General features: G+C 41.8%; 5 protein-coding genes, 1 non-coding gene and 1 pseudogene across 14 annotated transcripts in view; 4 read left to right on the top strand and 3 right to left on the bottom strand.

Moving 5' to 3' along the window:
- WIPF3 (WAS/WASL interacting protein family member 3) overlaps positions 1 to 20,978 on the top strand; it is a 112,079-nt gene extending 91,101 nt beyond the window's left edge. For 2 of the 4 annotated variants that reach the window (XM_063609708.1, XM_063609706.1), the window contains exons 8-10: positions 8,226 to 8,302; positions 9,512 to 9,564; positions 18,403 to 20,978. In XM_063609708.1, the coding sequence (XP_063465778.1) occupies positions 8,226 to 8,302; positions 9,512 to 9,564; positions 18,403 to 18,412 (140 nt within the window). In that variant the 3' untranslated portion in view covers positions 18,413 to 20,978. The other 2 variants (XM_055293547.2, XM_055293542.2) reach the window with 2 other exon arrangements.
- On the top strand, positions 16,411 to 16,507 carry LOC129490929 (uncharacterized; annotated as a pseudogene).
- A 3,006-nt stretch (positions 20,979 to 23,984) lies between the features above and the next one.
- On the bottom strand, positions 23,985 to 93,659 carry SCRN1 (secernin 1). Of its 4 annotated transcripts, none has more exons than XM_055293537.1 (8): positions 93,552 to 93,659; positions 72,157 to 72,316; positions 59,313 to 59,494; positions 48,106 to 48,308; positions 44,808 to 45,002; positions 40,706 to 40,871; positions 30,279 to 30,459; positions 23,985 to 27,959 (listed from the first exon to the last, which is right to left on the bottom strand). In XM_055293537.1, exons 1-8 carry the CDS (start codon positions 93,608 to 93,610, stop codon positions 27,801 to 27,803), a joined length of 1,305 nt encoding a protein of 434 aa, XP_055149512.1. In that variant the 5' UTR covers positions 93,611 to 93,659; the 3' UTR covers positions 23,985 to 27,800. The 4 variants fall into 4 exon arrangements, with proteins under 4 accessions (XP_055149512.1, XP_063465783.1, XP_055149513.1 ...); XM_063609713.1 differs by lacking the exon at positions 93,552 to 93,659 and adding an exon at positions 93,022 to 93,289 and having other exon boundaries at positions 23,985 to 27,975; XM_055293538.2 differs by lacking the exon at positions 93,552 to 93,659 and adding an exon at positions 93,022 to 93,282.
- An 18,929-nt stretch (positions 93,660 to 112,588) lies between these two features.
- Positions 112,589 to 130,784, bottom strand: FKBP14 (FKBP prolyl isomerase 14). The gene is made up of 4 exons (XM_055293541.2): positions 129,322 to 130,784; positions 125,699 to 125,850; positions 122,061 to 122,188; positions 112,589 to 118,183 (listed from the first exon to the last, which is right to left on the bottom strand). Exons 1-4 carry the CDS (start codon positions 129,516 to 129,518, stop codon positions 118,025 to 118,027), a joined length of 636 nt encoding a protein of 211 aa, XP_055149516.1. The 5' UTR covers positions 129,519 to 130,784; the 3' UTR covers positions 112,589 to 118,024.
- A 636-nt stretch (positions 130,785 to 131,420) lies between these two features.
- On the top strand, positions 131,421 to 240,242 carry PLEKHA8 (pleckstrin homology domain containing A8). Of its 2 annotated transcripts, none has more exons than XM_055293536.2 (14): positions 131,421 to 131,811; positions 148,024 to 148,140; positions 149,151 to 149,306; positions 150,799 to 150,923; positions 152,190 to 152,348; positions 153,381 to 153,421; positions 155,665 to 155,822; positions 157,659 to 157,815; positions 158,207 to 158,292; positions 163,749 to 163,807; positions 164,763 to 164,893; positions 165,537 to 165,607; positions 177,215 to 177,276; positions 238,872 to 240,242. In XM_055293536.2, exons 1-14 carry the CDS (start codon positions 131,772 to 131,774, stop codon positions 238,896 to 238,898), a joined length of 1,389 nt encoding a protein of 462 aa, XP_055149511.1. In that variant the 5' UTR covers positions 131,421 to 131,771; the 3' UTR covers positions 238,899 to 240,242. The 2 variants fall into 2 exon arrangements, with proteins under 2 accessions (XP_055149511.1, XP_055149510.1); XM_055293535.2 differs by lacking the exon at positions 238,872 to 240,242 and adding an exon at positions 181,735 to 187,763.
- On the bottom strand, positions 220,923 to 221,029 carry LOC129490961 (U6 spliceosomal RNA). The gene has a single exon (XR_008660411.1). It is a non-coding gene; the product is annotated as a U6 spliceosomal RNA (small nuclear RNA).
- A 618-nt stretch (positions 240,243 to 240,860) lies between the features above and the next one.
- On the top strand, positions 240,861 to 269,032 carry MTURN (maturin, neural progenitor differentiation regulator homolog). 2 transcript variants are annotated; one of them, XM_055293533.2, is made up of 3 exons: positions 240,881 to 241,410; positions 252,361 to 252,483; positions 263,714 to 269,032. In XM_055293533.2, the coding sequence occupies exons 1-3, from the start codon at positions 240,889 to 240,891 to the stop codon at positions 263,822 to 263,824; spliced, it is 756 nt and encodes a 251-aa protein (XP_055149508.2). In that variant the 5' UTR covers positions 240,881 to 240,888; the 3' UTR covers positions 263,825 to 269,032. The 2 variants fall into 2 exon arrangements, with proteins under 2 accessions (XP_055149509.1, XP_055149508.2); XM_055293534.2 differs by lacking the exon at positions 252,361 to 252,483 and having other exon boundaries at positions 240,861 to 241,410.
- Positions 269,033 to 288,358: the final 19,326 nt, after the last annotated feature.

Below are 288,358 nucleotides of genomic sequence, written 5' to 3'. Positions count from 1 at the left end.
TGTCCAGAAGAGGCAAATCCACAGAGACAGAAAATAGATTAGTGGTTTCCAGAGAGAAGGGGAAGAAGGGAATGGTGAGTGAGTACTGATGGATGCAAGGCTTTCTTTCGGCAGCCAGGGCAACAAGCAAGACTCTGTCTTTACAAAAAAAATTTTTTTAATTAGCCAGGCATGGTGGTGTGCTTCTATAGTCTCAGCTGCTGGGGAGGCTCATGCAGGAGAATCATTTGAGCTCAGGAGTTTGAGACTGCAGTGAGCTATGATTGTGTCACTGCACTCTAACCTGCACAACAGTGAGATCCTCTCTCTGAAAAAATTTTAGGCTGAGTACGGTGGCTCATGCTTGTAATCCCAGCACTTTAGGAGGCCGAAGCAGGTGGATGGCTTGAGCTCAAGAGCTTGAGACCAGCCTGGGCAACGTGGCGAAACCCCATCACTACAAAAAAATACAAAAATTAGTCGAATGTAGTGGTGCATGCCTGTAGTCCCAGCTACCTGGGAGGCTGAGGTGGGAGGATTGCTTGAGCCTGGGAGGTGGAGGTTGCAGTGAGCCATAATGGTGCCACTGCACTCCAGCCTGGGTGCCAGAGCAAGACTCTGTCCCAAAGAAAAAATTATTTTTAAGTTTTCCTTTTGGGGTGATAGAAACATTGTGAAACTTTATAGAAGTGATGGTTGCACAGCACTGTGAATGTACTAAATGTCACTAATGGTAAATTTTATGTTATGTGTATTTTACAACAATAAAAAGAAAGTGAACAAAAACTGTCAGTAGAAATTTTGGGAAAAATGCAAAGGTCACAAATATTTGTTAACATAATGATGGTAGAAAGAATGACATCATCTTCCTATCAACAGATACTCACTGAGGCCCTTACCCTTTGGAGAGATTTAGATAAATAAGTACTTCACATGTGCTTAAAAAATTCACATTTCAAACATAATTGTGTTTATATCCCAAGTCCTGAACAACTCCCCATTCTCCTCTTCCCCCAGCCCCTGGCAGTACCCTTCTACTCTCTGTCTCTATTAATTTGACTGCTCTAGGTACCTCATGTAAGTGGAATTATATAGCATTAGTCTTTTTAAGCCTGGTTTATTTTACTTAGCTTATGCCCTCAAAATTCATCTATGTTGTCACATATGTCAAAATTTATTTCCTTTTTAAGGCTGAATAGTATTCCATTGTATGGATGTACCACATTTTGTTATCCATTAATCCGTTGATGGACATTTGGGCTGCTTCCGCTTCTTAACTTTTGTGAATGCTCTGAACATGGAAGTACAAATATCTATTCAAGTCCCTGCTTTCAATACCCAAAGTAGAATTGCTGGATCATATGGTAATTCCATTTTTAATTTTTTGAGGAAATGCTATACCGTTTTCATATCTACTGGGCCATTTTACACTTCTACCATCAGTGTGCAAGGGTTTCAGTTTCTCTATATTCTCTCCAATAATTTTTATTTTGTTTTTTTATTTTATTTTATCTTATTTTTATTGTATAGTGGCCATTCTAATAGGTGTGAGGTGGTATCTCTTTGTGATTGAACTCCTATTTTAAAATAGAGTTACTTTACACTTAACAGTAAAACTACCCACCGTTATTTCCATTAGCGATGGAACCTCTCCATTAGGCACTGCAGTAACTTCAACAGTATGGAATAGTTCATGTCATAAAAATTAAAGGATTAGATGTCCCAAGACTGAGAGAATCTGGAGGATAAAGCACACTGCCAGTAGGAGGGTATTTATTTCCATCTTTGCGGAAGGCAGCTGGGGAGTAAGAGCCTCTGCCCTGATGAGCTTTCCTTGGTGAAGCCTGGTTTTTACTGCTGACCATACACCTCTTCAAAAGCTGTCTTCCAGCATTCCACTCTTTTACCACAGCTTCTGTCCTTCCAGGACAATCCTTTATTTCTTTGAACCCATGAAGGTGCTGTAATGTCTGTAAACTATCTCCCTGGACCTACTCTGGTCCCTGAGCCATTTTTCTGCTCTTCTCTTAGCCAACACTGTCTCCACTTCCCCACCCCCTGTTCTCTCTGGAGCCAAGTCCTCCCAGGCTTTCTCCCCTCTGCACCATGGTAAGCGCTCTTACCAAGGCCACCAGTGAAACTCCATGTTGCCAACTACAGTGTCAGAGGCTCTAACCTCAGCTTGTCACTCCCTCTTTCTGAAACACTTCTTCATTTAGATTTTATGACAGCTCTCTCCTTTCTCCTTCCACTGCACACTGACTCCTTCTCAGTTTTTTGTTACACCACACACTTCAGAGTCGTCTACTCCTGCATCCAACTTACCAGTGAACTCGGGTGTCTCCTTGAAATGCATCCAGAATCTGATCTCTCTCACCTCCTCTGCCACTCCCATTCTGCCCTAAGCCACTGTCATTCCTCATCCGAATTGTTCCTGGAACCTGCTAACAGGCTCCACTGCTTCACACTGCAGCCCAAGTGATTTGTCTACAGCCCAAGTCCAGTCGCTCCCCTCTGCTCAGAATCCTCCAGGGAATCCCCATCTCGCCCCAAATCAACTGGGAATTCCTATCATGGTTCATAAGACCTATGTGAACCTCCTCCCTCCCCTTTCACCACTCTCCTCCTACCTCATTGTGGTCTAACAACACCTGCAATTTCCAGAACATTCCAAGCACACATTTGCTCCTGGGCTCTGCATTTGCTGTTCCTTCTGATACCTGGTTCTGAGTGATGATAACCACTTTTAATACATTGGTGTACATATTTCTGGTCTTTTCTCTCTTTATTTGATCAACTGCTTTTCTACCTAAATATACAAACTATTTTTTACAAAATTTAGATTTTATTTTATGTACTTTTTGTATACTTTCTCCAAATATCCACATGCCTGTCTCCCTACTTCCTCTTGATCTTTGATCAAATGGTACTTGTCTTAGCTCAGGCTGCCATAACAAAATACCATAGACTGGGTGGCACAAACAACAGAAATTTATTTTCTCATGGTTCTGGAGGCTGAGAAGTCCAAGATCAAGGTGCTAGTCAATTTAGTTTCTGGGGAGGGCTCTCTTCCTGGCTTGCAGAGGGCCACCTTCTCCCTGTGTACACACTTGGTGCCACACAAGTTTCCTGGTGTCCTATTTTATAAGGGCACTAATCCTATCACGAGTGTCTCATCCTCATGACCTCATTTACACCTAATGACCTGCCAAAAGCCACACTTCCAAATATCATCATACTGGGGCTAGGGCTTCCACATATGAATTTTGGAGAAACATGATTCAATCCATGGCAGTAACTTATCAGAGAGGTCTCCCCTGACTACCCTGTATAAGACAGAAGCTCTTCCTGCCCTATCACTTTGTATTCTCTTTACACTGTTTTTTAATTGTCTTCAAAGCATTCATCACCTTCAGACATTATTTACCTGTTACTTGTCTGCCTCTGCAGTACAGTGTAAGGCCCTGAATGGCAGAGACTGCAGCAGTTTTTATTCACTGGCTTATTTCCAGCTCTCAGAATAAAGTGAGGTACACAGACACTCCTTACGTATTTGTTGAATTAATAAATTTGAATGTTCACTCATATATGCATTGCTGAACCATTTACATAATAAAACAATTTGGAAATAGCACACATCTCCAGTATTGGGGTTAAATAAATGGAGGCAGAGACACACAATGGAATGCTATGTAACCATTACAAAATGGGGCTATCAAATATTTAGTGACATGGGAAAATGTTTACCTTTTTACATAAAAACACCTTGTTACATAAAAACAATACCAAAAAATGTATACAAAAAAGTATATAAAATAAAATCTACGTTTTGTAAAAAATAAATAAATTTGTGTATCTATGTAGAAAAGGAGAAGTTGATCAAATAGAAGAGAGAAGAGACTAGAAATATGTACACCAAAATATTTTATTTATTTATTTATTCATTTATTTAGAGATTAGGTCTCACTCTGTTGCCCTGGCTGGAGTGCAATGGTGCGATCTTGTCTCACTGCAGCCTCCGCATCCCAGGTTCAAGTGATTCTCCTGCCTCAGCCTCTTGAGTAGCTGGGACTACAGGTGTGCGCCACCACGCCCAGCTAATTTTTGTATTTTTAGTAGAGATGCCGTTTTGGCATGTTGGTCAGGCTGGTCTCCAACTTCTGGCCTCAAGTGATCTGCCTACCTCAGCCTCCCAAAGTGCTGGGATTACAGGTGTGAGCCACTGTGCCCAGCCTGTACACGAAAATATTAAAAGTGGTTATTACTCAATGGTGAAAGTTGGGTGATTTTCATTTTCTTTACTAATTAGTTCAAGTTTTTATAATACATGTACATTGCTCTTAACAATCTTGAAATCTAAATTTTAAATTGCAAGTTGTTGGGAGAGAGAATATGATTAGCTCACCTCTGGCCTGAGCACCTGTGGACAGGAAGTGACGTCCGCTGGTATGTAGGGTGACCTCTCTTAGAGACTGAGCGGGCTCAGTTCTCTACGAGGAGTGGAAGTTGAGGAAGGAGTGATGGAGGCTCTCGTACCAACCAGAACGATGACAGCAACAGTGGGGGATGAGAGGAAAGGCCAGATACGCAGTCTCTAAGGTTTAAACCTAGAAGATACTAGAATGATCATTTCCAATCACACTTGTCATTTCCTTCACTTAGAGAAGTGAGAACAAGAAAGGCCCTTTGAGGTCAGCCAGCCCAACTCCTTCCTGTACAGCTAGAGAAGCCAAGCAGAAGTAAAGTGGCCTGCCCTGTTTACAGCTGGTGGCAAAGCTGGGGCTAGAGTCCAGGTTCTCTGCCCCCAGGGTCCAGCGCTCCTTGCACCACGTTGCACTGTCTCACCACGTTGTACTGTCTCTATGATGCCAGGGCAGCCCATAGCTTAGACGGTGTTGGCCCAGAGCTGACAGTTAGATTTGCTTCAAAGCCCCCTCCCAGGCTCACAGGAATTGCAGCCCAGGGCTGGTGATTATTCTGGGAGGGAATTGCAGCCCAGGGCTGGTGGTTATTCTGGGTGGTTATGAATGGGAGGGAAGAGGAGCCATCTGTGGACAGGAGACGGAAGCAGTGTCCACTCAACCTGCTCCTAAGTGCAGTAGGTGCTTGAGATTGAGGAGAGAGGTAAACAATATTTCTCCTGATGAGTTACAGTATCCCAAGTGTGAAAACCCCTGATTTGGTGAATCTGCAAAGCCCTTCTGTGGGAAGGGAGCCCATGTGAAGGAGTACTTCCGCAGAATGGCTCTGCTTTTGAATTCTGAGATTCTGGTGGCATCTTATAAGGGAAAATCCCTTTAAGGGAATATTTGGATTAAAAGCACTCCAACAAACCCTAAGTCCTGGCCACTCAACTTCTAGCAGCAGTGATTTTTTTTTTTTTTTTTTACAAGACAGACTTTGCCTTTCTGTTTTAGGGAGAAACTGATTCCCCTTTAACCTCTTCGATATTGTTTCTTGTCATATTTATGAAAACCAGTGGGAAGAGCCAGGTGCGATGGCTCATGCCTATAATCCCAACACTTTGAGAGGGTGAGGTGGGCGGATCACTTGAGCTCAGGAGTTTGAGACCATCCTGGCCAACACGGCAAAACCCCATGTTTCTATTTTAATGTTTCTATTTTTCTATTTGAAACCCCATTTTTTACTACCAAAAATATAAAAAATTAGCCAGGTCTGGTGGTGTGCACCTGTAGTCCTAGCTACTCAGGAGGCTGAGGTGACAGGATTGCTTGAGCCTGGGAGGCAGAGGTTGCAGTAAGCTGAGATCATGCCACTGCACTCCAGAGCAAGACCCTGTCTCAAAAAAAAAAGAAAAAAAACAAAAAAGAAAAGAAAAGAAAGAAAACCAGTGGGAATTGCTAACCTATGGTGAAGCCTATTTTATTGCCTAGTGGTTCCCAAACAGGGGAAATTTTGCCTCCCAGGAGACATTTGGCAATGTCTGGAGTCATTTTTGGGTTGTTACAAGTGGCCATGAGCAGGGGGCCAGGGTGTGCTACTGGCATCTAGTGCGTAGAGACCGGGGAAGCTCTTAAACATCCTGCAACACACAGGACCGCCCCCACAATAGAGAATTATACAGCCCAAATGTCAATAGAGCCAAGATTGCAGACCCCTGGCCTAGAAGGTCTTTCTGTAGTGGACAGGAATTTCTTAAACCTAAGAACAGTCATTTCCAAGGCTGTCCTCTCACATGCAATTAGACAAGGGGCTGTATATTAGTGTTTTCTTCTTTTTTTTTTTTTTACTTTTTGCTCAATTAATAAACTAGCTAAAAATCTAGCAGTTACTATATATTTTGCTCTAAAATATCTTTATTCCAGAACAAGTCCACTCATTAAAAAGTTTTAATGAAAATTACAGTGCCCATTTGATTAATGTGTTATAAGTTTTAGAGACCCTTCTACATGATAGTCCAACTTAAAAAATTGTACCTTAACTTAAAAGGTTTTTATAGTACTTATATATTATATATGTTGTAGAAAAGTTGAAAAAAATGTTTCTTAAGAGAGTTTTTTGGCCAGGCATGGTGGCTCACACCTATACTCCCAGCACTTTGGGAGGCCAAGGTGGGAGGATCACTTGAGCCCAGGAGTTCGAGATAAGCCTGGCCAACATGGCGAAACCTTGTCTCTACTAAAAATATCAAAAAAATTAGCCAGGAATGGTGGCAAGCACCTGTAGTCCTAGCTACTCAGGAGGCTGAGGAATCAGAATGGCTTGAACCTGGGAGGCGGAGGTTGCAGTGAGTTGAGATAGCACCACTGCACTCCAGCCTGTGGCAAGACTCTGTCTCAAAACAAAAAAAAAAAAAGAGTTGTTTTTTTTTTAACGGTGATTCTACCACTTAGAAGGAAACATTTCAGAATATTATGTATTTCTCAATGAATTTTTAAAATAGTTCAGATCATTCTATTTATACAAATTCATTTCTCCAAAATGAGTCTTTGTAAATATTCAGTTTCTTGTAGGGTACAGTAGCGCATGCCTGCAATCCCAGAACTTTGGGAGGCAAAGGTGGGAGGATCACTCGAGTCCGGGAGTTTGAGACCAGCCTGAGAAACATAGTGAGACCCTGTCTCTACAAAAAATTTTAAAAGTTAGCTGAGTGTGGCGATGCACACCTGTGATCCCAACTACTCAAGAGGCTGAGGTGGAACGATCACTTGAGTCCGGAAGGTTGAGGCTGCAGTGAGTCATGATCATATCACTGCATTCCAGCCTGGGAGACAGAGGGAGACCTTGTCTCAAAAATAAAATGAAAAATAAAATGAAAAATAAAACAATAAAAAAACAGGTGCTTAGTACTCCATCATGTAATACTGAACCCTACATTACCTAAAAACCTATGTTGAACACAGGTCATTAATTGTTCACTATTATAAATAATCTATAATGAACATTCATGCTTTTCATGTTGCTTTTTAAATAGCACAGCAATCTGGATTGTTCTGGAGACTTTGGGATATGATTATTTAATGCCTAGTTCATGACAGAAACAGAATAGTTAGGTGTCCTACCAGTGCAGCAGAGGAAACACCATTTGGAATAACCAATTGAAGGGAGAGTTCTGGAACACCTGGGAATGGGGATTTAAACTTGGGTAGACCAACCAAAACATGTATCTGTATATATACAGATGTATGTATGGAAATACCAAAAAGAAAAAAAAAATCGAAGAGATAAACACCAAGCTTTTAGCCATGGTGACTCTGGGATAGAAAATTGGGATTGGGGGAGGAACAAGAAGAGGAACTTTGAGGTTTTTTTCCATTATCTTCTTTATTCTTTGAATTCTTAACTATAAGAATATATTCGTATGTAACTTGTGTAATACTTAAGCACAATACACTTGACAGAATGATTTGGTTCCTCATGGATGGGAGGCCTGATTTGTCAGCAGTTACTCATCTTTTACTTTTTTAGCCAGCCCTAGTATTGCTGGGCACATTGTGAATAATGGATGAGCATCCCTGGAGATGGCATATTTTGGTAAAGAAGTTCTAACGTGCATTTAGATGATGGGCCTTAATAATTTGTTCTCTTCTCAGTGTATTAGACATGACTCTTCTGCATCCATGGTCTTTGACATAGAAGTTGGGAGTGGTGGAAACAGACAGTCTAGGGCCAGGATCCTGAAGGTTTCATTGCTTTAAGTGCTGGTTTAGAGAAAGTTTCTCTGTGAAACATGCACATCCGGTCCCTGGGCCAATAGACAATGAGATTGTTCTTTTTTCCTTCAGGCCGTACACCTGGTCCCTGGCTCCAAGCGGAGGCAGTCGGGCAGAGCTCTGATGACATCAAAGGCAGAAATTCTCAGGTAACACAAGCTTCATGTCTCTGAATGTAAAACCAGGAATTCTCCTCAGAGGGCACAGAAATGGTAAGGGTATGCTTTCTCCTTAACAGCTTTATATTTTTCCTCACACTCCTTTTCCTCAGGGAAAGCCATTTGGTGGACCTTTTTTCAAGCCAGAATGAAACACTCAACATTTCAAAATCTGAAGTGTGACAAAAGGGGGCTTCCCTGGAATCACCACTACATATAGAAGCAAGTTTAGCAACTCTGACATTCTGCAACAGTCATGCCAATCACTTTCCATTCTTCCTTGGTTATGATGGCCTGTGAGAAAAACTGAGTAACATGTATAAAACATAATTCAGTATTCTCTCTCATCTATAGAATACATGGTTTCTTTTAGCACACTTGGAGATTTTTTTTTCCCCCACCAATGTTATAATTGATTTTGGCCAAATTTAGTCACAATTCAAGTACTAGTACCTACAAGAAATGAACAGAACTAGAAGGGAAGCCAGACAGCTGCTTTTGTGATAAGACAGTCCTTGAAGAAACACCTTTAGTCTCACCCAGGGCATCTTGAACAGAAGTATTTCCTAACCTGGACACAATGTTTCCCTGCACGTGACAGGGTCTCATCTCTAAAAGCCCTTTGTTTCTTTGAAAACATGTATTCAGTCGAACAATAGTCTCCCCATTTCTGAATAGTATGTGACAGACTACAGAGTCGCTTGCAGTTAAACCAGGCAATTCTGCAACTGTGTGGAACATCAAGGAAAGTGACCTGAGAAGTAAGAGGCTAGGTTCCTGGAAGCTAGGATGAGTTCCTCAGAGGAAAAAGTACATCCCCTAGCAGATAAGCATCCCCCTTTTCTAACCACAGCTGATGCAAGAATTGCAGTAATGATTCTTAGATGATCACAGGTTCAAAACTGTGTGTATGATTGTAGTTAAGGAAGAAGTATATATACATAGGAAAAAAGACAGGAAGAGTATACACAATATTGTTAACAGGTAGAGAGAATTCTGAGAAGATGGCAGAGGAGAAAGCACCAGGAATCTGTGGACAACAATTGCATTGGCAGAATCTGTCTGATGTAATTTGTCTGATGTATTTTGGAACTCTGGGATTCATTAAAGGCTTGCAACTTCCAGGGGGAAGCTTGGACAGTAAATTGTGCTCTTAGTACAATAGTAACTACTCATCCTCCACCTCCCACCCCATGGCAGGCAACTGGGCACGTGTTCCTGGAGCAGCTTGCACACAGCTTGCAGGAGCCAAGGTGGGCACAAAAAAAAAAAAAACCCTGTCCTCCAGATACTGGGGAATCTGTTCTCTGATTGCTTATTGCTGCTTCTGATCACAGAGGTACAAATAAAGAGATGGGCAGCCACTGTTGCACCTCCTGTTATTGTAAATTCCTTTTCCTTTGGCTGAAGTGGCCTCCTGGGGATTTCAAGGGCTGGTGGCCATTTTGTTCCTCCTGTCCTTTTTTTTTTTTTTTTCCCCATTTAGGAGCCAAACATTAAAGACGAACATTCAAGGGCTACTACATATATGATGAAAATTAGAAAGTGACCACATATGCCCAGGGAAAGGCACAGGCTCAGAAAAGACCAACAAGACCTTAAGATTACACCTTAGGCTGATTCTTAGCACAGAAACAGCCTACAACAATCAAAAAAATAAAATGAACAAAAACAATAAGAAAAACCAGCAAACCCTGGGGGAGAGAGAGAATTGATATCTAGAGTTACCACATTATTAGATTAAAATGTAGAGTTTTCAGCAACAACAAAAAATCACATCATACAAAGAAACAAGAGAGTATGGCCCATTCAAAGGAAAAAAAAAAAAAAAACAAATCAATAGAGACTGCTCTTAAAAAATACCTGATGGGACATCTACTAGACAAAGACTTTAAAACAACTGTCTTAAAGGTGCTCAAAGAACTGAAGGAAAATGTGGAGAAAGTCAAGAAAATGATGTATGAACAAAATGGAAGTATCAATAAAGAGGAAAAAACAAATTCTGGAGCTGAAAAATATAACAAATGAAATGAAAAATTTACTAGAGGGAACAAAAGGCAGACATGAGCAGGCAGATGAAAGAATCAACAAACTTGAAGATAGGACAACTGAAATTATTGAGTCAGAAGAACAGAAAGAAAAAAAATTAAAAGTGAACAAAGCCTAAGAGACCTGCGGGAGACCATCAGGAAGACTAATGTGCTTATTGTGGGAGTTCTAGAAGGAGAAAGGAAAGAGAAAGGGTAAAAAAGACTCTCTGAAGAAACAATAGCTCAAAACTCCCCAAATTTGATGAAAGGCATGAATATAAACATCCAAGATGCTCAGTAAAGTAAGATGAACTAAAAAACCACACCAAAGAAACACTATAATCAAATTTTCAAAAGGCAAAGAGAAAATCTTGAAAGCAGCAAGAGAGAAGTGACTCATCATATTCAAGCGATCCTCAGTAAGATTATCAGTAAATTTATCATCTGAACTTTGAAGGCCAGAAGGTAGGGAGCCCATATATTCCAAGTGCTAAAAGAAAAAAACTGTCAAGCAGTAATTTTGTATCTGGCAAAACCATTCTTAAAAAGTGAGGGAGAAATTAAGATATTCACAGATAAACAAAAGCTGAGGGAGTTTGTTACCACTAGACCTGCCCTGCAAGAATACCCAAGGGAGTCCTAAAGGGTCAAATGAAAGGACACGAGACAGTAACTTGAAGCTATAGGAAGAAACAATGACCTCACTAAAGGTAACTATATGGCCAATTATAAAAGCTAATATTATTGTAACAACAGTTTGTAATTATACTTTTTGTTTTCTACATGATTTAAAAGACAAAACATTTTTAAATTTTTTAGTTTAAAAGCTAGTGTTACTGTAACTTTTGTTTGTAACTATATACTTAGGGTTATATATAATTTAAGAGACTAGTATATTTAAAAGACATTAATTTGTTTTGGGGCACACAATATATAAAGATGTGATTTGTTCATATCAACAACTAAAAGGAGTGGTGATGGAGCAGTAAAAAAGCAGATATTTTCTATGTTATTGAATCTAAACTACTATAAAATCATAGTGTTATAACTTTAGGATGTTAAGTGTAATTCCTATGGGCTATGGCCTGAATGTTTGTGTCCCTCAAAATTCATATACCAAAACCTAATCCCTAATGTGACAGTATTAAAAGGTTGGGCCTTTGGGGAGGTGATAAATCATGAGGGCAGAGCCCTCACGAATGAGATTAGTTCCCTTATAAAATAGGCTTAAGGGAGCTTGTTCATCCCTTTCACCATGTGAAGATGCAGTTTGAAGGCACCACGTATGAAGCAGACAGCGAGCCCTCACAAGACACCATATCTGCTGGTGCCTTGATCTTGGACTTCCCAGCCTCTACAATTTTAAGAAATAAATTTCCGCTGATTTCATAAATTACTTAGTGAAAGATACTTTGTTATAGCAGCCCGAAAAGACTAAGACACCATGGTAACCACACAGAAAATAGCTATAGAATATATACAAAAGGAAATGAGAAACAAATTTAAACATTTCACTACAAAAAAAGTCAACTAAACAGAAAAGAAAGGGTATGAGGTACAAAAAAGCTATATAGAAAACAAGTAGCAAAATGACAGAGTAAATCCCTCCTTGTCAGTAATTGCTTCAAATGTAAATGGATTAAACTTTCCAATCAAAAGACAGAGATTGGCAGAATGGAGTTTTAAAAATCTGATCCAACAGTACGCTGTTTACAAGAGACTCAGTTTAGCCATAAAGACAAATCGGTTGAAAGTGAAAGGATGGAAAGAGATATTCCTACTGTGAGCAAAAGAGAGCAGGGGTGGCTCTACTAACATCAGGCAAAATAGACATTAAATCAAAGAGTTTACAAGAAACAAAAAGGACATTATATGTTAATACAAGGTTCAATAGAGCAAGAAGACATAACAATTACAGATATTAGTTCACCTAATAACAGACCATAAAAATGCATGAAGCAAAAATGACAGAATTAAAGTGAGAAATAGACCTATAATAATAGCTGAAGAATCAAATATCCTACTCCCAATAATGGATGAAACAACCAGACAGGAGATAAGGAAGGAAATAGAGAACACAAAAAAGCTGTATATAACAGACATATACAGTACACTCTACCCAACAGCAGCAGTATATACATTCTTCCTAAATGCACATGAGACATTTTCCAGGAGAGACCATTTGTTAGGCTGCAAATTAAGTGTCTTAAATGATTTTAAAAGATAGATATCAGGCCAGGCACGGTGGTTCACGCCTGTAATTCCAGCACTTTGAGAGGCCTAGGCAGGTGGATCACCTGAGGTCAGGAGTTCCAGATCAGCCTGGAACATGGTGAAAACCTATCTCTACTAAAATACAAAAAATACCCAGGCATGGTGGTGGGCACCTGTAGTCCCAGCTACTTGGGAGGCTGAGGTGGGAGAATCGCTTCAACCCAGGAGGCAGAGGTTGCAGTGAGCCGAGACCGTGCCATTGCACTCTAGCCTGGGCAATAAGAGTGAAACTCCATCTCAAAAAAAAAAAAAAAAAAAAAGATAGATATCAGACAAAATATCTTTCCTAACACAGTGGAATAAAATTATAAATCTAGAACAGAAGTAAAACTGGAAAATGCACAAATTTGTAGAAATTAAACACTACACTCTTAAACAACCAATGGATCAAAGAATAAATCAGAAAGGAAACTATTAAACACTTGGAGATTAATTAAAATGAACATACAACATACCAAAATTTATGGAACACTGAAAGCAGTGCTAAGAGTGAGATTTATAGCTATAAATTGTTACATTAAAAAACAAGAAAGTTATCAAATCAGCAACCTAATTTTACAATGTAAAGAGCTAGAAAAAGAAGAACTAAACCTAAAGCTAGCAAGAAGGAAGGAAATGAAGAAAATTAGAACAGAGATCAATGAAATAGAGAATAGAAAAACAATACAGAAAATTAACAAAACCAAAAGTTGGTTATTGAAAAGATTAACAAAACTGACAAACCTTTAGTTAGATAGACTAAGGAAAAAATAGAGAAGACTCAAATTGTTAAAATCAGAAATGAAAGTGGATACATTACTACTAATCCAACTGAAATAAAAAGGATTACCTAGATGAAATGGGCACATTTCTAAAAACACAAAACCTACCAAGATGAAATCACAATAAAATAGAAAATCTGGCTGGGCATGGTGGCTCACACATGTAATCACAGTTCTTTGGGAGGTTAAGGTGGGAGAATTGCTTGAGGCCAGGAGTCTGAGCCAGCCTAGGCAACATAGCGAACCCTGTCTCTACAAAAAAATTTTAAAATTAGCTAGACATGGTAGTGCGTGGCTGTAGTCTAGCTACTTGGGAGACTGAGGTGAGAAGATTGCTAGAGTCCAGGAGTTTGAGGCTGCAGTGAGCTATGGATTGCACCACTGCACTACAGCCTGGGTGACAGAGTGAGACCCTGTCTCAAAAAAAAAAGAAAAAGAAGATAGAGAGTAGAAAGATGGTTACAAACTAGTGGAGGAGTGGAGTTGGGGATGTTTAATTGGTATAAAAACTAGTTACAAAGAATAAATAAGACCTACTGTTTGATAGCACAACAGGGTGACTATAGTCAATAATAATTTAACTGTGCAGTTTAACTCAAAGAGTATAATTGGATTGTCTGTAACCCAAAGATAAATGCTTGAGGGGATGGATACCCCATTTTCCTTGATGTGATGATCACTCATTGTATACCTGTATCAAAACATCTCATGTACCCTATAAATATATACACCTACTATATACCCACAAAAAAAAAGAAATAGAAAATCTGAATAGATTTATAACTAGTAAGGACATTTAACCATTAATCAAATATCTCCCAAAAAAGAAGAGCTCTGGACTTCATGGCTTCACTGGTGAATTCTGCCAAACGTTCAAAGAACTAACCCAGTCCCTCTAAAACCTTTCCAAAAAATTGAAAAGGAGGGAACACTTTTTATCTATTCTGAGACTGGCATTATCCTGATACCAAAGCCAGACAAAGACATGACAAGAAAACTATAGACCAATATCCCTTATAAACATTGATGAAGAAATTCTCAACAAAATACTAGCAAATCAAATCCAGTAGTATATTAAAAGGATTATATACCATGACCAAGTAGGATTTATTCCTGCATGGCAAAGATTATTCAATATATAAAAATCAGTTAATGCAATATATTGCATTAATAGGATGAAGGGAAAAAAACACATGATCATCTCAATTGATGCAGAAAACGCATTTGACAAAATTGAACACCTTTTCATGATAAAAAAAAAACATTCTCAATAAACTAGGAATAGAAGGAAACTCCCTTAACATAATAAAAGCCATATATGAAAAATCTACAGTGAACATGCTCAATGGTGAAAGACTTGAAAGCTTTTGCTTTAAGATCAGGAACAAGGCAAGGATGCCTGCTTTCATTGCTTCTATTCAACATAGTACTGGAAGTCTATCCAGAGCAGTTGGGCAAGAAAAAGAAATAAAAGGCATCCAAATTGGAAAGCAAGAAGTAAAATTATCTCTGTTTGCAGATGGTATGTTGTTATATGTAGAAAACCCTAAAGATTCCACCAAAAAAAAGCTGTTAGAAATAATTCAGCAAAGTAGCAGGATACAAAGTCAACACACAAAAATACGGTTGTATTTCTACACACTAACAATGAGCAATCTGTAACGAAAATTACAGAAACAATTCCATTTATGATAGCATAGAGAAGAATGAAATACTTAGCAGTTAACCAAGCAGGTGAAAGACTTGTATAATGAAAACTATAAAACATGGCTGAAATAAATAAGACATAAATAAATGCAAACACATCCCATGTTCATGGGTTAGAAGACAATATTGTTAAGATGTCAATACTACCCAAAGCAATCTGCAGATTCAGTGTAAGCCCTACCAAAATCTCAATGACATTTTCTTCAGAAATAGAAAAACCCAGAATCCTAAAAGAAGAATCCTGAAATTCATATGGAATCTCAAGGAACTCCTTGAGATAGCCACAACAATCTTGAAAAAGAAGAATAAATCTAGGGGACTCACACTTCCTATTTCAAAACTATAATAATCAAAACAGTGTGGTACTGGTATAAAGACAGACGTATAGACCAATGGGATAGAATAAAAAGCAGTAAATAAATAGAATAAAAAGAAATAAACTGTTGCATATATGGTCAAATGATTTTAACAAAGCAAGACCATTCAATAGGGAAATTTCAACAAATGATGCTAGGAACACTGGATATCCCCACGTAGAAGAATGAAGTTGGACCCCTACTAATGCCATATACAAAAATTAACTCAAAATGAATTGAAGACCTAAATGTAGGACCCGAAACTGTAAAACTCTTAGGAGAAAACACAGGGCAAAAGCTTCATGACACTGGATTTGACAATGATTTCTTGGATATGACACTAAAGGCACAGGCAACAGAAGAAAAAATAAGCAAACTGGACTTGGTGAAAATCTTTAAAATTTGCATATCAAAGACAATATAAAAAAGAAAAGGCAACCCACAGAATGGGAGGAGTTATTTTCATATCGTATATCTGATAAGAGATTAATATGCATAATATATAGAGAACTTATAAAACTCAACAAGAAAACAAATAACCTAATTTAAAAATGAGCAATGGACTTGAATAGACATTTCTCCAAAGAAGATAAACAAATGGCCAATGAGCATAGGAAAAGTTGCTGAGCATCACTAATCATTAGAGAACTACAAATCAAAATTACAATGAGATACCACCTCATACACATCAAGATGGCTGCTATCAAAACAAAACAAAATAACAAGTGGTGGCAAAGATGTGGAGAAAATGGAACCCTTATGCACTGTTGGTGAGAATGTGAAATGGTACAGCTGCTGTGGAAAACAGTATGGCAGTTCCTCAAAAAAATAAAAACAATTACCATATGATCTGGCGCTTCCACTTCTGGGTATGTACCCAAAAGAATCTAAAGCAGAGCCTGGAAGAGATATTTGTACACCCATGTTCATAGCAGCATTATTTACAATAGCTAAAATGTAGAAGCAGCTTGATCCTTTTGTAGTTCATGAGTGTGACGATTGGGTATTCATGTGCATGTGTGAACCCTCTGAACCTTGTTACAACCTTGGCACATTACTCGTCTGACCTGAACTTGGAAAAATAAAATAAAATAAATAAAATGTAGAAGCAACTCAAGTATCATAGATAGATGAATGGATAAACAAAATGTGATACACACATGTACAGTGGAATATTATCCAGCTTAAAAAGTAGGAAGTTCTAAAATATGCTTCAATATGGATGAACTTTGAGAACATTATTCTAAGTGAAATAAGCCACTCACAAAAGACAAACACTATATATGCGTCCATTTACCTAAGTACTTACGGTAGTAGAGGCAGCAAGTAGACTGGTGCTTGCCAGAGATTAGAGGGAAAAAGAAAATTGAGAGGTATTGTTTAATGGGTACAGAGTTTCAGTTTTACAAGATGAAAAGAGTTAAACAAAAGTGGGTACTGATGATTGGTTGCAAAACATTATGAATGTATTTAATACCCCTAAACTATACACTTAAAAATGATTACTAGTCAGCTGGGTGTGGTGGCTCATGCCTGTAATCCCAGCACTTTGGGAGGCCAAGGCAGTCGGATCACCTAAGGTTGGGAGTTCGAGACCAGCCTGACCAACATGGAGAAACCCCATCTCTACTAAAAATACAAAATTAGCCAGGCATGGTGGCGCACATCTGTAATCCCAGCTACCCGGGAGGCTGCGGCAGGAGAAGTGCTTGAACTCATGGACGGAGGTTGCGGTGAGCCGAGATCACACCATTGCACTCCAGCCTGGGAAACAAGAGTGAAACTCCGTCTCAAAAAAAAAAAAAAAAAAAAAAAAAAAGTTACTAGTGTAAATTTTATGTTATTTATATTTTACCACAATAAAAATGGAGAAAAAATGTTAATAGGCATTCACTCTAGAAGACTATGGCTGATTTATACTTTCTTCTTTTTGCGTTTATGCAATTTCCAAGTTTTCTACAATGATTATATTATTCCTGTGACCAGGAAAATATAGTAACAATCATAATCATGTTCCTTCATATTCGTGTGGCTCTTTACATTTTTCAGTTAGCTTGCATGTGTCATATCATCTAATCCTTTTAATAACCCTGTGGTGGAAGCTGGAGAGATACCTTTAATGCCATTTTTATAAAAGAGAAAACTGTTCTAGAAATTTGAAGAACTTGCCCATGTCACAATGCCCAGACCTTCTGACCTCTTGTCCAGTGCTTCTTCTGTAATGCCTCACTGCTTTTCCTGGCATGTTAGAATCTCCAGGGACAAGTATCCTGCTCACTACCAACGTGTCAGACACTGTGCAGGATCTGGTCCCCAGCCTCACGGCAGGCATGCACCCAGATCACCTGAGTCTGGTGGTTTTGATCTCCGCCTGCAAGTCCAGTCAGGTGGATTGTAGTCTCCTTTGGGCATTCCACAGTCAAGAAGATCTTTGTGTCTCACTGGATACCATCTTAATTCATTTTCACTGCAGTGAGACACAAAACAATCACCCAGAGAAATCACTGGGTTCTAGACATTGCAAACAATACCCCAGGGACTGCTCTTTTTTATGGATAGAGTGGTCAGTGCATGGGGTGAGAGCCCTGGGCTGGAAGTCTGAATGCCTAAATCTGTTTCTTGCTTTTCCACTGCCTTAACTTGGGATCTCCAGCACGTTTTTTTGATTTCTTTGAGCTTCCTGTCAAGTGAATTGCTGATGATCGGTTCTATAAATGTTTATAAGACAGTATTAGGTCCTCACATACATATCATCAACTTTTTACATATCCCATTTCATCTGGTTTCCACCCACAGCCCCTTGGGTAAAAATCAGCTCTTTGCATAGGCATCTCCCCAAACTTGACAGCCTTGCATGAATGAGAAGCTTCGGGGCCCAGCGTGTTTGGGGGGTGGAAGAGGAGGGCTTTCGTGTGCAAGAGTCTTCTAACTCCACCTGGTAATGTTCTGTTATGTTTCCACAGTTATCTCTAAAGACTCTTCGGTGAGAAGACAGATGAAGCCAAGGTCCTGGGGTTCCAGGTTGCAGAACAACATGTCAGACCCCACCCACCCCATGCTCAAGCTGTAATTCAGTTGGCATACAGGCTTGGAATTGAGAATTTATTTATTGTAAATATGTGGTTTGCACAGGCTTTAAAGCAGTATTTTAATTGACTTTTATTTCAGTAATATTTTTTAAAACACCCCTCATTTTTCCATTTTTTACATTGCATCTTGGCATTTGTCTGTCAGCACAGATAGAGCCCTGTCCCTCCACCTAGTGCCCACTCCATGACTGTGAATATGCTTGCAGGCTGGCCCTTCCTAGATTCTGAACCGTTTGTAGAGAGTCCTTAGTTTGCAGGTAGCCCCAAAGTTATAAATATCCACGACGGCTTCTTCTTGGCATAATTTCATATTCTCATCACACTAACTGCAAAATCAAACCAAATAATGCCTTATCAATGATGCAGCTCAGAGGAAGTAGTGTGTCCCCCACACCCAGACAGTGCCGTGCAGCCTCCAGGGAACGAGATGCCATGTCTCGCTTCCATTTTGCAGTACAGGGATTTTTTTTTTTTGCTGCCTAATGTAAATATATCACAAAGTAAAGGCAAGAGTGGGCTTGGCCCTCCGATGCCAACCACAGGGCCCCTTTTGTAACTGAATAATCCTCCAAGTAGCCAATGCTCCTACTGTTTACAGTGTCCCTAGTGCCCAAGTCTCTGTCACTTTCCTCCTGTTCCCTCCAAGTTCCCAGTCCCATCCCAGTAGCCAGCTTTATCAGATTTTGGTATTTTTTCCCTGCAGATTAAAAACATATACAACTCATCATTATGCTAAACTATCAATTGTATCTCAGAGGTCTCCCCTTCTGCCCTTGCTTCAAGTGTGGACTTCCATGGAAAATATGACATGAAAAAGTGTAGAACGAAACATCGTGTGAAATACCTGCCACAAATACCTGGTGCCTCACCGCCCCCATCTTAGGATCCTTGGAGCCACCTGTCAGGCAAAACCTAGCTCCCTTCTGAGCTAAAGGAGAACCTTGCCTGACAGCCCCACATTCATTCCCTTGTGGTGGGCACCTGTCTGTGGGAAGACGTGTGCAAGCTCAGCCACTCTGAATATGGAAAAGGTCAGGCCGGGCTGGGCCTGTTCTTCACTCCCTCTTCTTGATCCTGCAGGGAGTGGAAGTGTGTTTTTGCTTGCTGCCTGACCCCTGATGTTCCCCATCTTTGGTCGGGGAAGACTGTGACAGAGGAAGGAGAAAAAAATAGAAGGAAACAGACTGATCCCTGGGCTGTGCTCAAAATAGCTGCCCTTTAAAGGAAATCAGGCAGGGAGGGGAGGGAAACCAGCGAAAAAGAAATTTGCTTTGCAACAATCCACGCACACATTCACCCTTGAAGTGTATCGTGTCCAGACCAAGCCATCCAGAAAGGTAGCCGGTCAGGAGGGTGTGGGCAAACATGACTGCATCTGCCTCACTGTTGTCTGGAGTAAAGACCCAGGTGGCGTCCTGCAGCAGTGCTGTGCTTTCTCATTCCAGATGGAAGCAAGTGAGCCAGGGTCAAATTCCCTTCTCTGGGGGAATGAATCAAGCCCAAACTGTAACAGCTAAGTAAGTAGAAAAGAAGTTTTTGCAGGTCATCAGCTCTGGGCATAACTAATTTGTTTTATTGGTTCTGGAAGATTTCCAAAAAGCCAGAATTTATTATTATAACAGTGTCCACTTCACTGCCCTCACAGTTGTGTAAAATAATTATAAAAGTTTTAATGATCCTGATTAAGAAGACCCTAGACAAAGGCAATTCCACCTTCAGAGTAGACTGCCTGCCCTAATGAGGTGTTTAGACATTGGTGTCCCCTATGGCTGGGATGGAAATTAAAATAACACTATTAAGGACAGAGCGGGCCAGGAGCAGTGGCTCATGCATGTAATCCCAGCATGGGAGGCTGAGGTGGGTGGATTACTTGAGGTTAGGAGTTCAAGACCAGCCTGGCCAACATGGTGAAACCCTGTCTACTCAAATACAAAAAACTAGCCAGGCGTGGTGGCTCACAACTGTAATCCCAGCAACGTGGGAGGCTCAGGCACAAGAATTGCTTGAACCCTGGAGGCGGAGGTTGCAGTGAGCTGAGATGGCGCCACTGCACTCCAGACTGGGCAACAGAGCGAGACTCTAACTCAAAACAAAAAAAAAAAAAAAAAAAAAAGGACAGCGGGGAGGAAGGAGCAGAAACCAAAAATGGCAATTAGGGAGAAATCTCAGGAATGTGGCATCCCATCTCCCCTTGAGACCTATCATTGAATTCACAGCCCTTCGAGCTCATGCTGGTGCACTGAGTTCCTTGGGTGCTGTAAAGGTTTAACCCCTTGACTGTAAACTCACACTTAGAGACATCTGAGTCACACAGTCCCCGCCATTGTCACATATTCTCATTGACACTGCAGTCTGTGACTCCTCCAATGTTTCCCATGTATTTTATTTTTATTGATGTCTCCTTCTGCAGATTCATTTCTTTGTACTTAATAAACTTTAGTAAGTGGAAATGCTTCCAGTCGTTTCCTTGTTAAAACCCATCAATGGTCACCAGTATCAATCTAAACCAAACATTTTTAAGGATCAGGAGAAGTTGAAGTTCTAAGAATGACAGAAAAAAAATAGATATTTACATGGATACAGTGCTTGCTGTAACATACTGTGTTGGAAACAGGGCCTTTCTTTCTTGAGCTAAGTAGCCTAATTGGTATTTGGAAAAAACAAGCAAGAAAAAAAAAATTTCTCAGGTGCATTTTTTAAAAAGTAGATAACACTATATTTATTCAGTTTGATTAACACAGAATGGGCAGTGTATTGCTTATAAATTCTGCTAAATTGTGTTGAAATAGAACAACCTTCCCTCTACGTGCACTTAGTCCCCACTCCCAACTCAGCAAACCTCTCAAAAAAGCCTCCTGTAGGAACAGAATCATCTTGAATCCCCCCGTAGTGTTTTAAGGTGAACCTTTGGGAGCAGGGTTCAGGGGAGGTGAGATTTATCTGCTAGGCAAGCTATCTCAGAGCTAGTGCTCAGAAGGCAAACCAGGATCTGAATCTCCGTTTTGCCTCTTACAAGTTGCCTCTTAAAATCTGTGCCTCAGCTTCCTCATTTGTCAAAAGGGGACATAAATATGTACCTGAGTGTGTATTGGTGAAGATTCAGTGATGTAATACCCAAGGGCAAGCCCTCAACCCTTGGATCACAACGGAACCAGTGATGCATACCCTGCACCCCGGGGAGCAGCCAGTTTGCTGATTCCATGCTTGGGCACAAACAGGGCTCTGCTGGCTGCATCCCAGGCACTTCAGTATTTGCTGAGCTGCTCAGACTACACTTTACTAACTCTGCTGCTGGATAACAATGAGAGAGCAGTCATTAAAATTCATACATGTTCCTGAAATAAATCTCATCTAGAAACTAATTTCAAAGCTGGTTACTACACACTTTGCATCAGAATTAGTTAAGGGGCTGTTTTATTGCTCTCTTATTAGTGGAGGTACAGATTAGCTCTTTCATGGCCAAAAGGGCCAGTCTGAATGGGGAAGAAAAAGTAAGGGCTGAAGATAATCTACAAAGTGGATGATGAACTTCAAAGTCACATTGAGTGTGGCAGTGGTGAATAGCTAGAAGTGTAAGCACCTTTTACGGAGTTAAGTGTGGGAGACGTGGTTCCTAGAGAGGGAGCAAGTTAATGGGAAGGGCCGTGGACTCCAGAAGCAAGTTCCAAATTCTCAGACGGTGCCCCGGAAGGCTTCAGCATCCTTCATCCACCCATTCTGTTATGGGTTGAATTTGTCCCCACAAAATCCGTATGTTGAAGTCCTAACCCCCAGTACCTCAGAATGTGACCTTATTTAGAAATAGGCCTATTGCAGATATTGTTAGTTAAGATGAGGTCATACTGGATCAGGGTGGGCCCCTGATGCAATATGACTGGTGTCCTTATAAAATGAAGAAATTGGACACAGACATAGACACAGGGAGAACACCACATGAAGATGAAGGCAGAGATAATCAGGATGCTGCTTCTATGGGCCCCAAAGTGCTGAAGATTGCCAGCAAGCCACCAGAAGGTGGGCAAGAGACATGAAACACATTCTCTCTCACAGCCCTCAGAAGGAACCAACCCTGCAGATGCCTTATTCCTGGGACGTCTGGGCTCCAGAACTGTGAACCAGGAAATTTCTCCTGGTTACGCGGCCCAGTTTATGGTACTTTGTGACGGCAGCCCTGGCAAAAGAATACAGGCTTTGTCACCCAGAGCTTTGCAGGAGGGTACAATGTTTATGAAAAGAGAGCTGGGAATAAAATTTCAGAATTAGCAGCTCCTTATCATGTAAACAGAGCAGTCATCTACTCTGACCTTGAAATAGGTCACTCATTGCAGGTGACTAAGTCCTGTCTTCACGAGCAAGACATTCAATTGCGTTTTACCTGTCACAGTGGAGAGTCATGGAAAGCAAGCTGGCATTTCTGGGTCACAGGAGTGGAGAGAGCTGGCTTTTTCCCTAAGTGGCATCCTCTCCTGTTGTGGCATTGCTGATGCCTTGGAATCAAGATGCCTGGCACAGAGTACCAGCCACTCTGATGATCTAGACTTCCATTCTAGTAACTATGGTAAAATACACATAAAGTCTACCATCCTTACCGTGTTTAGTGTTTAATTCATTCGTGTTGCGTCCCTCTCCATAACTTATCTTGCGAAACTTTCTGAAACTCTATACTCATTAAACAGTAACTCCCAATTTCTCCCCCACCTCCAGCCCCTAGCAACCACCCTTCTAATTTCTGTCTCTATGATTTTGACTGCTCTAGGTACCTCACAGAAATGAAACCATATAATATTTGTGACTGGTTGATTTCACAGAGCATAACATCCTTAAGGTTCATCCATGTTGTAGCATGTCAGAATATGCTTCCACTTTTTAAGGATGAATAATATTCCATTGTATGGATAGAACACATTTTGTTTCTTCATTCTTCCATCTGTGGATACTTAAGTTGCTTCCAGATTTTAGCACTGTGAATAAGCACTACTATGAACATGGGTGTGCAACCTCTTTTCCAGACCCTACTTTCAACTCTTTTGTGTATACCCAGAAGTGGGATTGCCCGATTATAGGGTAGTTCTATTTTTCATTTTTTGAGCAACTCCGTACTGTTTCCCACAATGGATGCACTGTTTTACATTCCCACCGACAGTGCGTAAGGGTTCCAATTTCTCCACATCCTCACCCACATTTGTTGTTTTCTGGTTGTGGTTTTGTTGTTGTTGTTGTTTTTGTTTTCGATAGTAGCTCTCCTGATGGGTGTGAGGTGATACTTCATTGTGGTTTTATATTTAAAGACTGAATTCATCCACAGAACATTACATAATGCAAGAAACTGCTGAACTGACTGTTTTCTAAAGATTCCAGCCAGAAAAATATATCCCTTCTCACACATCTTCTATGTTGCGACTGAGGCCCATGTTTATTCACGAGACACAAATTAGAAGAGGCCACTCCACTGGATGTTAATTTCAGTTTTTTTTTATTGTATGCTTGATGCATTTAGAGACAATTCCAAGGGCAAGCACTGGATAGGGATATTATCTGCTTTGTAGATATTTGTACAAAAGACTGTTAAGACTACATGGCCAGTTCCCACTGCAGGAAACAGAATGATTTTCTTTTTTTTTTTTTATTATTATTCCCTGCCAATAGCATTTTCCATCTAACACATTTAAATTCTCACAACATAATTGCAAACATGTACATATTGGTTCCCACAAGAAATCTGCAGGTGACATTTCGGGATGTTTGGAGTCAATCAGATAAAGCACATTATGACAGAAACCATAAGAGGGGAGCTGGGACCTGGGACTGTGCAGAATGAAAAGCCATGGCTACAGGAAGCATAAGCTTGTGCTGCAACAGCATATGCACATAACCTGCCACTCCTGGCCCTCCATGGAGCGTGCCCAGCAAGGGGACCTCCTCCCTCCCTCCTCCACGTGCTTCCTTCCTAAGGCTGAGAGCTCAACTGAAGACCTTCCCCAATAAACGACAGATGGCTCTTCAGTCAGGAATGCAGTTAGTGGTTTCATGACAGACACACTGGTCCCACCCACCTTCCCTGCTGAACCAGCGAGAGCTGTATAACACCTGTACCAACGTGGGATGACATCAGCTAGGAAGCAAAGTAATTTGCCTGGTTGATGATTATTTTTTATACCTAATGATTCACCCAATAGTAAAGGAACCCCACAGCTAAGATCTAATGGGCAAATACCTGCTCTGTTAGTTTATAAGAAAGACTCGTTCTAATAACACCATGTCTTATGTTATTGAACACTAAGGATTCTCCATAATTTTGATATCTTTATTCTACCTAAAGTTTCAAAGCACCTCCAAGAATGAAGGGGTACTATTTCTGCTTTCCTCATTTACTCCTGCCAGAGCTTCTGTCCTTGAATATGAGGGCTATCTTCACCTATGGTAAATCCCATCTATTAGACAAAACTAGCTAGCTTATGTTTGGTTATGGGGCAAGGGAGTGGGGGAGAGATTTGGCCATGGCTTCTTTCTGCACAAGCATGCTCAGCCCCCACCCCAGTCTGAAAAGACACACAAAGGGTCTCCTAGGAAGCTACTTATACACTGTGACCCTTAAACATAATTTTTGTATTTCATCTTGAATATTCATGTTCCCCATACTGCCTTCAGAAAAGCAATCCCTGGTCCACACATTATTCATGTAATAAGCATTTTTCCAAAGCAAAATCTGTTAGGAACATTTAAAAATGAACATTCCTCACTGTAACAGCCTGCTCAAAACCCAACAACTTATTTCCAGGTGTTAATATAAGTACATAAAGTCACTAAAAGTAAGCGCAGCCACATCAGCAGATTCTCTGCTCTCTTCTTGTCCTTCTCCACCCATCCCAATGCACAACTGTCCACTGCCCTTATAGACCACCTCCAGACCTGATGGGAGCTGCCACACCCCTTTTAACTTCTGCCAGGCTGTGCCATGCCCTCTAGTGGTATGACTAGGACATCACAATTGTGGTGTAGAGTATTAGCCAAGACAGCTGTCAATTAGGGTTGCCTTCTTTAAGATGCTTGACCAAGGTCAATGTCCCCTAACAGAAGTAGCCATTGTGTTTCTCAACTGGTAATGACATAAAGCAGGTAGGGTTATCCATGGCCTTTGTTTGGCCCATAGAAATGAAAGGAGGCTTCTGTGTAATTAATTCTTACTAGACTTCTTTTGATCAAATCCTGAATCACCTTGGTTATCTCAGACATGTCAGGTCTGATGAGACATTTCATAGTAGGCGAAGATGAAATCACGTAGTGAAATTTTAGAGCGGCTTTCTGCATCATCTTGCTTTACATAGCCACTTGGAACGTGGACTTGGGAGGGAAGAGGTACCTACGTCATCCTCGAACCTCACTTCCCCCACCATGTCAAATGCCGCCCCACCTAAAAGGACACTCTAAATTCACCAACAGTGAAAGCCCAGGCCAACCTGCGTGAAGCTCTTAGCAGCTACAGGCCACCATTATTGGTTGCCATTAACTCTGTCAGCTGAAATCGTCTTCCCATCACCCACAATGTGTGGTTACTGATTTTATATACGGATTTTACAAAACTGCTGAGCACAAAGCTCATGGCACTCCTATACTCATGCTCTTGGAGAGTTGGTAGAAAAAAAGAACGTGTTCTGATGAAACCTCTGATCCTCACTGTGCACATCCATGTAACGGGGCTGGGTCCCCTCAAAATCTCATGATACAGCTTCTGGGAAGGAGTTATTAACCCTGTCACTTCCCAGATTGCTGATACAATGTTTCCATTTGCAGATTCCTGCCAAGAATGATGAGGCAGGATTACGCCCAACTGGTGCTCTCCCACTAGCTACTGCATTTACATACACTTCTGTTCATCATCTCTGCCCATTTCAGGAGTGGCTGGGAGTTTGAATAGGTGGCGGTAAGCTCCCCACCACCACCCCATGCCTAGTGCAGCTACCCGTCTGAATGAAGGCAGCTCCTGGGACATGTGAGGTGTGAGGAGTGGGGGGAAGATCCAGGGAAGTCAGCTGCCTTGTATTTGGGTTTGTGGGATGTAATGGGCTTGGCAGGAAGGGTGGGGCCTGAACTGGTATCCTGCAGAGAAATGCTTCTATATCCATCTGTTGCCTCCTTGCCCTCTGTCTTCCCAATGCTAAGTCCATCTGGTCTTCCTTGCATGCTTTTCTATGCTCTGGTGGTAAGTCAAATCCTTTAAGTGAACCCGACATTGGAAACAAATCAGTTTAATTAAAGTCTCTCTGCTGAGATAATGTAGTGACTGCTAGGATTCCAGCTATTTAACTAGAATCTAAATAGTCAAGAGTTCCTCCTTTTCTTTCCCTCGTTGGCTGAGAGATTCACCACTCTGTGGGTGGAACTGTGCCATAGGGCCATTCAATTACTCCTAGACTAGCTGTTGGTAACTAGACTGGGGATCATTTCTACACAAGGAATCCAGTGGTGGCTGTGCTGCTGTGTAGGGAGAGCTGCCTCCTGGGACATCCATGCAGTGATTCAGAGGGCCACCAGTATGGCTATGTCTGAATCTTGGAAGTGAATAGGTTCCAGCTAACAAATTATCAGCTCTCCTGTAAGCGGAAGCAGCTCTGCAGTCCACCACACATAAGCAGAGCGCACGGAAAATGGGAAGAGAGCTTCTTCGGGAGCCCAGGATGTAGGAAGGAGCCAGGACTGGAGAGGGGTCGCTTCCTTCCTTCCCATTGGTTCTGTCCCTCAGAAGACACCTGTAGAGACACTGTGCACTACAGGCATGCACTCACGGGAGGCCAGGGAGGTTCCCCTTGACAACACACACAAAAGCCCTGTGTGTGCACAAATGCCTCTTGTTAACCTGAAAGAAACCGCTACTGAGGGAAAGACTAAGACTTCAAAAGAATTTGCTTTGCCCGCTGTCTCGGCACTGTGGAGCCTGCCTTTCAAGGCTTGATGAACTCCAGGCCTCTTGGAAAAGGCTAATGTGTCCATTGCCACTGAAATACAATAATAGCAGCTTAAAATCCACAATTAGTCACACAACCGAACAACAGGCAACGGGATACATGTTACACCGCACAGGAAGGAGACCTACATTGCAGAAGGGGACGCTGTGAGATTCAAGGCGGAACACAAGGGAACAGTTTGATCTGGCTTCAGAAAAGGAGGCCACATCTTAACTTTCTCATTTTACTCAAACAGGAGAGTGGTTTGTTTTGCTGGTAATTTAGTAAGGTGGGAAGTCTTAAATAAGAAGGGGAAGGGGAATGCTTACTTCACTTAAAGAACTTAATCTCCGTGTCAACACAGTCATAGAAAAGGTCCCCCACTTCCGCAGGGTCCAGGGGCTCGGAGCTGGTCAGGATTTCTTCCATGGCTTCCAGGCCTTGCTTCTCCAGCTCCAGCATGGTGCTCCTCAGCTTGCGACCTTGCTCCTGAGGAAGGACACGACTGCTTTAGGTGTCAGCAAAATAGCAGGGGGCATTGCAGCGGACACTGAAACCCTCTAGGGGGCCAGCTGGCTTCCTGCTCAAGGTCCTGTCCTCCCCACACTCCATTTCTCACATAACTGCCGCAGGGATTGTTCTAGAACGCCAGTGTGGTTATGTCACTGCCCGGCTTAGAACACTTGCACAGCTTCCTGCTGCCTTTAGGACAAAGCCCAGACCCCAGAGTAACACTGAGGGAAGGCCCTTCTGACATCCGAGACCGCTTCCCCTGCATCTCCCTACTCCTCAGCTGGACTGAATTCACTGCAGCCCTCCAGCCTCTGATGCTGTCTCACCCCTGCACAGGTGGCCCTGCCCTCTGGAGGGCCGTCCCCTTCCGCAGCGCTTGGTCGACGTGCACCCATCTGCAGCTTCCTTGCAAAGCCTTTCCACTTCCCCGCACAGTGCCACACCGTTCCCCCTGCCACGGGCGCTGTCTCCCACCTTGTGCTGGCTTGTCTCTGCAGCTGTGGCCCCTTGGATGGGAACCGGGCTCATTTCTGTCCTCCAGTGACTGGGAGGGCACTCTCAAAAAAATGTTCATTGAATTTAAAAAAAAAAAGGATCAATGAATAAACAGGTGCCATGTCTCTCTCCTGTTCACTCTTTTTCTGAGATGGTGAGTTCACTTCTTCCATGGGACTCACTCATTTATGGCAGATGACAGTGAAAGCTTTCATTTGCCCCATGAGTCCCAGAACTGAGAAGCTGCTCTCACCACCCGCCCACCACTGCTTCATGCAGCGTCATGTGACTCCACCTGAGAGTCATTTCCAAATTTGAAAACCCACCAGCCTCAGCAGTCTCATCTCCTTGAACACACAGCCCTTTCTACCACTTCATTCTAATTAGCCAAATATCCACAACACCATACACCGCACAGCGACAGTTTTCATCGACTTGGGGCTTACGGTCATCCACCAAGAACATAAGCACTATCAGGAACTAATGTGAACAGCCTGGAGGAAACACAGTTAAATGCAGTGGCAGCATGCATGCTTGCGATTTTCTGCCAGCCTTTTTAGGCTGGCGGGGAGGAGAGATGTAAAATAACTGTGCGACCTTTACATGTCAAATGGTCACTTCTGTGGAAGAGAAGGGTGAGCTCTCAGAAAAGTGAGACAGCCCTTCTCAGAGATGCTTTCTGAATTCATCTGGATTTATTGTTTGGGTTTCTCTCTTGATATCCTTTTTCTATAGTCCACTATGTCAAATGCAAGAGGCTCACAGAGTCCACAGCACCAATTTATACAAAAGGTCCCCCTTTTGGGCCCTTCAGGCCAATTTGGACCTATTAAAAGTTGTTACATAAATAGTTGGGGAAAACTGATGAGTGTCTAACAAGCACGTTCCTTCTTCCTCTCTTCAGCAAAATATAGGCTTGAATTTTATATAAAGTGCATCGAGGTGGCTGCTGTGGACACACTGGGTGCTGTGGAACGTGCTTTGGGTGGTTTTCTTGTTTGAATTGATGACTTACCACTTTATTAACCAAAGGTGTGGGATTGGGGAGAGCTGCATTTGAAGGATTACGACTTCTTTTTTAAAACTAGGAATATGAGGCCGGGCGCGGTGGCTCATGCTTGTAATCCCAGCCCTTTGGGAGGCAGAAGCAGGCGGATCGCTTGAGGTCAGGAGTTCAAGACCAGCCTGGCCAACATGGTGAAACCCCGTCTCTACTAAAAATAAATTAAAAAAAAAAATACCCTAGGAATACGAGAATATTTTCTAAAACTATGTTTGTACTATGGTAAAACATATGTATTATAACATAAAATTTACCATTTAAAAACTTTAAAACATACAGTTTAGTGCATTAAGCTCATTCACAATGTTGTGCAACCAGCACCACCAGCCATCTCCAGAACTTTTTTGAAACAACATATGATTGTATCTTTAAATAAAATGTTGCCAGCAAATACAACCTTTTACCCCCAAAAGTACATACAGAATTTTACACAGTATATAAGTTATCCCTACTATACTGCATATTCCTACGTAAACAGTAAATATAAGTAAGATATTCAGCCTGCTGAGTTCCAGAATAACATGAGAAGGAGAAGCTTTGTCTTATTTGGTTTCAAGCCTGGGCAGGAAAATGAACCCCAGCCTTCTAGGAAAGGCCCCAGGAACCTGGCCTCAGGGAGGAGCCCGGCCACACTGGATGGGTGGGGGGAGGGTCTAGCTTGTCATCTGCTTCCCTGCCTCCTTCCTCGCTGACCTCACCCGCCCGCCTCTGCCTCTGTGGCCCTCACGCAAGCTCACCTGGTCACTTTCGATGATGGCACGTGCCCACTCGTGGGCTTTGTACAGCTCATGCCGGCGGTCTAGTTTCTCCTGGAACCGAGGCTCCTTTTTGGCAGGGTCGTCATCCCCAAAACAGGGAGACTGTGTTTTGGGGACAAGTTTTACGTCGTCAACAAAGATGAAAGGCTTGAATATGGACCTGGAGAGGAAGGAGAGGCACTTCAGCTAGGCAAAGGTTGGGACCCGGGAACACCCAGAGACTGTCCTTTTATTCAGCAAACATTTCCCAAGCCAACTTATGGTGAGTGGTGGGTGGTGGGTGGTGGGTGGGTGCCAAGAGAGACATAACTGCATGTTTTAGTCACTATTTTAGCAAAACTAGCAGTCATTTACAAGCTGCAAATTCTTCTACTTACAGTAAAGAGACATCAAAACAGACTTCCTTTGTTCTGAACCATTTGAGAGGACTCTTTGAGCAATAAAAAGTGAGGCAAACAAACAGTGTTCTGAGAAAAGGTGCAAGGAGCCATCTAGCTGAGCGAGAGAGGTTTGCTTTTTTTTTTTTTTTTTTTTTTTACCGTGGTCTGAGAAGCAGCCTCCAGGAAAGGAAGGGCCTTCTGGTTTGGGTTTGTTTTTAGTTTTTTCTGAGGTTCTACCTTACTGAAAAATCTATGGAATATCTCTGACGGACCCATGGAGGGGACAGAGTGAGAAAGACGACAGAAGAGGCCTTGGAGGGTGCACACCACACAGAAGTCTGGTTGTGTGAGAGAGCTAGCACAGGGCACAGCAGGTAGCTAATGCCCCCCGGCTCTCTTCAATTCAGTTCTCTTGGTAGGATGGATGTTATATTCAGGAAAATGGCTGTGCACATGCCTGCATGTGTGTGTACTTGTGCATGTCTAGGACACATCACCACACACACACACACACACACACACACACACACACACACACACGAGAGCTATGCATATAAACAGCTATGGCCTGGGATCCCAGGCCAACAGGGTGAGGGGCCATTACAGCCGACTGTAACACCAGGGAGAGAGCCTTATCTTACCCTCCCCACACCCAGAGGAAACACTGCTGGATCAGAAGGCTGCTCCTGGCAGGCATGGGCACCTCTGGGTTCCAAGGATTGCCTGTTTTCAGCTGTACCATGGGGCAGCACCTGCAATAACAGCAGGACAGAAGGAACTTCCCATATGTGTGTGCCCCATATGTATAAGTCAGATTTTTCAGATTTGGACATTTTTTTTCTCCTCTCAACAGGTGTACTGTGGCCCATCCCAGGTACCTCAAGTGGGCTAGAGGTGAGCTAGGATGTGGATTCCCTCAGCCCTGAGGAATGTGGGGCTTGAGGAAGCCAGGGCAGCCTTGCCAGTGTGCCACACAGGTATTAATATTTTCAGGTATGGGCCAGGTATGGTGGCTCACACCTGTAATCCCAGCATTTTGGGAGGTTGGGGCAGGCGGATCACTTGAGGTCAGGGATTCGAGACCAGCCTGGCCAACGTGGTAAAACCCCGTTTCTACTAAAAATAAAAAAAATTAGTCGGATGTGGTGGAGTGTTCCTGTAATCCCAGCTACTCAGGAGGTTTAGGTGGGAGAATCGCTAGAACCCGGGAGGCAGAGGTTGCAGTGAGTCAAGATCATGCCATTGCACTCCGGCCTGGGTGACCGAGTGAGACTTTGTCTCAAAAACAAACAAACAAACAAACAAAAGTTATTTTCAGGTATGCCATAACCTGAAAAGGACTGGGAGCCAATAACCCCTGCTACCCAATTTTGTCCTTGGACTTGCAGCAACAGTATCGGCTGCAGAACCTCAGGCCCCACCCTGTCCTAATGAATCAGAATCTGCAATTTTAACAAGATCCCTGAGGATTCATAACATATCCCAGTCTGAAGAGCACTACTAAAGACACAGCAGTAATGAGAAGTACCCTCTTAGGTTAGCTTCCTGATGTTGCCATGGGACAGGAGTCTCAAGTGAGAAAAGAAAGACACTGATCACAATATGCAAAACTGGGGCCCAGACTAATTTAATTTGAGTATTAAAAGCAGTGAGACCTTCGTACCCTAAGCTGGTGAACTGAGTGACACTAGTTGAGGACTAGTGTCAGGTACTCTGCTGTTCTCTATAGGTGACGCAAATATAATTGGAGACTGGGCCCATCCTCCGATCCACTGGGAAGCACAAGGCGTGCCAGGCTGCGCCCACCTGCTCAAAGTCAAGCCCTGCCAAGAACTTTCCTCCCCAGCCATCATCAAAAGAAGTCCCCACTAAAGACACAGGGGAGGTACCCTTGTACAGAAGGAACACACACTTCTTGAAAATAGATGATTGCTCTACCTACCCTTCTACTGAGTGTTGAACCGATGGCTGTTGAATACGAAAAAGGAATTACTGCAAAACCTAAAACTGTTTAAACCAATTTTGACTATATGAAATTGAATTCTCGGCCGGGCGGGGTGGCTCACGCTTGTAATCCCAGCACTTTGGGAGGCCGAGGCGGGCGGATCACGAGGTCAGGAGACCGAGACCACGGTGAAACCCCGTCTCTACTAAAAAATAAAAAAAATTAGCCGGGCGTGGTGGCGGGCGCCTGTAGTCCCAGCTACTCGGAGGCTGAGGCAGGAGAATGGCGTGAACCCGGGAGGCGGGGCTTGCAGTGAGCCGAGATTGCGCCACTGCACTCCAGCCCGGGCGACAGAGCGAGACTCTGTCTCAAAAAAAAAAAAAAAAAAAAAAAAAAAAAAGAAATTGAATTCTCTAATTGGTGAGTCAGCTGATTCTGCAAAAGGGCTGCAGATGGAGGGCTCACTGAAAGACGGCAATGGAGCAGTGGGGAGGAGGAGGGCCAGGAGAGAGCACGCCTAGCCATCCACAACCAGCTGCCTCCGGGCTACCTCTGGGCTCTGACAGCAGGATTGCCTCGCAACCGGCAGGCATCCTACCCTTCAGGGCCAGACAGCACTCGGGGTTTCCTGGGAAGTCAGCGCATGTCACCTCAGCAGCATCAGCCTCCTTGGCTGGCACAGAGACCCTTCAGTGGTGGACAGGCCCGGGGCTCCCGCCCAGCAGCTCAGAGTCAGCTGGGTTCACATCTTCTCAGCTCCAGGGCTCTGCGCTGGGCAGGACTGGGCAGAGCCAAGACTCCCACCTGGGCTGGCAGGCTTCACGGTAGGACTGGTGCAGGCTCAACACCTGGCAGCCAAGGGAACTGCGACCACCCCCTCCAGCGGAGCCTACTGAGCAGGCCCCATGCAATGCTACTTCATTCGATCCCCATGCTACTCCAAAGCCCACTCCAAACCCAAGTGGGAGCAGTATCTTCATCAGGAAACCTGCCATTTCACTCCTAAAACCTCAGTGCTTCCCTTACTGCGCATCTCAGGACTCTTCTGACACAGGACCCCTTGGGAGAGCCATGCCAAGAAGTGAGGGAAGGGGACAGCCTGGCAGCACCGCTGGGCAGAGCTGCCTCCCACAGAGCAGGGCAGGGAACTGGGCTGGGACTTTGATTGGGGGTGTGAGTTCCCGCTCTGCCTCTGACCCACTGTGAGTCTGTGGTTTTCCCTCTCTGGCTCTCATCTGACTACAGTGATCTCAACAGTCTCTTCTAGCTTCTACAACTCGTTTATTTCTATTTCTGTCATGAAGCTTATAAACTTGTGATGCCAGCTTCAGTAAGCTCATGCTAACCACAGTCAGGGTCTTCTGTATCCAATATAGGATAAATGCATAGTAAAAACTCAGAATGCTCTATGTGATGTAACTTTAAACCCACCCCAAGCTCACTGGAATGGAGAGGTTAATCAATGAGGGTGTCTGGTGGCTTTTCTAAGAGAAGAGATACCCTAAGTTTGTCCCTCTCATCTAACTATTTTAGTTTAAAAAGAATACATAATAAATATGAGGAGGTTCGCAAAATATTCTAAAGCAGCCAAAGCTCTCCAAAGATTTTTTCAAAGTTTAGTATACTCAACTAATAAAAAATATAAAGCCTAAATGTATTGAGGTGGTTAAAAGCTTTTCTGAGATTGAATAAATTATATAACTAATAAATAAGGTTATCTAAAAAATAATAATTACATAAAATATTAACAAAAATTATTGCTGATAATAATTGCAATATTAATATTAGTTTAAACCAGGATGTGGAAATTATCTATAATTCCGGTTTCATCATTTGTGTCTATGTACCCAGAAAAGGGGAATGGGGGTAACTCAGTGGTTCCCAAACGTTTTGATTTCTTGCCAATCTTTACAGAAAATCACATTTAGAATTCCAAATAGATAAGGAGATACGCTGACATTTTCCCACAAGTAAGCCACAGACAGTAGCTTCTTAAATGCTACTTGAATGAATATAAGCCATTAACAGATACACCCAGCTGTCTCCACCACGTACAATTAGCAGATACACCCAACTGTGTCCAGCCCACCTGACCAGGACGAGGCCCACTTCATCACATGCATGGGGTGCCCCCGAGTGTCCCATGGATGGCTTGGATGCGGAACACAGCTGAGAAGGCTCCAGAAGGCTGATTCTACCTCTGTCCTCAGGGCTGACTCTCAGACCGACCTTCAGAAAAGTCACCAAACCCTGGGTTGGGAATTTGCCCCAGTCACTCAGCCTTCTGTGGTGTGGTGTGACAGGAATACAAGATGATGGGCCCAAAAGGACAAAGTGCTTCCCATGTCAAGGCACAGCCCAGTAGCCAGTTCATGAGAAGGTTCAAAGCTGGCTGAGCTACTTTAAAGGGACCTGTGAGGGACAGTTAAACCAATGAGACCATGAGCAACACTAAAGGAAGCCTCCCTCCAGCCTTCAGCTCTCACGAAGACAAATCTAAGGGCTGAAGCACACAGTCCCATGACACGATGCACAGCGTGGGCATCCAAGCTCCGTTGCAGAGATCTGCAGAATTTTAGCCTTGAGTGACAATTTGAGGCACAGCCAAGAAACATACTCCACTGGATACACCATTACCTCATCTGTCTATTTTTCCCTTTAAAGCCTTGTGAGGGACGCAGCATGCCAATGCAAAAAACTATTTTCCAATCATTTGTTTTCTCATTTTGGAAGAACAGCAACATTATCATGAAAATCTCTAACATTTTATAGCGCAGCATAATTCTCAAAGCATCTGCATTCAATTATCATGGTACTCTTATTCATTCATTCATTCATTCATTCAGCAAATATGTGTTGAGCCCTGGCTGAGTACCAGATGCTGTTCTAGGTACTAGGGATATAGCAGTGAACAAAGAAGGTCAAACATTTCTGTCCCATTTTACATATGAGATGACTGAGGCTCACAAAAGCTAAGTGCTTTGTCCAAAATCACATTCCTACTAAGTGGCAGAAGTAAATTCAGATCTAAATGCAAGGTCAGTTTTCCCCACTACCTCTCACTCTTATATTCTTCTGTTATTTTTCCATACACCTTATACTACTGCAGAAAAATAAAATACTTTTTGTGCTTTAGAATTTAGAATTTAATATCAGTGGCTAGCCAACAGTGTTGTCCTCAAACATGGCTCTGCTCTTGCTGAAGATGCAGAAACTCTCCAAGCAACAAACCAGGCTGATCCTGTGACGTGGAGTTCCTGGCAAATCTACTGAGGAGGGTTAGCACAGAAAGAACAATACATAAACCCCTGTTCAGAGGAAGCTGCTCAAATTTGAACCAATCTCAAATAAACCTGCAATACCAAGTTTCTCTCAAAAACGCAGGTGCCCCTCAGAGTGGTTCATCTATGTTTATTCCAGCTTTACTGTGAGCCACTTTAATCATAGAGTCAAAGTCACACCTGGCTCCCATAAACATATACACCTTCTATGTGCCCACAAAAATTAAAACAAACAAAAAAAAACTTTTAAAGGCACACCTGGCTGAGAGCAGAACTAATCCATGAAGGGAGTTTCCATTTTAAAGGGAAAGAAAACCAGTACTTTTGAAGCACTGAACAGCCTTAAGGATGGTGGGCTGGATCCAGCGACTCTGGGAGGGTTTGAAAAGTCAAACGTGTAGGACAGAGAGAGGAGACGGCTGGTGTTGGAAGAATTCAGAATGGAATTGGAGGGGTAGGCACCATGTTGTCTAGGGCCTTCGGCTCTGTCTATCTGTGGAAGCTGTGCCCCACATGGTTCCGAAGGCTGCATGTGTCATGCTGACCAAGGCTCATAATGTTTGCTCCAGTAACAAAAAGCTGTTTCTGACATTTGAATTATCTAGATGGTAATATCTTGGCCAACCCAATTTAACTTCTCAAGATTAGTACACTGGCCCAGCACTTTGGGAGGTGGAGGCAGGCAGATCACCTGAGGTCAGGACTTCGAGACCAGCCTGGCCAACATGGTGAAACCCTGTCTCTACTAAAAATAAAAAATTAGCCGGGTGTGGTGGCACATGCCTGTAGTCCCAGCTACTCAGGAGGCTGAGGCAGGAGAATCGTTTGAACCCAGGAGATGGAGGTTGCAGTGAGCCGAGATCATGCCACTGCACTCCAGCCTGGGTAACAGAGTGAGATTCCATCTCAAAAGAAAAAAAAAAAGATTAGTACACTGAGACAAGAAGAGGAGGAAACAAAAAAACACACACACACAAGTAAGGAGGTGGGGTGGAGTGGAATGTCCCTGGCATCTCTCCAGCACCCTGCCACTAGTTAAAGTAGCTCAGACACCCTATTTTCCTAGAACTTCTAAGTTCTCTCCCCCTTCTGGTTTACCCATCCTGTATCTTGAGTTCTTATTTTATTTTATTTTACTTTATTTTTTGAGACAGAGTCTCACTCTGTCATGCAGGCTGGAGTGCAGTGGCTCAATCTCAGCTCACTGCAACCTTCGCCTCCCAGGTTCAAGTGATTCTCTTGCCTCAGCCTCTAGAGTAGCTTGGATTACAGTCATGCACCACCACGCCTGGCTAATTTTTGTATTTTTTTTAGTAGAGTCAGGGTTTCGCCATGTTGGCCAGGCTGGTCTGGAACTCCTGACCTCAAGCGATCCACCCACCTTGGCCTCCCAAAGTGCTGGGATTACAGGTGTGAGTGGCCGCACCTGGCCTGTATCTTGAGCACTTATTTGTGTATTTTCCTGCATGTGGGGGCCTCTCAGTGGTTTACTGGTCTAACAACTATATCTCTGAAAAAAATAGCTCAGTTTTATGGCATTTGCCGATTTCTGTAGTGTAAATACCCCCACTGTGGCCCATTTCAAGGGGCCAATGACATCACCAAACGTGGAGTTGGGAAGAGAGGCTCTCTTCACAATGAGCTTTCCGTGGCTCCAGCACACTGTAAGACTCTGAATTTTACACTGCCTCACGATGCTAAGGTGCCTCTCTACTCCTCCCCTCTCCAATTCTTCACATCAATGAAGCTTTAACAAGTGCTGGCTTCCTAGGAAATGGTTTCCAAAGATCAGAACCAGTATACTAATCAGTGTCACTCTTTGAATGACTGTGGCACACACTGACTCCGCACCATGTTGATGTGATGGAATTTGCCTTCTCAGTATAATTAAGTGAAGAACTCCTGCATCTCCCTCAAGCATTCAAACTCTGACTTTAGCATCTCCTTCCACCTCTCAACCTTACATAGTACCTAGCACATAGTAGGAGGGAGGGAAGGAGGGAGGGGAAAGGAGGATGTGAGCGCAAGTTATTTCAAGGAAAAGATCTATAATTAATACAGTGAGAAAGGGACAGACAAGTGTCCAGGCAGGCAGAACAGTAAGATCATGTTTTTTGGTTTTAACATTAACTGGGAGGGATAAAGACTAAAGTGCTGTTCTTTTCCAAGTCTGCTACTATGAAACGATTTCTAACATTTTTAGCATTAATAGAAGCCAAAATCTCCCTAATTTTCTTGCCTAAAAACCTAAGAAAAGGTAATTATGTTTCTTGCTGACAAAATACAGTAAGTCGAGCATGCCCAATTACAGAGAAACACTGAAATGTTGAATAGAAAGAGTAACAACCTATGACAGTTCTACAGTCACGGTAGGAAACGCAGCTTTTACTATGGAGGATAATAATGAATGTCTTCCAGAAGGGTCTTAATCTTCTATAATAAAAGGCCTTTTAAATTAATTTAACCATGAATAATTTTCTTTTAAAAGTACTTAAAATTTTTCATTTTAACTATCAGAAGGCTGTTGCCCAGCCATTCTTATAACTGGATTAGGCCGTGTCCTTCAGCCTAGGAAGTGGAGTTCCTTTACAATGGTGTCCTGAGCTCACAAGGCCCTGTCTCCTGAGCACAGTTAGAGCCGGTATCTGAGACATCAGGGACAACGGGAATTGCAACCCACTCTTTGGAAGGCTCCTGTTCCCTAAAAAGCCATGCCCAAATACTTTCGCACAGCATTCCAGACACTTGAAAATAGAACTCCAAATGTCCATATACCCCTGTCACCCAGCAGGGTCCTCACAAGGGGCTACTGAGCCACCAGCATCAGGGGAGCAAGCTAGGTCACAGTCCAGGAGGAGGGAGGCCCAGACACAAGGGGAAGACGGAGCCCCAAATCCGGTGGGACAAAAAGTGGGTAGAAGGTACGGCCATGGAGCCAAGGATTCAGAACTGGGAGAGAAAATCAAGGGAATAGCAACTGGACTCAAACAGGAGGAGCCTCCTGAGAGGCTGCCAGGAACGGCACAGAGCAGTTGAGGCTCACTGATAAAGGCTGGCAGGGGTGCCACAGGAGGGTGGTGGGCTTGTTTCACAGAGGGGTTGGGGGTAGAGGAGCAATGGTCACCTAGTGACCAGCATCATCTATAGGAGGATGCACGGCTCTAGCCCATGGTCATGTGGTTTCATGCCTCTCTGCCTTTGCACATGCCGTCCTCTCCACCCAGACTGTTGTTCCTGCTTTTTACCTAAAGAACCCCTACTCTTCCCACAATGCCCAGTGCTCAAGAGCTCCTTCCTCCGTGAAGTTTTCCCCTTCATCATCTCATTTGTGTCACCACTTTCCTTGTACACACTTCATCCACGGTACACAACAAACACAATATTTGGTACACAGTAGGTGCTTAGTGTTTGTTGAATGAACGAGTGAATGAAAAACTAAGAACAGCTAATACTGAGTTCCACAGTCAGGTCTGGTTAGAAACATCTATAGATATTGGCAGTAGTTTAAAAAATGAGGCCAAAGGGTTACAAGAGGTGCTTCACTTTTCCCCTGAGTCATCTAAGACCCAGCCCTAGCTAGATGCAATCACTGTCTTATATTCCTGAAACAGTAAAAGGAGAATAAATATTTTCAGCTGCAAAAGGAATGAAATTTAATACCAGCAAATACCTTGGAAGCAGATTCAAAGGTTTAACAAGCTGACTTTCAGACACTGATAATGATGTTCAGCCAATGGAACACCCAAAAAAACACCAGAGAACCTACTGGAATGGGCAGCCTTCTAGAGCCTTCTAGGCTGAGGATCAGACTTACCTGACAGATTCCTAGGTCCACCTCAAAGATTCTGATACAATAGGTTTCAGTCAAGGAACCTGTATTTTTTGAAAACTCCTCCAAGTGATTCTAGCAATGAACAGATTTAGAAACCACTGGATGGCTGGTTCTAAGCTACTGATGATATGATTCCTGATATACATGACAGAATGTTCCTGGGGAGAGGGGCTGCTGTCTGCCTGGGAGATCAGAGATCGTCTTCATAAATAATCATTAAATCTACTATGTATTGACTTGGATTATCTCATTTAATCCTCCCAACAAACATGTAAAGGTAGGGGCTGGTATTATCCCCGTTGTACAAACACAGAAACTGAAGCTTAGAAAGGTGAAATAACTTATTCAGCTACTATGTGGCAAAGGTTGGATTCAAAATCCTGGCAGGTCATTCCAGATGCTGTGTTCTTCATCCCTGTGTAATGCTGCCTTTTTGCTGAAGCACATGGGCAGAAAGCAACCCCCTAAAACACAATGTCTTAAAGAAGGGGCCAGTACACTTGAAGTTGCTTCAATCTGTATTGCCTCCGAACTGTTTTATTCTCTGACTCACAGGAACTGGTTGTTTTGATAAATCATGAGCATTCCCACATCTCTCTGTCTCGCTGTGTTTTGTTCATTTCTGTATCCCTCATGTACCACACAATGCTTGGCCCATGATATATACTCAGTAAATATTTGGTATTAGGTTGGTGCAAAATGGTAAGGACCACAATTACTTTTGCACCAACCTAATAAATTTAAAAGAACTACTAGATTCCCTGACTGTCATAAATACTATGTGACTAAAACCAAGGAATTCACTTAATCAAAGCCCTTGGTGCTACACTGCCCACACTGAGGCTGACTGAAAAATGTGACTTTGCTATCCAAGGGGAGGACATGGTCAGGCGCTACTACGCACTTGCTGAATGAGCTTTCAAGGGAAGCACTCATGTTCTGCCTACGTGACCAGGCCTCAGACAAACCTGGAAGGATCAGGGGTCCCAGTGAAGTAGTGAATGCACGGAGAGCTTCTGTTCTGCGGCAGGACAGACACTCCACTGGCTGTGGTGAGGAAAGACTCAGAATCTATGCACACTCCGCTGGCTTTGTCCCGTAAGGTGTTCATCATAGTCTGCACCGTGATGCTTTCTGCAAAAACACAAAAGACAGACAAATGGAAAGAGTAGATATAGGCCGGGTGCGGTGGCTCACGCCTGTAATCTCAGCACTTTGGGAGGCCGAGGCGGGCAGATCACAAGGTCAGGAGATCGAGACCATCCTGGATAACACGGTGAAACCCCGTCTCTACTAAAAATACAAAAAAATAGCCGGGCGTGGTGGCAGGCACCTGTAGTCCCAGCTACTTGGGAGGCTGAGGCAGGAGAACGGGGTGAACCCGGGAGGCGGAATTTGCAGTGAGCCAAGATCACACCACTGCACTCCAGCCTGGGCGACAGAGCGAGACTCCGTCTCAAAAAAAAAAAAAAAAAGAGTAGATATAACACAAAACTGTGGTGGGCCACTAACTAAAATCCATTCACTCCGTTCTCTTTTTAGTAATAAAAACTCTGAAATTATATCTGGGACTGTAACTACCAAACTACAGTCTATTTCCCCACTTCCCTTGTGACTATGTGTGGCCATGTGATAAATGTTGATCAACAGGAGGTAAGCAGAAACAATGTGTGCAATTCCTCATCACACCTATAAACAAGGTATGTTTGCCTTTTGTTTTTATTTTCTCCCTTCCTGCCAACTAGGAGATGCAAACAAGCGGACCACAAATGGAATTCCTGTGTTGAGTCACAGTAACCAGCCCTGGACTGGCCGTATATACCTGAACTATAACATGGGAGATAAATAACCTACTATTTTCTTTAAGCTATGTTAATTTGGGGTGTCTTTGTTACAGCATTTAGCTGTACCTCAATCAGTACAATAACTCAATAGATATCCACAAGAAAGTATGTACAATCTACTACGCACAGCCCACCAAGCTCGCTCCCATAAACTCTTGCTGGTCAGAGTCAATACTCTATTTGGAGAACGTCCTCTCTGTGGTGGGAAATATATGCACAGAGAGGCATTTAGAACATTCAGAGCCATTAGGACTGTTGGCTGTGACCACAGATAAATGGATAAACAAATCTTTGATTACATGAGATCCCATTTCTACATCTTCCCCTGGGTTATAATTTGTTAAAACACTATTTCAGTCTGTGTTCACCATGATGGAATTGAAGCATCACATGGAGAGAAGGTTTGTTGGCACATTCACATCTCTTTATAAATCTCTACTTACATGTCATACCTAGAAATATTAACAACAAATCCTTGTTTGCTTCAACTGTCCAATGTTCAGATTTCCTCATTGTCTTATAAATGAGCCTATTGATTTGAATTGGAAACAATCAGAATTGGAAATGTCTCTGCCTCTTGTTTTTTCCCCTTGCCTCTTTTTTTTTTGAGATGGAGTCTCGCTCTGTCCCCCAGGCTGGCGTGCGTGGCGCAATCTTGGCTCACTGCATCCTCCGCCTCCCAGGTTCAAGTGATTTGCCCACCTCAGCCTCCCTGGTAGCTGGGACTACAGGCATGCACCACCATGCCCGGCTAATTTTTGTATTTTTTTGGTAGAGATGGGGTTTCACCATGTTGGCCAGGCTGCTCTTGAACTCCTTCCTGGCCTCAAGTGATTCACCCTCCACGGGCCTCCCAAAGTGCTGCGATTGTGGGCGTGAGCCACCGCGCCCACTCAGCTTGCATCTTAGTTGTCAGAGTCATCTTTCCTGTAGTTTCGCACAGTGTAAGCTTTGCAGATGGCATCCTCATGGCATTATTTGTTGGGAACAGGCCCCCCGAAATCTGGCCATAAACTGGCCCCCAAACTGGCCATAAACAAAATCTCTGCAGCACTGTGACATGTTCGTGATGGCCATGATGCCCACACTGGAAGGTTGTGGGTTTAACGGAATCAGGGCAAGGAACACCTGGCCCACCCAGGGCGGAAAACCGCTTAAAGGCGTTCTTAAACCACAAACAATAGCATGAGCGATCTGTGTCTTAAGGACATGCTCCTGCTGCAGATAACTAGCCAGACCCATCCCTTTATTTTGGCCCATCCCTTTGTTTCCCGTAAGGAATACTTTTAGTTAATCTATAATCTATAGAAACAATGCTTATCACTGGCTTGCTGTCAATAAATACATGGGTAAATCTCTGTTCAAGGCTCTCAGCTCTGAAGGCTGTGAGACCCCTGATTTCCCACTCCACACCTCTACATTTCTGTGTGTGTGTCTTTAATTCCTCCAGTGCCGCTGGGTTAGGGTCTCCCCAATCGAGCTGGTCTTGGCAATTATTATATTAAATAGTGTATTTGTTCCTCTATCCTCTGTATTTCCTGTAAATTAGTAGCTAGACCTAAAGCCTTTATCAGATTTAGAGTTGATGTTTTGGCAACATTATTTAATATTTTTCATCAAGCTAGTTTTTTTTGAATTAAAAAAATCTTGATTTTTTTAAAGCTCCCGTTTAAAAGTATTTTCTTACCTTCCTACCCAGAATATATTACATAAGTGCTATAGCAAAAGTCCTAAAGTGTTCTAGATTAAGAGTTAGGAAACATTTTCCTTCTTTTTTGTTTTTTTTAAAAAGAGACAGGGTCTCACTCTGTCACCCAGGCTGGAGTGAGGTGGTGCAATCATACCTCACTGCAGCCTTGAACTCCTGGGCTTAAAAAATCTTCCCACCTCAGCCCCTTGAAGAGCTGGAACTATAGGCCCACATCACCACATCTGGCTAATTTTGTTTATTTCTTTGGAGAGATGAGGTCTTGCTAAGTTACCCAGGCTGGTCTTAAACTGAACTCCTAGCCTCAAGTGATCCTCTGCCTCAGTCTCCCCAAAGTACTGTGATTACAAGCATGCACCTTGGCCTGACAGTAAATATTTTAGGTTTATGGGCCATAAACCTAAATTTCTGTTGAAACTTTCCTGTTGCACCTGCTCAACTCTGCCATTATAGTGAGAAAGCAGCTCCAAACAATATATAAATAAATGGGTGTGGCTACAGTCCAATAAAATTTTATTTTCCAAACAGGCAGCTGCCAACAGGTCATAGTTTGCTGACCCCTGTTCTAAATGATCCAAAACTTTGACTTATAAAATACATGCATCACCAACAAATACAGAATGACTATTGTGGGTTTTTTGGAAGGATTTCCACATAGGCACAAAAGTAAGAAGCTATCTAGTTGCCACATATATCTAAATATGGATTCTGATTAAGTTAATAACTAGGGGCTGGGCATGGTGGCTTAGGCCTATAATCCCAGCATTCTGGGAGGCCAAGGCGGGCAAATCCCTTGAGCCCAGGAGTCTCCGACCAGCCTGGGCAACAAAATGAGACCCTGTCTCTACAAAAAAAAAAAAAATTAGCCAGAATTGGTGGCACATGCTTGTAGTCCCAGCTACTCGGATGGCAGCAGGGGTGCAGCTGAGGGAGGATCACTTGAGTTCAGGAGGTGGAGGCTGCAGTGAGCCGAGATTGTGCCAGCACACTTGAGTGTAGGCAACAGAGTAACACCCTGTCTCAATAAACAAATAAATAAATAAAATAAGTAACTAGTTGGCAGACGGAGTGGCAACAATTCAACTCATCAAGTGTCCATGGAACAAAAAACTATACAGGCATCACAAAGGGACCCTAAGATGAGTAAGAGACAACACCTCTGCCCTCAAGTCCCAGCAGGCTAGTGGGGTAGGGGAAGATGAGTCAAATATATAACTACTGATGTATGAGGATGGCTGCAATAAGTATTACAAAAGGCAACACAATGACATCAGCGATTAAAGGAGAATAACATGGGTAGGAGCAGGAAACCTCCAGGGATGAGGAAGCACCATGTAAAAATAAATACAAGTTGTTTCTTGCCTGCACATCAGGGACTTTTAGCACAAGTTGGTCTTTACATACAAGGGCTATTCTGTATTCCTCTTTGTTCACCCTTCTAAGTACAGACAAGTTCTCAGAAACAGCTGCAAGAGAAAGGGTATGAGAAGGAGAATCGTGAGGGAGAGACTAACTCACCTTCTTGTTTTTCTAAGCTGTCTTTGCCAGCACCGCAGTCTAGATGATCCTCAACTGGAGAAAAGACTTCGGAAAAATTGAACTCGCCCTCTCCCGTCCACCAACCTTGGCTCTGAGCATAACTCCTGAGTTCCGGATGCTCTGCATCCATCTTAGTGGTGAGCGAAAGCCGATTGCAAACGCACCTCACTCCCTCTGCAGAGAGTGCAAAGCCCCATTAGTTAAAAATATAAAGACTTAATCAAGAAATGGAAATGTATAGGGAATCCTTTTCCTGAAACACTGACTTTAACTACAGGGAGGAATCCATTTAATTTTTGAAGAGAGAAACAGACAATCATTGAGTCTCTTTCTAGGAGACCTCCTAAAAGGTCTGACCAGTCTTGATGGGGCATTATCACATTTTAAATGAGCAACAGTCACTTAACCCATCTTAAAAGCATAATCAAGGAAATATGTAAGGCTCTTCATTTTGGCTAAATAAGCCCCAAGCATTCATTAGTTACACATAAAAAAAGGGACAGGTGCTTTGAAAGAGGTACTAAGCTAACAAGACTTAGCAATCCATAAGAGAGTCCTCTATAATAGAGATGCTGTTCCTCTACAGCAATGCTCTAACGCATCTATAGAAAGCCCCCTCCCTGGTCTGATTTCTTTTCACCTGGAAAAACACTTTACACCCCCACTCCTTGACCAAATATATATGGTTTTTTTTAAAAAAATACAAATCAAATACTTCATTAAACTTTTTTTTCAGGTCTCAACATTTAGAAAACCATAGTGGCAATGATAGTAAATCACTTTAAAATAATTGAATATATTCATGAATATACATATGTCTGGGTACGTGTGTGTGCACACGTGTGTGTGAGTGTGAGATAAAGTGTGTGCGCACGTGTGTGTATATGTTTGAAAAATCTATGGGAAGTTTTTTCTTATAAAAATAGAAGTGTGACTAAATAAATCTAGAATTAGAAATGCCTGCATGCTGAGTACATTCCACTTTGATGAATGAGGGCTTAGACCGGAAACTCTCCTACCAGCTGGCTGGCTTGCTATGTCTTCTTCGAAGCCTGAGCTGCAAATGCACACAGGACAACTCAGGCTTCCAGCTTCAAGATGCTGTCTAGGGCACAAACACTAGGAAGTTATCAGTGCTAGCTTAAAAGGGCCATTCCTATTTGCTGCTTCCAGGGAGCATGCTGATCTTCCAAATTCTTGGAGAACAAAGCGAGATAAAGAACATAAACTACAAGCTACAGGAAAGCCATCACTGCCTGAAAACCAGTTCCTAGAGGCAGGATCAGTGCTGGACTAAGTTCTTTCAATATGTTTTGCTTCACTGATTTACACTTCTAAATAAGCATTCCTGGCTGGTGGGCATTGGTCCTTTGTCATTTATCTTTTCAGAGAGGACCATAAAAGTACAATTATAAACAATTAAAAAGAAAAACCAGTTTTGGCCTAAACAAGTGATTTTGACATCATTCATACTAAGTTATTAAAAAAAATACTCTTGTAAGGGACTCTACAGATATTAGTTTCCCAGTGGGCAGACTTATAGTAGACATTTGCTTTTAAGAATGTTAGCCTTTGGGAGACGGAGTGCATTAAATCTTACTGCAATCCATCACACCGCTGCTGGGATCAGACAACATGAAATCAATGAGTCCAAGAAATGGCTGAGGTTCTTTTTTATTTAAATATTTAGTTAACTAACGGAAGCATTCATTTTGTGTAATTTTTTACGCTACATTTTGAAGAGACGCTCAGCTTTTGAAATGCAGTCATAGATCAAAAAGTGTTAGGTTCAACTTAAAAGCAATATGACTGCTTTGAAGCATGGATTACTAGCACTCTTGATGGAACCATTCAATAGTAAGACTTCACCTTAGGAGGGCTTTTTATCAAGGAGTTTTAAGTTCCTGCATTGCAGGAGAGTTGGAGACCTGGTGGGCTGCACTGGCTGTCTTAGTTATAGAAATACTGTAAGAGCTGGGCAAGTAGGCATACACACTGGTAGGTGGGTACGTGCTGGGCATATGAGGTGGAGAAACTCTCCGTGATTCTAATGGACGGACACCACTAGCCCATTCTACACCCTTGTGAGATAGAAAGAGGCCACCCCCGCCTCCAGACAGACACAGCCTTCATACAGCTTAGCGAGGAAGCCACAGTCTAGATTTCACTGCCTCATTGGGGCAATTTTGTATAGAGTACAACGTACCCATCATCCAGAGACGCCCTGATCACAGGACTAACTTAGTGCACAGAAAACAGGCTTGATTCTCATCTACTGTGGTAGATCTTCTGCTTCTAACTCGGGTCAAATTTGGTTCAATTCACCCCTAAGATAGGGATGGCACACAAGTTTCATCCCCAGCATCATTTTGGATTACTTGGAAGAGACTCCCTGGTAAATTTAGTTAAGAAAAATACATAGGCCAAGAATAGGTTCAACGAAAGAGAAGTGTCGTGACCTACTCCACCATTAGCACAGGAGGGAAGAATGGCAGTGCACACACCATGTGGTCACCATCCAGTCCCAAGGAGCTGCTCCAGCCAATTCCCTCTTAGGACTACTTAGTCCTCTTGGAAGCCCTTTAAGCCATTCTGGGATCTCATCCTGTCCAGAAATGAGAATGCTGAGGTGGGGATACAAAACTACCACTCCCACCCCTGATACTTCCTTCCCCAGGGCTGTATTAGAAGCAAGATGCTGCAGGGGCCACAGAGCAGCAAATTTATGTGCACTAAATCCTTCTGGGTGGATCATCTAGTCCTCTGCTCTTCTAGAAACACTGTCTCACTGTGAGAGAAATGAACTTCACTCACAAAGAAATCCCAGAGTGGCATATACTGGTCCTCACACAGATCTAAACTCCTATTTTAGAGGAACATGCCAAGCACAAAGATCTACAGGGTTGGGGGTGACAAGGGGCTACTGTCCAGTGAAGGGACTTGGCCTATTACACAAGAAGAGTCACCATTCTCTTGGCCAATTAACAGAGTAACGGTTTAAGTCATGGAATTCCTGGTAGTCAAAAGCAGGTTCTTCCCAGAAAGCAAACAGAAAATACGAAATGTTAGGAGACTGCTTCACTCCAGGTTCAGGAGACTCTAGGTTCTCTTCTTGGAGGTGCCCAGAAATGAGAGGCATGCCAAAGCATGACAGTCCCACACAGAGAGGACCTGCAACGGCATGTCTTTCCTCCAGGTCTGACACTGTACGTGCAGGCCACCCCATCTCTGTGGCCTTCCCTGTCCTCAGAACTCTCCACCATCCACACCCGCTCACCTGTGACTTTCTCAGCAGCCCAGTACTTCCCTATGGTCTCGAGCACCCAGGCTTCATCACGATCCACAATCAGATATGCACTTTGGAAGCTGTGGCAGGAGTTTGCATCTTCATAGTAATTCCCACCTTGTCCATGTTCTTCCAACAAGGAGACAATGACATCTAAGGCTTCTTTAGCTGTTTCCCCTCTTTCTAAACCAAGCCTGCAGGAAGGAAACCAGAACCATACTTCGGTCATTTCATACCACAGGATTGTTACTAGAGTAACCAAAGACTGGGCAAGGCCGAGTTATGAAGCATGCCAACACGTGTAAACATGTTAAGTCTGCAGAACAATAAGCAAATTCATTAACTGCACTGTATCTCAGAATACACTTCTCACATGTTTGCTTAAAAAACCATATGGGGTGGCCAGGTGCAATGGCTCATGCCTGTAATCCTAGCACTTTGGGAGTGGCAGGAGGATTGCTTGAGCTCAGGAGTTCAAGACCAGCCTGGGCAACATAGCGAGATCTCTTCCTCAAAAAAATTTTTTTTTAATTAGCCAGGCATGGCGGACACACTGGTAGTCTTAGCTACTTGGAAGGCTGAGGTGGTATGATCGCTTAAGCCAAGCAGGTCGAGGCTGCACTGAGCCATGATCATGCCACCACACTCCAGTCTGGGCATCAGAGTGAGACCCTGTCTCAAAAAAAAAAAAGAAAGAAAGAAAAAATCACAGGGGTGTTTTCTGTCTTTGGTCATTTCCCTTCAACACAGAAGAGTCAGGGACCCAGTGGCTTCTCCCTCTTGGAAGGCACCTGTGTGTCTTCCCCTCTTCTGACTTTTTCTCCCACAGAGCTGGCCAGCTCAGCTCTAGCCCTTACAAAACCACCTCTCTGTGGCATGTACTCCCTCCTGACTCTAACCTGGGCAAAAGGAAATCAAGGCCAAGTCTGGCCTTGATCTCTATTATTCTACACCAGGTATTTTGCTTACTTATTAGAAGTGTTCAAATGCCAGACATTATCCTGTGTCCAGAGAGGACACTGTCCTCTGTCTCTGTCTCAGAGACCTTAATAGGAATGGGCAGCTGGTTGGGACATAATCAGCCTTTTCTACATATTTCTCCTCCTGCCTATCAGCCTACGTCTATTGGTATGGCTTACAGCTTCAGTCATCAAAAGAATATGTATTCCCTTTGAAGTGAGACATCCATCTCCCCCTAGCCTTTCCAATTAATAAACCCTTTAAAGAGGGCACTGATATGGTTTGGCTGTGTCCCCACCCAAATCTCAAATTATATCTCCCAGAATTCTCACTTGTTGTGGGTGGGACCTAAAAGGAGGTAATTGAATCGGGGGGCCGGTCTTTCCTGTGCTATTCTCGTGATAGTGAATAAGTCTCACAAGATCTGATGGGTTTATCAGGGGCTCCTGCTTTTGCTTCTTCCTCATTTTCTTTTGCACAGTACTGCCCTTTGTGTGACCTTGGGCAGGTTATATATTTTGAACTTCAGTTTTATATCATCTATAAACTGAATGCCCACATCATTTAGTTGCTGTAAGAGTAGGTTTATGAGATAACATCCATGAAAATATGCAGTGCTAGTGCTTGTGACCAGGAAAGTGGTCAGTAAATTTCTGGAGGTAGAACACTGTGGCACAGAAACATACGACTCAGAGATAAATGGACCCAACTTCTAGCTATGGCTCTGCTACTCACTGGCATTAAGATCTTACGTAATGTGACCTTTCCAAACCTTGATTTTTCTCATCTGCAGATTGAAAACAATACTACCTCCCTCTCTGGCTGTTATGAAAGAGGATGGTACATGCCATGTACTCATGAAGTATCCATTTAATTCATCTGTTCATTCAAATTATAATTCAGGTGGCAGGAACACAGGAGTCTTAGAACCTGGGCAATGGCACTACTACAATGGTGGTACAAGCCAGTTCTTGGTGAATTTTCAACTTGAGAAGTAACAACTATTCAAATTTATCTAATTTGATGCTTGCTAAAGGGATATTTCACTGTGCTGCCAGGGAGAAGAAATGCTAATACAACTAATCTATAGGCTGATTATTTTAACAGGCTTATGTTTATAGTCAAATAATTACATGACAATTCATTTGACATTTCTCATTTTAAGCTTATGTAGCAAGACTCGGTTACAAGGCAGTGATTTACAAAGCTGAACCCTAAAACCTTAGGAGAGGGATAAAAGAATAAACCCACTAGAAGATTGAATTCAGCTGACTTTTCCTTTGGTCAATGTCATCTTCTCCAAATAGAAGGAACAGAACCAGGCACTCATCTTATCTTGAGGCTCCGGAACAAACAAAAGTGCTGTGAGTGCCTCTCGGAACCCCAAGTTGTGCACACTCAAAGGCCTCCTTCCTCCCTTCCACAGGTCCCTGGTAGCCCCCTGGTCACAATGCCTCATACAGACATTCCAGGCAGAATCCTGTTCCCAGGGCCTTTGCAGGGCCCCAACTTGCCCGTGCAAACATGTGCTAGGAGCATGTGAATACACAGCCAGCTGTAACAGCCCCGTCTTCGGAGCCTGTGACTTATCTTTTTTGATTTCCAGTGTACTCTTCTGATGTTCTGCCTGTTTGCATTCCACACTGAGGCCCTACACTTGCACTTGCCCTCCCATGCTGACTTTGATGTCCTCTGGCAGAGTTGGCAACAGGACCTCAGCACTATCCACAGACCTAATTCTGATTTCACCCTCCTATCCCTTGTGCCAGGACCGTGGTCAGAGATACCCCTTTGTCCCACCTGATTATTCCCACCTGGTCTTCCTACCATGCCATGAGGAGAGGGCCAACTGCCCCATAGTACAAGGGCCGTGAGTAACACCAGGGTTACACCCTTGCCCAGTGCAACTGAGAAATGCAGATGAATTCCATGTCACTGGATGCAGAAGAGGTGCCGGAGAGACCTGGAGCCGCAAGTCACATGGCATCCAGAGGCCTATGTTAAAGCCATTCCCAACAGTCTCACCTCCTACGTGGGGCAGATTCATGCGATTCCAGAAGAGGGCAGTGCTCTCTGGCCCCATGCCTAATTTCACTTTGGCTGCTACCCCTCTGCCTGGGCAGGACCAGGACAGGGAAGGGGAAGAAACTCAACGGGCCAAGGTTAGAGTCCCACTGTAACATCTATCTTCTGTGCAGTTCGAATTCTTCCAAAGTGTGTGCTCTGTCCAGCTTGTTCTGGGCCTGGGAATTAGATGCTCCTGAATTCAATTCCTAGTTTTATGGGAAAATCTTTCTTTGGGAGCCCATGACCTTCTCACAGGTATGTCAAGCTCACCCTGCCCGTTCCTGAAAAGTTAACACATCTCACTGAGAAAGATGGGTCACACCTATACTTCTCCTGCTTAAAGCCCCTTTGTTTAGAAACTCTGCTTATCTTTTCAACATCTGTGCCTCCATGGATTAGGAGACCCCGGTCCCTTTCTATCTCAAATCAGGTAAAACTAGATTTGCCATGGATATATAATCACTGACTTGGGAAAAGTAATAAAAATAGGCAACACCACCCCCTTAGAAAGGTGGGCCTAGTATTCTTATAGGACTCAGGTGCAAATAATCTTCCCTCCTTCCCACAATCAAGCAGTCTGCCAGGCCCTTCTAGGGTCAAGATCTTTTGGAAATTGGAAATTCCCAGCCTTCAGCCAGAGGGTTAGAAGCAGGAACGTAATGCTATGAAGTGATTGCTTGTCCCCTTGGTTTCCCCAAAAATTCATATGTTAAGCCTCATCCCCAGTGTGATGGTATGGTACACGGGGCCTTTGGGAGGTGATGAGGTCATGAGGGGTGGAGGCACCATGATGGGATTAGTGCCCTTAAAAGGAGAGACACCAGAACGTGTCCTCTTTCTCTGTTCTCTGCCATGTGAGGATACGGGGGAAGATGGCCGTCTGCAAAGCAGCAAGCAGGCTCTCCCCAGACACTGGGTCTGCCGGTGCCTTGATCTCAGATTTCCCAGTCTCTAGGAATGTGAAAAATAAATTTGTGTAGTTTAAACCCCCTAGGCTATGGTATGTTTGTTATAGCAGCCCAAATGGACTAAGACGAGTGATAACACAGGTGATGGATGTGATCTAGGGAAAGAGCGTGTGAAACTTTTTGACTTATCTCCATCTCTCAGTGTCCTGAAATTCCTGTGTCATTGATAGTTGAAGTAAAATGTGCTCCACAACATAGAGGAGTGGCCTCTCTGAGGTTAGCAGGCCCTGGGATCACTGGCTTAGCCACCTTCTAGCTCTGGGGCCTTGGGCAACTCCTTCAACCCTCCTAAGCTCCAGTGTCTTCATCTCTCAAAGGGAGGAGACCTACTTCATTGGGTTACTGTGAGAGTTAAATGAAATAATATGTGCAAAGCATGTCTTACTACAGTGTTCAGGAAATAGTAACTCTGATTACACAGGTTCCTCCCGCCTACAAATGGTGACTGGGCCTCCTTTTAAATCACATGAGTCCTCACATTCACCAACAACCTAAAGACAAACTACAGACCTTTCCAAATTTTCACACTGGCCTTTTGTCAAGGACTTTTGTGATTTTTAACATGCTGAAGGTCTGATGGAATGTGTCCAGAATTATAAGATGTTCTGAAATATTGGAATTGACTAGGTTTTAGTGCCACTGTTAAACACAAATGGGAGTAGCAAAAGTCAGTGTGCAGGAAAAAAAAGAATAAAGTAGTTATGCAAAGGGAAGAAGAGGCAAGAAACACTGAAAGAATGCAGCAATCTGCTGGAGCCAGCTGCTACCAGCTTGGAGAGCAGATGGTTAAATTTTAGGGATTTTGAGCCAGTTCTGAAACTGTTGGTAGCTTGAAACCCCTCACGGTGGGAGTATTTACACCATGGAAACTGAAAAAGGACTCAAACAGCGCTGCCCCTTCCTCCACCAGGCTGGTTATTAAACATTTACCAGCATACTTCTGACAAAGAGGTTCCAAACGCTTCCTAGTTCTCATCCATGAGGCCCAGAGGCATTACCATGTCTGACAGACCTTGGATTATAAGTGGCACCCTAGGCCAGGAGCGATGGCTCACACCTGTAATCCTAGCACTTTGGGAGGCTGAGGCAGGCGGATCACGAGGTCAGGAGATCAAGACCATCCTGGCTAACACGGTGAAACCCTGTCTCTACTAAAAATACAAAAAATTAGCCGGGTGTCGTGCGGGTGCCTGTAGTCCCAGCTACTCGGGAGGCTGAGGCAGTAGAATGGTGTGAACCCGGGAGACGGAGGTTGCAGTGAGCCGAGATGGTGCCACTGCACTCCAGCCTGGGTGACAGAGCAAGACTCTCTCTAAAAAAAGAAAAAAAAGGGCACCCTAATATCCAGAAAATAATTTCCCCTTTCTTTCCTTTGCTCCTTTTTTTTTTTTTTTTTTTTTGAGACAGGGTCTTGTTCTGTGACCCAGGCTGGAGTGCAGTGGCATGATCTCAGCTCACTGCAACCTCCCCACCTGGGTTCAAGCAAACCTCCCACCTCAGCCTCCCAAGTAGCTGGGACCACAGGCGTGGGCCACCATACTGGGTTAATTTTGTATATTTTGTAGATACAGAGTTTTACCATGTTGCCCAGGCTGGTCTTGAACTCCTCGGCTCAAGCAATCTTCCTGCCTTGGCCTCCCAGAGTGCTAAGATTACAGGGCATAAGCCACCACATCAGGCCCATTTTTTCCTTCTTTCAGACAGGGTCTCGATCTGTTACCCAGGCTGGAGTGCAGTAGTGCAATCATGGTTCACTGCAGCCCTGACCTCCTGGACTCAGCAATCTTCCCGCCTCAGTCTCTCAAGTAGTTGGGACTACAAGCATCCAACAGTGCAACCAGCTACATTTTGCATTTGTTTTGTAGAAACAGGCTTTTGCCATGTTGCCCAGGCTGGTCTTGAACTCCTGGGCTCAAGTGATCCTCATGACTCGCCTCCTAAAGTGCTGGTGATAGCAGTGGTGGCCCATCTGGAGGAGCCGCTGTGAAGATGCCGGCTGCAACGGGGAGGCAGGGCCTGGGTTGCATGCTTTATGAGGCTGGTGGGGGCCCCACCCCCTACCAAGTTGGCAGGGTGGGAGCCCCATGCTCCCAGGCACAGCTGCAGCTGCTCTGGACCTGGGCATCCCTGTGCTGTCAGGAGCCCAGGAAGCCCTTGCCCCTACAGGCTTGGAAGTACCTGCTTCCTGTTCCCTGACCTCTTCCTGCTCCCAGCACCTGCTCCAGTACAGAGCAAAGTTGTGGCTGAGCCCAGGTGCTATCACAACCTGGCTGGGTGTGCACATGCTCAGGGTGGTGCTGACACACCAGCCCCCTGCCGCCTTGGGCTTCTCCAGACTTTGGGCACCAATGAGCACAGGACGGAGGCTGGGAGGGCTGAGGGCAGCTCAGTGTGGGCCTGCCAATGCCCCTCAAGATGAAAAACCTGGGCACCATGGATGGCATGTTGATGGCAGGAGGCAGACAGTTTCCTGGGTAGAAAGGAGCAGGTCCCCAGTGAAACCCCACCTTCAAGCCAGGAACGGCCGGAAGCCTGGAGGCTGGTCTGCCAGTTCCGGGTGGAGTACGCAGCCCAGAGTGAGAACTTACGGTGCTTTTTCTGGGCTTGCCCATGACCCAATCAGCAAGCACTTCCTCCCTTCTGAGCCCATAAAAACCCCAGACTCAGCCAGACTCACACAAATGTTAGGACTACCAGCTGCAGGAAGGAGCTACCAAGTTTGGGCCTCCTTGACTAGTTGGGATGACCTGCCTGCAGAAGGGAGCTACCCACTACAGGTCTCCTCTCTGCTGAGAGCTGAATACTCGTCAGGATGTCCTGCCTGCAGAATGGAGCTACCCACTTTGGGTCTCCTGAGAGCTATTCTGTCACTCAATGAAGCTCCTCACCACTTTGCTCACTCTCCAGCTGTCCATGTACCTCATTCTTCCTGAACAAGGGACAAGAGCTTGGGACCTGCCAAATGGTGGGACTGAAAGAGCTATAACACAAACAGTGCTGAAGCACACCCCCATCCCCCACCATTCGCCACACTGCAGGTGATGAGAAGGAGAGAAGAGCTGCAGCCCTTTGGGGAGTCCAGACCTAGGGGCTCCTTGAGCCCAGGCTGTGACACTCTCTTTGGGGCTCTGCAGTTCCTGGCATTTCCAAGCTTCCAGGCACCACCATGTTTCTTGGTGACTGCAGTGGAAGCCATTTGCAGTACGCCTGGTCCAGCTGCATCCTCGCACAGAGCTAGTACCTGTGCCAGCGCCTGTGCCAATGCCTAGAGCTGCCCATCCCGCCACAGCTGGCACACCTGGCTGTGTGCAGTGGCTGGACCCTATGCTTGCTCACACACCCCTTTCCTCTCTGCGCCTGGCTTGCCCTTAGAAGGCATGGGATCCAGGCCAGTAGCGTGAGCTGAGTACAGCGTGCAGGGCCAAGTGGTGGAACAAACCCAGCAGCCCGACCAAAACTCAGGCAAAGGTGCCACCAGCCACAGAGGTTTCCAGCTGGAAAAGCAACACCCTAAGGATCGTGTGACACTGTGATTACAGGCATGAGCCACTGCACCTGGCCAAATTCCCACTTTTATGTTAGCTTCTATTGGCAACTCATTACTTGGAACCAACTTCATGAAACATGCAAAAATGTGTACGTATCTTTATGCCTCTTCCTCAGGAGAAAGGGACTAGTGGTCAGAGAACAGTGAATCAAAAATAACAGATGAAGCTTAGCTTTCAGATAAATGTCACTGAAAACGCATTATAAAAACAATATTGCCTAATGCTTACATTCCCATAAGCCTCTAGGAAACATACACAAATTATACCTTTATCTTAGAATCAGTGCCTATTACACTGCTACTGTCATTCCCTTATGTCTCTTTGAACTGAGGTTGGATTTCACATGCTGCTGGAAAGTACAAAGTACCAGGATAAGTATAGGGGCAACTGCTGTATTCATTGAATAATCAACCACAGTCTAACAGGCCCTTGAAAGAGCATGTGAAATGGATATAGCCTGCTCTCATAGGAGCTGTCCAGGGAGGAACTGGCACTAGGCACAGAGTGCAAGCAAGGCCAGAGAAAGTAGTGGTTCCTCACACAGCAATACCTAGGGAGGCACTGAGCCCCAAATTAAGAGAATGTAACCAACTGATAGAAAGTTTCCTGTGGAGCAGCAGTTCTCACCATAACTGTGCATCAGCACCATCTGGAGAACTTGTTAAAACAGGTTGCTGGCCCCTGGGTGTGAAGTAGGGACCGAGAATTTACATTTCTAGCAAGTTCCCAGGCGATGCTTGTTCACCAGCCATACTTTGAGAACCACCACTCTAGAACTTGCCACTCAAACTGTGGTTTTTCGACCTGTAGTATCAATATCATCTGGAGCTTCTTAAAAATTAATACTGGAATTAAATCATTAAAAAGGAAATCTGGGGCGGGATGTGGTGGTCCACGCCTGTAATCCCAGCACTCTGAGAGGCCGAGGCAGGTGGATCACTTGAGGTCAGAAGTTCGAGACCAGCCTGGTCAACATGGTGAAACCCTGTCCCTACTAAAAATACAAAAATTAGCTGGGTGTGGTGGCATACACCTGTAATCCCATCTACTCAGGAGGCTGGGGCAGGACAATCGCTTGAACCTGGGAGGCAGAGGTTGCAATGAGCCGAGATCATACCACTGCACTCCTGGGAAACAGAGCAAGACTTGTCTAAAAAAAAAGAGAGAGAGAGAGAGAATGCTGGGTAATGAGTATGAGTTACTTTTAGGATTTGGTTGGTATGAAATGACCCTTCAAAATCTGCCTATGCTTGGCTGAACTGATCATAGCTGCTTTAAAGATGAAACCAGACCCTGAACTCAAAAGATCCACTTAAGGTGCAGATACCTGTGACTCCATCCCCACCCTGAAGAACCTACCAGTGCTCTTCACACCCTTTTTATTGCAATAGCTGGACATGGCTAGCCCAAGATGGAGTTAACATTATATGGTGAAGGTTAAACTCTCACCCTGTCATCTACTCCTGACCTTGCTAATTATCACAATGCCAAGTCTGTGACAAACATATCTTCTGTGTCTACCTCCCTCAGCCTTGTAGCTTCAGGTCAAATGAACCTCCCCCTCAAAGCATTCCCAAATATGACCAGTCTGTGATAATCTGTGAACGTCTCGCAGTATTTGCTGAAGGCCACACCCTGGAATTCTGTGCCATTCACGTGGCATCAAATCTCAGATCACTTTGAGTAACCTCTCTCCTACTATCTTCTTATATTATTCTTAAAATTTCCATTGCTCAATTTTCTTCTTCCTGCAACCAGACTAAAATCCCTTCGAAGCTTTGAGCTGCTTCATGTGCCCACAGAGTCTAGCACAAAGTAGATGTTCAGTAAACTCCTGTTGCTTTATTGGTTGATAATCTTCAGGTGCTCTGAAGAAAGACAAAAAATCCTCTTCCACTGTCCCTTAGAAATCAACTGTTAAAATGGTAATTTTGCCTGTTCTGTAAGTCTCATACTGCAAATACAGTAAAAAATACTGGAGAGCTGTCAAAACATAAGCTCAAAAAAAAAAAAACTTCTTGTTATTCTATACATTTCATTTTGCTAATCAAGAGAAAACTAGCTATAAATAACTGGTTTTTAAAAACTGGCTTTTTCTGCCTTTTCCCCAGCTCAGGGAAGCTGCTCCTCCTGAGTTTATAAGAATGAGGAACAGTAAGGAAAGGTAAGGAAGGCAGGAAGTCACTGTGCTACCAAAAGGGTGTCCCTCACAGACCTCTCCATCAGGTGGCAGAGGAGTGAGTTCCCGAGACCACTGTCTAAATGTGCCATTTCCCCTTACAAAACCAAAATCCAAACCCATTCCTTTTTCTAGGATGTTAGCTTTGGGAGTTCTTCAGAAGTCATCCAATCTAGACCTCATATTGAAAAAATGAGGAAACTATGGCCCAGAGAGGTGATGTAACTTGGTACACCCACACTGAAAGCCAAGAACTCCAGCACCCAGCCCAATCTTCTTTCAACTATGTCATGATTTTATTTCATTTCACTATTTCAGGGACAAAAAAAGGCATTTCAGAATGTTGCTTTGTTCCAGCCTACCTTCTACTTTAGTCATTCATTCAAAATTCATCTTATTGATCACTCATAACAGGCCAGGCACACAGTTCCCAGTGCTTATGACACAGCAGTGTACAGACAAAGATCCCTGCCCTATCCAGCTCGCACAGCAGGTTCCTTCTGCTGTATAGTGGCTGCGAGAGGGGAAAAAGGAAGAAAAAACAACTGAGACATAGAGAGGAAAGGAGGGAAGTGATCTCTGTTCTATTTTTCTTTTCTAGTTTATGATTTTTCCTATTTATATACATATATTATATATTTCAAGTACTATAAAATCCACCCATTTAAACTATACAGTCCAGTGGTTTTTAGTATACTCACAAAGTTGTGCAACCATCACCACAATCTAAGGTTTAGAACATTTTCAACACCCGCAAATGAAAGCTCATGTCCATTAGGAATCACTCCCCATTCTCTCACCCACACCCAAACCCCAGGCAACCACTAATCTAACTTCCTGCCTCTATGGATTTGCCTATTCTGTATATTTCATATAAATAGAATCACAATATGTGACCTTTTGTGTCTGGCTTCTCTCTCAGTATAATGTTTTCAAGATCATTATGCTTTAGTATGTATCTGTACTTGATTCTTTTGTTTGTTTGTTTGTTTGTTTTTGATGGAGTCTCGTTGTTGTCACCTCAGCTGGAATGCAATGACATGATCTCGGCTCACTGCAACCTCTGTCTTCCAGGTTCCAGCAATTCTCCTGTCTCAGCCTCCTGAGTAGCTGGGATTATAGGCACCCAGCACCACGTTCGGCTAATTTTTGTATTTTTCATAGAGACGGGGTTTCACCATGTTGGCCAGGCTGGTCTCGAACTCCTGACCTCAGGTGATCCACTTGCCTCGGCCTCCCAAAGTGCTGGGATTACAGGCATGAGCCACCATGCCCAGCCACTTGATTTTTTTTATTGTTAAATAATATTCCATTGTAATCCATTCATTTATCCCATCATCTTAAAGTTTCCATCAAAAGGCACACATCATCTTTGGAAGGATTATGTTAAAAAATGCAAGGTTTAGGGAGAAATAAATCCTGTCTCTATTTCCAACCTTTTCTGGGAAGTTGTTGCAAAGAATCACTGTGCAGTACCTGACCAGATCCATCCCCAGCAAGGCTTCTATCTCGGCAGCTGGCTCTCTGGTGTTGATGGCTTCATTGGCTATGCACACTCCATGTTCATTGGCTCCCATTTCTGCCCCCCAGAGCCAGGCGGGTCTGCTTATCATTATGGCATGGGTCCTCGGAACTTGGTCGATTGAAATGTAAGTGCACTGAAAAACAAACACAGGAAAGAAGGCGCCATCACCTATCAGGTACTACCTCATTTCTGCCTGGGTACTTACACTGAACCATCATATCAGTTACAAACAGAGCCAAAAAATAAAAGGCCTTGGGAATACCCTGATTTTTAAGTCTTCACAATGCAGCTCAAAAGTCTTCATGGTGAGTTTCAGTCTGTGTGGCTCATGCCAATCTATTCCTGGTGCTCACATAATAGGGCAATCATCTCAAACCAAGTATTCAGCCAATCATCATCCTGAACATGGCCTGCCAGCATTCACCAATATTGAACACAGCTATTTACGAGCCCTACCTTCAAAAGAAACTTTACCTAGAAGCCTAAGATAGAAAGCAGATAAAAGGGAAGATCTTTGTCTAAAGAAAGCCGAACCCTGAGTCCCCCTGCAAGGACCCTTTGGGTTTCCTGGAACACAGTTTGATAACCTACATGGTTGCTCTAGTGGTAGAAAACAGAAAAGGATCAAAACATCCGCATTTAACTACTGCATGACACTGTGGGATTTCCCATCTGTCGCATTTGATCCTCACACTAAGACAATGAAGTGGACACAGAAGGAAATGGTCCTGTGGAGGTGCATCTCCAGCTGCTGTCAGAACTGCAGAACACACAACTTAGTGGTGCATCTTACCATTTCCAGGCTGCAGTGGCTTTACCTGGAAAATGAGTGAGCTAATTTGAGTCAAACTATTTCTTCCCAAGTATTTTTAACCTCAGAACACCTTCTTCATACGAACTCTTACACAGAATCATAAGCACGATAAAATCAGTCAAAGTATGTCCAGGCAAAGGGAGGAAGAGGCCCAGGACCAGGATGTGGGTAACCCTCAGAGTCTCGCCCTCCTGTGCTTCCCTTTCCCCTCCCCACATTGTGACCCACGGCAGAGGAACCTGCAACTAGCTTCCCCATGGGGGCCTCCTGACTCTGACATTCTGTGAGCCTATGACACACCCTTTGTGTGGTGGACGCTGTATTGAATTCAAGTCTCTAAGTTACACAGTGCTCTGGAGCTCTCAAGGGAGAATTTTATCAGCTGCTGGAGTCATTTACATTTTAAATGGGGCAGCTGAAAGCAACAGCAGCCTTAGATCTTTCTTTTTTTAACTCAAGACCCAGCTATATCGACTGAATGCAGCCCACAAAGCTATTCTGTATTGATTTCCCATAATCGCTAAACCTCAGGTAAGAGCTGAAACCCGTGTGACACACACACTCATTGGTCAGGTGACTTTGGGTCTGCACAATTCATGTGAGGTGTTGCTCTGCACTAGGATAATGTCATTTTACTGGATAAATATTTGCAAACTGAAAGCTAATTATATCCAGAGGTTTTCAAGAGACTCTTGAATTTTTCATGGCAAACTGACAATAAAATATACTCAAGATTTTTCCCCTATGCAGTTCCCAAAAGTTATTTATTTAAAAAAAAAATGATTCTTGTAGAGCACGAAGCTGGCCAGAGCCAAACTCTGCTCCTCTGTGCTCTTCTGAAATGGAATTGACGTTTACATCTTAACATTGCACTCTATGTCAAAAAGTAGTCGAGGCATTGACCAACACTTTCCAAAACCCCTGTTCGCACTGATTGCCAGTGGCAACTTTTGTCTTGAAAACAATGAGTAAAATAGGAAACGAATCTCAGCTTCTTAAGCACAGATTTATTACACAGGTTTTTAAAAGGGCAGGAAAAAAAGTAAAAATTAGGAAATGGTTTATTTGTCCTCAAATTCATTTTTACACACTCATTTCCATTTTCCCAATTATTTACAGAACACCAACTACACACAAAGCATTTTATGCTAAATGCTGCAAGCAGAAAATCAGTGAGGAGGCCCAGGCCCTGTCCTTTTGGTTGGGGAGGAAGGCAAAGGCGTGCACACAAATTCCTATGAGCCCAGGCCAGCTTCAGTGTCTCCAAGGCCTGCCTGCTGCATTCCTGAAGCATCTTGCCACTGCCTCCTGCTTTGCCCTTCTGATCCACCCAACCAGGCTCTGCTTTTCCTCTTTCCCGTTCCATTCCATTTATCCCCTTCTGAAATACTATAGAACTGACAGACTTATTACATGTACTGTTTACGTACACTATCTCCCCCAGCTAGAGTGTAAGTCCCAAGAGGGAAGGGGGATATCTTTGTTATTTAGTTCACTGACATACCCCAAGTCTGGTATATATCAGTCATCAATAAGCCTTTTGTTGGATGGGTGGCTGAATGGATGGCTGGAGAAATTACGAAGATCTAAGGGAGCACAGAAGATAAAAGTCCAAAGAAATGAGGAAACACATCCGCATGATCCTCTAGAGGCTATATCAAGTGGGAGAAATCTGAGTTGATCTTAAAAAACGGGCCAGCCATCAAGGTACTCCAGACAGAGCTAAGGGCTTAAGAGAGGAAGGGGCATGTCAAGGGTCTCCATGGTCCAGAGAGGTCCCTGCTGTGCCATGTGGGAGAGCTGCCATGATGTCATTAAGGCACATAACTGCAAGGGCTTAATACGGATTGCCTGATTAAAAAAATGTTGACAATTGAATCAAAAAGACCAGATGGTCTTCACAGGAGTTCAAAATATATGCAGCCAGCTTGACGCTTTTCAGGCCAAACTCGGAATGGTGAGGAAGGAAGGGGATCCCCAAGTAGCCAGATGGGCCCAATCAGCCCTCCTAAGCACCAGACCGAAAGCCAGGCAGCCAGATCCCTTCACAGGCCCTGAGCCTGGAACACATGCCCCTTGCTGCATCTTTGTCATGGGCCACAGAGCACAGGCCTCATAAGGGCTCTTCTGCGACAGCCATTCACACCTGCTCCATTATGTTTTAAATCTGGCTAATCACAACCAGGTGGGGTTGGGGAGGGGTTAAACACACTTGTCTCATGCAGATAGACTGGCTACTTAAAATCCCACTTTGGGAGCAGATCTCACAAAATCAGGAACACTTACACAAAATTTAATTAGCTCAACTTGGGAAAGTCAGCCATCTAGAACATGAACTCCACAGCCACTTTTAAATATAAAATCCACCCACCTTTACAACTGCCACATTATTAATGAGCCAGAGAAGTGGGATTTGAGGAAGCAAAAGTGGTTTCTCTAGGTACAAATATCCAAAAAGCACCTGACATCTTCTTTCAGTGTGGCAAAAACAATTTAGTTCCCCAAGTCAAAATTCCTAGCTTAATTTCTATTAGAAAAGAAAAAGAAAAAAGGAAAGTGTTCACCACTTAAAAGATGGATCTTTACAGAGACGGTCCTGGTCTCGGCTTTGGTTATTAAAGTGAACTGTGGAAACAGATGAGCAACTGGTCTTTCTGCCCCACGGCCACTCCCACCCAGCCTTTCATAAAACAAATCTGTCAGCTAGTGTGACTTCTGGGTGCCCAAGTCACATAACAATATAAGAATGCCCAGAGCAGGAGTGTGGGCAAGCATTCTTCTAAATGTCAGCACTGCCCAGTGCTAATCAGGGGGTTTCCCAAGGATCCACCTGTCCTGAGCTTGCCACTCTCTCAGGGACCACCTGCCAGGTTAGGTTGGAGGATAGAAAACATGAGCCTCGAAAAGACCCTAGAGCCAAAGACAAAAACAATTCCGCAGAGCAAGCCCTTCATTATTTTGTGTGATTACGCTGAAAATGAAAAGCAAGATCAGCTTCATGCCGTCACTTCACCCCATCCACATTCCAGCACACACTATTTCTGGATACCACCCAGTGAAAGGGGAAACAGAGACACTCACACAATAGACGTTTCAATTAATGAAACACAACCATTGTGCCTTTCGTACTGTACTCAGATGGTGAACACAACCCTGGCACCACCAGCAAAAACCATTGTGAGATGAGTTGATGAGTCAGCCAAATTTCTTACGGTGGGGGAAGATGGCAAGGAAAATGGGATGCTTTGGAGAGATGTTTTTAGCTTTTAAAAATTTGTAGCTCTAAAGAAGCATTGATAATTATCACTGAGGGTTTTTTATTTATTTTAAATTACATATGTGACTGTGTGTGTGTGTGTGTATTTTTTGTTTGTTTGTTTTAGAGATGGAGTCTATGTTGCCTAGGCTGTCCTCCCAACACCTGGGCTCAAGCGATCCTCCCCTCTTAGCCTCCCAAGTAGCTGGGACTAGAGGTGTGTGCCACCATGCTCTGCGTGTTTGTTTTTATTTTAGTTTTTTACCCCAGCGTCTTGCCTGCTATTTGACTGGTTTTAGGAAATGTATTCTTAAGGTTCATATAAGTTTAAACAAAGACAAAAGAAGGTGCTGAGATCAGAGGGCAACATCCTCAACCACACTTTAGAAGAACTGTTTTTTATTTCACTGAAGCATAAGATCTTTGGGGAGGAACAATGCAAAGGTCTGAGATCAGAAATGCATCTGGGAAAGGGGACATTACGGAAGGAAGCCCTCTGCTAAGCCATGCTCTCTTGGAAGTGAGGGAGACACTTCTGACTCCATACAAGACTGGGGACTCCTGATTCTGGAGCAGACTAGAAGAAAACAAAAAAAGAAAGAAAGAAAGGAAGAAAGAAAGAAAGAAAGAAAAGAAGAAAGAAGGTGGGGAGGGAGGGAGGAGGGAAGGAAGGAAGGAAGGGAGGGAGGGAGGGAGACAGCAAATCTGTCCAGTGGTCATGGAGCTTTGCTCAGCTCTCTCTGATTCCAGAATGACTTACACTTTCCTATTGTAAGAAATAACTTTCAGAATTAAAATTCAGCTCCCCCCACCCCCACAACATACACACACCCCACACATCACAAATATAGCCTCCATCTGGACAATTTTACTAACAATGCTATCAGCCATCATTAACTGGTAATTTTCTATTCTTCTTGTAAATATTTTCAATGATAAAGAAAGGGGAAATGATCTACCAAAAGCCTTCCCCAAATCCTGAAAGTTATATAAACTCATTGACGACAGTAAATCCATACAATTATTCCATGTAGTGGAAAACAGACAAAAATTTAAGCTAATTTGAAAAAAAAACGAGGAAATGATAAAGACTTTAAAAAAGGAAATAATGGAGACAATATTTATTACCAAAGAAAGACTCTTTTAAAAAATATTATGTGTCAAATCTAACTTTGTTATCAAGAATTCTGTCTCCATAAATTCTGGTATAATTAGCCTCTTGGACACCAAGTATAAGTAATGTAAACCTTAGCCAAAATCCACTGTTTTTCTGGAAAAGTAGTCTAATGTTGGATCTATTTTTTCCCTAAATAGAAGGTTCAACCATGTAAGAATGGACCTGTACCATCCATGAGCATGCATGCATACACACACACACATCCACACACACACATCCACACACCATAATCCAGGAAGTTATTCCTCTGCTTCCTCAACACGCCTATCTAGAGGGAGGGCAGGACTTGGGGTAAAGTTGAGATGAGTTCTCTGATACATCCTCAGAGAGGACAGAGGGGCTTTCAAATATGATACCTATTTATCCATCCTACTCTGCAACCAAAAGAGATGTTGTTAAAAGCCCAGAATACACAAGAGAAATACTAAAGAATATAAAATTAGGATGTTCCAATCTGTGAACTGCAGCTGAAAAAAAATATCCAGTGTAGTTTTGGAAACTGAGGAACTCTGTGTTGGAGGATCTTATTTCTTACTCTTCTAGTCTTAAGTACAGTGAACTTGACATATGGAGATGATGGCTGGATGGGACTGACTGACAGGGGGATGGAGAGTGGCTAAGTGGACAAGTTGAAGGGAAAACCGCCTGGATCAGTTGGCAGGTGGGTGAGTGGATGAATGAGGAGTCCACACGACTTTTTGCATGGTTTTTGCATGTGTCCAGAGGTTGCCCTAGAAACCTCATACTTGAGAGTGTTGAGGTCCCAGGAAATCATTTTCTGAGAATATAATCATCTATTACATAATTAGTTTCATATAATTATTAAACACTATAATTATTAAATAATATAATTATTTACATATAATTAGATTATATAATTATGTATATGTAATTAAATTATATAATTATTAAATAATTGTTTATATACAATTATTATATAATAAATTATATAATAGATGGTTACATTCTCAGAAAATGATTTCCTGTGACCTCAACCCTCAAGTATGAGGTTTCTAGGGAAACCTCAGGACACTTGTTTAAAATGTCATGAAATGGGCCGGGCTTGGTGGCTCACGCTTGTAATCCCAACACTTTGGGAGGCCTAGGTGGGTGGATCACTTGAGCTCAGTTTGAGACCAGCCTGGCCAACATGATGAAACTCTGTCTCTACCAAAAATATGAAAATTAGCCGGCTATGGTGGCACATGCCTGTAATCCCAGCTACTTGGGAAGCTGAGGCAGGAGATTTGCTTGAACCCAGGAGGCAGAGGTTGCAGTGAGCTGAGATTGTGCCACTGCACTCCAGCCTGGGTGACAGAGTGAGACTATCTCAAACATAAAATAAAATAAAATAAAATAAAATAAAATAAAATAACATAAAATGTCATGAAATGGCTGAGGAATAGACGGGTTTTTATGAAAAGTTCTTACTCTTCATAATTTAAAAAAGTCTGTATTTTAATAGTTGCTTGTACAAAACTTACATGATAGTAATTGTGGCTCCTAGACCTAAATATGGAAAGAACCCATAATTCTGTACTTGGGACAAGTATAGGAGACGGAGACAGATGTAACTGTAAGGGAACTAAAGGGGTAAGAGTAAGTTTGAAAAGCAGATTCAGTAGTATGTAATGTGCCAAAGATAGTTTTGGAACTGAGACCCGGAGTCATAGCAATTCTCAACATAAGTCAATTCTTTAAAAAAAAAAAAACCCTTCTTCACAATGTTCTCCTTAAAGCTTTACAAAGTGCTTTCATGCATCAGCTCACGTGTGTCTCACTGAAGCCTGTAATGCAGGCAGAGGGGGTACTATGATCTCTATCTGGCAAATAAAGAAACTGAGTTTCAGAGAGGCTCAAAGACCCAAGACACTATAAAGGGAGAGGCAAAACACGAACCTAGGAACCCTCTCTCCTGGGCCAGAACTCATTCTCCTAGTTTCAGGTGGTTGTAAATTTCAATTGACATGCATAGAGGAGTGTCAGGCTAAAGGGAGGAGGGGATATTGGTGTTGAGGCCTGGAAGGATAAACAGGAGTCTACCAAGCAGATGAGAGGAGGGGAGAAGAAGGATCTTCTCAGCAAAGGACAGAAAGAGCAAAAGCACAGAAAAATGCAAGTGTGTTATTTGCTCAAGAAATGGCAAGCAGTTCAGTGTAGCTGGGGCCTAGAATACAAGCTGAGAGGGCACAGCAAAGAATGAAAATAGAAAAGTAAGCAGGAAATCATACAACCCTTATGGAGGTCAATTCCTATAAAAGCTTTACCCTATGACCCAATGATGCTACATTTGGAAGTACATCCAATGGCTGTATCTACACATGCACAAAATGACTTATGTACAAGGTTCTCCACAGCTGCACTTTCTGGACTAGCAAAATACTGGAAAGAGTCGAAGCATCTACCAATAGAGCACTAATTAAATGAACTATGGTACATCTCCACAATGGATTACTATGTATCTGTAAGAAAAAAATAAGGACAATCTCTATAGAAAAATCTTTAGAAAATGTTAATTGAAAATAGGGAAGTGCAGATCTTTTCTGTAAGTTCAAAGTTATATATTAAAAAATCATGTTTAATAGTAGTGTACATAATGTGCCACATTCACACAAAAAAATAGAAAATAAGGCCAGATATTCAGTTTTTTTGGATTTGCATAAAATACTGGAAGGATATGCATGAAATTAATAAAAAGGGTTATACAAGACGGAGGCAAGGGAGGAAGACTTCTTACTGTGAACCTTTTAAATATCATTCAATCTTTGAACCACATAAATATATGATTACCTATTCAAAATGAAAAATTACATTTTAAAATGTCTTTAGCCAAATGAGTTAAAAACTTATGTCTACACAAAAGACTGCACACAAATATTTATAGCAGCTATGTTCATAACTGCCAAACTTTAGAATCAACTGAGATGTCCTTCAGTGGGCGAATGGATAAATAAGCTGGTATATCCAGAAAATGGAATATTGTTCAGTGATAAAAAGAAATGTGTCATCAAGCTTGGAAAGGACAGGAAGAAACCTTAAATGCACATTACTAAGTTTAAAAAAGCCAATCTGAAAAGGCTACACACTGAATGATTCCAACTATGTGACATTTTAGGAAAGGCAAAAGTATGGACACAATAGGATCAGTCATTTCTGGGGGCTAGGGTGGGTGGGTGAATAGGTGGAGCACAGAACCTCTAGGGTAGTAAAAGTATTCTCTATGATACTACAATGGCTTGTCATTATACACATAGGTATACCCACAGGATATCCAACACAAAGTATAAATTATGAACTTTAGTTAATAATACTGTATCAGGCCGGGCTCAGTGGCTCACATCCATAATCCCAGCACTTTGGGAGGCCGAGGCGGGTGGATCACTTGAGGTCAGGAGTTCAACACAGCCTGGCCAACATGGTGAAACCCCGTTTCTACTAAAAATACAAAAATTAACCAGGCATGATGGTGGGCACCTGTAACCCCAGCTACTCGGGAGGCTGAAGCAAGAGCTTTGCTTGAACCCGGGAGCTGGAGGTTGCAGTGAGCTGAGATCGTGCGACTGCACTCTAGCCTGGGCGACAAAGCTAGACTCTGTCTCAAAAAACAAAATGTATATATACTGTGTCAATATTGGCTCATCAGTTGTAGCGAATCTACCACATTGATGCCAGACGTTACTAGCAGGGAAAACTAGAGGGCAGGGTAAGGGGCTGTTTGGGAACTCTCTGTGCCTTCCGTTCATTTTTCTGTAAACATAAAACTGCTCTAAAAATAGTCTATCAATTTAAAATAGAAAAGAATGAAAGAGAATAAAAGAAAGGAAAAGTGAGCAGGGTGCCAGTTGGGAAGAGTTCTGAATGGCATACAAATCAGCTTGGACTCTCATCCTGTAAACAAAACGAAACACTTTTCAGCAAGGGAGTGATAGTGCTATCTACGTTCTGGGAAGAAAATTCTGGTAACCCTGTAGGGAGAAGAACCCAGGAGAAAGAGACCCAGGGACAAATAAGAAGATTGTAGCAGAAGAGAGACGGACTCAGCCTGAACAAGTCAGGGGCAGCGGGGAGGAGATGGACAAACAAGAGAGGGGGCAGCGGGACTCAGTGACAGCTGTCCCTGTGCACTGGGGATGGGGGCAGGGGGAAGTGAGGGTCGACGTTTCCCGTGGGCTTCTAGTATAAACTACGTGGCCGACAATGGTGCTGTTAGAGCAACAGGGATATATGAGCCGGGGGAAATGAATTTGCTTTCTTACCTGTGAGGTTATTTCACCTGCAGAATATGCAAGTGGGCACGCAAAGAGGCAGCTCAAAACACAGGTATGGAACTCAGAAGAGAGGTCAGAGCTGCCTTAGAGGCTAATTATCATACATATCACACTATACTTATGTATGGAAGGGGATAGGATTTAACCTAAATATATCTGAGTAATCATATACCATAGGTTAACTAGCAAAAGGAATCTAGCTTCATCCTTAAAATAATTGTAACCATGAGAGTAAAGTAAGAGTTATGTAGCCTATCCTCCAAAAAAGAAAACAAATTTTTTTGAAATATTTATTTCAGACATGTTTATAAATGGCTTTGTGTGATTTTTGAAGTTAGTATGGCTACTTAACAAATTACCCCAAAATTTAGTGGTGTAAAACAACTTTTTTAATGTTCATGGATTTGAACAGCAAACAGCAGGGATAATGTGTCTCCACTCCAGTGTCTGGGGCCTGGAATCATCTGAGAGACAGAGGAATGAGAGAGAGAGAGAGAAAGAGAGAGAGGAATGAGAGAGAGAGAGAGGAACGAGAGAGAGAGAGAAAGGAACGAGAGAGAGAGAGAGAGGAATGAGAGAGAGAGAGAGAGAGAGACAGAGAGAGAGAGAAAGCTGTATCCTTTTATGGCCCAGCCCTGGAAGTCACATAGCATCACTTCCACCATGCTCCGCTGGTCAGAGCAATCACAAGCCCTCAAAGATTCACAGTGAGAGTGAAGGGTGTAGACTCACCTTTCCCTCTTCGTGGGAGGAGTGCCCTTCACACTGGAAGAAGGGCACACGGGATGGGATTTGGTGCAGCCACCTTTGAGAACTTAAATCTGCCCATGTAAAAATCAAAGATTATTTTAGTTTGTATGTCTTTCGGGAAAAAAAGATAGAAATGTTCAGGGAGGACAGACAGGGAAGGTCAGTAACAACTCAAACCAGCAAACTTTATCCACACAGAGTCCACTCTGTTCCAGGAAAAAAGAGAAACATTTGGACCCAAATAATATGGACATTCACTCATTGATGAATACCCATTTAAAACCTAACATGCTCACCAGGAAACCGAGCACTCTTCTTCACCTGTACGAAAGGAAAGTCCCACTAAAGTTGCAGGGGCTTTTATTAAGTTAGTGGCTCAGTAAGAGAGGAAAGTGGGTCTGGTGAAAGCCCAGTAGGAGACAGTCTGCCACCGGACCATCCACAGACAGCCCATGTGAAGTCCTGCCCACCTGCCTGTTCATTTCAGTGCCTTTGTTAAATTCATGTAAAGTAAGCAGCCCCCCATAGAGTTCTGTTGCTCTTTGGTGCTGATTACTGCTTTTAAAGAACTGAAGCAGAGCCAGTGATTTAAGATTTAGATATGAAAATAAAATACACATTGGATGTAATGGAAGAATTTAAGAAGAAAAAAAGAAAATACAAATTGATGAATGCCTATTTGAAACCAAGCACAATCATCAGAAAAGTCAGTTTATTTTGTGAAGCACAGAGCACCAAAGAATAAAGGTTATGTAGTAAAAAGAGCTTCTTCATTTACTAGCCCTAATTTATTTTCTCCAGATTTTTCATCCTTTAACAAACTACCATCTAAACACATACACCACACAGAAACACACACAGGTAAATACACTTATAAACAAAACATAACCAAGAAGGTTATGCCCTGAATGCAAAGATGGTTCAATTTATCACATAAATAAGTGATTATCTCCATAATTACTGAAAAGACACTTAACAAAATTTAGTATCTATTCCTGAGTTGTTTTTAGAAATACTCAAAATAGAAATTCATGTATACTTTTTTTTTTAAAGAGATGGGGTCTCACCGTGTTGTCCAGGCTGGTCTCAACTTCCTGGGCTCAAGTGATCCTCCCACCTCAGCCTCCAGGGTAGCTGGGACTACGGGCATGTGTCACTGTACCCGGCTGATGTATACTTTTTAACATAAGCCAGGTGCAGTGGCACATAAAACTATATAAATCTCAATCCCAAAACCAGTAGCTTACTTAATAGGGAAGCACTAGAGACAGCCCCACTTAGGTCAGGTGCAGAGCCAAGGACACCCACTATCTCCACTACTACTTAACATAAAACCTGAGATATAAGCCAAAGCAATCAAACAAGAAGAACAACTAAACAATCTATATGTGTGAGTGATGTAACAATATACCTGGAAACCCCAAGAGAAGCAATGATAAAAGCTGACACAACCAATAAAAGAATTTAGTAAAATGGCAGAAAGTATAATTAACATAAAATAGCCATCGTGAAAGTTTGACAACACATTCTGGGAATATGAAGAAACAGGCATTGTCATACAGTGCTGATGGGAATGCAAAATGGTACAATACCTATGGAAGGAAATTTGATAATATTTAATAAAATTACATTTTTATTTACCTTATGACCCAGCAATTTCATTTCTAGGCATCTATCCCAAGGAAATACTGACAAAAATAGTATTTTTAAAAGATTCAAAATAAGAATTAATAGATAATGTTTTATTATGATAAAAATATATAAACTGAGACCAGACACTATGACAGATGCATAAGGCTGTTATCCACTTCAGTGCTGTTTGTAATGGCAATAAACTGAAAACCCAAATGTCCAGCAGCAATATGGGGCTGGTTAACTATGATACATCCATAGAATGAAACACCATGCAGCTCTAAATGAGGAATTATGACCTGCATGTACTGTAGGGAGTGATCTCCAGAATATGTTTTGAGTTGAAAAATACAAAGTAGAGATTCAACCTGAGAAAGCTGATTGAAGAAAATAAAATAATAAAATAAAAATGAAAAAAATGCAAAGTAGCGAAAAATATATATGGCATGCTGCTGTTAATCGAAGAAAGGAGGAAAGGGACCAGGATGAATACGCACGTGTGTGTGATTTGTTACATATATATGTGTAATTTTGCAAATGGAAGGATAAACCAAGATCTTCCAAAACATGATAACCTATAGGGGAAAAGATCATGGAGTAAAGGGGACAAGGATACAAGTTAGACTTCTGTGAATAAATCTTGTTTTTTAGATTTGACTTCAGAACTATATACATATTCTACTTAATTATAAAACAATCGCCATGGCAGTGAGCATAGAGCTCTCCCATGACCTTGTTTTCAAGGCTATGAGCAAACCTGCATGGAAACAGGAATCAGCAGAACTGACATGACAGCTCTGACTTGTGAGCAAGCTTCCAAGCAAGGAGTTAGGGTCGTGCTGGCGGCAAAGCCAGAGAAAAGAGAATGTGACTCGTGAGACTGCAACGCATGGCTTACCTCAACCTTGCTCTCCGGTTCATGATCAGCAGCCGAGAAATACACAACCTCTTGCACTTCATCTCTGGGCCGGGCTGAATTTTTCCCAAATACCACCAGACCATCCTTAGCACGTGGAGGGAAGGCAACAAAACAGTAACTTGGAGGAGCTGCAGCCATCCTGAAAAGAGAATGCCAGCGAGAGTGGAAGCAGGCCTCACATGGAACACTGCAACAGTGAGTTCTTCAAACATATTTCACCAGCTAAAACGGTTTTACTATTGAACTGTGCACAGCTAACTCATTAAGAGATCCCAGCTGGCAAATGAAGGTGGGACGCCTGCAGTGGAATGACAGAGCCACCGAGACCAGATATTGTTTAGTACTCTGTGGGATTAAATGAGCTCAGATTTGCAACAAACCACAGCGGCAGCCAAAAGTGCAGTGACGTGGGAGAAAGGAAAGGAGGTTATTGTTTTAGGCAGAAGACACAGACACACACCACACATACACACACTGCAATCTGTTCACAGTAATAAAATAATAAATAAACATACCTTAATACTAACTACACAAGTGCCTCAGATCCAGAAATGCATAGCCACCACATAACAGATTTGGGGTGTGATGAGGAAATGGGTCTAGAGATCAATTGAAAGACACCCTGCTTTGTTGTTTTTAGTAGTTTTACTCCACCTCGATGACATAATACTCAAACACCTTTTGGTTTTCCGTCCACCTCCCCAGCTGCTCCTGGACTGGCTTGTTCTATCTGGCCAGTGCACATCCTCACTGCTTCATCCTTCTTTCCTCATTTAATGATCTTTTCTATCTGGGAAAATGCATCCATGCTCAGAGCTTCCCTTGTCAGTTACATGCTGATGACTTACACATTTAATTCCAGCTGGGTTCTCACCTTAAGCCTCTGACCCACAGACCCAGCTGCCTGCCTGATATCCGAAGCCGATTTCATCTTCTTCCCTTTTCAAGGTTCTTTATCTTGGTAGCCAAGGTAACCATCCTTGCCATTTGCTTCTCCATTATCTAATATGTCACCAAGTCCTGTACATTCCATCTCCTAAATCTCTATGGAAACCGCCCACTCCTCTCCACCTCCACTGCCACCACCCTGCACCAAGCCACCACCATCTCCAGCCTGGACCACTACAGTAACTTCCTGAGGGGTTGCTCCAAAACCCTTATCACTCCCCACTCCAAAACATTCTCCGCATTGCAGCCAAAGTGATCCTTTTAGAAGAAAGATTTGATCACGTCATTCCTGCTTGAAATACTTCAGCAGTTTCCCAAGGCTCTTGGAATAAAGACCAAAATATGATCAAGTTTGTTCCCCCTTCCCAGCCCCATCTTCTACCACTCACCCCTCCACTCTTACAATGCCAGCACACAGGCCTTTTTCTAGTTCCTCCAGTGCCCGCCAGACCTCTGCACATGCACCACCCTTTGTCCTCACCACTCCCTTCCCTGCTTCCTGTACCAAAACTATCTGCCTGGTTAACTCCTCCTCTTTCATGTACCAGCTCAAATATCACTCTAGTATTCTAATTTGTGTTGCTGTACTATACACTCTCATAGAATCTTGTCCTTTTCCTTCAAAGTAATTATAATCTGAAATACTTGTTTGATTATTTTATTACCAACAATCAATATTTAGTCTCTCCCAGCAAAATCTAAGCAATATGAAAGCAAGGACCTTTCCCTTTTGCACACCAGTGTAACTGCAGCTGTACACTATGTCTTACGCAGAGTAGATTTTAAATAAGTGATAAACAAGGGTTCTTTTCTTGTTTATTAATAGTCCACCATACTGAAGCTGACTCTCTAACATCTCTCTTTTCTCCCGCCATGCCTCTGCACCTGGCTTGAATGCCCTTCCCTTAGTCTTTGTACATTTCCTTCAGGATCTGATTCAAAACCCCTTTCTTAGGCCGGGCGCGGTGGCTCACGCTTGTAATTCCAGCACTTTGGGAGGCCGAGGCGGGTGGATCACGAGGTCAGGAGATCGAGACCACAGTGAAACCCCGTCTCTACTAAAAATACAAAAAAATTAGCCGGGCGTGGTGGCGGGCACCTGTAGTCCCAGCTACTTGGAGAGGCTGAGGCAGGAGAATGGCGTGAACCCGGGAGGGGGAGCTTGCAGTGAGCCGAGATTGTGCCACTGCACTCCAGCCTGGGCGACAGAGCGAGACTCCATCTCAAAAAAAAAAAAAACCCCTTTCTTTAATAAAGACTTCTATAAAGGACTCTCATTTATTCAGCATCCACAAGTACTAATACATCCATTTTGTTATAAAATAATGTATATATGTTGCTTGTATATTTCTTTACCTGTTTCAAAGAAAGCTCCCTGAAGGCAGGACTCATGCCATCCAAACATAGTAGCCCTTTCCCCAATCCCTGGCTTACAGGCACTCACGAAACATTATCTAGTGTACCAACTATTGTATTTGTGTTATCAATTATCCAACTTCCACGTGTTTTATTTTACAAGTCTGAAATATAAGTGAGAAGTAAAGCAATCTTTTCAGAAAAGCACAAGAATGGGATTCAAAACTCAGCTCCACCACCTACTAGCTGTGTGACCTGCTTAAGTCACCTTACCTCTCTGAGCCTAGGTTTCCCTTTTGCAAATGTTTTGCCCCAGCCCACAGGTTTATCGTGAGTATCAAATAAAATGATGCTATTTTGCAAACTGTGGAGGCTGCATAAGTATAGGATACTTTATTTGCTGGCTGGGTGTGGTGGCTTATGCCTGTAATCCCAGCACTTTGGGAGGCCAAGGCAGGCAGATCACTTGAGCCTGGAAGTTTGAGACCAGCCTGGGCAACATGGAGAGGCTCTGTTTCTACAAAAAATATAAAAATTAGCCGGGTCTGGTGATGTGCACCTGTAGTCCCAGCTACTTGGGAGGCTGAGGAGGGAGGATCATTTGAGCCAGGAGAGGTTGAGGCTGCAGTGAGCCTCCCATCACACCACTGCACTCCAGCCTGGGCAAAGAGTGAGACCTTGTCTCAAAAAAAAAAAAAAAAAAACTTTATTTGGGTTTTGACTGTTTAAATAGAGCAATATCTAAAATTTTCTGTTAAGCAAACCAATCAAAATCTACTTGCCTCATTCCTAATTAGAGCAGTTACCAAACTGCAGAGTCATCAATATTCTATGTTTAGAAACCTCTTTGTATGGGACTGTATTGCTATTTCTATATCCAATCTACTTCAGGTTAATTTCTACATGCACACTCAGAGTTCTTCCCTGCATTGTTTATGGCAGGCCCCTCCCCAGAGTACAGAGAAATGGGGGAGCCCCCACAATTCTGAAAATAATTCCCTCCTAGCTCAGTAAAATATCACCCCTTCCCTCTGGGAAAGAAAAGCCAGAAAGATAAAGCGGCTCCAGTTCTCTCTCCCCTTAACCTTTCCCACTTTCACAAAAACAGCTTTATCTTCAGAGTGGAGGAGTAGAGAGAGATAAACAAAGAATGTGCATGCACAAGAAAGAACTATAATAATTATGAAATCAAATGACTTTATAGAGTGCTACTAGAATCTGGGCATTGGGGGAATTGCTGGTGGAGACAAATAAAGTGAAGCAGACCCAGAGGAAGATAAGATGGGGAAAGGATGCCTTTCTCTTGTGTGATGCCTCGAGTATCTCATATGCTCCCTTTCTCCCCATCATTGGGCCATTTCAAAAGAGCTAGTGTGTTGCCTAGGAGCAGAACCTTACTTTATTTATTTGATCCTTAAAAATGGTAGAAATCCACCAGTTTTGCATTTATGAGATTTATCTATAGAATATAAATAAAACCCATGGGGTTTTGGGCAAACACCTATTATTCGGCCAAGGCACTTGCTTAGTCAGCAAATCATCTGGGTCCTATGATCATGATGAGGATATAGGCAACAGAAGCCCAGGGGTATGTGGGCCAAGGGAGGCCGGCTTTTCCGCTAAATTTTGTGAATGACTGGGAATGCCAGCAGGGAGCAGAATTTCAATGTCTGTTTTAAGAATTAAAAAGCTAGATGAACCAGCAAACTGTGCATCAGACCTAGTAGCAAACTAGCCCAGGCTAACTCTCCATTAATTTTTCCTGAATCACCAGTGCACTGACTAGCTTCAGAGATGACTTTTCTGAAAAGAAAATTTTCTGTAGAAAATTCCAAAAGAATCTTCTACAATGATGGAAATGTTGTATCTCCACCATTCAATATGGTGACCGCTAGCTTCAGGCAGCTATTGAAGTGTAGTTAGAATGATGAAGGAGCAGAGTTTTCCATTTTATTCAAAACTTTAATTAATTTTCATTTAAATAGCCACATGTAGCTAGTAGAAACTCCATTGGGTGGGACAGTGATACAGAGTCCCAAAGAAACCCAGAAATGAAGATTTTCATATTAAGGCTTCCAGCGATCTCAGAAGTTCTTATTTGTGAAGTCCTCTTATTCTAAGGACAAAATGTGCTATCATCCATATAAATTGTATTAGCAAAGAGGAGGTGGGACACTTCCGGAAGACTGAAGAAAACAAACATTAGGAAGCAGCTTCGGAACTCACCAGGCTGACTTAGATTACGTAAGTTAAAGGTCATCATAGCTGTAGATGCCAATTACACTTCTGTTGGTGCGAATCTCATATCCTGACTCGGAAAACACCATGAAAGTGGCCCTCATTACTATCTGGGAATCCTTTGTGTACTTGTCTGGCCAATTCCTCTATTTCCTAAATGAATTTTTGACACCTTCACTTTTCTTCAAATCTCTACCCACCTCCTCTAAGCAGAGGTCTCACTTTCTATTCCACAAAAGACAGGTGAATGGAGGGAGAATGTTTCAGAGAGAGGACATGCAGGCCTGAAGGCCCTGCAACTGGAGAAAAGGAACGGAGCCAAGAAATTAAAAAGCTGATGCAACTGAGGACAGAGAAAGTAGGGTAGAGACCTGGAGAGGCGGGTATATGGGCAGGTCCACATTGAGCCTTGAAGGTCACATCAAGTACTTTAGTGTCTATTTCACAATACACAGTAAAGCACTGAAGGCTTTTAAGTCAGGTTTTGGGTTGAAAATTGCATACAGACAATATCAAAGAAGTTGCCTGTGATAGGAAGGAAACCACAAAGCAGACAGAAATGATGAAAACAGAATAAGTAATTTCATTTCTATGTACGTAACCTAAGGAAATGATCAGGAATACGGGCAAGGGGTATGCGTAAGTGTTCACATAGTGGTATTCATACAGGTGAAAAACTGAAACTTACTTGTCCAGCATCAGAGAACTGGCTGAAAATGTCTGCTACATCTATCGGGTAGAATACTATAAACCCATTAAATATATGTTTGTGAAGAGTTTTTAATTGCATGAAGAAATGATTTGAGGGGGCAAGATAAATTCTCTTATTTAAAATATACGTAGAAAAAGACTATGCCCAAATACTTGCCCAGGAATGTACTCAAAATATAACAGTGGGAGCCCAGCAATGAAATATTCTTTGCTTTTTCATCTTTTCCTCTAATTTCCAACTTTCCTATAAGTATTTTTACTGATATAATCCCAGAAATGATTTTTAAAGTAAACCCAGGACAGAATAGCAATTTAGGAATTTTATTTTAAAGAAAACTTTTAGTTCTGCTTCTATATCCTAATACATCTGAAATTTCAAAAGTGGCAAATTCTTATATGAGTCATAGCTAGGATGAATTTTATTTGGCATTGTTCTCTGATACTTTCTTTTACCTTTTTTACACCTGCCCAATTCAGAGTTGCTCAGAGAGCACACAATGTTTCATTACCATGTTTCACACAAATAGTGAGTTGGCCTCCTACAGTTGTCCACGTGGGAAAAGAAAAACTGGCCAATCTGGAAGCCAGAGCTCTCATGAACCTGAGATGAAACCCTTCTGAAAGTGATTCAAAGGAACTCAATTCTCTTCCTATTATTTGTCAAGATATTGGGTAACATACCAGATATTCACACGAAAATGAAAAAAATCTGACAAGTTACGTCATTTATATATTACATAAAACATGCATTTTAAAATATTTGTTTACATGATTCTTTTTTTTTTTTTGAGATGGAGAATGCTCTGTCGCCCAGGCTGGAGTACAGTGGCGCGATCTTGGCTCACTGCAACCTCCACCTCCTGGGTTCGAGCAATTCTCCTACCTCAGCCTCCTGAGTAGCTGGGATTACAGGCGCATACCACAATGCCCAGCTAATTTTTGTATTTTTAGTAGAGACGGGGTTTTACCATGTTGGCCAGGCTGGTTTCAAACTCCTCACATCGTGATCCGTCTGCCTTGCCCTCCTAAAGTGCTGAGATTACAGGCATGAGCCACCGTGCCCAGCCTACATGATTCTTAAAAACTGTTAAATTATTCATGCATGACACAAGAAACTAGCTTTAAGATTTTTCTCCTTTTCCTTTATAACCTCATACAACGTTATGAAATGTATATTCTCCTTCACAAAGAAAAAGAAAAAAAAGAACCTAAAATTCAATTAACTCCCAATCACATACACGAATACAAAAACTTAGAAAATGAGAAAACTTATTTATATTCAGCTTTGAAAAGTAGAATATAAGCATTTGATGATGGGGTTTTCCATCATAACTACATTCTACTTAAACCGGTGTTAAAACCAGTGAACAGAGTTTGTCCAGAAATAAAGCTATAATTGATGGCTTTTTAAAAAACTTGCTTGTTTTGAGGCATAATTCTGAAGCTGCTTTCTGAGCCATGGGGACCCAGAAATGGGGGTGGGGCTTCAGTGTTACACTATAGGCCTGAAACTGGATGTGGGTGTATCCAAAACAGTGTTTTCCTAACTGTATGTTGTGGCCTTTTTGTGGTTTATGAAATCAGTTTAGTGGATAGGAACAAGTTTTTTTAGAGAAGCATTTTTAGAAAGAATGTATGCATCTCACACAGTAAGGGTAAGTACTGATGCAAGAAACTCTAATTTTAAGTTTAGGTCCATACACATGCACGTATAAGCGTCTATAGGTACTATGTTGAGACGTAACATTTCTTACTGTGAGTCTTAAGGAAAAAACTTTAAAGCAACAGGCTAAAAGGGCAGGTCTGCTGAATAAGGCTTCTTTGTGGCAAATACCCATTAGGATTCTTGCCAGGTTAGCAATACACTGACAGTTCTAATTAATGAAACACTGTAATTTAACTCCCATAGATGGGTAGGCTGACAGGCATTTCCTAAGAAGTCCTTGTTAAGAGTATTTTAAAGTGCATTTATCTGTAGTTTGTACTATACATTTATGTTCTCTGTATTTTGCAACTGATTAGTTTAATGTTGCATGCTGTTGGAGGAGAGGAGACATTAAAGACTGGAGTTTAGGATAAGGATGGAAGTTGTAAATGTAAAGGTATCATGTAGCTGGTATCATTTTTGTGGTAGAGAAAAGAAGTTAGATTATTCACATTGGCAAAGTACGAAAAAAATATCTGCTACTTTTTCTCCTAGTCCCCCCTCCAATCAGCTCTCAGTGTGAGCCACCAGTTTTCCTTCAGAACAACGCTGTCCAGGAGAATTTTCTGAGATGATAGAAATAGTCTCTATCTGCACCATCCAATACAGTAGCCACCAGCCAGATGGGCTATCTGGTACTTGAAATGTGGCTAGTGCAACGAAGGAACCAAATTTTTAATTAATTTCAAATTAAACAGCCAATATTAGGCTAAGTGATATAAGCCAGTCACAAAAAAAACTTACGTAAGGCATCTAGAATAGTAAAACTCATAGAAATAGAAAGTAGAATGGTGGTTGCCAAGGGCTGGGCAGAAGGGAATGAGTTGTTTACAATCTGCGTACAGATTTCAGCTTTGCAAGATGAAAAAGCTCTGGAGATCAGTTGTGCAACAATATGGATGTCCTTAACACTTCTGAACTGTACAGTTAAAAATGGTTAAGATGGTAAATTTTATGCTATGTGCGTTTCACCACAATTAGAAGTAAAAATTAGAAAATTAAAGAGCTACACGTGGCCAGATGCTACCATATTAGACCATCCAGCTTTAGCTACTGTGCCATTGGCTATGATAAAGCATCCCTAAGCTTAGTTTCTAACCACCATTGTCATCCTTATCAAACTTCTTTCAGGATTCATGACTTCCTCTTGGGCACAAGATAGTAGTGCTTCCCTGGAGTTTACTGCAAAGGAGCTGCGTGTACCAGCATTCATCCTCTGACTGGTGGCAGGAGGCCCAAATTCAGGCTTGAGGGACTGGAGTACTGTACTCCCGTAACTAGGAGACCGCATACAGAATGTGTAGCTGAGGAGGGAGGAAGCTGTGTGGGAGAAAAGGTCTTTGTCCTCAAGTTCAGTGAGTAGTTATCGAAGGCGTGAATGCTCTGAGCCAGGGCAAGGGTTTTTTTTTGCATGACTGCCAGACTGCCCTGCACCTTTATCTCAATGATGCACACAGTATCCCTCATCAGTTACCTTACCCACTGAAAAGAAAGCCTTGACTGCCTAAGAAAAAGAAAATAACTGTCTATATAAGCTATCGGTTTATTAAGCGTCTTGCAAGTACCGATGACCAACTGCCTTTACTTACGTAAAGAATGAAACCCAAATGTCCAGCTAGACTTCCCTATTCTCCACACTACCAGCTTTATTGAGCAGACTGAATACATTTAAATTCAATGACTGTGAATTACCACCTTCCAGAAAAGCAAAGGAGAAATTATTATACTCTTCATTAATAAATTCATTTTTAAATGATTGCCATTCCTGCTCAACTGAAAACAGGACAAATGATACTCATTTACAAATTGATTTTTTCTGTTGTAAACCTTCTATTGAAATAGTAATAAATGAAGTGTTTGGGAAAGGAATTATCTAATCAAAAATTGGGATGTAAATGCCAGCTGATGAAAGTCATCTATATAAATTAGCTCAGACTCATCAAGCTCTGCCCAAAAGAAAGAAAGATTTTACTAAGTGTTTCATTGAAAGCTCATGAGAGTAGAGCATAAAGCTTTGGGACTCCACAGCCAGTGAATTCCAGCTCCTAATATTCAGTGACTTGAATAGGAACCATGTAATGGAAGAATAACTGTATGGGCTATTAAGTGAGTAAGCAGGCCTTGAAGCCCACCTGGGTTCAAATCTCAGCCCTGTCACTTCTCCAAGCTTTTAAAAAAAAGGGATAATGATAGGTAGTTTGTTCTTCCCGGGGTTGCAGTGAGATTTAAATGAGATAATGCTTGTACCTACTTACAAAGTGCTCAGAATACCATTTGGGACACAGCAAGGACTCAATTATTGTGAGAACAAGAGAAGGATACATGATGAAAGCGGTCCCTTTGTCAAAGTCTATCTGTTCAGACTTCAGAAACTTTCCTTGAAGTGTCCAAATGCTCTTTCACCTTTTGAAGATTTGTTTCATTGTCACTTAATGTCTTTTAAGAGCTGCTTAACAGTCTCTTTCTCCAATTTAAAGGGCAATATCTACTTCTGACAGTTAACTCTATGGTCTTCAGTGCCAGTCTGCAGCTGACATACTTCCCAGCAGCGTGGTGTGGAACAGGGGTGACAGACTGCAGATTTGGTTGGTTTGGCCCAGAGTGCTGCATTAGATTGTGTTTTTAGAAATCTGAATTAGCAGCTAATATTTTAAGATCCAGAGATTTCCTATAGACACTCAGATATTTGGCTTCTGCTAAAAACTCAAAGATCTGGCAACACCAAATCCACATTTCCGCATGATGGCAAGACTGGAGTTGGGTAGTGGCTCCTCTCAACAGGGCCTGTATTTCCTGTTGTCCCCTCCACTCTCTGACAGGGAGGCCAATGAAAGCACCACCTCTCCTCACCTCTGTGTAATTGCACTCACTGATACCACTTGCCTAGCCCTGCAGCCCCATGTGTATAGGTACAAGAGGATGACACACTTTAGAGACACCAGGCCCTAGTAGCCATCCTGACTCCTCTAACTCTGAGCCAGAGTTTCCTCACATAGAAATGGAATTAACCCCCCATACACAACATTGCATGGTGTTGTGAATGTAATGAAAACAATGAAAATATTTTTTTAAAAAAAGAAAAGAAAGAGTTGCATGAAAGTAATCTGTTATCCAATTAATAGCAACTAAAAAGTATGGCCCTGCAATAGGGCAGAGACTCTGGGAGAACTCTATAGCTCAGCCATGGCAAATGAACTAATTTTACCTTTTGGCCACATCTGGTTTTCCCTCATTTGCAGGATACAGGCATAATGAGAAATATGAATTAAGGCAAAATGTCTAATTTATTGTCATGAATTATGTGGCAGATTAGTAACTAGGGAAATATAGAGAACAATAGAATGTTGTGCTTCAAAATCTACATTTATTCATAGGTAACTAATCATTTTACAAAAGTATTCTTCAAGTCACTTCAGAATTTATCTATAATGCAAAACATTTTTATATGATGTTTCCCAATTTTTTAATGTCAAAAATTTTCCACCGGGTGTGGTGGCTCACACCTGTAATCCCAGCACTTTGGGAGGCTGAGGTGGGCGGGTCACAAGGTCAAGGGTTCGAGACCAGCCTGACCAACACAGTGAAACCCTGTCTCTACTAAAAATGCAAAAATTAGCCAGGTGTGGTGGCATGTGCCTGTAATCCCAGCTACTCAGGAGGCTGAGGCAGGAGAATCGCTTGAACCCAGGAGGCAGGGGTTGCAGTGAGCTGAGATCATGCCACTGCACTCCAGCCTGGGTGACAGAGTGGGATTCCATCTCAAAAAAAAAAAAAAAGAAAAAAAATTCACGAACATTTCCACATAACCATCATTGTAATTTGCTGGGGAAAATATGTGATGAATATACGTTATGAATTTAGTAACACCTTTAATGAATCTGTAGGTACGCAATGACAATAGAATCCTTACATAGTTGAAAAATAATAGTGTAGATACATGTCTCATTATGCCGTGCCCATTCAATGCTGGGACACACTTGAATTCAAGGACCACCTACAAGAACTCCACCGTACCCAGTGATTCTCTACCCACTCCTCTATGCATTTAAAATATGATCCCACTTTTTAAAAATGCAATCTTCATGCACATCTATCATGTAAGAACTCTTTTAGAGATTTTGTAAGTGAAGGAAAGAGGAGAGATTAATGGAATGGCATCCATTCGTGGATACATTTTTTTTAAATGCATTAAGGAACAGATAACTTATGTAGGATTCATTTTCACTCAATCTAGCCAAATTAGAAAAATACAGTCAGATCAAGTTCACTGTAAGAAAGATGTTTTCCTATACATGGCATGTTGGAAAACAATTTTCCTTCTTTCACAGAAATATAAAGAAAGGAAGAAAACGATTTACATAAGATTATCCCTACAGGCTAGACCTATGCAGTCAGGATAATATCTCTAAGAGTTTATATTATAGCTTTTTTAAAAAGTCAGATAGACCCAGATTCCAGGTGATGCTCCTTTACTTACTAAGCTCCTTATCTGTAAAATGGGGCCATGTCAACCATGTACAGTTATGAGGATTACATGAGATAATATATGTAGAGTGTCAGGAATAGAGATACATTCAAGAAAGGTTTGTTCCTTTAACTTGATCATAAAGAACAGGGTTCTAGGACTGTTAATGATGATGGACATAAAGGATGAAGGATGTGTTTGAAACAGGCAGGCTGTGGTTAGCTGCCAAAAGCACTCTCTGTGGGAAATAGGGAGGTACTGAGCAAGCCACATCTCGGGTCCTTTCATTTCCTTCTGTTCTTATTTTTGACATTGCTGCCATTGTGTCCACTAATTTGGCAAGGTTGCTTTGAATTATGACCTTCCTATTCCCACCATCTGTCTTCCTCTCCCACCAAAACAGTGCATTGTCTATTCTGATCTTTTCCCATTAATGTGATTTGATATGTACTTTGTTAACTTTGTAAACTGGGATTTGAAAAAAAATTTCCCAGTCATCCTTAAAATGGTCGTTAGCCATTTAACTCTCCATCAGTAAAAAATTAGCCAAACATTCATTTCCTACAGAAGAAATAAGGTAATAAGATGTAAATGTTGCTGGTCCAAAAACAAAGGGTTACTTTATGTCTGGCAAGTGGAATTTAAAACTACTTTGTAAAAGTCCATTAATAATTTCCATTAATTCTAGAGCTACTTGTTGTGTTTTATCATTATCAAATTTAAACCATTTTATTATCAAAAAGGAATATATATACATATATGAATACATGATTATGTATATGTATATACCTATATATGCGTGCATATACATTTATATAAGTATAGGTAGGTAGATAGAAAGATAGGCACATAGATGGATGGATAGATAGATTTTAAAAGACCTAGAAGGATTAATATCTAACTGAGAGTTGAGAGTGAGAATAAAGATGGGGATACGGAGATAGAAACTTTAAATTTTACTTTGTCTAGTTATATAGTTTTAAAATTCTTTACAGCAAGCTCATATTGCTTTATTGGTCTTTTAATTATTTTCTAAAATCTGATCATTTCAGTGCTTAAGAAGAACACTTTAAGACATTTCATTAATTCTTCCAGGTCACTAGGGCACTGCTAAGTGCAATAAAAAAAAATACACTAAAGCTTTACCTTAAGAAAGAGGTGAAAAAGATACTCAGGAAAGCTTTTGATCACTACATAATTTTAGTTAGGATTTTTTTTTTTTTTTTTTTTTTTTGAGACGGAGTCTCGCTCTGTCGCCCAGGCTGGAGTGCAGTGGTGCAATCTCGGCTCACTGCAAGCTCCTCCTCTCGGGTTCACGCCATTCTCCTGCCTCAGCCTCTCCGAGAAGCTGGGACTACAGGCGCCCGCCACCACGCCCGGCTAATTTTTTTGTATTTTTAGTAGAGACGGGGTTTCACCGTGGTCTCGATCTCCCGACCTCGTGATCCGCCCGCCTCGGCCTCCCAAAGTGCTGAGATTACAAGCGTGAGCCACCGCGCCCGGCCAAGTTAGGATTTTTAAGTCAGATGAGTTACTAACATATATTTTGAGCACCTAACCACCTACAAGCACTATGTTCAACTGCAGGGAAAACAGAGCTAAGATATCTCAAGGTTTTTATCATTTGGAAGAGCTGTCTGTGAACACAACCAAGACAGAAAGGTAGTAACCCAACTTAGGATATTGATCAGAAATGTTTATGAGAGCTTTCAAACATGGCTAGCTGACAGGGGAGTAAATTAAGCACTGGGAAATTTAGGTTAAATACATAATCATTAAGAACAGAAGAAGAGATCATGAACCATCTCAAGCTCTTTCTCCCAGCTTCAGGTGAAGTTCAAGTTGGGAGGCCCCAGGCTCCCTACCTACTAGGCTGACTGAGTGAACTGACATTCCACCCAGTTCCCTTCAGCCCCATACAAGATTGGGTGAGGGCCCTGATGACACTGGGAGCTTCTGAGGAAGGGAGGACAGATAGATGTGACTAACACATACATCACTTCTTACCTTCTTGGACATAAAGAACCTCACCTATCACAAAAAAATTCATGAATGAGAGTATGTGGTCTTTGCCATCCCTTCCACCTATGAGAGCCTCATAACCATGCCTAAGCAACGTTGAGAAGAACATTCCATAGAAGGCTCAGATTGCGGGTAGGTATGGGAGTGAGGGTAGAAAGGAGGCAAAGAATGGCGGGAAAGGACACGCCTGTCACTAGTACAGGCTGGGCACAAAGTCTTGGAGGCCTGTGGCTGATATACTCTGATATAAAGCAAGCAATACTCTAGCTCACCCCCAATGACTCTTTTCTACACTTATGGTCTCTTCCATTGGTTTGTTTCCCAAATCAAACTTTTAAAAAATTGACAGTGTTTCTAGTGTTCCTCTGGGTCTGTGATTGGAATTATACTGAATTTACAGATTCATTTGACAGGGGTAGCTAAAATAATCACAATCATAATATCTAAAATTGTATGTTAGAACATTAAGCATTCACTATGTGCTTAATAACATGCTAAGTCATATATATACATATATGTGTGTGTGTAATCACTTAATCCTCACAATAACCCATCACACAGGTATTATCTCCATTTTACAGCTGAGAAAATGAAAGCTACAAATGGTGAAGTGGCCAGGTGCTATAGTCCATGCCTGTAATCGCAGTAGTTTGGGAGGCTGAGGCAGCAGGATCAGTTGGGTCCAGGAGTTCAAGACCATTCTGGGCAACCCAGGGAGACCCTATCTTTACAAAAAAATAAAAATAAATTAGTCAGGTGTAGTGGTGAACATTTGTGGTCCCAGCTACTGGGAAGGCTGAGGTGAGAGGACTGCTTGAGCCTGGGTAGTCGAGGCTCCAGTGACCCATGAATATGCCACTGCACTCCAGCCTGGACAACAGAGTGAGACCCTGACTCAAAAAAAAAAAAAAAAAAAAAAGAATGGTGAAGTGGTGAAGTACTTTGCCCAGGGTTGTATAACTAATAAGTAGTGGAGTGAAAATTCAGACTCCAAAATGCTCTTAAACACCAGGCTGCCCTGAATCTATCTTCCCAATCAAGGGCAAGAAGTGTCTCTTCTTCTTCTTTTTTTTTTGAGACGGAGTCTCGCCCTGTCACCCAGGCTGGAATGCAATGGTGATCTCGGCTCACCACAATCTCCACCTCCCGGGTTCAAGCAATTCTCCTACCTCAGCCTCCCAAGTAGCTGGGATTACAGGCATGCACCACCATGTACAGCTAATTTTTGTATTTTTAGTAGAGACGTGGTTTCACCATGTTGGCCAGGCTGGTCTTGAACTCCTGACCTCGTGATCCGCCCACCTCGGCCTCCCAAAGTGCTGGGATTACAGGTGTGAGCCATCGCACCGGGCCCAAGAAGTGTCTCTTCTTTGGTGTGAGCTTTTTTTTTAAGTTCATCATTAGAGTTCTATAGTTTTCTTTATAGGGATTCTGCCATTTTATGTCAGTTTACTAGAGAGAGATGCACAAACCCTCAATGAAGAAAACTCTTAAGACTTTATGGTGACATGGCAGAAGATTTAAAGAACAGAGAATGTTCCTGTTCTTTGCTAGAAAGATTCAGTGTTATGTAAAAAAGTCAGCCCTCCCTAAATTAATCTGTGGAGTCAATATGACAGCTATCAACATATACATAGGGCTTTTGGAGAAAATCTGACAAAAAATGATCCTGAGGTCCATCGGCAAAGGATATGTGGGATTAGCCAAGTTTCAGAAATGAAAATTAATGAGGAAATACTGGACTTGCATGGAATTAAACTATATTATAAAGTTCCAGTATTAAGATAGTTTGCTACTGATAGAATCAGAAGTAGAAAGTCCTGAAATATAGCCATATAATGTAGGAAATTAGCATATGATGAAGACTGAATTTGAAACTGAGATGAGTAAGTGTTGCCAGAATAACTGACTATAACAGGATGGGGAAAGGAAGAATGAAATCTGTTGAGATCTGCCAGGCACAGTGGCTCATGCCTGTAATCCCAGCACTTTGGGAGTCTGAGGTGGGTGGATCGTTGAGGCCACAAGTTCAAAAGCAGCCTGGCCAGCATGGCATAACCTTATCTCTACTAAAAATACAAAAATCAGTCGGGCGTGGTGGCGCTCACCTGTAATCCAAGCTACTCGGGAGGCTGAGGCACAAGAATCACTTGAACCCAGGTAGAGGTTGCAATGAGCAAAGATTGCACCACTGCACTCCAGCCTGGGCAACAGAGTGAGACTGTCTCCAAAAAAAAAAAAAAAAAAGAAATCTGTTGAGATCCCCAATTCACTCCTAAGCCAAAATAAATTATTATAATTTAGAATTTTAAATTTTTACAATTAAAACCACAAAAATACAAATCATACGGATAAATTTTTAAAATAACATTAGCAAGCAAAAACATAAACTCAATTCACCAAGGAAAATATAGACTTGATTATAAAATAACTTAAAATTTCTTGTGAGGCAAAATTTTTTTAATGAGAAACTAGGAAATACAACTGCATCGTACATGAAAAAGAGATAATTTCCCTTAATATACATAGAGCTCTTACATACCAATAAGAAAAAGATGACCACCCCAAAGGAAAAATACGCAAAATATATAAGCACCAGTTAAAAGAAGAATAAATATAAATAGCCAAAATATGTACTAGAAAATATTTCTCTCACTCACAATTAGAGAATTACAAATTAAAGGGCCAGGTGCGGTGGCTCACACCTGTAATCCCAGCACTTTGGGAAGCCAAGGTCTTGAGGTCAGTAGCTCAAGACCAGCCTGGCCAACATGGTGAAATCCCGCCTCTACTAAAAATACAAAAATTAGCCGGGCGTGGTGGCAGATGCCTGTAATCCCAGCTGCTCGGGAAGTTGAGACAGGAGAATCGCTTGAACCTGAGGTGGAGGTTGCAGTGAGCCGAGATAGCACCACTGTACTCCAGCCTGGGTGACAGAGCTAGACTCGGTCTCAAAAAAAAAAGAATTACAAATTAAAATAAGGAGCCAATTAAATACATAAGGTGAACAAAGATTTAAAAATTTGATAATATCTAGTCTTGACTTGTGTGGGGAAAGCAGCTTTGGGTAATTTGGCCAAATCTAACAGATTAAACATGACTAGTGAAGTTGGTAGACAGCTCTTGTTCATCTCATTTTAAAAGGAAGGAGACTGGGCTGGGCGTGGTGGCTCACACCTGTAATCCCAGCACTTTGGGAGGCTGAGGCAGGCAGATCATGAGGTCAGGAGTTCGAGACGAGCCTGACCAACATGGTGAAACCCCATCTCTACTAAAAAATACAAAAATTAGCCAGGCATGGTGGTGCACACCTGTAATCCCAGCTACTCAGGAGACTGAAGCGGGAGAAATCACTTGAACCTGGGGGGACAGAGGTTGCAGTGAGCTGAGATCACACCACTACACTCCAGCCTGGGCGACAGAGTGAGACTCTGTCTCAAAAAATAAATAAAAATAAATAAAAATAAAATAAAAGGAAGGAGACTGATAAGTGGTGTGCTCAAGGCCAAACTCCTAATTAGAGGTGGGACCAGAGCTAGGTCCCAGGTCCCCTAACTTGCAGCCCAGAGCCCTCTCTCTGTACTGGGATGTATTCATCTCATTTCGATATGGGAACACAGATGTGTCAGAATGAGGAAGTTACTTTCCAATGCACTGTGCAGTTATGTTAGCCATGCCATTTCTCCATCCTAGCTGAAGTCCCACCACCATAGAACCTGACACTCCACTGTCCCCAAGTCCTGGATCACCACGTAGAGTGTGCTTATTCTGCTTCAGTCTCATACTCAGCAGTCCCAGCCCACCACATACTCCTTCTCTCCCTTTACAGTTTCCCTGATCACTCACTTCTTGTAGTCCCTTCTCCATCCATCCTGTCCCCTTTTCAGTTTCTGTTTTAACTTCTCCTTACATACCTAGTTCTACAAACAGCATCATGAGCTCAGCCACCCTCCAGTTCCTGTTAAAAACCACTAGAAATATGATCCAAAGGCCGGGCGCTGTGGCTCATGCCTGTAATCTCAGCACTTTGGGAGGCCGAGGTGGGCAGATCACCTGAGGTTGGGAGTTTGAGACCAGCCCAACCAATATGGTGAAACCCTGTCTCTATTAAAATACAAAAGTTAGCCGAGCCGTGGTGGCGCACGCCTGTAATCCCAGCTACTCAGGAGGCTGAGGCAGGAGAATCGCTTGAACCCTGGAGGCGGAGGTTGCAGTGAGCCGAGATAGTGCCACTGCACTGTAGCCTGGGTGACGGAGGGAGGCCCTGTCTCAAGAAAGAAACAGAGAGAGAGAGGGAGCAAGACAGATGCGAACCATATTTGCAATTTTATATTTTCTAGTAGCCACATTTTTAAAAGTAAAGAGAAACTCATGGAATTATTTTTAGTAATATATTTTGCCCAATATATCCAACATATTACTTCAATATAAAATCAATATAAAATTATTAGAGATATTTTAAATCCTTTCTTCATATTAAATTTTTGAAATTGTGTGTATATTTTACACTCAACATATCTCAATACAAACTAGCTGCATTTCAAGTGCTCAATAGCCACATGAGGCTGGTGGCTACCAGATGAAACAGCACAGATCTAGACTCTCTAATGAAAATGGATTTTTTAAAAAAAATAACTTTTATCTGTATTCTTATTATTCTTCAACAGACACAAATTGCATGCATTTCTGTATTTTTACAACTTGCTATTTTAAATATCTTTGGCATATCTTCACATTCATCCTCTAATGCAAGTTATTTTTCTAAATGGCACATGTCGCATCAGCATCTGTCTTCACTTTGACATATATATTCATATTTAGCTCCTATCTGCTCCACTGCCTCAAGACATTCTCCGTTCCCTGCCTCCTGCCACCTTCTCCCTCTGCACATCACTGGCTGTGAAGGTTCAGATGCCCAGAAGAAACATTTTCCACATCTTCACCGCCTCTTCACAATGCACAATTTCTAGCTCTACTTTAGTAGATCTAAGGTCACTGACTCATGACTCAGAAAAGTCAAATGCAAATCGTAGGAAAAGCCTGTCTTCACTGCTTCAAAGTTATGTTTAAAATAGGCTTGTTATATTTACTTTTACTTAAAATTAGAAACAGTCGAAAAAAATGAAATGCATGGCCCACTTTGGTTCCTTTTCAAAATAAACTGGCCTAATGGTTCTCCACAAACACAAGCAACTCAATTTTTAATCAAAAAATGTACTTCTTGCCTCAAAGACTTTACTAAAATAATGTTTTTGGTTCTTAACTATAGAAACAGTTTCACCACTGGAAAATGTGAACATGAGGTAGATACAGCTTAAGAAGTTAAAAGTCTTGAATTAGGAAATTAAGGTGTTGTCATTGACTTTAAACACCTATAGACTTTGTAATTCATATTAGTTTGGTTTCCCATTGCTCGAAGTGTTTGCCTTCCTAATAATGACAGACTTGCTCTTCTCCCCCAGGCTCTAAAAGGTAGCATGTGGAACCCTGAGGAGTTATGAGACCTGGATTTGGGTCCTCACTGCCAGTTGCCAGCCAGATATATGACCTTGGCGTCCATTCGCCCCGCTGGCCTCAGCCTTCCTGCTGTAAAAAGGGGGTTGACAGCAGGCTCCTTCAGACTGCCTCCACCTCTGCCCCCCGACCTTCGCTCATCCTCCTCTATGCCATTATCCCTGAAGCATTTGCCTCCTCATGTACCTCCTCCTTCCCAAAAGACAAGATGGCTGGCAGCACGTAAGTGAAAAGGGAAAGAAAGGCTGTTTAAAAAAAAAAAAAATTCTAAAATGAGTCACCTTTCAAGAATTTCCCATTTCCTCATGCCTGGGTGCTTGATCGTGTCGCTAAATCAGTTCTTCCAATGAAACTTGCTCTAAGAACCCGGTATTTGTTATGTGCACTGCTCTTGGATGATGTTTACAATGTGCCCCCATCTCTTTTAAGAGCTTGTAGGTATCAAACGACCTCCAGGTTGTGCATCAAAAAGACATCAGCAGCCACAGAGTCAACTTTAGTTGAGCCTGGAGAAAATCAGACCAAAACCGTAGAGTTTTAACTAGGTTTTGTATCATCTTTTCATAAGTTAGGAAAAATAATTACAGCTCTCCAAACTTCCCACTTAACATCTCCCAGGACCCTGCAGCACCCTAAAATCTAGCCGGCTCCAAGAATCACTCCCTACTTCGTACCCGGATGGGCCTTGCCTCACACTAATTCCCTCCCTGAGGCTTAAGTCAGGGGGCAGCTGATGGTTGTGGTCTGTGCTGCTTCCGCCCGGCCTGATTTTTCATGCTGCCATTTTGAATTAGCATAGGTTTCCTCTGCAACTGATGCATCTTCTAACCAGGCTGGGAACACAACACGCGCACACACACACACACGCACGCACGCACCCACCCACCCCACCCGGCTGCCGGACGCAAGCGTAAGTCAAGGCACTTGCAAGCTAGAATCAGACAGAAAATCCAGAAAAGCCACGTTATTTAACAGAACCGTACAAGGTCAGCTTTGAGTCAAGGCAGATAACAGTTTTCTTCGATGTTTTCATGGACATTTTTATTCCCAAATCTGAGTTCTCGTCAATTCTCTAAAGTTCAAGCGCCCCTGCTGCTTTGTAGACCACATTTCTCTCGGCCCTCGCCAATGAGGTCGCCAAATACTCGACGCCTCAAGAGCGAGCCGAGAAGGCGGAGGCCGACCAAGCCGGACAATCCCTATCCCAGGAACACGCGCCGGTTTCTCGGCAGCCCCGCCCGGCGCCCCGCGGAGAACGCCCGGGTGCGGCTCGAGGGAAGTTGTGTCAAGTCCCACGCGCGGCCCGCGGAGAACACAGCGGCGGCCCGCGCGCGTCGGCCTAGCGGGGAGGGCTGCTCCGGGACAAGGTGCGGCGGCCGCGGGCGAGTTGGACGCGCTGGCAGAGCCGGGCCGAAGGCGGCGGGCGTCTCCGGGCAGCCATGTTCGCGGCGCCCGCCCGCGCAGCAGGTACAGCACCTCGGGGAAGGTGCTCGGCTAGCCCCAGACCCCAGGGTGGCGAGGCCAGGGGCGCACAGGCACATCCTAGCGGGCAGCAGGTTGGCTGCCAGGAAAAGGAAACCCAGGAAGAGCAGCGCGGGCAACCCGGCTGCGGTGCGGGAGCCCGGGGCGGGCATCCCTCCACTGCACCCTCGCAGTCCCCGAGCCGAGTTACCCCGGCTTCAGGCCGAGGCCACCTCTCCTCTGACCCCCCCCAGGCTCCCAGCCCGCCCAGGCCAGCACCGGGAATCGGCCTGGGGTAACGCTACCCGCGGGTTCGGAGGGACAGCGGGAGGAGATGAGGCGCAGGAGGTGGCGATGGCGGGTGGGGGTGAAACCGCCGGGAAAGCAGCGCTGCAAACGCCCTGCGCTCCCAGAGCCGGCTCACCTGGGGCGGCTGGCTCCCTCCGCTCTGCGGTGCTGAGGCTGCGGCCGCCGAGGGTGCGGGTGCTGCCGGGGCAGGATTACTGCGGCGACATCGGGGGCTGCAGCTGCAGTGGCGGAGGCTGCCGGCGGGCGCTTCCCCCTACCCAGACTCCCGGCGCTGGGGCCCGCCGCCCCCCGCAGCAGCTGGTCCGACTCACGTGACCGCGGGGCCCACCCTCCGCCTCCCCCACCCCGGCCCCCGGGGCCCTGCCGCACCCCGCGCGTCTGGCTGCAAGGGCCGCGGCGCCGCTCTCCGCCGAGTAGGGAGGGGGCCTGGGAGCTGGAGGAGCTGCCGAGAGGGCGGATCTCGCCGCAGAAAGTGGCCCCCTCTTTGCTAGATTTTTATTTCTTGGTTGTGGCTCTCAAAGGGAGAACCCGGGCTTTAAGGAGCCAGGCCCACAATCCTTTCGGCGCCTTTTCCCGACGGTTGGTTGCTACGTCCGGGCCTTGGCGCCTACGCAAGATTTCCCCGGAGAGAAATGTGCCCTGCACCTTGTTGACTCGCACGTCCAAGTCGAGTCCCTGGTTTTAAAAGTGCCGTCCTGTACCATGTTGGTAAGCCAGACCCTGTCCCAGGTACGTGGACATTGTGGCCTAGAGAGGTTAAGTAACTTGCCCAAGGTCACAGCACGTAGCAAAGCCAAGATTCCATATCTGGGTTAATAAAGTTATGTACAGGGACGTGTGTGTGTGTGTGTGTGTGTGTGTGTGTGTGTTGATGCCAGCGTCAACTCCATCTTTTATAAGTAAATAAGAAAAGACTATCTCAAAAGATATGAAGACGTAGTTCACAGGAAAATAAGTGCAATTCTGGCACATGAAAAGATATTAAGGCTCGCTTAACTGCAAATCAAATATGTGGGGTAGCATCTTCCACCAGCCAGATTAACAAAAATCAAAACATTTTGAGTCTTGCTCTGTCACCCAGTCTGGAATGCAGTGGCAGGATCTCGGCTCACTGCAACCTCCGCCTCCCGCCTCCCGAGTTCAAGCGATTCTCGTGCCTCAGCCTCCCAAGTGGCTGAGACTACAGACCCACGCCACCAGCCTCGCTAATTTTTTTGATTTTTAGTAGAGATGGGGTTTCACCATGTTGCCCAGGCTGGTCTTAAACTCCTGAGCTTAGGCAATCCGTCTGCCTCTACTATCCAGCTTCCTTAAAAAAGGAGAATGATCTTTATGTGCTAATACAAAACTATTTCCAACCTATACTAACTAAAGAAAAATAAAAAGCTAGGTGCAGAACGTTGTGTGTGTTGTGGGAAGAAAACATATATATATATATGTCTGTACTTATTTTTGTAACTGCATAGAATATCTTTGGAAGAGTACGTAAGAACCTGTAATAGATGCCACCAGGGAGCAGAACTGGGAGACTGGATGCAGGGGAGAGAAGGAGACTTTTTTCCATGCCCTTTGAATGTTGAGCCTGTGCTTACAGTCTGACACATGAGTAAACGGATAGTGGAGAAGGGCTGAGGAAGTTGGTGTAGGTACTGCAGAATAGAGCATTGGTTCATAGACTCTTGGAGCACAAAGGTACTTTATTGTTCATTTAGTCTAGCCAAGAAAACTGTAGCCAATGAGTCTAAATAATCAATATTAGAAATTTCTAGCGGGCTTATTCCTGGGTTCCAGCCCAGATCTATGGAATTCAGAGTCTCTGGGGCTGGAGCCAGGGAACCTGCATTTTGTCAAGTTCTTTAGTTGTTTGTCTTGCACGTTAAAGTCTGAAAGTCCGTGGGGTGTGGGGAGGGAGAGCATTAGGAAAAATAGCTGATGCATGCTGGGCTTAATACCTAAGTGATGGGTTGATAGGTGCAGCAAACCACCGTGGCACATGTTTACCTATATAACAAATCTGCACATCCTGCACATATACCCCAAAACTTAAAATAAAAATTAAAAATTTTTTTAAAGTCTGAGAGTCACTGTTTTATTTTTTGTTTTGAGATGAGATCTCGCTCTGTCACCCAGCCTCGAGGGAAGTGGCTCACTGCAGCCTTTACCTCCTAGGCTCAAGTGATCCTCCTACCTCAGCCTCCTGAGTAGATAGGACTACAGGCATGCGTCACCACGCCTAGCTACTTTTTAAAATATTTTTGTTGAAATGGGGTCTCACTCTGTTGCCCAGGCTGGTTTCAAGCTCCTGGACTCAAATGATCCTCCTGCCTCAGCCATCTAAAGTGTTAAGATTACAGATGTGAGCCACTGTGCCCAGCCAGAGTCACTGTTTTAAATGTCTAGTTTAAGACTACACCACTACTAGAAAGGCAAATGCAATCCTGTGCCTTCCTGTAGCCAGTATATGTCATTTGTTGTGTAAAGGATGGCACTTACACCCCACGCAGCTCCCCTGGAGGCAGCCATATGCTCAGTACACAGATAGGGGATACTGCCAACCTGCCTGCCAGGCCTGAAATCTTTGAAGCCTGTTGGTTTGTCCCTACACAGCCACAGGAGCTGTGAGGCCAGGAGCCCAGGAACACATGGAGATTGAAAGACACCTGCTTTCCCCAGCGTCTGCATGGAGAAGCTTATTATATGGCACTATGAACGCTTATTAAACAGCAGCAATGACCGGGTGTGGTGGCTCACGCCTGTAATCCCAGCACTTTGGGAGACCAAGGCGGGCGGATCACAAGGTCAGAAGATCAAGACCATCCTGGCCAACATGGTGAAACCAAAATTAGATGTGTGTGGTGGTGCGTGCCTGTAATCCCAGCTACTCGGGAGGCTGAGGCAGGAGAATAGCTTGAAGCAGGGAGTCGGAGGTTGCAGTGAGCCAAGATTGTGCCATTGCACTCCAGCCTGGGTGAGAGAGTGAGACTCCATCTAAAAAAAAAAAAAAAAACCCAGCAGCAATACATTTATTTTGGCTCTGCTTTGTATCCAAAAGATAGTCCCTACTATTATTTGAGCTGCATAAATAGAGATAAGAGAACAGAACTGTCCAACAAATGTGGAGAACACCAACAAATATCAATAAGGGATTTAATCATTGGCCTCTATCAATTACGTGAGGTTTAACTTTGAGTAAATTATAAGATTTCTGTGAGCTAGCTTGCAAGGAAAAAAAAAGTCTTAAATGACTTGCAACTGTTACACAGTCATTTATATTCCATCTAGTCATATTCAGAGACTTAAGAGCTAAGAAATACAAGTATAGCAGATTTCCTTTTTTCTCTTCTGCCCTGAGAAGGACATGATCTCTACAGAGGTTACTCTCTGCAGCTGAGGCAGAATGAGATTATAGCTAGAGGCTGTCTGCTAAACACGTCTGGAGGGTACACTCAGTGATGACCACAGATACTAATAGTGTTTTCAGTTTGGAACAATTATGAATAAAGCTGCTAATAATATTTATCTACAAGTTTTATGTAAGTGTAGGTTTTCATTTCTCTTTGGTAAACATTAGGTTGGTGCAAAAGTAATTGCAGTTTTTGCCATTACTGTTTTAAAAATGGGCAAAAACCCCAATTACTTTTGCACCAACCAACCTAATACTTAAGAGTGAAGTGGGTGAGTCATATGGCAGGTATATATTTAAATTTATAAAAAGTTGCCAAACTGTATTCCAAAGTAGTTTTTACCACTTTACATTATATCAGAAATATATGAGAGTTCCAGTTGCTCCATATCCTTATCAACACTTGCTATTATCAATCTTCTAAATTTTATCGATTCTCACAAATGTGTACTGAAAACTCCTGGTGGTTTTAATTTATATTGCCTTTTTTTTTTGAGACAGAGTCTCACTCTGTCTCCAGGCTGGAGTGCAGTGGTACGATCTCGGCTCACTGCAACCTCTGCCTCCTGGGTTCAAGCAATTCTCCTGCCTCAGCCTCCTGAGTAGCTGGGACTACAGCTGCACACGACCATGCCTAGCTAATTTTTGTATCTTTAGTAGAGATGGGGTTTCACCATGTTGGCCAGGATGATCTCGATCTCTTGACCTCATGAGCTGCCCGCCTCGGCCTCCCAAAGTGCTGGGATTATAGGCATGAATTACCATGTCCAGCCTATATTTCTTTGCTGATTAATGATGGGGAGCAAATTTTCCTATACTTGTTAGCCATTCATATATGTTCTTTTGGAAAGTGTTTAAGTCTTTTGCCTGTTTAAAAAGTTTTATATTTTTAATTGGTATTATTATTACATTTTAAGAATTCCTTATATCTGGATATAAGTTCTTTATCATATTTATGTATTACAAATATATTTTTTCAGTACATGTCTCACTTTTCATTTTATTAGTGGTGTCTTTTGAAGAGAAGATTTTAATTTTGTTATGCTCAATTTATCAATATTTTTTCTTTTATACTTAATACTTTTTATGTCCTAAGAAATTTTGCCTACTCCAAGGTTGCAAAGATTTTCTTCTATGTTTACATCCAGAGATGTATAGTTTTTTAGCACTTATGTTAAGACCATGGTCCATTTCAAGTAAATTTTTGAATAAGTGGAGGTAAAATTCCGAGTTTATTTATGTGACTGTTCAATTGTTCCAGCACCATTTGTTTTCCCCCAGGATTTACCATGCTATTGACAAAAGTCAATTGACCGTGTAAATGTAGGTATATTTCTCAACTCTCTCTTCCATTCTATTGGTCTATATAATTATTCTTTTTTTTTTTTTTTTTGAGACAGAGTTTCACTCTTGTTGCCCAGGCTGCAGTGCAGTGGCATAATCTTGGCTCACTGAAACCTCTGCCCTCCAGGTTCAAGCGATTCTCCTGCCTCAGCCTCCCAAGTAGCTGGGATTACAGGCATGTGCCACCACACCTAGCTAATTTTGTATTTTTAGTAGAGATGGAGTTTCTCCATGTTGGTCAGGCTGGTCTCAAACTCCTGACCTCAGGCAATCCGCCCACCTCGGCCTCCCAAAGTGCTGGGATTACAGGCATGAGCCACCATGCCCGGCTATGTATTTATTCTTATGCCAATACTACACTCTCTTGATTACTATAGATTTATATCAAGTCTTGAAATCAGGCAGCTTAAGTATTCCAAGTTTGTTCTTTTTCAGAACTGTTTTGGCTATTCTAGGTACTCTGCACTTGGTTATAAATTTTAGAATCAGCTTGCCAATTCCTATACAAAATGCTGACTGGAATCACATTCAATCTATTAGACCAATTTGAGGAGAATTTACATCTTAATAATGTTGAGTCTTCCAATCTATGAACATGGTATATTTCTCCATTTTTTTAGGTTGTCTGTAAGTTTTCTCAGCAAATATTTAGAGTTCAGTATACAGGTCTTGGACATATGTTATTTGTTATTTCATGTTTTTGGGTGTTAATTGTAACTAGTCATTTTAAATTTTATTTTTCAATTGTTCATTGCTAGAATATAAAAATACAATTGGTTTTTGTATATGGACCTTATATCCTATAACTTTACTAAATATGCTTACGAATTCTATTAACTTTTTCATCATTCATTAGAATTTTCTCTGTACTCAATCATGTTGACTAAAAATACATTTTTAGTTATTCCTTTTCAATCTATTTGCCTTTTAATTCTTTTCCATATCTTATTGCATTTGCTAGGACCTACTTAATGCTAAAGAGGAACAGTGAGAACAAACAAGTTCAGTCATTCACCACTAAGTATGATATTATTTGTAGAGTTTTTTATAGATACCATTTATCATGTTGAGGAAGTTTCCTTCTTTTCCTACTTTGCTGAGAGTTTTATTTTTTGTTTGTTTGTTTTTAATGATGAATCAGTGTTGAATTTTGTCAGCTGCTTTTTCTGCATCTATTAAGATGATCAAATGCTTTTTATCCTCTATCCTGTAAATATGGTAAAATACATTAATTGATTTTCAAATGTTTAACTGCATTTGGGGGATAAATCTCAATTTGGTTATGATGCATTATATTTTTTATATATTTCTGGGTTGAATGTGCTAATATTTTGCAAAACATTTTTGTGCCTATTTTTATGAGAGATATTGGCATATAGATTGATATGTAGTATTCTTTTCTGGTTTTGGTATATAGGTGATACTGACTTCATAATATAAGCTGGTAAGTGTGCCCATCTCTTCTATTTTCTGAGTATTTGTAGGACTGGCATTTTTCCTTCCTTAAATATTTGATAGAATTTGCCAATGACTTCATCAACCCGGAATGCAGTTTTGATTGTGAAAATATCTTAAAGTATGAATAAATTTCTTAATTGACATATGGTTATTCAGGTTTTTCATTTGTCCTCAAGTCAATTTTGATAAATTGTGTCTTTCAAGAAAATTGTCCCTTTCATGTAAGTTGGTGAATTTATTGGAAAAAATAATTTATAGTATTTCTTTATTATCCCTTTATTATTCATAGCATCTGTAGCAGTGTCTCCTCCTCTGCATTTCTCTAGGTAATTTGCGTCTTTTTCTTTTTAAGGATTAGTCCAGTAGAGATCTATCGATTCCTTTGATCTTTTTGAAGGAGCAATTTTCAGTTTCATTGATTTTCTCTATTGTTTAAACTTTCTTTTATTTACTTAGTTTAATTTGCTCTTCTTTTTCTAGCTTCTTAGAACTTAGATCATTGATTTTAGATTCTTTGTCTTTTCAAAGTATATGTAGGAATAAACCTTTGCCTTTAAAAATAAACTTTATATAAGTATATAAAGGTATAAATTCCCCTCTAGGCACTGCTTTAGCATCATCCTCCAAATTTGATATGTTATGTATTAGTTTCTTCTGGCTGCTGTAACAAATTACCACTAACTTGGTGGCTTAGCTCAAAACAACACAAACATTTCCTCACAGTTCTGGAGGCCAGATGTCTGAAATCAGTATTACTGGGATGGACTCAAGGTATTGACAGGATCTGGCACCATCCAGAGGCTCTCAGGGAGAATCTGTTCCTTGCTTCTGTCAGCATTTGGTGGCTGCCAGCATTCCTTGTCTTGTAGCCACATCACTGCAATCTTCTAGGCCAGCATCTTCTAATCTCTCTTTCTGTTCTGTCTTCACATAGCTTTCAAAACTCTCTGTGATCAAATCTTCCTGTGCCTCCCTCATAAGGATACATATGATTGCATTTAGGGACCACCTTGCTAATCTCGGATAATCGTCCCATCTCAAGATCCTTAACCTAATCATATCCATAAAGTCCTTTTTATTGCCGTATAAGATAATATCACAAATTTCAGGAATTAGGATGTAGATATCTTCTAGGAAGCCATTTTCATCATACCACATGTTGTATTTTCATTTTCATTAATTTTATTTCACTTCATTTTCATATTTTCTAAGTTCTCATATTTCTTTTCCCCATGGGTATTTTTGTTTTATGGCCTAGCTGTGGACCATCTTGGTGAATTTTCCATGTGTGTGTGAAAAACCTGTGTATTCTGCTGTTGTTGAGGGTACTGTTTTATAAAAATCAATTAGATCAAGTTGGTTGATAGCATTGTTCAAGTCTTCTATTCTGTATAGATTTTTTTTTCCCATATTTGTTCTATCAGTTACTAAGAGAGGATTGCTGTAGCCTTGAACTGTACTTGTGGATCTTTCTGTTTCTTTTAGTTCTGTCAATTTTTGCATCTTGTATTTTGAGGATCTGTTAGGAGGTACATATACATACTTAGGATTGCTATGAATTATTTTAAAATGTCTCTTTTTTCTCTCTGGTAATATTTATTGTCCTGAAGTCTACTTAGTCTAATACTAACAAAGTCACCCTCCTGATTAGTGGTTGCATAGTACATTTTTTCATCGTTTTGCTTTTAAACTGTGTTTGTCTTTATAGTGGGATTTTGTAGATAGAATATAAGTGGATCTTGCTTTTCATTCAATATGACATTTTTTTTTTTGCTTTTTTAATTGAAGTGTTTTAATCAGTGTTTCTCAAATAGGGGCAATTTTGGACCCAGGGGACATTTGGCAATGTCTGGAGACATTTTTGGTTGTCACAATGGCAGAGGTTGAGGAAGTCTCTACTAGCATCTAGTTTATAAAGACCAGGAATGCTGTTGAACATTCTACAGTGGAAAGGATAGCCTCCTACAAGCAGTAATTTTTTGTTTTTGAGACTGGGTCTCACTCTGTTTCTGAGGTGGAGTACAGTGGCACCTTCATGGTTCACTGCAGCCTGGGCCTCCTAGGTTCAAGCGATCCTCCCACCTCACCCTCCCTAGTAGCTGGGACTACAGCCATGTGCCACCATGCCTGGCTAATTTTTCTATTTTTTGTAGAAACAGGGTTTGCCATGTTGTCCAGGCTGGTCTTAAACTCCTGTGCTTAAGCAATCCACCCAGCTCAGCCTTCCAAAGTGCTAGGATTACAGGTGTGAACCACTGTGCACAGCCCCTACCACATTTTCTTGATCCATTTATCTGATGATGGACACTTAAGCTGATTCTACATCTTGGCTATTGTGAATAGTGCTGCAATAAACTTGGGGATGCAGATATCTCTTTGAGACACTGATTTAATCCTTTGGATATACATCCAGTAGTGAGATTCCTGGATCATATGGTGACTCTTTTTTAGTTTTTTTGAGAAACCCCCATACTCTTCTCCATAATGGCTGTACTAATTTACATTCCCATCAACAGTATAGAAGAGTTCCCTTTTCTCTGCATTTCTGCCTGTATTTGTTATTTTTTGTCTTTTTGATATCAGCCATTCTAACTGGGGTGAGATGATACCTCACTGTGATTTTGATTTGCATTTCGCTGAAGATTAGAGATGTTGAGCATATTTTCATATACTTACTGGCCATTCGTATGTCTTCTTTTTAAAAATATCTATTCAGATTATTTGCTCATTTTTAAATTGGATTATTTGTTTTTTTGCTATTGAGATATTTGAATTCCTTGTATATTCTGAATATTAATCCCTTGTCAGATGAATAGTTTGGAAATATTTTCTTCCATTCTATGGGTTGTCTCCTCACTTCACTGATTCACTTCCAGTTTTAAAAGATATTTTTGCGGAGTATGTAATTTTTGGTTGAGAACTTTTTTCTTTCAGCACTTTAAAGGAACCATTCAATTTTCATAAGACATTGCCATAAGGCTTGCATAATTTCTGAAGAAAAGTTTGTGTTTGATTACCTTTCTTCCCTTGCTTATATCTTTTTTCCTATGGCTACTTTTAAGATTTTTCTCTTTATCTCAGGCTTTGAGGAATATGATTATGACATATCTTGGTATGTTCTTTTTTGTGTTTATCCCACTTAGGCTTTATTGAGTTTCTCGGATCTGTAGGTTTATCATTCCCCTTAAATTTTGGGCCATTATTTCTTCAAATATTTTATCCAATGCATCCTTCCTCTCACAAATTCAGGAACTCTGATTACCCATATGTTAGGCCACTTGATATTGTTCCATACATCACTGAGGTTCTGTTCTTCTGCTTTTAGTCTCTGCTGTCTGTGCTTTGTTTTGAATAATTTTGCTTGGTATTTGTTCAAATTTAGTTATCTTTTCTCCTGTAGCGTCTAATCTGCTATCATCTGTGAAATTTTTATAGCAGTAATGTATTTTTCTTTTTCTGAAGCTCAGTTTGGTTCTTTTTTTTTTTTTTTTTTTGAGACGGAATCTTGCTGTGTCACCCAGGCTGAAGTGCAGTGGCGCAATCTCAGCTCACTGCAAGCTCCGCCTCCCGGGTTCACGACATTCTCCTGCCTCAGCCTCCCGAGTAGCTGAGACTACAGGCATCTGCCACCATGCCCAGCTAATTTTTTGTTTTTGTTTTTTTTTTTAGTAGAGACAGGGTTTCACTGTGTTAGCCAGGATGGTCTCGATCTCCTGACCTCGTGATCCACCCACCTCGGCCTCCCAAAATGCTGGGATTACAGGCATGAGCCACCGTGCCCGGCCTCCAGTTTGGTTCTTTTTATATCACCCATTCATTTCATATGTATTTTTCTTTAAATCCCTGATCATATTTATAATATTTTAATAGCTATTTTAAAGACCATGTATGCTAATTTCATAATTTCTGTCAATTTTTAGTCTGTTGTTGATGATTGATTGATTGATCTTCTGTTTCTGTGCCAGTCTTACAATTCAGATGCCAGGCTTTGTGAATTGTATGTTGTTGAGTGATGAACTTAATTTTTGTATTGCTTTAAAGAGTGTTGGTGTTGGGCCTTGTTCCAGTGCTCAACACGATGTGGAAGCTGCCAAAGCTGGGGCTTCCACCCTCTGAAGCCACAGCCCAAGCTGTACATTGGCCCCTTTCAGCCATGGCAGCAATGGCTGGGACACAGGGTACCAAGTCCCTAGGCTACACACAACACGGGGACTCTGGGCCCGGCCCATGAAACCACTTTTTCCCCCTGGGCCTCCTGGCCTGGGATGGGAGGGGCTGCCGTGAAGGTCTCTGGCATGGCCAGGAGACGTTTTCCCCATGGTCTTGGGGATTAACATTAGGCTCCTTGCTACTTATGCAAATTCCTGCAGCAGGCTTGAATTTCTCCTCAGAAAATGGATTTTTCTTTTCTACTGCATTGTCAGGTTGCAAATTTTCTGAACTTTTATGCTGTTTCCCTTTTAAAACAGAATGCTTTTAACAGCACCCAAGTCACATTTTGAATGCTTTGCTGCTTAGAAATTTCTTCTGCCAGATACCCTAAATCATCTCTCGCAAGTTCAAAGTTCCATAGATCTCTAGGGCAGGGGCAAAATGCTGCCAGTCTCTTTGCTAAAACATAACAAGAGTCACCTTTGCTCCAGTTCCCAACAAGTTCCTCATCTCCATCTGAGACCACCTCAGCCTGGACCTTATTGTTCATATCACTATCAGCATTTTGTCAAAGCCATTCAACAAATCTCTAGGAAGTTCCAAATTTTCCCATATTTTCCTGTCTTCTTCTGAGCCCTCCAAACTGTTCCAACCTCTGCTTGTTACCGAGTTCCAAAGTTACTTCCACATTTTCAGGTATCTTTTCAGCAATGCCCCACTCTACAGGTACCAATTTACTTTATTAGTTCGTTTTCATGCTGTTGATAAAGACATGACTGAAACTGGGAAGAAAAAGAGGTTTAATTGGACTTACAGTTCACATGGCTGGGGAGGCCACAGAATCATGGCGGGAGGTGAAAGGCACTTCTTACCTGGTGGCAGCAAGAGAAGAATGAGGAAGAAGCAAAAGCAGAAACCTCCGATAAACCCGTCAGATCTCATGAGGCTTATTCACTATAATGAGAATAGCAAGGGAAAGACCGGCCCCCATGATTCAATTACCTTCTCCTGGGTCCCTCCCACAATAGGTGGGAATTCTGGGAGATACAGTTCAAGTTGAGATTTGAGTGGAGACACAGCGAAACCATATCACTGTCCCTTCTCTTTGCCTCCAAGCAGAAAGCTGGGTGGTTGTCTCATTTGTTTCCTTTCTCTTGAGGATCACAAGAGAAAGGAAACAAATGCTCTGCCTGTCGTCCAATATCTGACAACAATCGTTTTATGCATTTTGCTCAGTTTTCTTGTTGTTCACAATAGAACAGCAAGTCCCATAGCAGTTTTTCCTTCGTAGGCAGATGTAAAAGTCTAGGAGCACAAATCTTATTGCCTCTAAGGAACCAAATGTCCTGGTGTAGACTCAACTAGACCCATTATTTAGGAAATACAAATGCACAGTCTATTTGTAGAACCTCTTCAACATACCAGTAAGAAACATTTATCTGACACATGTACCAAAAATTGCACTCTTGCTACAAGAATAAAAAAGGGGGCTGGGCGCGGTGGCTCACGCCTGTAATCCCAGCATTTTGGGAGGCTAAGGTGGGCGGATCACAAGGTCAGGAGTTCAAGACCAGCCTGGCCAACATGGTGAAACAACATCTCTACTAAAAATACAAAAATTAGCCGGGCATGGTGGCAAGTGCCTGTAATCCCAGCTACTTGAGAGGCTGAGGCAGGAGAATCACTTCAACCCAGGAGGCGGAGGTTGCAGTGAGCCGAGACCACACCACTGTACTCCAGCCTGGCAACAGAGCATGACTCCGTCTCAAAAAAAAAAAAAAGAAAGGAACATCATAGCCTCTCCTCTCAAGATGTCAGAGACAAGCAAGGAAATTAAGTATAGAGGTAATATAATTAGACTTTGAATATATGTTGCTGTCAGGGTAACACAAAGGTTATGCAAAAATAAATACACAGATCTGACATATTAGGAAATGTAAGCAAGTTTAAAAGATGGCCATCTCTCTCAAAACTTCCTTTTACTAAAAATATTTTCTTAAATAGCCATAAATGAGAGTTACCCAAACCTAGACCATTAAAAAAATTATATATGACAATTTTGCCTTGTCTTCCAACCAGTGTTATTGATTGACTGAAGAACACTATGCAGGTTTTGAGGAGCTTAAAGTGCTGTAGGTGTAATTGCGAAATGCCTTTAACACATTGCATATAGAGGTATTTTCCACTTAGTACTTCTTTCAGTGTATAATAATGGGAGGAGGAAAAAAGACCTGTCACTGGGCAAACCTCATGGGAATGGACTACAGACAGTGCTGTGTGAATTAGGCACTTATGTATGGGTAAGAAAGCCTGCATAATTGCTTTATGTGTAATCTTATGAGAACCAAACAAAGAAGCTGACAGAGAAGCCACGGAAAAATGAGAAAGAAAAGCACTAGTCAAGATTAGTCGGCCACCTGCCTTAATCCTGTGACAACTCTGTTTAGGAGGTTAGTTTTCTGAATTTGGTTACCATAGTAATAGACCTTTAGAATGTCCTTACATCAATTTACAGAATTACTATTCATATTAAGCAACACAAATAGATTTTAGGTTGTTAAAATCTATTTTTAAATTATTTTTAGAAATGAAATGATCCATCAAGCCCTTTAGATATATAATTTAGACAACCATAAATTGTATTTTGGCAAAGGGAAGTTGTAAGGTCCTATTCATTATTATTGGGTGATGGGTTTATAAGTTCAATAATTCAAATATGTCATCTTAATGAATGACTCCTAATAAATTTTAAATAAGATAGAGTTCATCAATGTTCTAGACCTAGCTTTAAAACCAAATATGTATGCTTCACACTCATTCCTACACCTCTAGGAGTCATCTGTGGGTGTAGCCAATTATATGGATAATTTAAAAGGGAATTGCTGAGACCTGGTCTAGTGATCATCCAAGAGCTGCCTAGAGGATTCTACGGTCAGACTTGGGAATTTCAACCAAACTCTTCCTTTTTTTTTTTTTTTGTTTTCTAGTTTACATGTGTGGAAAAGGTCCACTTCATTTTATGCAGTTTTTAAATTGGGCTTTTAAATATTCTAGTGACATCTGAAGCTACTTTTTAACAGATGAAGGTTTATCCAGAATTGTAAAAGTTGATTCTCTTATATCTGCAATTGTAAGACCACTGCTCACTTAAGATATTAATAATATAAAACTTTAAACAAAAGTTGCAATTTTCTAATTCTTCAGAGAGCTAAACAAAGTCTGCCTAAATTGCTGTAGATGGGCATTCAGTTAAAGGAAGACTTCGTTCATGCTATGAGTGATTAAAGGATTCCTGGCCAGGTATGGTAGCTCACAACTGTTATCTCAGCACTTTGGAAAGCAAGGTGGGAGGACCTTTTGAGGTCAGGAATTTGAGACCAGCATGGGTAACATAGCGAGACCCACATCTCTACAAAAAATTTTAAAAGTAGCCGGGCATGATGTCGTGTGCCTGCAGATTATTTGAGCCCAGAAGTTGGAGTGGAGCTATAATTGCACTATTGCACTCCAGCCTGGGAGACAGTTTGTTTTATTAGTTTCAAACAAAACAAAAAACCCCAGTGATTCCATGTATGAAATTTCTCTGACTCTAGAGAAAGAATATTTTGTCTGAGGCATCCTTGTATTTTCCATGAACCACAGAAAAACTAGTATTAGTTTATTTCATGTCAGATGAATCGCGTGACTTTCAGAGAATTGGGAATAATCTAGATACATGAAAATATTTTAGTGTTTAAATTCCTGATTATTTTTCACTTCCTTTTCATTGACTTTCTACCCTTAATCATAAACCTAGCCCTGGGTTTTTACTATGCTTATTATATCCCTTGTACCGCTGGTTCTAGATCCTGTAGAGCTGCAATCAGTGTCTTGTTCACCTTTGAATTTCAAAAAGCACCTATCATATTAAAATAAAAATTAAAGGTGGAAATTATCTTACCATCAAATGAATTTATCAGACAATCTATTTAGCTTTACCCTGCATACAAAGAAAGGACTGAGCTTTAAGAAGTGCTAGACAGGCCAGGAGTGGTGGCTCATGCCTGTAATCCCAGCACTTTGGGAGGGCTGAGACGGGCGGATCACAAGGTCAGGAGATCAAGACCATCCTGGCTAATATGGTGAAACCCCGTCTCTACTAAAAATACAAAAAATTAGCCGGCCTGGTGGTGGGTGCCTGTAGTTCCAGCTACTTGGGAGGCTGAGGCAGGAGAATGTCGTGAACCCGGGAGGTGGAGCTTGCAGCAAGCCGAGATCGTGCCACTGCACTCCAGCCTGGGTGACAGAGCGAGACTCTGTCTCAAAAAAAAAAAAAAAAAAGTACTAGACAATGTCCAGACTAGGCAAATCCATAGAGAAAGTAGATTGTTGATTGCTTTGGGCTGGGGGAGTTAGGGAAGGTGAGGAATAACTGCTAATGGCCATGGGCATGTCTTTTTGAGGTGATGAAATGTTCTAACAGTAATTGTGTTGATGGTTGCACAACTATGAATATACCAAAATTTATTGAACTGTAAAAAAAATCATTGTACTACATATTAACTTTATAAAAAATAAAATAACCTCACCCCCTAAAAAAGAAATATTAGATAACCATTGAACACTCACTAGCTGAGGAAAACAGGTAAGAGGTAAAGAGTTAACAGTTTTGAAGATATTACTGCCATAGCAATAAAGCATTAGGGAAAAAATCCAAGGAGCAGAGTTGATTTACTGCACAGTCTTAATGTAAGAATCAATTAACGTTAGTAGGCTGCTTAGTTTTCTTTAAAGTTTATGATACAAAACCGAAAACCTTGACTATTACCATATGTGGCAAGGAAAGTACATGACATTTTGTGAAAGATTATATACCTTATAAAATTTAGCCAAAATAATATAAGGAAAAACTTAAGTGAATATTCTCAAGGAACTATTGATATAAAGACACCAGGAGAGAACAATTATAATCTGGGGAAATTTGACAATTCCAAATGGGAATGTCATTGCAAGACCTTTTTAAAATTTTTCCCTATTTTCCTATAAGTACAATGCTGTCTCTTATTTAAAGGCAAATCACCTTGTATTTGTACTACTATTCCTTTTGGTTAGTCTACCTAAGTGTAATTAAATTTAACTACTAAAGAACCACTTTAAAAATCTGGAATGTCTTAATATATTTTGCAAAAAAAATAGCCATATAACAATTTCAGCAGATATGACCGTAATAGAAGAGAATCACCAATATGTGGTTGAATGTTATAATATCCTAGTCTCTTTAGGAGAGGTAAAAATTAGATTTAGTTATATTAACATAAAAGACATTCTGGCAGAATAAGTCCAACAAATGAACAAGAAAATGCTACATGAAATTGGAACTAAGCCCCAGTGGGTCTCCCTATCCTTATTTCATTCTTTATAATAATGAAAACTGTTTCTCAGTACCTCAATTTACTTTGTGCATGGAATTGTTTTTATTACAATTTTTTACTGGAGAGGAAATTATCTTTGTCCTACTGCAATGTGGAATTTTGAATTAATTAAATAACTTGTAAATTCCCAGAAATCCCCAAGTGGGATATAATTTAACTGTTACTAGAGACCAAGGGGGTCCACTTTACTCTGGATTTTTAGAGTAAAATCTCAGCAAATATCTCATGTCATTTGTTTTTAGATGATCATAAAACAAAATTGATGTTAGTCTAGCTCACAGGCACTTAGACTGGTTTTATAGATTATGGGCTGACTCATACTCACTATGACCATCCATTTTATACCAAAGGCTTCATTGGCATTTCAGGAGTACAGAGGACCGGGAAACAAAGGAATCCACAGTGTGCTACATGTTGCAGATCTCCCAGAGTCTTCCAACTCTTTTTATCCTTTTCCTTAAGTATGTCAAAATGAGCGACTTTATTCCCACACTGAAGAGAGGAAAAGATTATCCTTAGTTTTAAATGGAGAACTGCTAGGAAATTTTACTTAAATTATGAGTGAAACACAGAAACGTGGGCAAAGTACATAATGACAGACACCAAATGCACAAAAAGAAATTTAACTGCATGGGAAAGACAAGTTTTCACAGAGGGGTACCATGTACTAGAGAGAGCATTTCAATTACTATCTTTGGTACAAAATTACACAGTGTATATACACAGTATCTACTATATATATGACATACACACGCCATATGTACATACACACATATATATACATATATATTTAGGATAGTCTTTTTTTTTTTTTTTTATGATAGGGGTCTCTCTCTGTTACCCAGGCTGAAGTGCAATGCTGTGATCATAGCTCACTTCAGCCTCAAACTCCTGGGCTCAAGCAATCTTCTCATCTCAGCCTCCTGAGTAGCTGGGACTACAGACATACACCATGATGCCTGACTAATTTTTTAAATAATTTTTTTGTAAAGATAGGATCTCACTATGTTGCCCAGGCTGGTCTCAAACTCCTGAGCTCAAGTGATCCTCCTGCCTCGGCCTCCGGAAGTGTTGGGATTACAGGCGTGAGCTACCATGGCTGGCTAGAAGAGTCTTTTTTTTTTTTTTCCTGAATCTGCTTGTACATTCTTCTACAGGGGTGTGTTGCAGATAATTCTGAAAAAAATATATATAGAAGAGTAATTTTAGGGAAGTTCAGTGCTCTTTTCCTTTTTCTGGTAAGGAAGACGTTCACAAAAATGTATTTATTGACCATTAACTTTTTGCTGTAAGAATTCAGTCATACAGTCGTACAGGGTACAGAATAATTCTTCGTTGTGTGGCACTAACCCACATACTGCAGGACATCGTTCTCCCTGGCTGCATCCACTCAGTGCCAGGAATAGTCCCCAATTATTATGAAACCACCAATAACCCACTGACCACAGTGAGAACCACTGATTTTTTTCCACTGACCTAGCGAATATCTAGCATCCTTAGATCGGCTCAACGGTTACTTTCCTAAGGAGTCCTTCTATAGAATAGGTCAGATCCTTGCCTCCCGAACCCCTTATTTTTAAAATACTTTGCGCCTTGCTTTGACACTTTGTATTATGTATCCAAACTGAAATTTTCTGCTTTCTGCATTAGAATGTAAGCTCCTTGAGGGTTGAGTCAGTCAGTCTTGTTCACTGTGCTACGCCTGATGCCCAGCCCAGCAGGATGCTTTGTACACTGATATATTGGGTACATTTTGTTGAATAAATTAAGCTCAACTATTTATATTTCAATAGTTGAGTTGTATTGCTTCTTGTTCTTCAAGCTTAATTTGAACTGTCTAATAAAAAGAAGTAATTAAAAAAAAGAATTCAGTCATAAAAAAGGTTCCTTTTTTTTTTGAGACAGAGTCTTGCTCTGTCACCAGGCTGGAATGCAGTGGTGCAATCTCGGCTCACTGCAACCTTCACCTCCTGAATTCAAGCAATTCTCCTGCCTCAGCCTCCCAAGTGGCTGGGACTACAAGCACGCACCACCACACCCAGCTAATTTTTGTATTTTTAGTAGAGACCGGGTTTCACCATGTTGACCAGGATGGTCTTGATCTCTTGACCTCGTGATCCACCCGCCTTGGCCTCCCAAAGTGCTGGGATTACAGGCGTGAGCCACCGCGCCTAGCCCATAAAAAAATTCTAACCCTGGGGAGGATGGTATCTCCACACAACTTATCTTTTGGCCTATATACTCATTTTGAGGCACAATTAGTTGCCCCAATGCACAATGCTTTCTGGAATACATAAAAGAATGTTCACAGAAAATACAAATATAGGAGACTGTATTTACAAGGGCAGGGAACTAGTGAAGTTATCTGTCCCTCAAATTCAGGTTTTTGGACCACCTGCATCAGGGTCACCAGCAAGCATGTTAAAATGCAGATTCAGGCCCAGCGTGATGGCTCACACCTGTAATCCCAGGACTTTGGGAGGCTGAGGTGGGGAGATCACTTGAGGTCAGGAGTTCAAGACCAGTCTGGCCAACATGGTGAAACCTGGACTCTACTAAAAATACAAAAATTAGCTGGGCATGCTGGCATGCATCTTTAGTCTCAGCTACTTGGGAGGCTGAGGCAGGAGAATCACTTGAATCTGGGAGGCAGAGGTTGCAGTGAGCTGAGATCGTGCCACTGCACTCTAGCCTGGGTGACAAAGCAGGACTCTGTCTCAACAACAACAAAAACTGCAGATTCACAGGCCCAATCCAATAATTAATGAGAATCTCTGGGGATTCAGGAATCTGCACTTTTAATACACCCCACGTGATTCTGCCGTGCACTAAAATGTGAATCACCGCTACATTTCTGCAACCTTTAAAAACTAAGGTGTGTGTCTCATTTTACTTCAGGACGGAGCCCTGACAGCAATGTTTGCTACGGCCTCCCTCTGCAGTCAGCCTAAAGCAAGGAGCTGGAGGTAGATGAGGCAAAGGTAAAGGAGACCAAAACAGTATTTTAAAGAAAAAATCATTTATCTTCAAATAGGCTCCAAACCTAAGGTAAGAATGTATCGATTTCATTGTACTAAAGGGAATACACAAACCCTACTAAAAAGAATGCTGGCCAGGCACGGTGGCTCATGCCTATAATCCCAGCACTGTGGGAGGCCAAGATGGGCAGATCATCTGAGTTCAGGAGTTCAAGACCAGCCTGACCAACATGGTGAAACCCCATCTCTACTAAAAATACAAAAATTAGCTGAGTGTGGTGGCATGTGTCTGTAGTCCCAGTTACTCAGGAGGCTGAGATGGGAAGATCACTTGAACCCGGGAGGTGGAGGTTGCAGTGAGCTGAGATTAAAAAAAAAAAAAGCCGACCAGGCGCGGTGGCTCACACCTGTAATCCCAGCACTTTGGGAGGCCAAGGTGGGTGGATCACGAGGTCAGGAGATCAAGACCATCCTGGCTAACACGGTGAAACCCCAGCTCTACTAAAAACATAAAAAAATTAGCCAGGCGTGGTGGCAGGTGCCTGTAGCCCCAGCTGCTGGGGAGGCTGAGGCAGGATAATGGCGTGAACCCAGGAGGTGGAGCTTGCAGTGAGCCGAGATCCTGGGCGACAGAGCGAGACTCCGTCTCCAAAAAAAAAAAAAAGAATGCTAAGTATATCAAAACACAGAAGTACTAGAAATATTATAATAGTAATGCATAGTAATGCTTTTAAATGGGCATATACGTTTATAATCATTTTGACATCTTAGATTTCAATTTAAGGTAAAATGGGCAAGAAACAAAAAACAAAAATTCTTATGTCCAAGTGCTCTGCATCTCTGGAAAAGAAATTCTTTTTTATTTTCCCAGGGTTATTATAATGCTAATTTACTTTTTTAGTTTTTAGTTTCTCCCTGCATCCGATAGTGCTATAATTCTTTTTTTTTTTTTTGAGATGGAGTCTTGCTCTGTCACTCAGGCTGGAATGTAGTAGCACAATATTGGCTCACTTCAACCTCCACCTCCCAGGTTCAAGTGATTCTCCTGCTTCAGCCTCCCTAGTAGCTGGGATTACATACGTGCACCACCATGCCTGGCTAATTTTTGCATTTTTGGTAGAGACAGGGTTTCACCATGTTGACCAGGTTGGTCTCGAACACCTGACCTCAAGTGATCCCCCCCACCTCAGCGTCCCAAAGTGCTGGGAGTACAGGCATGAGCCACCACACTCAGCGTATAATTTACCTTTTTAATAAAAAGGTAAGAGAATATATTTTCCCATAACATGCCACCAAATTCCTTTTTCTCCTCTTGCAATGTCCAAACACTGAGAAATCACCCATATATACACAGTTCAATGGGGAGAGATAGCATGCTGACCTCTACGTAGCATTAGAAATACAAGCAATAGGCCGGGCGTGGTCCCTCACGCCTGTAATCCCAGCACTTTGGGAGGCTGAGGCAGGTGGATTACCTGAGGTCAGGCGTTCAAGACCAGCCTGATCAACATGGAGAAACCCTGTCTCTTCTAAAAAAAAAAAATAATAATAATAATAAAAATTAGCCGGGTGTGGTGGCGCATGCCTGTAATCCTAGCTACTGGGGAGGCTGAGGCAGGAGAATTGCCTGAACCCAGGGGGCAGAGGTTGTGGTCAGCCGAGATAGCGCCACTGGACTCCAGCCTGGGCAACAAGAGCGAAACTCCATCTCAACAACAACAAAAGAAAAAAAATAGAAAAGAAATATAAGCAATATCCCACATATCATTAATAAAATAAAAACTACAAATTCATTTCCGCAAGGAAAGATCCAAATGGCCAGATTCTTCATCTGAATCAGAAATCATTGTTTCTCATTATTTTCATGGCAACCCCACATTTCGTTTAATCACAGAGGGTATTTTATAGCACTGATTTACGCAGTAGGCATAAATCAGTGTCCAACTGCTACACACGATAAAACCCTAAACCAAAACAACAGCGATAATAACCATCACCCTCCCTCCTCCCCCTCAAAAAACCAAAAACACTTTCTTCAGTGCCAAGAATTAACTGTTAACTATCATGCTAAAGGTCAAGACTTAATGCATATTTCAAAACAATTTAAATCAAACCACAGCTTTTCTTACAAATATACCTATACAGAGCAGATAATCAGAGGCATGATCAAAGTGTCGCTGTACCCCTCTCCTTCCACTACCTGTCCATTTTCCTCACTTTTGGTATAAAATTTAGAATAACAGGTAAGAAAATCAATACAACTGCTGAGGAAATTGGTGTTGAAGAATTTTTCACAAAATCAGTTATCTCCCAGATAAACTTTATTTTGAAAAGAATATCACAATATAGTCATGTAAATTTAAATATGGCACATGGAGCAGTATTGACGCAAATTATATAGTCATGGCACCACATGTTTTGGTCAATGTACCATATATATATGATGGTGGCCCCACAGATTATAATGAAGTTGAAAAATTCCTGTCACCTGCTAGGGATGTCTTGATCCTGACCCTGCATAGGCCCAGGCTAGTGAGTTTGTCTTGGTTTTTGACCAAAAAGTTTAAAAATTCAAAATTTAAATAGATAAAAGCTTATATAATAAGGATATAAAGAAAATATTTTTGTACAGCTGTACAATGTGTGTTTTAAGCTACGTTATTACTAGACGAGTCCAAAAATTGTTTTTAAATATTTTAAACTAGAAAATTTACAGTAAGCTAAGGTTAGCTTTTTATTATTTCTATAAAAATCATCGAATTTTTTTTTTTGAGACAGAGTCTTGCTCCTCTGTCACCCAGGCTAGAGTGCAGTGGTTCGATCTTGGCTCACTGCAACCTCCACCTCCTGGATTCAAGCAATTCTCCTGCCTCAGCCTCTCAGTTAGCTGGGACTACACACATATGCCACCACACCTGGCTAATTATTGTATTTTTAGTAGAGATGGGGTTTAGCCATGTTGGCCTGGCTGGTCCCAAACTCATGACCTTGAGTGATCCACCCACCTCGGCCTCCCATAATGCTGGGATTATGGGCATGAGGCACCATGCCCAACCAGAAGAAAAACATTTTTTATAAATTTAGTGTCACCTAAGTGTAAAGTGTTTATAAAGTCTACAGTAGTGTACAGTAATGTCCTAGGCCTTTACATTCACTCACCGACTCATCCAGAGCAACTTTCAGTCCTGTAAGCTCCGTTAGTAAGTGCCCTATACAAGTATACCATATATATATAATTTTTTTTTTTTTTTAGATGGGGAGTCACTCTGTCACCCAGGCTGGAGTACAGTGGTATGCTCATGGCTCACTGCAGCCTTGACCGTGCCAGGCTCAGGTGATCCTCCAACCTCAGTTTTTATACTTTTAGTAGAGACGGGATTTTGCCATGTTGCCCAGGCTGGTCTTGAGCTTCTGGGCTCAAGCAATCCACCTGCCTCAGCCTCCCAAAGTGCTAGGATTACAGGCGTGAACCACTGCACCTGACCAGATTTTTTACAAAATCTTTTATACCATATTGTTATTGTTATAGTATCTTTTCTGTGTTTAGATATGTTTGGATAAACAGACGCTTGCCATTGTGTTACAATTGCCTACAAGATTCAGAACAGCAACATGCTGTAGCCTAGGAGCAATAGGCTATATACATATCCTGCATGTGTAGCAGGCTACACTATCTAGGTTTGTGTAAGTACACTCTATGATGTTCCCACAACGATGAAATAACCTAATTAGACATTTCTCAGAGTGCATCTCCATCATTAAGCGAGGTATGACTGTACATGTGAAGTCACAGTTCATGTCTGATTATTCCCACTAATAGAAGAGTGCAAAGGTACAGTGAAACCAAAAAAAAAGCAGATAACTTAAAAACCATAACTTGTGCATATGTTTTCATTTTATACTTGTGTCCAAATGTTTAGATGAGAACTGATACAAATTCACAGGTTTTTAAAAATGCTGCCTGAATAATCAGAACTCTTGTTACCTTTCTTGCCCTACTATAGATAGTATCAGTAATGTTTATACAGAGTAGCACCATAGGACAAACTACTTTCCCTTCTCCCATCATAGAGTATAAGGCTCTCTGTATTATGGCTTAAAACATTAGCAATGACTTAATAGTTTTCAACATACAGCTGATTTTGTTGGAGAAAGGTGTTACAGTATAGTCTTGTTAAGAACTTTTTGTTTTACTGAGGAAAATGTCAATATATAATCAGTGAAAGTGGTCTACATATGATGTAATAATTGTTCATAATTCTTTTTAAACAACAAATGGGGGTAAATACGAATGAAAGAAGTAAAACACATCTGGAACCTCACATTGTTCAGGGTTTTTGAGGCAATTCAGAGCTAACTGCAAGATTATGCTATGAAACTGGAGCCATTTCTCCATCATAGTGAGAATTCTGATGTACCAGAAACAGGCAGAAAGCCATCTTCAGAGAATGAAGACTCAAAGATAAACAACGGAACAGCAAACTGAAGACAGAGTTAGGCCCAAGGGAAATTTTCACTTTTTCATTAGTAGAGGGCAGTAGAAGACACTGAACTTGGGGACTGAATACTGGTTCTACAGGTTAGTGCTGACCCTGGGCATAACAGTCAATCTTTTTGAATGACAATTTCCTTATCTATAAATTAGGTACAGTGAGATCCACCAGCTTATTTTATGACTCAGAGCCATGAAAATCAAAGATAATAATGCACTTAATATCATTTTGTACACTTATAAAGGGCTATTCTTAGAAAACGAAGATTTGATCACTTTAAAAAAAAGAATTAAAGATAAAAGCCAATTTAAAATAAAATTATAATTTTTTTTTCTTTTTTTAAATCCAGGATAGGTATTTAATCAGTAGTAGCTGCTGTAGGTCCACTTCTTTTTTTTTTTTTTTTGAGATGGAGTCTTGCTCTGTCACCCAGGCTAGAGTGCAGCGGCACAATCATGGCTCACTGCAACCTCTGCCTCCCGGGTTCAAGCAAATCTCCTGTCTCAGCCTCCCGAGTAGCTGGGACTACAGGTGTGCACCACCACGCCTGGCTAATTTTTGTATTTTTAGTAGAGACGGGGTTTCACCATGTTGGCCAGGCTGGTCTCGAACTCCTGATCTCAAGTGATCCACCCTCCTTGGCCCCCAAAGTGCTGGGATTACAGGCATGAGCCACCACGCCCAGACCACTTCAGTTTTTGATGAGACAGAAATGGGAAAATGTAGACTGGTTTACTACTTTATCTTATGATACAATGTTATAGTATAATATACTATAGACTACCCATTAAAGAACCAGGAAGGATATTCCCCTAGCCTTAAGAAGTAAACATGGAATATAAATTTAACTTTCTACCTCATCTATCACATATTGATACATTTTATTACAAAGAAACTCACACATAAATGATTTGTCCTATTTATCATAATAGGCCACCAATCACTAGGAGCCAAGCTTCATCAGCTTAAGTCCTAGGTAGCATGTCTCAATGCGTACATATTTATATGTTATTAACTGTGTTTCTTTTCTTTTTTTCGAGACAGAGTGTCCAGGCTGGAGGTGATTTCGGCTCACCGCAACCTCCGCCTGCCTCCGGGTTCAAGTGATTCTGCTGCCTCAGCCTTCCTGAGTAGCTGGGATTACAGGCATGCATCACCACGCCTGGCTAATTTTGTATTTTTAGTAGAGACAGGGTTTCTCCATGTTGATCAGGCTGGTCTCGACCTCCCAACCTCAGGTGATCCGCCTGCCTCAGCCTCCCAAAGTGCTGGGATTACAGGCGTGAGCCACCGTGCCTGGCTATTAACCTTGTTTCTAACTTCAGCATTGCACATCTCCTTAGTAAAGCAGTAGCCGTTAACAAGTCAAGTCCAACAACCATTTTCCTCTGGTCCTCAAGCAGAGACTCAGAGCCAGTTACACATAAACTATTTCATTATAACATGAAAATAGCAAGCCTTGGGCTATTGCAAAAGGCTTTTCAAATGTTGACCTCTAACTTGGAGAAAATAGAGGGAAGCAGAAATATAGGGTGCTAATTTGTGCTATAACCTGGTCTCATGTCGTGGTATGTTCCCAGTTGCAGCATTTTAAATTTATAAGTGAGAAAGAAAGTAAAACAAAGCTTCATATCTGTGAAAGTGAAAAATTGTCCAGAAGTCCTCTATTCAAAGACCAATTAGCTTTTTCTTCCCAATAACTTACCAGAAAGAAATAGGTACTTAGAAACCCTAAGGGGTTCTTTAAATAGGGGTCAGAAAAAATATATAAAAATAAAAAATAAAGCAAGAAAGAACATTGTTTAAAAATAAAATGTTCTTTGAAGATGACTGCCCTCTCTTGAAAGATGAGTGCTATATTAAATAGGTAGATGTATCTCTATAACTCATCATGTTTATATGTAAATTCTCTGGCAGATATAAACCCATCTTTGTCTTCATCTTCTTTATCAAAAATATCCTCCACCAAAGCATCATGATGACTTTCATTCACCACCGCACCATGTTTTTCAAACTCCTTCTTTAAATATGCTTTAACCTATAAAATAACAGATCCCATTAATAACTTGGATTCATAAGATACCCACATTGAGCCAATCAATATCACAGACATGGACTGTTATATTTAGTTCATTTAACTAAATATAATAACTTCTAAACAGCGATTTTATGACATAGTTCTAATGATAATTAAAAAATAATAAACTTTTTCCCTTAAAAAAAAACTGTTGCTTAACTGCTACAATGGAGCAGTTTATTTCCCCCTTTTGTGTAAGAAAGGGGGAAATAAGGTATGTATTTGGATTTGCAGAAAGAAACACTGGAAGGATATATTAGAAACTAATAAAAGTGAGCTGGGTGCAGTGGTGCTCAAAGGCAGGGCCAGGTGTGGTGGCTCACGCCTGTTATCCTGGCACTTTGGGAGGCCCAAGTGGGAAGATCACTTGAGGTCAGGAGTTGGAGATCAGCCTGGCCAACATAATGAAACCCCATCTCCACTAAAAATACAAAAAAAAGTTAGCCAGGCATGGTGGCATGCGTCTGTGATCCCAGCTACTCAGGAGGCTAAGGCAGTTGAATCACTTGAACCCGGGAGGTGGAAGTTGCAGTGAATCAAGATTGCACTGCTGCACTCCAGCCTGGGCAACAGAGTGAGATTCTGTAAAAAAAAAAAAAAAAAAAAAAAAAGTATAGCTCTCTCTATATATATATTGCTCAAAGGCAAAGATAAAGCTTATGTCATGTATACAATCCTCATATAGGGCTTATATTATTGGAAAATACCCAGTGAGAGCATACTACTTGTTCTTAATCTGAATCTAAATTCTAGGCATTTCTCTTTTTTTTTTTTTTTTTTTTTTTTTAAGACAGAATCTTGCTCTGTCACCCAGGCTGTAGTACAGTGGCACCATCTCAGCTCACTGCAACCTCTGCCTCCCGGGCTCAAGCAATCCTCTTACCTCAGCCTCACAGGTACCTGGGACTACAGGCATGCGCTACTACATCTGGCTAACTTTTATATTTTTTTGTAGAGATGGGGTTTTGCCATGTTGCCCAGGCTGGTCTTGAACTCCTGGGCTCAATCAGTCTAACTCCCTCAGCCTCCCAAAGTGCTGGGATTAGAAGCATGAGCCACTGTACCCCATGGACACTTCTCTTAAAACTAGATTAAATAGTGGCATCTTTGACTTGAATAAATGTCTGCAAGTAGTGGGTCTTCTGGGTTTGGTTATGATCATGCCACACTGATTGAGTCTAACCACAACCTTCCAATCTCAGAAAGTCAGGCCTGATAAGTGCCTAGACTATAATTTTCCATTTTCATTTGTTTTTCTTTTCTTTTTTTATTTTGGAAATGGAGTCTCGCCCTGTCACGCAGGCTGGAGTACAGTGGCACGATCTCGGCCCACTGCAACCTCCAACTCCCAGGTTCAAGTGATTCACCTGCCTCAGCCTCCCTAGTAGCTGGGATTACAGGCACCTGCCACCATGCCTGGCTAATTTTTATATTTTTATTAGAGACAGAGTTTCACCATGTTGGCCAGGCTGGGCTCAAACTTCTGACCTCAGAAGATCTGCCTGCCTCGGCCTCCCAAAGTGCTGGGATTACAGGTGTGAGCCACTATGCCCGGCCTCCATTTTCATTTCATTCAGATATTTAAAAATATAAATATTGTTTTAAATTTCCCCCAAGATTCACCACAATGCAAATCAGCCTATACTTTCAGTTTTAATTATATCACCTCTCTTCCTTCTGTTTAGACCAGCAATTTCAAATCCTCTCTCCCCCAGCTTCCAAGAAGTACACATATATATTTATTTTTAAGTTAAAGTGATTTAATGCAGTTGTTAAAAAAAGGGGTGGGGGAGAGATGATGAAACTCTATGGATTAATGTAGAATGTATTTCTAGGATATATTGTGTGAATAAAGCAAAATGACAAAACAGTATGTATAGTTTGCTACCTTTTGTGTAAGAAAGGGGGAAATAAGGTATGTATTTGGATTTGCAGAAAGAAACACTGGAAGGATATATTAGAAACTAATAAAAGTGAGCTGGGTGCAGTGGTGCATGCCTGTACATAGCAAGACCTCATCTCTACAAAAAAAAAAAAAAACAACAAAAAACAGAAAGAAAGAAAAAAGTAATTAATAAAACTGGATGTGGGGATAAGAGAATAGAAGAGGATGTGGGTAGGAGAAAGACTTTTAAAAATATGTAAATAATAGGCCAGGTGCGGTAGCTCACGCCTGTAATCCCAGCACTTTGGGAGGCTGAGGCAGGAGGATCACAAGGTCAGGAGCTCGAGACCATCCTGGCCAACATGGTGAAACCCCATCTCTACTAATACGACAATTAGCTGGGTGTGGTGGCATGCACCTGTAGTCCCAGCTACCTGGGAGGCGAGGCAGGAGAATCGCTTGAACCCGGGAGGTGGAGGTTGCAGTGAGCCGAGATCGCACCACTGCAATCCAGCCTGGCAACAGAGCGAGACTCTGTCTTAAAAAAAAAAAAAAAAAAAAGTAAACAATAGAGACAAGGTCTTCTTATGTTGGCCAGGTTGGTCTTGAAGTCTTGGCCTCAAGCAATCTTCCTGCCTCAGCCTTCCAAAGTGCTAGGATTACAAGTGTGAGCCACCTCGCCCAGCCAAGACTTTTAAATAAATATCTTTCTGCTGGGCACGGTGGTTCATGTCTATAATCCCAGCACTTTGGAAGGCCGAGGTGGGTGGATCACGAGGTCAGGAGTTCAAGACCAGCCTGGCCAACCTGGTGAAACCCCATCTCTGCTAAAAATACAAAAATTAGCCAGGCGTGGTGGTGCAGCTACTTGGCAGGCTGAGGCAGGAGAATTGCTTGAACACGGGAGGCAGAGGTTGCAGTGAGCCAAGATTTTGCCACTGCACTCTAGCCTGGGTAACAGAGCAAGACTCCATCTCAGGAAATAAATAAATAAATAAATAAATATCTTTTTGTTTTGAACCATGTGACTGTGTTACATATTCAAAATTAATTAATGAAAGGAAATTAAAATTTATCTTGGATGGAAGAAAAAGGCATATGACTGGTAACACTATGAGGTGTTATAAATTTAGTGGCTGTGGATCATGAACCCCTGGTTCATAGCAATTTGGCTTATTCAAGACTTAATCATTTCCTGGCCATTAGAATGAATTTGATCAAAGCATAGAAAGGGACTTGATATCTGACCAGTCAGGACAGAATGGAGTGTGAATAGATAAAAAACAGGGATAAATATCTCCCTCCACTTCTTTCCCCATAGCAGCCAGACTAAGACAGGTATATGTAGCAATGGCCAAATTATAAGGAGAAGCCTATTCTTCCTTTCTCTTTACCCAAAGGCTCAGACTTTGATGGGGCTGGAGCCCTGCTGTGTAAAACCCAGGCTGGGGTCTCTTTTCTCTGGGGTAACCTGAACAAAACTGAGCATGTAAGTTGCTTGCTGTTAATCACTAGGAAAACACTACAAGAAGTATTTAACAGCCAGTCTACAGTTTTAACAGAAACTGTCCACATGAGATATTTCTCAGGACAGCTAGCTTCTTATACAGTAACGCCAGATGGAAACTGTCTTAGCAAAATGGTTCTTTCAAAGACCCAAGGGTAAGGATAAGATACAGTGAACCCTAAGCATTGGGAAGAAAAAAGGAAAAGATTGAATGGTGCTTTTTAAGTCTTAATATATTTCTCTCCAAAACAATGATTTACTATGAAAAAGTCCACTTTCAAAGCATCAGTATTTTAAGAAAACTTATAAATAAATGTTACCTAAATAAAAGTAAATTTTAAATATACACATATTTATTTAAAAAGTGAGTTACAAAAACAAAACAAAACAAAACCCCAAACAACCAAAGAAAAGTAGAAAGAGGAGTAGGAAGAAGGAAAGGTCACCTCATCTTTAGAGAGCTTCCAGTCATCATTAAGATCCATTTCTTGGAATGATTCATGGGATCTTGGTCCATTTCGAATCTCCAGGAGATCAATATTAAATATCAGTGTACTTTCTGGGGGAATTTTACCTGACATGAAGAAAGAAGGCAGAAAGTTTTAAAAGAGCCAAAAGTTTTAATAATAGAAAATTTATGGTAATGGACAAAGTATTTTTTTCACTGAATTAAAGAGCCTTCCTAAGATTGTCATATACGATGAAAATTATGTCTATTATATTTTACTCAAATAGAATAGAGTAAAAGAAGAAATAATATAAACTAGCAGAGCAAAAGCATTCTATCTTTGGCTTAGCAATTAAAATGTAAATACACACACAATGCTTATACATACACAGAGATGTACCTAATGGCTTGGGTATTACATTTCTAATATAATAAATATATTACATATTATACGTCAAGAAGGACTTAAAGGGTTTTAGATAATTCGGAGTGAAGTATATTACAAGTAATAAACTAACTTTTTGGTCAGAAAGTCCTGACCTAGAAATACGTATAGTATTGCCATTTCTACCACTGGAAGGCATTTCTACCCATATAATTGAGTGAGCTCTGGTGTCACACTGTCTGAGACTGAAGTTTACATTTGCCCATCTCTAAGCCTCAATTTCCACATCTATAAAATGCAGATAATAAATTTCCTACCTCAAGAGTCTGTTGGGAGGATAAAGGGAGAAAAATCCATGCAAAATACTTAGCATTAAGCTTGGCAAATAGTAAACTCTCAATACATGTTATTGAGGTATAATTTTCTCACAGGCTTTACAAATAATGCAGGAAGGTTTAACAATTTCAGAAAGTTAGGAAACACTACCTCTGATACAGAACATTATATATATGTTGAAGACATTTCATGGGAGGGGAGAAATTAAAATGAATTTCTGAGAAGGGAGATTAAAAATCTTTAAAAGTGAAAAGAGCTTTGTTAAAATCCCAGGAACCTCAAACAAACAAACAAACAAAAACACCCATCTGTGGAGTATGGACAATTGTTTTTCTCAAACTTGTTTCCTTATAACTATATTTAACATACAGGTCTGTGTAAACATGTTAAATATTTCTTAGTCATCCTCCCCCCATCCCACATATTTCCATGAAAGAACATTCATAAATTCCAAAGAGAAGACTTATAAAGTGTGCTGAAGCTTACCATTTGAGATCTAGACAGAGATGCGACATGCGCTAGGTTGTTGATTAAACTGGTATCTTTCCAAAAGAGGCATGCAAGCATGTACTAAAAGACTACAAAATTAGTGTTAAATACAGATTAGAAAAATTAGTTTCATGGCATTCAGTTTGAAGGAAATGACTCAAATTTAGATCTCTACTTATTGTGAAGTAAACTTGAGTTAAATATAGTATGAGAAAGAGTAATGGACTAATACAACGTACAGTAGTCCCCACTGGGGTACGTCCCAAGAATCTCACTGGATGCCTGAAACCGTGGATAGTACCAAACCCCATATATACAATCCTTTTTCCTATACATGCATATCTGTGATAAAGTTTAATTTATAAAATAGTCATAGTAACAGATTAAAAATAATAAAATAGAACAATTACAACAACATATCATAATAAAAGTTATGTGAATGTGATCTCTCATTCTCAAAATACCTTAATATTTTCAGACTGCAGTTGACCACAGGTAACTAAAACTGTAGAAAGTGAAACCACAGGTAAAGGGGGACTACTGTATATAAATATTAAAGGTAAGACAATAAAGATAAAATGAAAAAATTCTTAGCATCAGAAAAAATTTTCTAGATACTTGGTTTTCTTCTCTAAAGAGGATTATAACTAAAAGGAGAATTGAATTTGGTTAGTAAATCTTATCCTATGAACAAGATTTGTATAAATTTGTATATTTTGGAATACATAATGCTTGCCATATGGCATCTGTTTTCCTTCTCAGGAAACGGGCTGTGAATCCTGACTCCTCACTTTTGTCAGTCGTTAACCTTAGACTTCAGGATGCTATAAAGTCTATATTTATACTATATCAGAGTGGTTGTCTGTCTGGCTCTGATGACTACTTAAACTTTTTTTCTTCATTACATAAGTAATACATGCTCATTGTAGAGCATGTACTTGGATGATAAAACCAGAAATAAATATGATTCCTAGTATCACAGTCCATTTTTAACATTCTTATTTATTTCCTTATGATTAACTTTCTATGTATATGTACTTTTTCCTATATTTACTATCATAGATACTATAGCTTTATTTTCTACTTTTATATATAACACTGTATGTCACATATTTCAGATATAATTTTTAAACTCTTTGGAAATGCCATTTTAAATAACTGGGCCATATTTTATTTAGCTAAATTCTTATCAATATACCACTTAGGACAGTTCCAATTTTTTGCTTAGAAACAATACAATTATGGACATCCCTGTTCACAAATTTTTTTCCTGATATCTAATTAACTCCCTTAGGTTTGAAGGAATTATAGAATAAATGCACATAGACATCTTCAGACCTCTTTTTTTGAGACGGAATCTGGCTCTGTCCCCCAGGCTGGAGTACAGTGGCACATTCTTGGCTCATTGCAACCTCTGCCTCCCATGTTCAAGCAATTCTCCTGCCTCAGCCTCCTAAGTAACTGGGATTATAGGCACACGCCACCACGTTCAGCTCATTTTGTATTTTTAGTAGAGACAGGGTTTCACCATGTTGGGCAGGTTGGTCTCAAACTCCTGACCTCAAGTGATCCACCCTCCTTGGCCTCCCAAAGTGCTGGGATTACAGGTGTGAGCCACCATGCCTGGCCCAGACCTCTTGATATATATCACAAAGCAGCTCTTTGGAAAGTTGCAGGGGTTCTCACTTGAACAGCAGTATATGTGTCTGCCCTGAAAAACTAGCACAAAAGCTGTCCGGACCAGCTAGCCAGCTTGCTTCTGCTTTGTGACACCGGGAGAATTAAATTCATTTCATGTCACTCTATGATTTTTAAAAAATACATCGTTAAAAGCTTTATAAATAAATTTTAAAATGGGAATGAAAAGAACTCCCAGCTTGCTGTGGGAGAGTTAATATTTGTGAAGTACAACCCATATATAACCCACATCTAAAATGCATTCAATACTTTAATAATCTATATTTCACATGTTCAACTCATCCAAACACTTACGTTAAGGGATCTTTCTTTCTGCATTGTTAAAAGTAAATTGGTGAGTTTCAGTTTGGGAAGATAAGAACATTCTGAAGATGGATAGTGGTGATGGTTCCATGATAATGTGAATGTATTTAATGCCACTGAACTATGTACTTAAAAATGGTTCAAAGGAAAAATTTTATGTATATTTTATCACAATTAAAACAACCCACCATATTGGTGAACAGTATTATCAGACCTCTTTTTTTATTGTTAGCATAGTTGCCCATTTAGACATTACGGCCTTAAACTAGCCATTTCAATTGATAATCAAGACATATTACAGTTGCTAAAGGAATACATAGCCCCTATTAACTTCTAGGGAAAAAAAAAGTTGTAGTGACTCTAACTTCTGTCTCCTAATCCAGAGAACAACTCTAATGCTATAGTAAGAAAAACAATACGATTACCTTTTCCTTCTTTTCCATAGCCCAGAGCAGGAGGAATGATGAGCTTTCTCTTCTCTCCTACACACATTCCTTTCAAGCCCTGGTCCCAACCTTTGAGAGCCTCCAGGATGCCCAGGGTAAACCAAATGGGCTGACCATTGTTATGTTTGTGACTATGATAGAAAGAAAACACATTAGAACTGCTTATTAACTCTAAAAAAATTTCTTTAGTGCATTTTCCCACCAGTAAGTGGTAAAGTTTATTAGTTTAAAAAGTAATAAATACAGCTATTCTGTATTTGCACACACACACACACACACACACAACTCCAAGTCAAGTTTATAGGAATTCAATTCACTGCCCATCTTTCTTGATGCAAATTTCACATACTTGACTGGGCTTAAGAAAGAGGAAATAATAAAAACAATTAACAACCACTTGAACATTTGTCATATACCAGGAATTATTCTAAATTTTATTTTATTTTTTGCCTCTTAACCCTTACAAGAGGCCTATAATGTAAGTACCATTACTACCCCATTGTACAGATGAGGAAACATAGGTTAAGTGTTCCAGTCTTTAAACCTAACTCCAAAGTTCAAGGTCTTAACCACAAAGTTATGTTGTCCCAGGAAGGCCACTAGGTTGCAGAACAGGGAGAAAATAATGGAAAAATGGCTGAGTTTGGGAAGGAGATTGAAAGGCTAAGGAGAATTTACTGCCAACATATGTGGGTCCATATGCACACAGATATGGAGAGTGAGAAGCACAGTGTCTTATATCCTGCCTACAAATTTTTCTTAGCTATGGCCTGCTGATGGCTCTGATGGGTAGAAAAGGCTGCTTTTCATCCCTAAATCCCCACTCAGACCCTAGCCCAGTTTCCTCCTCAGGGGTCTACAGTGGGGCTATATAGGAAAGTCTGGAAGAGTAGCCCCTCAAGGACTGGTGTATTAGTCCATTTTCATACTGCTATGAAGAAATATTCGAGACTGGGTAACTTATAAAGAAAAGGAGGTTTAATGGACTCGCAGTTCCACATGGCTGGGGAGGTCTCACAATCATGGCAGAAGGCAAAGGAGGAGCAAAGGCACATCTTACATGGTAGCAGGCAAGAATGCGTGTGCAGAGTAACTGCCTTTTATAAAACCATCAGATCTCGTGAGACTATCACAAGGAGAACAGCATGGGAAAAACCTGCCCTCATGATTCAATTACCTCCCACATCATCCCACCCACAACATATGGGGATTATGGGAGCTACAATTTAAGATGAGAATTGGATGGGGCCACAGCCGAACCATATCAACTGGGGAGGAGGGAAATAGGATGTCCTGGCTCATGAGCTGAAGAGAGTCTAGCCTAGAAAACCAACCTGCCGAACTACATACAGGGAGGCTTGAGGGCTGAGTAATGCCTGATCCCTACTTAGCTCCCTTTCAGTGCAATAAGGAAAATATTCTATTCAAGGATATCTTTTAGGTGAGAAGAAGAAGTCACTGTACTAGGCTTCATAAGTACCATGGTTACTAAATCTGGGTAATGCCATTTTTTTCCTGTAATTTTGCCCAATGAACAAAAACAAAATGCCAACTATAGAAAATTTGGGAAGGCTAGAAATGAAAAAAGAAGCAGGAAACATTTTACTACTCATCACTGACTACAATTTTAGCATAGCTCTTCTTAGGGCTAAGCAATTTATCCCATAGGCTATGGTTCTAGAGATGGCAAACGTGCTTACAAACTGGTCATTTGATGGTATTTCTTTTCCTTCAGAGCGGAGTCTCACTCTGTTGCCCAGGCTGGAGTGCAGTGGCACAATCTCGGCTCACTGTAGCCTCCGCCTCCCGGGTTCAAGCGATTCTCCTGCCTCGGCCTCCTGAGTAGCTGGGACAACATATGTGTGCCACCACGCCCAGCTAATTTTTGTATTTTTAGTAGAGATGGGGTTTCACCATGTTGGCCAGGATGGTCTCGAACTCCTGACCTCACGATCCGCCCGCCTCGGCCTCCCAAAGTGCTGAGATTACAGGTGTGAGCCACCGCGCCCGGCCCATTTGGTGGTATTTCTTCATGATGTTTACAATTAGCAGCTTCTGACCATTTCCATGGAGGCTGCATGATAACAGTCCCCTCATCAGGTATTAGAACTTAGTAGCAAACTGCTAAATAATATTCCATGGCTACCACCAAAGTCAGCACAGGTTTTTGGTTCAGAGATCTGAAAGAAGTCAGGCTGAGTGTAAAAGAGATCAGACTAAAAATAACAATGTAACTGAATTTTCAAAACACAAATCACATCATTTAATGTCCGCTGTGGCACTCACCTAGTTGACAAGAAGAAAGGGCTGTTGAGAATTCTAAGGCAAGTCATTTTTCTGGAATTTTTTCCCAGGGCTAACAGTTCAGAGAAGAGCCCCATTCATTTCCCCAACCCTCAAGACAGACCAGGTCTGAATGCCCAGTAAAGGCAGTTTATTAGAAAACTAGGTGGAGGATGGGTTATGAAAATTCACTGTTTTAATTCATGTTATTCCCTCTACCTACAACATCCTTCCCTACTTTCCCCCTGGAAACCTCCACCCGTCTTCCAAGGCTCATTTCAATTATGGTCTCTGGGAAGTCTTTCCCTTTCCCCACCCCATGGAGCCCAGTTACGCTTTGCTAGCACTTTGAATATTCTGTACCGTATATCATTACATTATTTACTTGTCTTTCTCCCGCCTGTAGATGGTGTACTGTTAGAGGACAAGAACCTGCTTCTAGCGATCTTTGCGTCTCCAGGACCTGACTTGTGACCATTCAATAAGAGTTAGATAGATGGACAGATTAATGAATAGATGAAGATGATTAGAAGCCAAAATTTCTGAATCTCCCTAGCACCCAGAACATGGCTTAACATCAAGGAAATGCTCACTAAGTACTTTCATAATGGAATGAATGGAACCGATGCCTAATTGAAAATCATTAGGCTGTAAACCATTTCCATGTTCCAATTTCTTCGTTTATAGAACAGAAATGATAGTGTAACCACCTGAAAATCCTTCACCTAAACTTCCAAAACCACACCCATCTCATCAATGAAGTCTGACTCTCTAGAAAGAAGCAAATGACTGAAATCATGGTCCTGTGCCTTGACCAAAATATCATGTCAGAACAAAAGTAGTAGGTCAGTGAAACGGCATTAGTATATCCTTCAACAGGCAAATAAGTGATTGTGTAGTTTGCTTTTAAAGTCGCTGTGAAAAGTTTTAGGTGAACATCACCTACACATTAAAAATGGAATCAAGTCATTTTCTCTAAGAAATGGAGTTTGAGATATGAGAATTCTTTTGGGCTTTTTCTACTTATTGCCCAATTATACACCCAGATATATTTCTGCAGTATTTCAAAGATTCTAGTTCTAATTTTTATAATAAAAAAAATTAACAGCCTTTTCCAGACCACATGTTTCCAACAAGAACTTCAAAGGCCTCGCTCGCTATATAAAACTGGCTTTAAACAATTTCCTTTTCCAAAGAAGGAAACAAGATATTTCGGCTTTGTAAAAGAGGTAAAATACAAGCCACCTTTCCTGCTGGAGAGCTGGCATAAGTGAGTGGATTCTTAATTACTATTTTACCTGCGGGGCATAATTACTTACGTGGAGTGAAATAAAGAGCCGTCCTTTTCTAAGTAGCCTTCATAGTGGACCAACATCAAATCCCCTCCTTTGGTCTTTCGATGGCAGATGAATGGCTTCTGGAGAACTTCAATTTTCACTTCTGGTTCAGGGATCAAAGCCCCAATCAAAGAAGAGACGAACAGAGTCAAGACCGCGTTCCCCAAGAAAAGCCTCATGTTGCTGAAGCAGAAAAGAAGTCCCTACAAAAGCAGCGAAAGGGCCCTTGACTTCACAGATTTAAGAGCGTAGTTCAAGGCTTAGGGACAACGGCTTCAGGCAAGTTCAAGACTCCCCCTTCTTAGAAGACGTGGCACATTTACCACCAACTACTTTCTCACGGGTCACGAACCTACCTTTAAAGAGTTAAGCACAAATGAGGGCCTGACTGGCTCTTATAACGCGGCCGCCTGGGAATAGCGGCCTCCCATTGGCTGTTGCTGCTGTCCTTCAGGCAGCTCTCAAGCCAATGACGCTGCAACGATGGAATTTACAGCCCGGTAGAGCCGGGCAGCTGCCAAGCGGCGGATCATCCCATGTGGTCCTAGAGCCCGGCGGATTTCAGAATTCAACCAGCGTGGATTTTGGGAGAGGGGCGGGGCGCAGAGCCAACCGGAAACTCCTCCGGCAGATTTATCTCTGTTGAGAACCCCGCTGAGAGACGTAGGAAGAGTCCTGGGGCCCTGCGAAACCTTCGGGGTTCCAGGAAAGACTCGTTTACTCTCGCCGTTGGAGAGCGGCCCCCCAAGATGCCACAATCCTAGGATTTTGCTATTGCTCATAAACTGTAAAGACTGACATAGTGCTTTAGGGTTCACAAAGCGCGTTCCCGTTGCATGAACCTCACTACAACCAGTAAGGCAGGTTCTTTTTTCCCATTTAAAAGAGAAGTAAATTTAGACCAGGAGATGTTAACTGTCCTGCCTAAGGGTATTTAGCCCCGAAGCAGATGAGCTCTGCCTTCAAACCAGGTCTGATTCATTCCACAGCACCACGTCATGTTATGGCTGCTAATAATTTATCCCTTAAGTTACCTTAGAGGGTAAATAATGAGTTACGACTTGCAGACTTCAGCTTTAAAGAAGAAATGGTAATCATGGTTACGAATTACACAGCCTCATCGTAGCTTACATTTTCTAGTTTTACATTTTTCGCCTAAGTTCAAAAGCAATGCATGCTTATTGAAGTCAATTTGGAAGAAATTGGAAATCACTAAAGTAGGATTTCCAGATAATATTGGGGAGTCGAATTAAGTTGGAATTTCAGATACATAACGAATAATTGTTTTGCATTTTTATTTACTAAATCAGTCAACTTTAAAGAAAAAGAAAGCTCGCCACCACCAGCCGCAAACAATCCTCTTAATATTTTGGTGCATGCTTCTGTGACATATACCTAAAGCGATTTAAATCGTATTGTACTCTTTTCTCACCTTCTCTTTCCACATAATCTGTAGTTAACATTTTTTTCTGGTCAAATATCCATAGCACACTGCATATCCACACTCTATGTGCATAGGAACCCACCTGGAGATCTTGTTTAAAATGCAGATTTTGATTCTGGAGGTCTGGGGTGGGTGCAAGATTCTGCATTTCTAACAAGCTCTTAGGTGATGTTAGTGCTCCGGGTCAGTGGACCAACACTTCCAGTAGTGAGACCTTAGGGTCTGGACAATACCTGTTTACACCGGCCTCATAGTATTCTACCCTGAAATTCCAATAATCTCTTTACGCCCTGTTATTGGTTACCTCAAGTGTGTGAGATCAATTAGGCAGCTTTGGAACAAGAATAGGGACTAGAACCCAGGAGATATCGTGAGAGGTCACGTAGACCCCCAAACGGCGGGCACCATTTACAGTCAGAACTGTGCTCCACACTAGTCTCAGGGGCCTCCCTCCTCCCATCGCCTAGTCCCGAGTCGGCGTCTAAGGACTCAATTTCCCTGCGGGCGGTTCCCACAAACCCCGCCCCGCCGCCGCCGCCGCCGCGAAATCCCGGAGTAGATTTTGGGAAGGGGCGCGCGAGCGGCGCACTGGGCATGCGCGAGCGCGTCCCGGGCCCGGCAAGTCGAGTGTTCAGGTAGTGCGCCGCGGCGCCGCCTGCAACCTGCAGCTCGCTCGTCGCACTTCGAAGGCTTCGGCTGCCCCTCCGACCCACGTAGGGCCCGGACCCGGGCCTCCTTGTGAACAGCGTGCCGGCTTCGCCCCACGGGTTCACCGGCTGGCTGGGCTTCACGCGCCGAGGCCGCCGCAGTGACCCCGCCCCCGGGCCGAGGATGTGAGGCGGGCCGGGCGTCCCTACACCAGGCCCGGGCGCCGGGAGTGGGCGTCTGGGCAGCGCCGGGCGATGGCCCTGCTGCTGGTGCTCCTCGCCTCCTGGGGCCTGGGGCAGTGAGGGGGCCGGCGGGCGTGGGCCGAGTGGCCGCGGGCGCCATGGAGGGGGTGCTGTACAAGTGGACCAACTATCTGAGCGGTGAGTGGCCGTGCCGGGCCGGGGGTGCGCCGGGGGCCGGTCCTTTGTCTGCGCGGCTGGAGGGCGGTGTCTGGACCCGTCCTAGGGCAGGGGTCACGGCCCTTTCCTGAGGCCAGCGCGGAGCGGGAGTATTTCCCAAAGGAGTTCTCTCACGGGACCGTGTCGCCGTGCAGGACGACATGGCCCTCTCTTGGGGCTGGGTGAGAGCTGTGGCTGCCCTTTCGCTTCAAGGAAGGCTGCAAAGACTGGGATTTGGGGTGACTTGAAAGGCACGGTGCTCTCGATGTCAGCGGGAGGAAGGCGCAGACGCCCCGCCTTGGGGTGCTCTGGGAATCTCTTGAATTTTGGCGAAGGAACCGGACTCCCTTGCCTCGCAGCTAGGTTGGAAGGTTTCAAAAGAATGCCAGCAGTAACCTGGAATTCCACAGGGGAAAGATCCTTTATGAAAGTCCTCAGTGCAAACACTTTCCGTTTGTCACCTTCACAGTCATCTGCGTGCACACCAGGGTGTCAGAGTCCCAACTCCACAGTTTCAAAGCTCTGCACAAGGTTTTTTATTTTCTCGTTGAGCATTTCCTTTTGTTTTACAGACTCAGAAATTACCGTTAAATGAATGCAAATATTTGCAACTTTCTTGCCGTGCCTTACAGACTGGCTTTAAAATAGTCCCCGCCCTTTTTTCTAGTTTGTGGAGGTAAAAGCTTCATATCTTGAGAAGGTTGTAACTATTCTACAGCTGTGAAAATTACTCAGAACGATCTTTTTTTCATGTGTGAAACTGGTATTTAATACAAGCCTACTATATGCTGGAAACTGTGCTAGCCACTTTTTTGGAAGTAAACTTTTTATCATAGAAAATGGATTAGGTCTTTAAAATTTTAAAGGCAGTGTGTTTGAAAGCAGAAATGTAACCAGTATCCCTTAGAGTGGGTGAGAGACGTTTTCCTTTCTTTTGTGGGATTGTTTTTAAAAGGTTGTAGTATGGTAATGCGCCGGGTGTTTTAAGAATGGGTGTGTGTGGGAGGATCAGTTGGCATAGTAACTTCGAGGAGGTCACACAGCACAGCCAAAGGTGCCCCTGTTGGGCGTACCCAGAATCTCTTCCCTTTGCCTAGTATAATTAGCAGTGAGTTCGCCTGTTTATTTTTTCCTGTAATCATTAATAGAGACTAAATTAGAAGAGGTTTTTTTTGTTTGCGTCAAGGACCTTCAGTGATGTCTGCAATTAGGTTAGATGAGAATAACTCAAAGCTAGGCTTTGGTTTGGTGGATGACAGAGGCTGATCAACACTGCTAACCTAAGGGGAGGAGGCTCGACCTGGCAGTTTTCCTTCTGAGGTCTCAGATGCATATACTTGAGTAAAATTTAGTTGCTGGTCCTTCACTCCTTTCCATTACACACACTTTTTACCTTTTTTTCTTTCATCTTCAGCACTCTTCTTTTTTTCCCATTCTTCCCCATCCCCAACTTTTTTTGTTTTGTGGGGTTTTTTTTCCCCTCTTTTCCTTCTCCTTCCTATATGGAAAGTTTAGTCTCTTGATACAGTAACTATTTCCTGGTAGTGAAATGCTTTTGCTGTTGTTGTTGCTGACTGTCCTTTTGTATCCTTCAATAAAGCAGAACTCTCTGGAAGGATCTTTTGGAATCTTTGTCATGTGATTCCTATCTGTTCTGTTGGAAAAGAGTCTATTTTTTTCTTCCCAAAGTAAGAGAAGTTAATGCTGTGAGTGGTGCTAGGGTGGAAACCCTGAAGAAGAGGGCACTGGAGCCATTGCCAGAGACAGCTGTCTCTACATGATGCTGCTTGTTCCCTTAACCCACGTGCCCTGTCCTTGTAGGCATACTGTTCATAGAAGCCCATCACACCACTGGGTATTTTCCAGATATACATAGAATGATGGTTCGGCATATTCTCTCCTTTTAGGAGATAAATTTACTTGGGAAAGAAATGGTAATAGCCCAGGAGGATCACATGCATTCTTGTTTCCTCCACCCTCCACTTTTCTACTTGGTCTTCCGAAATGAGCATGTTGTGTTAGTGACAAGTTACTTTTTCTTTTTCTGAAGTTTGTTTTAAAAAGTAACTTTTTTTTTTCTTGTAGGTTTGCACGTAGTAACTTTAAAATACATATAATCCCAATCCAAGTTTTTGTTGATTTTGAATTTTTCTCCAAAGGTAGTATATAACCCATGCCTCTGTTTGTGTGGTTTGTGTATTTGTCATGCTGACAGCTTGATATGGGATGCCTTGTGTCGAATTTGAGTGAAGTTAGGATATCAGTTTATCACTTGGTCTTTTGAATCCTTAGGGGATGTTGTTAATTTCATTCACCATTTACTGTGCTAGGCACAGGGGAAGCAATGTTGAACAAAGCCTATGCCCTTCTTGAGCCTACAGTCTGGTGGGGGAAGAAAGATATTTATTGGTTAAGTGGTTAGAACCATGTTTCATTGTGTGTGATTGATTGGGGAGGAGGGAGGGCAGAGAGGCTACTACGGGTTGTTAGAGAAAGCTTCTTTGAAGAAAAATTTAAGCAGAGTCTGAAGGATAAATCAAGCTGTTAATAGTTCGGTGGAGAGGCCAAGGCAGAGGTGTAGTTAGACGAAGTAAAGAAGAACTTTTCAGGCACAGGGAATGCCAGTGTCAAGGCCCCAAAGCAGAATAGAGATGTGTGAGTTTGAGGAGAGGAAAGAGGACCCATCTGGCTGAGAGCTGAGGAGAATGAGGCTCCAACAAAGATGCAGGGGTGTGCGGGAGGCCAGATATTTCAGGGCCTCATAGGCTGGTTTAAACACTGTGATGTGATTGTGTGTGTGCATGTGGGTACATGCATGCATGCATCTATGAGAGAAGGAGAAATGATGAGATTGTTTAAAAGCTTACTCTGGCTTTAGCATAGCATAGAACATTTTCTGGTACATCTTTGTGTCTCTCCTGCTGCATTTATTGTACTTCACTCAATACTACGTATTATTATTTTGTGAGCTTCTTTTGCCTCTTGAATTTTAAATTGCTAGGTATTAATTACTGAAAGTTAGAATTCATCAAGCCCTGATAATAGCATCTGAGGTTTACATGAGTGTATTTCTAGAATGCAGAAAGAGGAAAGAAGTCTCTTCCTTTAAATGCTAGGCACATTCAGGTACTCTATCCTCCTTCAATGAAAATACAAAAAAAAAAAAGTTTATGCGTATTTTCTTTTACAGTCTGGTTTCATCCTGCCTTTTGGACATTCCGGGATTTAGTGCCAGTACCTTTCTTTAGATGTTAGAAGATTAAACTTGGGATGAAAAGAGAGTAAATTAAAAACATGTTACAGATTCCCACATTGTGTGAGACATACTTCTAAAGAAGCACTGTGTTTGTTATTTGTGTCTTTCAAGACCTAAAAGTTAGTCAAGGAGTGTCATACATGTAGGGCTACACATTAATGCCCTAGAACACTGGTTCAGGAGTCAGAGGACCTGAAGCCTGGCAAACAGCTCTATTACCGCCAACTGCAGGGTCACTTTAGCATTCTGAGCCTTAGTGTCTTCCTCCGTTTAAAATAATGGGATTTACTAGTTTATAATTGTAAGAACAGTTAAAAATTTATTAGTACTTACAATGTGCCAAGCACTTTTCTAAACATTTTACATGGATTAACAGTCTTTGCAGCAATTTCAAAAAACAGTTGCCTTTATTATGCCCATTTTCCAGATGAAAACACTGAGGTATAGAGACATGGGTTTGCCGAAGGTCACGCAGCCACTTATTAAGTGGCTTCAGAGTCAGTGCTCCATTAGACAATATTTTTAAAGGTCCTTCTTGCTTGATCATTATGTAATTCTAGCTGATTCATAATGTACCTATATTTAAAGTATGTTTGACCTAGAATAGCAGACTATTTCGGGGATGGGAAGTGGGGAGGAATTCAGGAGTGAAGAAAGCTTTGACTGCCCAATGTTGTGCTTGTGTTTTGCCGTGAGGAAATTTTCTAACCTTTGCTTTCTACTTTGTAGTTTTAGGTCCTTTTCCTGCCCCCTCAGCTGATAGGAGGGCTGCTGTCGTGAACTCCAGCCAGCCACAGGCTGCTTGTGCCTCTCCAGCAGGTTAAGGCTCAAGCACATTGCATTACTGCATTCTGAAAATAACAAAAGCCTGCATCATACTGGCCAGATGGTTTTCATTAAGGATGTGCTATAATTTTGTTTCCCCTCAGGTGGAGGAAGGTGACTCTTGCCCTATAAACTAGTGCTGTGTAAACAGTACCAGGAAGACATCTGGAATATGAGGATTCTTGGTTTCACAACCACTGGTCAACCCTTTTTGTTGTTGTTAACATTTTGACATCTTTATGGAGATAATTCATAAACCATAAAATTCATCCATTTAAAATGTACAAGTCAATGATTTTAGTATATATAAAAAGTGTAACTATCACCATGATCAGTTTTAGAACATTTTCATTATCTCAGAAAGAAACTCAGTACCCATTAGCAGTCACTCCTACACCTGCCTTTCACTGTTGGCAACCACTAATCTGTCTGCAAGGATTTGCCTCTTCTAGGCATTTTATATAAATGGAATTATATAATATGTGGTCTTTTGTGGCTGGCTGCTTTTCCATAGCATGGTTTTTTTTGGATAGCATGTATCAGAACTTCATTCCTTTTTATTACCAAATAATATTTCATTGTATGTGTATACCATATTTTGTTTATCCATTTTCAGTTGAAGAACATTTGGATTGGGCTGTTCTTTTTGTTTTTGTTTTTCTTGGTTATTATGAAATAATACTGCTGTGAACACTCATGTACAAGTTTTTGTATAGACATGATTTCATTTCTCTTGGATGTATATAATACCTAGGAGTGTAATTGCTGGAGTCCTGTGATAACTCTTTATTTAATAATTTGAGAGACTACCAAATAGTTTTCCAAACTGCACCATTTTACATTCTCATCAGTAATCAAAGAAGTTTCCGTCTTCACGTTCTCGTCGACCTCATTATCTTCTTAGCATAGCTATCCTAGTGGTTGTGAAATGGTATCTCATGGTTTTGATTTATATTTTTCTGACTTAATGATGTTGATTGTCTTTTTATATGCTGATTATCCATTTGTATATCTAGTTTGGAAAAATGTCTTCATTTTTTGCCCATTTGTTTGGGTTATTTTTTCATTATAGAATTGTAAGAGGTTTTTTTTTTTTTTTTTTGAGACAGAGTCTTACTCTGTCACCCAGACTGGAGTGAAGTGGTGCGATCTGCACTCACTGCAACCTCCGCCTCCCGAGTTCAAGCGATTCTCCTGCCTCAGCCTCCTGAGTACCTAGGACTACAGGTGTGTGCCACCATGCCTGGCTAATTTTTTGTATTTTTAGTAGAGACAGGGTTTTACCATGTTGGCCAGGCTGGTCTCGAACTCCTGACCTCAGGTGATCCACCTGCCTCAGCCTTCCAAAGTGCTGGGATTACAGGTGTGAGCCACTGCGCCCAGCCAAGTGTTCTTTATTCTGTATATAAGTTCCTTGTTAGATAGATGATTTGCAAATACAGTTGACCCATGAACAATGCAGGAGTTGGGGCACCAATCCCCACAGTCAAAAATCTGCATGTAACTTTCGACTCCTCCAAAATCTTAACCAATAGCCTGCAAATAACCAAAAGCGTTATGACCAAAAGCCTTATGAATAACTTTAACAACACATATGTTATATGTCATATGTATCGTATACTGCATTCCTACAATAAAGTAAGCTAAAGAAAAGGTTATGAAGAAAATTATAAGGAAGAGAAAATACATTTACTATTCATTAAGTGGAAGTGGATCATCGTAAAGGTCTTCATCCTTGCTGTCTTCACATTGAGGAGGCAGAGGAAGAGGAAGAGGAAGAGGAGGGGTTAGTTTTGCTATCTCAGGGTAGCAGAAGTGGAAGAAAATCCACATGTGCACCCTTGAAATTCAAACCCATGGTATTCAAGGATCAACTGTATTTTCTTTTCTGTAGGTTGTCTTTTTCATTTTCTTCCTGGTATTATTTGCAACACAAAAGTTTTAAATTTTGATGTAGTCTGATTTATCAATTTTTTATTTTATTGTTTGTTTTTGGTATTAGATTATCTTAGGAAACCGTTGCCAAACCCAAGGTCATGAAGATTTACTCTTAAGGTTTTAAAAATAGTTTTTAGCTCTTACATTTAATTCTCTTCCGTTTTGAATTAATTTTTGTGTACAATATGAGGTAAGGGTACAACTTTTTTTTTTTCACATAGACATTCAATACTTAACTCTTTACCATGTAATTTATGGTTTCAGTGATAAAGTCACAAGCCAGCATTGCACCAATGCTTAAGTGTAAGAGGTTGGAGTCAGAGAGCCCTGAGTTTGAGCCTTTGCCCCACTACTTAGTGCTAATACCTTGAGCAAGTTACTTAATCTTCCTGAGTCTCAGTTTTAAAATTACAGCAATAATAATAGCCGTACCTAGGTTTGTTAAGACTATGTAATGGATATTTAGCTTACTGTTAGCAGTTTCTGGGTCGTGTCCATTAGTGTCAGACACTCTGCAGACATGCTCCATTGTGTACCACACAGGTTCATAGTTCACTTTAAGGGTAGGTTAATTAGATCACTGTTTTGATTAATGATGCCCAGAAAATTTAGTCTCTGTGTATTCAGCTTTCTATTTGCAAATTGTGGTTCCTCATGGATTCTTTTTCATATAATTATTGGCCATTGCAGTCTCTTCCATTGTGAAGTGTCTGTTCAAATCTTTAACCCATTTTTAAAAGTTAATTGTTTTTCTTTTTGTTATTGAGTTGTGAGAGCTCTTTACATATTCTTATTTATTTATTTATTTATTTTGAGATGGAATGTTGCTCTGTCACCCAGGCTGGAGTGCAGTGGCGCAATCTCGGCTCACTGCAACCTTCGCCTCCCGGGTTCAAGCAATTCTTCTGCCTCAGCTTTCCATGTAGTTGGGATTACAGGCGCCTGCCACCAAGCCCGCCTAATTTTTTTTTGTATTTTTAGTAGAGATGAGGTTTCACCATGTTGGCCAGGCTGGTCTTGAACTCCTGACCTCGTGATCTACCCTTCTCAGCCTCCCAAAGTGCTGGGATTACAGGCATGAGCCACCTTGCCCGGCCATATATTCTTAATTAAAATTCCATTGTAGACCGGGCATGGTGGCTCACACCTGTAATGCCAACACTTTGGGAGGCTGATGGCAGATCGCTTGAGGCCAGGAGTTTGAGATCAGCCTGGCCAACATGGTGAAGCCCCGTCTCTACTAAAAATACAAAAATTAGCTGGGCGTGGTGGCACATGCCTGTAATCCCAGCTACTTGGGAGGCTGAGGCACCAGAATCCTTTGAACCCAGAAGGTGGAGGTTGCAGTGAGCTAAGAGGTTGCAGTGAGCCAAGATCACACCTGTGTTCCAGCCTGGGCAACAGAACTAGACTCTGTTGCAAATAAATAAATAGATAGATAGATAGAGTGAGACTCTGTCTCAGATGGATAGATGGATAGATGGGTGACAGAGCAAGACTGTAGCAAATAGATAGTGTAAGACTCTGTCTCAGGTAGATAGGATAGGATAGGATAGGATAGGATAGGATAGGATAGGATAGGATAGGATAAGATAGATAGATAGATAGATAGATAGATAGATAGATAGATAGATTAGATAGAGAAATAATGCCCAGAGGAATTAAGTAGTGTCCTCAAGATGACATACCTGGATGTTATGAGTCTGAACTTAAACCATGGTTTCCTCACTCCGTTGTCTTGAGTTAAGGTGCTGGTAGGACATATGAGAAGCACTGTGCAGAACAAATAAATATTTAGTTTGGTAGCTCAAAGCTCACAGGAGAGGTGACCTACATCTTCTAGCAGAAGGTTTTAAAGAGAATTTGATATAATCTATTGTAATTATAGTCTTCTCACCATCTACATGGTAGACTCTCCACTAGTCTGTCACTCCTTGAGGCTGGGATCTTTTCTCTCAATCTCCAAACCTGACAAGTTACAACTGCTCAGAAAATGCTTTGTGAATTAATTAATGGTAAATTAAGAAGCCTATAATTTAGCTAATGCTTGGTTAACTGTTACAATGAGGAGTGTTTCTTCTTTCTTCTTTCCTCCCTAGCTACAACAGAACTCTTACTGACTGACCTGACAGAGGAACCCAAGGCTTTGCTGTCCACATCCCTGTCTGGAACTCCCCTAGAGAAGCTGAGTGGGGGAGGGCTCTAATGGGATGAGGTGTGGCTGAGCGCTCAGGTTGGACATTGGAAAACACCAAGGCTATGGAGGTCAAGGGTAGTAAATGAATAGCTCTGCTTTGCTTCAATTTAAAATGGTAGATTATTTCACTATTAAAATATCTATATAGCATACATAATATATGATATGATAATACATATGGGTTATGAACATAGAAACCGTAATTTATAATGAATAAATTGTCTTGACTCAACATTTCAGATTCTCAGTCCTATCAAGACATTTAATTTCACTTTTTTTTCTTGGCATTAGTTACTTTCTCTGTTTTTATTTAAAAACATTTGTTTGGAAACAGGGTCTTGCTATGTTGCCCAAGCTGGTCTTGAACTCCTGGCCTCAACTGATCTTTCTGCCCCATGAGCCACTGTACCTGGTAGTTGCTATCTCTTGAATCAGATTTTGGGAAAGATGGGAGTTTTCTGTTACTTTGTATTAGGATAGGTTTTGAAAGCTGAGAGAGACTTCTAGGCATCATCTAAGCTCCAGCTGAAATTTCGTAGAAAAGGAAACTAAAGTTGAAAGAAGTTAAGGGACTTAACCTTTTCTTTCTCCCATTCTGTTCCCTCTTTATTATGGTCACTAATTTTTCCTCTTATTGTTAATGAAAAAGCACCTTTCCTTCACTTTTTTTCTTTACTTTTGGCACACTTTTCTAGAAAGAGTTTAAATAGTCCCTTTTCATTTTTTTTTCTGTATTTCTACACAACAGTAGTTCTTATGGATTTCTTTTTTTTTTTTTTTTAATCTTCAACTTTAAGTTCAGGGGTACATGTGCAGGTTTGTTACATAGATAAATGTGTGCCATGGTCGTTTGCTGTACAGATCATCCCATCACCTAGGTATTAAGCCCAGCATTCATTAATTTTTCCTGATCCTCTCCCTCCCCCAACACCCTCTTAAGGATTTTAAAAATTCACAATATGTTAAATTTTTAATTGTTTTTCCTGTTAAATAGTAAGATTATGAACTTCTGCTTTCCCAGAACACCTTAATTTTTAAGGCAGAAGTTCTGAAGGAACTGTGGCGGACTTAAAGGCAGAATGATATGCTCTAGCATGAGGCTAACCAGTAGGCATTCTACTAGTTGTTCATTTAAGAGTCATTATTGGGCCAAGATGTAATAAGCCCATTTGTAATGATTACAATAAAAAACTGAACAAAATACAACAGTAGAATATTGCATTTTTTTCAAATGCACATGGAACATTCACCAAGATAGACCATATTCTGAGCTATAATAGAAACCTTGCCAAAACTTGTCAAAAGAATGTTCTATGTCTTTAATAGAAGTAAACTACAGATTAATAACAGATGTAGAGAATCCCCTGAAATATTAGGAAATTAAACAGTACACTTCAAAGTAGCCCGTGGGTCAAAGAGAAGGTCTCCAAGAAAATTGGGAAATATTTTGAACTTAAAATGAAAGCACAACAGTGGTTGGCCAAGGGTAAAGGGAGAGGGGAAGGCTTGATCGGAAAGGAGTAATACAGGGGAATTTTGGGGACAATTTTGGTAGAATGGAATTTTCTGTATCTTGATTATTGCAGTGGTTATTAAAGGGCTATGCATTTATCAAAACTCGGAATTGTTCGCCAAATAATAAATTTTATGTAATTTTTAAAACTTTTAAGTGTCTATTTAAATGGCGTACAGTTTTTCATAGTGATATGTTTGGATGAGCCACTTGTCACAAGGCTGCTGAAAGAAAAATGAAGGGAGGCTACAGTACTTTCTAGTCAGAAGTGGGTATGACTCACAAGTAATTACTTTTGGTTTAGATCTTTAAGGGAATAGGAACATCTCCATTTAGAAATTTTGACTTAAAAATGGTGGTTGCTGTTGGGAAATAAAAAAAAAAAAAGAAATTTCAGTGTAAAATTAACGTGAGGTGTGCCAGTTTAGATCCAAATATAAGTGCATTTTTCGAAGAAAATTATGCTCATTGAAAACATGTATTGTTCAACATTAATTGAACTGAAAAGCCTTTTGGCTAAGATTTTTTAAAAGTAAATTTTACACAGTTGTTTGTCCATTAAGTGTAGAAAGGCATTTGCACTATGTGAGAAAAGAATAAGCTGGTAGCAGTTTTGGAATAGTGATTTTTAAATCTTTAATTTCTTTGAACAATGTTTTGTAGTTTTCAGTGTTTTACACTTATTTTTAAAAATTTATTCTTGGCCGGGTGCGATGGCTCACGCCTATAATCCTAGCACTTTGGGATGCCTAGGTGGGTGGATCACCTGATGTCGGGAGTTCGAGACCAGCCTGGCCAACGTGGTGAAAGCCCGTCTCAACTAAAAATACAAAAAGTAGCCGAGGGTGGTGGCGGTCGCCTGTAATCCCAGCTACTCGGGAGGCTAAGGAAGGAGAATCGCTTGAACTCGGGAGGTGGAGGTGGCAGTGAGCCGAGGTCGCGCCATTGACTCCAGCCTGGGCAACAAGAGTGAAACTCTGTCTCAAAGTAAACTAAAATAAAATAAAATAAGATTTATTCTTAAGTAGTTTATTCTTTTTGATGTTATCGTAAATGGATTTGTTTTCTAACTTTCATCTTCAGATTGTTCACTGCAACTGTACAGAAATACAATTTTAATTGTATGTCAGTCTTGTATCCTATCACCTTGCTAAACTCATTTATTCTAATAGTTTTTTTTAGTGGCTTCCTTGCGTTTTGTTTTTGTTTAAATATATAAGAGCATGTCTGTGAGTAGAGCTAGGTTTGCTTCTTTCTTTCCAATCTAGATGTCTTTTATTTCACTTATTGACTAATTGCCCTGTCTAGAACCTTTAGTACAATGTTGACTAGAAGTGGTAAAAGCAAACATCTTGTTTTGTTTCCAATCTTTGAGGGGATGCATCCTGTTTTTCACCTTATACACATTAACTATGGATTTTTTGCAGATGCCTTTATCAGGTTGAAGAAGTTCTCTTCTAAGTTTGTTAGGTGTTTTTATTATGAAAGGGTGTTAGATTTTTGTGAAGTGCTTTTTGTACGTTTAGTGAGATGATCATGTGATAGTTTAGAGCTTTTGTGTTTGCAGAAAGACCCAGTTCACACAGGCGTAAAGTAAAAAGGGATGTTTATTGGTTCATTTAATGGGGTGTCTTACCTTCGGGAATGATGTGGGCTGATCAGGGGACTCAAACAATGTCATCCAGATTTTCTTCCTTCTCCTTCTGTCCCTCAAATCCTTCCAGTTCCATTTCCCTTTGTGTGTGAATCATGTTTAGGTCCCATGTGATGGCAAACTGCTGCAGGCAGCTGCAGGCTAACATTCTTAAGACCAAAGAAAAAAGAAACAGTCCCCACTTCTTTATGCCTTTCCCCAGTCCCAGCAAAAGTCCCAGAATTGTCTCTGATTGGGCCACTCGCCCATTCTGGAATTATCATTGAGGATAGGGGATGTGAAGCTTCATTTAGGCCTAAATCACATACCCACCCTGGAGCTGGTCACCCCCACCCAAACCTCATGAATGGAGTGTGGAGAAGGAACTTTTCATCAATGGAAAAGTACTAGGTAAATGCTGGATTGCCAAAAATAAATGTCAAGTATCCTTTCTGTAGTGAAACCATCCAGGATAATACAAAGTGTATGAAATTGGTATTTAAATACTCTTTTTTTACCCCCTACCCCATCCCTGGCAATGATAGCTAATACGAGCTAAAACTCTTCCCTGCTCATTGAAGTTTCATGTCTAATCCTTCCAAGCAGGGAATTTGGGTGATACCACATTGCATCTCTAATACAGGATGGCATAAAAGAGGGTGGAGATTGGATAGGAAGATAGTCTAGTGGTCATCTAAGGGAGCAGGGAGTAATACAGACCAACAGTTTTCATCTGCCCTTTAGTTACCTTGACTGATCATTTCTGAGATAACTGCAGATTAATTTAAAATAGAAACTGGATTAATGGTGTCTTTTTCATCCATGCCTCTTTTCTCTACAATTCATCATTCCTGGGCTGTATCCCAGTTTCCCAGCACTGGACATTATGAAAGAGCAGTGTGTCCTAATACTAATCTGAACTCTCTCCGTCACTCTGCATTTAAATTTTGTCTAATAGGAATGAGATTTCTCTGATCTCTTAATATGCCTTTTGAAACTGCAAGAATTTTGTGCTTATAAGAAAAGTTTTTCTTGGTCACAGTTGGTGTGGTTACAAAGGACAGAATACAATTGCCGTATATTGAACATCCCTTGTATAATTATAACCTCCCCTAGATAAATACAGAACCTGTTAAAAGGAAGGTAATGTTTCATTTGCTATTATAATTTACCAGCTACTTTTTTTTTTTTTTTTTTTTTGAGACAAGATCTCACTCTGTCACCCAGGCTGGAGTGCAGTGGCGTGATCATAGGTCACTGTAGTCTCGAACTCCTAGGCTCAAGCAGTCCTCCTGCCTCAGGTGTATCACCTTGCCCAGCTAATTTTTAAAATTTTTTGTAGAGACAGGGTCTCACTATGTTGACTAGGCTGGTTCTGAACTCCCAGCCTCAAGCAATCGTCCTGCCTTAATCTTCTAAAGTGCTGGGATTACAGGAGTGAACCAGGGAGCCCAGCCTTCAAGCTGCTTTCAAAATTTACTGCAGCTGTGCTTTGGGTGGGGTTGAGAGCTGCTCTTCAACATTTTTCAGATTCTTGTAAGATAAAAGTAGTTCAGTACTTTTTTTCAATTTTAGGACACTTTTTTTTTCACATTTCAACAACTCTGAAATCAAGAAGCATCTTAGAACCTGTGCTGTGTTATTGTTTAATTGGTAGAGTTTCTTTCTTGTGTCATGTAAAATAATGGTGCGTCTTAAAATTGATGATGTGATGGTTTATTCTGGTTGGATCTGTAAGGATGTTGTGGGGGCGATTAACATTCGAATCAATAGACATTATAAAGTAGATTGCCCTTCCTAATGTTGATGAGCCTTATCCAATCAGTTAAAGACTTGAAGAGAACAAAAAGACTGAGTAACAGAGAATTCCTCATGTGACTGCCTTGAGCTGAGACATTGGCCTTTTCTAGCTTTCATTGTTTCTTCTTGGGTCTTGAGCCTGCTAGCATGGAACCTAACAGTGAGCTCTCCTGGCTTGCTGATTGCAGATCTTGGGACTTCTCAGTCTCTAGTCACATAAGCCAGTTACTTACAATTTCATTACATGTATGCATACCCACCCACACACCCTTATAATATCTTTACACACACACCCTGACACCCTACTGGTTCTTTTTCTCTGGATAACACTGACAAATACAGATGGGTCCTAAATTTGATAAAATATTGAGGCTGTTCTAAATGCCTTTTACACAAAAGTCATGGTGGATTTGGGGAGTATTCACACCAACCAGCATCATGGGAGTTGAGCTGTTCACACCAGCCAGCGTCATGGGAGTGAAAAGATGCTATTGTTCTATACCAGGACAGCTTTCTGGGAGTGGGGAGCCAAGGTTTGGGAGCTTTTGTGCCTCAAGGAGCAGTATAGAAAGAGTTTTCTTCCCAGCTCTGTTGTGTACTTCCTTTGTGACCCTAATTAGGTCACTTAATTTACCTGGGATTGGTGTCCTTATCTACAAAATGTGCTGGTTGGACTGTGTGATTTCAAAGACCTCTCCCTTTTCTCAGGTTCTCAGACATTGACTCTTCTGTTTCAGTGAGGGGAGGTGGCCTAAGATGTAAATAAACACTTTTGCAAAGGGCTGAAACATCACCAATAATGTCTGACTCCTGGAGCACTGATTCTCTGCCCAGCAAGATCCAGTCTGAGGATTGATTTGGTTTTCCAGGTTGTAATGTTTGTACAGGAGTGGTGGCCTTCACAGTTGAATTTGTAGAATTTGAAGCCAAGGTCTAGAAGCATCACCTTTTTTGTTTGTTTGTTTGTGACAAGGTCTCACTCTCACTCAGATTGGAGTGCAGTGGCACAGTCATGGCTCACTGCAGCCTCGACCTTCCAGGCTCAAGCAGTCCTCCCACCTCAACCTTCTGCTGGGACCACAGGTGTATGCCACCACTGTTGGCTAATTTTTGTATTTTTATTAGAGATGGGTTTCACCATTGTTGCCCGGGCTAGTCTGGAACTCCTGGCCTCAAGTGATCCACCCACCTTGGCCTCCCAAAGTGTTATTATTATAGCTGTGAGCCACCGTGCCCTGCCAGCATTACCTTCTGAAATAAAAATTTACAAGTTCATCCCAAGATGTTTGCCAGCCAGGAACTGATTTGTGCTAGTGTAGAGATAAGGCCTAAGGGTTCCTGACCTGCAATAAAGGGTCTAGGTCTCTGGGAAGGAAGTCCTCCATATAAAATATAATAAGAGCAAAAGCCATAGTTTAAGAAAAGATTACTTATCTTTCGTGAGAAGATAAGTTCAGATATTATGGGAGAGTGGATGCTGAGAATTAGTGTTTATTTAGTTTTATTTAAGTAAGAAATATGGTACCTGGCAGTCCTGAGTATTGCGCTTTCTGGAAAAGCAGACCCTGATTAAGTAAATGATGAGCAAAATATGTTGCCTACCTACCCAACTCCTTCACATAGATTTAGTGCTGAATTCAGGCTTCTGATTACAGTGTAGTTCCTTGTTCCATAATCTTGGGCTGGGGGTGCTCCAGGAAGTGCAGTAGCCTCCTACTAAAACGTAATAAAGTGATGCCGTTGGCATCCTACCCACTTGGTTTGTGTGAATCAAACCCCAAGGGCCCATCAGATGTCTGTAGCTGAGCAGCCCTTGGGGCTCTGCCTTCTCTCTGGCTTCCTCAGCCATGGCAGTCCCATGAGAGAAATGTATCTCTAAAGGGCTATGGCATTTCAGAGAAAGAAAAGAACTGCATCTGACTGAGGAGGACTGAGAAAACAAGGTTTACGCAGAGATAGTCAGGGATGATTTTTTCTTTTCTTTTTTTTTATTTGAGACGGATTCTCAAAAAAGATCTTGGTTCACTGCAACCTTCGCCTCCTGGGTTCAAGCGATTCTCCTGCCTCAGCCTCCCAAATAGCTGGAATTACAGGCACTTGCTGCCACGCCCAGCCAATTTTTGTGTTTTTAGTAGAGATGGAGTTTCACCATGTTGGCCAGGATGGTCTCCATCTCTTGACCCCATGATCCACCCACCTCGACCTCCCAAAGTGCTGGGATTACAGGCGTGAGCCACCATGTCTGGCCAGGATGACATTTTATGAAGAGATCAAGTTGGAGCAAAAGTTCAGAGACAGAAATACAGCAAATAAGTGGTTTGGCTAGAAAATAGGGTATGTGAGAGGACTAGATAAGATGCATATTTCTGCTACACATGGTTTGTCTCCTGAAATTCTCCAATATTGAAGTGAATGTAGTTAAGCCTTGAATGTTTTAAGATGACCTCATTTCAATGGATCAATCCTAAAGAATAAGTCAAACAATGTTACCTTTTCCTAAGGGTCATTGGATTCCTAGACAGGCTTCTTAGTTGGCACTTTGTATGACATTTGTTGAAAGGACCTTGTCATCTTTGTTGCCTTATTTCTAAGTTTTGGATAATTTTTCTTAGAAGAGAGGAAGGCAAGCATGTGATAACAGTAATGTTCAGGACATCCTAATTATTCGTCTTAGCAAAAGTAAAAATCACAGACTACTGGTACTGTATTAGGAAAGAAATAGAATACACATCTTATTTATTTCTGTAAATCCTATTACCTAGAGAGTCATCAGTGTACTTGTTGCTTATCCTTCCAGACTTCTGTAATCATGTGACTAAAAAATATATACCTCTTTGGGCATTTTTAATTTTACAAAAATGGGATAAAACATACAGGTCTTTCTAACTTGATTCTTTCTCTCAGAATATCCTTGGCAATGTAAAGCTCCTTGGAGCTAACCCAGTATCCTATGTTAGGCTCTATTTCTGTATCTTGGGAGGTAGTTCATACACAGGCAGTAATTGCAATGATGCTCTTGCTTTGGTTTTCAGGTTGGCAGCCTCGATGGTTCCTTCTCTGTGGGGGAATATTGTCCTATTATGATTCTCCTGAAGATGCCTGGAAAGGTTGCAAAGGGAGCATACAAATGGCAGTCTGTGAAATTCAAGGTGAGAAATCAAGCAACTTGCAAGTTTTATTTTTCTTTCTGTTTTCCCTCAAAAACAAAAAAGCCCCTGGCCCCTGCATACCTTTCTCTGCTGCTCCCATAGTACAGACCAAGGGACATAGTGTTATGTGTCTAAAGAAAGCCTTGCAAATACAATCCAAAACTGTAGCCAGCTTTTATAAGGAGATTGGCTAAGAGGTGGTCAAAATAAATGAGAGCAACGTGCTTCACTACTCAACTAGCACTCATTCCTTAGTGACCTGCTTACCTGGGACCAGTGGCTATTAGCAAAACTTAAAGTCTTTACTGCAGCATCAAACACTTTTGTGTTTAAATCAGGATGGACACACACACACCCTCCACCAAAACAAAACAAAACAAGCAAAAACCTAACAGACTTTCAAATAGTCTTTACTTCTTGTTTTTGTCTTGAGACATGCTGAGAAGATGTGGCTCAAAAGAAAAACAGATTAAATGGGAATTTAGGTAGTGGATGTGGGTGAAAGACTTTGGTTTGCTTGTTTCTTCTCCTAAAGGCTCTGAGAAAATTCTCACACTTTTGGTCTGACTTTTCAAGGGAAGTAGAAGATGGAAAAGATTGTATTTTTGATTGTTTCCCAGTAAATCCAAGGAGATAAAAAATACCCGTGTTTCTTGGCCTCAGAGCAGCCTACTTAACACACACACCCACTGAAAGAGAGATTCCTTCTCTATTCTGATAAGAGATCAGTTTAACTGAAAAGTTAAATTGGGTGATTCTTGTTTGGGCCAAAGTCTTTGTGATGCCTTGGAGGCAATTGCAAGGTTTTCCCTCTTGATTAACAGAGACATCTAAGATGAGATAAGTAAACAGAACTTTGTGTGAATTAGGAGAGGTAATGAGGACTGGCATCCTCTTTGGGAAGAAGCCTTCAATGACTGCCGTCTGTTAAGCTCAAGAAGTTGGGTGGGGTGGAGGCTACCCAGACAGGGCTCTTCTGAGTCTCTGATCGCCCTCTGTCTTGCTCCCAGTTCATTCTGTAGATAATACACGCATGGACCTGATAATCCCCGGGGAACAGTATTTCTACCTGAAGGCCAGAAGTGTGGCTGAAAGACAGCGGTGGCTGGTAGCCCTGGGATCAGCCAAGGCTTGCCTGACTGACAGTAGGACCCAGAAGGAGAAAGGCAAGTATTGATTGTCCTTTGCTGTAGAAACCTTGGGAATCACCCACTGGCATCTCTGATTTCCCTTATTTGTTATCTTGCTTCTGACCATCTAGCCAGCTTTTTGTATCATGCAAATGCTACGTATCTTAGTATAATTTAAGCCAGGGTCCATATCTAACTCTTCTTTCTTGACATAGCATAGTGCAAAGAATGCAGGCTTTGGAGCCAAACACAGCTGGGTATACATGATGGCTTTGCAGTTTATTGACTGTATAACCTTGGCATCGGTCACTTAACCTTTCTTACTCTTAGTTTTCTTCATCTTTTAAAAAGAGGTAATAGATCCTACCTTAGGAGGATTACCATGAGAATTAGTGATGATAAAATGGTGGAGTATCCAGTCTGTGGCCAAACTTGACCTTTGGTGAAGAGTGGTTGAGCCAGATAAGCCTTGGATCAGGGTGTTTTCTGTAGCAACACCCTGCTCCTCCTTCCTTTTTTTCTGGGGTGGGATGGATGCTTAATTGTCAGGTTCCTGTTGCTTAATGCTCATTCACTGGACATTGTTAAGTTCTCCAGAGAACCGTGGCCCAGCTTTCTCTTTGGACTGGGGCAAGAATACCAGGGCTTACTGCCTGGGTCCTAGTTGCCACCCCTAGTTGCTACCCCTAGTCCCTGCCCCATGGCCCTAAATGTACCCTGAAGAGATGAGCTAGGGTGGGGTGAAATGGGAAAAAGTGTTCCAGGGAACATCTCTCATGACAGGTGTGGCAGTTGTGCTTAACTCTTCACATAGATCATAAATTGGCCTCTTCATTGGTTGTTTTAATGCTAAATTGGGAGCAAATTCTAGAAGCTGTTGGCTTTGACTCAGAGCAGATGGTAATGTGCAGTTTTTTTTTCATGAAGAAGGAAACAGAAAAGTGATAATAATTGTAGCTGAGCCCTCGATGCCAGGGTGACTGGAGAGCATTGCTAATAATAATGGCTGGGTGCCATTAGCCTTGACAAGGCAGCGTACCGAACCAATCCTCAGCTGAAATTATGAACGGTGTTCTTAGTGGTAATTGGACACTACAGAATGTTTTTCCCAGGTAAGAGTAGAGCACTGCATTAGTAAGTAAACAGCTATGACCCCATTTTATAGATAGGAAAAACTCTCTGGCAGAACTGAGGCCAAAACTCTGAACCCCTTAGCTCTGCTCCCAGTTCCGACAGGAGTGGGTCAGACAGTATATTGTCTCCTTCTTTGTATACTGGTGATTATTTGGTATATTGGCTTAATAAATAATGTATACTACTTTGAAAGACTGGAGATTTACTTTTTCTGTTTTTTCTTGTTATTACGTCTTCACCTGTCACATTTGCAACCCATACTTTGAAGATTCGACTTTGGGCATATGTTCTGTGTGGTATCCTAACTAGTAAGGATTCCACTTCTGCATAGTATCCTAACTAGTAAATCAGTTGTTTGTTCTGGTTACTGCATTATCATCATTTTGTCATTTAGAGTTTGCTGAAAACACTGAAAACTTGAAAACCAAAATGTCAGAACTAAGACTCTACTGTGACCTCCTTGTTCAGCAAGTAGATAAAACAAAAGAAGTGACCACAACTGGTGTGTCCAATTTGGAGGTAAAATATTATTTATTAATATTATTAATATACATGAATATTATAAAAGAAGCGACTACCAGTATAGCCAATTCTGAGGTAAAATATTATTTTATTAATATTACTAATATACCTAAAAAGTACCAGACGTTGCTTACAGGTGGTGTTTACTCTCACCTAATTTTATGACTTATCTTGGAATTTTCTATTTTATAGAGGAAAAAAGTAACAAAATTAAACAAAGAGAAGCAATAGTACATTTCATCATACGCATGTATATAGCTTTCCTTCGTGGAATGAATTGGAGATTAATTAATTGATAATACTTGGAACCGTTAACTTTAGTACTGTCATACTAAAATATGTTTCTCTCCAGTTTATATTGTTTTGTTAATTACAGTCTTGCAGAGCCATTTCTGTAGCTGTGGCTATTAAGATGCCAGCTTATTGTCTTTCATTCATGTGCATCTATGAGAGTAACAGTATTTTGTTTTACCATCGAAACTGTGCTTTGGAATAGACTAGTGCTTTCAAAGATGGAGACACAGCTTTTTTTTCTCTTCGTTGTCAGCAAGGATTGTGATTTTTAGAATTTATTAATACAGTCATTATTCACTTATTTTAAAACATATATTTAAAGATTTCTCTGGTGTTAAGCTATGTCTAGAATGGCTCACCTTAACCGGGGTTTCTGCTCTGGTTTCGAAGAAGTTTCGATCTGACAGTGCATCTGCAGATTATAATGAAAGATTTTCATTTATTTTCTTAAGTAGTAGAAGAACACTATGCTACTGGTAGTACATGTGTTTTGAGTTTTTCTAAAAAAGGTGATTTAACCCACTTGCATTCACTTCCTTTTGGGTGCTCTTATTCAGCAGCTGCCTAATATGTATGAGATAGACTGTGAGGGGAGGGAGGGAAGATGAAGGATACCAGAAAAAGCATTTCAATCCTGCTCTTGGGAAGTTTATAGTCTAGAGCAGGGATTCTCAAGGAGAGATACTTTTGGTTGTCATGACTGAGGGAGTTACAATTAATGCAATGTAAATTGAACCACTTTACTACCTAAGGCTTTCAGCAGCTCCCTCATTGCTTGCAGGTGAAAGTCAAATAGTGCTGATAGTTACTTGGTTAATAGATAAATTGGGCTTTTCTTTTATAACTGATGTACATATTTCAGCAGGTGGATACATTATTATTTTGTGGACAACCTCTAAGGACATTCCACAGTTGGGCTTTTTCTTTTTTGGCAAGGTAAAGGAGTCTTCTACTCTGGTTGTTTCGTAGGAGGGAATTGATGTGGGAACTTTGCTGAAATCAACCTGTAATACTTTTCTGAAGACCTTGGAAGAATGCATGCAGATCGCAAATGCAGCCTTCACCTCTGAGCTGCTCTACCGCACTCCACCAGGATCACCGCAGCTGGCCATGCTCAAGTCCAGCAAGGTAAAAGTCCAGCTCAGTTTGGCTGCAACAAGGCATCATGAAAAGTTTCAAAGTTTATAGTGAGTTATGTTCTCCATTACCCTTTAGTGACTTATAAAGACAGTTTTTTAATGGGCTTTGCTCTATGTCCTTTTTTATATCTGTCCTCAGCACACCACATCCAGTCAGTTATTTGCGGCAATTTTACCACCTAAACATGTTTCTAACGTAGCCTCTTTCCAACCCCTTGTCGAGTGAGTCTTGCCTAAAGTTGTGATAGTCTTCTAACTATTAATAGTTCTTTCAGCCTGACCCTTCCAGTCAACCATATTTCTATTAATGTAGTATAAATCAAACCACTTAACCTAAGCCTTTCCAGTGGCTCCCTCATTGCCTGTAGGTTAAAGTCAAAACTTCTTAACCCCTTCCCACATTACCAGCTCTTTCCCTGTCATTACCTAGCTTGAGCATATTCATTGCCTGTGTTAATAATTCCTTCCACACCTTTGTGCCATTTTCCAGTGCCAGGAATGCTCTTCACCTCTCTGTCCTGGATTAGCTCATACTCATCCTCAAAGACTTAGTCTCTTCTCCCCTGAATCACTAGATTGGGCTAAAAGCCTCTCTTATACATATTCCTATTTTATTTATATTCCTTGTTTTGTACTGAAATGATTTTTAGGGCAGGAACCCCATAGGGTCTACCTTTATACCTCTAGTACTTGATATAATACTTGCGTCATAGTTTGCTGCTTATTAATGTTTAATTAGCATAACTGAAATTACAAAGAAAGCTAGTCACTGAGTTTGACTGATAATTAGGTCTGTCAAAAGATCATCTTCTTTTTCCTTAGAAATGTATTTGTATAAATAAGAAGGACTAGTTGGAATCAATGACTCTCTTTTGGGAAGACCTAAAATTGTTTCTGTTTAGTGGGGCTAGTGTATATTATGGTCATATGGTCATATTTACCATTTTGTATGTTATAAGATCATAAATATGCTCTGTTCAAAGTTTAACATGTGAACTTTCTTTCTTTGCTTCTTTTAAAGATGAAACATCCTATTATACCAATTCATAATTCATTGGAAAGGTACAGTAGCTTTTTTTCTTCTTGCTAAAAATTAAAAAAAAATAAGGATATTGTTATTCCTTGTTTAAAAAAAGATACTTTGATCGTGTAATGGTTTTTCTCAGGATTTGAAATAATATGGAAGTAAACAATATCTGACTTTCCTCTTTTGAGTGTGCCTGAATCAACCCAGAGCAGACCTTTATTTAGCACTAATAGGGAAGATGTTGGCATTTTCCCTAAGATGGATCTCGCCTATCACATCTAGTAACTTTTAATCTCTCTAAGGTGTACTGAAGGTTGAAACTTCTCTTGTAGAGGAAACTTCTCTCTGAGCATTGTTTTAAGTGTGCTTTTATCTAGAAATGATAGTAGTGCTATTTTGTTGTGTTTAAAAATAAAAATCTTAGGTAATGTTGCAAGTTGAAAAATAACCTACTATAAAAATCTAAACTATTTCTATTCCCCTAAATGCTCCTTCAATTTTGAAGGTGATTTAACCCATGAAAGTGGGCTAAATTACTGTAGCCTCAACATTGTGGGCCCAACCAATCCACCTACCTCAACCTCCCAAGTAGCTGGGACTATAGGTGCATGCCACCATGCCTGGCTAATTTTTGTATTTTCTGTAGAGACAGGGTTTCACCATGTTGCCCAGGCTGGTCTTGAACTCCTGAGCTCAAGCAATTCACCCGCCTTGGTCTCCCCAAGTGTTGGTATTACAGGCCTGAGCCACTGTGCCCGGCCTCAAATTATTTAATAGTTCATCTCTTTATATACTATTGCTTACTTCTTTATTACAAGGATTGTTCCCAATTTAGTTATTTCCAGTTTTCTCCTGTTTTAAATATTCTTACTAGGAGCATATTTGTAGGTTTTTTGTTGTTGTTGAGGTCTTTGCCTCTATATGCGCCTACATTTTGAATTACTAGGTTGAAATATGGTTTTTTTTTTAAAGAAAATAGCAAATACTTTTCCTGTAGTTACTATGTAGCTTGGACTCTTCCTTCTTATTTTTATTAGAAGAAAATATTTTTTGTTCTAATTAGGCTAGGTGTAATCACCTAATCATAATGATAAGATATTATGATTGTTCCTTTAACCAGTAGAATTACCTGTTCTACTTGCATGTTAATTGGCTTTTTCTGTTACCCTAATGTGCTGACATTTCCCTCAGGATGTGATGTCTTCCTGGGTTTTTTCTCTCAGACATACTTTATAAGGGGTACTCTCCCTGGTTGGGCATGGTGGCTCACGCCTATAATCCCAGCACTTTGGGAGGCCGAGACAGGTGGATCACCTGAGGTCAGGCGTTCAAGACGAGCCTGGCCAAGCTGGTGAAACCCTGTCTCTACTAAAAATGCAAAAAATTAACTGGGCGTGGTGGCGGGCGCCTGTAATCCCAGCTACTCAGGAGGCTGAGGCAGGAGAATCACTTGAACCCGGAAAGCAGAGGTAGCAGTAAGCCAAGGTCACACCATTGCACTCCAGCCTGGGCGACAGAGCGAGACTCCATCTCTAAATAAATAAATAAATAAAATAGACAGTTACTGGCTGGGCAAACACAGAGAAATGGCCAGTGGTGTACAAATGAAGAAGCCCCCCAGGGAGAAGTTGAGGAAAGTAAAGTGTGCAAAGTGGCACCCGGAGAAAACTGATTGAAAACCAAAGAGCTGTCAATGACTATTTCCTGATGCTGCTGGGGAGCAGGAAGATTGGGACTGCTGAGGGTGCTGGGAAAGCTATTAATGGCTCTTTGATTTCTAAATTGCAGCCTTGAGGCTGGACTGCTCCCATCACAGGCCTTGGAGGCAGAAGACTGGGAGGTTTGGCTTGATTTAACAATTCTTTCAGTGGATGTTGAAAGGATAACATTTACCTGGGCAGTCAATTTATGACCAGGCTTGGCGAGGTGGCTCATGCCTGTAATCCCAGCACTTTAGAATGCTGAGGTGGGAGGATTGCCTGAGGCCAGGTGGTCAAGACCAACCTGGGCAACATAGTGACACCCCATCTCTACAAAAAATTACAAATTAGCTGGGCGTGGTGGCAGGCACCTGTAGTCTGAGCTACTCAAGGTGGAATGCTGGGCTCAAGTAGGAGGATTGATTGAGCTCAGGAGATTGCAGTGAGCTGTGATTGTGCCACTGTACTACAGCCCTACAGCCTGGGTGACAGAGTGGAGACCCTGTTTCAAAAAAAAAAAAAAAAAAAGGACCAAATAATAACCTTCTGGCTTTTTTTTCCTTTTAAAAAATTTGCAGGCAAATGGAGTTGAGCATTTTTGAAAATGGATCTTTAAATATGGAAATAAATGGTGAGGAAGAAATCCTAATGAAAAATAAGAATTCCTTATATTTGAAATCTGCAGAGATAGACTGCAGCATATCAAGTGAGGAAAATACAGATGATAATATAACAGGTAAAAACAAAAGTAAAGTCTGAAACAAACCAATTTTAGATGATAGAAAATTTGGGAATTTGATGTATATCCGTGATAGGGATTAACCTCAAGACCATGTAGTAGTGTCTCCTAAGGAGGATATTGGCTGGGTAAGATAGGTCATATGACTGAACAACATTCTTTCATCCAATCTGACCTGGTGTTGAGAAGGCAGAGTGAAGAGGAAGATTCCTGCTCAGTGTTCTTGGGCTGCAGTGAGCAGAGGGCCTTCAACCCTGTATCTTAAAAGTCCTTTGAACTTAGATTATGGTGTTAGACTTAACAGTGTGTAAAATTACAGCAGGTCAGTTTTTCATCCTCCCAGTTTCTGTTGGGCCTGAGGATGTCAGAATTCACCAGTCACCATGAGGTTTCTACGCAGTCTTCTCTGTTTATCAGGCCAAAGTCCCACATTTCAGGTAATAGGTCTGTGGTTCAAATATGCTAATCCCTTGGCACTAATCACTGAAATCTACTTCAGATCAAAGATAATTATATTAGAGCTTTCAATTGTGTTATAAAACACAATTGTGTTTCACTTTCAATTGTGAAATTAAAATTTCCTCCTCATCTGCCTTGAAATAAGAGACCTTGTTTTTTCCCCGACGAGTCGGGGAGCAGTGTGGGAGTTGAGGGAAGGAGCTGTGTTTTCTTAGCTGTTAATCTGAGAGAGACAATCCACACATCATTGGAGCCTTATCTCTTGGGTAAATAATAAAGACAGGAGAAAATGTCTGTCAAAACAGTGCAGTCATTTATTTGCTCCTGTAATTTTACTTCTAGGAATTGTTCTTCAGTGAATAGTTAGATTTAAGGAGAAAGACCTATTGACAGGGATGTTCTTTGTGGCATTATAGTCAGTTCTCATTATTTGCAGTAGTTAGGTTTTATTTAGTCACCATGAGCACTGAATTAGCAAATACTAAACTGTTGTTCCTGGGGGAAATACAAGGTTAGGTTCCTGCAAGCCTTTGGTCACAAAATTTTTGTCTACCAATCAATACATAACCTTGTTTTATGTGTGTTTTTGTTTAAAGACACTTTAATATGTATTGTTGATTCATTAACATTGAACTTAACGGTGAACAGCACTATTACTCATGCTTGAATGAAGCTTATCTAACACACATCTTTTTTCCATAAGGCACATCACAGCCTTTTTGTGGGTAGGAATGCTAGACGGTACTATACTTCGGAGCCCTTTTAGACAGCAAAAACAACAAAATGCACAAACATGCATAAAATGTGGCACTAAGTAAGGACATTTGTCTATACTATGAGAGCTGAAACAAGAAGGCAGAACATCACATTGCTCTACCTCAGCTAGGAATATGTGTGTCCAGCAACAAAGTTTTCACCACTTTGCACGTGTCCACAAATGACTGCAAAAGTGCCGTGTGTATTGATTTTGGGGTTACAAAATAAATTTTAGTAAGTAGACAAATTCACAAATACGTATAGAATGTGCTAATAATGAGTAGTGATTGTATTTATAATTGTAAAATTTTGGAAGCTACCTAAGTGCCCCTCATGGGTATGATACAATATAACATGGTCATTAAAATCATGTTTTTGAAGGGCTGAATGATAATGAAAATATTCATGATACATTGTTTAGTGAAAGCAAGCAGGATTCAAATCTACACATACTTCAAGTTTCGTTTGTGTGTGTAGATGTATGTATATGTGAATGTGAACAGTGTTTCATGAATTATTTCTATGTATTTTTCTGTGTTTTAGAAATTTTCAACAATCAATATGTATTTTTAGAATAAATATATAATAGGTTAGTAATAGATATTTTCTACTTTGCAGTCCAGGGTGAAATAATGAAGGAAGATGGAATGGAAAACCTGAAAAATCATGACAATAACTTGACTCAGTCTGGATCAGACTCAAGTTGCTCTCCGGAATGCCTCTGGGAGGAAGGCAAAGAAGTTATCCCAACTTTCTTTAGTACCATGAACACAAGGTATTCTAGACTCTCTAATATCACTGATGCTTGGATACCAGCTTCCATTCTGGAAAATCAGTCATGGTGTTCCTTTCAGGTGATGGCATATTCTAGGAGAATAGAGAATGTGGTATACCAAGTACCTGCTTTACTGTTTACTCTTTCTTACCAATGAATAAGAAGGAATTGATTGTGAAGTGTGCTCTGTGAACAAATGTTAGCTTGCTTTGGTGAATTATCTTTGGAAATTTATTTTATGAGACCATATTAGAAAAACAGTCATTGGGGCATATCAAGTCAAATGATTTACCCTACAGAGAGGCAGCTGTTTCTATGACTTACCTCTGAATTGCAGAGTGCTGATACTGTATTTTCAATCTTTTCTCCTCCATATCACCAAATTATGTAGCTTTAGTGACATTGAACTTCTGGAAGACAGTGGCATTCCCACAGAAGCATTCTTGGCATCATGTTATGCTGTGGTTCCAGTATTAGGTAAGATTCCTGCAGTTGCCTTACATTCATTCATGTCTAGAATCTGCCTCACTGTAGTTATTTTGCAGGAGAAATACCCCGAACTATGTGTACAGTGAGATGACCCTTAGCTATTTGTTCAAATCACCAGACACATACAGTTAAAACTGTGTGAACTTAAGCATTATTGCATATTCCCATTTCATTTCTAATGATTAAATATTGACCTCAAAATAGTGTAATTTAAAAGGGGGATCTTTCTAGAAATCATACATAAAAGTAAAAAAAGTATTTGAGGAATAGGCCTTCAAATATATTGGCCCTGTGAAAAAATGTGTTTTACCAGTTAAAACTTTTTTTTTTTTTTTTTTTGAGAGAGGCTCTTGCTTTGTTGTCCAGGCTGGAGTGCAGTGGCATGATCTCTGTTCACTGCAAACTTGACCTCCCAGGCTCAAGCAATCCTTCCACCTCAGCCTTCTTGGTAGCTGGACTATATACTCATGCCCGGCTAATTTTTGTATTTTTTGTGGAGATGGGTTTTGTCATGTTGCCCATACTGGTCTGGAACACCTGGGCTCAAGTGATCCTTCCCTCCCAAAATGTGAGCCACCATACCCGACCAAAACATATTTTCTTTTTTTTTTTTTTTTTTGTTTGAGACGGAGTCTCGCTCTGTTGCCCAGGCTGGAGTGCAGTGGCGGGATCTCCGCTCACTGCAAGCTCCGCCCCACAGGTTCATGCCATTCTCCTGCCTCAGCCTCCCGAGTAGGGACTACAGGTGCCTGCCACCACACCCGGCTAATTTTTTTGTATTTTTAGTAGAGACGGGGTTTCACTGTGTTTGCCAGGATAGTCTCAATCTCCTGACCTCATGATCCGCCCACCTTGGCCTCCAAAAGTGCTGGGATTACAGGCATGAGCCACCATGCCCGGCCTCCAAAACGTATTTTCAAAGATTTTTAAAGATATATTCTCTCTCTCTCTATATATATATATATAAAATATATATAACATACATATATATAACATATGTATATGTAAATAAATAAATATATGTTATGGCTGGGCGCAGTGGCTCACACCTGTAATCCCAGCACTTTGGGAGGCTGAGGCAGGCGGATCACCTGAGATGAGGAGTTTGAGACCAGCCTGGCCAATGTGGTAAAACCCCGTCTCTACTAAAAATACAAAAATTAGCTGGGTGTGGTGGCACGCACCTGTAATCCCAGTTACTCAGGAGGCTGAGGCAGGAGAATCACGAACCTGGGAGGCAGAGGTTGCAGTGAGCCAAGATTGCGCCACTGCAGTCCAGCCTGGATGACAGACAGCCTGTCTCCAAAAAAAAAAAAAAGTGTATATATATATGATGTGTGTATATATGTTATGTGTATATATGTTATATATATTTTAATAGATAAATATATCTATGCAAATTTATATGTAACATTTAAATTATATGTAATTTATATATATAACAAATATATAATTTTATATTATATATAATATATATTTATATATGTAAAAAAGTTTATTTAGGTCAAATTCACTTTTACTTGTATAAAGTCAGTAATACCAAGAATGGCTAATGTGTTGAAATTTGCTTTATGACCCATTTAACTATACATCTTTTGTAAAAATTGAGGTATAACTCGCGTAGGATTTAACTGTTATGATTCAGTGAATTTTGACAAATGCACCTACCTCTCTAATCCATATCCTTATCAAGAAATAGTATGTTTTCATCACCCTGGAATGTTCCCTGTGTCACTTAGCCTGAAATAACCATTTTATTGATTTCTGTCACCATAGGTCAGTTCTACCTATTCTAAAACTTGATATAACTGGAATATTATACTTTTTTGTCTCTGGCTTTTCTCATACAGTATGTTTTTGAGATTCATCCTTGTTATCTGTATCAGTAGTTAGTTCCTTTTTATTGCTAAGTAGTATTCCATTAAATGAATATACCACAATTATTTATTCACTCTCTTATTGATGGACTTTGGGCAGTTTGTAGTTTGGGACTCTTTTTTTTTTTTTTTTTTTTTCCTTGAGACAGAGTCTTGCTCTGTCACCTAAGCTGGAGTGCAGTGGCACAATCTCGGTTCACTGCAACCTCCACCTCCCAGGTTCAAGTGATTCTCCTGCCCCAGCCTCCCGAGTAGCTAGGATTGCAGGCCTGTGCCACCATGCCTGGCTAATTTTTTTTGTATTTTTAGTAGAGACAAAGTTTCACCATGTTGTCCAGGCTGGTCTCAAACTCCTGACCTCACGTGATCCGCCCACCTCAGCCTCCCAAAGTGCTGGGATTACAGGAGTGAGCCACTGCTCTTGGCCAATTTGGGACTATTATAAATGAAATTGCTCTAAACATTTTTGTGCCTGTGGGCCTGTGCTTTCATTTCTCTTGGGTAAATACCTAGGACTGGAATTGCTGCTTCATAGTTTAACTTCATAATAAACTGCCAGACAGTTATAATGGTTGCACAATTGTTTATAGTGTATGAGTATTCTAGTTGTTTCACTTCTTCACCAGCATTTGGTAGTGTCAATATTTTGTTTTTGGCATTCCTGAGTGTTTTAGTGGTATTTCATTGTGGCTTTAATTTGCATTTCCATGATGACTAATGATATTGAGCACTTTTTTGTATAATTATTGGCCATCCCTATCTCTTCCATTGTGAAATGTCTGTTCAAATCTTTCACCCATTTTTAAAAGTTAATTGTTTTTCTTTTTATTACTGAGTTGGGAGAGTTCTTTATATATTCTTAATTAAAATTCCTTTGTAGACATGTGACTATTTTCCCCCAGAGTATGGCTTGCCTCCTCCTTTTCTTAATGATGACTTTTCAGAAGTTTTAAATTTCCATGAAGTCCAGTTTCTTCTTTTATACTTAGAGCTTTTAGTGTCTTAAGAAATCTTTACCTATCCCAAAGGTCATGAAGACATTCTGTTTTCTTCTAGACTCTTCCAACTTTTACATTTGTGCCTATGAACCACTGGAATTATTTTTTGTGTGTGGTGTGAGGTAGGGAGTTGAGGTTCTTTTTTTTTTTTTTCCCTTGTGGTATCTGGTTGCTCAAGAACCATGGGTCAAAATATGTTTTCCCTTTTACATTGCTTTGGCAGCTCTGTCGAAAATCAATTGAACTTATAATGCTGATAATGTGGGACTGTTTCTGGACTCTTGTTTCTGTTCCAATGATCTCATGGTGTCTTAATTATTATAAGGCTTAAAATCAGATAATGTAAGTCTCTCAGTTTTTTCTTTTTCAAGATTGTTTTGGAAATTCTAGGCCTTTTGATAAATTTTAGCTGTTCAATTCCTGTTTAAAAGCCTTTTAGGATTTTGATTAAGATTACATTGTATCTCTAAACCAATTAGGGGAAAGCTGACATCTTAAACAACATTGAAGGCTGGGCTCACTGGCTCATAACTGTAATCCCAGCACTTTGGGAGGCCAAGGCAGGAGGATCGCATGAAACCAGGAGTTTGATCCTGGCCTAGGCAACAAAGTAAGACCCTGTCTCTGAAAAAAATTAGCCAGGTGTGATGGCGCAAGCCTATAGTCCCAGCTACTTGGGAGGCTGATGCAGGAGAATCACCTGAGCCTGGGATATCAAAGCTGCAGTGAGCCGTGGCTGCACCACTGCACTCCATCCTAGGTGACCGAGCAAGAACCTGTCTCAAAAACAAAAACATTGAATCTTCCAATCCATGAGGATGCTGCATCTATTTACTTAAGTCATTTTAATTTTCTCTGAAGAATGTTCTATGTAGTTTTAGTGTATAGATATCATATTTCTTTTGTTAGGAATAAATTTTAGAATTTTTTTATGCTGTTGTAAAAAGTGTTTTATTTCATTTTCCAATTATTAATAGCATGTACATGCAAATTATGTTTATATGCTGAGTTGTTTTTATAATCATGAATGAGTTAACTTTATAAAATGCTTTTTCTGTATTTGCTGAAGTCATTTTTTTCCTGTAATTTGTTAATGTAGTGAATTACATTGTTTGGATGAATTTCATTCATTATCTTGATATTTGTTTCTATTATCTTGCTACTTATTTTCTGCTTTTCTCTGTATGTTCTTTGTTCCCTTTTTACTCCTTTCCTGATCTCTAGCCAGTTAATCAATTTTTTTTTAGTATTCTGTTTTGTTTCCTCTTTTGGCCTGTTAGCTACCTATCTTTGTCCCTGCCTTTCTTTTAGATCAATCAAGTATTTTTTTGTTTGTTTGTTTTAAGAATTCCTCTGTCTTTTCTCTTTTGGCTTTTTAGCTGTACCTCTTTATTTTATTTTTTAGTCATTGTTCTTGCCCAACAGAAATATTCAAACCACATATGTAATTTTAAGTTTTCTAGTAGGCACATTAATATAGTAAACACAAATTAATTTTAATAATGCATTTTAAAACCTAGAATATCTAAAATATCTCAACATGTAATAAATATAAAAGAATCATTGGGCCAGGTGTGGTGGCTTACGCCTGTAATCCCAGCACTTTGGGAGGCCGAGGCAAGTGGATCACAAAGTCAGGAGATCGAGACCATCTTGGCCAACGTGGTGGCGCATGCCTGTAATCCCAGCTACCTGGGAGGCTGAGGCAGGAGAATCGCTTGAACCAGGGAGTCGGAGGTTGCACTGAGCCAAGATCACGCCACTGCACTCTAGGCTGGCAACAGAGCGAGACTCCGTCCCAAAAAAAAAAAAAAAAAAAAAGAAAAGAATCATTAATGAGTCTGAGCATGGTGGCTCACACCTGTAATCCCAGCACTTTGGGAGGCTGAGGTGGGCAGATCACTTGAGATCAGGAGTTCAAGACCAGCCTGGCCAACATGGTGAAGCCCGTCTCTACTGAAAATACAAAAATTAGCTGGGCGTGGTGGTGGGCATCTGTAATCTCAGCTACTCAAGAGGCTGAGGCAGGAGAATCGCTTGAACCTGGGAGGTGGAGGTTGCAGTGAGCCGAGATCATGCTACTCTACTCCAGCCTGGGGACAGAGTGAGAGACTCCATCTCAAACAAACAAACAAAAAAACCAAAAGAATCATTAATGAGATATTTTGCAATCTCTTTTTCATACTTAGTCTTCCAAATCTGGTATGTATTTTACCTCCAGTACATTTTGGTTAGTACTAGCCACACTGCAAGTACTAACTAGCCACATATCTAGTGGCTACCATATTAGACAGTGCAGCCCTAAGGATTACTATGTGAATCCTAAACTTATAAGATTATCTTCATCTCACCTCTCACTTAGGGCCTCATTATAACTCATCTTGGAGTAGTGTAATAGAAAAAGATGATAATAGTATCCTGGAAGTTTTTGAAGGTTATCTTTAGATAATGATTTGGAAGCAAAAATTAAAGTTGTTGGGGATCTGCTAAATTTATTATTACTTCATTATAAAAAATATTGCCACTTAAAAATTGCTTTTTCAGAAATGTTTTCGATCTTTTCTTCTAGACAAACTTGGCCCTACAGTGTTTGCTCCTGTTAAGATGGATCTTGTTGGAAATATTAAGGTGAGCATACTGGTTTGTCTCTGTGGAAACTTTTAAATAAAGGAAAATGTTTTCAACATTTTTGTGCTTGGCCAGAATAAATCAAAAAGTGAAAAATGTGTCACTGTTCTTTAAAAGAGCAAGCATCTTTCTTCTCACATTGTGAATGCTCAGCAAGGGAATTACTAAGCCTTTATTATATGCTAGAGTTAAGCTTTATGGGGAGTAGAAGATTCATTTTTAAAATGAAACCAGGACTGCCTTTTCATGTGCACCATGTGGATCAGTAGGGTTTCACTCTAATGTCCACACTGATTCTGTACTTTTTTAGGTTTAAATGGTGACAAGTTATATTTTTCTGAAAGATAGGTTATATAGTGAAAATAGCTGTCAGTGGTCTGGGACTCAAAAGGCCCATTTCCAGTGGTAGTTGTGGGACCATCAACAACTCACCAAATCTCTCTGAGCCTCTTTCTTCCAGGTAAAATAAGGGATGGGTCCCCTTTTAAATGCAGATTAAATGTTACCTTCTTGAGGATACAGTACCCAATAAAAATCTTTTTTGTCATTGGAGACTAGTCTTTGAGGAAGCACTATTAGGAATTCCTGTAGATATACCTTTCTTTATTGTATTTAGGTGGAATAGTTGCAAGTAGTCTCATTAGAACAAATGATTGTTGAATTTTATACTCAGAGTGAAAAGTATCTGCCAAAGACAGCCATGAGAGAGGTTCTGAGGCAGAAAAAATAACTTAAAGAACAAAACTTTAAACCCTGAGACTATTTAATTCCAGTTTAAGCTACATAGAATTCTCCAAAACAAATACTATCATGAAAACATAAGGAAGAAGGTAATAGGAGCTTAATTAATCTCCTTAGAGGCCTGCTTGCCAGACTTACAAGTCTCAATACTATACTGAGTTGCTTGATAACTTCAGCATTTTAAACTTAGGTTGTTTCCCTGCTTTCCCTCCAGAAAGTAAATCAGAAGTATATAACCAACAAAGAAGAGTTTACCACTCTCCAGAAGATAGTGCTGCACGAAGTGGAGGCGGATGTAGCCCAGGTTAGGAACTCAGCGACTGAAGCCCTCTTGTGGCTGAAGAGGTGAGGCAGCTGGGGTGGGACAGCAGTTAAAATCTAGCTCAAAAAAAATTACCAGCAAAAAAAATTGTTACACAAAGGAGACTACTTCTGAGTGAAGGATATAGTTGAATTGTGTGGCCTTTTCTGGAAGTCCTAATGAATAATACCACCTTATTTTTTTTTGCCTCCCTTTTGATGGTGATAAATATTGTTAATAAGTATATATAAGATAGGAATCTTAAAGGCATTAAAGTCAACTGGCTTCTGTTTAAATCAGTGGCTCTCCAACTTCAGTGGCATCAGAATCATCTGGAAGACTTGTTAAAAACACTAGACTCAGAACCAGTTTCTGATTCAGTAACTCGGGTGGGGCCCCAGAATTTGCATTTCTAGCAAATTCCCAGGTGATGCTAAAGCCACTAATCCTGGGACACATTTTGAAAACTACTTCTTTAGGTATATCAGATGAGATGAAAGAGGGGCTCCAGAGCAAGCTAAAGGGAAGTGAAGGGAAGAGGTTCAGGAAGGACTGCCATATGATTTGACCTATTCACTGCTGTGCGTAAGATGTTACTGAAATGGAAGCTGATGTCTGCCATTTCTTTATACCCATGTAACATAAGTGAACTTTGAAAATAATATTTCTTCCTTTATTTTGTTTTAGAGGTCTCAAATTTTTGAAGGGATTTTTGACAGAAGTGAAAAATGGGGAAAAGGATATCCAGACAGCCCTAAGTAAGTGTTCTTTACGTTTTGTTGGATGAGTCAATAGACTGTGGAATGGAGACCCCTAGAGGAGGATACAGGGTATAGGGGATATTTCTGCTTTTCAGGATTTGATTTTGTTTCTTTTCTTATTTCATTATTATTCATTGCTTCCTATATGCTTTGTTTAAAAAGTACCTATGAGACAATGACCTGGTAATCTAGATGTAACTTACTAAAAATCAGTATATTTTAAAGAAGTGCTGAATAAATGGAAAGCCATCTCTTAAACATAATAGGAAGACCTAATATTATCAAGAAGTTAGTTTTCCTAAATCTTCAAATATATTATAGTCTTTGAAAATCAGTATACAAAGAAAAGCTTGAACACCATAACAGTGGGTTGGCGTGGGGGAATCCCAGAGATTTGTTCTGGAGTAGGATTAAAGGTTTTCATCATCGTGTTAACTCCTCAAATATATAATGCTCTGTGCGTCCCAGTTTCTAGTCATAGAGCCAAAATGGGATGAAGGGCTTGGTCATAGGAGATCATCTTATATCTCCAGCACCTTAAGGTAGTGACTGCAACATTGTAGGTGCTTAATAAACGTTGGACAGGTAGGTAGATGGATGGATGTGTGGATAGAGCCATTTATCAGACCAGTTTTGGAAAATGTTGAGATTTGGGAGCATCGTTACAGTGCTTCTAATGGAGTGGCTGAACTCTCACCATTGATCTGTAGGAAATTCTTCTAGCATGGGCTGTGAGGCGTGTGTGGAGAAAAAAATGAACTGTGACATAAACTAATTAGATGCTTCTGGTTTGAGAGGGAGCTAGTGTTCTCTGTGGCTTTTTTCAGTGTCACAGTTGGGTTCTACCTCCTTCTGTTAGTCCTCTCTCTGGGCCATGAGTCCTCAAGAATTCTGTCCCCACATGATTTCCCGAGTCTGCCCCATCTAGCAACTGCTGATCTGCCATAAAAATGAGAGCTGACATTTCTGTAGCACTTCGTGAAGAATTTAGACTTCGTAAACTTAATCCTCATTTCAATCCATTTTTACAGGTTAGGGAACTGTAAGATTAAAATATTGCTTAAGACCAACATAGGGTCTGAAGCAGAGTGGCTTTGAGGCCCCTGCTTTGAAGGTCCACATTTCTCCTACAAAGGGTCTTCTCCACCATTCCTCGGCCACCTGCATTTTTACATTCCCCATACATCCCTGAATTTCAGGATGGTCTCAGTTATATCCTCCCCTCTGTGTCCTGATTTCAAGTACGAAAAGTATATTCAGCATGTCTACTCATGCCCCCTAGCCAGTATCTGTCAAGCTTTATGGCTTGTGGAGAATAGGATCAGGAGCTCTGGAGTGGCTCTCTGGATTCTGCCACTCATTAGTGCTCTGCCCTTAGGCAAGTTATTTAACCTCTCTGATGCTCACTTTCTTCATCTATAAAATGGGAATGGTGATATTATTTCCCTAACAAGGTGGTTGTAAATATTAAGTAGGTGCATGTGCATGTGAAAAAATTACAGAAGTATTTGCTACACAAAACACTCAGTATGGCCGGGTGTGGTGGCTCATGCCTGTGATCCTAGTACTTTGGGAGACTGAGGCAGGAGGATCACTTGAGTTCAGGAGTTTGAAACCAGCCTAGGCAACATGGCAAAACTCCATCTCTACAAAAATAATACAGAAATTAGCTGAGTATGGTGTTGCGTGCCTGTAGTCCCAGCTACTTAGGGGGCTGAGGTGGGAAGATTGCTTGAGCCCAGGAGGTCAAGGCTGCAGTGAGTTGTGGTCATGGCACTGTACTCCAGTCTGGGCAATCAAGTGAGAGCAGACCCTGTCTCAAAAACAAACAAAAAAACAATGCTCAGTTGTCAAGATTAGCATCCATTGTTGTGATAATGATGTTTTGTCATCATTATCATAATCATGATATATGAAGTTAATAACCTGCCAGAAAGTAAGACTTATTTGTCCCACATCAGTAATGGAAAGTTTACAAAGCTTAGGTGTCAAGCCAGAAACTTCCCTTCAAACTAACTTATTAGTATGGAATTTTCATGCCAGCAGAAAGACTTCTCCACCTGTTGGAAATGCAGAAGATACAGGGTTCAGCACTGTGTGCCCAGTGGACTCCGCATGTCTCATGCTGCTATTACTTTGTTAGGGCTGTCTGTGGAAGGGGCGTAGGACAATGCTGATCCCATTTAGCCCACTGGAAGAGCTTGGGTGGAACAGAACCCAGCTGCTTATGGGCTTTGACCCCACCTAGAGATAGAAAGGAAACTGAGGATATGCCATTTCTGTCCAGTCCCAACCCCGATTCTGCCCACTTTTCTCTCTCCTTTTCTCCTCAAGGTTTCTCATCAAATGTTGTACTTGATTTGGAGACTGGGCCCAGGGGATGTATTGACTTTGTGAAGAAAGAGGAGACTTTGAAGGGCAACTGCTGCTTTGTGACTGCAATAATCACAGCCAGTCTCAGCTTTTTCTTCCCTCTCTTCTCCTTCGGCACAATTTTCAATGGAAAAGAGAAGGGAGGCTATAAATTTGACATTTTCATCCTGATGTTCAGCCTTATTTCAAAGAAGGTGTTTATGATTTAAATCCTACCTTTGATTGTGGAAATCCCTAGTTTCTTGCTGCTGCTCAGTGTGAGGAGATAAAGTTCCACTATTAAACCTATCCTCCCTCCAGAGTTCCCCTGTTAAACCCACCCTCCACTCCCACAGACACAGACACAACAAGCTCCGTGTAAACAGTTTTTTGAGAAATGTTTACACAATAGTTATTCAGAACCTGTAGGCTCGTTGATGCATATTTCTTCTGGGATAATGGTTCCTTTTTCTCATTTTGAAGTCCCAGCCTTTATAAGTCTGTGATACCTTGTTTGAAATGAGGGAGGGTGAATAAGTAGGTAAAAGAGAGTGTGTGCAATTTATATGCCATATATAGGCAAGTTTGTTGGCTTTTTTAAATTCTAAAGTTGAATTTAGAAACAGCTATCACTTATAGAGCACCCAGTGTAACTACTACACTAAGTTTTTGATAAATATTTTATTTAATCTTCCAAATACTCTCCAGTGAATAAACTGAGGTTTAAGGAGGATAAATACCTTCCCTAGGGTCTCAGAATCTCCATCGGTGGTTCTCAAGCTGGTCCAAGGTCAGCAGCATCTTTATCATCTGAAAACTCATTAGAAATACAGACTATCCGGTTCCACCCCAGACCTGCTGAATCAGACACTCTGAGGCTGGGGCCTGGCAGTCCGTGTTTTAACAAGTCATTCGGGTGATTCTAATCCATGCTGAAGTTTGAGACCTAGTCATCTAGACTTAGGCCTTTGAGGTTCACCTGTTACTTGTCTACATCTTGATCATTTTGAGATTTTGACTGCATCTAAGAGATTTTTAATAAGCAGAAGTAAAACTGCTGAAATTAGTTATAGCATCAGTTTATTTTGCCTCCTTTTCATCATAATTAGACAGCTTTCTAATAAAAATACTGCTTAAGAAAGGTTTGAGGTGAATGTTCATGAAACTTGTATGGTCTTGGTGGCCTTGGAAATAGTACATTTATATGTAAAAGTCCTAAATAACATAATAGAAGCCTTGTCTCCGTTACCTTTCTGGAAAATGCATCTCTAGTTATTATATTGCTGCAGTTCTGTGACCTGGAATACTTCCAGCATCTGGAAGGAGGCCTTAGACTTTACACTGCCCCTTTTCGCACTTGAGCCATCACTTGGCTTCCCCATAATGATGATCAGAGTGGAAAATTTGGGGTGGTTTCATGCTCTGTTCCCTTAGTGTCCTATAACATTCTTTAGAGGTCATTTTCAGGAGGGAGTTGGGTTTACAAGGCAGATAGGTTTAATAATCTGCCTTAGAGCTGAGCCCTCTCCATTGCATATTCCACACCAAAAAGAGGTTTTGGAAAGCATCCTTGCAAGTGGAAGGAAGAAAAGTTGCTCTGGCATTTCATGCACCATTGTATTAAATGTTATATGCTCTGTGCTCAGTGGGATAACATATTGCCACATATCTCACCTCAGAATGATCCCATAAATGTCAGTAAAAGTTAACCCGACCAAGATCTTTTTCTGGCACAGAATAGAAAAAATTTTAAAAGGATGCTCAGTCATGTATTTAATATGAAAGGCCTTCACAGATAAGGAGAGATAAGTGACAGAGATAAAGTCAGAACTCATAATCAGATATTTGACATCAAATCATAAGTTGGCCATTCTGAAAATACTATGGAATGTGAATTGTAATACTCTTTCCAGAACCATTTGCAGCATATGCCTCCACTGGCAGGATTGGCTGGCAGCACAAGCGTTAGTCTTAACAATGCCTGAAATTAACATAGGGCATCTCTGGGTGCTTGTTTGACCTCTTTCCACTGGTTATTGTCCATACAACTCAATTTGCCTTAAGCTTAGTCACTATAAAGAATTCAGAGGTTATTCTCCTAGTAGCTCTGCTTTTAAAAATACATGCCGAAGCGCTTTGGGAGGCCAAGGCAGGCAGATCACTTGAGCTCATGAGTTCAAGACCAGCCTGGGCAACATGGCGAAGCCCCGTCTCTTCAAAACATTCAAAAATTAGCCATGTGTGGTGGCACCAGCCTGTAGTTCTAGCTACTTGGGGGCCTGAGGTTGGAGGATCACTTGCACCAGGGACGTTGAGGCTGCAGTGAGCCACGTTTGCACCATTGCATTCCAGCCTGGGTGACAAACCAAGACTCTGTCTCAAAAAAGAAAATTATAAATAATTCAGGCATTTAACAAATATCTACCACTTGACCTAATAGAAAAAAATAGTTCAATGCAGTTAAGTGCCCAAGTGTCACTCCTTAATCCCGTGACTCCCATCGTTTTCCAGAGATCATCATCCTGAATTTGTGTGGTTCATTATGTAATACATTTTTATACTTTTACTGTATATTTATGTGTCCATAAGCAGCATCTAGTATTGGACTACATGTTTTAAACTTGTATATGAGGTATCATATTGTACACATTCTTCCTTCTTCACTCAGTATTTTCAGATTTTAGCCACTGTTGAAGTGACTTGTAGTCCTGGCTCATTCATTTTCCTTGCTGTTTAGCATTTCATTGTATGAATAGACCATGGTTTAGAAAAACTAATATACTGTTAATGGACACAGTTGATTACAGATTTTCACCATTAAAAGCAGTTCTACAATGTACACATTCCTTTCACACATGTTCTCTATCATATGGAAAATTATGTCCAGACAGCACACCAGAAAAAGGAGGAGGCTTCTCATAGCTAAGAGGGACTGGCCCAGGGACTCTGGCTGTCTATAGACTGGTAGTTCATGGGGCCTTACTGCTTGAGAAGCTGTGCTGCCAGAACAGTGGTTCTCAAACTATTAGCCTCACCTGGAAGGCTCCTTGAAACACAGATTGCTCTGTAGGCCTGACGTGAGGCTGAGACTGCATTTCTAACAAGTTCCCAGGTGATGCTGAGGCTGCTGATATGGAGACTACACTGGGAACTGCTGCTGTAGTACATAATACAATTGGAATGGCTGAATCACATGACCAGATATTGCCAAATTGCTCTCCAAAGTCTATAATTACCAGCAGAGTAGTGAGAGTTCCCAATACTCCACATTCTTTTTAGCACTTGTCATTGTCAGCCTTTTAAATTTGTGCCTGATGACTGTAAAATGATAGAATATTGCCAAAGTTTTTGTTCTTAGATTACAAGTAAGGTTGATCAGCTTTTCCTTTCTTCACTGGCAATTTGATTTCCTTCTCTGTGAGTTGCCTGTTCATGTATTTGACCACCTTTCTCTTAGGTTTTCTTTATCGACTCCTGGGAGTTCTTTATATTTCCTGGATATTAATTTTTTTCAGTGATGGGTTAAAATGTCTAATCTTTTTCAGTTATGGGTTAAAATGTCTTCTGTCAGTCTGTGGCTGCCTTTGCTCTTTAACTATGGTGTCTTTTGGTATACAGGAGTTTCAGTTTTTATATAATCATACATATCATTCTTTCTTTATGGCTTGTACTTCTTAAAGAAATCCCTCTCTCCCTTGAGGTCACAAAGATGTTCTCTGACATTTTCTTCTCAAAGTTTTGTAGATTTGCTTTCATATTTATGTCTTTAATCTTCCTGGAATTTATTTTTGTGAATGGTGTAAGGTGGGGATATAATTTTATTATTTCCAATCAGTAAGCCAGTTGTCTTAGCAGCATTTATTGGATCACCCATTCTTTTCCCCACTTGTGTGTAATACCAACTTTGAGAGAGAGAGAGAGAGAGAGAGAGAGATCTGTTCTAGACTCCATATTCTGGTCCATTGTTCTTTTGCCCACCTATGCTTTAAAAAGACATGAGTTATAGGATGAAGGTTCTTACTATTCTAAGTGAGTTACTGGACTGTTCTCTCTAGGAGTCATAGGATCTTAGGGCAAGCACACTTCCCTAGTGCCTATCTGTTTCCCACCAGCCTCCTGCCAGACTTGACTACCTGCTTTCAGATCTCCTGGTTCCTAATTCTTGCCTCAGAACTGTCTAGTTGAGCACATTTGCAGAGCTATGATTGTCATTTCCTCAGCCCAGTGAGTAATTCCACCCTTTTTGGCTTTGGTTCTCTACTTCTCAGGCTTTCTCTTAAGACTTAGATTGACATTTCTCTCGTCTTCTCTACAAGCCAAAATAACTTTACCAATTATAGGTTTACAGTAGAAAAACCCTTTCCTGTATACAGAGTTCCTGGACAGAATGGTTGTCCACCAACAGTAATGGAAGGGTTGTTGTCTCAGTTACTATAAAAGCTTTAGGCATAATTTCTAAATACCTGGTAGCAAGTTTCTGAGTTACTAATAGTAAATGAATGAGAGCTGTGCTGTTTCCATAACCAGGTGCTAATTCTTTCAGAAAATGATTGGAAAAGGCATATTTTTCATTTTTATTACATTGTTTACAGAGTAAACACCAGTTTTTTGACAGAATGGTGTGATGCAACAAGAGTGTCCCCAGGTCTCATTGCTTTTAACTTTGTGACCTTGGGAAAGTCACTACCTTTCTGGGTCTTCCGTGTCTTCATTTCTAAAAGGAAAAGAATTAGGCAAGGTGATAGTCAAGGCTTCCTACTTAGAAATTTTGACTCAGTTTCTGGGGAACTGACATCTCAAAGAACTGGGAGAAGGGTATCATTTATGTCTTTCAGAGGCCAAAAATACTCCCAGATTATAGAACATGCATCATGATAATGAATGGGTATTACAGTGAAGATTAATGTACTTCATTATCTAATCTTCTCTAGGTAACCAAAATAGGTCAGGCTTAGACTTCATCTTATTTTAATGCCATCAGTCTCACATGGCAGGGATATTTGCAGCCTAGAAGTCAGCTAAGGACTTTGGGAAGTCTTTTTTTTTTTTTTTTAATGACTTTTATTTCATTTGTTGGTTTTAAATTGCAGCAGTGATCTCAGTCAAGACCCAGCCCAAATTCTTTTGACACACCTTCTCCCATTAGATCATCTGGCCCACATTTTGCCAGGTGGAACTCTCCTCTGGCAAGGTATAAGCATAACAAGGAACAGCTTCTTTGTCTACTAGGGCCAAGTGGGAAGACAGATGTGCTGCTATACAAATACTCTCCCATCCTTAAGCCGGGCTCCCCATGCTGTTTGGACTCACAGCAACTTTGTCTTCCTTGTCTTTTTGCTGTCTTTTAGAAGAGGGCATGGAGAAGAGTTTCTAGGCTTTTTTGAATGGTTAACTTGAATGGCAATGTATAGGAAAGGTATAAGGTCTCTGAGGTTGGCATAGCACCGAATCCAGAGCTTTTTTTTTTTTTTTTGAGACCGAGTCTGTATGTTGCCCTGGCTACCGGACTGCAGTGGCGCGATCTCGGCTCACTGCAACCTCTGCCTCCTGGGTTCAAGCAGTTCTCTGCCTCAGTCTCCTGAGTAGCTGGGATTACAGGCACCCACCACCACACCTGGCTAATTTTTATATTTTTAGTAGAGACGGGGTTTCACCATCTTGTCCAGGCTGGTCTTGAACTCCCAACCTTGTGATCCACCCGCCTCGGCCTCCCAAAGTGCTGGGATTATAGGCATGAGCCACCGTGCCTGGCCCAGAGGTCTTTTAAACAAGCAGTCTGTCCAGCCAGGTGGGCCTTGGAGCTGGAGGCTCAGGCACCAGGATAGCTGTTATTTGCTACAGACTGTAAAGAAGTGTGAATTTCAACTTGTTGCTTCCCTACCACAATTCTGAATCAGAATGATCATGACTTTGCTGACAGAAGAAGGTAATATTCTCTGTACAGGGGAAAAAAACTAACAGAATATTTTTCCAGAATGCCCACTGTGGTTATCTCTGGGAGAAAGGATTATAGGTTTCTTTAGTTCTCTCCTTTTAAAATATTTTGCTTATTTTCAACAATGGACATCAATCATGAAACCGCAAAAAAGCAATAAATGTTATATTTTTCAAAACTTCCACTGTGCCTCAGGCGGAAGATCAGAATCTTTGACATGATGGATAAAGGTCCTCACAATTTGGCCCAACCCAGTTTGCAAGCCCTGGTGTTCTTCAGATCCAATGAATTTTGCTCACCATCGCCCAGCATGCCATGACCTCTCACAGTGCTGTGATGCTCGCTCTGTCTGCAGCACCGTCTACCACTCTGCTGTCTACCCTACCCAGCCTTCAGGATTCCTTCTGAGAATTCTTTGCGTCCACATGCCTCCCCCCCAACCCAGGCTGGATTAGTTTCTCCCTTCTTACTGTTCCTGTAGCACTGCATACAGATATCTTCTCTAGCAGTTATTGACTTATATAATAATGATTGTTAAATGACTGGCTCTTCTATAAACCATCAACTTCTTTTTTTTTTTTTTTTGAGACGGAGTCTCGCTCTGTCGCCCAGGCTGGAGTGCAGTGGCGCGATCTCGGCTCACTGCAAGCTCCGCCTCCCGGGTTCACGCCATTCTCCTGCCTCAGCCTCCCGAGTAGCTGGGACTACAGGCGCCCGCCACTGCGCCCAGCTAATTTTTTGTATTTTTAGTAGAAACGGGGTTTCACCGTGGTCTCGATCTCCTGACCTCATGATCCGCCCGCCTCGGCCTCCCAAAGTGCTGGGATTACAGGCGTGAGCCACCGTGCCCGGCCTTATAAACCATCAACTTCTTGAGGACAGGGAATTGATTGAATTTAAATCACCTAAAGTTACTACTGTGTGGTAGACTTGCCCTGAATTCTTGTTGAATAGAGCAGGTGTTCATGGTAGATATCCACCAGCAGATTTTAATGGTATTTCTTTATTTATAATGGCATTTAATGCCCTGCATGGAATACCGACACAAGAAAGAAAGGATTCGCAGTAGCTTACCTTGGTAACTTACCTCAGGATGTTTTCCGTGGACCTGTACACCCTCTTGCCAGCCAGATGGCTGCTCAAATGGTTGAAAATTTGGTTGTCTTGCTGGTTTTTATCAGAGACTGTACTTAGTATTCTCTGCCCATCTGTACTATATACTTTGTGAATCAGCAACCCCTTTCTTCACATTTCTCAGGATATCCTCACTAAGGTCTTGTATGCCATCTGAAATTTCCCTGATGCCATATATCTTCTTACAGAGAATCACCTACATTTTGTTTGGTTTACATTGAAGACATATATCTTTGATCATGCCCTAGTTTACTCAGACTGTTCTCCTAAGAAAAAAGTTTAATTTGGGGTTCTCCTTTAGGCTCTAAGAGTCTTCTTCATACTTGAATGTATTAATTATCACTTATTGCTTCTGCTTTAGCTTTAACACACTGGATACTGGCATTCCAACATATTCCTAAGCTTTAGAGAGCCAAAGGAATCTGTTGTTATATTTCACATGTACAATCTTTTATATAAAATATATTGCAATATGTATTGAGTATTTTATATAACATAATTGCATTTTGTGAAAATTTGAATATGTAAAATTGAAATAGTAGGATACACTAAAAGTATTAATAAAGCCTCACTCCAATTTTTAAAATAAAGTTGACTAGAATGACATAATTTCAAAGCTGGAAGGTTGAGTAGATTGTAAACTGTGTTGAAGCTGCAGCCCCATAGCAGTGCCATTTTGGCCAGTAAAATGCAAATAAATACCTGACTTCCCTTGGCAATGTCCTGTGAACCGTGTTGCTTTTCACTGCATAGGAACTTGTATTTGTGGTTTTAGTGTCTGTTTATCTGTTATTTTAACATCTTCTCTTGTTAGAATTGAAAATATTTTTGTAGCCTTAGAATGTCACACTAAGCATTCATGAAATGGTGGTAGTACTTGTGCTGGTGCTGAAACTAGCACATGAAAATAAATATGCTTGGAATAGAATTTAGATATGGAGAAACATGAAGAAGGTCAAATAGCCCCCATGGTACACTGTGCTGTTAATTTAGAAATGAGTGCTCTGTTGCTATTGGAGATGATGCTTAGGAAATAAAGTGGAACATTGAAATAAAAATGCACCATGGTGATGTAGATCTGTGCCTCCTGAGAATGCATTTAATCCTGTGGAGAAATCAGTTTTGAATTTTGCATATATTGAATTATTCAAATTTCAGGAACGCATCCTTTGCATAAAATGCATCCATCTGGTCCTTGAGATTTTTTTCATAATTAAAATTATGATATGCCAGTTTCAAAATCTCCTTTTAAAATACATTGGGACAAAAATTATGAAGTATGAAACATGAATGATTTTTATTAATATAGTTCTCACCAATTACTTTAGCTTAATAACTTCAAGCCATTCTTTCCATAAATATTTTTGAAGGTTTCTAGCTTAAATACTGTATATCCAGGGTCATAGGGTCATTTAGGACAAACATTTGGCATCCCAGAATAGAATGTTAAAATTGGAAAGAATCTTAGAGATCATTTTACAAAGGAGGAAACAGATGGTTAGAGAGGGCAGCTAACGGACTGGCTCACGGTCACAAAACATTTCAAAGTATTTCTAATTGTATTGTCTCAATTTTTCAATATCCTTTCTTCCTTCTTTGTTTCTTTATATGTATTGACCTTTTCCCACCATGATAATAAGCTGAAGTTCAGATATATTGATTGACCCAGAGTAAGAGTGGAAGTATCTGTGTTTCTTTAAAAAAAAAAAAAAAAAAAAATTCCATGTGAGCTTTTTTACTGCTTTAGATTTTTTGGGTCCAAAATCTTGTAATTAGATTTTTTTCATAATTTCCAAATACCAATAGTATTGTGCTATTGTGCATTATACAAATATGGCCAAGAACGGTGGTGCACACCTGTAGTCCCAATGCTTTAGGAGGGCAAGGTGGGAGGATTGCCTGAGCCCAGGAGTTCCAGAACAGCCTGGGCAACATAGCGAGACCTCAGCTCTACAAAAAATTAAAAATCAATTAGCTGGGCATGGTCATCCACACCTGTAGTCCTAGCTACTCGAGGAGCTGAGGCAGGAGGATCACTTGAGCACAGGAGTTCACACCACTGCACTCTAGCCTAGGTGACAGAGCAAGACCCTGTCTCTTAAAAAAAAAAAAAAGTACATTATACAAATAGCACATCAAATTCTGATGAAAGTGTTCCTCATGGAGTTTTTCTTCTTTTCAAGATAACGCATATGGTAAAACATTGCGGCAACACCATGGCTGGGTAGTTCGAGGGGTTTTTGCGGTAAGTGATCCTTCTTGTCTCCTATTATTAACTATATTGGGTGTGCCAGTGGCTAGGGCTAGAAATCTCTTCTTATCCAGTTATTTATCTAGTCATGATTGTCAGAAACAAGGTAGTGTGTGTGTGTGTGTGTGTGTGTGTGTGTGGTGTTTTTGTTTGCTTTGTTTTTGAGGATAAGAACAAAATGTTATTTATTTTCATTTACGTTTATAGGCCTTTGGTGTGTGGAAATGTCAGCAGTACAAAGGGTCTAGAATAGCAAAAACTGTTAAAGGAATATGAATAAGAGTTGATGCTTTACCCTAGCCAATTCTAATTACTCTAGCCAATTCCAATGACCTTGTGAAGATTTGCCTCATAAGTGGTTGCCTTTCTGATAAGGTAGTAAAAAGCTTAAGTATCCTAGCAGAAGTAGGTAGGAAGCAGTGATCTTAAATACTTATCATTGAAGGGAAATGATGCATTCGGGTGTTGAAGTCAACCTAATAGCTCCCTCTGCTGCCCATTGTATTCATTCCTTTTAATTCTTAGGTCTTAGTTGATTTTTTTTTTCACTAATTGAATTTTGTCTTTGAATGTTAACTGTATTGGGTGTGCCAGTGGCTAGGGCTAGAAATCTCTTCTTAGCCAGTTATTTTCATTGTGAAGGTGTTTTGTATTCATGTGTTTTGGCTCTGATTACCCACCACCCTCTTCTTCCCAGCATGTTTAACTAGGAAGAACACAAACCTGAGACTCAGTCTCCTGGGGAAGTCACTTATCCTGCTTTATAAAATAGCAGGAGTAGATGGCTCCTTTATGTCAGCAATACACTCTGTGATTCTTCCCATCCAGGAAAAGGTCAGTCTTAGTCAAATCTAGTCATGAAAAGGCAGTCTCATGCAGTTCTATGTCAGGAAACCTCATAGAATGTACTCATCTTCTTTGGAAGGTTGGGAAATAAAGTAGCCTTGCAGATGATATCTTTTACTGATGTAAAGGATGTATCATTTGCCTAAAGAAAGAACTGTTTGGGTCGTGCTTTATTAGGGAGGCCGATAAAGTGGGAAGAATGTATAGTACAAGAAATCAGATTCTAGTGAAACTGAAATATTTTTTGAAAGCATGGAGATTAAAGCTCCATATCCCATTCACTGTTCACTGGGATAGGTGCTGGACCAAATGAAGCTACAGACTGCTCACCCTTACCTTCAATACACCTTGAATAATCATAATTGCTACCATGTAGCTATTGGACACTTGTTGTGTACCAGGCACTCTAACAGGTACTTTCATATTCTTTATCTTCATTAATTCTCAGGATTAACTCCCACTATTTTACAAATTCAGAACAATTAATTCCAGTCCCCAAGTACCAGAGTGAGGCTATGTCAGAGCTCAGGTCTAAACTCAGATCTGTCATCTCCAGGGTGCTAGTGCTCACCTCCATTAGAGCTCTCTGCAGTGAAGACACAATCACTGAGAGGCCTCTACTGAGTTCTTAGGCAATGGATGCTCACTGTGTTCATTGATCTCCCCGAATAAATATTGTGATTATTGTGATTGCTAGCTTGTGCCTGACACTTGAGTTGCCCCAAAACAAGTGTGGGGGGAAGGGTTCAGTATCAAATGCAAAATTTAATCCTGAAATATTGATAATCCCAGAGATATTGTCAATAAGAATACAGCTATAGTAGAAAACTTATAAGCATAAATCTTTTTTTCCTTTACCCTGTACTTTAATGGATGCAAAGTATAAGTCTTTAAGAGGACTTTTTAACTTTATTATACTAATTTAGACTCATAAAAAATTTTAGAAATCATGGTAGAAAGGGAAGAAATTAAAACTGTCCATATTTTCCTTTTTTAACATTTTTTTATTTTAGCGTCTTAGCTTTTTAATTTACATATTGTTTTAAATATTGATCTATTTTATATACTTAAATATAATATAGATGTTTATACATGCATATAGTATATGTGTATAATTATCTTTATTTTGTATACTTACTCTGTATATGTATATACATTTTTTCTACCTTTAGCTTATATAATTTTATATCACCCCCAACTGAATAGAATCTATCATTATCATTTTTAAATGCCATAAAAGAGTCTTTGAAAAAAACACTATTTTTAGTGACTGTATAATATTTTCCTAGTATGGAGATATCATAATTTATTTGCTCAGTCCTCTGTGTGAGAGACTTAAGCTGCTTCTAAGTTTAGAATAAAACAGGTTAGAAATAAAACAGCATCTGTTTATATGCATTTTTGAATAAAACTCTTATTTCCTCAAAATAAATTCCTAGAAGTAGAACTGCTATGTCGAATACTAAGAACTACAACCACAGTTTACAGTTTTGAGCACTTAACATGCACTAGATGTTGTTTTACGTGCGTGACATACATAAATTTCTAAGTCTCATAACCCTGAGATAGATTTCATTATTTTCCCTGCTTATAGACAGAGAAACCTGAGACACAAAGCGATGAGGTAATACACCCAAGGTTGTAGAGTAAAAACATCTTGAAGTCTTTAAATATTATTGCCAATAAAGGTGCTGGTTTTTAAGAAAATAGATTATGTAATGCATTTGGCAACAGCCTTATCAATAGAGGAGTTAATTCTGTAGCTAGATTGGCCTTTTCACCCTCTGTATTACTCTCCAAGTCATGCCTACTTTGGAAGGTTTATAAGTTTTCTAATATGCTAACTTGCAGAGCCAAATTCATGTTAACTAATCTCAGTTGCTGAGGGAAACATTGTTTACATCCAAGGAATTTGACTTATTTATCAGCCAAATAGTGACCTTTTAATCTTTCAGCAGTTATACTCTACTGAGCTGATAGCCATTTCAGGCAAGGTGGCTGCCTCCATCTTGGTCACTAACTAGCCTTCATTTGACCTTTTTGGTTTCCTCTTCAATCAGACTAGACAGTTGAACTCTATTACTGGTTCTCCGCCTTTTTTTCCGGAGTGCTGATGGCTGAGTGTAGAATTCTGGGTTAATAAACATTTTCCCTCCAAATTTTGAAGGCATTCCTCTATTGTCCTCCAGCTTCCACTGTTACTATTGTAAAATCCTATTCTATTATATATAATCTGTTCCTTGTCCCTTTCGAGATGTTTTAGATTGTTTATCCCCACATTTTGAAATTTCATGATGTGCCCTTTTGGTCTCATTCATTATGCTGAGCACTTGATTAGGTCTTTAAATCTAGAGATTCCTATCCTCCAGTTTTGGGAGATTTTCTTTTGTTATGTTTTTGGATAACTGCATTCTCTTCATTTTCAGTTTTCCCACTCCCTTGTACTTTTAACATTATCTAAGTATTTATCATGTGCCAGGCAGTGGGCTAAACACTTCCTACAGATCCCATTAACCCTTAAAATAAGGAAAGTGGTATTAGTCTTCTTCTATAAATAAGGAAACTGAGATTCTAGGTAGTTAAACACTTTGCATAAATTCCTCAAACTAGTATGTGAAAGATCTGAGATTCAAGTCCAGGTCTGCTTCATCTAAGTCTGTGCTTTAGCCACTGCATGATAATGCCAGTCACTCTCTTACTGCAAAAATGGGGAGGTCTGATTCTCAAAGACTTTCAAAGTATAAGGAAGATCAGGAAAGCAGCTGTGGAATGATAATTCAAGATTCTCCAAAAAGCCTCTGCTGAGATCCAGTGAACGCCAGAAAACAGATTTTAGCAAGCTTAGGGAATATTGGCCCGCAAAGGAAGAGAAGGATAAGATGCCTAGGAAATCTGTTAGGGAAGTGGCATAGTATGGTGGTGTGGTTGAAAAACACAGAGATGATCCAAGTTCAGATCCTAGCCCTGGCACTCATTAGCTGTATGACATTTATACATAAAATAGAGATACAAACTGTACAGGGTTCTTATAAAGATCAACTAGAATAAACTATGTTAAAGCATCAGCGCACAAGCAAACAACAAATGTTACCTCCCTTCCTTTCTAGAAAGCATTCAAGAGTGCAAAGGAAAGATTATTCATATGGGGGAAAAATAGAAGATATGCAAAGAAATATATAGAGATGAGATACAAATAAGAGAATGAGATGCCCTGGAAGACGGGCCATGTGTGAATAAAGACCAATAAAGATGGCAACATGCATATAGATTCTGAGGATTTTAGGGGAATAGTCTGGATCACACTGTGGATCAGAAGGGAGCTTTTCTCAGACTCTGTCTCTCAGCATTCCCTGATGTGATAGCATTATTTATCCTTAAGGTGGCCCAAGTACATACTTGTTTCTTCTAGCCTTAAAGTTATTTGAATTGGCCGTTGAAACATAATTTTAGAGAAGCCACATATTAGAAGGGTAGTCATATTTCTTTACTCTTGCTCTTCTCAGCTGTTTGTATATGTGAAAGTATGTGTGTGTATGTGCACATGCATAAAAATAAGTGTGTGAGAGACAGACTTGATGCAGATTCTCATGGGTTATTCTTTTGCAGTTAGCTTTAAGGGCAGCTCCATCCTATGAAGATTTTGTGGCCGCGTTAACCATAAAGGAAGGTGACCACCAGAAAGAAGCTTTCAGTATTGGGATGCAGAGGGACCTCAGCCTTTACCTCCCTGCCATGGAGAAGCAGCTGGCCATACTGGACACTTTATACGAGGTCCACGGGCTGGAATCTGATGAGGTGGTATGATGGCTGCTGGGCAGCACCTCCTAACTTCAGGGAATAAAGTGCTAAAGTGTTTTGTTGCCCTACTTAATTTCCAGCAACAGCCTCAACCCTCTCCAACCCCTTCACTTGAGGGGATGGACAGGAGGAGGCAAAACCCAGTGCTTTTATAATTTTTAAAATGCATATGTGTTTTGTTTAAAGATCAAGGTGCTATATATTTCAGTTCAGCAGGCCTACTGGAAACCAAATGATAAGCTGCTGTAGACTTGAACAGCAAGTTATAAGAGCAGATTTAACAAACAAATTTGCTGTTACTGTGTATTGTATTGTTTTTATATTTTAGTCTAATGGGCCACCCAAACCCAAGCTGAAAATCAGCAAATTCCATATTAAGTACCATAATTCATAGCCAGTGTTTCAGCCAACTTAGACTAGACGTTTGGAGGTAGTATAAGCTGCTTTGTTGAAGCTGTGTAGAGTTTGCTGTTCCTAGATGTTCTTCGGTGGAGCCTCTTCACTGCAACTCTGTCAGTGATAAGGGCCTATGTAGTAAAGATGTTCAGGGCATTCACATGACCATGCAATTGTGGGAGGCGAAGAAGACGTGGACAGGGGTCCCATCCTTGCTGACAGACATGAGACCGTTGCTCTGAGAAGATTAATGGTGTGCCCTAACCCCAAGTTGGAGGGGAGAATATGAGAGAGGTGGGGCAGGTCATTTGAGACGACACCTCCCAACTGCCCACCATTTACCAGCATGTTCCCCATGCATTATCTCAATTGGACATCACAAGGAATGATACCCAAAGGGATTATTACCCCACTTCAAAAGCAAGGTTTAGAAGTTGAGGGATATGTTCACAGTCACATAGTTTCTAAGCAGAGGAGCCAGATAATTTCCAAGTGTGACCTGGACTGCCTCTGCATCAAAGTCATACGGAGTGCTTGTTCAAACAGCAGATCCCCAGGCCTTATTTTGACCTAAAGAACCAGAGTCTAGGTGGTGGGACATAGGAATCTGCATTTTGATAAACTTTACATGTGATTCTTCTGCACACAGTATTGAAGAGCAACTAGATTAAATTCTAGTTTACAAAATTACCAGTTTTCTTCAAGAACTAAATGATATGTCCTTTTTTTTTTCAAAGAAGAGGCCACCATTTAAATAAAATAGCTAAATGGAGAGTGAGAAGTGGAGCAAGTTTACTCAGCAGCACTCTTAATTGAGCCAGCATTGACACCCAGCCAGTAGGCCTTTGCATTGCATTCAGGGGCCATGACTCTGAACCTGCTTACCGATCAATCTCAGTTTAATCACCAAAAGTGCAGAGCAGGCAAAATGCAGCTGTTTATAAATCTCAAAAGCTTTGGGACAGTGTCAGAGTTGAAAGATGAGACTTAAGAAAACAGTTTCTTAAACTTCTTAAAACTTAAGAAACATTGTTTCATAAAACAATGTTGAGTGGGCATTCTTCTGCACAATGTGATGCTCCAACCCTGGCCCTAGTCTCAGTAGAGCTGTCTCGAATGTGCATCGGAGAGAAGCCATGGGTACCTTCCCCATTAGAGGCTACTTCCTTCTAGTAACAGGAAGGGAAGTTCCAGCATGAGGTAGTTATCCAGGGTAGAAGGTCTTTTGAGGGGCTTGGTTGAGTTGAGCATTGTCTCTAGATGATGCTGTTCCTGCCGCAGATCTCTAGGATGGAGAGAATTCTCTTTAGTCAGAGAAGTTTATGTAGGGAGGGGTTTTGGTTTTGCCTTTGTGTGTCTTTAAACAAATGAACATTTATTTAGCTCAGATTAATTAGGTATTTTGCCCACATAAAGACTTCTGGAAAATACTTAAACTTCAAAAATCAACATCACATGTTTTAAGGCTAGGGAGAAAGAAGGGGGGTATTAAAACAATGTTGATTATTTTGTATTTTGCCAAGGTGTGTGTGTGTTATTTCCCTCCCACTCTCATGAGCAGTGAGTATAGATCTCCTTCTCTGATTAGTATGAGTATGATGGCAGGACTCAGGGATAGTCCCTGCGCTTGACATAGCCCCCTAAAACAGAAAAAGAAAAAGCAGCCAGTTTTTGCTTGTACTTTGAATGAAGATGTTTTAGGCATTGTACCATTTAGAGGGGATGATACCAGGTGGTGGTTAGAATTGTGCAGTGTGATCATTCTAAACAGCTGCTGGTGCTCCCTGTCACCTCAGGTGAACTCTGTGGTCTCTTGGAGAGGTAGCACTCTGAAAATACCTCAGGTTTGCCACCACAGCTCTGAATACACACAAAAGGAAAGCTGATCAGTATGGCCATTTTGCATTTGTATAGGTAGTGCCTAGTTGTACACAACTCAATTTGCTGGGAATGAGGGGCTTAATATTATCTGAGATCTTTGAGAACCCAGATCAGACAGAACAGCTTGAATAAGTTACATTTTCCAATTACCCTTTTTCCACATCTGTAGAAAGAGGGTACTATTTTTTAATAGGTATTTTCCCCACTGGAGCATACTAAGTTTGCCCAAGATGTATAAAAGTTTGTTTAAGATGTGTAAAAGTTTGCTTAAGGAACTGAGGATCCTTAAATAAAAATATTAGAAATTGAACCTAATACTAAACAGTAAATCAGCTTAACCTGAACCTTGGCATAGTCAGAGCTTCCTCCTACATCTACAGTATTTGCTCTCTGTTTTAGTTAAAGTCATAATTTGTGCTAATGTGTAGTCACTTTCCAAGAAGGGGGCAATGAGAAAAGATATTTAAAGCTTTCTCTCTATAGCCCTCCAAGACTTCTGGGACAACTAAGTTTACTTTCACCATTACTGTGAGACGAGGTGAGAAAACTAGTATTTTGTTGGCAGAGTAATCACCTTGTTCTCATAGCTCAAAGCATTTTTAGGATTATTTTTCTAGCGTAACCTTTAGAGAGAACCAGAAGAAAAAGGAAGTTGGTCTACTAGGTATTGTAGACACAAATAAGTAACATTAGGCTAACCCCTTATGAGACATTTCCACACAGTTTCATCGTGCCTGTACTTCTCCCTACGGTAAAAGCCAGCGTTTACACTTTGTAGGGATCAGTGTGTATTTGTTGAATTAAACAAAATATTTTCAATGATGGCAAGTCTCTTGACTTTTGAAAGCAAGTCAGATTCCTTATAGCTAATGCTGGTGAAAAATGTTAAATTGGAGAGATCCCTTTTGGGAGTGAAACCAAATTGTAACTATGAGGAAAAGATGATGTTCTCATTGGCTCTTGATGTAGCTCTGAAGGGAGTTCCAGAAGAGGAGCTCTCACAGAATGTTGAGGCTGTGGGCCCAAGACATTGACTTTGAAGGGCAATTCTCATTAGGATGTATAAGTAGTGGCTTGAGGCACCTTCTTATCATTTTTTGCATGTTATTCTGATTATTAAACTTCCCCAATGTCATATTCCATGATGAGGGATTTCTGAACTCCATAGTCCAGCGTTGTTGCTTTTCTCTCTTCTTTGCTACTGAAAATTGCCAGCAGTACTGCCATCAGCACATCAAATCTACCCCCACTTATGTTTGTTCTGCCCCATTTCTCAGGAGCAGCTTCTAGCACATATGTAGAGCATCTGGCACCAACTTAGCCCAGGGCTAGGTGCCCGATCAGTGGGGATTCTGTTCCCCCACCCCCAGACTGCAAGAGCTTCTTAAGAAGGAGCCCATATTCCCATTTGTAGCTGGAAAGCAGGTGAATGACATGACATGGGGCACCTAGGAAAGATGATTATTAGAGGAGTGCAGCTGGAAAAATTTGCACTCTTCTACTTTTGGTTACTACTTTCCAAATATATTAACAAAAAGTTGATGCATTTAACTTTATATTTTCAGAAAAGTGTTTTTAATTAAAAAATATGTGATAGGGACCAAATAAGTAAAGTACATTTTTCTCCACTAAATTTGAAGTGAGGGAAAGAGGAGCTGAAGAGATTTTTTTTTAAGGAAACTTAATCTGATTGTGAAAATCATACATATGGAGAAATAGCAGATAAGGCAATAGAGTCAGAGGGTCATGAGCAATAGACGATGATGCGAGGCATTTGGGGAACTTTCTGGAGGAAAATTAAGTTTTTTTCCTAGCAAACTACCATGTCCTACAAGAATTTGGTTATATAATGGTGCATCTCTGAATCACTGATTAAAACCAGTTGCTTCTGATTTTAGTCACAGGTTTTACAACTATTCAGCTCTCCCTCATGTTTCATTTCTTTTTTTAAGATAATCTATCAACCTTTTTTAAATTTAAAAATTTTTAGGTGTAGAATTTATAAGTAAAATATATTTTCAGCCATTGTTCTGTTAGCTGAGCTGATGTGTTTGGTCTTAGAGGGCCTGACTTCAGATACTCTTTGTGATCTTGCAAGGTCTCTACACAAACTTCATTATGTATGGTAAATTTGTATTCTTATGAATTGTGCATAGAATGCTTTCGTTAGAAGTACATTCTACTTCTGTATGTCCCTTTGTAATCTGCAGTTGCTTACTCAGGGGTTTCATAGTCATTTCATAAAAAATAATTCACTAGCTGTCTAATGGTATTTTAAGACTGTTTATCTGTATTACAAGGTCATTAGGAGTTCTTTCAACAATTCCATAAATATGCTGTTTACTAGACCTTCCCTGTAAATGTTCCCAATTCCCATCCTGTCTCAGATAGTCAGTAGTCCTGTATACAGTGGCCATTTGCATGATTTCTCATTGCACTGCTGCATTCAGGCACTCCAGGGCATGATTAAACAGTCATTAACAGTGCCTCTCTGGTACAGTTGATGCATGCATTGATCTTTCTCCTCTGCTGTTTTTATATAGCCTTTAATTAAAAGGAAAAAAATACCACTACTCTGCAATGCAAAAGTCTTCAGAATTCTTTGTTTCCCATATTAATCACTTCTGTTCCAGAGTGAACAAGTGTTTTCAGCTAAGCTATGTGAGAATGTAAGAATAATATCCTGCTTGTTCTAATATTTCATATATTTGAAGTGTGGTCAGTATTTCCTCCCTATACCTTACAAACAGAACACCCTGGGATGGTTGATACCCCTTACAAAGTCGATCTTACCCACACAGACTCCTGTGTATGTGTGTCTGTTTATAGGTGTATGTGGAGTCAGTGTTGATAGGAAGGATGCTCTACAAGTACTTCTGTTGTTTCCTAGAAGGCTATGAGCCAGTTCCACAGCATGTTTAATGTATAATTCCCATGTATCATGAGAATTTCACTAGAATGTCATTAAACAGCCCAACTACCTCATGTGAAATTGGCTGTGGACAATCTGTGTCAGATGAGAAATGTGTTCAGATAAATTTAATCTGGTTAATAGATTTAACAAATTAATGTCTACATAAAGAGGAAACGTGATAGACCAGATGCCAAAGGCTAAAATGTACATAGATTTCCTTGGATTAATTTTTAAGTCACTGTTTAATTCCATGCCAAGTATTCTTATGAATGTTTGTGGTTTCATAGATTTATGCACTTTGAATATCTGTCATGTGCAGTATTAATGTTACCTGTTCTTGTCTCTCAGCATTTTGAATGAGCATCATAATCAGAGTAGAAAGCAAGTTAAACTATAAAAGTGTCAAGTGGCTTGTTAACTTAATTTAATGGACCTTTAGTTAGAATATAATATGTTGGAGCCTCTTGGGACCAACCGATGAGCGACAGTTTCATGTTTAGATTTGTATTGTTTCTCTGTCCAAGTCCTTATTCTATATCTTGTGGGGAGCGGGGACAGGGGAGGGTTTTACTTTTTTTGCAAAAATGTTTGAAAATATCTGTCAGATTTTATATTCATTAGTTATAATAAACTTATTTTTAAAGTATTAAGTTCTTAAAGATTTTTGTGTGGTTTTCTGCCTAATTGAATATGACAATAAGAAGTCTCATTTATGGAACACAGTTGACTTGCTGGGCATCAACCTAAGCCCTTTACAAATATAAGCACATTTCATCCTCCTAATAACTCCTTAGGGCAGGTACTGTTGTTATCCTCAGGTTACAGCTGGGAAAACTGAGGCATATATTGGGGAAGCCCCTTGCCTAAGATCCCACAGCTAGGAGGAATAGGAGGAATAGAGCTAGGCTACAAACCCAGGCAACCAAACTCCAAAATCTTTGTGTGTGTGTGTGTGTGTGTGTGTGTGTGTGTGTGACAGTCTTGCTCTGTTGCCCAGGCTGGAGTGCAATGGCACAATCTCAGCTCACTGCGACCTCCACTTCCTGGGTTCAAGGGGTTCTCATGCCTCAGCCTCCTGAGTAGCTGTGATTTACAGGTGTGTGCTGCCATGTCTGACTTTTAATTTTAGTAGAGATGGAGTTTCACTATGTTGCCCAGGCTGGTCTCGAACTTCTGGCCTCAAGTGATCTGCTCACCTCAGCTTCTCAAAGTGTTGGGATTACAACTTGAGCCACTGTGCCCAGCCCCAAGCTCCAAAATTTTTATGAAACTGTTTAAAACCTAAACAAAAGATCATTTTGAAGCATCAGACAGCCTCTGGAATGGCCTTGCCCTGGGTGTTTTAAGCATTCGAGAAAGACTCGCTGCTTTCAGAGGTAGCTATGTTCTTTGGCTTGGTTTAATTCTGTTTTCAGAGACACTAGATGCAGAATGATTAGTAGATTAATTTGCTAAGCCTAATGTTTCAGTGGCTGTGTGCTTAATTAAATGACATCAGTAGCAGACACTTTTTTGCCTAAATCACTTGATGTCAAAGTAGTGTTGAACCTGTCAGGTTTTGCCTCTCATACACTTATTTGTGCATATTAGGATACCTACAGATATGTGTGACTGGCATTGGAGAGCTGTCCTGTCCACCCGCTTCTCAGGGAATTTTCCCACTATTGCCCACTTGAGCCCTCTCCAGCCACCTCTTTAAACACAACAGCAGAGTCCGTTAGAATTGAGAGCAGGAGGGATTGAAAGAGAAACAGGAGTGTTGAGTGGTAGGTGCTTAAGCAAAAGGGTCAAGTAGAGTTGGGACTGGGGTGGCTATGTTGCGCCATGTGCAAGAGAAGGAAGAAGAAGAAGCTGGTAGAGAGAAAGGATGGTGTAGGCACACCGAGAAGCGCTGATGCAGAATCATGTAGTAGCCAGGGACACCAGCAAAGTTTCCTTGAAGGCTGTCTTCCCTTTCCTAGTTCCAGCTGTCTGGAGGCCCTTGTTCCTTGCCCTAAAGTTCCTCTTCTTGAGAAACCTGTACCTTTACAATACACTGCCTTGACCTTTTTACTTGCACTAATTTTAATGGGCCACTATCCCTTCAAACAATCACTGTGACGATCTCGTCTGTCATTGTTCCACACTGAATATAGGCAAATCTTAAAGCAAAACCCAAATGAGATATGTTGAGGAATCACCACCATCATCTGCCTCACTGGGTAAGAAAGGAAATGCCTTTCAGACCTGAAGTCAGTCTGTATGGGCTTTGCTTATTCTAAGTTATGAGCAGTACCCCACTGAACCCCAAGATCTTTCTCATAATGGCTTCTTATAAATCTAAAACATCAGTACCACTGGAGCAGGCTGTGTAAGGACCAGCTATCTACCTCTGGCCTCTCTGTGCCTAGGTGGAGGAGTGTGCTCAGATGGGAGGTATATGAAGGGAGTTCATTTCTGTTCTTCAGCTGTACCCTTTGGGGCTCTTGGACTGCTGTCTAGAGGATGAACAGAGCTGGTTTCAGAAAAAGAATGTGTTTGGATGTCTGTCCCAACTTCCAGTGGGTAGAGGAGTACAGCTGCCTTGTGGTCATGAGGGTCCAGCTAGGGAGAACAGAGTGTGGCTGTGCATGCCACTTGCTATTACTCCAGAATCTGCAGGTACTGGTGCATTTTCTGTTCTACCATCACTCTGTGATAACCTGGACACACCTGGAAGATCTGTGCTCATCTGTGCTGCAGTAGAGAAACCAAAAGAGCAAGAAGGAATAGAATGACCCTAGAGTTGATATTTTTATTTTTTCTTTCACTCTTGTTGGTAGATTAGAAGAGATGCTCTTTTATGATACGAGCACATGTCCTGTGTGTGTGTGTCCACATGGATTGACACACACATCCTGCCACTGTCATTATTGTCATCCTCTCCAGAGGCACAAAATGGAGATAACCACCTTTGGAGCAGTGTGGTTCAGGTTAATGGAGAATTGATGAATGATGATGGTCTGACATCAGCACTGAGGACACAGATCACGTTTGGGATGATTTGCTGTATGAATGCATTGTCCTCAGAGAACAAAGTTGTCACATCCTTGCTGACACTTGTGTATGGCCAGTTTTAGGACCTAGGACCTTTTGCTTTGGCTTGAGAGTCCAGCTTGTTGGAGAGGTTTTTAGATATTGTGAAGTCAAATTCTGCTTCAGAGTCTTTTATGAGATCACCTTAGACAGTGAATTCCCTATTCCCTCATCCTCCCCTTCCCCTGATCATTGTGCTTCAGTGACCAACCCTCTTCCCCAGAGTTCTGTGGTCACTGGGGGAGATGTGATGATTCTCCATCTTGTTCCTAATTTAGACCTGGCTCTCTGCTCTCCTCCCTGCAGATAACCCTTCAGTTATACTTCAGGCACAGGTCACTCACCTGGGCTGTGGTCTCGGAGCTCCAATCCAGACCCACCTACCTCTTGACCATCCCTTAGAGACCCTACCTTCAGCTGAAACCCCAAAGCCAAACTTGGTTGCACCTAAAGCTTTTCCATCCAAGTCAGTTGAGTCACCATTGTTTCAGTCTCTCAGGCAAGAAATTCGGACACTCTGAACTCTTTTCTCACTTCCTCACTATACCTGCTGTGTCAGCAAGGCCTGCCTCAGCCTCCATACTCCCAGTGCTGTGCACAGCTACAGCTTGATCTCTGGATTCTCTGCTCTTCAACCTGTCATGGCCTTCCAAACCTGAAAATGCTCCCTGTGACTCTATGCCAGGCTTTAAGTCCCTTCACAAACTTGGTATGCCCTTTTCTCATCCTTATTCCTGGAAGCCCCTCAAAATCTTCCCAGACTCACTACATCTCTGCTATGGATTTTACCTCTAAACATCCCCTGCATTTCTAAATGATACTTTATGAATTACAACTTAGGGATGGGAAGTGTGACTCCAAGGTAACTGGACTAATTCTTTGGTGTTAGGTTCTGGTTATTGGTGTAGCCACCTCTCTCATTAAGTCATGAACTTTACCTTCATGTCAATGTGCCCCACACCTGACAGTGCCTTCCTTGTCCGTGGTAGAATTCCAAACCTGTCTTAGGAGTTGGGCGTCACCACCAATGTGCTTTGTGATTCTTCCAGATGTGTTAGTTCTGTTAGCCAGCTAGATAAAAATATTTTTGAAGCAAAACCATACACTTCTATTCCCTCCTGCTTCCTTGGCTGCTCAAGAAATACTTTTTGAGTGACTGACCACTCAAAGTATAAATAATTTATGTGTTTTTTTATTTTGTCTTTGTAAATGCACATGCAAAATGTTTGTATTTTATAGGTGCTTATATATATCAAATTATGAACGATTAGAATGCAAGGTCCAGCTCATGGTTCTCACCCTGTTTGTGCATTAGAATCACTGGAAGGACTCAAAAAACAAGCAAATAAGAAAAAATACATACACCACTTATATCTGAGCATCTCCCAGACCACTTAAATCAGGTTTAGGAATGTAGCCTGTCACCGATGTTAAAATCTCCCCAGTGATTCTAATTTGCAGCCCAGAGTGAGAACCCCCAGAGCTGCTGGTTTAGTCCTTTAAAATTGTACTGTGGGATCTTTTAGGATAAATATGGCCAGATCACAGACCCTTCATCCCCTAAAGCTGAACATAAAGAACAACTAGAATAAATAAAAATTCAAAAAGTAAAGCTCAAAAAAAATTCACTAGCGCCCAGGCAATGGAAGGAGCCCACCCTTGTTTCTGTGTCTTAAACTTCAAAAGATGATAGTCAAACAAAAAGACCAGATTTTTCTGGTAAGAAAGAAGAGCTCCTAATCCCACCCGCTAGAGGGGATTGGCAAGATGCAGAACACTCATTGAAATTTCGGGTTTTGGAAAGAAGTTAATTGGTGAATAGGGGCAGGATGAGTATCTTTATCTCTTCCTTCTTTTGAGTGGGGGTGTTGTAGGGTGGGGTGGGGGTGGGTATTTGGATGGAGTTTGCTGGGGAGAGATGGGTGAAACAGAGGACTGGAACTAGCTCATCCCTGAATTAAGAGACAAGCCCGCATTCCAAAGGCTGTGTCCCCTGTACATACAGTAGATATGTCTCCTCTTCATTCAGAATTCACTCTGGTGCAGGACTTAACACAAGTATCAGAAGACAGAGCAGAGTGCAGTCCTCTAGTAAAAGCCTCTGTACACACACAGCTCCTTCCTCCTCCATACAGACACAAAGACACAGACAGGCTGGGCTCATATTTGGCTGGTACACACTAATGTGGCTGTGCTGGTTATTAAAATATCAAAATACTTCCACACCACGATGGCAAGAATCACTTATCCAAGTGTCTCATGCTGTTCTGGCCACCCCAGCCCCTCTCACAAGAAGCCCTCCAATTCCAGACCACCCCACAGACCAGCAACTACAGGAGTAACATGTGGCCCAGAGCTATGACCAACCTCTGCTCTGTCTGCTCAATGTCTATGACATGTTGATGCTTAAATATTTTCAATGTCATCCATTGGGAAAGTACATCGAACACAAGCCTATAGGGGAAGCGAAATAGATGCCAAACAAGATGGGAAATATGCCAAGGAGAATACACCGACACTGTATGAAAGCAAATACCTGGTCTGAACAGAGCTGCTCACCTTAAACATGAGCAAATGTAAGGAAGATGGCCTGGCAACTGTGTGAGTATGCTACAGCCAGAAAGGGGGTGGGGTGGAGTGGGAAACAGATGAAACCAATATGGAAAAAAAGCTAGTCCAAGAAACAAAAGTTCCCACAGGTGTGTTGTGCTCACAGAGAACTTAGAAAACATGAACTCAATAAAACAAGCACTCAGGAGCTGGTGAAACAACAGAATGAGATAAAAAGGCAGATGGCAGAGATAAGAAAACTTCCCTAAAATAATATAGAACAAATAAATGTATTCAAAATAGCAAAAAACATGGTCGAAAATGGAATTGATAACAGAAGAAAAGGCTTGAAATGATGCAGTGAATGAAGAATTTTTAAAACAGGGATTCGAGTAATTCCTGAAAGGATAAATGTAGGAGTATCGAGATATTCTGACGTAAGAATAATTGGTGACCAAAAATAAAAAGGAACTAAAAAAGTATCTGGAGATAAAATACAGAAGATTTTTCCTGAAATGAAGGAAGGAATCTTTAGATTAAAAGAGTGCACTATGTTGTAGGAAATCCAACAGAAAACACTTGACACCAAAACATACCCTGATGAAGATCCTGAACTTCAAGAATGAAGAAAGAATTCCTCACCATTCAGGCAGAAGAAGCAAGTCACCAAGGGACCTCAAACTTCCTTTCCACAAGATTCTGTGACAGGAAACAATGGGGGAGTATTTCCAAAGTTCTGAGTAGGAAAAAAGAATGGCTCAAATGTATTATTGCCAACCAAGTCGTCAAATCTAATGTCAAGTTCTCTTAAGCAAGTAAGAACTCAGAACATAACACCTGAGTGCCCTTCTTAAGGAAACCTTTTGATAGGAAAGATGAACCAAATAACTCAATGATGGATGAGCTAGTAGGAAAAAAAACTGGTGGTGAACCAAGGTCAAACTGGAAATTATAGTCATAGCATAGATATAGATTATAAATATTACAAACCCTAAGATAGCTAATAAATTGGGAATGGGAGAAGGGAGGATATAAGAGCACTAATGCCCTCTTATTTTCATAGCAGAGACTTGATACTGTCTAAACTTTTTTCAAAAACACAATTGCTTAAATTTTTTGGTAATCTTTTAAATAAACAGGTTTCTAAAAAGAAATACATATTGTTTCAGTTCACTTTAGTTTCTTGTCTTAAATATGAGCCAATTAGCTGAATGCTATTTATTTAAAAATAAATGTGATAAGAAATAAATTAAAAATAAATATGATTTTACATTTATAAAAATTCCTCAGCCAGGCATGGTGGCTCACACCTGTAATCCCAGTGCTTTGGGAGGCTGAGGCAGGAGGATCGCTTGAGCCCAGGAGTTTGAGACCAGCCTGGGCAACAGAGCAAGACCCCTTCTCTACAAAAAAATCTTTAAAAATTAGCCAGGCATGATGGTGCATGCCTATAGTTCCAGCTACTCAGGAGAGTGAGGTGGGAAGATCACTTGAGCCCAGGAGTTCAAGGCTGCAGGCCACTGCCCTCCAGCCCGGGCAATACAGCAAGACTCTATCTCTAAATATATATTTCCTCTATCTCTCTATCTCTGTAGAGACCAATGAAGAATTATAATCACCTAAAGTGGTTTACGATTATTTTTAGGTGGGTATTGATTTTGTTTTACTTTTTTTTTTTTTGTACTTTATTATATTGCTTGACTTTTGTTTGATGCCCGTGATATTTTTTTATTTTTTAATGGAGGATGGGAGGTGTTATTCTAAAAACAAGGTTAAAAATCATTGTAGAGTGTGGTGGACTCCTGGCAGGTGCTGCTCCTTATAATGACGTTTGCTTCATAACTCCTATCAAGGTTCTTTAAAATTTCTAGCTTTATCTCACCACACTTTTTTTTCGCTGCTAATTTTTCTCATAAGCTGCTATTCCTTTACCCACATGAAGCTATTGCTCATCCAAATATTCCATTTTATACAACTCATTAAGTGTTGGGACATTCTTTTGGGGCTAAAGGGAAAGACTGAATGCCAGTATGATACCTAGGGACTTGTCCAGCACATCTGAAATAAATGGGAAATTAGGAAAAAAAGCCATTTGGAGTGGTTGACAGTCATCTTACAAGAAGCCAGAGAGACTCTTAGCAACATGGGGATTTTGCACATGAATTGGCTGCAGTTCACTGAAGGAGCTGAAAGATTTCTTTCTTTGTGCTTCTGTGAGTTTGAAAATGAAATGTCAATCCTTTCTCTGCCCAAATGAAATTGCTGGGCCATAGAGCATTAGTTCAGCATTAGCTTATGCTGATCAAACCCAGCCATCCAGAGATGGCAGATGAGAGAATGGAGCAGTAAACTTTATTCTACACGCGTTTGTTTTAAGGACCATTCAGCCTTATGTTCATAGAAGCCTATGGAAGCCCTATATTCTCTTGTGGCATGTGTGTGAGCAACTAAGGATCCTCTTTCTGTGTGTTACACAAGACTTTTATAAAATCCCAAATCCTCAACTTGATTAGTATGAAAAGATGATCACAGGATTGTGGAGCTGGAAGGCTCCTTCGTTCATAGTGGGAGTCATAGTAACTATTGCAAAAGATCGTTATAAGGATGGAGTCGGGAATTGTACACAGTGTCTAGCACCGGGCAAGAGCTACAAAAACAATGGTGATAATAATAGTCGTTGTTATTGTTTGAAAGGGAAGTATGGCTCCATCATGCCTGGAGTTTACCTGGCGGAATAAGCCTTTCCATATTTGGTCCACTTGTCCCTGCCCTCACAGAAGATTCACTGCTGCCCCTAGTCTCCCTGCTTTGCACTGTGTCACGGCACCTTCAAGAAGAAGACCCTCATCTAATCATGTCTGTATGTGAATGTGGCACTACTATTTCCTTGCCTGGGCCCCGGAGCCAGCTGCAGTGCTTCACAGCTGTATCCCAGTTGGAGGATTCCAGAAGAATGGTTAACTGAGCATTAGGGTGCACCTGACACTCTCCATAGGACCCCAATTCTCCATACTCCAGAGGACATCTATTTTTCTGCCTTCATCTCCGCCCCTTATTCTGGAGCACACTCTTATTCCTTTGAATGAACTGCCTTCTCCACTCTGAGCTCTGGTTGGGCCGCCAGTCACAGTCCCCAGGCCTCTGGCCACAGCATGGGCATATGATCCAGAATAGGCCCATCATGGGACTTCCCTGGGACTATGTATTTAGAGACTGGGAGAGAGGATCCCTTTCCCCTAGGGTTAAAGTGAGATTGAGAGAAAGAGAGGATAGAGATATGACATTTAGTCCTGAATCAAATCATGCGCCTGGGGCCACCTCCATGCTTGCTTTTTCTGGTTATGTAAGTCAGTAAGTCCCACTTTATTTAAAGCTCATTGGAATTAGGATTCTATCACTTGTAGCCAAAAGAAGCCTGATAAGTTTTCAAATAAGTCCAAGATATGCCTTTGGTCAGGTTATCAGATTTTCTCTAAACGCTTTCCTCCTCTGCATAACATATGGGCACGTTATTTTACAGTGGGGTTAACAGAAGAAAATTGAGAAACATGCCTAAACTGGGGCCAACTGGGGTCCAATTTCAGTTATAACTATTTGGTCTGCTGCAGCATCAGGACACTGGGCTGTTAGCTTTTCTTTCCTAAATAACAATAATAATTATGAATACTTATATACTACCAACCACTGTATGAAAAACTTCGTATAGGTTCTCACTTAACCCTGAGAGTAGCTGTGAAGTAGACCCTATTATTAACCCCATTTATAGGTGAGAAGAGGAAATGTTGCTTGTCTTGCTCAAGGTGGGTGAGAAGCACATGAGTGGTAGGACTGTGAGCCTAGACAGGCTCCCTCTAAGCCCACAGCCTTAGCACTATGTGACTATGTCCTGTGATGTAAGACAGAGCAGAGGCTGGAATCAGACCAGGAGTCAAATCCCAGCACTGCCACACCCTCACCGTGGGATTTTGAGCATGTTAGTTAACATCTCTGGATTCACTTTCTCCTCTGTAAACTGAGATAAAGAGGTTGCACAACCCTGCTCATAAGATTCTTGCAAGGACTAAATGAGGCAGGGGATGTAAATCACCTGGCATGTTGCCTTACTCTCCTGGACAGGCAAAAGCTTGGTGTTTTCATCATGACCCACTTCTGAGTCTCCTAAGCTCAGCTGCCTGCCGCCTGCATGGGTACTCAGCTCCAAGCAGCTCTTCTGCTTCCTTCTCATCTTCCTGGGTGTGAGCATGGAAACCATGTTGGACTTGGAATGGTCAGATTGGACTCCGGTCCTGCCCTTTCAGTTTACCATCTGGATCACCTTGGACAAATCCTTTAACCCCTTGATCTTTTGTTTCCTAGTCAGTGAGACTGAGATGATGTTGTTATGAGGATTAGCTGAGATGACACATTGCTAGCATGTAGCACTGTGCCTGGCACATGGCTAGTACTAGTTAAGTTATGATGGAATGGTTAGGGGACATACGTACCTGTTTCTGACAGATAGCTAATTCCTTTTCAGCTCACTCTAACTGTACCTAGACACAAAGGAAATACATTATCCGAAGGGACATCTTTAGACTGTTCATAAATGTCATCACTCATACTTAATGTCTTTTTCTTTAAAGTTCCATTTAGTTCTTTGATTTAATCTGCTAAATATTAGGGATTGGTAGGAGAGCAAGTTTCTACTTTTTTTTTTTTTTTTTTCCAGACGGAGTCTTGCTCTTGTTGCCCAGGCTGGAGTGCAGTGGCGCAATCCCGGCTTACTGCAACCTCCACCTCTTGGGTTCAAGCAATTCTCCTGCCTCAGCCTCCTGAGTAGCTGGGATTATAGGCGCCTGCCACCATGCCCGGCTAATGTTTCGTATTTTTAATACAGCCAGGGTTTCATCACATTGGCCAGGCTGGTCTCGAACTCCTTTTTTTTTTTTTTTAAATTTTATTATTATTATACTTTAAGTTTTAGGGTACATGTGCACAACATGCAGGTTTGTTACATATGTATACATGTGCCATGTTGGTGTGCTGCACCCATTAACTCATTTAGCATTAGATCATTTAGCATTCGGTGTATCTCCTAATGCTATCCCTCCCCCTCCCCCCACCCCACAACAGTCCCTGGTGTGTGATATTCCCCTTCCTGTGTCCATGTGTTCTCATTGTTCAATTCCCACCTGTAAGTGAGAACATGAGGTGTTTGGTTTTTTGTCCTTGTGATAATTTGCTGAGAATGATGGTTTCCAGCTTCATCCATGTCCCTACAAAGGACATGAATTCATCATTTTTTATGGCTGCATAGTATTCCATGGTGTATATGTGCCACATTTTCTTAATCCAGTCTATCATTGATGGACATTTGGGTTGGTTCCAAGTCTTTGCTATTGTGAGTAGTGCTGCAATAAACATGCGTGTGCATGTGTCTTTATAGCAGCATGATTTATAATCCTTTGGGTATATACCCAGTAATGGGATGGCTGGGTCAAATGGTATTTCTAGTTCTAGATCCCTGAGGAATCGTCACACTGACTTCCACAATGGTTGAACTAGTTTACAGTCCCACCAACAGTGTAAAAGTGTTGCTATTTCTCCACATCTTCTCCAGCACCTGTTGTTTCCTGACTTTTTAATGATCGCCATGCTAACTGGTGTGAGATGGTATCTCATTGTGGTTTTGATTTGCATTTCTCTGATAGCCAGTGATGATGAGCATTTTTTCATGTGTCTGTTGGCTGCATAAATTTCTTCTTTTGGGAAGTGTCTGTTCATATCCTTTGCCCACTTTTTGATGGGGCTGTTTGTTTTTTTCTTGTAAATTTGTTTGAGTTCATTGTAGATTCTGGATATTAGCCCTTTGTCAGATGAGTAGGTTGCAAAAATTTTCTCCCATTCTGTAGGTTGCCTGTTCACTCTGATGGTAGTTTCTTTTGCTGTGCAGAAGCTCTTTAGTTTAATTAGATCCCATTTGTCAATTTTGGCTTTTGTTGCTATTGCTTTTGGTGTTTTAGACATGAAGTCCTTGCCCATGCCTATGTCCTGAATGGTATTGCCTAGGTTTTCTTCTAGAGTTTTTATGGTTTTAGGTCTAACATTTAAGTCTTTAATCCATCTTGAATTAATTTTTGTATAAGGTGTGAGGAAGGGATCCAGTTTCAGCTTTCTACATATGGCCAGCCAGTTTTCCCAGCACCATTTATTAAATAGGGAATCGTTTCCCCATTTCTTGTTTTCGTCAGGTTTGTCAAAGATCAGATGGTTGTAGATATGTGGCATTATTTCTGAGGGCTCTGTTCTGTTCCATTGGTCTATATCTCTGTTTTGGTACCAGTGCCATGCTGTTTTCGTTACTGTAGCCTGTAGTATACTTTGAAGTCAGGTAGCGTGATGCCTCCAGCTTTGTTCTTTTGGCTTAGGATTGATGTGGCGATGTGGGCTCTTTTTTGGTTCCATATGAACTTTAAAGTAGTTTTTTCCAATTCTGTGAGGAAAGTCATTGGTAGCTTGATGGGGATGGCATTGAATCTATAAATTACCTTGGGCAGTATGGCCATTTTCACAATATTGATTCCTCCTACCCATGAGCATGGAATGTTCTTCCATTTGTTTGTATCCTCTTTTATTTCATTGAGCAGTGGTTTGTAGTTCTCCTTGAAGAGGTCCTTCACATCCCTTGTAAGTTGGATTCCTAGGTATTTTATTCTCTTTGAAGCAATTGTGAATGGGAGTTCACCATGATTTGGCTCTCTGTTTGTCTGTTATTGGTGTATAGGAAAGCTTGTGATTTTTGCACATTGATTTTGTATCCTGAGACTTTGCTGAAGTTGCTTATCAGCTTAAGGAGATTTTGGGCTGAGACAATGGGGTTTTCTGGATATACAATCATGTCATCTGCAAACAGGGACAATTTGACTTCCTCTTTTCCTAATTGAATGCCCTTTATTTTCTTCTCCTGCCTGATTGCCCTGGCCAGAACTTCCAACACTATGTTGAATAGGAGTGGTGAGAGAGGGCATCCCTGTCTTGTGCCAGTTTTCAAAGGGAATGCTTCCAGTTTTTGTCCATTCAGTATGATACTGGCTGTGAGTTTGTCATAGATAGCTCTTATTATTTTGAGATACGTCCCATCAATACCTAATTTATTGAGAGTTTTTAGCATGAAGGGTTGTTGAATTTTGTCAAAGGCCTTTTCTGCATCTATTGAGATAATCATGTGGTTTTTGTCTTTGGTTCTGTTTATATGCTGGATTACGTTTATTGATTTTCGTATGTTGAACCAGTCTTGCATCCCAGGGATGAAGCCCACTTGATCATGGTGGATAAGCTTTTTGATGTGCTGCTGGATTCGGTTTGCCATTATTTTATTGAGGATTTTTGCATCAATGTTCATCAAGGATATTGGTCTAAAATTCTCTTTTTTTGTTGTGCTTCTGCCAGGCTTTGGTATCAGGATGATGCTGGTCTCATAAAATGAGTTAGGGAGGATTCCCTCTTTTTCTATTGATTGGAATAGTTTCAGAAGGAATGGTACCAGCTCCTCCTTGTACCTCTGGTAGAATTCGGCTGTGAATCCGTCTGGTCCTGGACTTTTTTTGGTTGGTAAGCTGTTAATTATTGCCTCAATTTCAGAGCCTGTTATTGGTCTATTCAGAGATTCAATTTCTTCCTGGTTTAGTCTTGGGAGGGTGTATGTGTCGACGAATTTATCCATTTCCTCTAGATTTTCTAGTTTATTTGCGTAGAGGTGTTTATAGTATTCTCTGATGGTAGTTTGTATTTCTGTGGGATCGGTAGTGATATCCCCTTTGTCATTTTTTATTGTGTCTGTTTGATTCTTCTCTCTTTTCTTTATTAGTCTTGCTAGCAGTCTATCAATTTTGTTGATCTTTTCAAAAAATCAGATCCTGGATTCATTGATTTTTTTGAAGGGTTTTTTGTGTCTCTATTTCCTTCAGTTCTGCTCTCATCTTAGTTATTTCTTGCCTTCTGCTAGCTTTTGAATGTGTTTGCTCTTGCTTGTCTAGTTCTTTTAATTGTGATGTTAGGGTGTCAATTTTAGATCTTTCCTGCTTTCTCTTGTGGACATTTAGTGCTATAAATTTCCCTCTACACACTGCTTTGAATGTGTCCCAGAGATTCTGGTATGTTATGTCTTTGTTCTCGTTGGTTTCAAAGAACATCTTTATTTCTGCCTTCATTTCATTACGTACCCAGTAGTCATTCAGGAGCAGGTTGTTCAGTTTCCATGTAGTTGAGCGGTTTTGAGTGAGTTTTTTAATCCTGAGTTCTAGTTTGATTGCACTGTGGTCTGAGAGACAGTTTGTTATAATTTCTGTTCTTTTACATTTGCTGAGGAGTGCTTTACTTCCAACTATGTGGTCAGTTTTGGAATAGGTGTGGTGTGGTGCTGAAAAGAATGTATATTCTGTTGATTGGGGTGGAGAGTTCTGTAGATATCTATTAGGTCTGCTTGGTGCAGAGCTGAGTTCAATTCCTGGATATCCTTGTAACTTTCTGTCTCGATCTGTCTAATGTTGACAGTGGGGTGTTAAAGTCTCCCATTATTATTGTGTGGGAGTCTAAGTCTCTTTGTAGGTCACTAAGGACTTGCTTTATGAATCTGGGTGCTCCTGTATTGGGTGCGTATATATTTAGGATAGTTAGCTCTTCTTGTTGAATTGATCCCTTTACCATTATGTAATGGCCTTCTTTGTCTCTTTTGATCTTTGTTGGTTTAAAGTCTGTTTTATCTGACACTAGGATTGCAACCCCTGCCTTTTTTTTTGTTTTCCATTTGCTTGGTAGATCTTCCTCCATCCCTTTATTTTGAGCCTATGTGTGTCTCTGCACGTGAGATGGGTTTCCTGAATACAGCACACTGATGGGTCTTGACTCTTTATCCAGTTTGCCAGTCTGTGTCTTTTAATTGGAGCATTTAGCCCATTTACATTTAAGGTCATATTGTTGTGTGTGAATTTGATCCTGTCATTATGATGTTAGCTGGTTATTTTGCTCGTTAGTTGATGCAGTTTCTTCCTAGCCTTGATGGTCTTTACAATTTGGCATGTTTTTGCAATGGCTGGTACCAGTTGTTCCTTTCCATGTTTAGTGTTTCCTTCAGGAGCTCTTTTAGGGCAGGCCTGGTGGTGACAAAATCTCTCAGCATTTGCTTGTCTGTAAAGTATTTTATTTCTTCTTCACTTATGAAGCTTAGTTTGGCTGGATATGAAATTCTGGGTTGAAAATTCTTTTCTTTAAGAATGTTGAATATTGGCCCCCACTCTCTTCTGGCTTGTAGAGTTTCTGCTGAGAGATCAGCTGTTAGTCTGATGGGCTTCCCTTTGTGGGTAACCCGGCCTTTCTCTCTGGCTGCCCTTAACACTTTTTCCTTCATTTGACTTTGGTAAATCTGACAATTATGTGTCTTGGAGTTGCTCTTCTCGAGGAGTATCTTTGTGGTGGTCTCTTTATTTCCTGAATTTGAATGTTGGCCTGCCTTGCTAGATTGGGGAAGTTCTCCTGGATAATATCCTGAACAGTGTTTTCCAACTTGGTTCCATTCTCCCCGTCACTTTCAGGTACACCAGTCAGACGTAGATTTGGTCTTTTCACATAGTCGCATATTTCTTGGAGGCTTTGTTCATTTCTTTTTATTCTTTTGTCTCTAAACTTCCCTTCTCACTTCATTTCATTCATTTCATCGTCCATCGCTGATACCCTTTCTTCCAGTTGGTTGAATCGGCTACTGAGGCTTGTGCATTCGTCACGTAGTTCTTGTGCCGTGGTTTTCAGCTCCATCATGTCCTTTAAGGACTTCTCTGCATTGGTTATTCTAGTTAGCCATTCATCTAATTTTTTTGCAAGGTTTTTAACTTCTTTGCCATTGGTTCGAACTTCCTCCTTTAGCTTGGAGTAGTTTGATCTTCTGAAGCCTTTTTTCTCCCAACTCGTCAAAGTCTTTCTCTGTCCAGCTTTGTTCCATTGCTGGTGAGGAGCTTCGTTCCTTTGGAGGAGGAGAGATGCTCTGATTTTTAGAGTTTCCGGTTTTTCTGCTCTGTTTTTTCCCCATCTTTGTGGTTTTATCTACCTTTGATCTTTGATGATGGTGACGTACAGATGGATTTTTGGTGTGGATGTCCTTTCTGTTTGTTAGTTTTCCTTCTAACAGTCAGGACCCTCAGCTACAGGTCTGTTGGAGTTTGCTGGAGGTCCACTCCAGACCCTGTTTGCCTGGGTATCAGCAGTGGTGGCTGCAGAACAGCAGATATTGGTGAACCGCAAACGCTGCTGCCTGATCGTTCCTCTGGAAGTTTTGTCTCAGAGGAGTACCCAGCCATGTGAGGTGTCAGTCTGCCCCTACTGGGGGGTGCCTCCCAGTTAGGCTACTCAGGGGTCAGGGACCCACTTGAGGAGGCAGTCTGCCTGTTCTCATATCTCCAGCTGTGTGCTGGGAGAACCACTACTCTCTTCAAAGCTGTCAGACAGGGACATTTAAGTCTGCAGAGGTTACTGCTGCCTTTTGTTTGTCTGTACCCTGCCCCCAGAGGTGGAGCCTACAGAGGCAGGCAGGCCTCCTTGAACTGTGGTGGGCTCCACCCAGTTCGAGCTTCCAGGCCGCTTTGTTTACCTACTGAAGCCTCGGCAATGGCAGGCACCCCTCCACCAGCCTCGCTGCCATCTTGCAGTTTGATCTCAGACTTCTGTGCTAGTAATGAGCGAGGCTCTGTGGGCGTAGGACCCTCTGAGCCAGGTGCGGGATATAATCTCCTGGTATGCCGTTTGTTAAGCCCGTTGGAAAAGTGCAGTATTAGGGTGGGAGTGACCCGATTTTCCAGGTGTCATCTGTCACCCCTTTCTTTGACTAGGAAAGGGAATTCACTGACCCTTGCGTTTCCTGGGTGAGGCCATGCCTCCCTCTGCTTTGGCTCACACACAGTGCACTGCACTCACTGTCCTGCACCCACTGTCCGGCACTCCCCAGTGAGATGAACCCAGTACCTCAGTTGGAAATGCAGAAATCACCCGTCTTCTGTGTCACTCACGCTGGGAGCTGTAGACTGGAGCCATTCCTATTTGGCCATCTTGGCTCCACCTCAACCTGGTCTCGAACTCCCGACCTCAGGTGATCCACCTGCTTCAGCCTCCCAAAGTGCTGGGATTACAGGCATGAGCCACCGTGCCCAGCCTTTTCGTTCTTTCTTTTTACAATTTCTTACAAGTTTTTATTTTTATAAAGTACTTAAATATCTCAAATTTCAGAAAGCAAGGTATTTAACCACACATCCAAACAGAGAATTCTCTAATTTAGCCCCTTATCAATTCCCTGCATTGTAAGACAGTTCTTTTAGTAGAAGTGTCTCCACACGAAGCAAGAAACAAAACACCACAAATAATGAATACCTGTGGTATCCAAGTCACCAATTAGATGCCTTGCAGACCCAGAAATACATCAGAAACACTCTCTGCTCCCCAGGAATGTGCAGTGTAGTAATGGACATAAGACACGTTCTTGAAAAACTATGCTGTAAAACAGAATGTAATGCAGGTTCTCTAAGAAGTATAAAAAAATGCATTAGGAACCCAGAGTGCGGAGTATGTCCTTGTAGGTGAAGGCGAGGCACAAAGTCTCCCTGAGGTGGCAGTGAAGTTCATGTATAATGAATGTTGTGTTCCTTGGCACTCTTTTGGCTGCAAATGACCAAAGACCTAAGTAATGCTATTAACCAGCTCAGCCTCATCGACTTTTGTAGAGCACTACATCCAGGGAGAATACACATTCTTTTCAAGTACACGTGGAATATACACCAAGTTATACCATATGCTGGACCATAAAACAAATTTATAATCATTGATCCAAAGAAGAATTCTGGGAAGTGGAGAGGGGCAGCAGGATAATTTTTCACTGTCTGTGAATTCCCACACGAAATAGAACAACTAGATAACATAACAAAAAATTCATGAACAGCTTGTGTAACAAAGCTAGGTATTCATTTCCTAAGGGAATAGCAAATCACCACCAACCACGTCACTTAAAACAACAGAAATGTATTCTCTCATAGTTCTGGAGACTGGAAATCCAAAACTAAGGTGTTGGCAAGTCCATCTCCCTCTGAAGGCTTTAGGGAGGGATCCTTCCTTACCTCTTCCTAGCTTCCAGTGGTTGTTGGCAATCCTAGCATTCTTTGGCTGTAGCAGCATCTCTCCAATCTCTGCCTCCATCTTTATGTGTCTGTTGTCTTCATGTGTCTCCAAATCTCTCTCTCCTCATAAGGAGACCTGTCATTGGATTTAGAGCCCACTCTAATTCATTATGACCCCATCTTGACTATAACTGTAAAGATCCTATTTCCAAATAAGGTCACATTCACAGGTACTAGAGATTAGGATTTAAATATATCTTTTGGGACTGGGCACAGTGGCTCACACCTGTAATCCCAGCACTTTGGGAGGCCAAGGAGGGTGGATCACTTGAGGCCAGGAGTTCAAGACCAGCCTGGCCAACATGGTGAAACCCTGTCTCTATTAAAAATACAAAAAATTAGCCAGGTATGGTGGTGTACACCTGTGGTCTCAGCTACTCTGGAAGCCGAGGCAGGAGAATCGCTTGAACCTAGGAGGTGGAGGTTGCAGTGAGCAGAGATCACACCACTGCACTCCAACCTGGGCAACAGAGTGAGACTGTGTCTCAAAAAAAATAATAATAATAATTAACTAAATAAATAAATCTTATAGAGGAACACAATTCAAATAATAACACTAGATGTCATTATAGCTAAGAATATGATAATGTTTTCTCCCCAAGATTAAGGAACAAGGTAAGGATATCTGTTGTCACCATAACCACTTCTATTCATTATTGAAGTAGAGGTCATAGCCAGAGCAGTAAGTCAAGAAAAGACAATAAAAAGTATACAGATTGAAAAGGAAGAAATAAAAACTACTTGCAAATGATGTATATAAATAAACCTAAGGATTCTGCAAAGACTATTTGAGCTAATAGCTAAATGTAGGATGTTTGCAAGATGGATCAATGTAGAAAAGTAAATTGCAGCCAGGCATGGTGCCTCGTGCCTGTAATCCAAGCACTTTGGGAGGCCAGAGCGGGCAGATCACCTGAGGTCAGGAGTTCAACACCAGCCTGGCCAACATGGTGAAACCCCATCTCTACTAAAAACACAAAAATTAGCTGGGTGTGGTGGTACACACCTGTAGTCCCAGCTACTCGGGAGGCTAAGGCAGGAGAATGGCTTGAACCCGGGAGGCAGAGATTGCAGTGAGCTGAAATTGTACTCCAGCCTGGGCAACAGAGTGAGACTTGGGAAAAAAAAAAAAAAAGAAAAGAAAAGTAAATTGCATTTCTACATACCAACAAAAACAATTAGAAAATGAAATTTGAAAGACAGTGCCGTTTAAGACAGAATAAAAATCTGTTTTAGTCTGTTGGGGCTGCTGTAACAAAATGCCATAGACTGGGTAGCTTATGAACAATGGGAGTTTATTTCTCACAGTTGTGGTGGCTGGGAAGTCTGAGATTGTGGTGCCAGCATGGTTGGGTTCTGGTGAGGGCTCTCTTCCAGGTTGCAGACAGCCGCCTTCTTGCTGTGTCCTCACATGGAGGAAGGAGCAAACAAGCTCTCAGGGGCCTCTTTTATAAGCACAGCAGCCCCATTCATGAGAGTCCTGCCTTCATGATCTAAGTACCTCCCAAAGGCCCCACCTCCTGATACCATCACTTTAGGTGCTAGGATTTCAACAGATGAATTTGGGGAGAACACAGAGATTCAGACCATAGCAAAATTTGTAATCAGGGGAAAATTTAATAAAATATGTATAAAATCTTTACACACTGAAAACTATAAAAACATTCTGCGACAAGTTAGAGAAGACCTAAAGAAAAGAGCTATACCACATTCATGGGTTAAAAGATCTGATATTGATAAGATGTCAGTTCTCAAATAGATCTCAAGGTTCAGTGCAATCCCAATCTAAATACCAGCAGGTAGATATGACACTAAAAGCATGAACAACAAAAGAAAATAAATAAATAAATTGGACTTTATCAAATTAAAAAACTTTTGTGCATCAAAGGACATTGGAAGATAACCTACAGAATGAGAGAAAGTATTTGCAAATCATACATCTGATAAGGGACTGGTATCTAGAATCTACAAAGAATTCTTATAACTCAACAACAGAAAAACAAACAACCCAATTTAAAAATAGGCAAAGGACTTGAATGGACATTTCTCTAAAGAAGACATACAAATGGCCAATAAGCACGTGAAAAGATGCTCAACATAGTAGGGAAATACAAATTAGAACAACAAGGAGATACCATTTCATACCTACCAGGATGGCTGTAATAGTAATTTTTAAAATGCAGAAAATGCAGAAAAATATTGGTGAGGATGTGGAGAAATTGAATGTCTTGTCCATTGCTGGTAGGAATGGAAAATGGTGCAGCTGCTGTGGAAGCAGTTTAACAGTTCCTGAAAAAGGTAAACATAGAATTACGTTATGATCCAGCAATTCCACTCCTAGGTATAGACTCGAGGAAATTAAAAGCAGAGACTTGAGGAGATACTTGTATGCCAATATCCATTGCAGCATTATTCACAGTAGCCAGAAATGGGAAACAACCCAAGGGCCTATCAGCAGACGAGTGGGTAAACAAAATGTGGTATATACAAACAGCGGGATATTATTTGGCTATAGGAAAGGAATCAGGATCTGAAACATGCTGATATGGATGAATCTTGGAAATATGTCGAGTGAAATAAGCCAGACACAAAAGGACAAATATTGTATGACTCTACTTACATGAAATATCTAGAATAGGCAAATTCATAGAGACAGGAAGCAAATTAGAGATTACCAGAGGGCAGCCAGGTGTGGTGGCTCACACTTTAATCCCAGCACTTTGGGAGGCATAGGTGCGAGGATTGCTTGAGGCCAAGGCACAGAGTTCCAGACCAGTCAGGGCAAACACAGGGCAAATGCAAAACAAAAGCCCTTCTCTACAAAAAATATTTTTTAAGTTAGCTGGATGTGGCGGCTCATGCCTGTAGTCCCAGCTACTCAGGAGGCTGAGGCAGGAGGATTGCCTGAGCCCAGGAGGTGGAGGCTACAGTGAGCTTTGATTGGCCCTTTGCACTTCAGCCTGGGTGATAGTGCAAGACCTTGTCTTTAAAAAAAAGAAAAAGAGAGAGAGAGAGAGAGATTACCAGGTGCTGGAGAGAGGAAGAATGGGGTATTATTGTATAATGTTTACAGAATTTCTATTTCGAATAACAAAAATGGTCCAGAACAAAAATGTTCCAGATATTGTGCATAACAAATGATGCACAACAGTGTGAATATTTTATGTTATGTATGTTTTACCATAATTAAAAAATTAATAATGTAATATACCAAAAGTTATTGCATGAATTGTGCACTTTGAATTGTATACTTGAACTGTACACTTGAAATGTATGAATTGTGTGGTATGTGAATTATATCTCAATAAAGTTGTTCTAAAAAATACCAGCAATGTTTTTGTAGAAATTGGTGTGCTAATCCTAAAATTTATGTAGAAATGCAAAGGACCTAGAATAACCAGAATAATCTTGAAAATTAGCAAAGTTGGGAGACATATATTAGTGAATCACAAGACTTTCTCTAAAGCTGTAGTAATGAAGATGGTATGTATTGGTGTAAAGGTCCATGGAACGAGAAAGAGTTCAGAAATCAGGCCCCACTTACATAGTCAGTTGGTTTTTGATCAAGATGCCAAAGCAATTCAATGGTGAAAAGAAGATCACTTCAACAAATAGTGCTAGAACAACTGCTTATCTCTATGGAAAAGATAAACCTCAACCCCTACCTCACATCGCACATGTGAAATTTTTTGAGATAAATTATATAACTCAATGTAAAAGTGAAAGTTCTGGATAAAGCTCCTACAAGGAAACATAGGGCAGTATTTTTTAGGATACAAAAAGCACTATAAAGAAAAAAATGACAAATTGGACTTCATCAAAACTAAAAACTTTACAAAAAATACAAGCCATAGATGAGAGACAGTATTCACAATACCTGCACATATGGCTGAGAAAAGCTTGTATCCAGACTCCTACAACTCAATTATAAAAAGACCAAAACAAATTATTAAAAAATGCACAATGACTTGAACAGCTGTTTTATAAAAGACTACATACAAATGCCAGTAAAATATGAAAAAGGGTTCAATATCATTAGTCACCAGGGTAATGCAAAATAAAACTAAACTGAGATAGCACTATACATCCACTTGTTTGGTGAACATTAAAAGAACAAAAACAACAAACATTGGCAACTGGAATTACCATACATTGCTAGTTGGAGTCTTAAATGGTATAACCACTTTGGAAATTGATCTGGTAATTTCTTTTAAACTCTGTGACCCAGCAATAACGCTGCTAGGTATTTTTGCAAGATAAGGACTTTTTCCATAATAGCCCCAATGACCCATCTTCTCCTAGAAGATACATTCTGCATATCTGTTGATAGGCAAACTGTGGTTTGTCTCTTCACTTTGCTAAGTGAACAGATAAACAAATTTTGGTGTGTGGAAGCAATGGAATACCACTCAGCAATCACAAGGAGAAAACTACTAATTGACAATATCCAGCAGCTTAGATGAACCCCAGAAACATGACGAGCAAACATAGTGTCTTATTCCATTTATATGAAATTCCAAAACAGGCAAAAACTAATTTATGGGGCAAGAAATCATAACATTGGTTGTCTGGGTTATAAGGATGGGTGTTGAGTGGTAAGGGTCACAACAGCTTTTTTTTTTTTTTTCTGAGGCAGAGTCTCATTTTGTTGCCCAGGCTGGAGTGCAGTGGCATGATCTTGGCTCACTGCAATCTCCACCTCCAGGGTTCAAGTGATTCTCATGCCTCAGACTTCCGAGTAGTTGGGACTACAGGTACATGCCACCACACCCAGCTAATTTTTGCATTTTTTGTAGAGATGGGGTTTCACCATGTTGGCAAGGCTGGTCTCGAACTCCTGAACTCAGGTGATGATCCTCCTGTCTCGGCCTCCCAGAGTGCTGGGATTACAGGCATGAGCCACCACGCCCAGCCTCGCAACAGCTGTTTCTAGGGTGATGAGAATGGTCTATATCTTGCTAGTGGTATGGGTTACATGGGTGGGCCTTTGTCATAACTCATCAAACTGCCCACTTATAATCTGCTCATTTCCCAGTATGTAAATTATTTTAAAAGTTAAGAAAAACATGTTCTCAGGGGCCAGGTATGGTGTCTCACTCCTGTAATTCTGGCACTTTGGGAAGCCTAGGTAGGTTCATCCCTTGAACCCAGTAGTTCAAGGCCAGCCTGGGCAACATGGTGAAACCCTATCCCTATAATTAAAAAAAAAAAAAAAAAAGCCAGTCATGGTGATATATGCCTGTAGTCCCAGGTACTCAGGAGGCTGAAGTGGGAGGACCACTTGAGCCCAGGAGGTTGGGATTGCAGTGAGCTGTGATTGCACTACTGCATTCCTTTCTGGGAGACGGAGCGAAATCTTGTCTCAAAAAAAAAAAAAAAAAGTTATCAGGAATGACAGGGTTGAAACAGCAAGTTGGCATTCCAATCCAGTTCAGATAGCCAGATCAAAACAGCAAGTTCAAGACTTGAAGAATGCCCACAAATCAGAAAATTCACAAAAAAAGATAGAAAACATACAAAGGATATGACTAGGTAACTCACAAATGAGGAAATACGCTAAAAGGGGTAGGCAGGGGCTGGTGAGCAGCATTTCATAAGTTTACCGGCCACTCAGAGTTTTCCTCCAGGTATTGCTTGTTCATAGTTTATATCATTTTTCTCTTGGGTCGGTTATCTTTCTTTTCAATTATAGATACATTGGTTATATGAGTAGCAAATAGTTTTTCTTAGAGGGTGGTTTGTATTTTCACTTCGTATGTCATGTCTTTTGTTGTGTTTTAAATTTTAATTTAATCAAATGGAATCCACCTTTTGGTGATTAGTGCTTGTGTTTAGTTTAGAAACAGAATTCCCTATTCAAATATCACTAAATATTATGTGGTATTTTTCCTAATAATTTTATAGTTTTTTTCACCTTTAAGTCTTTAACATCTCTTTTTTTTTTTTTTCGAGGTGGAGTCTCACTCTGTTGCTCAGGCTGGAGTATAGTGGCATGATCTTGGTTCACTGCAATCTCTGCCTCCCAGGTTCAAGAGATTCTCCTGCCTCAGCCTCGCCAGTAGCTGGGATTACAGGCACATGCTACCATGGGCAGCTAATTTTTTTTTTTTTTTTTTTTTTTTTGTATTTTTAGTGGAGACGGGGTTTCACCATGTTGGCTAGACTGGTCTCAAAGTCCTGACCTCAAATGATCTGCCTGCTTTGGCTTCCCAAAGTGCTGGGATTATAGACATGAGCCACCATGCCCGGCCACCTTTAAGTCTTTAAACCATCTGGAAGTTGTGTATGGGATGTACTTTGGGTTAATTTTATCTTTTTCCTTATGAATAGCCACTTGTCTTGGAATCATTCAGGCTATTCTTTTCCTGTAATTTAATAGCAGCAGCACCATCATATATAAATGATTTTAACTCCAGGTCCTCTGTTCTATTCATTTGCCTAATTGTCTCTCTGGACCAATATCACACTATTAGAAGGTCTTAGGGTCTGTTGAGATTTGCCCCCTCCCCTGCACCTACAAATAAATACAGTTGGCCCTCCATATCTGTGGAGGCCCTCCACTTAAATGGAGTCAGCCAACCTGGGATAAAAGAATGTGGGAAAAAAAATTTCACGAAGTTCCAAGAAGCAAAACTTGAATTTTTTCTGAGTCAAGTACTACGTTGAATGCAGGCAAATGAAGTGATGTGCAGGTATTGTATTAGGCATTTTAAGTAATTTATAAATTATTTAAAATGTATGGGAGGATGTGCATAGGTTACATGCAAATACTAGTCCATTTTATATACGGGACTTCTGAGCATCTTCAGATTTTGATATCTGCCAGGGTCCTGGAATTAATCCCCCACAGATACCAGGGTTTGACTATATAGTGTTTTCCTTTAAAATCGTGTTCGCTATTCTTGTTCCTTTAATCTTCTGTATGAATTTAAGGATCATCTTTTCAATTTTGAGAAATACCTTATTAGAATATTGATTGAAATTATACTGAATTTATAGACTGACTTTGGGAGAAATCGCTGTCACTACAAAATTTCATCTTCCTACCAATGAATATAGTTTATCTTTCTGCCTACTCCTATGTTCTTCAATAAAGTTTTACAATTTTATTATAAAATACAAGGTACCTAGGAATAAATTTACAATTTTATTGTAAAACTTTTGTTTTTCACTATTATTTCCACCTATTACTATGTTCTTCCATAAAGTTTTACAATAAAATTGTAAACTTATTCCTAGGTACCTTGTATTTTATTGCTGCCATTAAAGAATATCTTTTGGAAAATTACATTTTCTAATTTTTGTTGCTATTGAATTTGTTAATATACTTGTTTTGGATTCAACAACCTTGACAACCTCTTATTTGCAGTAGTTTATAGGTTCCTTTGTATTTCGTATTTTTTCCTTTCTAATCTTTATAAATTTTATTTCTTTTTCTTGTCTTATACAAGCAAAAAGGTTTTATACAATGCTGAATAGAAGTGGCCATAGAAGATAATCTTATTGTGTTCCTAATCTGAATGGAATGCTTTCAACATTTCATAATTACATATAATTTTTGCTGTAGGTTCTTTGGTAGCTGCCATTTACCAGACTAAATAAGTTGCTTTCTCCATCTAGTTTACTAGTGATATTAATTATGAAGCAATGCTTAATATTACAAAAAAATTTTCTGGCTGGGCGTGGTGGGCGCGGTGGATCATGCCTGTAATCCTAGCACTTTGGGAGGCCAAGGTGGGTGGATCACCTGAGGTCAGGAATTCGAGACCAGCCTGACCAATATGGAGAAATACCATCTCTCCTAAAGATACAAAAATTAATACTCTGGTTTCTCTTCAGATCGTATAAATCTTTTGCCTTTTACAAAAATTAGCTGGGTGTGGTGATGCATGCCTGTAATCCCAGCTACTCAGTAGGCTGAGGCAGGAGAATCACTTGAACCCAGGAGGCGGAGGTTGCAGTGAGCAGAGATCAGGCCATTGCACTCCAGCCTGGGCAAAAAGCAAAACTCCACCTCAAAACAAACAAACAAACAAACAAACAAAAAAAAAACCCTACATTCATTGACATATTGACATGATCATAAGATTTCTTCCTTAAACTAACTAATATGGTAAATCTCTAACTTTAACCATCCTTGCATTCCTAGGATGAATCCAATTTGGTAATGGATTTTTAATATGTATATTAAAAATGTTGTATTTTTAATAGACATTTCTGGAATCAGTTGCCTACTGTTTTATTGAGGATTTTTGCATCTATATTTAGAAATGAGATTGGGCTTTAATTTTTTCCTTCATATACCATCCTTATCTGATTTGCCATCAGAATTGTTAGACTTTGTAAAATGAGGTAGGCAGTGTTCCCTCATTTTATATTTACTGGAACAGTTTGTTTTAGATAATGATTATCTGTTCTTCAAAGTCTGGGTATAACTGGTAAACCTTCTGGGTTTAATGGGTTTTATTTTTATCTTAATTTAATTTTTTTTTTTTAGTATGGAGGGTAGATTTTAAAACTCCCAATTCAAGTTATAAATCTAAGCAAAAAAATTTATTTCTTCTTGAGTAGTTCTGTTAGGTTATATATTTCTAAGAAACTGCAGTTTGTCTATGTTTTCAGTTTGTTGATTATGGGTTTTAAGTAGAATTGTGCATAAATGACTCTGAGAACTTACTCTGTGTAGTCTGGACAAGATGCCTGCTAGGACTGGTTGCGCCTTCTCCTAGAGAGAGAGACTTCACCCAAGTTCAGCTTCCCACAGAACCAGTAGCTCCCTTCCTTTGGCAGGAGGGGCTGTGGCTTGCCACAGCACCCCAGGTGCGGGGCTTTCACAGCAACTCCAGTAAACAACAAGCACTTAAATACAAATAATTCATACTAAGCAGTCTGTATGCCTCCCACAAACAAAGTTAATTCTCATGCTGGCACTAGAAGAGCCTGTGGCTAGTGATACCCATGAAATGCAAACCCACTGTGGGTCTGGCTCATCACCCTGGTCCTGCCATGATTCTCCGTCCAACAATGGGAGGACAGTGATTACACATCAAATGGTAGTTTATAATCGCTTCTCGGCCTTTTGGCTAAGATCAAGTGCAAATGGTAGTTTATATACCGTTGGTCATCTCTACTTGTTCACTCTCTCTCTCTTTCTCTCTCTCTATTAAGTGCGCTAAAGGTATGTCATGGTTGTGTTCGCTTTTATTTTGAAATAATTTTAGATGTATAAAAAAGTTGCAAAGTTAACACAGAATTCCCATATAACCTTCACCCACTTTCGATAATGTTGACATTTCATATGACTATGTGCATTTGTTAAAAGAGATTAACATGGGGGGGCACAGTGGCTCATACCTGTAATCCTAGCACTTTGTGAGGCCTAGGCAGGTGGATCACCTGAGGTCAGGAGTTCGTGACTAGCCTGGCCAACATGGTGAAACTCTGTTTCTATAAAAAAATACAAAAAATTAGCTGGGCATGGTGGTGGACGCTTGTAATCCCAGCTACTCGGGAGGCTTAGGCAGGAGAAACACTTGAACCCAGGAGGTGGAGGTTGCAGAGCCAAGATCGCGCCATTGCACTCCAGCCCAGGCAACAAGAGTGAAACGCTGTCTCAAAAAAAAAAAAAAAAAAAAGAGATTAACATTAGTGTAACACTACACTACAGACATTATTCAGATTTTCTTTTTTCTTTTTCTTTTTTTTTTTTTTAAAGCTGAGTCTCACTTTGTTACCCAGGCTGGAGTGCAGTGGTACAATCAAGCCTCACTGCAACCTTCGCCTCCCAGGCTCAAGCAATCCTTTCATCTTAGCCTTCCAAGTAGCTGGGACCACAGGCATGCACCACCATGCCTGGCTAATTTTTAAACTTTATGTAGAGATGGATCTCAATCACCCAGGTTGGTCTCAAACTCCTGGGCTCAAGCAGTTATTCACATTTCACCAGTTTTTTCACTAATATCTTTTTCCTGTTTAAGGATCCAATACAAGATACCACATTGCATTTAATGTCATCCTATTTAATTTTTTAAAACTCAATTGTATTGAGAAAAATTAACATATAAAATTTGCCCACTTAGCATATATAATTCAGTGCTTTTCATTATATTTACAAAATTGTGTAGTCCTTACCATAATCTAAGTTTAGAATGTTTGCATTACCCCCAAAAGCAACCCTGTACTTATTAAGCAGTCAGCCCCCATTCCTCCCTCCTATAGCCCTAGGCGACTAATATTTCTGGTTTTTTTTTTTTTTTTTTTTTTTTTTTGAGACGGAGTCTCACTCTGTCTACCAGGCTGGATGCAGTGGCGCAATCTCGGCTCACTGCAAGCTCCGCCTCCCGGGTTCACGCCATTCTCCTGCCTCAGCCTCTCCAAGTAGCTGGGACTACAGGTGCCCGCCACCACGCCCGGCTAATTTTTTGTATTTTTAGTAGAGACGGGGTTTCACCGTGGTCTCGATCTCCTGACCTCGTGATCCGCCCGCCTCGGCTCCCAAAGTGCTGGGATTACAGGCGTGAGCCACCGCGCCCGGCCTAATCTTTCTGTTTCTATTGATTTTCCTGTTCTGGACCTTTCATATAAATGGAATCATACAATGTGTGTGGTGTTTTATGTCTGGCAACTTTCACTTAGCACATTTTGCAGATTCATCCATAGTGTAGTATTTATCAGTACTTCGTTCCTTTATATTGCTGAATAGTATTCCATTGTATAGGTATATGGCATTGTGTTTATCCATTCACCAGTTAATGAGCATTTGGATTGTTTCCATTTGGGGGTTATTATTAATAATGTTGCTAGAATATTTGTGTACCAGTCATCATGTGGATATATGATTTCATTTCTCTTGGCATGTACCTGGGAGCACAGTTGCTTGGTCATATGGTAACTGTGTTTAACATTTTGAGGAAATTCCAAAGTGTTTTCCAAAGTGGTTGCACCGTTTTACAATCCACCAGCAATATATAAGGGATTCAATTTCTTTACATCCCCATCAACGCTTGTTATTGTCTGCTTTTGTTTTTCCTTTTGTTTTTAATATAGCCATCCTAGTGAGTGCGAGTGTGAAGTAGATATCTTATCATGGTTTTAATTTGAGTTTTTCTTTTGGTTAATGATGTTGAGCATCTTTTCATGTGCTTATTAGCAATTTGTGTATCTTCTTTAAAGAAATATCTATTCAAATTCTTTGCCCAACTTTTAATTGTGGTGGTTTCTTATTTTGAGGCTTTTTTTTTTTTTTTTTTTGACGGAGTCTCACTCTGTTGCCCAGACTGGAGTGCAGTGGCGCGATCTTGGCGCACTGCAACCTCTGCATCCTGGGCTCAAGCAATTCTCCTGCCTCAGCCCCCCGAGTGGCTGGGATTACAGGCATGCACCACCACGCCCGGCTAATTTTTGTATTTTTAGTAGAGACGGGGTTTCATCACATTGGCCAGGCTGGTCTCAAATTCCTAACCTCAGGTGATCCACCCACCTCGGCCTCCCAAAGCACTGGATTACACACGTGAACCACCACACCTGGACCTTATTTTGAGTTTTAAGAGTTCTTTATATATTCTGGATGCAAGTCCCTCTTCATGTATATGATTTTCAAATATTTGAAAATATTTGAAAATGTTTGTCAAAAATCAAGTGACTATTAATATAGCAGTTTATTATTGACACACTATCTTGATTTCTGTAACTTTGTAACAAGTTTTGAAATAAGAAAATGTAATTCTTCCAACTGTGATCTTTTTCTAGATTGTTTTGGTTATTCTGTGTCATCTTATTTTAAATTTTTTTCATTTAATCACTTTTGGTTTTGGGATTTTATTTGTTGTTTCTTAGTTTTCTATATCATTCATTTCTGTTTTATTTTTATAATTTCCTAGCTTCTACATTCTTGGGTTTGCATATTTGTTTTATAACTGTAAAAATGAACATTTATTTTATTACCATTAGGACTTTTTTTCTTTTGAGACAGGGTCTCATTCTGTCATCTAGGCTGGAATAGTGTGGCACAGTCATCGCTCACTGTAACCTCCACCTCTCAGGCTCAAGCAATCCTCCCACCTCAGCCTACCAAGTAACTGGGACTACCGGTGCATGCCACCACACCCAGCTAATTTTGTATGGAATGATACATTTCTCAGAAATACCCTTGTAGTTAAGCAACACATGACTGTGTATAAGTATATATATTTTTTAAATTCATGAGTTTAAAAATAGATTCTCAGATATAAGACATAAAAAGCCAACCATATGCTGTTCACAATAGGCATGCTTAAAATCTAATGATCTAGAAAGACTAAAAACAATGGAATGGCAAAATAATTACCAGGCAAATATTAATTTTTAAAATTGATGGCACAGAATTTTATAGCCACACAGAGGTCAGAATGCAGTGTAATTATGTTGACATCAGACAAAAAAGACTTAAAAAGTATTTAGGGATAAAGAAAGTCACTGCAAAATGAAAACATGAACAATTCACTAGGAATATTCAACAGTTCTGATTTTCTGTGCAACAACTAACAGCATAATTGACAGAGATGGAAAAAATGAACAAATTAACAGTCAGTATGGGGTAGACAAAAATAGAATATGAAAGGTTTGAACAAGACGATTTTCACGACTCAGCATATACCAAAAAAGTCAAGATTTTCTGATCACAATGTACTACAATTTGAAATTAGTTCACAAAAAGATAACTCCTTAAAAAAAAACCTTAAAAATACTTCTAAATGATTCACATGTCAAAAAAGAAATCATAAATGAAATGAGTACATACTTAGCACTGAAAGAGTGTGACTACAATACATAATAAAATCTGAGGGATGTAGCTAAAGCAGAACTTGAGTCATTTGTGGGTTTAACTGCACACATTCAAAAAGAAAAAAGTGGTCAGTCACAGTGGCTCATGCCTGTAGTCCCAGCTACTTGGGAAGCTGAGGTGGGAGGATAGCTTGAGGCTGGGAGGTGGAGGTTGCAGTGACCTATGATTGTGCCACTGCACTCCAGCCTGGGTGACAGACACAGACCCTGTCTGAAAAAAAAAAAAAGCCCATCTCTATAAAAAATACAAAATTAGCCAGGTGTGGTGACATGCACCTGTAGTCCCAGCTATTTGGGAGGCTGAGGAGGGAGAATCACTTGAGCCCAGGAGTTCAAGGCTACAGTGAGCTGTGATATACCACTGCACTCCAGTTGGGGCAACAGAATGAAACTCTGTCTCTTTAAAAAAAAAAAAAAATTAACATATATGCTTGACTTAACAAGCCTAAAGTTGATCAATATCTCTACCTTTCTCCTAAAATATACAAATAACCTTAGAACATTTTAACACCAGTCACTTGCCTCTTGTCTGACATGTTTTTTTGTCTTCTGATAGTTTTGTGCTTCCTTATGTCCCTCAAATTCATCATCATCATCATTACTATTAGCAGTAGGAGTGGTGTTTTCTACAGTCAGTGGTTGCTCCGGTTTACCCACATTTGCTATTTCTTTGGAGATGACTAGTTCTTGCTTTCTGCATCTTTCTTCTGGTTTTGATTTGCTCCTTCTGGAAGTAAAATGTTCCCATAGTAATATTTTCTGGAAGGGCCTATGAATGGTAAACTCAGTCTTTGCCTAAACATGTCTTTTTTCTGCCTGACTTTTGAATTATAGTTTAGCTAGTTATAAAATTCTAGCTTATCAATTATTTTCCCTCTATATTTTGAAGATATTTTTCTGTTGTCTTCTGGTCTCTGACTATTGAGTACTGTGCTGTCAACTTATTTTTTGCTTCTTTATAGGTAGTCTGTCCTTTACCTCTGGTGGCATTTAGGATCTTCACTTTGTTTTGTGGTCTGCAGTTTCCCTAGTATGTGTAGTGTAGATTTATTTTCATTTCTTATCTTTGGACTCAGTGCATGCTTTTATTCTGCAGATTCTTTCCTTACAATTCTAGTAGAGTCTATGTTATTATCTCTTTGAATACTACCACCTCACTATTCTCCCTATTACTGTTTCTGGAATTTCTATTAAATACATATTGGACTATCTCGTTCCTTATGCCTCATAACCTCCTTTTAACATTTTCCATCTCTTCATCATATTGCTGCACTTAGCACAGTTTCCTCAGATGGGACTTCTAATTTACTAATTCTCCCTTCAACTTCTTTTTCAGCTTACAAACTTTTAATAGCTAGTTCTTATTTCTAGACATTCTAATTTGTTTCTGTTCAAAATATTACCTTTTTTTTTTGAGATGGAGTCTCGCTCTGTCGCACAGGCTGGAGTGCAGTGGCACAATCTCGGCTCACTGCAAGCTCCACCTCTCGGGTTCACGCCATTCTCCTGCCTCAGCCTTTCTGAGTAGCTGGGACTACAGGCACCCGCCACCACGCCCGGCTAATTTTTTTGTATTTTTAGTAGAGATAGGGTTTCACCGTGTTAGCCAGGATGGTCTCGATCTCCTGACCTCATGATCCGCCCACCTCGGCCTCCCAAAGTGCTGGGATTACAAGCGTGAGCCACTGCGCCCAGCCACCTTTTTTTTTTTTTGGAGACAGAGTCTCACTGATGCCCAGGCTGGAATTGCAGGGGCACAATCTCAGCTCACTGCAACGTCTGCCTCCCAGGTTCAAGCGATTCTCCTGCCTCAGCCTCCCCAGTAGCTGAGATTACAGGTGCACACCACCATGACTGGCTAATTTTTATATTTTTAACAGAGACAGGGTTTTGCCATGTTGGCCAGGCTGGTCTTGAACTCCTGACCTCATGTTATTTTCCCACCTCAGTCCCCCAGAGTGCTGGGATTACAGGAGTGAGACACACCTGCCCTACTTTTTTTTTGTTACAATAGTAGCTAAAACTTACTCTGTGCCAAGCATATGTGTACTCTTCTAAGCACTTTACATATATTAACACACTTAATCCTTAAAATAACCCATTGATATAGATACCATTAGTATACCTACTTTACAGATGAGGGACTTGAGGCACAGAAATATTAAGTGACTCACCCAAGGTCACCCAGGTGGTGGTAGGTGATAGTGACGAGATTTGAACCCAGCACTTTAGCTTCAGTTTCTGTGCTCTTAGCTACCATGCAACAGTGCCTCTCATGAGGTTTGTTCTTTTCTTGGTGTTTTAATTACATCTTTTAGGGCTTTAATAATTTTAAACATGTTTATTTTACATTCCCTTTCCAATTGTCATTCTATGATATGAAGTTTTAGGGTATCTTTTAGTGCTATTTATCGTGTCTGCTGACTCTTAAGTCAGCAGGATTTTGTCCTCCTGCATTTCATTATTTTGTTCGTGAGCTTATCTTTTTTTTTTCTTTTTTTTAAATTTTTATTTTTATTATTATACTTTAGGTTTTAGGGTACATGTGCACAATGTGCAGGTTTGTTACATATGTATCCATGTGCCATGTTGATTTCCTGCACCCATTAACTCGTCATTTAGCATTAGGTATATCTCCTAATGCTGTCCCTCCCCCCTCCCCCAACCCAACAGTCCCCGGAGTGTGATGTTCCCCTTCCTGTGTCCATGTGTTCTCATTGTTCAATTCCTACCTATGAGTGAGAACATGCGGTGTTTGGTTTTTTGTCCTTGCAATAGTTTACTGAGAATGATGTTTTCCAGTTTCATCCATGTCCCTACAAAGGACATGAACTCATCATTTTTTTATGGCTGCATAGTATTCCATGGTGTATATGTGCCACATTTTCTTAATCCAGTCTATCGTTGTTGGACATTTGGGTTGGTTCCAAGTCTTTGCTATTGTGAATAGTGCCGCAATAAACATACGTGTGCGTGTGTCTTTATAGCAGCATGATTTATAGTCCTTTGGGTGTATACCCAGTAATGGGATGGCTGGGTCAAATGGTATTTCTAGTTCTAGATCCCTGAGGAATCGCCACACTGACTTCCACAATGGTTGAACTAGTTTACAGTCCCACCAACAGTGTAAAAGTGTTCCTATTTCTCCACATCCTCTCCAGCACCTGTTGTTTCCTGATTTTTTAATGAAAAATATGGAACGCTTCACGAATTTGCGTGTCATCCTTGCGCAGGGGCCATGCTAATCTTCTCTGTATCGTTCCAATTTTAGTATATGTGCTGCCGAAGCGAGCACCGTGAACTTATCTTTAAAGAAGGCTGTTTTTCTGTGAGAATCCCCTGTGGCCTGGGTTGTACATGTGTCCCTCCAGAGCAGTTTTGCATTTGCCACAGAAAGATCACCAGACCTGGAACTCTTTTTTGGCTGTTTATCATTTTGGGAGTCATTTATCATCATGGTTCCTGGACCATCTGCAAATTTGAACCTCCAAATTTGAGGTAGAAAAAGACCCTGAGAATTCATTTCTCAGAGGACATTTTTCCCCATCCAGAGGCATATAAATTCTTTTTTGTCTCTCTGTGCCAGTGCATCGATGGTTTTCCTAGTCTACTCTTTTCAGTGTGGGTGTAGCCTTTTAAAAACTGCTGCAGTTTTTTAACTAAGCCCAGCTGTGGCAGCATCCCACATCCTTACCACTCACTTCTCGCTTTGTTACTGACACACCTGGAGACTCCTTTCTCTCTTGCCAGTTCATTCATGCATTTAAAATAATTTTCACTGTATTTTGTCAAGCATTTTAAGGCAGTATGGCAGGAGAGTTTTCAGACTGCTTCCCCAGATCTTCTTTTAAGAAAGTTAGGAGTCTCATTCCACCCTTTAAAAAAAGTATGATGTTAATTATTTTCTCTTGGTAAGCCTAATTAAAAAATTGGGGACATCCATTGAAGTGTTAGGAGGAAAATGCAAACTACTCATTGTACCACTACCTAAAAATGGCCATGTTTTATATGTTTTCTCCTTTTTGTATTATATATGTTTAGATATACATACACGTATATATGTATGTATATATGTACTGTATAACTTGATTCATGTGTGAATATCTGTTTACATGTGCGATTTTTCACCTAATAGTGTATTGTATTTTTCTTACATCATTAAAATTCATTAAAGAACAAACAACTGAAGAAAAACTTCTGTCTTAGAAGCTTACGGATAAATGAGGGGCATCTTCCTGCATATATTTGATTAGCTGTTCTGCAAATCTACTCTTCTGCACCTAGCAACCTAGAAATAAAAAAGGGAATAGCTGCACTAAGAGCCCTAGAATCCTAATTAACATTGTGCTGCTGATAGATGCCTTACATTTAAAGCAAGATCATGTTGTTTCTCTCCCATATAAATGATTTTCATTGACTATTCTGAATAACTTTATATTTCCGGTCTCCAATTTGCTGCAACGAAATCTTAGCTACTCCCCCATTCTGGCTTTCCTGTTGAAAATTGCTCTCTGAGCAAAGCCTGGAATGTCTGAAGTCATTCCCCAACACAGTTGCTAGAGATGGGCTGTGAAATAACAGAATTTAGCAGCAAGTCTCTCCACAGGCCAGTGTATAAAAAGGATCTGAAACCTAGGCTGGGAATGACAAGTATGCTAGAGGGAATGGCACTCCCCTGCCCGCCTTCCAAAAGCAGTTTGGCTTCAGGAGAGTGGGCGTGTGTTTCACTTGGTCTTGCAAATGTAGGTCTAACTTTGTCACCGCCTTTCCGTCTGCCTTCCAGCATCTGTGCCCAGTTGACGTAATGACTGTGGAAGGCAGATTGAACGTTATTAAGGAGACAGTCTGGAAATTGCGAGAGGCAGGCAGGGTCAAGGATAGAAAGCATTCTTGGGAGACTGGGGTTCTCAGCTCACAGTAATTGAGAAATCGATTCAAACTCATGCCATACAATGAAATTATATGTGTGTGTGCATTTCCTAGAAGTTACCCCATGGCCCTTCCTAGTTAAGTTAGCACTATACAATGTCTTGGCCAAATGAATTTGAGTTCCAAGTTAGGTTCTTGAGACTTAAATTAGTTCCAAGTTAGTTTCTTAAAATTTGTAGTAGAAATAATAGCCTTAAAATGTAATTTATTAAAAATTAAATTTAGGGCCAGGCACAATGGTTCCTGCCTGTAAACCTAGCACTTGGGGAGGCTGAAGTGGGAGGATTGCTTTAGCTCAGGAATTTGAGACCAGCCTGGGCAACATAGTGAGACCTCATCTCCACTAAAATAAAAAAATTAGCCAGGCATGGTGGCACACACCTGTAGTCCCAGGTACTCAGGAGGCTGAGGCAAGAGCGTCACTTGAGCCCAGGAGTTCAAGGCTGCAGTGAGCCATGATCATGCCACTGCACTCCAGCCTGTGTGACAGAGCAAGAACCCCCTCCAGAAAAAAATTAAAATCTTTTAAAAACAACAGTTTTGATTTACAACTGCCAGAATTTATGAGAAAAAGAATTTTAAGTTTCAAAAGTTTAGTGTGTACACTAAAAAAACGAAGGCACAAAGCTTAGGTTGCCAACAAGATATTAGAAACAGATTGGAAGTATAACTACACAACTCTACTTCCTGTAGATTAAAGATTGCCAAGACTTTATTCATATTTTTATTTTTTAAAAAATTTAAAAACTGAGAGGTTGATTCATTTCTAACAGGGACATGCAAATGTCTGATGGTGGCCCAGGAGGGCTGTCACTCAGAATCAGGTGGGTGCAGAGTGGCCTGCAGGACATGATGACCCAGCATGAGACAGGATGCATCACATCTGGGTGATGCCTCTCTCCAGGGGATCAGCCTGGGCTAAATGCCTCTGGGCCAGGATGCCCAGCAAGCCCCGAGATGCCTCCTGGAGAGAAGGAAGTATGTGAGAGTATCCTGAGTTAAGTGAGACCTAAAATGCCTGAGAAAACCCTGAAATGACTGAGTCTATCTGGAACTTATTTGATTGTTCTTCTGCCATCAGATAGAATGAGGTCTCAAAAGAGAAATTAAATTATATTACAAGAAAATAAAGCTCAATTGCTTGCCTATTTGAGTTTGTGGCCTGTGAAAATCTTGCCTACCAAACTACGAGAAGCAACATGAGGGGCTTTATGATAACTCTGCAGGTAGGTGGGCATCTCGTGGAATCCAAGGGGAAAGGCATGGGCTGGGCTGAGAAAGGACTAGAACCAGGAGCTGGAAGCCATTGGGATCTTTTCTCAGCTGCCATGGCTGCTGCTTATTGCATATCTGTTTCTGTCTTCTCTCTCTGAGGCCCATCTTTCTCTACGTCTCCCATTCATCTGACAGAATATAGTGGCATCAATGCCTAAGTTATGTGACACAGTTTTAGCCACATGCAGATTCTACGTTTCTGTATCTTGGCCTCATTCCCAAATTCTTGGACAAGATTCTGATTGGCCCACTTAAGTCCCATGTCTGTCTTCCTCCATTCAATCAATGGTGGCCTGAGGGGCACTGGCCCGTGGTAGAGACATGACTGCTGTGGGTTCATCACCTTGGGTCAGGGGACAGTTCCCAGGGAATTGGAAATGGCTGTGAGCTGGGAGGACACCCCAAAAGATGATGACTTCTCAGTCACTACGGGACCTATCCCTTACTTTTCCCATCTAGAAAATAGAAGGAATAATATCTATAATATTCCTAATTTTAAGTGAAGGCAAAGGGAATTAACATGTATTGACTTCTCTCCATGTAGGAAGTTAACCAGCTTATCTTAGCGCATCCTGAAAATAACCCTAAGAGATGGGCATTTTAATTTCCTCCTTTTTAGATGAGAAAATTGATGCATGCGGAGGTTAAATCTCATAGCTAGTACGTGAAAGCTCAGATCTAAACCCAGACAGAACCTGTGCTGCAGCCCCGGAAGCAGCTATTATTAAGATTGAGATAATGTCTCAAAGCCGTGCATTACATTCTCAGCTATTAAGAAACTGCCAAGGACAGTATCTTACATGTAGTAAATGCTCTGAATTGGAAGTCTCATTAATAAGAGCACTCTCCCTTCAATTGCAGCAGAAGTCTTATCATCACAGAGTGTTTTGCTCACATTAACCCACCAAACACCTCTGGGAAGTGGGCACCCATCTCCTTTGGAGAGGTTTCTGCCAAGACACATTTTATTACAATGAAAAGAGAGATGAAAACAGCCGCTTATACCTATTTTAACTGTAATTGACCTTCAGCCACCATTTTACTGCATCAGGTTCAAGAGCTTCCAAAGCTTCCACCCTGCTTCATGTTGAGGTGTGAATTTGTCACCGTAGGAGCCTGTTGTCACAGTCTTTAAGATGTATTTATGTGCTCTGATCTTCTGGCCTCCTGACGCTAAATGTAACTCTTTTTTATTGGTACTCAGCTGATATACAAAACTCAGGCTCTTTTTGTGAATGTTTGCTGAATGAGAGATTTGTTAACACCTACTGTATTCTCAGCTCTGAGAATATTAAACCTCTGAGATACAATGCAAACCTCTGAGAGCAAACAGCCTTCTCTGTGCTATCAAAAAGCTAAGAACTTGGTCATTAGGGAAATGCAAATCAAAGCCACAATGAGATACCCCTTCATACTCAGTAGGATGGCTATAATACAAATAATTTAAAAAACAAACAAAAAAAACAGAAAATAACGTGTTGGCAGGTGTTAAAAGAAAAAACTTTAGACAAGTTAAATTTAACAGAGTTTAACTGAGTAAAGAACAATTTGAGAATGGGGCAGCCTCTAGAATCAGGGCTGCTACATGGTCGGCTAACATTTACGGACAGAAAAGGAAAAATAACGTACAAAAAAGCGGAAGTGAGGTACAGAAACAGCTGGATTGGTTACAGCTCAGCATTTGCTTTATTTGAATACAATTTGAATAGTTGGCTGCCTGTGATTGGCCAAACTAACACCTGTAAATGAAAGCAATATGCCTATGATTGGCCAGAACTCTGCGATTGGTGCAAGTGTAGGTTACAACAGTCTGTTTACATATCCAGTTAGGTTTCAGTTAAACATTTAGGCTGGACTTAAATATGTAAGGAGGCAGCTTCAGGCTAAACTTAATTTAACACAGTGATGTGGAGAAATTGGAAAAGACACAACTAAGAACCTATTTTAAAGTCACCAGTCAGGTCTAGTTTGGGTGAAATTAATGCATGTTCACTTGAGAGCATTAGTTGAAACTTCCTGTAATTCAGTTGGTTTGATTGGTGGCCAACTTGCTTTGGTTAAAGATACAAATAAGGGACTTCAAACACCATAAGTAGGTTTCTGATCTGCTTCTCTGAGCATTAGTACCACAGGTAGAATGATCATGTAATTGATCATCCAAACTGTGACAATTATTTCCAAGACAAATGCTAAAACAAAAAGGACACTGGGACAGAAGGCCAACCCATGGTTGCCTTTGCTAGAGGAAACCAGTAACATATTGACAACCAGAGAACTGACTTTTTCTTTACCAAATCAATCATGGTAGATTTTATGATTAATCTATTTAATCTGTGGGAAAAATGTAACAATGGCCCAATGATAGAACCAAAGGATACATACTGTGATTTACTAGGAAGCAGCAGTGGCAGGGTTCCACGTGAAAAAATAGGTATCTTTTTCTCTTTTTCAGGTCTGCCTCTTCTTTGACCCACGCATGCTTCCGTTTTCTTCCATGGGAGGTTGGTCAGAAAGTGGCAGCTCAGGGTAGGTGTCAGGAAGACAGTGGTCAGAAACAGACCCGGAGAGGGATTTGGGCCACCATGATAAGAGAGGAGTGGCCAAAGGGATGAAGAACTTACAGTTTATTGGCTGGGCACGGTGCCTCCCGCCTGTAATTCCAGCACTTTGGGCGGCCGAAGCGGGCAGATCACTTGAGATCAGGAGTTCGAGACCAGCCTGTCCAACATGGTGAAACCCCCTCTCTACTAAAAATACAAAAATTATCCGGGTGTGGTGGCAGGAGCCTGTAATCCCAACTACTTGGGGGGCTGAGGCAGGAGAATCGCTTGAACCCAGAAGGTGGAGGTTGCAGTGAGCAGAGATTGCGCCACTGCACTCCAGCCTGGGCGACAGAGCGAGACCCTGTCTAAAAAAAAAAAAAAAAAAAACCTACAGTTTATTGATTTCCTTTCCTTTACAAGGAAAAAGAGTTGGCTGCCTTCATGTGTGACTTTTAATCTTTGTATCTCTGCCCAGGGGCACATTTTGGAGACGATGCTGTTTAAATTTCCAAATCAATAAATAAGCAGGGTCAAAGGTCCAAAACTAGCAAATTGCTATTTCCAGGAAAAGATGCTGGTCTTGTCAATGTGGTTCTGTCCTGCACATACCAGGGACTTCACACTTTTCCTGCCCAGGCCTAGAGTTGCTTGGAGCTATTCATTCTACAGAAGTTCCATCCAACTGTCTCGGTATTATTGCCACAAAGAACTTTTGAAGAGGGCTGAACTAGGTGGGCCTTAGAGACCTATAAAGGAAAGTAATATGCCTAGATTTTTATATGTGTATATAAAGCACTGTAAGCGCTATGACTAAAGAAATGAGAATGTCAGTGTGAAACTTTTTGCGATTCTGCCTGGGCGTCCATCAGATGGCCTTTCTTCTAAGAGGTAGAATCAGAACACATTGGCTTAGAAGCTGCTGTAGAAAACTGGCCCATCTGGCTATTCTAATTGTTTCAGAAAAGAAATTCCACTGTATCTATATATGGATCTCTTGGTGTCCTCACTGCCAAATATACATAGATCATACAAGACCCTAAAACCGTTATCTGTTATGCTTTTGGCTTACTTTCCACTGGGCTTTTTTCCCCCACTTTCTTAAATAAGGTTATTATGACTCACATTCAGCTTCCTATATTCTATGAATTCACCCCCTTCCAAGAAGTTGTTTTTTTAAAAATCATGGTTGTCTAAAAGCCTTATAGTTGTAAATTTCTCCTTTCCTTATGGTAGTACCTTGCACTTGTATGTATAGAAAAACGACCACAATGTAACTGTTGAAATAGATACCCTTTGCAATGTCTTCCCAGCTTAGTACCCCCTTCCATTGAGAATATCTCCATCTCCATAAGACATAACGTTTGTGATGGCTCACTCTGCTCTCCTGTCCGTGAAGGGACTCCTGAGTTTGAGGTGAGCCAATCAAATTGGAGCTGGGGTTCAGTAATAGACAACCTGTTAACTGGAATGAGGGTAATGGAAACTGATGAGCAGAAGCTGCCATTATAGAAAAGCATTCTCATCCACATGCCAGGAGAAGCAGGAAAGTGGATATTTTAAGAGAAGAACAGAACAGATGTGCAAAGTAAAGGATGGAAAATGATCTGGCTAGAGACAAAGAAGAGGAGGGGTGGGAGAGAGAGAGGAAGGGACTGGAAATAGTAGTTCCTGGTTCTCAGCTGTCATGAAACCCACTCCTGTCCTTGGGTTCTGTGAGATATTCTGGACTTTTATACAAAGGTCTCCTGACTTTCACCCCACTAAGCTAGCTTGAATGAGTTCCTGTTATTGACAACCAGAAGACCATTGACTAAGACAACTAGAACGTACTTCTCCATTTTCTCATCTGTTTTGAGTCCGAGAACAGAAGAATGAACCTGGATTCTTCCTGAATTAGTGAAATACAATTATAGACATTTAGATCTGAAATAATCTAATCCAACATATTCATTTTATGGATGAAACAGTAATGTCCAAGGAAGTTAAATGGCTTACCCAAGGTCAAGGTCACATAGTTAGGGGATAGTAGAATTAGAACTAAACCTTAGGTCATTTGAATGCCAGTCTGGCTTTCTTTCCACTAAACAAATCTGCCTTTTAATGAAAGCATTTCAGCATCACACTTGGTGCAGAGAACAGCTGCTCCCTCTTCTGAATGATGTGGTAGATCCTGCAATCAAGGGATCCCCGTCCTCAAACACAGTGGTGGGCCGAGGATCCAGGCTGAGCTTTTAGAGTATCACAGACCTCTAGCATCAGTGATCGGCTCAGAGGTGGGCTTCAGCTCCAGGTAGAACTACTTAAGGACTTTTTAGGGAGAATAATCAGGCACTTAGAAGGAGAGAATGTGGATCTCTCATTTTTGAGCTCTGAGAAATTAAAGATCACATGAGCTTAGAGCTGCTAGGGGTTGTCTTTTCAGCATGAGAAGACAGCCTGCTGAAGAACAGAGCCAGCACAGAGGAAAACAGAACCAAGGGATGGAGAGAGATAGATATCCGATAACTTTACCTGGGCACCTAGATTTAGCCATGCCTGAAGTTATCCAATTCCTGAACTTATCAGTTACCTGACCCAGTGCATTTCCTTTTCTACTTAAGCTAGTTTGACTTGACTTTCTAGCATATGTAACCAAGTAAGGTATAATACCAAAACATTGATGGCTAATCCTAGTTTAACTTTATATACTTTTGCTTATTTTTATATGCTACAGAGAGGCTGTATCTTTGGGTCATTGTAAACAGATGTCAGCTATTTTGGTTAAAATGTATTTAATATGACTTATTAAGACTAAACTAGGAGCAGTAGTGACAAAGAAATACAACTGTGTGTGTGCTTTTGTTTTCTGAGGAAGAAGAGTAATTTTCCTAAAGCAGTAGATGGGCTTTTTTCGTTTGTTTCTGACCCCTTTTACACTTTTAGGACTTATTGAGGACCCCAAAGAACTTTTGTTATGTGGGTTCTATCAATATTTACTGTATTAAAAATAGAAACTGAAAATCTTCAAAATATTTAGTGATTCATTTGAAGATAGCAATGATGAAAGCATGTGAACACAAATAATATCTTAGTATTATAATAAAATTAGTTTTGACCTTGCAGGCCCCCTGAGATCTATTCTAAAGAAAAATGTCAGTTTCTGTGGGATAAAAAAGAGCAAAATGTAGGACAAACTTGGAAAGTGAATTTTATTTGCCTTCGTTTATAATACTTGAGTCAGAAAAGGAGCTCCATAATCTGTTGAAATCTTTCAAAGTTTGCCTAATTTTGGTAAGCCTTTTTCGTTGTTTTACTGATTAATGCTTTCACCGACAATGTAAAAGGTTATTCATTACTTGCTGTGTAATCTGCCTGGATAGCAAAGATTCTAGGTCTTACCAGAATAATTTCCTGTGCTTTCTGTTGACCTTACTAGATCCTCGACTATTTAAAAAGAAAAAGTACAAAAGGTTTTCACTTATGAAAGAGCAAAGGTTCTTTTTAATCATGTTGCCTTCTATGTTTATTTCAAAATGCTTTTTTGTGACTCAAATAAGTAATAAAGTATTGTTTCTAAGGCACCCACGATCCTATCTTAATCAAGCATTCAAATATGTTCTGATAAGTTTTTTTTTAAATTTTTGTTCTTCCAAAAAAATTAGATCTTAAATTTAGGAAAAAATAAAAAAAGATCAGAATTTTTTTTTGCCATTCTTTCATCATAATTTTTTAACCTTTTTTATGGTAATAAAATACATGGAACATAAAATTTAACATTTTCCTTATTTTTAAATGTACAGAAAATTAGGATATCTTTTACACCTAAAATATCTTTAAGATTTTCCAGTGTATCCCTTGAAAATCACAAACTTGTTTCTTTCATCACATAAAAAGATAAGGACTAGGTTTCTTTGATTTGTTACTATTGTAGGATTTATATGAGAAGAGTTATCTAACCAGAGAAGGTACTTAGTCTTCCCTAGGTTAGATTTGTGTAAATAAAATATTGTTAGTGTAACTATTTCAGAAACGGTATACAGATGGTCCCCAACTTACAATGGTTTGACTTACGATTTTTCAACTGGGTTTATTGGGGTAGTAAATGCATTTTTGGCTTCTGACATTTTTTATTTACAATGAGTTTATTGGGATTTAACCTCACTGGAAGCCAAGGAGCATCTGGACTTTAGAGGAAATCCCTGGAGATTTATCAATGCCCTGGCTGTCCATTATTTATTTTTACCCTCAAGGAAAACACTGATCAAACTCTTATGAAATTGGTATGTTGTGTTTTCTTTATTTATCAGAGTCCTGACAATGCTTTGCCTGATGATATTAGATGACAGTGTAGTGTTCTCAATCCTAATTTCAGTTATTATTTAAAATGTTTCCTTAGCCTGGCCACAGTCTTATATTTTTAATTTGAATTTACTATCTCCTAAGCTAGTTGTTTTCAACTATGGAGTTTTATAAAAAATAAAATGCCTAGGCCCTACTGCTGAATCTCTTTACTTCATATATTTGGTATATTATGTCTCATAATTATGTTATATCTCAATTTATTTTTCTCTATAAAAATTGTGTTCCTCCATTTTTATAAATCAGATTTTTTTTAATGCAAACTTAATTATTATCCTTAGAGACAACTTGCCTATTTTTTTATTTTATTTTTTGGAATGGCTTTATTATCTTTGGCATGCTACAGAAGCAACCACATTTCTTTACTGGTTGCATTATAATTATGCACCCCTCATCTGACCTGTCACATTTGAGGGTTACCAGTTATAAATTAAAAACAGCCACTCTAAGTCTCTGTCATCTACAGATTTTTTTTTTCACTCTGAGGCTTGTGTGAAGGCCCTGCTATAAGCTACAGGCCAGATGTTGTGTCTTCAGCCAAGGACAGTCTCAGACTTGTGTGAAGGCCCTGCAGGCTTGTGTGAAGGCCCTGCTATAAGCTACAGGCCAGATTTTGTGTCTTCAACCAAGAAAGACAGTCTCAGAGCTTCATAGAGAAGGACTGTATTGGATATTTCAAACTGTTGACACTTTAAAACATAGACTCTTGAGTATAGCTTTCTGAGCTGATATCTCTTAGATAACTCTCAGCTCAGATGAGTAAACTCAGTCAAGATCTCTAGGACTCCTTTTAGTCTGGAGAACTGCTAACCCAAGATCCTCAGAACAAGAGTTACTTACATAAGACTAAATGAACTGATGAGGGAAATTTTACTGTGTTTTTTAAAATAATATTGTTGATTTTGTTTCACTGTTCTATAGTCTGGTTGTATACATAAACCGATTTCTTTTTTTCTAAGCTATCTACAGCCTATAAAATTTAGTAGACTACTTTTGTAAATTGTATTAGTTCATTTTCACACTGCTGATAAAGACATACCCAAGACTGGGCAATTTGCAAAAGAAAGAGGTTTGATGGACTCACAGTTCCACATGGCTGGGGAGGCCTCACAATCATGGTAGAAGGTGAAAGGCACGTCTCACATGGCAACAGGCTAGAGAAAAGAATTTACGCAGGGAAACTCCTCTTTATAAAACTATCAGATCTCGTGAGAGTTATTCAGTATCATGAGGATAGCACGGGAAAGACTCGCTCCCATGTTTCAATTATCTTCTACTAGGTCCCTCCCACAACATGTGGGAATTATGGGAGCTACAATTCAAGATGAGATTTGGGTGGGGACACAGCCAAACCATATCATAAACTGAAATGAAACATCTTAAATTGTATTTGATTCTCACTGATCCTATAGAATCCAGAAACTTACTGAGTCTCTTTGCTTTTCATGGCAACATAGTTTTATGTAAAAGCTCAATAAGAATATCTTCTCCTTCTTACTAGGATATAATTGGATGAATCAGTTGTACAACCAGGGCCTTACCTGGAGTGTCCTTTTTGAGAATGATGCTTATTTTATCAGAAGTAACCAGCCACTTTTCAGAAGCTAAAGTTGACGTTACTTATGGAGCCAATGCATACAAAGCCCTCCTAGGAAAACCGGCTGGTGTCTGGCTTATAGGATCCCAGCCTTACAGGAGGTGAGGAATATTATTCCCATCAGGCCAGAAATTCAAGAAATTTGGAGGAATTTAAGAAGAAAGAAATTCACCCAAACATATAGATACTATGGGTGACATTTTTTGGTAAGAGTTTCTAAAAGATCATTTGGAATTCCTTATTAAAACTTCTAGACAGAAGTTAACTTTGTAAGTGATTAATACTATATGGACCTGGATTTTGCAAGCCAAACTTAAGAATAATCTCCCTTTGAGGCTAATATCCAGAATCTACAATGAACTCAAACAAATTTACAAGAAAAAAACAAACAACCCCATCGAAAAGTGGGCAGAGGACATGAACAGACACTTCTCAAAAGAAGACATTTATGCAGCCAAAAAACACATGAAGAAATGCTCCTCATCACTGGCCATCAGAGAAATGCAAATCAAAACCACAGTGAGATACCATCTCACACCAGTTAGAATGGCCATCATTAAAAAATCAGGAAACAACAGGTGCTGGAGAGGATGTGGAGAAATAGGAACACTTTTACACTGTTGGTGGGACTGTAAACTAGTTCAACCATTGTGGAAGTCAGTGTGGCGATTCCTCAGGGATCTCGAACTAGAAATACCATTTGACCCAGCCATCCCATTACTGGGTATATACCCAAAGGACTATAAATCATGCTGCTATAAAGACACATGCACACGTATGTTTATTGCGGCACTATTCACAATAGCAAAGAGTTGGAACCAACCCAAATGTCCAACAACGATAGACTGGATTAAGAAAATGTGGCACATATACACCATGGAATATTATGCAGCCATAAAAAATGATGAGTTCGTGTCCTTTGTAGGGACATGGATGAAACTGGAAAACATCATTCTCAGTAAACTATCGCAAGGACAAAAAACCAAACACCGCATGTTCTCACTCATAGGTGGGAATTGAACAATGAGAACTCATGGACACAGGAAGGGGAACATCATGCTCCGGGGACTGTTGTGGGGTAGGGGGAGGGGGGAGGGACAGCATTAGGAGATACACCTAATGCTAAATGACGAATTAATGGGTGCAGGAAATCAACATGGCACATGGATACATATGTAACAAACCTGCACATTGTGCACATGTACCCTAAAACCCTAAAGTATAATAAAAAAAAAAAAAAAGAAAAAAAAAAAAAAGAATAATCTCCCTTTGAAATTGTTATGATCATGAAAGGAAAGGGGACACTAGGGAAAAATTGTGAAAGACTGAAATAGACCAAAAGGTGGACTGGTGTCTTCAATGGAAAACTATACCTTGCTTTAGAGCACCCCCTTCCAAGTTTTCTGATTCTATAAATGATGTGCCTTTCATGATCTTTGAGCTCCTATATAGAACACTTATAGGAATGTAAAAAGTTATTGTCTATAGAAATAAAAATTGTTTTCAGTGAATAGCAATTGATTATTGTCCCAGGGATATTAACCAATTTTACATCTATTTGTACATTCATTTCAGCATTCCTGATTCAATGATAAAAGTGTAGTACATTGAATTCTCCTATATAGCATCTTACTGGTTCCCTTATGAGTTAATTAAGAAGTTAAATAAAATCTTTGATGTTTCATCCTATATTTTTGTGTCATGATTTTACCTTTTTTAAAAAAAGTATCCTTTAAAGTTATTTGCCTATTGTATATTTTCCCATTTCTTTGCTTTCATACTTTCTCTATTAGAAATTGTGTCTCTTGTAAACAGCATATAGATGAGTTTTGCTTTGTTTTTACTTATTTATTTATTTTGAGACAAAGTCTTGCTCTGTCATCCAGGCTGGAGTGCAGTGGCATGATCATGGCTCACTGCAGCCTCAACCTCCTGGGCTCAAACGATCCTCCCACCTCAGCCTCCTAAGTCGCTGGGATTATAGGCACAGGCCACCATGCCCAGCTAATTTTTTATTTTTTTGTAGAGACAAGGTCTCACTATGTTGCCCAACCCGGTCTCAAACCCTGAGCTCAAGAAATCCTCCTGCTTTGGCCTCCCAGAGTGCTGGGATTATAGGTGTGAGCCACTATGCCCGGCTGTTTGGTTTATTCTGTCTGGCACTCTATGTTTTCATCTGTGGGTTAAGTCACACGTTGATTCCTATATTCACATTGATTATGATTACACTTAATTGGAATTATTTATTCCACCTTGGCTTCTTTTTATTCCTTTCTCGCTACCTACTGGATTGATGGAGTTTTTTTTATTTCCCATTTTTCTTTCTCCTCGTTTGGAATTTTTCATTCCTTTTCTAATACTTAGTGGTTACCTTTGTGGCAGAGACTGTTAGATGCCCTGTGTCTTAGTCCATTTATGTTGCTATAAAAGAATACCTGAGGCTGGGGAGTTTATAAAGAGAAGAGGTTTATTTGGCTCATTGTTCTGCAGGCTGTACAGGAAGCATGGCAGCAGCATCTGCACCTGGTGCAGGCCTCAGGCTGCTTCCACTCAAGGTGGAAGAGAGAAGGGGAGCCTGTGTGGAGAGATCACATGGCAAGAGAGGAAGGAAGGTAGGGGAGGGGGCAGTCTCTTTTTAACAACCAGCTCTCGGGAGTGAACAGAGTGAGAATTCACTCAATACTGCAAGGATGGCCCCAAGCCATTCATGTGTGATCCACCCAAACACCTCCCACTAGGCCCTGCCTCCACCACTGGGGATGAAGTTTCAACATGAGGCTTGGAGAGTCAAATATTCAAACTATAGCACCCTGCAATAGTCATTCTCCTTTTCTTCCTTAGCAATAAGATTCTGGAAAATATACCTTGCTGAAAAACTACTGATACAAAGGAAACAATAATATGTAACAGGAAGTTGCTGGTTGGGACTAAAAGAGTAATGACAGCCTGTGTTCCTCTGTCCTTCCCCCTTTTATCCTGCTTGGAATGTGGGTGTAGATGGAACTCCGGAAACCATCATGGACCATGAGGCAACTCTGAGGATGGAAGCCACACACTAAGGACGGTAAAGCAGAAAGAAGAGCTGAAACCCTGATGATTAAGAAGCAGCCAATTCTGTCCTGCACTGCCCACCTCCAGATCTCATTCATGTGAAACAAAGAGAAACTTTATCTTGTTCAAGTCACTTTAGTCAAGATTTTTATTATCAGATGAATGCAATTTCTAATTGATACACCTTAAAATTTTCAACATGTACACCTGATTTAACAAAATCTAGAATTAAGTCAATACCTCTACATGCGTTATAGACCAAAGGTCACTGCTATAAGAACTTTGGGTATATAGTCAAATTCCTCACATTTTTAGAAACTTGCTTATTCATTGCATCCCTCCCCCATCTCACTCTCTCACACGCTCACATATTTATTTTCTCAGATCCTTATAAGTTCATAAGGCATATGTCCTTATTCCATTTTTACAGATGAGAAAACTGGGGTTTGCAGGAGTTAAGTAACTTATCCAAGATCACACAATTAATTAGTGGCAAAGTCATAATTTGAAGTCTTTCTAACGCCCCAATGTTTCCATTGTGTCACATATCAGAGCTGTGCTCTTTCCATCAGCCACTTTCCCATTATCATAGCTGATGACATGCACACCCACCATCTGGGGCAGGCTTTAGTACAGCACTCTGTGCCATCATCCAGATCACCAAATCTTAGTAAATGGACATGTCATAAGAGATAAGGCTGCCATAGAATCACAGCAGCTTCTGGCTTAGTAAATTACCTGGATACACACCTTTTCCTAGAGGAAATCCTACATCTTTGTAGGAGATCTGGTGTAATGCTCTTGGGACCTCTCTCTAGAGGATGAGCTAGTATCACTGGGTCCTAGTAAGTTTCAACAAATATGATAGAGACAGAACTGTCATCATTATCAGAAAAGTAACAGAGAAAAATGTTACAACAATGGTTTTGTGACCTTAAAGTCTGTGTTAGTCCCTTAGCACCACCGCTGGGATTTTGCTGAAAGGGACGTTTTGTGTGTTGGGCTTCACTGAAGGAAGCCCCTGAAAGTGTTCAGAAATAGGGAAAATAAGAAGCTGTTCCAGCTGAAAATACGGGCAAGGGGGAATCATTGAAGAAGACAGAATATTGAGGTGTTCAAATGAATAAAGAAGCTAAAAACTAAATCATAAGTATTTCTGTTTCTTTGACATATATAAAAGGAAAATGTTTACCAGGTGAATGTGATCAGCTAGGCATGTTTTGAAGGCAATTGTAGCCAAAATGTAACCCCTAACTCGCTCAAATTCTACATCCAAACCTTTCAGAGGAGTGTCCAAAAAAGAAATAATTTTGTAAAAACGAAGGTTGGAAGATTCAGAAACAAAATTTAGAATGAATTTTCCTAGTCCCAGAGTAGGAGGGCTGAAGGAAATCCTTTTCCAGAGCTTTACTGGGCATTTGGGGTAAATCACAATGACTCATTTACATAGATCTTCAACTTTTGCTGATCTTCCAACTTGATTTTCTTTCAGACTCTAGTTGCAGTGACACATAAACTTTGGCGCAGGCTTAACTCATGTCTGCCCTCTGCTTATCCTCCCCACCCCACTGCCTAGGCTCACTGTTCTGGAGCACAGTGCAGGGAGAAGACAGCTCTCATCCTTCCTGTGTTGCTCTCCTGGGAGTTACTTCTCCAGATCCTATTGTCTTTTCACCTCTCCCATCACCACTGTGACAAATCAAACACCTCTCTCCTGACCACCGTCTCCTGGAACCTGGGGTCTACAGTCCCTCTTGATACAATGAGACGACCTTGCGCTCAGGTGAAGGGTGAATGTGGAACCAGCTACGCTTCCCTCTCTACCTACCTCCTCCTACTGCATAACCACAAGGCTATGTGGATGGAGCAGATTTATCAAAAAGTAGGGCTAATTTCACGGACTTACAACATAGGAGTGAATCAAAGGTCAAATTATATGTTAACATCAAACTTACACTAGAATAAGAGCCATGGAGAACTTGAGAACAGAAATGGGCAGAAGAGTCAGCATTAGCAGGACAGTCTAGGGTGGCCTTTGCATTCCATACTGAGCTCCTGATGTCCTAGCCAGTGGGGTTTGAATATGTCTCCTCTTCTTGCCAACACACATCTCCCAAAGGCAAATGGTGATATTTTCAGAGACAGCAAAGTCCAGATTTCTATAAATGAACAGAAAACATTCCTTAAATACAATGAAGACTGTACAACTCTGCCTACTGGTGGGGATGAGTTTTTTTGTTTGTTTGTTTTGTTTTTTGAGATAGGGTTTCCCTCTATCACCTAGGCTGGAGGGCAGTGGTGTGATCATGGCTTACTGCAGCCTCAACCTCCAGGGCTCAAGGGATTCTCCCACCTCAGCCTCCCAAGTAGCTGGGACTACAGGCATATGCCACCATGCCTGGCTAATTTTTGTATTTTTAGTAGAGACAGGTTTTCACCATGTTGCCCAGGCTGGTCTCGAACTCCTGGGTTCAGTGATCCACCCACCTTGGCCCCCCAAAGTGGTGGGATTACAGGTGCAAGCCACCACGCCTGGCTGGGGAGAAGTTTTAATTTTCTTTCTACTTCCAAACCATGGCCAAAGGCTATGGGAACACAAGAAAGGGGGTATGGGAGCCGCTGGTGTTTCTTTACCTACTGGCTGCACGAAATACCTGGCTGGAGTTCTGAAATGACCACTGCCCTGTGCATGAGGCCTAAATACACCCCTACAACGTGGGATGCCTCACAGGACTCTCCCCAAGCAGGAGGGAGGCAGGGCAAAGGTTTATGATCTTCTTAGTTAAGCAACTGGTGGCTTTACCAGTTGTTCTAAGGAAACAAAATTTCAAGCAACTTCTGCAGATGAACTTTCCAGGATGAATTTCAGCTGCTTTATGTGCACACCCTTTCCATTAGTTAGTAAAAGTGACCAAAACACGACTGTTGCAAGACTTTTCTCTCTAAATCTGTGGTTCTCAAGTAGGGGCAATTTTGCACTCAGGGGACATTTGGCAATGTCTGGAGGAATTTTTGCTTCTCACAGTGGAGAGAGGGGAGGGTAGAGGGAGATGCTACAGGCATCTAGTGGGTGGAGGCAAGGGAATGTGGCTAAAAATCCTGCAATGTGCAGGACAGCCTCCAACAACAAAGAATTTTTGGTTTCAAATATCAATAGTGCTGCTGCTGAGAAACCCTGCTCTAAAGACTTGGAAAAAAAATGAGATTTAGGTTCATCTGTGACCAGTATTACCAATCATATCACTCCTGAATTTTAGTTTAAAAATTCATTAGCTGATCTTCTTACACATCATCCCTAAGAAGTAGATTAAGAGTAATAATGGCATTTACTGAGTTCTTACTGTGTGCTAGGTTCTGGGATAAAGACTTTGTATACTTTATCTCACTGTCATCCCTGTTTTCAGAAAAGAAAACTGAGCTTCAAGCAATGAAGGAAGTTGCAGATGTACATAAAACTTAAAATGGCAGAGGGAGGAATCAACGCAGACATGGAGTTCTGAAGCTTTTGCTGTTGCTCTCAATGCATTTCTAAGGAAACCCAACGGTATCCATTTCATTGACCAATTGCTTTGTACCCAAAATTCTATTTTTCATAAGAACTTTTCATTTTCTGACAAAAACTATTTGTTAAATAAACATAACTTCATAATTGTGATCACATCACTTGGAGAAAATTTGACTGATACATTTTAAAACACATGGAAACACCGAAAAAGGAAAAAAGGAATGTATTTTTCATATTTTCATCTCAAATTTAAGGAATTCATTTTTGGAACACATATTATGCTTTAAATGGTGGTGCCAGGTAAAACTGCAAGGAAGCTTGTGCTATCTGGAGACACCCATACTTTTTTTTTTTTTTAAGGAACATTTTGTAACTTTACAACAGCATATTGCATTTTTATATTCATGTGCCTGTCTCCTTCATTGTCCTGTGTATTCGTTTTCTACTGCTGCATGAAGAATTTAAACAGCCCTTAAAACAACACCCATTTATTAGCCCACAGTTCTGAAAGTCGGAAGTCCTAGCACAGCCATGGCATCACTGGATTCTCGCTCAGGTTCTGCCAAGGTTGTAATCATGGTAATAGTCAGGCTCAGTTCTTGTCTGGAAAAGACAAGTTTGAGAAAAAAATCTGCTTTTCAAGCTCATTCAGGTTGTTGGCAGAATTCAGTTCCTTGCAACATTGGCCTAGGCAAATAATTTATGACTAAAACCCCAAAGCAAGTGCAACAAAAACAAGAATAGACAAATGGGCCTTAATTAAACTAAAAGGCTTCTGCACAGTAAAAGAAATAATCAACAGAGTAAATAGACAACCTACAGAATGCGAGAAAATATTTGCAAACTACGCATCTAACAAAGGACTAATATCCAGAATCTACAAGGAACTCAAACAACTCAACAAGAAAAAAAACAACCCCATTAAAAAGTAGGCAAAGGACATGAACAGATATTTCTCAAAAAAGGCATACAAGCGGCCAACGAACATATGAAAAAATGCTCAACATCCACTAATTATCAGAGAAATGCACATTAAAACCACAATGAGATACAATCTCACACCAGTCAAAATGGCTATGATTAAAAATTCAAAAAACAGATGTTGATGAGGGTGCAAAGAAAAGGAAACATATATACGTGTTGGTGGGAATGTAAATTCGTGCACAGTGCCTGGTTCAGAAGACACACTTTAAAGAAAAAAGCTGGCTGAATGTTTATAACGTGTCTGTGTTTGTAGTGTTCAAGTCCTGCGAGCGAGGACCCTAGTGCATTTTCTGCAATCCAGTAATGCCTGTCCAGTATATGGCAGCCAGTGAGCACTCAACAGGTGCAATCGTTGGGCCACACACTCTTGTTTTAAAACGTGCTTTATCCTCTTGACCTTTTTAGGTTATGCAATGTGAATTCAAGCTGAATAATACTGAAGCCAGTCTTATGAGGCTCATTTCTAAGAAATATTCAGCTTTACGTAACGCAAATAAAAAATCACACACGCCCTTCCTTTGCAAGTGAACATTCATATTAGTGTCTGATAAATGCATTAAGAAGACACATTCCCTTAAATCAATCGTAGAACTTTGGTTTCTGCAAAAAGAAAAACTCCCTTTTCCCTAGATTTTCTCAGCTCCTCCACTGCTAGCCCCAGACAAGGTCCAAGTTATCTGCAGTTCTGTGGCCTCCCTTGCATTTAAATCGCATTTGGGTAAACGCTTCCTGAGCTTTCTAACTCCACAGAAACGCTAACCAGGTATTGAGCGCTCGCACCACTGCCAGGTAACCCGCGGAGCTGCGGATGCCAGGCTCGCGCTGTGACGTCACCGGGCTCGCAGGCCGCGGCGCGGTCTCAGGCTCCGGTGATTGGCTGGGGCCCATGACGTCACGGCTCGGGGCGGCCCCGCGATGGCCAGGGCCCCGGGATGCTCCGGGTTTGTTTAAAAATAAAGGGGGGCGGGAGCGCCCAGGAAAATCCGGGCGCCCGCGGGGGTGCCAGCTGCCCCTCCTGCCGCCCCGCGTCCCAGCCCGGCCGCGCCAACCCCCACGGAGGCCCGCAAGGGGGCGGGGGGAGGCGGGGCGGAGGAGGAGCCGCGGGCGCGGCGCCGCGCTGTCCCCGGCCGCCGCCCGCCCCACTCCGCACCGCATGTAAACAGTCCCAGCCGGCCCAGCCCGGCCCCGGAGGAGCCCGCGCAGGCCGAGCCGAGCGCCGCGCTGCCCGCCCGGGAGGAGGGCGCCGAGGAGCAGCAGGGCGGGCGGCGGCGGGAGGCGGGCGCGGGGCCGCGATGGATTTCCAGCAGCTGGCCGACGTTGCGGAGAAATGGTGCTCCAACACGCCCTTCGAGCTCATCGCCACCGAGGAGACCGAGCGCAGGATGGATTTCTACGCCGACCCCGGCGTCTCCTTCTATGTGCTGTGTCCGGACAACGGCTGCGGCGACAATTTTGTGAGTGCCTGGGGGAGGGACCGCTGGAGCCGGCGGGAGTGTGGACGCGGCGGTGCGTCCCTGCGCCCGAGCTCCCGCGCGGTGGGCGGCGGTGGGCACCGAGTGGGGGGGCGTAACCCGCGCCCCGCGTGCTCCGCGGGGGAAGCCCCTGGCCGGGCGGTGCGGGCTCCGCTTCCCGGGTGGGGCCCGGTGGGCGGCGGGCAAGGCGCCCGGAGGATCCGGGGAGCCGGGTCGGGGCGGGAGGTGTGGCGTCCCCCTAAAGGCCACCCCTCTCCCCGCTGCTGTGGGCGCCGTTTCGGGAACCCGACCTCGCGGCCGGTGCGCGGTGCCTGGCGTGGAGCATCCCTCGGGTGTGGGTGTCACCCGCGTCGGACCGGCCTGGGCTGGGGCGCACAGAGCCTCCGGCAGGATCCCAGGTCCCGAGCTTCCCACATCCAGGCGTCCCGTCCGGGATAGGAATCCCGCTCCCCCCCGGTGCCCAGCCTCGGCTCCTCGCATTGCCCCTCCCGGGAGAACCCCACTCCCCGCCCTCGCGGGTTAGTCCTTGCACTGCCTGTTTGGACACAAAGCTCGGTCCATACTAGCGATGCCCGATCTCCTGGACCTTCTTTGCGGAATTACACCCCGGATCTTAATACGCACGCGCGCCTGCGCATACACCCCCAACACACACTCATGCTCACACCCTCACTCTCACATGCGCACACTCACGCGCACACGCGGGCACGCCTCTCCCCCTGCCCCCGCGCTGCCCTCGCCACTTCTCTGAGCTGCCCGAGAGGTGTGTGTGGCCCGGGCGGGTTCTCCAGTTGAGGCGGTGGCCCTGGCCCTGCTGAAGCCCGTGGGCTTTTCCAGATGACGGGGAATCCCCTCAGCCCCGGCTCAGAGGGACCGGGAACTGGGACTGCGATGTCCAAACCTTCCAGTTTGAATCCTGCACCCACCTGGGATCCCGGCTCAAGCAGTTGAGGAAGAGGATGCGGAGGGCAGGGGAGCCGGGGTGGGAGGGGTGGAGTAGGGCGAGCACGGTGCTCATGAAGTGGTTGTAAGGTCGGGGAATAAATAATGATCCCCAAATGTAAGATGGAGGCGGCCGTGGGCGCAGGTGACCGTGTGGTCGCCGGCCTTGTGGGCGGAGGTGGGGCGGTGCGGGGCGCGGCCTGGTGCAAGCTCCTCAGGTGGGGGAGACAAAGCTGGGCCGTGGTCCTGCCGCCGAGCGCCCTGACCACCTACGAGAAGTTCGCGAAGGAGTTGGGGAGACTGCAAGACCGCCTTTCTTGGTCCTGGAGAGGTGAAGGCTTGTGTATGCCTGGCCAATAAAGCATTCCCTCCGCCCACACGCACCCCCTGAGGAGGGCAGGGATCCACCTGGGCATTCCAGAAGTGGCACTCCAGAAGAGGGATGGCCTTGTGTGACAGCCAGATTTGAGTTCTGGCTCTGTGACTGTGCTCAAATACCCACCCTGAGCTCAGTTTCCACATCCAAAATATAGGTATAATAATGCCTGCACCCAGGCGTTCATATAGGTAACGCACCGAATAGTCCCTGACACACAGCAAGAGCCCCACAAATTTGGGGTTAGAGACCTGGGGTTTCCCGGAATTTAGAGCTTGTCTCATTTTTTAAAGAGCCTTGGTTTTCCCACCTGTAAAATGGGGCTAATCAGAATGCCTCCAGAAGAGCCAACTGAACAATAATATTAATGCCTGTAAGCCCATCTTAACTGTAGGTAAAGTAAGTAAATAAGTGTTCTTTTTGGAAGGAGTGGGAGATCATTAAAAAGGGATTCACTCCATTGCAAAAGTGTGAGAAAGCCCCCAGGATACAGTGGAAAGGGCACCAGAATCCAGCTAACTGTAAAATGTTAGGGTTTGGCCGGGGTCCCTTCCAGCTCTGGGCATCCTTCATCTGCCAGCGTCCTTTCTCCCTCCTGACCGTGTGAAACAGGGCAAGAATGGCTCATGGTTCTGGATTTCACTGGGGAGAAGCCCACACAGCCTTCCTGCTGGGACTGCCCAGGCCATACCCAAAGAAATGACTCCAAAGACAGTAAGTGGGCCAGGAAGACAAAAGGCTGTTCTCTTGCCATGAATATGTGTATCCAACCATCGTTCAGAAGTAAGAAGTATTATATTATTTGTATCAGGCCTTTCTCTTGAGGCCACCCATATTTCAAATATTTTCCCATCTGCATGAGAAAAATGCTTGAAAGTGTCATGTAAACTGACAATTTAAATAGAATAGATAGAAAGATAGAGGATGGGGATGGGTAGACGATTCCTTGGGTAGAATGGAACTTTCTCCAAGTTCTGGAGGCTCTAATGGACAAGAGGCCAACCTCGGGAGTTTTCTTAGCCAGACCTCTTGAATCTGTCCCAGGCCAGGTTTGTCAAACTACTGTTTGCCTCTAATAAGTGTCCTGCCTCAGTTCTTTTCTTTTTCCCAGGAAAATGTGTTAAGCATTAGACAAAAATGTGAGATCAATGGAATTTCTGTTAGTTGAAGGACTTAGCAATAAGAATGTCTACATGAGCATTTCTCAATTTACAAAAGTATTTCCACATTCATTCATTCATTCATTCATTCAACAAACATTTATTGAGGGTTTACTTTGTGCCAGGCCAGTGCTATCTAGAATACAAATAGAGTCTCTGCCTTCATGTTCCTGGGGCAATTTTTACTTGTCTAGGAAGCAATGTGGTGTGGTGGTTAAGCACACAGGCTGTAGATCAGACTACTTGGGTTTGCACCTCAGCTCCCCACATTTGTGTGCCTTGGGAAAGTTATTTAACCCCTCTATTACATATTTTTTTTTCTTTTTCTTTTTTTGAGACAGTCTTGCTCTGTTGCCCAGGCTAGAGTGTAGTGGCGCAATCTCGGCTCACTGCAACCTCCGCCTCCTGGGTTCAAGTGATTCTTGTGCCTCAGCCTTTCCAGTAGCTGGGATTAAAGGTGTGCACCCCACTCCCAGCTAATTTTTCTATTTTTTGTAGAGACTGGATTTTGTTATGTTACCTAGGCTGGTCTCGAACTCCTGGGCTCAAGTGATCCTCCCACCTTGGCCTCCCAAAGTGCTAGGATGATAGGCATGAGCCACTGCTCCTGGCCTCTATGCCATACTTTCTACATCTGTAAAATCGGGATGATAATATTAGTACCTCCTGAGCAGAGTTGTTTGAGAACGGTGTCTAAAGTAGGGGCAGCTTAGATAGTCTAAGCCACTGTCATTTTTCATCGTTGTCTAAAGTAGGGGCAGCTTAGATAGTCTAAGCCACTGTCATTTTTCATCGTATCTCCTAATTTGTCTCCTTGCTTATAACCTCCACCTCACTCTTACTGTAGTACTGAAGTGGGGGTACTAAATAGATCCAAAATGACTGCTTGGGGAGACTGACTCTAAGCCACTGTCTACCCCGCAGTCATTTTGAATCTATTTAAAATATAAGCCAGATCATGTCACTATTCCCCACCTCAGCTGAATTGACTTCCCATCTTTTATAATAAAACCTAAGCCCTTGCCCTGGCCCCAAGCCCCCACATGATCTACCTTCTTGCCACACAGACCCTGCTAGTCCTCAGATGTGCCAAGCCCATTCCTGCCTCAAGGCCTTGGCACTTGCGTTCTGTCTGCCTAGAACCCTCTTGCCCCAGATCTTTACACAACTGGCTCCTCGATGCTCCTGAGGCCCAAGAGAAACCTTCCTGACCACATGTTCTTTCACCTCACCCTCTTTTATTCTTCCCATAGCACTCGTTAGACTTGGCATTCTCTTTTTGGTTTTCTGCCTCCCCCACTAGACTAAGCTTCACGAGAGCAGAGGCCTTGTCTGTGTTATCACTGTGTTCTGGCATTTGGAGCAGCATCCAAACATGATGGGTGCTCAGTACATATCTGTAAGGATGAATAAATTATAGTCTAGTGTAAAAGACATGTCAAATGTCAAGAATTCAGTTTCAAAGAATAATAATAATAACCATCACTTATGTTCAGTTTACTATGTAGCAGACGCTGCTCCCGGCACTTTACATATGCCAACTCATTTAACTTTAGTACTCTCACATAATTATATAAGCTCTATAATTATCTCTGTTTTACAGAGGAAGAAACTGAGGCATGGCAAACTTTACTGACTTTTCCAGAGTTAATAAGTGGTAGAGCAACTTGAACTATAGCCCTGTATTGAATGCATGGTATCACAGGAGTGACAACAGGGGACCCGATCTAGACTGGGTTCAAGGATTGCTTCTTATTGGGCCTCACAAAAATTCATTGAGGTAGATATTATTATTCCCACTTTATAGGCAAAGAAACTGAGGCTCAGGGAGTTTAAGAGATTCATCCAGGACTGTACCACTAAGAAGTGACAGAGCAAGAACTTGAGCCCAGAGGCCTGTCCTCTCCACCATGCAGAACAGCCCACACGTGGGGTCAGGCCAGTAGTTCCAGGGGCCCGTGATCAAGGACGCCTGTTTATTTTTCCTCCATTTTGGGTCCCTTGCACACTCTTTCTCTATCTCGCTCCACAGGCCATCTCATCCATGCCGACCCTTTCCAAACTATCCCTCTGCCTGGGACCCCTCTCTGTGGGCCCCATGATCAGGGCCTGGGGTGAAACAAAGCTGCTAGTGCCCTGCATGTGGAGGGAATTCAAGGGCATGGCCACCCTGCCTGGCTCTACAGGTTTGACAAGGGAGGGCTGCTGGTCCTGGTCAGAGGGGTCCAAGGAGTCCTTTCTGCCGACTTGGAAGGTCCTTCGGGGCTTGGTAGGCTTGGAAGGCTTGGAATGGGGTGTCAGCAGCCACTTGGATGCCAGATAAACAGAGGGGCACTCCTAGGCACGGAGCACCAGCTGCGTTCCTTCCTTGTCCTAGGCCACGAGAAATGAGGTCTCTGAACAAAGAGCACTGCCCAGACCATCTGGGGGCCTGGATCCTGATGATTGCGGGAGAGAGGGAGGGATTCATTTCCCAGATTGCTCAGCCTTTCCTGTCAGCCCAATCAAAGACATGTTGGACTCTAAAATTTTGTATAGTTTAATCCCTCCTCAGCACAAAAACAAAGGTAGTAATCATGATATTATTAAAGAAAAAGGCTTTATTTATGGCAGGACTGATTTAATTTTACATGTGTTTATAGAGGTGTGTGTGTGTGTGTGTATGTGTGTATATATATATATATATATATATATCCCCATTTGTGGTCTTAACACGTCTTTATTATTCACTATGTGATCAAATAACAGCCTTCTTATTTGGATAAAGGAAATAGAACTTATTTAAATGAGATTGAGTCATGCTTATGTGCTGGTATAGTGGAGAGAAAGTACTTTCTTGTCTGATTTAAACTCTACCCTGTTTCGTCCTCTGTCAGCTAGGGACAGTCATGCCTGTATTGTATACATGATTAGTATGAGGATGAAATGAAGAGCTGTGCATGTGATGTACTCAGTAGAGATAAGGCATTCCACAATGGCTGTGCATGTTCATATAGAGAGGTTATTTCTGGGAAAATGATAGGTCCTTTGTATATTATTTGAGTGGTAGTCATGAGTAGAGTAGTTATGTTAATACAAGCTCAAGTAGACGGGCATAAGCGCTTATTGGGCCCCTGCTAACTGAGAGTCAGTCTACATGTTGTCCCCTGAAATCTTTAGATTCCCCCTGTAAATGTAATTATTTTCTGTGACTTACAGATGAACACACTGAGGCTCAGGTTAAACACTGTGCACAGAGTGTAGTTGAAAGGGTGTACACTCCTCCATCGACATTCTGGCTCTGCCCTTATTCCCTGTGTGACCACAGGCAAGTTACTTAACCTCTCTGAGCCTCAGTTTCCTCACTGGTAAAATGGGTCAGTGGCTGACACACAGATCGGGCTAGTCCTAGGTATGGCCAGCTGTGCTCTTCCCACCATGTGCGGTGGCTAACCTGTAATCCCAGCACTTTGGGAGGCTGAGGCGGGCGGATCACCTGAGGTCAGGAGTTTGAGACCAGCCTGGCCAACTGAGGTCACCAGTTTGAGACTGGTGAAACCCCGTCTCTACTAAAAATACAAAAATTAGCTGGGCGTGGTGGCGGGCGCCTGTAATCCCAGCTACTCGGGAGGCTAAGTCAGGAGAATCACTTGATCCCAGGAGGCAGAGGTTGCAGTGAGCTGAGATGGCACCACTGCATTCCAGCCTGGGCGACAGAGCAAGACTATGTCTCAAAAAAAAAAAAAAAAGAAAAAAGAAATATGTTGGGAGGCATGTGGTGTATTGTGGCTTTTATCTTTTTCTGCCATCTGTTTCCAGGACAAGAATCAGGGTTTTGTTTTGGTCTTTTATTTTGGAGACAGGGTCTCACTCTTGCCCACGCTGGAGTACAATGGTGAGAGCAGAGCTCACTGTAACCTCGAACTCCTGGGCTGAAGCATCCTGCTGCTTCATCCTGGCAAGTAGCCAGGACTACAGATGTGCACCACCACACCCAGCTATTTTTCTTATTTTTTGTGGAGACTGGAGTCTTGCTCTGTTGACCAGGTGGTCTTGAACTCCTGGCCTCAAGCGGCTCTTCCGCCTTGGCCTCCCACAATGTTGGAATTACAGGTGTGAGCCACCAGGCCTGGCCAGGGATCCATTTTGGATTAAGACATAACCAATTCAAAATGGACTCCCTTGGTACCGAGTGGCAGAAAACCCCCACTTCAGTACTACAGTAAGAGTGAGTCTCAGAGCAAGGGCCCCAGAGGGAGGAGACACAGGAGTGTGTTCTTACCTCCCCTGCCACCCCCACCCTGCTTAAGCACCAGGAAGTCCAGCTGCATACCCACCAGGATTTAGAATAGTAGGGGCGCACACATTGTGCTCTCCCAAAAATGTCTGTAGGATTGAACTACCTTAATGACTGGAGACCACTTTTTGATAAACTGGATATTCCGATCTACATTGTACAAAACAGGAAGGTGCTCATTTTCCTATTTGCAGGTGACATAGTTATATTGTCTTAAGCTGGGCAAGCTTTTATGATAAACTCTGGCCTAACTTCACAGGAAGAAGGGTCACAGATGGCCTGTACTCAAATCAAAGTGCTTATCGGATTTTCTGTAGGAAAGAGTAGACCACTCAGGCCAGGTTCGATGACAGCCACTTCACTGCAGCTCAGGCCAACCTGAGATTTGGAGTTGGCTGTAGTCAGTAATGGCAGTTGCTGTAGTTCTCCCGGAAAGATATTTAAATGTCACACCACCCCCAACCGCCTTCAAATATGTAGTTAGCCAAAGTTCTGCTGTGCCCATGGTTCTCAAAGTGTGGTCCCAGAACCAGCCACATGAGCATCACCTGGGAATTTGTTGGAAATACACATTCTCAGCTCACTGAATAGTTCATTAGCTAAATAAACTGATTACCAAGCAGAGGTGGATACATTGCAATTCTGTTACTGTGTTTGAGTGATACACTTTTCTCAGTTAACTTTGCAATTTAAACTCTGCCCCCCCAGCACCCAACTCTGATCCACACTGAAGCTTGAGAACCGCTTCCCCCTACTCCCTGAAGCCTTTCCAGGCATTTCTCCTTTTGTCCAAGGGAGGCCTGCAGGCTGCCGACGCTCTCACTACCGCCTTATTGGAGAGTCAATACTTTCCGTACCCAGATTCATGTTTGCCAGGGCGTTGCATTGTTCAGAGCTAGAGGTTCTCGGATTCCTGCTATAGTTTTTTTCCTGGTCAAAATGAGTATTTGGTTACACATGCTTAAAATATTTTCCAAGTTGAAGTTACTGTGGCCACGCCCAGTGGCACAGGACTCCGGGCCTTCAGTTGTCCATTTGTCTTTGTACAGGACTAGATCCTGTTTTCAGGAGCACCAGCCCTGCCCATAGATGGTCTCTCTGCTCCCCTTGGTTTTGGAATGGGCCCCTGTATCTTCCTAAGAGAATAACTGCTCTGCCTCCAACCCCCTGCCTGTTAATTTTCCTGAAGAGCACGTCTGTTTTATCTGTGGACACTACCTCGTGAGATTGATAGTGCCTCTTTCTTTGCATGGGCTACTTAGAAAGCTTTGCTGGCAAATCTGTGTCCCATCTGTAGCAAGTAGCCAGGCCCTCATACCTTGCTCTGTTTGTCCTGGTCTCACTCTTGGATCTTATTTCCCTCCCTTTGTCTTTTTTTTTTTTTTTCCAATGACAGACTTATTTTTTTAGTTCATTTTGTCTTGTATCCCATGATACCTTGCCGGCTGCCTTGATTCATTTTGAAAGGAAGGAATTTAAATGGAACACTTCCTTGTTATGAGATACAATAGATATGAGACAACTAGCATTTAGTAAATGATGTCTTTTAAGTGACTGTGTACACCCGGATCTGAGTCCAAACCCCATGCCACTCTATCATGTGGACAAGGATTCAGTTACAACATTTTTTAAACCCCAAAACCTAACAGAACTGGTAATACAGGTGGAGATAGCCAAATGAAGGAAGTTTAGACAGAAGGCCCTTTTGTGGGTATTAAGTCTTCCTTCAACATATAGTCCTAAATTGCTCTAAAAGGAGAGTAATGGAAACTGTGGCGTGAACAATCTCTTCATGAGGTTAGAAATGCCTTAGAAACACTTAGCTAAATATACTGTCTGATTACCAAGCAGTGGTGGCTACACTGCAATTTATGATTCTGTTATTGTTTGAGTGATATACTTTTCTAAGTTTACTTTGTAATTTAAAGCCCAGATGTACTTACTTTTTAACAAAGTAGGTTTATAAGCTTTTCATAGGTGCACCTGCTTCTGAATTAACCTCAACCTGAGTTGCCTCAGGCAGTGCTCTCAGTGAGTCACACTGGGTGTCTGATTTACTCATTGTGTGACCATAGCCTTGTGGCAGATGGTAAGCCCACCTCTTCCCCTCTGTCTCCCCCATCCTCCTGCAGATGCAAAGGGAGAAAGAAGGTACTTATGTCCACCATTTACTGAATATTCACTGCATGCCAGCCAGGCACTGTGCCAGGTACTTACTCAGCTTTTAACTCTTTCTGTCACAAGTCTACAGAGGACAGGCTTCAAGTTTTTGAAATGTGGTGCTAGATGTTAATCCCCTCTTTAACTTGGATAATAATTTGAAATAAGCTGGAACTTTTACACATTTGAGTATGAAAATAGATGCTGAGCAGAACTTACTAAATAGAACTTTTGTTGTTCTTGCAGAATCTCCACTGATTAAGAATCAAGTGGCATAATGGATATTCAAGTACTTTGTACTATTACACTTTTGTACAATGGAAGAGACTATTACATAAATGACACTGTGGTGGTTTGACAGCTTTAAGGGTCTCTAATTAGTAGGGAAGAGCATTTGAGCTGTTCGCTAAAGCTAGAGAGCCCAGACGTTGTCTTTATTGGGTTGGGGAAGCCTCTGGAGAAGTCCGCTGGCATGAGAGCAACGTGTGTTGGAAATGGACCTTTACAACTATGAAACACAGATAATTGGGGTATAAAGATGGTACATTGGCACCTAGTTATTCTCATTTGGATCTGAGCAGTATTTTAAGTCTATAGGTCTAGTTCTCAGAAACCCTGCAATGAGAAGAAAGGAGAGGAAATGTGTTTATTGAGTGATAAGGATATTGGGCAAGTGTGTGCTTGGCATGACCATGTCTCCACATAAGCCTCATATCCTGCTATCTAGCCCCTGCATCTTGTTCTTATCTGCCAGGTGTCTTTCTTTCTCCCAGACCTCAATACTTTTTTTGCCAGTGTTTAGCCATCCTGGATCCGTCCCCACTAAAGAGTGATTCTTGGTACCTGACAGATACTCTGATGTTACCCTGGAAGCCCCGTGTCCCTGACTTACTTAGATATGCAGGGCAGGGTCTTCTGCATTAAGAATGCTCAAACCTGTTTCTTGGCCTTGTTCCAGATCTTTGAACATTCATGGGAAAGGCTTGCCTAGTCTTAAAGATGTGCTAAAATGGATATCCTCACATGGAAAAAAGCCTTACCCAGTCTTCAGAGAAAATAAAACCTAGACTGGGCATGGTGGCTCACGCCTGTAATCCCAGCAATTTGGGAGGCTGAGGCAGGTGGATTGAGACCAACCTGGGCAACATGGCGAAACCCTGTCTCTACCAAAAATACAAAGAATAGTCGGGTGTGGTGGTGCGCACCTGTAGTTCCACCTACTTGGGAGGCCAAGGTGGGAGGGTCACTTGAGTCTGGGAGGCAGAGGTTGCAGTAAGTTAAGATCATGCCACTGCACTCAGCCTGGGCAACAGAGCAAAACCCTGTCTTAAAAAAAAAAAAGAAAAAGAAAAAGAAACAAAAAGCCTAAAATCAGTCTCCTTTTAGTACGTGTTAGATTGTGAAATGATGCTTCGGTGTGATGTCCTCTTAAAGCATTTTAGGGAAGGGAAGTTTTCAGAAAGCCTCTGTTTTCCAGCGACATAGTGGTGACTTGGTGGGTTCTCGCAAGTTATTTGCATTTGGAAGTAAATTTACCACCACGCCCACTCACAGGTGGATCTGGGTAAAGAATGTCTTGTTCCCAGTTAATGCTTACAAACTGTGCTTAATTAATCTTTCAGCCATAGCTGAAAGCAAAGTTAAGGATTTTGAAGGCAAAGGCTCTGGTTTCTCCTTCCCCATGTCTGAAAACCGCCCTTAGCCTGCACAAGGTGAACAGTGGAAATCATTGGTGAGGAATGGCCACCCACTGCCCTCTTTACTGTGTAGGAGCAGATCTGATGACGAACAGAGCAGGTGAGGTATGGACCAAAAACTTGGGGGCTTCTATAGATTAGACATTTTTTCATCCCTGTCAACACAAACAAATCAAGAACGCATGTATGAACTTTACTGTAGAATGGAGGCCTTCCTCAAATTGATGTTATTAAGAAAATCTGCTTGGCTTTTCTGAACTTCACACTGAGTGTAGTGACTGTGTGTCTTTGTTTTCTCCTTCGTCGCCCGTGGGCACGCAGCACGTGTGGAGTGAGAGCGAGGACTGCCTGCCTTTCTTGCAGCTAGCACAGGATTACATCTCCTCCTGCGGCAAGAAGACGCTCCACGAAGTCCTGGAAAAAGTCTTCAAGTCTTTCAGACCTGTAGGTGCCTGCTTGGCTTCTCACCACAGCTTGTTTTCTATGGTGACTGTGTTTAGAATAACAGGGGCGGTGGGGAAGGTGGGCAAAACCTGGGATGACTAATTGTTTTTCTCTTGTCTGTCCTGTGGCTTAGAGATAGCAGCCAGTATAGGGAGGCCGAGGGTGGGAGGAGGGGGACGGGATGTGACACAGCTGTTTGCTGCAGGGATGATGGTTATTTCTAGCATCACTTGAGTTGAGAATCCCTGATGGGGGGGGAAGCAAACAGATCCTTTATGAGACAACTGAGTATTCCTGTTCTCCTGCAGGAGACAGAACCATGGCACTTGCAAGCCGGATGGAGGTTCTTTTATAATAGTGGGGCATATATTGGGGATTGCTGGGAAGCTGTATACAGGTTATATTAATACCTCCACGTTTGTGGGTATGGAAAAAAATGAAACTGGATACTGGCTCTATTCTTTTCTATTTTTAAAAAGTCTCTGTTATGAGCTGCTGTTGCTTTGTTTTCCCCTTTTGAGATTTAGGAATGTGTATTTCTGTGGCTAGCTGATAGTCTGTTTTCATTCTAGCTGATAAACCTTTAAAATGAATGCTTCTATTTTGAAGATTACCTACTTCCCTTTATCTTCATTGGAAGATAAAGTCCCATCACCAGTGTCTCAGTGTTTCCCCTAAGTTCGATTCCCTGCCCACTGTAAATACTGCACATGTTCAATGGTATTTGCTAGAATTTCTATGTATTTTTCAAATCTGTTTTAATGCTGTCTCCTTCTCTGCTGCGTTTTTCAAGCCTGTCTTCTGTTTCTTTGAACATAGTAAGCTTGGTTGCATAGTAGACTGTGTCCGATGATATTTCATTTTGTAAGTCTGTTTGGTCTTTTGTTTCTGCTGGTTCTCAAACCTGGTATCTTGTTTCTGTGTGTGTGGGATTATCTTTGTGTGCTAGTTATTGTATTTGAAAGTTTACTTGTAGGAATAAAGTGAGGCCTGAGATGACAGCACCTTACTCCAGAGAGGATTTCTGTTTGCTTCCGTCAGGACTTGGGGCCTATTAGTCTGAGACACCTTAGCACAGTTTAAGGCTTGTGGTTCTCTGATGGCTCCCGGGGGTGAGAAGGCAGGATGCGGGTCTGGCCTCCTGTGGCGCCTCCTCGTTCTGAGGGTGTGGGCCTCTGGGGACCCAGCTTCAAGTGGGGATGGTGTATAGTCTGCTCCTTTGGAAGACTCTAGCTGTTAGAGTAGCCCGAGAAAGCAGTGAAGTTTCTAGCTGCTGCTTCCCGGTCAGCAAATGCCCTCAGGACAAAAGCAGCTTTTTATGTTTGGCTTACCTCTCCTGGTTAATACTTTATATTTAAGAAGGTATTTTTCATATTTAATTCAGCTTTTTTTAGTCACTCTCAGTGAAAGAATTGGACCCAATCACTTTGTGCACCATTATAAGAAATGAGATTTCAGTGGCTTTTGTCACTCTGATTTGCTTAAGCAAATGATAGAAATCAAATAGAGTGACAAAAACCACTGAAATCCCTTTTTTTGTTTGTTAATTTTCTAAGCCAGTTTGGCACATTCAAAATAGATACTTGACTTAAAAGTACCAGTCTGTCCCACATTCATTCATTCAATAAATATGTATTGGGTACCCACTGGGCACATGGCACTGTGTACTGCATTGTTCCTGGCACTGGAACTAAAGCATGAGAAGCTTAGATCTCTCAGAGCCTGTGCGCCAGTGGGGGGAGACAGGATAGACAAGGACACACATAATGTCGTGAAATGATGCTAGTAATTAAGTGCCAAAGAGAAAGGAATCAAGGAACGGGGTAAAAAGTGTCAGGGGTCCTGGAATTTTTGAGTAGGGAACCAGGGAAGGCTTTGCTGAGAAGGTAACATTTGAGGAAAAACTTGGAGTACAGAGTGGGCCATGAGAAAATCTAGGGGAATAGCATTTTCAGTAGAGAGAGCAGCAGGTATGAAGGCCTCAGGGTTGGACAACACCTGTGTCCGGGGAGCAGGAGTGGCCAGTGTGGCTGAAGGAAGTAGAGAGCGGTGAGCTGGAGGAATTCCAGGAGTCACAGAAGGACATGGGCTCTTACTCTGGAGTGATGGGGAGCCCCCCAAGGGGTTAGGCAGAAGAGGGATGTGACCTGACTTCACATCTTGAAAGTCTCCCTCAGATGACTGTATTGAGAATAGGCTGTGTAAGGGGAGGGACAGAGAGGCCATTGAGGAGGCCATTGCTGTCATCCAGGTGAGAGATAGTGGTGGCCTGGACTGGGACGGTCATGGCAGAGGCTGGGTGAGGAGTTGGATTCTGGAGATACCTTGAGAGTAGACCCAGCTGGACTTGCTAGTGGATCAGAAGTGGGACGTGGGAAAAAGGGAGAGAAAGATGATTCCTGAGTTTCTTGCCCAAGCAGTGAAGGGAATGGCCTAGTCATTTACTGAGATGGGGAAGGCTGCGGGGGTGGGTGGTGGGGAGTTTGGGGTTGATGATGTCAGAGCTCAGTTTTGGACATGTCAGTGTTTTAAATGCCTGTTAGACATCGAAGAAGGGAGATCACATTAGGCAAAATTAAAAAGAAATGGATTCCTCTAAATTTTAACCAGAAGAATACCTGTTAGCAAACGAGGTTCGCTTTGCAGCAGGTTTCCTCACGGGGGCTCACTCATTGACCTGCCGCCAGCTGGTCTTTGTGGGTGTTGTCTGTGGTGGCAGGCAGCCTCCCCTCCCTGCAGAACTGGCTCACCTGGGAAGGGGAGCTCCAGCCGGGAGTCCCTGTGCTGTTTTTCTTTACCAAGGCTCTGGTTGTATTTTGGCAACCAGGCTAGCCACATGTAAATGAGGAAACGAATGCAGTCCAAAAGAACTCCGGATGCGTAGCTGAAAGCAGTCCGATTGGTTGAGGATGTTCTTTCACGTGGCGCTGAGATGTGTCACGTAGGCCCACAGCTTTGGTTTGCTGTTGCTGGTCTTCCGGGTTTCCTTTCTGAAGTGGAGCTTTACCTTGTGGGCAGGGATGTGGCTCCCCAGGTGAGGAGGCCTTGATCTGGCACAGCATGCCCTTTGGTGAGGAGGTTTATGGGCTGGGCCGCCCTCTGGCAGGGCCTGTTTGCCCCTGAGGGCAAGGCTGGTGGGAGGCACCTTCTCGGGCTGGTAAAGATGAAATGCTGAAGGCCTCAAGTTTCTCCCAGTCAGGATGCGCCCCAGACTGGATGAGAGGGAGCGTCACAAACCCGAATAAAGGACCACAGAGATCCCTGGAGAAACTTTGACACTCTCCACCTCAACCAAATAGAGCACTGCTTCCCAATGGCACCATTTATCTGTTTGTTTTATATAAGGGAGGTTTGTTAAAAATAAGACATAGGTAAGGGTTTTATTGCTCTCACCACAGTTGAACGTATCTGTTGAAGAAACGCTTACCCAAATGCTATAGGTTATCAAGTGGGTAAAACCAGCACATCATTTCCCTGAAAATACATGGGAATCTGATCAATCCATCTGATCAATCCATGCAGCTGCTTTTTTGTTTATCGTGGGCCAGACCCAGGAGGAGTGTTTTTGCCTTCATCTTAGAGCAGTCCCCTGCTCTGCCTACTGCACTCTACTGGTTCTTGGGAGAGCTATTTCTGTGAGCATGTTCTGCAGGGGGTTGCTTGTCATTAATTGACAGTTGGGTTAATTGTCTTAACCCAATTATGAGGGAACAGGTACTACAGTCATGAAGAACCCAAGCTCCGTTGTCAGGCTACTCGGATTTAAGTCTCAGTTCTACCACTTGCTGGCTGTGTGACCTTAGACAAGTTACTTAACCTCTCTGTTTCTCAGTTCATTTGTAAAATTAGAAAATTAATGATGATAGTTCCCTTAGGGTTGCAGTGAAGATTAATGGAGTTTTCGTTGGGTACTCAGTACAGTGTGTTATCCACGGTAGGCACTAAGTCAATGTTAGTATGATGTGGATGGGACAAGGATACTAGACAAAATACTGTGGAGAAGGGAGCAGGTTACCGTTTGGGGGAACCTTAGATTATTGGTGGAGAGAGAAAACAATTTGCTAAGTGATTTCAACATGAAAAGGCGTTAGAAGGGTAAGTCAAAAGTTTATCAACATTGGTTTTGGTAAAATTACAAGCATTCACTGAGCACCTGATCCGCACGACTCACTGTGTTAGAGGCTAGGACTCCAAGGAGGACCAGTGGATGCTCCTGTCCTCCCAGAGGGGCACGTGGCCAAAGTGCTCAGGGTTATGGATGATTTTTTATTTTCTTCTTTTCCACATTTTCTAAATTTTCTATGATCACATTATCAGAAAATATATTTTTTAATGAGACTCTGTGGCTTCCAGTGTATTCGAAGGGCTAGGAGTATCAGTGTGAACAGGCTCATTGAGGGACAAAGCCAGGCAGTGGCTTCATGAGGAGGTGGGACTGAAGAATAGCAGGACCTAGATGTGCTCAGAGCAGGGGCAGGGCTGGCCCAGGAGGAAGTCCAGGAAGGGTCCATCTTGGCTGCCTCAGCTCCATTTCCTTAGAAGTGGCTCCATGTGGTAGAAGGTGGATCAGTTCTGCCCTGTCTTGCTCCCATGCCGTGTGGCCTCTAACAGGTACACTTGGCCTCAGTGTCCCCAGCTTTAAAATGGGGGCAATACTGATTTAGCTGTCTTGTGGATTCATGGGGAACTTTGAAATCAGACTGAGAACCCAAAGGATTGTCAAAACCCAGACACTCTGCTAAATTTAGTCTCAGTTTCTGGCTCCTAAGAGGTATTAGGAAATGTTTATTGGAGGGGTAAATGACTGTGGATGCAGCTGGCCATCTTCCCTCTAGTGACCCACATTCGACCCCACTCCAGTGACCTCCTACTTGCTAATGTTGATTGCTCAGAGAGGTATGATTTTTACCTATTTTTTCTTGCTACTGGCATGTCGTATCCAAATGGCACATGTATGCAAATGACAATGCCAGGCAGGCTGTTGTTGGCACCTACGAGCAGGTACTGCTACTTGTAGTGGTCTCAGAAACCCCCATCAATCACTTTGGTAAGTGTGAGTTGGATAATCGTCAGAGCCTTGCATTTTTCTTAAGTGACCCTCCATTGACAGTTGCTGGTCATACTGAGCTGGAGAATGAAACAATGGTTATGGACCTAAATAATGGTAATCATGCCGTTCAGTTTTCCTCACCATCTTTTCATGTTTTATATTTAGTGTCAACTGACAGACTTAACTGCTGGGTAGAAAACAGTTTACAAGAGAAGAAATAGCCTACTATTTCCAATTTAGCAGTGAAACTAGACTTTATCTTTGCCCTTTCGAGTTCTCTCAAAGTGTTACGGCTTAACAAGGAACTATTGCTTCCTGGAGTGTATTCTTCTTCTCCTTACCAATGCTGTGGACATTAGCGTCCTGAGTCCCCTATTGCTCTTGCAGTTTTGTGTGCTGTTTGGTTGTTGTTGCTTCCACGGCGCAGCCTGGAGTTGGGTCCTGTGGTCCTTGTAGATTCTCACTCAATTGGCCCGAGTCCTCTCCTGGGCTTGCTGTGTGACTCTATGTTTCTTCTCTCAAGAAGGAGAGACATTTCTGCCAGAAAAATCCCCTTAATTCTGGTTCACTGGCATGAGCAAGATTGATACTTTCAGTTTGCCACAAGTGGCTGGAGAGCTGTGGGTTAAATCCCACAGGAAAATCCTGCGTCCCAGAAAAAGTCCAATTCTTGCCTCTACTCATGGAGTCTGGTCAAGAGCCTGGAAAAGAGAAAGAATCCACCTGTGAGAAGCTGCCTGGGTGGGTCAGGGAAAGTCTGATGAGAAAAGATTATGCACACATGTGGGTTTCATAATAGACATTGAATATTGACAGTTTGTCTTTTTTTTTCTTTTTTCCTTTTTTTTTTTTCCTCACTCATGTTATGAACATTCAAACCATTCTCTTTTTTAGAAAGTATGATGGCCTCAAAAGGTGAGAGAGTGCCTCCTCCTGCCTATTGTGCTACATCCATCTTGCCACCCTTTTTTCCTTAGGGTCAAGAAGACTGACTGACCGACCAGGACCCCACCAGGGGTTTCTCCGTACTGCCAGCATCATGATGATGAAGATAAATGGTGCCACATTTCCCAAATGCTTTAGAGTCCTACCACCCTTGGCTCTTGGACTAACAGTATTCCCATCACCTGGGAGTGTGTTAGAGATGCAGAATCGGGTCCCACTTGAGACCTGTTGAATCAGCATCTGCATTTGAGGTAGATTGCTGAGCACATTATCCACACCTACACATAGTGAAGGAGAAGAGAGACTGCCTAAGGGGGAGTCCCTGGAAGGTGCATACAAGGATCTCTGAAGCCACAGGGCACTTGCTCGATGCACAAAAGCCGTGGTTGATTGGCTGTGCTCTCCAGGGTACAGACACCACCTCTTCTTCCTTTATGAAGACCTTCTAGCCCACTGTGCTGAGTGCCCCCTCCAGAGACAGTAGCTGCTAAATGCGAGCTCAGTATGGCCTCGCATAGTTTACACTATTATCCAAAAGACCTGGAGTTGGCCCTACAGATAGCAGATACTCTCTTAGGTCTGAGGAACTGAATTCTCCAGAGTTGGCAGCTCTGCCTTTCAGGTGCAACCTGTTTGGATAGATGGGCCCCAGCAGTGCTTATGTGATCACCAATAGCTCACAGGAAGCTTTGTGGACAGTGAGACCCTGGAAATGCCAATTCTTTTGTCCAGAGTGAGCATAAACTATTTTCCCAGTCAGCTGAAAAAAAATTCACTGAAATAGGAATAAATGATTATAACTGTCAGGAATAATTTAAATATACCAATCACTTTCATTTTTTGGCCCACCTTTTCAGTATGAGAATGTGTGATTGCAGTAAAAGCTAGGGCTCCAGAATTCTTCCCAGTCTGTGTGTATGCCTGTCTCTTCTTCTTGACTGTTGAAAATTGGGATCCAGAAGTTAAATTTAGACTTGCCCACTGTAGGTGGGATTAAGCATAGAGGTGAGGATGCTAGATTACTATATATCTGTAAGATATGTCCTTTAGAATTCCAGGCAGTCTATTTCTGGTGCTTTCTATCCATGCTTCCAAATTGTCCCTCCTCATAAATTTAGACAGTAGCATTTCATATTGCATTTTTAAAAAAGATTTATTCCCCAGGGGAAAACATTGAAACCTCCAGCTAATAGGAACAGCATTAACAGCTGAATGGAAGTCTCCTGAGTGGCCTGGTGGGTAGGGGTGTGAAGTCTGCTGTCAGATCACCCAGGTTTGAATTGAATCCTGGCTCTGCCACTTACTGGGTGACTCTGGGCAAGTTATTCAACCTCTTCAGGTCTTATCCAACACAAGGTTATTATTAGGAGCAAAGGAATTAATGTGTGTAATTCTGCTTAAGACAGTGCATTTGCTGTGCCAAACCCCTTTTTTATTTTATTTTATTTTATTTTATTTTATTTTATTTATTTATTTATTTATTTATTTATTTATTTATTTATTTATTTTTTCTTGAGACGGAGTCTTGCTCTGTCACCCAGGCTGGAGTGCAATGGCACGATCTTGGCTCACTGCAACCTCTGTCTTCCTGGTTCAAGTGATTCTCTCACCTCTGCCTCCCGAGTAGCTGGGACTACAGGCACACGCCACCACGCCCAGCTAATTTTCATATTTTTAGTAGAGATGGGGTTTCACCATGTTGGCCAGGCTGGTCTCGAACTCCTGTCCTAAAGTGATCTGCCCACCTCGGCCTCCCAAAGTGCTGGGATTACAGATGTGAGCCACTGTGCCTGGCCTAAATGCCCTTTAACCTCAGTAGGGAAGGCACCAGGTTCAAGAGGCCGAAGAAGAGACCCAGAGCCAGCAAACGAAGACACGGGGTTTCACTGTGCTGACATACAGGGGAGAGAGTCCAGCGGCAGGGGCTGGGCAGGAGAATCGCCTTACATGCAGTCCAGTGGCGGCAGGCTGGCAGAAGAACCACGTGGTCCCGTGGTGGTGGGCTGGGCAGGAAAACAGCAACCTCCTGCAGTCAGTGTGCAGTGTATATAGGATTTTCACTCAACACCCTCCCCCTAATGACCTCCACCTGGCAACATTCATTTAACCCGCAACTCAGGGCCGATTTTAATCTGCTATAACGACCCATGTTCCGTGGGATAGGCCATAGGCTCACGTGTTTCTTATAGATAAGGAGTGACTCTCTTGGCCACTCCCAGTTTCCCTAGCTCCTTAGAGATAATATAACTAGATTACATCCCATCACGTGTAGTTACATAAGGCTCCATAGTTTGCAGATCATGGCCGCCTTCAATCTCTCATGTCATCTCCATAGTTACTCTGTGAGATAGAGCAGGTACCGTGGCGCTTTACAGAGGACACTGAGGCTCAGCAAGGTGGTGACTTGGCAGAGGTCTCCAGCTAACTAGAGCTCTGGCCTCTGGACTCTAGTGCCAGTGTCTTTTTCCACACACCCTGTCAGTAAATCTGTAGACCCTATACTAAGGTGCCTCAAAAGTCCAGAAGGCCACAGAGAACTGCCTCTCCTCTTTCCCCTTTCCAGAAGGGCAGTGAGTGAGCAGCTCTTGAAAGAGCAGTCAGAAAACTTCCAGCCCGGGGACCTGTCAGTAAATGCATTGGTTTCATCTGAGGTAAGATAGGGAGCTGGAAAAAGGAACTGCAGAAGAGAGGTGGTCATGGCTACGTGCTTGGTTTCCTGGGTCTTTTTCAATAAGGCACCTAAGCTGAAGAGAGGGAGGGTGTTGAGTGCTACCTATGGTTTGGGTCAATATGAATCACCTAGGGGTGTTATGGAACAGAATCACCCATGGTACATCTCTTTTGGATAAAGACGGCAAATATGCAGATGCACACCTCAGCTGCGCCCCTTTCATGCAGGACAGCCATTGCTAGTTGACCACAGTGTTTTCCACGGGGCCTCAGAATCCTGAAACTCCAGGCAGCCACTCCCTGTCAGGTCTGTTAAGTAAGAGGGAACCAACTGGTCATTTCTCTTTTAGTGACATCCCTTCAATACAATGAACAAATATATATATTGTTTAGGTGTTTAGGTAATTTTGGAGTTCCTGGTGGTGGCAATAGTATTTATATTTTGGCAGCTATTTAAATGTTACCACTTATTTGACACTTTCACCTTGCTATGTCATTGAGCAGCTCTCCAAATAAAAAATTGACCACCAAGTGTAGTCATCGACGTGCCTTACGACTAGTCATCTTTTCTGTCTTTAGAGGCAAACTTTGTTTTTTATTCCATTTACTAAAATCAGGAAGGGAGACAGGAGCCAGAAAAAGAGATTTGCTTCTCCCAAGCACACTCAAGATTGGAGCACCCTCTCCGGGGAGCTGAGAGCGCTCTTCCTGCCCTTCCCCTCCACATCCAGAGAGTCTCTGAGGCAGCTGTGGCATGCCCAGCTCTAAGGGGCGAGCATGTGTCTGCAGTTGACTGTGTACGCCTTGGCAGGCCACATGCAGTGTGTGACCAACAATGCCTAGCAGATGATTTTGTCCTGAATGTGTTCATAGGGCGCTGGGAGACCTGGGAGAGCTGCAGCTGGGGAACTTCAGAGTGAAGGAATTATTTTCATCAGGACTCCGCTTTCTCTTTCCCCATTTCAGCAGTGGGAGGGAGTGAGAGGAAGGGGATGGCAGGACACCAGGGAGGCAATGCAGTTGAACAGAATGGTCAGTCTTCTTTTTACTGTCTTGATGTAGTTAGTGTTTAGATCATTAGGGCCACTCAGCGAAGGTGCTTGAAATTGATGGCCCTGGACACCCCTATGTAAGAAGTACTTGGGCCACACACAGACTGCAGATCTCATGAAGGCACCAGGAGACAGAAGCCTGGTTATCACAGGCAGGCCCGCCAGCTAGGGTTGTGGCTTCCTGCCTGCACCAGGGGATGGTGTTCATATTGATCAGACCTAGCAAATGGCACTTAGTTTCTAACCAAAGACCAGCCAGTGCTTTAAAAAACAATGTTTATTTTGAACTTCCCACATAATTATACAGCAATTGGAAAATACAAAAAGATAAAAAGGAAAAAATTACCCATAATCTGATAATCTTAAAAAAAAACTTAAAATTCGGGTGTATTTTACTGGAGTCTTTTTTCTATGCATATGTATATAAATTTTAAGAACTCCGGGTCAGGTGTGGTGGCTCATGCTTGTAATCCCAGCACTTTGGGAGGCTGAGGCAGGAGGATTGCTTGAGTCCAGGTGTTGGAGACCAGCTTGGGCAACATAGTGAGACCCTGTCTCTATTAAAAATATATAAATATATATACATACACACATATATAAAGAAACTCTGGGCCGGGCATGGTGGCTCATGCCTGTAATCCCAGCACTTTGGGAGGCTGAGGCAGGCAGATCACAAGGTCAGGAGATTGAGACCACCCTGGCCAACATGGTGAAACCCTGTCTCTACTAAAAATACAAAAATTAGCTGGGCATGGTGGTGCACGTCTGTAGTCTCAGCTACTCAGGAGGCTGAGGCAGGATAATTGCTTGAACCTGGGAATTAGAGGTTGCAGTGAGCCGAGATTGTGCCACTGCACTCCAACCTCGCAACAGAGCGAGACTCCCTCTCAAAAACAAACAAACAAACAAAAACTCTGTATCATAATAAAGTGCAATTTTGTCATGCTCTTTTTATACTTATGTGCATCTTTTTTATGTCATCAAGTCATTCAAAAATGCCATTTTGAGTGGATACATAAGATTCCATTTCAATAACACCATAACCATTTTGCTGTTGAACATCTTAGTTATCTATATTTTTAGAAATGTGTTATAAATAATAGCACCAATAAATAATAGCACCATGTGTTTTTAGGACAGAAAATACAGAATCGGTTTTTGACATCTTGATGGGACAGTGAGCACAGTTCATTTCACACTACTGCTAACATCCCAGATGTTTGTGTGGGCACATAGCTAGCTCTCTGTGCATATGTGGTACCACATTTTGATACTTAAAAATAGAGACTCTCCAGGCTCCCCAGTAAAACCTAGCCCTTTGGGCACTAATCCATTGAAGGATTGACATTTCTGTCTAACAAGTTTATGAAAATCGTTGTAGGAGTGGTTGACGGGGAAGTCTGCAGCTGCTGGGTTACGTACTGTTTAACGTGGATCCGATGCCTTTGGTCGTCTTCCTGCCTGTGGTCCATTTGGCGCTCACAGCTGCTTTTCTCTTGTTCTCTCCCTGTAGTTACTGGGGCTTCCGGATGCAGATGACGATGCGTTTGAAGAGTACAGTGCTGACGTGGAAGAAGAGGAGCCAGAGGCAGACCACCCCCAGATGGGGGTCAGTCAGCAGTAAATCTGGGGGCTCCCCTGAGAAGGAGAGTGAGCCCCACGGTAACTTAGGTGGAGTCACTGCCCCTCCTGGGTTAGCATTTTGCATTAGCACTTCAAAATAGGACATCTGGCTCCCAGCATCCAAATTAAAATGAAATACCTTTTTAACGACCACAAAATATCTGTGATGAGCTTTGCTCAGAAGTGACCTGAATTTCACTCCCGCTTCAGTGGGGTTTCTATGGAGTTGTCTTGGTAGCCTTTGCCATTTTGAATTTAGAGTCCATTTTGTGGCTGACTATTCTCTTGAGTTTATGTTGGAGAATTAACATTCGCTGACTCGAATGTAGAGAACTCTGAATGTATTAAGGATATGTTTTGAGTCCTCACAGGTGACCTTACTGAGGGAAAGCATGGCAGAGAAGAAATGCAGTCTGCACTTTTTATGTACTTTTTAAGTGTCCGTAAGTGAAAGGTTTTGCTTATAAAGCATGAATTTTAATATCTAGTCATTAAACTGCACAAGTGCAAATACAAGGGCAGGAAAGGATAATCACTTAGCTTTGGACTGAGAGGGTAAGAGAGGCCCAGAAGCCTTTAAGTGTTTTGCCATTACTGAGTTACCTGGGTATGTAGCGACTGGTTCGTGGTTAGGTGTAAATGTTACTTGCTTGTTCGATTGTTTCAAAACATGCTAATTCCAAAGCCACTTTTAAAGTCTATAGTGGAAAATATAGATGAGGTGAAAGATATAATTTATTGATTTTTAAAGCTGTTTATAAGCTGTCCCACGTATAAAATGAAACATTTTACCTTCTCTCTTTCTAATGAGATGGCCACTTGTTAAATCATGAAAACATCCAGAATTCAAGTGCCACTTAAACTTTGAAGCCATAGATAAATTTGTTAGAAAAGTAAACCAGGATTAAAAGTGTTTAAAAATATGATAGAATCCTTCTTTACTTTTTAAGTCTTTTATTTAAAAAAAAAAAGTCAAGAAAAGGATTCCATTGTGTAATTTATTTAAAAATTTAATCACATATTTCGAGGGACTTAATTGTGGTGTATTTGTAAAGGGACATGAAGGTAGGAATCTTCTAATCGTGGGTTAGCTTGGTTAAAAGGGGACGTTTTAATAATCAAGATACTCAGACAACTCACAGAAACAACTTCTGTAATAACTGAAATACTGCTGTTATCATTTAGCCAACAATTACTTACTGGGGACATCCTTTGTAATGCTAACATGGAATTATTCCTGGACCCTTCTGCATCCCTGGTTCTAGTTAACTTAGGATGCGGAATGCCTCCCTTACAACACTAGATTAAACCTAGCATCTGGAGTGGGTACGTTTAAACAGTCACACATGTGCCTGTTAGGTTGTCAAAGTTTTGAATTAAAAACAAGCAGTAGCAGCAGAGGCCACAGAACTTATGGGAGTCTTGTATATCTTCCAGGCATGTCGGTGTAAACCTGATTGTCTCGACATTTTCTGTTTAATTGATTGGTGCTGTGAGGAGTTCGGCTGCTCGTGGTAAAACAGCGTACTCCAGTTTTAAGTCATCGGGTAAAATAATAGTACAGTGATTTCCATCTGTGCTTCAGTACCCACTTTGTGTTCTTTTCTTGAAAAGTCATACTAAAGGTTAATTTCAAGTAAAATGAATTTCCTTCTGAGTAGCCTATTAGTAAAACACAACTTAGTGTTTCGTCCATTGGGGTGAGCATATTCTGCCCTTTGCAGCCCTGCCTGTGTTCTGATTGGCTCCATTCATGAGCAAAGGTGATTGTGAGCTATATATTACATAGATGTTGCCCGGGTTTCGTAACCTCTGTTTTAATGCAGTAAGCCACAAGAATGACTTCTGCAAGTGAAATGAGGAAGCTTTACTAGCTTGCTCCATTGGAAGGTAAACTGAAATTTTATACATTGAAGCTTAAAATCTAAATTTACATATGTTTGGAAATGGAATGGTCGTTAACATAAAATGTATTTTATCAAAAAAGTGTTTAGACTTTGACCAAATACATGTTGGTATTATCATATTAATGTTCTCTGTTTATAAAAATTGAGTGGAGATAGACTCGGCCATTCTGTGGGCTGATGAGAATTCTGGGCTTTTTTTTGCACTAAGGGTAGGAGACAGAGAACATGTCTGTATGTTACTTAATTTCCATAGCAAAATCCCAAACAGCATTAGCAGATCGAATTGTTTCTTCTAAGACTTCCTTTTTCTGAATGTGTACACATCCCTTCTCGCGCTCACACACTTGCCCACACACTCACTTCTTCCTGCGCTGTGGCTGCTCTAAGCAGGGCCATGCATGGTGCAAAGCTGCAGTCAGTGAGCCTGGCAGCCTGTGGTTTCTGTTATGGAAATGGTTCCATGGTGAAACACATCCCTGACCCTTCACAGACTTACACATTTACTCACCAGAAGGTGGCAGCGGTGTGGGAGGAGTGTCGACCTTGGACGCAGGAGAGACACCTGGGTTCTAGTTCAAGTCGGCCAAGGATTGTGTGACCTTGACAAGTCTAACTGGTCTGTGAACAAGGGGCATTTGCCCTTCCAGCTGTAAACACTGCCCTTCTATGCCTGCCTTATGTGTATGTGTGAATAAGGAGCAACAGTCAAGGAAACTTTTAGGGATTCGAGAAGAAAATACATGTGGGATCTTGCCAAGGTGTTGCCTTTAGGATGCTGACCCCCGCACTACCTTAGAACATGTTGGTCTGTGAGTGCCCAAGCCCCTGAGGGCTCGATCTCATGGGGCTGATGAAATTCTCTTCCTTAGAGGAAAGGGAAAGGTGAGGCCCCAGAGGACTTATCTCAGCTATACATGCTCTGCCTGTGGAGACATGGCTTTTCTTTGTGCCGTGGCAGACTGGGGCTTTGGAAGTGGTGTATGTTTAACTTACCTGAGAGCGGGAGATGTGTAGGAAGAATAGCTGGAAGAAAGTGAAAGATGAGTGCCAGTACTTTTTGCCCTGTTATCCAGTAGAGAGAAAGTGGCAGTGAAAGTAAAGTGAGAGAGAAAGAAAGAGTGTGTGTGTATATGTGAGAGAGAGAGAAAGAGAGAGAATGAGGAATGTTTGATTGCTTGTTCACTGGGCCAGCTCTGAAATCCAAAATCATGCCTTGATAACATTACAAAACCGTAATCCTGGGTTTAAGTGAGTCCTAGAGACATTGTTCTTATGGCTGCCTGGTTTCCTCAGCCTGATCACCATATTGAGCAGACGTCAAGGAATCAGAGTGAAGTACGGAGCCAGGGAGGAAGGTGAGGCCCTGTGTAGTGCCTGTCACCACTGTGGATTCACCTGCACTCAGGTGTCCACTCCTGTCTCCCAGGCCCAAAGTAGCACATGGTGCAATTTGTTTTTCCACAGGCAGAGCGTGAAAAGTCTCTTATGTAGGGGTCCTCCTTGTGTCCTCGTGCCAGAATTAGGTTTCCAGTGTACTTCAATGAAAACTTCTCTCCTTTATAGTTGCTGTCATCTTTCATGTATAAACAGAAACCGTCTCTAGCACAATATATTTCTGAATATTGTTTCTGTTTCATAAGAGCACAATGTATATGGACCTAGGGGAGCTGTGGTCCCAAGTGTCATTGGAATTTGTATTTTAGGAATAGGCTTTGCATGTTAAAATTCACAAGTTGGGAAACTGTGGTATGAACAGATCTGATTTCCCACAGAGAGGCATGAAGGAATAGGCGGGACTTAACTTGGGGTGGGAGGAGATGAATAAGGGAGAATGGGAGAGTTGGGGTCTGACAGTTACCACCTGAGCCCCAGGAAAACTGTTTTCATTTTCACGGCTGTCTCACTGGGGGCCTGCTTTCCTCAAAGGAACTGACTGTATGTTGAGAGGCAATGCCTTGTGTTGGCATGGCTTTGCCACTTTAAAAGTGCCCCCCAGCCAAGGAGACCAACAGGGACCCTGCTTATCTGGTGGGGCTCTTTCCTTCATTAAAACCAGCTGCCAGCCTGAGAAGCCTGTCTTTCCCAAGTGCAGGCAGATCTGAGAGGGGCTCCAGGCACCTGGCAGGTAAATCACAAAGCAAACTTGGGTCTCCTTGGCAGCGAGGAGGAAGCAGGAGTGCCCCCTCAGGCCAGAGGGCAGGGCCAACCTCCTCACTGTGCTTCAAGGTTGTAGAAAGAGCACAATTAATGCTTAAGCGATCACAGACCCCTCTCCCCTGCAGTGGGTGTTAGCTCCAAAGAGATGCCATTGCCGATCACCCAGTCTTCGGAGAAGCCTAAAATTTCTTTGAATTAAAAACTGATCCTCTTTCATAAAGACCCAGTCACTTCTCCCAGTTTAGTGATAACAGGTATGACACAAGAAGCTGAAGTCTTTTAGATTTTATAGAGAGTAATTCTGAAACCTGCCAGAATGCTGGTAGCATGTGGTGTCCATGGCAATGGGTGTCCATGGTAAAATATCTATAGCTTCTGCTCATCCGACAAATTGTTAAATAATATGTTGTCTTTTATATTTTTATTTAAATCTGGATTACAAAAATATAGTAGCAATGAGCATTTCACGTTAGAAACCCCATTTAAAGCACTGTAAGGCTGAATAGGCACAAGCGATTAAAAGTAGATGCCAGGCCACATAAAAATAAACGTTTTAATTTGCTTAGAGCTATATTCAAGTTGTTTGATACCAGAGAGAAAGCTGACAGTCTGTTCTTTGTAAACTGCCTTTTCCTGTTTTTCTGTTTTGTTTCTCAAGTTTCATTTTTTACTAAGCCTCTTCTGATACCTGGGCAGATAAAGATAAGAGCAGTGCACGGTACAAATGTCAGCTCTGAAGAGGAGGAAGTAAATCTTCAATGCTAGGGCAGATCTTCACTGTCCGTGATCCAGTCTTAATTTGAGCATGAGAGCAAAATTTAGTCATCTATACAAGAAGCAAAAGCAAGGAATAGTTGTTGGGTTTTTGTTTTTTGGTTGGTTTTTTTTTTAGGCAACAAGTGTTGCCGGTAGGGTATGTGTGCTTTCTTTGCCTTCCTATTTCCTTTCAAAGAAATCTCTTGTAAATTACAAAACTGTGAATTGGGTTGCCAAAAACTGTTGCCCTTCGTTAGATGCTTCAAACAGTGTAAATCCTATACTGCACCCTGTCCACCTCTGCTCCCTCTTCCCTCCCCTGAGAGTGAGGACCTCATCCGACCATGTAATTACCATTCGCTTGCTATTAAAGAGCCTTTCAAACTCTGGTGGTGTTTGCCTTTTTTTTTCTGCCTCCACAATGTTTGGTCCTAAAGGACACCTAATGTGGCTTATAAATGAAGAGCAAAGAGTAAAGGACCGGCAGCTCGCTGTGTGGTTGCTGTTTATGAGGAGGCTGTGGGAAGAGAGGGAGGAGCTGGTGACATGAAACACTGCCATTGTTCAAAGATTAATCATTTCTGTGTGATGCATTCGTATATCTATTCTGATGCTATAACTGGTAGTTAGTAATTTTCTACTATCTTTGAACCAATACTTTAGTTTTGTGTTTGAGAATCCTATTTTTTTCTAGCCTACTTAGAAATTCTTTGTGGCATTAATTAGAAATCTGTATTCTGTGGTCATTCTATGACATGACACCATGTCCCCACCACCTTCCTCCCGGTTATTTATTCACTAAACATGGCATTTAAATAACTCATCTGGAAGTTGATGGTAAGTTCTATTATTTGATTAAGAGCGAGTTTCTTTCTCCAAATGAATGGGTCTCCATAGAGAGACCCATTAGATTCAATTAGATTTGAGCTTGGCTTCACAGGCACAGCATAAAGGCTTATGTGTATGTTAGATAGTTTGTGGTCCTTTGTTTTCCATGTGGCTGTTAGAGATTGTACTCAAGTGGTGAGCTGTGTGTCAGCAGTCCCAACCCTGCTCGTGGTGCAGCAGCAGGGGCAGGCGAAGCCTTACTTATGGACTTCCTTTGTTACAGTTACTGTATCCGTCTCACAGATGGAGTTTATAAAACGCAGGTTGGCCCCTTTAAGTGCAGGGACTGGTGTTAAAAATACCCACATTTCCCCCGCGTAATCATTCTGAAATCAGTGGCTGAGGGCAAGAGGTTCTAGCCCAGACTCCTCCTGGGCTGACTGTGGCCCTAGGCATGTCCCCTCCCCACGCCCCCAACTTCCGGCTTTGTTTCCTCATCTGTAAAAATACAGAGTGGGAGAATTGTCCCCGAGTTCCCTTTGGGCACTAGCCCTGACTTGTCTAGGGCAGTCAGGAGTCAGTAGGGAGGACATGAAGCACAGTTATGATGGAAACACTCACAAAACCAGGGTGGGGTGGCCACGATTGGCAAAACTGTCCTTCTGGGATTCTGAAGCCCTTTCCCCTAGGATCCCTTTTAGAATTGAAGACGCCAGCTGATATCGTGGCTGTGTGTTAGCCCAAATGCTTATGTCCCTGCGTGTTTTCTCCTGCCTTCCCACACCTTCCCTCCCTTCGTGAGAGTAATAAGGAGTCAGAACTAGAACAAAATAAAATTGGGGTGTTTAGCTTAAGGATGTGATCAAGTCTTACTCCCGTTAGAAATGAGCCTTGTTTCCATAGTGAAGTTGGGCCAAGTGGGATCCTCCATTGTCATAGAGTTCTTTGTGTACAGGTGTGGGCCGAAGGACAACAAAATAAACACAACCAGACCCACCACCCAGCATTTGGACGCCACACCGGGGCTGGACAAAGTGGACTTGCTGTCCGTGTACCTGAGTGTCTGTCAGGGTGGTTTTGCGCCGTGCCCTGCCAAATCAGAGTGAATGAACATTCCTGTCTCTTGGCCCTTTGGAAACTCAAGAAATGCATCCTGAAAAAGCTGGCACTGTGCTTTCCTCTTAGGACCACAATAGGCAAAAAAAACTTTGGAGTACTTTCCCTATCTCTGACCCTCCTTTTTTCCTGTTTGGAGTAAACAATGACGTTTGTAATGATCTGGGCAAGTTTTAATTACGCAGTCAAGGAACAAGATAGGCATTTTTTTTAGGGATCATTTAAAATAACAGAAATATTTTATCCTTATTTTGTTGGGAAATATGGCGACAATGTACGGTATAAAAATCAGCGTAAAATTAAGTTGGCCTTTTGGGATGCTTTTTAATTAGAAGCCTCTAGAGGTCAGCACCACATAAAGAAAGGGCTTTTGAGTTCAGAGTAATCATGATGCCCATTTCCTTATGGAGCTTTTGGGAATGGAGGATTGGCGAATGTCCAGGCTGAGGAAAGAGAAGGGAAGAGCCTTCTTTATACATAAACCCTAACATTTGACTGGGTTGTTTTTTTCCCTGCTCACCCATCTTTCTCTGCAGCTCCCACACCCCTGCATCACACACTGTTCGATAAACATGACTTATTGACTGGTCGATGAAGTGTGGCATTTAGCTCATGCTGAGAAGGGCTGGGGAAATGCCGAAGATGAGATGGAAGGCACGTTGCATTTTGCTTGGAGCAAGGTGGGAGGATGCTGGGTGTTCCAAGGCCTTTCAAAATATTTGTTAGCCCGTAGCCTGTTAAACTCTGCAATTTCCAGTGGAACATCAGGGAACACAGGTTTCTACCTAGAATCCATATCTGGCTCCCTGAAGCCTGCACAGGTCAGGGGTGGGCTAGGGGAGGATTTAAGCATCTTCAGGAGGTCTGGCCAGAACTGAGATAGTTGGGAGCCCCTAAAAACTTGCAGACATATCTGTGGATCCCCAAAGTACAAGACCCAAGAGCACTGTGCAGTGATGGCCACAGGCTTCACAGACCACCGGAATTCAAGTCCAAAACCACAGGCAGCCTTGGGAGGCCACAGAGGCTCCCGGCTTTGCCCCGGGGTTTCATTTTGGCCCGATAAGGAACAGGAAGGGGAAACAATACAAAGGCTTTCCTCCCTTCTCTTTCCCTTGCCCCTTCTGTTCAGGGTTTACTATTCCTGTCTACTAAGGAAGGCTTGACCCACAACACAAATAGTATTGACAATTATTCTTTGCTGGGTGATTAGATGAGCCTTGGACCCTGAGGTTCTTTCACTCACTGAGAAGATACATTGGTGGAAAGGACGACAAATATGTCACTGGCACGATGGAAGCCCAGTCTTAACATCTTAGCACTTAGTGGCATAACAGTGGTTTCACTAGGACCATTAGATTTCAAAATGCTGGGTTTGGATCCCCGTGAGTGTGGACTATATTCTTTGCAAGTATAGAACAGTCTGATGACTTTTCAATTGTTTTTGTCATGAAGCCAACAGTGCTGAGTAAATATGCCCCACCTGTGTGTGCTATTACATACAAAAATTTTTTTGTAACAAACTTTTATGTAGTCCTTGCTAAGTACCACACACTGTACTAAGTTTCTTTTAACTAATCCTTCCAACAGTCCTATAAGGTAGATATTATGGTTGATATTCTCTTTTTACAGATGAGGAAACTGAGGCACAGAGAATCTAAGTAACTCTCACAAGATCACACAGCTAATAAGTGCCAGAGCTGGGATTTGGACCCAGGCAGTTTGGTTTCAGAACTCAACTGTTCTGCTGAATAACGAATGTCATGGGTGTTGGTCTTACGTTTACTGAAATCTCTGATTTTTTTTCACCCCACAGCACAGAGGCCCTGCCTGCTGGTATACTTCACGCAGTGCATGTTGCTAATATCCGTGGTTGCCTGAGAACAGATGGAGTGAAGAGAGCGTTTCCCTAGCTGTTTGCCTTGCCTGTGGTCAGGTTGGCCGTGCAGGGTGGTTTAGGATAATAGCAGACACATTTTTTTCTGGTATCCACATACTTACAAAGATTTTTGAAAGTGACTGGAAGAACCGGGGCAACAAGTTTATAAAATAAGAGGATCCTCAGATGGGGGCAGGGCTGGGGAAACAACCATTTGGCTTTCCTTTCTGTACCCTTCTTTCTAGATCTTGTTCCTTGAGGAGCCCTTTACAAGGGTGTTACGGACTCCTCTAAGTGTCTCCCTCCTCATAGCGAAGGGGCTTTTACTCAGACTTACCTTGAAGCAACCAGCAGCAGAAATGCATTCTCTAGTCAAGAGGAAGCCTGGGAGCAAGAAGAAAGCTCTCTTCATCTGCTGATGTGTGGTAACATGCCATTGAGTCACCGTCCCACACCAAGGATTCCAGTCTGCGGCCCTACCCCTCAGCCATCCAAACACATTTCTAGCCTGCCTTCCTGCTCCACGCAGAGGCAGCACGCGCACACACCCTCAATACCACCGCCACTGCTGGATGACTGTCGTGCTATTGTGCAGAAGGAATGAGTGCAAATCTGAGACCCCATTTCAAAGGCAAACAATTCACTTTTGAGCTCATCGGCTTGTTCGGATCATCTCTGCCACCATTTTCTCCATTCCTCTGGGAAAGAAAAGCTGGCCAGATCAGTATCCCATAAGAAATGCAAGCACCCCAAATCTGCTGTTCTTGCTTCTAAGATTCTGAGTACTATCACATAGTTCCCAAATGACAGGCTCCAGGTCCTGCCATGGGAGAGTGGGCTTGCTGGTGAGTGGCTACAGGGAGAGGGCTAAACCTCAGGAGCAGCACTTTTGTGTTTTCCAAATGATGCACAGATGAGAGGAAGGAATGCAGGAAAGATGAGTCAAAAACAAACCTTTGGAAATACAAAAATACTCTAAGGAGCAAAGAGCTGCACAGGTTTGGAAAGAGGAGGAGGCAATGTCATGTGATAAATGCATGTTGGGTTTCTGGATCTGATGCGTGCCTTCCTGCATGACTTTAGTCATTTAGATGTTTAGTTTCTTCTACTCAGGAATGTTAGGGGGCATTTTGAGCCTGGGGCTATGAGGGGCTAAAAAAAAATACAAACTGTTGTGCAGAATCAACTTTGGAATGGATCTGGAAAATCAGAATTTAAAAATTTCTGACTTCAGTATTCCTGAAAGTCAGAAATCTAAATCCAGTAATGGGAAAAGACATGAAATGTACAGTCCCCCCTCAAGTCTCACTGTGAGTGGATGCTTTCACCTACTCAGATGCATCTGGGAGAGCTGGCCTGGGTCTGTCTGTCCCACCAGACCCCACGCTCCCCTCCTCCTCTCCTCTCCCACCAAGCCTGATGTGGAGCACTTTGTAATAAAGAGGTTCATTCCCTGAATTTAATATGGGGTGTCATCAAGGCCTTTACTAGACAACAAGCATGTCCTCTCCTTCCCAGCAGCGATGACCTCCCCACAAGAACATGCCTCTCGCCAAGGTCTTCATCCCTCTCCAGAAAAGGAGACCTAAGCAGCAGCGCCCAGGGCGGAGCCTCCGTTCCTACTGCATGGATGTGAAATACCCAGGATGCTACAAAATCACCATGGTCTTAAGTCACAAACGTGTGTTGGCTGCACCACCATCCTCTCTCTGCCAGCGCACAGGAGGAAAACCAAGACCCACAGAAGGACCTTCCTGTAGGAGGAAGCAGCACAGAAAGCATTCTAAGGGAAGAAGAATGAGATACCATCCCCATACACACATTCTGGGAAATACAAAACATGCCCTTCATATTTCCAAGTGGCCTTAGTTTTCAAACTGTACTCAGAGAAAAGTCCCTGTCTGAAAAATGACTCTTGTTTAGCCCATACTGTTTGCCAGCTGGCTTTCCGTGGCAGCTCTGGCTGGAGAGAACCCTGGATACTTAAGCAGTCCTCTTCCTTCCTCCTGTTAGGATGATGTGTGGGGAGAGGAGGAAGAGGGAGTCAAAAAAGGGAAAGGGATGAATGAAGTCATCTCAACGCAAATGGATTGTTTCTTTGGTGTTTTGCGGAGATTTCACTCCAGGGGCCTTGGGCCAACCAGTTTACTTGGGTAGAAGCATACGTTGCTCACCTGGCCAAGTTTTCTCGGTGGAAGATGGCTTAGCCATTTTTTGCCACGCTTACTTTTGGTCCTGTATATGGAAAGTTGACCAAAACCCTCACAAGGGCCATGATCCAATCTGCTTTCTCCCATCATCTGCCACCCTTCTGCCTATCTCATATCCCCAGGCTAAAACGTGGTTTGGCTGAGGAGTGGGTTGTGCTTCGTGGTAGACCTAAAGTTATCCTGATCTCTCTTGATTACCCCTTCCTTCAAAGACTCTGTTTCTGACCCTGGCCAGCTCCCAAATAGCTCCCGTAATTGGTTACAAGCAAGGCTAAGTGAGATAGTGATTTGATTCTGGAAGCACAAACCAGTGCCCCCATGGTGGGTGGGAAGCATCTTCTCCATGTTCACCTCGCAAGCTTTTGAAAAAAACCTGTCATTCAGAAGCAAGCTAAAACTGTCATCTCGCTCGATGCTAATGAACTCATCAAATCCATTCGCAGGGTTTCGGCTCTTCAGAACTGTGGCCAAGCCTTTGCTTAGCACATGAAAGAATATTCCCTGGGGTGCTTTTCAAACCCTAATCTGACCCCATACCCCTAAACTGTGGAAGAACACAGACACAATTGGCCACATGCTCTTGAAAAATTCAATCTGAAAGCTAGTGTTGGTGACTACAGATAGGATTTTGATAGAAGTAAAACACTGAGCCGGGTATGCTGCTTGCTGCTAGGAGTTTGTCTCCCTGGAGGACAGTCCTGCCTGCCCACTGCTGAGGACGAGCATTCCATATGTGGAATGGAGCAGGGCAGCTGCTGGGAAATACAGTGACCTTGGCCTCTTACTCCATCAACAAAATAATGGCACTTTTATGAGACCTCTAGAAATAGAACTTTTCATCTGGCACCATCTTATGCTACGCTTTGGAGCAGTGATGTCACCAAGGAGACAGAAACTAGGGAATTCATCCTCTTGGGCCGGGTGACTAATCCTGTTTCCCAACCTCAGAACATTTGCTGATATCATCCATCTTCCGGAAACCACACCAGCCTGGGGGTAAGAAGAGAGTCACATCAACTCACAAATTCACATTTCTGTGACTCTAATGTGTACTTTGGGGATTCCCAGCCCTTCTCATATTCCTCTCAAATATTCCGGGAGGTGGTCCTCGGGGGCTGACTCGTGTGCTTCCCAAGTTCATCTGCTATGGCACCCGGTGTTCTCCCTGGCTTTAATGCACAGCCTCTCTTCTGATGCAGCAGAACCCCATAATGGCAGTGGGTTTGCCAGAGCCCGCAGAGGAGCACAAGGTCACCCACCAGAGGAGCCCACTTTCCTGCCACTGCCCACCAGTGTTTACCCTGAGGCTGCCAGCACGAGGCAGTGGGGACCTAGGTGTGTGGTCCAGGATGCTGTTGCTAGTGACCACAGAGAGTGCCACACCAATGAGCAATGAGTGATGCCCCAGTGACAGCTCTCTCCATTTTTATTCATCTTTTATTCCAGCCACTCACCGAAGGGGCATGAGTCCAAACAGTTGGACATTGCTCTGAGTAACAGAGCCAGAATCTCCTTTTCATCCAGCCTTGCCGTTGTCACCCATGAACCCAGTTTGTGAGGTTGGCATGTTTGCCTTAGGACGAGCTCTGCCCACTGAGGCTCCTTGGGTCCTCCTATAAGCAAGCTCCTGGCAGATCCACCCTCCTGATATACCAATATGTCCGGAAACAGCATTAGCTGGGTCTTGCCATCCCCCTGAAATAGGGTGGGTAATTCCTTTGGGTGGCCCTAGGTGCTGAGTGGAGGGGATTTAGCCAGGGCAGAGGAATGCTAAAGTCCTGAAAGTCTCCCTTCCCACACAGGAAGTACTTTGGTGAGGAGGCTGTGGGTCAGGTGACTTTCTACACCTGTGAAAACTCATTTGCTTAGAGTTGACCATTAAAAAGTGATTTCTTGACCCTTAGGGTAACAAAAGCCTGGCCCACCAATCAAGGCCAGCAAGTCTCAAACTTTAAGGCTCCTAAGAATCACCTGGTGGTGGGGCTGGAGCAGGGGCTGTGCTGTGAAACATGCAGAATCTTGGGCTGCACTCCAGGGGTCTGCTGGACACAGGAAGCTGCAGGTTTACAGTTTACAAATATGTCAGGCGGTCCTCATGTAGGTGGTTCATGGACCACACTTTAAGAAACCCTGGGTTAAGCCAGCCTCCAGCTTCACCATGTCATTCACCATGTCTACAGGGAGCCAAGATTGATCACAATGTGACTGGGTGCCAGGAGCTGGGCAAAATTCCTTCATGATCCTAACACATCTCATTATATAAAGATAAAATCCTTGTACAGATGCCACAGTGATCTCCATTAACATCTCAAAACTTGGGAAAAAAAAGTCTCCCTTCTAAGCTCACATGGTGACAGAGCTGGGGGCAGCTAGTTGTGCCTGACTCCGAAGCATGGTCTCTCATCATAGGATGTCACATTACTTCTGTGACATTTAGGGGGCACGAATGAGCAGAGGCCAAGTTGTATTTGGCAGCATGCTTGATTGCATAGAAAAATGACGACACTACCCTTGGTACATCTATTGGTCCCAACAGGAAGGAGATGAAAGTATTGCAAAGGGAACAGTGAGCCTAGACTGAATCAGAGGACTCCCAGAAATTCGCTGCGCTCGCACAATGTAATTATGCCATCAGGTTGGCCAGTTGAGGATTACACTTCAGAAGAAGGCAGACGTCATTATCTGAATAGGTCATTCTGTACTCATTTCTTTGTTTACTTGTTTCTTGCCAGTCCATCCACTGGATCATAAACCTTATGAAGGCAAAGCTGTGTTTGTCCTGTTCTTCACAGAATCCACAGTGTTTAGCACAGTCCTGGCCTTCTGGAAACCTTTGTCGAATGAATGGGTCATGGGGAGATGAAAGGCAGTGTTACTCTTTCTCTGGGGGGCATGGGAAGGCTGCTTCACTCTCAGAGCAGTGCACTCTCATTCACGTGTTGAGTGGCAGGTGCTGGAAGTCAGAGCACCTGAGATGCAAGCTCCTATGCCCCTTCCCTGGACCTCAGGTCTCCAACAGTTGGGCATGTCGTTGGTAATCTGAGATTCTCAGGCATATCAGGGAGTAGGAACTGGAGGGAGTGGATGGTACAAGTCTCTGTGCCCCCACCCCATGATCCCTAGATGACCATCCAGAAAGTGTCATCAGCCAATTGGAAAGTCATGAAGGAGACCCAGCCCTAGACATATTCTAGTGGGAAGGCAAGAACATGTGCTGTGTCCCCACCTGCTTTCCAACCTAAGGTAGAGGCTGCCCCGGGCACAAGAGCACTTTCAGGTCACTGGTGTAGCTTTTCCAAGGCTGCCTGCCTCTGCACCATCTCTGGGAAGATTCAGAAACTGCTCCATTCCAGCGGGATGGCCTAGGGGCAGAAAAATGCTCCATGTGCCTCCCAGGCAGAGGTGGGAGCTTGGGGTGGCGTTTCTTTAATGAAGTCACCTAGGTTTTCACATCTAGAACTGTGGACATCCAGGCTCCTGCTCACTGCTCTCAGAGTCACCGGAAGCCTGGAATGATGAGGCTTCTTTTCAAACACTATCTAAGAATCTTTGATGAATCCTCATCATCTGCCATCAGGCACCACAGTTTCGTGATCCCCAAAGGAGTAGGGCAGGTTCCTGAAGACCTCCTGGGGCCGGTCCACCAGTGCTGGGCCACTGACTCTATGGAAGTAGTTGGCACAGCTGGCCTTTGAGACTCTGTGCCTTCAGAACCTGATATAGTCTGGCTGTGTCCCCCACCCAAAATTTCATCTTGAATTGTAATTCCCATAACCCCCATAATCCTTAAGTGCCAAGGGCGAGACCAGGGGGAGGTAATTGGATCATGGGGGCGGCTTCCCCTGTGCAGTTCTCATGATAAGTGAGTCTCATGAGATCCGATGGTTTTATAAGCATCTGGCATTTCCACTCCTGGCACTCACTCCGTCCTGCTGCCCTGTGAAGAAGGTGCCTGCCTTTCTTTGCCTTCTGCCATGATTGTAAGTTTCCTGAGGCCTCCCCAGTAATGTAGAACTGTGAGCCAATTAAATCTCTTTTCTTCATACATTACCCAGTCTCAGGTATTTCTTCATAGCAGTGAGAACTGACTAATACAAAACCCTATTTGTTTCTCGCTTCCATCTGCCTTCCTTTTCCAGTTACTTCATTCTAATTGGTGTTCCTTTCCTACTTCTGGGTTTGTACCTCCCTTCTCATTACTGCTGTGACACATTCTCCCTCTACTGACTGGCAGGCCTGCCCTTCTCCCTGGTGACTGTTCAGGCAGGCCTTGGTGACCACGTATGTTCACCCTAACCATAGACTTGACCCTTCTGCTTCAAACCCCATAGAAAATTGGCATTTCCTTGCTATTCTGAAAGATGGGAATGGGAATTTGGATTTGAGAGAACTGTAATAGAGCTCTGACACCTTCCTAGAGTCTGGGTGGCAGACTGCGTTCTGACTGGGACCAGATTCCACTTGTCCTTCCTCCTGGCAGGGTGTGTGTTAACTTCAGGGAGCCCAAGTCATTGTAACTCGTGTGCACAGACAACTAGAATCTGTGCCCAAGATGGGTCAATGAGTCTGGAGTGATGATTCAAATTCATTTTCTTGCCAGGCAAACAAAATCTCTGACTTGCCTGGACTCCCCGTGAAGCTAGCCGCAGCTGCCAGTGCTGGTCTGTGGTGGCCCCAGGCTACGGGATTTGAACAGCTGCCTGCCAACAGCACCACCTCCTCTCCCAGATTTATCTTGCACCATTGCGCCCACAGCTGGGCCTGTGCAGAATGTACAACATGGTGCCGATGCTGTTCAGGCTGCCAGCTCATTGTAAGCACAGCAAATGACTTCTATTTATAGAGAAGGCATTCCTGGGCCACACACAGCACTTGGCCTGCTGAGAAGTCGGCCAAGTCCCTGACAGACACCAAGGGGCAAGACTGCAAGCCTCCTCTGCCAGAGAAGGCATTGTTCTGTTGCACACAATGGTAGGGCGGCCCTGGTGTGATGTCAGATGAGTTGACAGTAGCAGCTGCCTGTACTTTCCCTCTCCTCGTTTACAGCTGAGCTCTGCCAAACCCAGGGAGCAGTCCGGAGTTTTAGGTTTGGATTTTGGAAAATGAATTGCACCAAGAGGCCAGGACCATCTTGCCCCAGTTGGCTTAGTAAGGAAATGGCCACAAGCCATAGGTGGTAATTTAGCAGTGGCTGCCTGAGTCTTTAGGGGAATGTAACCACAAAAGGCAGTAGAATGGGCAGCCAAGGCCATGGCAGGGCACAGTCACAGTGGCTGGCCAGGAGGTCTGATGGGGAGGCCTTTCCTTCTTGCAGACCCAGCCTCCCCTGGAATCCTCCCATTTCCCGAGGCCTAGCTGGTGGCACCCAAAACCCGCGAGAGAGCTGCAACATAGAGCTGGGCTGTCTCAGGTAAATGCAGGAAGGGCTACCCCTCTGTGGGTGAGTGATACCAGCTTCCTTAGGCAGCCTTTAGGTTTCCATTCATTAGTTAACTCTGGCTATTCCTGAGAAGACAGAATAACCAGTCTGGTGGTTGAGTGTACACTGTAGAGAAACACAGAGCCAGCCTTAGTCCCAGCTCCACCACTTGCTAGCTGTGGGACTCTGAGCTAGTTAATTCAATTTCTCCAGTCCTCAGATTTTCCACTAGTAGTTTGGGATTAAATAACCCCATAGGAAAATGAACCAAGGACACAGAGAGGCAATTCATAGAATAAAAAATACAAATGACCAATAAATATATGAAAATGTGTTCAAACTCTCTAGCTGTTAGAGAACTGCAAATTAAAATAAGGCCTCATTCCTGGCAAATGTTACAAGATTGATAATGCCCAGCACTGGCATGCACTATTGGTGGGAATGTAAATTGGCTCGGCCACATTAAAAGATCATTTCTCAGTCTCTATAAAGATTTTATGTGCAAACCCTTTGACTTCACGATCCCACTTCTCAAAATCTGTCCTGGAGAAATAATTGCATGTTATGGATATAGTGGTCAGGGTAACATTGCTTGTAATCTTAAATAAAAGGACAAAAAAAGAAAAAGGAAAGAATAGCAGAAAACCCAAGTCATGAGCATGTAATAGCAGGTAGAGCTACAGGTTCTGAGATGGGAACAATTCCAATATACGTGGTAATCTGTATATCAGGGGAACAATACATGTAGGCCAATCACATTATATTAAAAAATGTATATTTTCATTTTTCTAAGTAAGGCCATGGAAAAGGTCCAGGAGGCTGCACTTTCCACTGTGCACAGTGGTTACCTCTGGGTGAGGACAGACGGAGGGAGGGAGACTCATTTTTTACTCCATATGCAGATGCCCCTCAACTTCGTAAGCAAAAATGTCATAAGTCACAATGCATTTAACCAACCTGCCAAACATCATAGCTTAGCCCAGCCTACCTTAAACATGCTCAGAACACTTGCATTAACCTACTGCTGGGCAACATCATCTCACACAAAGGCTATTTTATAATAAAGTGCTGAATAGCTCATGTAATTTATTGAATACAGCACACTGTAAGGTGTCACTTGTTTACCCTCATGATCGCGTGGCTGACTTGGCAGCTGAAATCTTACCACATAGCACTAGCCCGGGAAAAGATCAAAATTCAGAATTCAGAGACGTGGATTGCTTTCGCACCATTTTAAAGTCAAAAAAATCATAAGTTGAACTATTGTAAGACCATCTATACTCTATATACTTACATCTGTATTTTTGCATTTTTTACAATATACACTGTAAGGTTATTGTTGTCCTCTATCATCCCAGTTTCTTGTAAAGCCGTCAGAACTAGACTGAATTGGGGAAGGCTGCAGCTGGAGCAGAGTGCACAGGAAATACCAGGCATTCAGATTTGGACGTGTTAAATGTCAGGCGCCCATTAAAATCTTAACTGGAGATGCTGAGCAGGTAGATGGATAGAAGAGTTTGCAGTTTGGAAAGGAGATCCGGGTTGGAGAATCACATTTGAAGACAAGTCCCCTAGGATATATGGGCATGAGGAGGAGAGTCCCATTAATAAGATAGGGTGGGGCCCAGAGCCAAGTGTGTGGGCACCCAAGCCCTGGATTCCAATGTCTTTAACACAAATCAATTTCTGCTATGAATCTAAACAACTATAGGGTCCTAATTGATTCTTCCTACACACTGGTATCACTGGCACCTATAAAAAACTCCTTGTGTCTTATTCTTAGCACTGCTCCCTGCTTTTCCTTTGAATGTCCAGCTTGGTCTGGCTGAACTCCTTTGGTGGTCTCTGGGTTTCCCAACTTCGCCTTTCCTTGACATCCTGTCTGAATCCCCCTTCTGTAAGCTTCATGGCTGCAGAGAAGCCCTGCCAACTCCTGAGCAACTCCACCCATCCCTCACTCTATTCTTCAAGCTCCAACCTAGGACCACTCCAGCATGTGTACAGTTTTTCACACAGTTGCTCATTTAATTCCCAAGAGGCAGATATATTATTAACATCACTTTTACTATTATCCTGCCCCCTTGACAGATGAGAAAACTGAGCGTTGTGTGGTGGGAAGTGTCTTATCTTCCGCTAGAGTCTAGCAAACTACCATAAACTTAGCAACTTAAAACAGCCCATATTGGGGCTGAGTAATGTATCTCATGCCTGTAATCCTGACAGTTTGGGAGGCCAGGGCAGGAAGATCACTTGAGGCTAGGAGTTCAAGACCAGCCTGAGCTATAGCAACACCCCATCTCTACAAAAAATTTTTAAAAATTAGCCGGGCATACGCCTATAGTCCCAGCTACTCTGGAGGCTGAGGCTTGAGCCTAGGAGCTTGAGGCTGCAGTGAGCTATGATTGCCACTGCACTACAGCCTGGGCAACAGGGTAAGAAAAAGAAAATACAACAACAACAACAAAAACACATTTATTATCTCACAGTTTCTGTGCCTCAGGAATGTGGGTGTGTCTCCGCAGAATCCTCTGCTTCAGGGTCTCTCATGAGGCTGCAATCCAGGTGTCAGCTAGGGCTGGGGGCTCATCTGGAAGCTCAGCTGGGCAAGGATCTGCCTCTAAGGCATTCCACAGTTGTTGATAGAATTCAGTTCCATCTGAGCAGTTAGACCAAGGGCCTCAGTTCCTGCCAGCTGTTGGCTGGAGGTCACTGTCAGTTCCTTGCCACATGGGCCTGCTTACTTTATCAATGTGTGTGACCCGAGAAGGCAATAGAGAATCTTCTAGTAAGGGAGGCTACAATCTCTTGAAACCTAACCTCAGAAGTGACACCCCGTCACCTTTGGTTGTAAGCAAGTTGCTAGACCAGCCCACACTTAAGAGGAGGCACCCCCACTACACAGGGTGTGAATACAAGGAGCAGATCACAGGCTATCCTAGTGTCAGCCCACACAGGACATAACACCTGGGATTTGGGCACAGGCATGTCAACTTCCAATGCTTGGCTGCTTCCTTCTATGCAATCCTGGATCCTCCATGATTGTGCTCTGCTGTGGCCTGAACAAAAAGGGAACAATGATAGTTCTTTCTTCATGTGACTCTACTAAGTACTCTTTTAGCCAGGGATGTTGAGTAATCTGGTTTTAACAATAGAAAAATGGGACTTGCAAATTAGCATGGCTTTCCAAAACAGAATGCAATTTAAAGCTGAGAAGCTGAAGTGATAAACGGAGGAACAAATGGTGTTCTGTCTATAAAAGCAGCTGATAAAAATGCCTGTCACCTTTCAAACCAGTCCTGCACCCCACAAACCACAGGTAAATCATCTCTCTCTACCCAGACCAGCAAACTGGCCATATACGTAACACTGCCACTGCAGGGAAGGAGGTGGGCCAGAGGAGCAGGAGAGAGCCAGCCACCACCTCATTAGCCTTTTCTGTGAGTTGCCTTCTCCCAAGTCCTTTGAGTGGAAACAGCCCAGTCCGTGATCAACAAAGTGCCCTGCAGTGACAGCTGGGAAAGATGGCAGGTGTCAGCCTTCTTGCCCCATCTCTGCCACCACTGCTCCCTGAAAACTTCTGGCAGGGATGATTCCAGTGCTGTGGCTTCTTGGCAACCCAGCTTCAGTCTCGGGCACCCCTCTCCTCCCAAGGCTGTTTCTCAGGCTGCTACTGAGTAGATTTTCTTTTCAGTGCTCCTCAGAAGAGTTACTCCAGTTCCCAGGACCACCCCGATTCATCTCCTCAACAGGGACTTTCTATCTCTAGCTCGACCCCAAATTGTATATTGATTTAATTAATATGTATTGAAAACTTACTAAAGGCCATCTATATCCTTCTAAAGCACTGAAAAACATATTCCTTATACATGGGTATATATGTACATAAATACCTATAACATAGAGGCTAAGAGCATGGTTTTAAAATTAGATCTCGTCATTTAGTAACAGCGAACTTTACTTTGGCAGGTTACTCAAACTTTCTGAGTCCCAGTTTCCTTTCCTGTAATGTGGACATCATTTTTCCCACCTCACAGGATCAGTGTGAGAAGAAAGTGAAATAATAATTTGTGTGCGGCACTTAGCACTGTGCCTAAAACATAATAAATACTTAATAGCACTTCTGGGTAATCAGCACAGGACAGACCATTCCCGAAGATTCCCACTCCCACCAAATCATAGGCTCTTAGAAGGCTAAAACCACAACTGTCTTGTTCATCCTTATATCCCCAATACCTGGCACAATGCCTGGCACATGGTAAGTGCTTAATAAACATTTCTGCAATGAGTTAATAAGTGAATAAGTAATACTGCTGTTAATGACAAAAATGTTTATCTGGTGCAACTTTCCAAGGAGCTTAAAGATCTCTCAATTTTATTTAATTTGGTTTTAAAGTTCACCTTGGGGCCAGGCATAGTGGCTCATGCCTCTAATCCCAGCACTTTGGGAGGCAGAGGTGGGAGGATCGCTTGAGTCCAGGAGTTCAAGATCAGACTGGGCAACAAAGCAAGGCTCCGTCTCTACCAAAAAAATATGAAAAATTATCCAGACATGGCAGTTGTACCTGTAGTCCTAGCTAGCCAGGAGGCTGAGGTGGGGGGAAATCGCTTGAGCCCAGGAGTTCAATGATGCAGTGAGCTATGATCATATGACTGCTCCAGCCTGGGCAACAGAGCAGGACTCTAACTCTAAAAAAAAAAAAAAAACCCACAAAAAAACAAAGTTCACCTAGGATGGCAAGTGAAAGGTTTGACCATTTACTTAGGCCTTTGACCAAGGTGTAAAGGACTAAACTTGACTTGCCTAAAACCGTGCAATAAATCTGGTTATAGGTTGGCATGGCTACAGGGTTGGCATTCAGATTCTTGTACTCTTAGCTCCCTACTCCTACACATCTAGTGTATTGAGACCATCTTCCTAGCCTGACTGACTTGCCAATAGAGAAAAGCCCCTCTGAACTCCAAAATTTGAGGACTTTCTAATTCTTTGTGACCATGACTCACTTTGTAAGGAACCAGTAAATCGTCCCAGGCCTTGGTGCTGAGCAAATTGTGGAGGAAAAGCCAGCTGCCTGCTCTCCGTTAGTCCAAAAGTAGGATCTGACATCCCTGCAGAGTCTGTCCAGCACCCTAGGATTGATTTCCCTGGGGGTGTTGTTAGCCACTCAGAATGACCAGCAGCCATTCCTGGAGAATGAGAACAAATCTCAGAATCATGTGATCTGTCTCTAGTCCCAGCTCCACTAGCTGTGTGACCTTGGACAAGTTACTTAACTTCTTTTCACTTTCATTTTCTCATCTGAAAAGAAGGGAAAGTAACACCTTGTAAGGACTGAATAATATGATGTCTGACCAAAAGCACCGTGCCCAGCACAGTTCCCAGAGACTGTTTGTGGAGTTTGGATCTGAGTGCAGGGCTGCCGTTAATCATCGTTTTTGGGGAGCAGCCCAGGAAAATCTTCTGGTCCCCTGTTTCCCTCTCATAGTCCAGTCCAATTCCCATTGGCACTTTGGGCAAGGCAGTGATTTTTAAGATTTATCTCAGAGCAGAACTCTTTTGTCAAGCAAACTTAACATGGAATGGAATGGAAGTATATAAAACTGATAAAGCTGAGCTCACTAGTCAAAGCAGGGCTGGGGAAAACCTAGATCTCTCTTTGTGATTTGCCCCTCCTCATTTTGCAGTGGCCTCCCATATATCTCCATGAACCCCCAGACTTCCCAGAACTTGGATGGAACACAACTCAATTAAAGTAGTATTCTAGATGGTCTCTGTCAAATTAGTAACAATATCAACACATTATTATAATATAAATGCTAGCTATAATTTATTATTATTATTATTACAGCTAACATTTACTACAGTGGTTCTCAAACTTTAGCTTACATCAGAATCACCTGGAAACCTCATTAAAACACAGATTAATGGACCTCACCCCCAGAGTTTCTGATTCAAAAGCTAGGGTGGAGCTGAGAATCTGCATTTCTAACACATAACTAACTAGTGATGGTAATGCTGGAGTGTGGGAAGACACTCTGAGAACTGATGATTTACTGTGAGCTAAGTGCTAAGCATTCTATGTGGAGACTGCTTTTAATGCTCATAACCACACAATGAAATAGGTATTGAACTATTTATATCCCTTATTTACAGATGAGGAAACTAACAGTCTAAGTAACTTGCTCCAGGTCTTAGTTACTAAGTGGCAGATTCCAATCCAGGTCTGACCCCAAAGTCCTCACTCCTAACCATGATGTTAAAATGTTAAAATGGAAACTTATTATAAGGAATAGGTCCACTCATTTGCGTTCATTAACCAGCATAAATGAGTTCACGTAATGAACTGGCTCTGAGAGAAAGGGTTCTAAGGTAATTGAGGTTTGATGAAGAATAGAACAACCAAAAAAATCAGGAAGGTTTGAGTAACAGGCCATTGCTTATCATAGTCGGCAAGGTATTTCAAGAATTTGACCAAGAGAGATAGTACTTGTGACAAAAGATAGAAAAGTTGGTCAAAAAGACAAATTTCACTTTATTCATTATTTGTTTAGTCACTAGTTTATAAAATGCTTATTGAATATGTACAATTAGCTGGGGACTCTTTGGTGCTAAAGATATGAGGGACAGTAAAAGTAGACATGGTTCATGACCCTTAAAGCTTACAGACCCCTCAAAGCAACAATATTAAGCTTAGGAACAATTTTGCCCAAGTCATGAAATCTTGACATTCAGCTTTGGCCACATGGTTCTCTCAGGTCCCAGCTTTTTTGGTTCTGACTCTTCTGAATCCTATTATCTTGTATTATTCACTCTATCTGTTGACCTAATGAATTTCCGTTCTGATGTGTGCAGTTCAGCACAATCCTGACATCATGAACTTAAAAGCTTGCCTTGTTGATAGATTTTTTTAAAAAAATGTTGACTATGGACAGGATTTGGCTTGTGTGTGATAATTGGTAACTATATGACTAACAGGAGGAGGTTTTATAATTGGTCTGCTCTTGTATTCTTACTCATCACTGCTAATTACCCAGTGTGTCTAATATGCCAGATGGATATTTAATAAATGGTCTAATGATTGGATCTGAAATAACATATTCAGGTTCAAGAGAATCATGGTCCTAGGAGGGAGGTTACACAGTTCTCCATTCTGCCATCCAGCACTGTTGCTTTTAGATGAAGTTTGATGAGGCTGAATTAGATCCTGACAATTGTATGCCATTTTTGTTTAATTCCAAGGAAATTTTCTTTCATGGGCTTCCATAATTTCTATGAAAACTCATTTTGGGGAAAATCCTCAGTCTTACTTGTTCCAAGTTGGATTTACTGACTCTGGCCAAGTTATGACCTATTAAAAAAGTGCTAATGGAGACAACTGAGAAGCTAAGTTTCAGGGAACCGTGTTGTCTTAGTCTGCTTTGTGTTACTGTAAGAGATTACTTGAGACTGGATGATTTACACAGAGAGCTGGCATCTGCTCAGCTGCTGGTGAGGGCTTTCGTGCTGCATCACAACATGGTGGAAGGTCAAAGGGGAAGCGGAAATGCGCCAAGGGGCAAAATCCAAGGGGTGTCCTGGCTTGACACCAATGCACTCTTGTAGGAATGAATCCCTTTCCTGATCCAGCCTTCCCAGAATGAGATCTCACTGTCTACTGCAGTAACAGCACCAAGGTATTCATAAGGCATCTGCTCCCATGACCCAAACACCTCCTGCTAGGCCTCACCTCCCAACACTACCCCATTGGGAATCAAATGTCAACATCACTTTTGGTGAGAACAAACTATATCCAAACCATAGCACATGTGAAGGAAAAAGGAAAGAAAAAGGGAAGGAAGAATAGAAAGACTGTAGTAAGAAATCCATGATCGATGCAAAACATGGAGTTTTCACAACGAGCCAAAGAAACGCTATAGGCTGTCTCCTAGAGACACACATTTCTGCCATCTAATCTGCAGATTTGTTTACATTAAAAAACAAGACTAAATTTAAGCTTCAAAGTAAAAGCTCAACATTTAGGGAGACATATGGGCTGTTTGCTTTGAATGAGGGGCAGGAGCCAGCCTTCTCCGAGTTGGCCCAGAGAAAATTTTTGAAACGCAGAAATGTAATAATAGCTGGCACATGGGATATGTGGAATGAAATCAGCACTTTCAGAAAGAAAAGAATGAAGAGAATAATAATAATAAGCCAACGCATTCAGTTCTTTTGGTTAATGTCAAATTTTACTCACCAATCTTAACAGATCTACTAGTGATTACTCTT

The sequence above is a fragment of the Symphalangus syndactylus genome, chromosome 9, assembly GCF_028878055.3.
Source record: "Symphalangus syndactylus isolate Jambi chromosome 9, NHGRI_mSymSyn1-v2.1_pri, whole genome shotgun sequence".
Classification (NCBI taxonomy): domain Eukaryota; kingdom Metazoa; phylum Chordata; class Mammalia; order Primates; family Hylobatidae; genus Symphalangus; species Symphalangus syndactylus.
The sequence above is the reverse complement of the archived record's forward strand: the minus strand, read 5'-3'. Positions and strand labels throughout refer to the sequence as shown.

Coding starts and splice junctions, on each gene's coding strand:
- SCRN1 (XM_055293537.1), bottom strand. CDS start 93,610: ATGGTACAGGACGGCACTTTTAAAACCAGGGACTCGACTTGGACGTGC. Junction 72,317..93,551: donor TGGACGTGCGAGTCAACAAG/GTGCAGGGCACA, acceptor TTCTCTTTTCAG/GATGGCTGCAGCTCCTCCAA. Junction 48,309..59,312: donor CTGGGGATGGATCTGGTCAG/GTACTGCACAGT, acceptor TCCTTCCTGCAG/GCTTGGTTTAGAAAGAGGGG.
- FKBP14 (XM_055293541.2), bottom strand. CDS start 129,518: ATGAGGCTTTTCTTGGGGAACGCGGTCTTGACTCTGTTCGTCTCTTCT. Junction 125,851..129,321: donor GGCTCTTTATTTCACTCCAC/GTAAGTAATTAT, acceptor TTTCTATCATAG/TCACAAACATAACAATGGTC. Junction 118,184..122,060: donor GGAAGCTCTCTAAAGATGAG/GTGACCTTTCCT, acceptor GTTATTTTATAG/GTTAAAGCATATTTAAAGAA.
- PLEKHA8 (XM_055293535.2), top strand. CDS start 131,772: ATGGAGGGGGTGCTGTACAAGTGGACCAACTATCTGAGCG. Junction 155,823..157,658: donor TACAGATGATAATATAACAG/GTAAAAACAAAA, acceptor TCTACTTTGCAG/TCCAGGGTGAAATAATGAAG. Junction 163,808..164,762: donor ATCTTGTTGGAAATATTAAG/GTGAGCATACTG, acceptor CTTTCCCTCCAG/AAAGTAAATCAGAAGTATAT.
- MTURN (XM_055293533.2), top strand. CDS start 240,889: ATGCTCCGGGTTTGTTTAAAAATAAAGGGGGGCGGGAGCGCCCAGGAA. Junction 241,411..252,360: donor ACGGCTGCGGCGACAATTTT/GTGAGTGCCTGG, acceptor GTGGGCACGCAG/CACGTGTGGAGTGAGAGCGA. Junction 252,484..263,713: donor TCTTCAAGTCTTTCAGACCT/GTAGGTGCCTGC, acceptor CTCTCCCTGTAG/TTACTGGGGCTTCCGGATGC.